We start from the raw sequence: 238,304 nt of genomic DNA, 5'->3' as shown, positions 1-238,304 counted from the left end.
CTAAAGTCATATAAGGAACCTTAAACCGCAGCACTTTCATTACCAAAAGAGGACGTTTTAGGAACGTCCCGAATGTTCTGTAAAGGTTCGGAATTTTTGTCACCTTTAGAGAACTTTTAGGGAACGTAGCGCAAGGTCCTGAGAACGTCACCTTCTACGTGGGTAGATCTCCAGGAACAGGAGTGGGCACCCCCTGGTCTACAGGCTTTCACAGACAACCTAGGATGTTGGGGAAGATCCTGTTTTTTAAGTTTCTTTAAAAGTTGTTCACACATTGGCAATAAAAAAGTGATTAATACATGAAAACTCTTACATATAGCCCCTTTAACTTTGCCACAGACCTGTAACTCTGCCCCGGTGCACTCTGGGGATTAACATCCTTGTCATTTTTCCCAGTAAGGGTCTGCTTGAATTTAAAGATCCCATAATGTATTTCACCCTGAACCTATTAGAAGACACATCAGGGGGCCTGCGGTCTCCATCTCCCACACCAGCAGCACAGAGAGGGAATCTGGCTCACACACTCCGCACCTTTCTTCACTGGATAATAGGCTTAAAGCAGCCGGACAAAGTAAACGCAGCCCGCAAATTCCATTCTGAACTACAGATGACAGAAAGGAACGGGATCCAGGAATATTTTCACGCCAAGCTTGATCTGAAGAATACAAACCTCTGGAAGCTGGAGAGAAGCACAGATAATAGAGTGCTTCTCATGCAGGGATCGGCCTTTGTTGGCGATTCAGGTTTTGTTCCATTTTATAGAACTGAACCAAATGAGATGGAAGTCCACTGTAGGTAACAGCTATTGAGATGATAAATATGTTCCAGTCAAGTGTCTGAGAGAAAGAGAGTTGAATAAAATACAAATAAGAACTGTACGGTGGCCCACAAGACACGTAACCACCATTAACCATGTAAGTCTACTACTTTCTAAGGCCTCTATATGATCGACATGATCAAAACTTTGCTGCTGCACAATCTGCTACATGCCTTCTGTTGTCTGGTAAATAGTTAGCATACATTTTAAAAATGTCCCCCTTCGGCGCGTGGTTCACGTGTCTTTTTGCTATGAAATCTTTAATGATTTTTAAGTAACCATAAGAATAACTTTTATATTGTTAGTAATATTTTAAGATGGACACTTGACTGAAGCAGCTGATTATCCATACATCATTTTTGTAGGAAAAAAAAAAAATAATAATGTAAGTATCAGATATATACATCAGGCTTTTGAGGAACATTTATTGTTCATCTCTCAATCATCATTATAATGCATTGCAAAATGTTTTGCCCCCCACAACAGAGCTTTTATCATAAAACTAAGCATTTAAATATCATATTATTGGGAGATACAGAGTGGCAACTGATATTTATATGCATTTTATGTAGTCTGCTATACTGTTATAAAGATCTCACTCATTTTAATATCAGAATTGCATCTTTTTTGGCCATATAAATAACAGCATCTGCACCAAATTGCATATTTTTCCTCAGTTTGGGTCTCTGAATGAAATAGATGTTTTTTCCCTCCGTAACTATGAGTTCCATATGAGCCATAATGTATCAAATATGATACGGAAAAAAAAAAAAAAAACCACACAAAATTTATATATATATAGTCTAAAGGTTCGATAAACTGTTCCATTTAAAAAAAGATTTTTCTGACTATTATTTCATATGTCAGGCAAAATACACAAGTTGCTTCTGCAAACAAATGCTGCAAGTTTTTCTCAAAATGAATTTCACTTTTCATTTTTGCAGTCACTTTTAAATCATCTGGGTGTCAAGGTGATTTATAGTGGATGAAGACAGTTCAGCTGAAGTTCACACAGGTGTTCAAGCTGAATTATTTTATCATTCAAAACATTAAATCATTTTTTGAAATGTTTAGCTTGAAACGGTCCAAAGTTCCCACACTTTTGGTAAAAAGAATTTCCATGGCCTTTCCAGTCATTTTTGAATACCAGAAAATGATCAAAAATAAATAACTAAAAAAAAATCAGTAATGAATCATTCGGAAAGATTTTTGAACCAGTTTTACGGAGTCATTGAAAAGTATGAACTCGAAAGAACAATTTGCTCATGAATTAGACATCACAATGGCTCACATTAAGTTTAACTCCACATGTCTATTTGAAGAAATATTTGTGGATTTATTACAGAAACTCCACGACTTTCATTCACTCACAACATATTTTGATGACACGTGGCATAACTTGTTTTTGTTTTCTCTATTACAGTCATTATGGGTCACGCTCTTTTATACAACCCAACTTTGATTTCTCACAATTTTTAACCTTTCTAACTAATTACAAGGTCTCATGAAACTGTTTTGATAAAGTCTCTGATATTTCCAGGTTTTCCATGACTACAGGAACCTTATGGAAACCTGAGCTTATGCCATGTTATAAACTCCCTGGTTTGCTCATAGAGGGTGTGAGAAGTAACATTGATAAGGTACTAAAATAGGCAGATATTATGGTGAAGCCTCTGTGTGTGTTGAAGGACTTATGTATATTCAGGAGTGTCCTAAATTGAGGACTCTTCAAGGCCGGCTTTGAGAAACTAAAAATGACTCTAATAGAAAGGCAGCTCTCCTTAAAGATCTGACTCACTGGATTCTCAGAAAACAGTTAAAAGAAAAACAAAACCCAAAAGAACAAAAGAGGTGAGAAGTCTTTCTCTCAGTCCTTGGTTGGAATTGAAAACAAAAAAACTTGCTTTCTTCCTCTCTTTGTTTTAACCCCACATTCTGAACACACACACTCTCTCTCTCAATAATCACACTCATTCCTTTACTTTAAATTTTTACCTGAAATGTTGTCAACAACCAATATGCATGTAAATAGGTACCAGTCACCATGTCTATGTCTAGCTTAAATTAAAATACCTATAACGCATGCAAATTCAAGAACAGATGACAATTCATTTCAAGGTCAAAGGAGTTTATTTTCAGTCACATACAGATATTTATATTACATACACAGTACCTTTAAAATGTCGGGTGCTAACAGCAATTCATAGTGCTGTTTAAATCTTTAATTTTTATTTTTAATTTTTTCCCCCAAACCATCTCATCTTATCTTGCATTTGTAGAATCATTTGATTTGAACAACAGCCTGGAGCAGGTGGAGTGAAAATGGCGTTAGATGTCAGAAAGCACTGCGTAAAGAACCACAGCCTCCATCTCTCAACAGAATGGCTCACTGACAGCACGGAAAGAGATAGATGGAGAGAGAAAGAGGCTTAAAAATACCATCTGAGTCAAAATGAAACCATAAAGACTTGATTGAGTTGAACATCACCATGAGACTCGTAACATTAACTAGTACACAGTGTGAATTCATGATTAGAAAAACAATCCATCGTTCATCCACACTTAAAGAGTTTTGTTATTGCACTACTGTGATCTCTGACCTTGAATAACCTTAGAAAGAAAGAACATAGGAAAAAGAGGGGAGAACGAAATTAAGATGAAAAAAAGAAGAAAGGACAGAAAGGGAAAAAGGAAGAAAGAAGGAAGATGTAGGGGGAAACAAGGAAAGGACAAAAAAGGCGAAGAAAGGAATTTAAACAGAAAGAAATAAATGGAAAGGAAACAAAAAGCAAGAAAGTAAAGTGTTGGAAGGAAGTAAGGAAGGAAGGAATGAAGGAATAAAGGAAGGAAGGAAGGAAGGAAGGAAGGAAAAAGTAAGGAAGGAAGGAAAGTAAAGGAAATAAAGGAAGAAAGGAAGGAAAGAAAGGGAAGGAAGGAAAGTGAAGGAAATAAACTGAAGGAAATAAATTAAAAGAATAGAAGGAAAGAAGGAAGGAAGGAATAAAAGTGAAGGAAGGAAGGAAGGAAGGAAAGTGAAGGAAATAAAGTGAAGGAAGGACAAAGGAAGGAAGGAATAAAAGTGAAGGAAGGAAATAAATTAAAGGAAGAAAGGAATGAAAAAAGGAAGGAAGGAAATAAATTAAAGGAAGAAAGGAATGAAAGAAGGAAGGAAGGAAGGAAGGAAGGATTAAAAGTGAATGAAGGAAGGAAGGAAGGAAGGAAAAAGGAAGGAAGGAAAGTGAAGGAAATAAATTAAAGGAAGGAAGGAATAAAAATGAAGGAAATAAATTAAAGGAAGAAAGGAAGGAAAGAAGGAAGGAAGGAAAGTGAAGGAACTAAATTAAAGGAAGGAAGGAAGGAAAGAAGGAAGGAAGGAAAACAAATGAAGACAGAAAAAAGAACAAGGAAGGAAGGAAACAAACAGGACAAAAGAAAATGGAAAAATAAAGGAAAGGACAAGGTAAAAAGAAAAAAGAAACAGGAGGAATGGAAAGAAAAAGCAAAAAGAATGAAAGCGAAGGTAGAAGTAAAAAGAGAAAAAGAAATGAAAAAGAATAAGGAAGAAAGGTAAACAGGAAGAAAGGAAAAACGGAAAGGAAACAGATGGGGAGACAAAGGCAAGTGAGGGAAGTAAACAATAAAGAACTAAGGAAAGAAGAAGGGAAAAAGGGAGAGAAGGGAAACAAAAATGAAGACGAAAAAGCAAAGAAAGCAAGGATGAAAAGGAAAGGCAACAAAGAAGGAAAGTGAATGCAGAAAAAGGAAATAAGGAAAATATATATGGGAAGGAAGGACTGGAACAAAACGTAAGGACGAAGGAAAGTGAAGACAGGAAAAAAAGGAAAACAGGTCAGTGGTAAAGGATGTAGTGGTCTGTATTGCTCTGAGTGTTCATGTTTGATTGCAGTGACACAGAGATTCATCAACTGTACATTGTTGTGCAGATTGTTATGGAAGTATGTACTTCATACTAAAATATTACATTAAATATACCTTGATTTCAAACATAACATGACAGATGTGTACACTGGGAGCTGCTGAACTGTTTCTAGTGAACATGCATTCATTTGATGAACATACAAGACTGCATCATTTTTAATTGGACTAATTAACAGATTTAATCGAAACCTTAAAAAACAAAACCTGGGAATATTTTACAATTCTGTTAAGGCCACCATCTCGACCAATCAGCTTGAGTTTAAACGATGACATCATAATAGCACATTGTTAAGTTACATCATTTCCATTCTTTCGTTCCCTGCTCACAAACTGCACCGCCACTGTTACGAGACAAAGTCAAACTCTACAATACAGCACTTACAGCACACCTGCAGCTTTAACACTCAGTACTTTACCCACAATGCAACAGTAGTGGCATCCCGTGTATATCACTGTTCTCGCAGGTTTATAATGGTTTCAGAAGCAGCATTATAACATTGTGAAAAGTACAAACATTCAGTGTTGACACCTACTTTAATCAAAAGCCATTCTGAGAAATCAATCCCAAAGTTTTTTATTTGAAGCACCATGGGAGAAATGCACACTCCTGGGCTGAAACTCGACTCATTTCAACCTCTTATATGAGGAAACCTTAGAGTTTGAGTTAATACATCATGTTAACGCTTTGAGCTCAGTTTCATAACAACTGGTTTAAGTGATGCGAAGTTCAAAATGGATAACTGAGACTATGGAGTCATAAAAATTAACCCTGTGCGCGACCCAACAGAAAGGAGGGTCCTTTCGTTGAAAAATAACCTGTATAAAATGCAAGATGCCACACCACATTGTTGTCCGTCTATTCTAAAATGAAATGTAATCAACAAATTGGATACACAACGCAACGATTTACAAGTAATATTGAATTCTAACAATTGAAATACAAAAGCTACTATATATGTACGTGTCCACCCTGTTGTAAAATCATCAGCAGCCATATTGAATTATTTTGCAGAGACTGGAGACCTCCCAGAACCCCTCTCTGTCCTCTAGAGGTGATATGTAGCCTATTACTTTGTACCATATAAGGTTGTTATGGCGGAAATGTCTGATTAGGTTGGGAAACTTATGATGATGTTCATGCAAATAAAATAGGAATTTAAATGGCTTTCAATATCAAAATTCTTAAGTTTTATGTTTGAACTTAATTCATATATTCAGCTCTAAAAGTGTCAGACGGAAGGCTAGAATATGTAATGACACGTATAGGGTCAATATTTGATGTTAGAGGTGATAAATGCATGTTATTGTCATAAAACAAAAAATTCAATTGAACACATTTGTTAACTGAAAAACAAACGTAGAGGTACACCATGAAACTTTTTTGTTCAAAATTAACAAAATTTAAACAACGAGTTAATTTATAATAATATAATATTGTATTTTTGTCGTGCTCTGATTCACTACGGTAAGCCTATAGGTGTTTATATTTTAGACCTGACAGGATGGTTCTCGCGGGAATTTGCGTACATATAGTATGTCACTCGCCCGTGCGTGTCTCGCCACATCGGTAAATAAGAGAAAAGTTGCTCTATTTTTACGCGTGTATGGTGTGGGAGTTGGAAGTTAGTTTTCACAACGAGAGTGAAAATTTTACATGGAGCAGCAGCAGCTAAATCTTCAACCTGAGGGGAATCACCCGTTAAAAAAAAACGCCGAACAGAGGAGAGTCTGTTGGCAAACAGAGAACGCGACAGAGCAAAGTCCTTTTCAAGGAAAGTATGTTCACTCGGCGGCCATATTTGCAACGCCTCCGGGCAGCTATTTCGGGCATCCAAGACCAAGGGTGCTTCTCATTTCTTATTTGTGCTTCCTTTCCTCGCGTCTCAGCTCCACCCCCGTAGGATGTGAGGGGAGGATGCAAGGAAAGAAAACGAGGACGGAGGAATCGAAGGAAATGTTATTTGTATTGGAACGTTCTCGTTCACCCGAGCGTCACTTCAAAGCGTCATCAGCTGCGCTCGAGGGATCTGCCCTCATTGGTTATTTAAAAAAAAAAAAAAAAAAAAAAAATATTAATAACTCAAGATGCTCCGTTGAAATATGTGAGATGTTAAGTTTATTTAAACTGCAAAAGTAAAGATTACATTTAAATTATTGACACATGTGACGGGGGAGGAGAATGTATACGTGCGTCAGGTTTCTCGACGATAAAGACTTCCGCAAAGGATGCGCCTGAGTATCAAAGCCACTGGAAGGCAAGCCTGCAACCTAAGGCTAATGCTAACGCTCTGGCTGTGGCGGTAAGCAGGGAAGGGGACCATTACACGATAGGCTGAGTGGTGCCGCACGTGATTACGTTAGCCGTTACGCTTTCTCCAATGGTAAGAGATACAGACCCTCTCATCTCCCTATAATATACAATCTCTGTGTGTATCCTCGATCATGACTCCTCAGGAAGCTTCCTCACGGTGCAATTAGAGAATTGAGATGTCCTACAAATTGGCTGAGCTTGATCGGTTTCCGGGTCATAGGAGTGAGGAAACAAGGAGGGATATAGAGTGGTGCAGGTATGACATTACTTTGTAGGCCAAAATGCGGAAATGAGTTAGCATTTTAGCACTTCCGGTTCCATCGCCCCGAAGGCAATGGGTTTTTTGAATGGGATTTTGGTTAAATGGTTGAAATAAAGTCTGTGGTGAACGCAAGCTCAAGACAGTTTCACGATTTATTCTACGACATAAAATGCATCAGTATTACCCCACTTGTGATTTTTTTTAAGCTGTTATGTGTCTTGAAAAAGGCGGTTGCTAACAAGTGGCTAAATGGGACTACACAGGCAGTCGGGGACATTAATCGTCATCACTCTGAGAAGGTAAGCTCAGTCTGCTTTTACAGCCTCATTATGCTCATAATTGTACTCTTATAAACTATTCTAACTCAAACGTGCTGGGAAAATGTTTTTAGATAAAAACTGAAAGAGTTGTTGGAAGCTTAGTTGAAGTCGAGCGACCGTGGTGTAGTTCGTTTATAGCCTACCTTTAGCTTTTTACTTCTGGCGACTGCATTTAGGCTTCAAACTTCATAAAAGTTATGTTTATCTGTGAAAATTATCTTGATGGGCAAAACGTGTATTATCATAACCCTTTGTTGAACACAGAGCTTATTTTTTGCGATTTTCCAAAAGTCTATGGGAAAAATGCATAGGCTTTCAGTCGAGGGAACCCGTGTGCTGCTAGCTTCCGGATTGGCCTACAAAGTGACGTCATACCTGCACCACTCTATGGAGAAGCAACCCCAGTCCTATCTATTAGAATGGGGGAATCCTGAAATCTCAAAAACTGCTGGGCGAACTCACAATTAAATAATATATTTCAAATCAGCAACAAAATCTGACATGAACTGTCCTATAAATTTTGTTTCTTATGCTTAAATAGTGTTAAAAAGCTTATTTTTCAGGCTAGACTAGCCAATGTGCATGTGCGGTCCTAAACGCGAGTCTCAGGTTTTTATGGGAACTGGAGCTTCTAACGGCAGCTGCAGTGACGCAATGACTTTATCAATCAGCGATTGGCTTTTTTACTTAGAAGGCGGGACGTATTGTGCCATATTGCGCGTTGCAGTTTCTCCCATTCATAAGTAGTGAACCGTCTTTCTATATCTATAATCTTTGGACAGAGGCAGAGCTCATCATAAAACAATCAACATTGGTTTGGCTTCTCTGAGATGGTTGTAAATGTCTTTGAAATGTAAAAGCGACATGGAGATGGTGTTTTTATTACTCTAAATGCGAGTAAGGTATGTTATTAAACAGATAAATTGCCATTTGTCGCTCTCTAACAGAGTTCATTGTATTATCTATTGTGAAGGGTCATTTTATTATGGGTTGTTGTGGCGCTATGCTGGAATTTATTTTCAAGGAAGTACCGTGTCTATTAATGGGTACAGTAACATCTTCAGCTAGTCAGCTTAAGATCCTTTCCATCTAAACTGGTTATATCTCTATATAGTAGTGAATGTTTTGTGAGCAGTATGATAACCATATTCATCCTCACAGTCATGCAGAGCCGAAGCACAACCCAAATAATATTCTTCCACAAAATGCATTCAGTTTTGTTTTTAACCGCTTGACAGCCAAAAGTTACATAGTGTACCTCTAAGCAGAATCAGATAAACATAAACATGCAATGCCATATAAATGTTATTAAAAATACTAATAATTTAGGCTAATTAATAATAATTAAATTTTATCCACAAAAAGAGTGTTTCTGAGTGAGAATGAGTTAGAAAATGAGAGCTTTGTTACATAAACAAACCAAAAAATCATGTGTATTTCATCCCTTTATTAAAATTTTTAGTACACGGATCAAATTGGACAAATACAGGTACAAAACAAAACCGTACAACTTAAATATTATATGTTCAATTTACTGTGTACTTCATAATGTATATTCAATGAAGCTAAACTTTACCTAGTAGTACTAAAAACATCAGCCATGTGTGTTTGAAAATTTAAACTACATTAATCATCTTTTTAAAAATGGAACAATTAAATGTGAGGGATGGGGGGGGGGGGGTTACATTGGAACAAACAGTGGCCTCAAAGCATATTTGGACACTTCAAACATTTATTTAAAATGCATGTCAATCTATATAACAAAATATTAGTGGCATTTTTTTTTTTCCCAAACAAAGATCAAACTAATATGTATGTTAAATGATACATGAACTGGGGTTGTCAAACGTTAGTGGAACATTTTCATAGTTTAATGTGATGAACTACACCTGTGTAAACTTGAGGAGAACTGAATTTTATTTATTTTTAATGTTATAACATTTTTAAGTGTGATATAAATGTCCAAATACTGTTTGAGGCCACTGTAGTTCTCCGATCTGGGGCTTATAACAGATTTTTGTCCAGGTGCCTTTTTTTCTTTAACATACAGTGACTTTAAATCAGACACTTGGATACAAGAGCCAGATCTCTAAATCTATATGAATAGGGGATTGTGGGATTGGGTAAACAGACCTGACACATCCGACACCACCTGGAACATCTCTACCAGAGCCGTCGCGTTTACTGTATTCGTGTTTTTTGAGGAGGAAACTGCATTATTTCAAAGGCACTTCCCAAATCCGACAATAAACAGGTTTAATAATAAACTCCAGCTGTGAAATTTAGGTAGTAAGCATGTTGATTCCCTTTAGACAACACAAAAATATGAGTTTCGAGATGAGATTTAGTTTGCGTGGATGTGAACAAGGAACAAAATGTGAAGATGAGGTGCATGCTCTCGACTTAGTTAGACACACACCTTTCAAAGGTGAAGTTGAAGCATGCAAGGCTGTCGCAGAGAGGGCGAGTTTCACAAACACGAAGGAAGGGCTGTTGAAAGTCGGAAAATGACAGCAACCGTGCTTGTACCCCCCAATGGCTTCCTTTAAAGCAGCCTCAATTCCTGTCGAGTGACAGATACGCCCTCATTCACCCGTTAGCTCCTTAAATGTTATATAAACACAGTTATCTATATTTGTATATGTTATAATTAGCTTAATTACTTTTTCTCTGACCATGCAAGACTACAGGCAAAGGGAAACGGGTGATTAGCTGTAATGTGGCAAGGTGTGCAAATACTCCCTCTACTGGCCGTCAGTCCCACTCTGAGAACGCCTCACAACTGTACACAATTACATATATACAAAAAATAGGGGGCGCCATTGTACATATTATTATTTTACCTTACGAGGAGTCGCACATAGACACACCAGCCCATCCGAAACCAGTTGGGAGTTTCGGCACAAGCAAAATAAAATCATCTCAAAATCATCTGATCGAATATAGTACAGTGCTCTTTAAAATAAAAGCCCACCCTGCCACATCGACTGAAGCACAGAAAATCGCAAGGTAATAGATATCAGCCAGTCAATGTACACTTTACAGAGATGCCCGATTAGGCCCTTTTTTTCTCTTTTCTTTTCTTTTTTTGAAGTCTCGTTTTTTTTTCGATGCCATATGAGGGGATTAAAAGCAAAGCAACTAGTAAAGATTCATAAATATACATATTCAGACGTTTCTTTGAATGAAAATGCATACTTTGTCATCATTTACTCATGATACATTATTTTACGCATATATTAACTAATTTTTTTATTTTGTTAATTACATTTTTCAGAGGTTTGTGGATTTGTACTCGGTCGGGGTCGCGGTGGCCGTTCACCTTCTGAAGAACATGGGGTTGCGCAGGCAGGCGGTTAGTCACCTGCAGCACCCCAGCGGTCCGGCGGAGGTCTCCAGGCTGCTGTCGGTATCGGAGGCCAAGGTCTGGTCGGTGGACATGGAGGAGATGTCATTGACGGAGGAGGAGGGGGGGAGGCTCTCGCTGCTGTTCATGGCTGCACCTGCGCTAAGGGAAGTAACGGGAAAAACGGTTACAACGAAAAAAGTAGAGCAGCCACAGTGCCCTCTACAGGGCTAATAGATACTACAAGCAGAAGATCAAATATCAAAAAGTACATTAACAACAAAACGTGTACAAATAACCCACAGGGATGAAAGTGGGGTCTTTAAGGGTGGAGTCCATGGACTGAGTCGGCTCTGAGGTGATATTGTAGGATGTTGAGCCACATTTTTGTACAAATGCTAACAGATGACTATCCTGAACCCTAAGAACAGAATGTAACTATAAACTATTTTTACTATATTTTTTACTATATTTTTTTCTTAAGATATATAAATATTTACAACAATTAGAGTAGGCACACACACATACACACATCTCTCTCTATATATTAAATATTACTCTAAACTACATGTATTAAAAGATTATATTTAAATTATTTAATTTAATTATTAAAATTCATTCTAAATGTATATATTCTTTTTTACACACATCTCTCTAATACACACATCTCTCTCTATGAAATATTACTCTGTATTAAAAGTTTTTATTTAATGTAACTTAAATTCATTCTAAGTGTATTAAATGCATTCTAAAATGTATGTGTGTGTGTGTGTGTGTATATATATATATATATATATATATATATATATATATATTAAACATTACTATAAACTAAATGTATTAAAATAATTTATTTAAATTATTTTAATGTACTTAAATTCATTCTAAATATATTCTAATATATATATATATATATATAAAAAAAAAATAAAAAATAAAATATGAGTTATGCCACTAGGTGGCGCTAACGCTCTACAAGAAGAAATAAATAAAGGCTCCTGCAAAAAGGACAAATTGTCCCTATTTTTCATCATCAGGTCTGAAAGTTGCACTGGCTGCCCTATAAATCCACAACCCAGAAATCCTTGAATCCTTCACCAAATCTGTTTCAACACAGGAGCTCTGCCCATTCCAATAACACGCAAGGAGATTGCTTTTTGATAAAAATCAAATGCAAATAACCCCTTAAACAGCTTTCTATGATAACATTACAAGCTAATTTACTTGATTGACAGGCTACATCTTTCATTTTAATAGAAGGCAGCTCTTTAATGCCCATTCAGTGCTGTGAACATGATTTATAATAACTTTATACTACATTGCTCACATCCTCATTTGAGATTAACATTTCAAACATGCAATTTTGAAGCGTGACTGCAGAGTGGAACTGGAACCAACGGTTAAGGTGAAAAAATAATGGCAATATGATAAATGATGAAAGCAGAAGCTACCCTTTAAAATGAGAAGAAAAAATGAAGAGGGTGGGTGACATTGGTTCAGCAAGGGGTTTTTATTGCTGTCAGCTTTATGGTTACTGTCTCTCTTTCAGCCTCTCTCTCTTTCGCTCTATAAAATCGTGCCAGACCAGCAAAATGTGATAGCTAGTTACATGTCACATCACACTGAGAGCATCAGTGAGCCTCACGGCACAGACAAACAAGAATTTTTCCACAAACACTACGGAAGACGGGGAAAACCTCCTTACATTGCCCATAATTCTCTGTTCATCAAGGCTGTATTTTTTAAAATCAGAAATACAGCAAAAACAGTAATATTGTGAAATATTATTACATTTTAAAATATCTGTTTTCCATTTTAATATATTTTAAAATGTAGTAATATTTCAATTATTTCAAATATTTCAGCTTTCCAAAGTGAACTCTCAGGAAAAGTTCGCTCCAGCTGCAAAACACCTTCGTACTACCATTGGTCCATGGCGATAACATAATAGACGGAGTGCGCTGAGGCTCCGCCTTCTTTCACACGGAGCTCTTCTCTGACTCATTTCATCTGTTTAAGGGGGCTTTCACACTCGCAGTTTAATTGCTAATGTGAAAGCTGTCATGCGAACCTGGGTGCGCACCGGGGTACTTCTTGGACAAACCTTATCTAGATTCCGTGACTCGCCCACTGGTCTATATTTATATTAATATAGATCAGTGGACTCGCCAGTATGTTGTCATCTAGCAACATTTAGCGACCAGTTTTAACTACTTTAAACTGAAAGCAATTTACCCTTCGCCGGGAGTTTGATTGACAAGCGATCTAACCAATCATAACGCCGAATCCGCCATTTTATCCGACAAAGCAGTCAGTTAGAAGATTAACCTTGGTGGACTTGAACTTGAAAAATGGTGTGTATTGACGTCTTTCCACATTTGAAACAACATTCCTTCTCATGTTCATTCATGTTTATTTCATGCTATAAATTGACTAGTAGGAAGAGATGATCGGTTCACGAGCCGCTTGAGCTGAGGCGCTACAGCAACCTGCTCTGTCTTGTCTGTTGACGTGCTGTCAGCGTCCTCTTTGCTCCGCAATGTATTTTTCACTCTGTGTGCCGTGACAGCGCCATGGCTTGTCGGACCAAGCAACAGTAACTAAGGGGGGTGGGTCTTTGCGAAGGGTCAATTGACAACACTGATGATAGCGTTGATGATTTACCTTGGATTCGAGCGAGAGTTAGCCTGCAGTGTATTCGCGCGTTGCAAGTGCAATCTGAGCGGCAAAAGATCTGGGCCTTAAAGGGGCTGTATGTAGAATTCAGAAACCCTTGTTATTAGCAACACTGGTGGCCATTAAGTGAACTGCAGCCAGCAACTTATTGCTCTTGCTTGCAGTCGACACACATGTAACATACAGATGTCTTCACTGGTTTTCTGCGTATCTCATGACCATTTCCTCTGCTCTGTTTCGATCTCAAAAGTTCTGCCTTTCAACTCCTCTTTTTAGATTGACCTGGTTTCTTTACCCACAATTCATACACTGTAAAAAAGAATTGTTGGTTTAACTTAAAAAAATAAGTTACCTGGTTGCCTTAAAATTTTGAGTTCATTGAAATTAAGAATTTGAGTTGATACAATGAAGGCGATTGGTTTAATCAACAGAAACTCAAAATAATATATTATCTGAACCACATTCATTATCTAAGTTGATTTGACAAAAGAAAAATTGTGATAAATCATGAAAATAATTTTTTACAGTGTACTAGCTCCTATCACAGGAAATAGCATCATGACATGTATATCCCATACATGTGATTTCAGTGACCGTTTGGGTGGAAAAATAGACTTTTAGCTACATCGCTCTGATCTCACTAAACAGAATCCTCCAGTCATCCCCCACAAAGGACACCTCCAGCGTCCCAGAGAGACCACCATAAATCTCTGGTTTATATTGCAGGATGGAGCTTCTTAAAGCACAGCATCTCTGACTCCCAGACCCTTAATAAAACAGGAAGGGAATGAGGATTTATAGCCAGCATCGATTTTTAACCCCAGTACAGTTCTGTGGCTTTAACTAAACACACTGAATCACTGTTTAGTACAGGACGCCACATCAACAATGGTCCACTGCAGGTGCAGGACATCTATAAACATGAGTCTTCAAGAATTCTCATCCGTCAAAAGATTTCCAGCTTGTTTATAGGCATGTGATCAATGTATGTTGGAAATAACCCACCATGTACCTGTCAGAAAAATGCAAATAATACTTTTTCATAAAACACACTCAATAATTACACTTATAAACCACATATGTGGAGTTTGTAAAACCATAATTTGTAAAGTTGCTTTGAAATCATAAATGTGTGTTTATAAAAAGTGCTATACAATTGAACTGAATATGTGGTTTTCTACACAAAATCACAACACACTAACCCACACTGCTGTGAAATACAGAGCTGCATTGCGACTGCTTTCTTCAGCACAAGCACTTAATTACAAAGGGGGAGACGGACTGAGACTGAGAGCGAGAGAGAGAGAGAAAATGAGGCTACAACGCATGCAAAATGAATTCAAACATCCCAGTAATATCACAAAACATAAGCAGCTAGAAACCAACGTATCATTGACGTGATCAGATGTTAACAAGTGAATGAAATGACAGTGAACAGGAAGAACTTCAGCTCGTGTCACTGACTGTCACCTCAATGCTGCAGGATTGCAGACTGCAGACATGCAACACTGCACCAATGCAAACACACACATACATGTGCTGCCCTCTACAGGTCAAACAGAGACACTGCAGGCTGCTGATGACTCCACATCCCACAAACCTCCAAGAAAAATAAATGCTAACTCAATCCTAGAAATATTTCAGTGTTGAATGAACTATATTTTTAATATCAGACATCATGGACTCCAACCTTAATTATGAAACATGTATACATATACAGTGGCAAATATACAATACAATATAAAATCAGATACACATACATTTTTAAAAGTTAACCCAGGCCAGTTCCTAACATTTTAGCAATGTTTTAAACTTAAGCATTAATTCGCTTAGATTTTTGTTAAAATTATACCATTACTTGGATATTTTTACATTTATGTAGCATTTATTTACATATGGTCCAAAGGAAAAAAAAAAAAAAAAAAACACACAAAATGTTTCCTTTGCTAAGCTCTGCCCCTTGGTTATATTATGGTTATGGTTATATGGAATTTAAAATATGCTCATAAAGTGGTAAAAATGCTGGGATATTAAAAACAAGTTCAATTACACTTGTACAATAACACTCTGAACCAGAATCAAGGCAAATGCTTCTCAGAATCAACTGAAAAAAAAAAAAAAAAATTATATATATATATATATTATATATATATATATATATATATATATATATTTTTTTTTTTTTTTTTTAAGTGATGGTTATGAAAATCATTTGACTGTATTTTGGGATATTTTCAATTAATAGAACTGTGTATAAGTTTATCCAAACTCACAGATCCTCCATTGACTTACATTATACAGTGTGTGCATAATTATTATGCAAGTGCATTAGTATTGCATCCTTCTCATGGGCATTTAATACATTTCAGACTTTTCAGTGTGAGATAAATCTCTTTTTTTTTTTTTGGCCCATTTTATCTGTAAAAGAAAACCTGCTTAATAATTATGCCCATCTGAATATAAGGCTTTTTCACTTCCTGCCCTCGTTAATAATTAAATATAACTTATAAATGATTATATGCAAAATCAATAGTAGTTATTAAGATTGATGTGGTTTGGAATTTAAAAAAAAAGTTGCTTGAAAGAAATGATCAGAATATCAATTTGCCTAATTATGTACACACTGTAAACGAGATGAAGCTTGCCTGAGAAAATGGGGGGCTGGATTGGTCAGTAACATTTTAAGGCGGGGCTTAGCGAAGGATCAACTGTAACTCTTCAAGTGAAAAATAGGCTAAATTAAATACAGTGTTATTAAGTGATTTCTTAAAGATGCTGTAAGATTTTTTGGTGTATACCACAAATAAAATGTCCCCGACAAATCCAGAAATCCTAATTCACTACAGTCTCAGCACAAAACTCTGGGAGAGACCCACGCTTTTTTAGCCAATTAAAAACACTCTCTGCCTGTCAATCAGCGTGCACTTCAGTTGGCATGTCTTTGGGGGCGGGGTTTTAGGTGTGTTTACGCTATGACGTAATTACCGTAAATGCAAGATTACAGGTTGGAAAAAGCGGTCACATCCTCGTAGAACTTGTAATTACAACTTGTAAACTGAGAATTTTCTGTTTGAGTCAAAGAATAGCGGTAGTGGCTGAAATCGTTACAGCACCTTTTATTAATTTCAGCAAAGACTACAACAGACAACATTGTCAAAATTACAGATTACCAACATAATGAAAAACTAGCACGTAATCACACTCAAGACGTGTTCTGTTTGAGTCACACGGACGAGATGAGAGGGGGACAGGGACAAATGGAGCAGTCACAATGGGAGGGTTTCTCATAAACAGCTGAAATCACTTTAAATTGACTTACAGAAGCATAGCTTATGCACAGAGAGTACCTGAGGGAGAGGGCTGTCCCTTCACCACACCATTCTTTGTTCTCTCCTCGAAGTTCATCACCTCTTTATAAATGAGCTCTGAGCCAGAGAGAGACACAGGTGGAGAAAAAAAGAGAGAAATGAACACATTTAGAGCTAATGAGCTCAAAAGCACGCTTGGTTCATAAGAAACCAACAAAAAACAAGACAAGGATAAAATTAACAATTACTTGTAGATTATTATCCTAGTTTCTATCCTCAGATGCTAAAAATGGCTAGTTTTAGCATCTGAGGATAGAAACTAATGGGCTCAGTATAAAAACAAATGGCGGCCATGATTAAAAAACAACCATCTGGTGAATGATGTACTGCTGCATTTCTTCATCTGTCTGTGGGTCATGAGTTCTGTCATGTCTACATGCAGAGAGCTCCAAACGAAGGCCTACCTTTCCATTCATCAATCGAGTGTTCCCTCTCATCTAGCTGCTTATCATAGATCTGTGGAGGAGGCTGAGACAGAGAGAGAAAGAGGAACACATTTAATCGTTACCCCAACATTATCACAAACATTGAGTGTCTTAAGCTTTATCATTGCTTGTCTTTAATCATAAAGACAATCTTCTTACAGTTAAAAAAGAATCAAATCTCATGCTTTATTCATCAGGCAGTATATGTACTTATATTTAGTGTTTAATAATGTCTAAATATAGCACATCTGCTCCTGCAGAGTCACTTATTTGATGTAATGCTTTTCATCTTGCATAGATCTTGAACAGAAAACAGTATGAGGGCCAGATTTAAACATCAGGGTTAATATGTTACATTATAGTGTTCATGTTATAATATATTGAGTAAATTACATGTGTCTATTAAATTACTTTATTGTAATTAATAATTTTTGCACGAAAAATAACATGAACACTGTAATGTAAAGTGCTACCACCATTTGCACATGCAGCTGACATGTTCAACAGTAAGAACTTAGTAAATAAGGACCAAACACCACCATTAGTAGGACAGAAAATCAGAGAAAAGTCTGCAGGTTTAGGATTAAGACAGAGACATGAGAGAGGCTGTGTTTCAGAACCTAGTGAGCAGCCTAACTAGACTGCATTTTGGGGCATCATGGATACATTGACAATCAAATCAATCCTCAGCAGCATTTTCAGGCATTTAAATGTTCTTTTTTTTTTGGCATCCACATGTGATTCATTTCAAATGCTCTATTGTTGATGCCAAAAATGCTGTCTAGGTAGGCAGCTCACTAGGTTTTGTGACAAGCCAGAGAGTCGAAGAAAGATATAAAGATACAAAGAGAAAGAGAGTGATTAAATGGCAGTGAAAGGATCATTATGGGAAAACGAGGTTCCTTAACACACAATAACCTGCATAATTAATTTACAGTGTATTAGTTTTATATTTATTTCACAAAACCCACAGGTGAGTTATTTGGTTACACATTCTACAGTGCCGTAGTTACATTGTAATTACTCAAATAAGTACTAAGTACTATTAATTAACTACAGTTAGAGTTTGGTTTAGTGTTCGTTACTTGTAATTACACATAATTTACTGTTATTACTATTGTAAGAACACGTAGTAACGTGTAACTACGACACTAAAATAAAGTGTTACCAGTTATTTTAACGCCTTTACACTAAGTAAATATTTCTGAGGCTATGTCTACACTAATCCAGAAAAATAAAAAAACGCATCTTTTTCTCTCTGTTTTGGCCTTCCATCCACACTGAGATGGCAGTTTTGTCCTGCGAAAACTGAACTTTTTGAAGATGCTCTCCCAAATGGATCAGTTTGAAAATGCTGTTTTCATGTTGTACTGTGAAAACGGAGGAATTTGAAAACAATGACACGTTTAGTCATGTGACGCATATTGTACCGATAGATATGTTTATATTAGGGTTCGGCAATATGGCAAAAAAAAAAAAAAAAAAAATTAGAACGATTGACTGATTCACGATTTCGATTTTTTAAATGTTTAACTAGTCAACTTAAAAAAGTAACATTCTCTTTATTAACAGTCTGGTTAAAAAAAGTTCTATTCCAAGTGCAACACACCTGAAGTGATCTACATGGTGTAAGTGTAAAACAAATGACTTATGTTAAATATTTTTCCAGAAAATATGCATGACATATATATTGTACAAACTTATCTACTATTATTAACAGCAAATGCTTTGTAAAAACAGAAAATAACAGCTTTCAGCCTGTCACCATCATGCAAACATGAAATATCAAACATACAGTAGAAGTTGTTTACAGGTTTTTGCATTCCACTGTGCTATTTTTCCTATTGTTTTTATGTTTGGCGGACATGTTTGGCTGTTGCACTCGTGTCTTGCATCTTTTGCATCTCACCCATGAAACGGCATTCTACAAACGTGGAGCTCAAGTAAAAAAAAAAAAGTTTAACTCACGTCTAATAACTTTTTTTCCCCCATTCCACTGCCCGTGTCTCTTTTTTTTCAACGCATAACACATTTCTGAGTGAACAGCCGTTTAAGACTAGCGATGTGTTCTATGTTCATAGAGTGTCACGAGAACGGTTAATCAGGCGAACCATCATGTTGTCGGCTCATTTTCTTGTATTAACTGTTATCATTGCTGAATTGTCAACATGTGTAGTCTAATTGTAATGTTTGATAACATTTTTATTTAACACCGTGATTTCTTAATTTAAAAATAATAAAATTGTGGCAAAACATTAAATTTGAATTAATCGGGAAAAAAAGTCGGAAAAATCATCCAGCCCTAGTGTATACTAAGTGTGCCGCACTCATCCTATAAAATGATGCCAAAACATTTCGATCGCCCCCTGGTGGCTGGCTGCAGTATAGGTTATAAACCCCACCCTCTCCATTTAATCGAATGGGATGTGAGCCAAACTAAAAATCCAATTACACTTTACACAATTTTTTTCCCCAAAGATGGCTTCTGTCATTTTTGGTAGCTCTCATCACGCTCACATATGTTCAAGTGTTCGTTTTCCAACAAGTTTGGTTTTAGTTAGTTATTTAATGGTATAAAAATGGGTTGTAATGTCATGATTGACAGCGGTGTGAGATATTTTGCTAATAAAATGTTTGCGCCAGAAGAATAGCATGAGAACTTTTTTATGTCTGGTCTCTTGGTATCATCTCAGTAAGCTTTTATTACATTTTACGCATGTGCAGTTGGATGATTTAAGCGTCTTCTGACGTTTCAGTGTGGACAAGAAACTTTTGGAAAGCACTTGAAAATGCTAGTGTGGATGGAGAGCGTTTTGAAATGAAAACGCCATTTTCAAATGGATCTGGATTAGTGTAGATATAGTTTAAAAGTGAGTTCTGTTTGTTCAGTGTGATTGGGAGGCATTTGTTAACTGGTTGACCTGAATGATTGTTATACATCATTGTAAAAATTAATAATTAAGGTTTGATCATGATTTACCAATATTTAAGGATCTAGAGTCTTGCATTTGACCACCAACCAGAATTGTGGGAAGGTTTGGTGCCTTTACATTAACTTAAAAAAGTTTAAACCTCCTCAGCATTCTATTCTATTCTAAATTCATTATCTCTTTGCTGCATTCTACAAGATTAGTACACAATACAGACACACACAAATACACACAGATATTCACACCCTACACACACTGAAATTTTTTTTTCCTGTTTTTGCATTCTAGGCATCAATGTTTGTTACAAAGAGATCGGTGTGTGAGTGATTTGAGATGAGGAGGTTTCCTAGGTGTGGAATGGTCTTTATTTACCATAGATATCTGCTGATTCCTGGCCTTCATCAGAGAAAGAGAAACACCAGAGAGAAGGAGAAAAGAATCACACTAATCATAACGATGCTTCATGGGTTATTAAAACAAACTATGTCAGATTTTCTATCATAGTGCTACCATACTAGTATTTTTGTTTCATAATTCGATCAACAGAAAATGTATGTTCACATAAAATGGCATCTGCTAACAGCTATACAGAATAAATGTGAGCTAGTATTTCATTAAAAATTTGTCTCTTTAGCTTTTACTATGTGTTCTGTACTCTCTAAAACAAGAAAACCAGACTCGCTGCGTCATTGAAACCCCTTTGAAACAGTTGAGATGCGCACTTTAGACAAGAACAGGCTGTTTGTCAAAAGGGGACGTGTGAATAGAATCAGTCAAATGCTTATTAAATGTTTAGAAAACTTCATCAAAGAACAGGACAACCTTCTGTTATTTTTACTCCTTTCTTGTGTCCTCTCAAACTGATGAAGGTCCCCAGAATCAACCATCAACATTTACAAACTCAACAAATGCAACATGGTAAACCTAGCTAATAATCTAAAACTACTGAGTGAGGATCTGTATAAATAATATAATATAATATAATATAATATAATTTTCATCAAAGCATCCAAATATGATGATCAATATTACTGATTATTTGACTAAAATTACATTGTTTTAGCCAGAATAATTTTTTCAGCACACAAAAACAATTAAAACATTAAAATAAATCAATAAAATTAAATCAATCCATTACTAAATGTCTTTTTTTTAAAAATAAATAAAAATGTAAAAATCTCATTAATTATTGCAGTTCGATATTTCATACATGCATGCAATTGTTAAAAATATTTTTGTTGGTGTAACCTAATGTAGTGAGTTTAATTTATAATATTTTATAAATAGTAAACAATATATAACAATGTGAATGAATGAGTGAATGAGTGAATGAATGAATTAAAAAAATTGTGAGTGAATTAATTAATGAGTCAATGAATGAATGAGTGAATTAGTGAACGAATTAATGAGTGAGTGAATGAGTAAATGAATGAATGAGTAAATGAGTGAGTGAATGAAAATGAATGAATGAGTGGATGAATGAATGAGTGAATGAATGAGTAAATGAGTGTGAGTGAATGAAAATGAATGGATGAATGAATTAGTGAATGAATTAATGAGTCAGTGAATGAATGAATGAGTGTACAAATCAGTGAATGAATGAGTCAGTGAATGAGAGAATGATTGAGTGAATGAGTAAATGAGTGTGAGTGAATGAAAATGAATGAATGTTTGGATGAATGAGTAAATGAGTAAGTGAATGAGTAAATGAGTGAGTGAATGAAAATGAATGAATGTTTGGATGAATGAGTAAATGAGTAAGTGAATGAGTAAATGAGTGTGAGTGAATGAAAATGAATGAATGTTTGGATGAATGAGTAAATGAGTAAGTGAATGAGTAAATGAGTGTGAGTGAATGAAAATGAATGAATGAATGAGTGAATGAAAATGAATGAATGAATGAATGAATGAATGAGTGGATGGATGAATGAATGAATGAGTGAATGAATTAGTGAACAAATGAATGAGTCAGTGAATGAGCGAGTGAGTGAATGAATCAGTGAATGAATTAATGAGTAGAGTGAATAAATAAGTGAATGAGTGAGTGAATGAATGAGTGAATGAATTAATGAGTCAGTGAATGAATGAATGAGTCAGTGAATGAATGAATGAATGAATGAATGAAAGAATCATTGAAAGAGTGAGTGAATGAGTAAATGAGTGTGAGTGAATTAAAATGAATGAATTAATTAATTAATGAGTGGATGCATGAATGAGTGAATTAGTGAACGAATTAATGAGTCAGTGAATGAAAGAATGAATGAGTGAGTGAATGAAAATAAATGAATGAAATTTATTATCTGAATAAATTCAAGAAAAAAAAACATTCTTCAGTGTTTCATTTTAAAATCTTTCCATACATTTTCTTTGTCCTGAAAATTTAGACTGAATATGTCTTACAATATATCATATCGATTTGTACCTATTTATAGTGTTGTGCGTAGTATAACAATAAACAATAAAATAATAATAAAAAAAAAATTTCAGTCCTATCCAATCAGTTGTGAGTGATGGAGGATATCATGATTGGTCACAGTGGTCCAACCATGACTGAATGAATCAGAATAGTGAATATGGCCAAACTTTAGCACAGGCCTGAGTATATAAAAGCTGTGGCCAGTCTTTAATTAGCTAGCAGTAGTGTGGACTCAGCTGAGAGGCTGCCAAATCAGAATAAACAGGTGACAGATGGCCCCAGGCGCACTAATCGATAGTGCTGAGAGAATTAGGGAGAGCTATACTCACTGCCTCCACCTCGGCCGGGTCGTACCACACATTGATGTAGGGGTGCTGCAGGGCCTCGTCCACTGATATCCGCTTAGCAGGATCAATGATCAACATCTTAGACAGCAGGTCTCTGGCCTGACTAGCTATAAAACACATGACAACAGAGCTTAGAAATGTTTACATCATTAAAATGAGGGCATTTCACAGAAGTGTATAATTTTTATAAAGCTAATGTTATATATAGCATAACATTAGAGCAGAGAAATTTATTAAGCAAGTAAACATTGTTGATTTCAGATGTTTGAGGAATGCAGTGCAAACATCTCACAAATCAGACACCACAATCTTTATATTTCATCCTCTATTTCTGTTTGTTCCTTCGCAAGGGCACTGAAAACATCACACTCTCTTTTCCTGCTCTTCTTTCCTCATGCTCTCACCTTTCCTTCCCTCCCTTCCTCTCCACCTCTGTACGCTCTCTGATTCCCTCACTTTCTTGCTCTATAAATAGCTGGGTAAAGTCAGACCCTTTCTCTCTCCTCTCACAGCATCATCCCATCTCTCCCTTCTCTCTGCCACCAGCTGGACCGCTTCAAAATGGCCGACACTGATTTCTGCAGATCTGTATGGCTGACTCTCACTCTCTGTGACTCACTCCCCCTCACTGCCTTTCAATCTCAATTTGTCATGTAAATATTTTATTAACATGACAAAAACTTTACATTTATATTGGCTAAGTGTTTGCAGACTATAAAGTAAAACTGAAACGCAAACAGAAAGAGAAAGAGTCAAAAAAGTAAAGCTGAACAAAAATAAAATGATAAAAATAAATAAAATGACAAAATAGAGTAACGTAATAAAATAAAATACATGAAATGGAACAAAAATATAATGAAATACCATAACAAAATAAAATAATAAAATAAATAAATAAATATAAAATAAAATATAATAAAATATAAAAATAAAATAATATAAAACTGAAATAAAATAAATAAAATAAAATAATAAATAAAATGATTCTGAAACGCAAACTGAATTCACAAATAGACAAAAAGTTAATACACAAAAGGAGCAAAACTTAACGAAATAAAACAAAATGACATGACATAAAATGACATGACATAAAATTACAAAGTGATAAAATAAAATAATATAAAATAATAAAATATAATATAATAAAATATAAAAAAATAATAAAATATAAAACTAAACTAAACTAAAATAAATAAAATAAAATACATAATGAATCTGAAACGCAAACTGAATTTACAATTAGACAAAAAGTTAATGCACAAAAGGAACAAAATTTAACGATATGACAAAATGACGATATAAAATGACATGACATAAAATAACATGACAAGACATAAAATGACATGACATAAAATGACAAAATGATAAAATAAATAAAATAATAAAATAAAACATAAAATAAAATATTAAAACATAAAAAATAAAATAAAATAATAAAATAAAATATGGTGGCTCCCATTTTTAAACTTAGTGGCTCACAGCACAGCCCATACTGGATGTCTTCCTTATCTCACACACCCAGAACAGTTCATGGAGCCTCGACTAACAGGCTGATGAGTTGAATCAGTGAGTCATCAAAAATGTGCAGTGTTTCCACAAGGCCTGGAATTAAATGTGCGCTGAACCCTCTCCTCCATCACACTGTGACAGACCGAGCCTTTAGCTGCTGTCCCTGACGGCTTCAGAATCACACTCATATCCGTTAGACTCACCCACACAATTTACACTCACAGACACACAGAGTCTAATCAGCCCAGCAGTGCCTTATATCCTTCTTTGTTTCCCAAACTGTAGAAAATTCAGCACTGGCCTGTGATGTCTGTTCACCAGCAATAAAATCCACCACGCAATTTCCATATCAAAAGCTCATGATTCTCCTCTGTTATCCCCTGAAGAACAACAGGAGCTCTGATAACAATTTATGAAATGTCTCTCAATTTTGCAAATGGGAAGGAAATTGCTGCCTGATTCTTGCAGGCAAACCATTAAAATAACACACATACAAATACAAAGAGAGATGAGTCAAACAGAAATATCATTGTTCACCTCATTTGATTGTTTATTTAAGTATCCTAGTAGTATTTTTGAGTAAAGCTCACAAAGAAATGGCTTAAGTGTACTTTACAATTAAACAAATATATATTTTTTTACATTAAAGTAAAAGGAATGAGTTTTTTATGTTACATATATTACAGAGGAAATTCTAATTAATATTTATAATTAATATATACATTTTAATTTTAATTTTATGTGCACAAATTCTCACTTACCTTTGAGTTTGTTGTGCTCCGAGTCTGCAGGGAAGAGGCAATCAGGGAAGAGTTTCGGGAAGGTCAGGCCAGCATATTTTGGCCTGTTCTCCACATAGTTACGCACCGTCGGCTGCAGTTTCTTCATGAACTCAGGAGAGGGTGTGCCGAGCTGCTCTATAACCTTATTCCATTGGTCAATGTCTGAATGTGGGTGGAGTCATGGAAAAAAACACCTACGTATACACTCCTCACCTTTCAGGTTGTTTATGCATTACATAAAGCATAATATTTCACTTTTAAACAGAGTATAAAATGAAGATAACTACATAATGTGGTTATTCTAACATGATTACACAAGACAAACATAAAAGCAAGTGCTGTGAGCCTAAAAATGCCATCGGTAGTAAAATAAAGTTTGATTACACTTCCTCCCCAGCATAATAAAAGCTACATCAGTGAAGGTTAAAACACCCAGAGGGGTCCTATTTAGACCCTGAGTGTGAAAAAAGCCTGAATTTGTAGTACATAAATGGAAAAGAAACCAAATCAACATAAGAGAAATTGATACTAATGACACCAACCAAGACATTACAATAAGAGAATCTGATTTTTTTTTTTTAATTACTGCCCATTAGGCTCAAACACAAACTCCTGACACCATAAGATCCAATATTACCTTATATTCCAATATTACTCAATATTATAACTCTCATTTTCATTATGCATTTGCTCAAAACTCATAAGATGGAACTCTAACTGAAATCTTGTAAGAGTTCATTCCGAAGGGAAAAACAGTTTCAGAGAACTAATGTTTTCATTAAGCTGCTATATCTGCTCTATATCTGCATATTACATTTAGACCTTATGCGCTAGAGAAACAAGCGCGCCGCCATCTTTATAATATTGTCTTTGAACTTCCGTTTTTGCGGTAGCTCTGTATATTTCTATGGCATCGCTGTCAAAGAATAATTAGCTGGTGAAGTGAATTTACTTGTTGTAGAGTTAATGAAAGTTATCATGAGCATTGTAATGTTTAAAGTAGATGTCTTAATAAATGTCAGTAGACTGGGAAGATTTTAAAACGAGCAGTTCATTCATAAATATGTAAGATCGCTGTGGAAATACAAACCGGAAGTCAAAAGACAACGATCGCAGCGCTGGAAAGGGGCGGGGCTGCATAAGGTCTATACCGTATAGTACTGTGTCATCATTTTATGTCAAATACATCAATATCATCCATTCATTAATTTATATTTATATTAAAATTTTCATTTATCAACATTTTTTTACCCCAACATTTCAAATTTCAGTGGCATTTTTGTCAATTTCAGTGTTATTTTTTGCCCCAAGTCCCTGTTAATTTCTGACCCTGATCTATTATCACATGCTTCAGCGGATGTTATCACATTATGGCCAAACAGTTCCAATCAGATTGCCTGACCTAATATCATGAGCAATAAATGAATTAATGATTAATATAACAAATATTTTATTAAATGATTTAATTTTTATATTTACATCACCAAAAGTTTGGAATAATGATTTTTTAATGTTTTTGAAAGCAGTCTCTTATGCTCACCAAGGCTGTATACAAATACAGTACAAATATTGTGAAATTGCAATATTATAATTTAAATTAATTGTTCTCTATTTGATTATATTTCAAAATGTAATTTATTCCTGTGATCAAAGCTACATTTTCAGCATCATTACTCCAGTTTTCAGTGTCACATGATCCTTCAGAAATCATTCTAATATGCTGATTTGCTGCACAATTTATGAATTATTATTGGCGTTCATTATTAATAATGGTTCTTAGTATTACCATTTTTTTGTGAAAACAGTGATATATTTTTTCAGGATTCTCTGATGAATAGAAAGTTCAATTAACAGCATTTATTTGAAAAAGAAATTTTTTGTAACATTATAAATGTATTTACTGTGACTTTTGCACCGATACCATTTTTTAAGGACGGAGTACGAGTACCGATACTTTTTTCTAGTACTCGCCGATACCGATGCCTATACATTTATTAATTTCTCTCTCTCTCTCTCTCTCTCTCTCTCTCTTTTTCTTTTTTTTTGTGATGTGGCAGTTTTCCAAGCACAACACAGTGAGACTATAATTTCACAGTGTCCAATAACTTTCAAAGGGCATAATTACCAATATATATAATTGCTGTTATATAAAAAGAAATTTACAAACAAATTACAAACAATACAACAAATACTATAGAGATACAAATTAAAAAACTTGTTTTTCAGAGACAGTAGGTTTATTTACCATGTATACATTTATTTAACATATTTTGTTGTTTTATTAACATTAATGACAAATATAGGCTACGGTCCCTTTAAGACCGAATCCATGGATACTGGCACATATCCTGTTTTCACCCAAATGTTTACGTCGACTTAAGCCATAACCGACTGTATTTACGTGAGATACTCCACACGATGGACATTTTCACAATTATGTGTGCATTTGACCATTCAGGCGCAAGGAGAACTGATCGCGTGCTCTCTGAGAGAACTGGGATCACGCGCAAAAAAGAGAGAGAGAGAGCACGCACGAGAGAGAGAGAGCGCTTCTAGTCTGTGTCATTCAGCGCGATTCCGCCTATCCCGCCTTCACTAATCGATAACGAATTGTGACTGAAAGCATGCAGTTCGCAATGTGCGTGTTGTGTCATCATTAATTTGAAGTATTTCCACACCCCTGAGGCTGACATTGTTTCTGCTGCTGCCGCCGGTGTCTCTGTGCACGGAAAAATCTGTCAGTTACGTCACGTGAGGTATCGGTCTTTGGTATCAGGGGTATTTTTATGAGTACGAGTACAAGTACATGAGCTTGGTATCAGGCATCCCTAATATTTATGCATCCTTGCTAAATAAAAGTATTAATCTCTTTTTAACTAAGTACCCAAAACCTTTAAAAAATTGATTTCCACAAAAATGATTTATAGCCAAATCACCATATTAGATTGATTTGAAGGATCATGTGACACTGAAGACTGGAGTAATGAGTAATTCAGTGTTGCATCACAGGAATAAATTACATTTTAATATATATATTAAAAAGAAAACAGTTATTTTAAATTGTAATAATATTTCACAATATTACTGTTTTACAGTATTTTTGATCAAATAAATGCAGCCTTGGTCAGCAGAAGAGACTCAAAGGTAGTGTACATAACATCTGAATGTCATCGACCGGTTCAAACACTTCTTATTTAAGAAATCTGAACTGCACCCTTGCTATAAAATGATCTATTCATTCGTCATTATCACAGAAGTGCAGCGGTGGGAAATTAGGGCAGCTAGGGCAGGAACGGGATGGAGAGAGAGGCTGCTGGAATTCAACGCTCTTGATTAGTGCCATTTAAGCGAATGGTTTACGGCATATAGGTCTGCGCTGAACAGAGTGAATGGATCCTGAAGACGTTAAGAGCCGTCTGTATGGGTGCCTAGCAACAGACGGGGGAAATGGATGTTGTCATGGTAGCCCAGTTAGCCTTGGGGAGTCACATGACTGCTTTTGCTCCCCAGGCTTCCCATGATTCCCACAAAGGGGGGTCCTGGTTCAAAGGGCCGGGGCAGCGAGGACTACATTACATCATCCAACAGGGAACGACCCGCCCACCCAAAACACAAAGCCAGACCCGTATCTCTCTCCCTCTATCTTGCAATCACACGTTTAAGGGAGCCAAACAAACAATAACGGCTGCCTGGTGGCTTTCTTTCTTCAAATAGCTTCCAAAATCAGGTTAAATGGTGAGTCTAATAAAAAACAGGTTTGTTTCTATTAGATTCATGTGATCTAGGGTTCTAGCAAGAATTTTCCAATAGTATCTACTACATATATATATATATATATATATATATATATATATGTAGTATATATATATATAGAAAGCATTTCTTTTAAATTGTAATAATAATTCACAATATTACTATTTTCTCTGTAATTTTGATCCAATAAATTTCAGCCTTGTTGAGCAGAAGATATCTTAGCAGACACCAAACCATAACATTTAAATATATAAAGTGTATATTAACATTTTAATATGCATGTGTGTGTATATACACGTACACACACACACACATTCATATGGTCATATTTGGCAAGTAAAATATGAAAGAAGACAGCAGAGTGGAGAACAGACAGAAGGGAAGGATACGATCTGTCCCTGGAAACAGCACTGTTCCTCTTATAACTTCCCCAAAGATACAGCCTACAGACCACATGTCCACTACACCACACACATACACATATGCAACATACTATCAGACACTCATTATATCACATAAAATGACACGCATACTATATATTTTAATATAATAACTCTTCCAAAACCTGATTTAGAATACTACATAAGCAACTCGTATGCTCGAATCAATTGATTCCAATGAAGTTTGTTGCTTGGATTCATGCTTTCACAAATGCTATCCACATTTTGGAACACTCTTTCACTTGTGTTGCTTTAAAATGCTATCTAGGCAGGCAGCTCAACAGATTTATAAAGAGTACTAACAGAGGATAGTACATGTGACACATTTAAAAGATTATCCATCATTGCCTCCATTTTGTTCAAAATCTCACTTCACTTATGAACTCACTCAGGTTCAGTGAGATAAAGCAATCTTTCATATTCATGATTTAAATATTCTAATTTATTATTAAACGAGGAAATTAGAGCAATCTATGTTAAGAATCTAAAAGAGTTTAGCAGAATGTGATACAGGAAAAAAAAAATCAAGGCCAAAAACGTACAGGCATATCAGGCTCAAAATTACATTTTCAACTTTCTTTAATGTGTAATGTTGAGCATAAAAAAGGTCTGCAAAGTTACAAAGCACAAAGTCACTCCAAAGGGGGGTTATTCTTTATATCAGTAAACACTGTTTCTGAACTCCCTGAAACACCTCAACTGTAGACTTGAGTTTCTTCCAGGAACGAACACGTCACAATATTCCTCATTTAAAGAGTTAGTTCACCCAAAAATGAAAATAATGTCATTTATTACTCACCCTCATGCCGTTTCACACCCGTAAGACCTTCGTTAATCTTCGGAACGCAAATTAAGATATTTTTGTTGAAATCCGATGTCTCAGCGAGGCCTGCATAGCCAGCAATGACATTTCCTCTCTCAAGATCCATTAACGTACTAAAAACATATTTAAATCAGTTCATGTGAGTACAGTGGTTCAATATTAATATTATAAATTAATATTATAAATAACGACTTATATAGTGATGGCCGATTTCAAAACACTGCTTCAGGAAACTTCGGAGTGTTATGAATCAGTGTGTCGAATCAGCGGTTCGGAGCGCCAAAGTCACATGATTTCAGCAGTTTGGCGGTTTGACACGCGATCCGAATCATGATTCGACACGCTGATTCATAACGCTCCGAAGCTTCATGAAGCAGTGTTTTGAAATCGGCCATCACTATACAAGTGGTTTTTTTTTTTTTTTTTTTTGGTGCACCAAAAATATTCTTGTCGCTTTATAATATTAAACCACAGTACTCACATGAACTGATTTAAATATGTTTTTAGTACATTAATGGATCTTGAGAGAGGAAATGTCATTGCTGGCTATGCAGGCCTCACTGAGCCATCGGATTTCAACAAAAATATCTTAATTTGTGTTCCGAAGATGAACGAAGGTCTTACGAGTGTGGAACGGCATGAGGGTGAGTAATTAATGATATAATCTTCATTTTTGGGTGAACTAACCCTTTACATAATTCCTGCTCAAGGCATACACAAATAAAGGGGTGAGGTCTGGTTGAGTTGTGTTAGTAGTGTGTTGAAACTTGCGGTTATGATAACATGCTTGAAGTGGCTGACCAATCACAACACACTGGTCCAGCTGGCCAATCAGAGCACACTGCGCTTTTCAGAAGGAGGAGCTTCATAGAGATAGGAACTAAACAGGGCTGCGTTTCCCAAAAGCATCGTTAGACAACTATGGTTGCAAGTTCCGTTGAATTGTGTTGGTAACGACGGAACTTGCGACCATATTTGGCTTTGGGAAACGCACCCCAGAGCGTTACTGACAGACTGGAAAGTGAGGTGCTGTTATAATGTAAAATATGTGAAAAATAATGTTTTTTTTTAACATTCAAGTATAAAAACCTATTCTAGTAGACCCCAAAAACAAAATCAAGACATTGAAAAAGGGCATGATAGATCCTTTAAATGCAACCAAAATGAAAATGTTAAAAACTTAAAAGAGCTTTAGTGTTCAGGCTCTGGTAAAGTGGACCCTGTAGATGCTGACTAGGTAAGAGGTATCGATGAAACAGCACAGCAAAGAAGTTCATTCAGGCATGTGTTAATGAGTTTTTAAAAAGACCCAAATAAGCCAAGCTTGGTCTACAGAATCAATACCTTAATTGCAGTTTGGAGAGCAGAAAACCAGCACTGTTCTCCTGCAACTTAACTATAAATACAATTGAACTCTCTAGGATTCACCACCATCACAGAACAATCCAAAAACAACAGCAGAAAGAGAAACCACTAAATAAATGAATAAAGTTCAACCTAATGAGTGACTGAAGAGGGAGACTGTATCATTATTTCACTAGTTTCACTTTCTCTAATTGCCAATTATGCAAGAATCTCTTCCCATTAAAGGACGAATAACTATTGCGATGAGGAGAGGTGCAAAACACATCCGACAATGATCCACTGAACTCAAAAACACATCTGACAATGATCCCATCCTAATGAACAAAATCTTCAATATTCATCTGGGATTTAAGGGAATGAGAGAAGGTACAAGTATCACAAAGTGGAAAAAGAGATTTATACAGCATTTGGATATTTCAGCTACAACTATAAATAAGAAAACCTGAGCAAAACCTGCAGGTTAGGAGAACTACAGCCTTAGTCGATTAGTTATGCCTGAACAGATGAACACTGGTCCAGTCAGGTTGAGTCTCATGTGGACCACAAAACCATGAAAACCATAAAATAGTAATCGTAAAATTACTATGAGTGTGTGTATATATGTGTGTGTGTAATATTAAGATTCATAAAGAATTATTATGCTTGTTTTCACAAATAAATGATGCTATTTTCTTATTGGCTAGTCAAATCAAATCAGTTTGGACCCATTCATGAAGGATACAATCCCTGCCGGGGAATAGGATTTTGTGGCGCACCATTTCTCCCATGATGCAACCAACTGACCAAATATCCACTGCAGGCACAGAAGCAGGAAAGAGAGCAAAGGAAAGAAAAAGAGAGGTTAGCGTTAGCAAAAACAGTCATCAGTGATAGAGAGAGAAAGACCTATGTGAGCTGTATCACTCTCGCTAATTATATCTGCCACACATGTAATTAGACAAAAGATTATTCCACAACTGCTCAGATCAAAATTGCAGTTGGGGACAGACCTCAGGGAGGACCGTTTGTGGCAGGAAATCCATAGCCTGACCTCTCTCTTCTCTCAAACTCTAAATATACACACTAATATTTAAGTCTTTAGTGTATTAATGAGTTTTCAAGCAGTGGAAAGACTGTTAGTATTTCAGTAAATTAACAGCAGGTTAGCAAGAAATCTAACTACTGAAGTAACTTTCCCAAACACAAACTTGTTTATTTTTACCCAACTGGACTGCTCATTTGAACACATACTTTGCAGTGTCAACAACACATATTGTCATTTAACACAATTTCCTGAAAGTCCTCCTGGGACGTTCGTATTTATGAGTTGGAAAGTCGTAATTACGACATCAGGTGCGTTCAAGTTACTTTGGTCGGAGCAAGATGGCGATGTACCTTTTCTACAGTACTTCTGCAAATGATGAATAATGTGCATCTGTGTGTTTTGCTTTTTTATGTTTTTATTCAATTTATGAAGGTGCTATGAATTGAATCATTTTATATTCTACCATAATTGAGCAATCTTATTTTGTACTCGCATCTTAGTTTTATTGTGAACAAAAAATTTCATTCATTTAAACAAATTTACCATCAAAACAGACATTTCATTCAACATATTTTCTCCCTAACACACTTCCAACTCGGAAACTCGGAAAGTTCAGAGTTTCCAACTCGTAATTACGACTTTGTGGTGGCGTTTGTGTTCAGTCATTCAAAATGTAAAATAACCATATTTACTTTCAAAATGAAAACTTGCTTAAATACACAATGTAGTGAGGTCATGTGACCACAATATAGCATACTTCCATTTGCATAAAACATACCGGTTCACACACTTACTAAAATACTAAAATTGTTGGCAGACATGGACTAAAAGTCACAAAACTCACATTTTGATTTCATGGGGTCTATAAAACTCAAAATTCTAGTGCTATTTGAAAGTGTTGGCCAATTTGCATGAAGCCCTGAGTTTGGTCATGTGACCACAACATAGCATACTTCCAATTGCATAAACATACCGCTTCACACGCTTACTAAAATACTAAAATTGTAGGCAGACATCGACTAAAAGTTGCAAAACTCCAATTCAATAAAACCCAAGATTCTAGTGTTATTTGAAAGTGTTGGCCAATCTGCATGCAGCCCTGTGATTGGTTTACCGTTCTCCTTGTAGCCCATGCCCAGGATGACCTCCGGGGCCCTGTAGTACCGCGTCACCACGTAGGGCGTCATCATAAAGCTAGTGCCGGCAGTTCTCGCCAACCCGAAGTCCAAGATCTTCAGCGTACAGTCGGATTTCACCACAATATTGCTAGGTTTCAGATCCTTAAAGGGGAGTATGTGTCATGGTAAGTTGACGACAAGAGTTTCGATTTTATTTATTATTTAAATTTATCCTTCCAACCAGGAATGAATTCTGGTTCACGCAAAATTAAAATTATTTCATCATTATTGATCCTGCGGTGTGTATCCATGTCTCTCACCCTGTGGATGATGCCGGCTGAGTGCAGGTGTTTGATTCCACACAACATCTGGTACAGCAGGTAGGACATCCTCTCATGGTCCAGTTCCATCTGAATCACCTGGCAAAGGTTTGCGTCCATCAGCTCCATGACCAGGTAACTGAAGAAGTGAGAAAAAGAAAAATGTGAATTTCACACAACAGTGACTGTCGCATTGATTCTGTCATATTTCATTGGCATGGCTTCATTCATGCCTTCTTAATGTTCAAAAGAGACTGCTGTGGATCAATGTGGATCTTTACAACCTCTTATGCAGAGAAAATACTTTTCAGTTGATGACAGTCAGCAAGGCGATGAATGGAATACTAACAGTCAACTGTATTCTGCTGAGTGCTCAAAAGCCATGGCGGCACATTTATGGATTAAACATCACATTTGTAATTTATTTAGTTCCAAAACAGAGAATTTACTCTTCGCCGGGAGTTTGATTGACAAGCGATCTAACCAGTCATAACGCTGAATCCGCCATTTTGTCCGACAAAGCAGTCAGGAGTTAGAAGATTAACCTCAAAAAATGGTGTGTACCGACATCTTTCCACATTTGAAACAACATTCCTTCTCATGTTCATTCATGTTTATTTGATGCTATAAATTAACTAGTAGGAAGAGATGATCGGTTCACGAGCCGCTTGAGCTGAGGCGCTATAGCAATCTGTCACAACACATTAAAGAGCCACAAAACGGTTTTTATTGTTCGAATTTCTTAAACAATTACACAGTTTGAAAGCTGGGACTTTGTTTAATATCATAAGTAACCTGCTCTGTCTTGTCTGTCGACGTGTCGTCAGTGTCCTCTTTGCTCCGCGATGTATTTTTCACTCTGTGTGGCGTGACAGCGCCATGACTTGTCGGACAAAGCAACAGTAACTAAGGGGGGGCGGGTCTTTGCGAAGGGTCAATTGAGAGTTGACCCTCAATTAATCATGTGATTTTATATATATATATATGTGTGTGTGTGTGTGTGTGTGTGTTCTGTCATACAGAATTAATGATAAAACTGATGTTTTCACCACTAATTGCAATAATTGATGCTATTTTCTTATTTTTTCTTATTTTTTTTACTGTTCATTACTGTTATGTTTTATATTATTATTTTAAATTTACTTATAATTATTGTCAATACTAAAATGTATATAAAATAGTGTTACATTTATTATGTGTGTGTGTGTGTGTGTGTGTGAATCACAAAAAATTGTAACATGACAAACAATCTTTTTTTTGGCTGACCACAATCTAAACAAAAATCTGAAGCTAGTTTGTTGATTTATAATAATTTAGTCTGCATGAACTCATGCCCCATCCATCCTAACACTCAAATCATCCGGCTTTGACATTTTATACTCAACATATTGATCCTGCTCTAGATTAGTCCACACAGCGGGTAGAATAAATTAAGGCATGGGCGGCACTAGATTCAAGCATCGAGACCAACCAGAGAGCAAGAGCATAAACGACTGCAGGTGATAGATCACCCTCGCACAGCAACATCACAGCAGTTGTATTGGGACCCTGCATGAGCTCAAACACCACGGGGCAAGCTGTAATCAACCTAAAATATCATAAATCACCCTAGCTGACTATACATTGTACATTTGTACATTATACATTTACACCAGTATTGCATATTATGTATAAAAAACATTTTCATCATTAATGGTGTTTACTCAAATGCAAACACTTTTTAACAATAAATGTCCCCTTCCATTTCTGATTATATATTTCTTTCCCTAGGAAAGCAGTTTAGCATGGGGAAAAAATGGCTTCAATGTGGCTTATCCAATCAGATTTCAGAGCCAGAACTATCAGTTTCATGATTGTTTTTTAAACATTAGCTGCAAACGGTTTATATCCAGACTTTAGAGTGTTTATTATAATATAATCAGATGATTTCATGTCTGGAAAATCCCCAAACGTTACTTACACATCTTGGAATTCCTCTAAAGACTTCTGTGGTGTGAAGACATTTAATAAGCTGATGATCTGGAGGAGAAAAGAAGAACTTTAGTAAATCATGAAATTATACAATGATACTCCATTTGATTAATTATTAAAGGAATAGTTCAACAAAAATTAAAAATGTATTAATATATAATAAAATGTATTTATTTATTTATGTTCCACAGGATAAATAACAGCACACATGTTTTGAATGACACAAAGGTGAGTAACCAAATGCTCCATTAGATTAATTATTAGGAATTATTAGGAATTAGTTCACAAAAAAGTAAAATACAGTCTATAGTCCTATAATTGTATGACAACTTTTGAATATATATATATATATATATATATATATATATATAAACTACTTATTTATTTAGTTCCACAGGTAAAATAACAGCACACAGGTTTTGAATGACACAAAGGTGAGTAAATAATGGCAGTACTGTCATTTATCTCTGAACTATTCCTTTTACTACTTATTTAGAATAACATGTAAGTAAACTTTGCCCAGTTATTTTTCTCGAAAAGAGGTTGAGAGATTAATAAAAGGACTGTTCAACAGTCAATAAAAGTTGAGGATGATAGAAAAAGAACATTTGTATTTCTGTCACGTCCAAGCTGTCCTTTATAACCCGAGTCTCAGAAAGAGAGATGGAGAGACAGAGAGAGAGAGAGAGAGAGAGAGAGAGAGAGAGAGAGAGAGAGAGCGAGGGAGGAGGACAGGAGATCTGGCAGCAGCATTGTGAAGTGAACTCTTCAGTTGCCAAAAATCTTAACACTATCACTCCCTTTCTCTCTTACTTTGTTATTCGTCATCCAATGCCACCAAACTCTCTCTCTCTCTATCGGCCTGAGGTTCGTGTGCTGTATCAGGTACTGCATGTACATTAATGCTCAATATGGCAGGGAGCAGGAACAGAAGTCCCACCTTTCAGTTTAACAAACAAATCATCTGTTTATTTACTCTAGAAAATGCAAGCACATTAAACAGGCCTGAAAAAATACATTTTTTTAGTTACACAAGGGTAATCCTCCAGGGTCATTATTCTCTAATAACAAACACCCTGAGATTTTTGAATTTGATTTTTGCTTTCTGAGTTCACTTTTTGTCTCACAGGAAACAGTTTTTAGCAACATTTGCCATCCAATGGGACAACGAGTGAGAGATATTGAGCTCTGGCACTCACGTTTTTGTGATTGACACATTTCATAAGCACCAGCTCCCTGTATGCTCTCTTGGCGTGAGTCTGGTTCTGAAAGGGTCTGCTGAGTTTCTTAATGGCCACATTTCTGTCCAGGACGGCGTCATATCCAGCACTGCCAGGGAAAGATAGAGAAAAAGCAACATTAATTTGTGCAAAACAATAGATGCGTCCCAATTTGTGTACTTACGCAGACACTACATGGTGTTCATAGGATCATAGGGTATACTTTAAGTGCATAGTGAGGTCATTTGGGATGCAACTAATGAGTTATTAAAAATAATGAAATTCATTTAAATGTTTAATCCATTTAGAGTGGAATTCAACACAAATTATCATCTAACCATTGGCCTAAAAGCAATATTAAAGATGCAAGCTAATTTGAATTTGTATCATCTAAAATTATGAAGGGTATAAAATAAACTAGATTTGCATTTTCACAAAGAAATAGTTAACGTTTTGGGTAATGTAAGTTTTGGTTCTGTGGAAATGAAATGGTCAGCACACATCTTGTTTTCAGTTTGAATAGATGTAATGCCAATCACAATTCAGTATGCAAATAAATGCAAGAATGAGGACCAATCACAAAGCAGTGAGCAAATATCACAATGACATCATCAGTATCAGTTATATTTTGAATGTACAGTACACTGAACATTCTTTTCATGTGACCCCTTAAATAAATGAATGTTTCACCAATCATTATTACATATTTGGGTCTTTAGTGACCCGGATGTATATCTAACACAGACAGCTCTCTAACTGCAGCAGTAGTATCGAACTCTACGAAAAACATGAAAACCTGACGTGTGTGTGTGTGTGTGTGTGTGTGTGGCTTCAATTCCAAAGCACTGCAGAAAACAAGGTGGCCAATGGTGATATATATATATATGCAGTAGTAGAGCCGTTGTTAAAAAGCACTATATTTTTTACGACTAGACGACTAGGTACAGGGAGTGCTAGCAGAGGCCATCATGTTCTGAAAGCTGAGGTTTATGACTAAATGCTTCAACCCACAAGGCTGCACTGAAAAAGTCTGCTCTTTAACCATGTTGACATGCGCTGGTAAAGGTTAAAATGCCACTGCTAAAAAAAAAAGACATAAAAATAAAGACCAATGTGACTCACATAGGACCAGGAAATGCAACATTGATTGAAAAATGATTTCTTCCTGTGGCACTTCATGAGTCTGCCATGTTCTACAGTCAAAACTGACATTCAATGATTTAATCCCACATAAAAACCTATTAAAAAGCTTTGTGAGTGAATAAAATGTGTGATGTGGACTCTTTTCGAGATGGTCCTCACTGCAGAACACGAGATCCAGGCGGCAAGGTTGAATCCAGATCCAACTACTTGCCCTTTACATATCTCTAAACGTACCCGTTTCCACCCCCTAGATCTGGATCCTGGATCTCATATTCTGCAGTGAGGAGCTACTGCTCTTTTCGGCTTTCAATGCAACCTTTTTTAAAACCTCCACTACAACCCAACAGTCAAAGCTGCATGTTTACACCTGAATATTAGTGTGAATTCAAGAACGCACAGGCCCGTATGGATCTTTGATTCACCTATGGATCATTTGAGTGGACAGTCAGAGCTGTGGGGTTTTTTATACAGCAGATGGTCAAAGCAGAAGGGGGTGAGGTACAACAAAACAGGTTTTCTAGGAGGGGTGAGGAGAAACCCTACAGTACATACACACCAGGGTTATAGTTGACTAAACCATAAAAACACATGCAGACATGCACACACATTATACAGTTATTTTTTTAGTCCACTAAACAATGTTTAGAAAGATATTCCCTGAGAGCATGAAAGTTTCTAAAGCACTTTTTTGGAAGCGAGGACTGATGTGTCCATGGTAACGGCAGTTTCAGAGATTTTTTTGCTAATGGCGGCCATAGATACCCATTTGTGTCAAAGATGATGTCATGGCTGTCTCTCTAGGTGGTTAATGCATTGCAGTATTGCTCTTCGAGAGCCCTGCCTACAGGCAGCTGTCACAAACCAGACACCATTTTAACTGCTTTAACACCACATTTTAAGCTACAGCATAGGAAACAGTTCATACAAATAAAAAGACCTGACATATAACCACTGGCACTATATCACACTAGTGAAATCCAAAGGAATAGTTTGTCTAAAAATATTCTGTTATCATTTATTACACATTTTCCAAAATAAATATATTCTTTCTTTTAAGGAATAGAAAAAAATGTTTGTAAATGAGTTACAAAACTGCCATGTAACGAAAATGATAATCGTTAATTCATATTGATAAGCTCCAGAAAAAAGTCACAAAACAACTTAAGTTCATACAACATGTCTTCAAAACCATATGATTTGTATGAAAAACAGACAGTGACGGCAGGAAACAGGCAGTTTCAAACTGTGTTTGTGAGACTGTCTTTGGTACACCGCAGTTTTAAGGAGAAAATACTCTTTAATGGTGTTGACTGATGAATTTGCACATAGTTTATCTTAAAGCATATTGAGCATATTGAGAACTCTATGTGGAGAAGAAGTGGAAACAATGACTAAGTCACTGACAGCCATAGTTGAGTTTTCTGACAGCCTGGTGAAATTAAACACAGCCTAGTGTAATTAACTTGACACTAAGTTCATCACAGTGTTCAGCCTCTCTGCCAGCTGCTCAAGAGTTTGCTCAGAACTGTCCTAACAACTTGTTTGTGCTCTCATTATTTTCCTTTCATAAATGACAGAGTCTTTGTGCCTAAGACTGTTCTTGTCATATATGCAAGACATGTAAATAAAGGCGTTTTGATATGGGGGTGTATAATAATCAGAAATTAGTACTACCGTAGCGCTCACTGCATACTAGTATTAAAGGTGCAATATGTAATTTTTTTGCCACTAGAGGTCGCTTATTTAAAACAAAGGTGTAGCCTGATGACTCTTTGATTTCGTATTAAAGATTAATTAACATTACTGTAGTATGAAGCAGAGTGTTGCAGCGGAACGAGGCCACTGGAGCGATTGCTAATGAGAGACGAGCCCTACACAAGACTCGAGAGCAGTGAAACTTTTATTATGCCGCAGACGACCGCTTCCGCTTCTTCCGGTCATGAGTATGTGGGGTAATGCAGTGCTGTTTTATCATATTAGATACATTTGTGTGTTGAAAGTTGTTATAATGCTACTCTGTGCGTTCGCTCGGTGGCTACTATGAGACACTTTTCGCACAATGCAGTAAGCTAGATCGATATTAGGCATGGTAAAACATGGTACTCGCTGTAAATCAAGAAAAAAAGATATAAACAATAAGACTGTGTTGAACTATATAACATGATTAGTTTTCTGTCTATGAATGTATCCAAACAGTTGCTCCCTTGTCTAACAAATGGTTTCTACAAAATAAAACAGGAAACTGAGGGTAACGCAGGTATGATGTCATTGATAGGCGACGCACAGACACGGTCTGTGTCCTGTTTAAAATTCTTTATTTCTCTGGATTCAAACATTCTTGGAAACATTTGGGATAATGTAAGTACACAAGTCAACAAAATATATAACATTGTTCTAGTGGTTTTGGGACATTTTAATCCAAAAAACCTTACATATTGTGCCTTTTTTTTGCAGTAATTAGTTTATCCACAAGGTGGCAACTGTGCTCTGGGGGCGTCAATTCACAAGGTAGTCAAAGAAAAACTTCATAAACAGAACAGACCGGAACGCATGCAAGCTACAGCGACAATGGAGGCTACATAGATGACAGGTTGTGCGAAATCACACTCATTTCTACAACTCTAGTATGAAAAATACAGATATATTTAAATGGATTGTAACTTATGGCGAGAGATTGCTGAAAGCTGCGCATCTATCAAACACCTGTGTACACGTACAAGTCAAGTGAAGTATACTTCGCATACTTAGTATACTATACCCAGGGCTTTTTACATAGCATGTACTCTACTGTTCAAAAATTTAGAGTCGGTATGATTTTTAAAATTCTCTTATGCTCACCATGGCTGCATTTGTTTGATCAAAAATACAGTATAAAGTGTTAAATATTTAAATTTAAAATAACTGTTTTTAATTTTTAATATATTTTAAAATGTAATTTATTCCTGTGATTGCAAAGCTGAATTTTCTCCAGTCTTCAGTGCCACATGATCCTTCAGAAATCATTCTGATATGCTGATTTGCTGCTCAAAGAAACATTCTGATTATTATCAACATTGAAAACAGTTGTGCTGCTTCATATTTTTGTGTGAACCATGATACATTTTTTCCAGAATTCTTTGATGAATAGAAAGTTGATATAGAAATCTTTTGACATTATCAATATCTTACTGAGCCCAAGCTTTTGGGTAGTACATGCATAAAAATAGTATGCGATATGCAACAATACTGTAAATGTCCAAAAAATGGTAGTATGCCATTGCAAACCCTCACTTTGAGGACACACATCAAGCTACTGTCAGTGAAACACATAAATGTGGAAATAGCATATTGTTTTCTTCCACTATTTGGGCCCAAAAAACCCCACAGAGTCTAAAAGCATCTTTCTGATTCTTGAGAAATTGCCTTGGTATTGCATAATGGATTATGTAATTCAAAAATTGTGATTTGTTGCATTTGTTCATAATGTTGTTGTGCATGCTTGTTTGTTTTTCTAGATGTACTAGTATGTACTTGTACATTTTCTTTCTTGGCACACACCTTTTTACCCAAAATGCAATAAAGAAGAGAGTTCTGCAAGACACAGAATCTCATTTTCCGTTATGGGGGTGTGTGTGTGTGTGTGTGTGTATGTGATATGATAAATTATTAGCGACCGAACCTTTAGCAGCAGCACGATGCCAGATGCTCATGGCTCTGAGTATTAACTCTGAGGAAGCAGCACTGCGTCATTTAAATATTCAGCATGTAGCTTTCCTACATGGACTGTGAATGATATGATGGATCCGTTTAATAACTCCGCAGATCCAGCTAGCTAAACTATGCCATGAAAATATTCATGAAAATGTTGTGATAACCTAACCAACATACTTAATAATTTGATAAATGTTTGGTTTGTTTAATGAAAATAAATACATACACTTAATGTATTAAGTGTAATACAGTAAAAATACAGTAAAAAGAGAAATATTGTAAAATATTAACTTTTTTCTTTTTTTATACTGTAAATTTTCTAATATATTTATTCCAGTGATGGCAAAGCTGAATTTTCAGTATCATTATTCCAGTCTTTAGTGTCACATGATCCTTCAGAAATCATTCTAATATGCTGATTTGCTGCTCAGTTATGAGCAAAAACTGTTTTCAACATTGATAATAAGAAATTTGAGCACCAGATCAGCATATTAGAATGAAAATTCAGCTTTATCATCAAAAGAATACTGTAAATTATATTTTTAAAAATGTATTAAAAATAGTTATTTTAAATTGTAAAAATATTTCACAATATTACTGTTTTTACTGTATTTTTGATCATATCAGTGAAGCCTTGGTGAGCAGAAGAGACTTTCAATAACATAAAAAAAACGTATTATTCCAAAATATTCCAATAATATTCCAAACTTTTGGTCAGTAGTGTATTTTTTGCAGAAATGTTGCAAACGTTATCAAACTTTTGTCAGCACTAAAATGATTTTGTCACATTCATTATTCATATTCAAGGTTACCAATAATAGAAAATAAATATAGTAATTATATCATCATATCATCAATGACGCTCTTCACTAAGTGTTTACACAGATACACACGGGAGCATTTGAAAGCAGGCGTCTATCAGTGGACCAGTCCGTTGATGGACGCCTACTTTCAAATGTTCCCGTTCCCACTTTCAAAACTCTTTCAAATTCAAACACTTCCGTGTGTTGATCATTGTAGCCAATCACAGACATATCTGTTGAGTGAGTGAACACAATGGCCAATCAGAGGTGTTTACGAATCCGCTCAACAGCGCTCAAAGCGTCGCATTTTTAAAATTTCAGTACCAACTTGGTATCGAAGTCAGTACTTTTGACAACACTAGACTCTATAATTATTTGTGAAATTTACTAGCAATTCCTGAGTGAAAATTGTTTCTATAACAATTTTAAAAAGACTTGCATTCAGTGGAAATGATATAAATCATCCCAATTTACTTACAGTAATTGTATATAAACTGGCTGTCATGGTAAATTGCCAGATTTGCACAGATTTGCTATTCAAATAAGACAACTGAAGCTTTGTTTGTAAGTAAAAATAAAACAGCTACAACAACAACTAACTTCACACTTTTAACATTTTTAAAACATTGTACAGCAATGTAACCTAACCACAACCAGTTTCATCAGGGCCTGTTGAAGACATGTGACTTTGCATAGTCCTCTTAAACTGTCCTTCTTTTGCCTCTCTCACTCTCTCTCCGGAGAATGATGTGGCGTTTGCTAGGCTAATACAGCTGCCATGCTACATCATGTGACTGCTGCTGAGGAGAGGAAGCTAAATTAGATCAGGGTTGTCCGTCCAGCAGGCACGATTACTGCAGCAAGCAAACCAGCCAGAACACATCAACAACGTCATTAACAGTCCAGTCCTGCCTCTCTGCCTTCTCCGCAACATTTTGCTGCCACTGAAATTGAGATGCAAGGAAAGAGGAATGGGGGAGGGAAAGAGCCACCATCATCGAGATTACCTATAGACCGTGACTCATGATACTTTTGCACTTTCATTGCAAAAATCATAAGGTTTGGATTTTGGGAAGCGCAATAAATGGATGGGTTCTTTTCTGAACTCGGATCCAAATTAGCTGCTGTCTACTGGGAACTGCAATTCATCACACACCCTGCCAAGAAACTCCCAAATATCGCTCTTAAAATTCAAAGCCTCAACCAGAAAGATGTTTGAGAATCATTATGATATCCATAAGGACATAGTTCATGTTAAAAACACAAAGTGATGCACCGTGAGTACTCACCACACTATTCCCTGAGCCCCAGAACCAATGGGCTTTAGATTTTGGTAACGTTTGAGAACTGTGAAGGTGGAATCTCCTACTTCCACACTGTAGAACTGGTTGTCCACTTTGCTTTTGCTCATGTTGTAATGCTGGGCAATGTACGAAACATCAACTTGTTTGCCAAAACCCTATGTGGAGAAAAAGATGGACGTATGAGCTGAGAACATCGTATAACTTGTGTTTAGAGAGTTGATAAGCAGCTCCAAAGCACTCGTAGGCTGTTATTAAAAAAGCACATTCATAAAGTCATAAAAACCTGGGCAAATGATTCTATGATTCACCTCAATAGTGAGATAAATAGTGTGAAGAGGTATGGATAAAACTGTTTGTATTCTCTTCATCAGCACAGGATATGAAAACCCATTTAACACTGTAAAACCACAAATGAGTTTGTTTAATTGATTGCCAGATAAATAAATTATTGCAATGGGCAGACATTGATATTTAGGTCAAACCTATGGAAGCTTGTTTCCGCCACTAAATAAAAAAGGTAACTGTGACTTTTTATCTCACAATTGTGACTTTTTTTCTCGCAATTGCGAGATTTAAACAATTGTGAGTTATTAAGTCAGAATCGTGTGATATAAAGTCAGAATTGCCTGTTATAAAGTCAGAATTGTGGGATATAAAGTTGCAATTCTGACTTCTTTCTCGCAATTGCGCACGCAATTCTGACTTTATAATTAGAAAAATTCTTTTTCTCAGAATTGCTTGATATAAAGTCAGAATTGCGAGATATAAAGTCAGAATTGCGAGTTATAAAGTCAGAATTGCATGATATAAACTCGCAATTGTGTCTTATAAAGTCAGAATTTTCACAATTGGACATTATAACACGCAATTGCGAGTTTATATCTCACAATTCTGACTATAACTCACAATTCTGACTTTATATCACACAATTCTGACTTTATAACTCACAATTCTGACTTTATATCACACAATTCTGACTTTATATCACACAATTCTGACTTTATATCAAGCAATTCTGACTTTATATCACAATTCTGACTTTATATCATGCAATTCTGACAATAACTCACAATTTTGACTTTATAACTCACAATTCTGACTTTATATCAAGCAATTCTGACAATAACTCACAATTTTGACTTTATAACTCACAATTCTGACTTTATATCACACAATTCTGACTTTATATCAAGCAATTCTGACAATAACTCACAATTCTGACTTTATATCAAGCAATTCTGACTTTATATCACACAATTCTGACTTTATATCATGCAATTCTGACTTTATATCATGCAATTCTGACAATAACTCGCAATTCTGACTTTATATCACGCAATTCTGACTTTATATCTCACAATTCTGACTTTATATCACGCAATTGTGAATTTATATCTGAGAAAGAAAGTCAGAATTGTGTGATATAAACTCACAATTGCGAGAAAAAAAGTCAGAATTGTGAGATTAAAAGTTGCAATTACCTTTTTTATTATTTAATTTCATGGCAGAAACAAGCTTCCATACAAACCACACATTAAACAACTAAATTAAAATAATTTAATGAAATGAGGTGTCACAAATGAGTGAAGACAAATATTACAACTATTATAAGCAATTTGAGAAGAAGCCACAGAAAGAATTTATATCTATTAACCAGAATATCAATAAGAATATTAAACATGGAAACCTAACATTGTTATTGTGAAATAGTTTAAAATAAGATGTAATGGCTCATTTTGAGATACAAAGTAACAGTTTAAACGTGATAAATGAAGTCACTCTTTCTCACTGTTTCACAATGTGGCTTTGTCTCATAGCTGCAACTTTATATCGTCCAATTGCATCTTAATTTCACGTAATTATGTTGCAATCGTGAGATAAAAATTTAAGTTGCAGGGGATATGAAATTATGTATATTCCCAGCTAACAGGGAATATTTTCAGAAGTTTTGCTAACGTTCTAGAAAAGGTTCTCTTAAAGTTATGAACAAACGTTCTTCCAGTAACATTAATAGAACGTTTGTTCAAAGTTATGTTTTTTTTGGTAATGTTCTCAAAACTTTAGCACAGAAATGTTATTTACATTGTTTAGACATTTTAGTTGGATGTTTGTCTAACATTTTTTAAAGAACATTCAAAAGTAACATTCCCAAAATGTTTGCAGAATGACAAAATGGAATGCTGGAACGATTGTATAACCAAGTGGAAAATGGAACGATTGTATAACCAGGGAAGAAAAAGTTTTTAAAACATTTTAAAAACTGGACGTTTTGAATGTTCAGAGAACATTCAGAAATAATGTTCTCATAACCTAATACGAACATTAGCAAAATGTTCAAGAGAACATATGTTTTGTTAGCTGGGTACAAGTGCATAACATCCAAACATCTTGGTTTCGCTATAGGGAGAGCATTTTATCTGTGCTTGGCTGAAGATCTCAGATATCAGACTATATTAAATCCAACTATCAAGGTTATCAGGGGTCTCTTTGTTCTGGAGTTCATGCCAGCGACGGCACAAGGGCCAGCTGTGTAATCGATTGTACTAACTGTCACATAGTGAATATATTTCGGGTATATCAGGGGAGGAAGCTGTCCACATAATTTCACAAGCTAAAATGGTAATTAGTGAGAGAGAGAGCGAGTGAGAGCAATATATATATATATTTATAAGTGTGTGTGTATGTGCTTCATAAAGTCTATCTTTATCATGGGAGTCACCCCTTACTGCAGTGCCCCCCTATTAAACTGACTAGGCTAATTTGAAGCTAATGAGCTAAGATTTGCGATAATTGCTGCCCTTTATTGAAAAAAGGGATAGAGCACATAGAATGGTTTGGTTTCATTATTGTGGTGAAATCAGTTCTGTTCCAAAACCTAGTGAGCACCCTAGAAGGAATTTTGAGGCAAAAACATTAAGAAGCATAAGAATAAAAAAATACTACATTTTTAGCATTTAACATTTAATGAATATATAAATCAGGCATGTGATTTATATATTTATAGTCAAACCAAAAATCATTCAGACACTAGATATAATTCTTTTATATTTTTTACTAGTGGGTGCAGGACACTATAGTTCATTTATGTAAGTGAGGATAGCACAATAAAGTAAACTGTGACATATTATACCCAAAAATTCTTCATACAGTGGACTACCAGTAAAATTGATAAAAAAATTGGAACCAAAAATTATTCAGACACTTTGACCAGACCAGTGTTATCTGACATAATTAAGATTCATTTTTTCTGACACAGTTTAGCTCTGAGATCTTGTCATATTTTATTACCATTTTTTTAAACTATAGTGAATAAACTGTATTAATGAATGAAATGTTCAAGGTGTCTGAATAAATTTTGGTTTGACTGTATATATTAAATTATTATTATTATTAAAAATATATTTTATTAAATTAATAAAGAAATATCTTACTATTGCAATAATACATACTATTGTAAAAAATTTAGTATTTAATAATAATAATAATAAATTACATTATAATACAATACATGCAATAATAATAAAGTATTAATGGAATTATTATTATTATTATTTTATATTTATTTTATTTAACAGAACAACAAAAAAATAACAATACTAACATTTATGGTTGCCTTCATTTATTTGGCTTTCAAAAATTAAACCATTGAGCATTTATTTTGGCGGAAAACTGCATGGACTTTAACACTTCTTTTTGTTGACAATGAAAGATTTATAAACGATTCTCATTACGAATTTGGGAAGATGGTTTGGGCACGTGGCGTTCCCGAAAGCAAATTATAAACGATTTAAACACACAGCACTTGGAGAGTAGAATTTACTGTAAATCTGAAAATCTGTGAATCTGAAAATGACTGCTGAAACATGCAGCGCGTCAGACTATATATTTATATAATTAATTCACAACCGTTGTGATTTGATGATCGCACTAAGGCATATCACATCCTCACAACCATGCATTGTCAAAATTATGGGGCAACTGGTGAGTAACACCGCTTCAACGCCAAATTTTTTATCCGCATTTGCCGCTTAGAACCCTGGCTAACATGCTAAGGGTTTCCTGCAGATGGCGCTGCAGGCTCGCACAGCGCTGTCAGAAGCAATCCGTGCATGTAATAAATGTATAGTTAATGTAACATTGTCAGTTTATTTAACAGTTGTTTAAGGCCATTTGGCGATTTCAATCATCATATTGTAACCAGCCAACCCTGAAACAAAGCCAAAACAAAACATTTTTTTCAGGTGGGTCATACTTTTAAGGTCGGAAAATGCAGAAATTAATTTCTGCTTTTTAGAGTATTGTGTTGTTAGCTTAGCGACATGCTAGCATCAAAATCTACTGGAATCAGTTTAGAGTCAGGTCTCCCATGCCCCATATAGGCAGTAACCAGGTTCTGGAACAGAGCTGATACACTTTTAGGGATAGGAAACACACTTGGTTCAGGAGTCAGTTAGTCATTTAGCAGACACATTTATTTGAAGTGACCTACAGTACATTTACTACAGTGACAGTCCCTGTGGAAGACACAGAGGTTAAGTGTCTTGCTCAAGGCCACAGTGTTGATTCAGGGATCAATCCTTCTGGGATTTGAACCTACAACCTTAACAGAGAAAATCTTTATCCACCAGTCAACTCCACCTACTGCCCTCTTGACCTGTAATCTGTATGTCTCATCGAAGGTTTTTCTGACAAGGGATGAGGATAATTTAAGGCCCAAACAAAAGAATGAAGGACAAGAAAACCAAGAAACATATGAGGTGACTTATTAAATGTTTTGCTGTGCTACTGTGATTACTGTACTTCTGGGAAGAGGTACTGTACTTCATATTTATATTAAGCAGAAGGAGGTTTCATTATGTAACACCATCATTAACATGAAATTATACAGTATTTTGATATACGAATGTAATCTGATATTGAATCATTGTGTTTCCACTGTGTTATTTAATATGATTTGTTACAATATAGTATCATGCAAAAAAAAATATAAAAAAATCTGTTGACTCAAGTCAGTCAATCTAGAGCCCTAAATTTAAGGAAGATATACATCTGTAAATTCAATTTAAAATGATAGTTCACTCAAAAAGTGAAAATTCTGTCACCGTTTATTCACCCTCATTTCATTCCAAACCTATTTTTGTCTATACAAGGACAGTTAATGGGGTGTAAAACAACAAAAAATAAAGAAATTAGAGAAAAATTCACTTCTTTTTGTGCTCCATAGAAGACAGAAATACATATAGGTTTGGAACAACATGAGTTTGAATAAATATTTTCATTTTTGGCTAAACTATCACTTTAAAGTCAACATGGAAAAGCATTTGCAACCCATTTTATTTCCACAATGTGATATATTTCAGAGTGAAACAATATTGTGATAAAAAAAGTCACTTTCCCGTAAAAAAGAAAGTCATATTGTTTTGCAACAACACAAGGGTGAGTAAATGATTTGGAATTTCTTTTTTCCCTTTAAGTGCTTTTAATTTGAATGATGTATCTGTATGACTGCATTGATTTTAGAAAACACTTCCATGCATATTTAGAGTGTATTAAGATGCTCTTAATGCATTTTGGGAAACCCGACTCTGAATGGCTTGGAATGCTGCGAGGAATTGATCCTTTGTAAGCTGTACATCTTCCTTAAGGGCCCAGACATGCTGTCACCAGTATTAGTTTTAGACAATGACACATCCATTAGAATGACAGGCAGAATGGAAGTGAATGAATACTCTACCTTTTAATTTACCTGTATGGAACACACACCTGACAAAAGGCAATCTTCACATCCAGGACTGGAGCACTGCAGTTATATAAGAAACGTCTGTTCATAAATACCTGAAACACAGGAATACAACAAGAAGGAAAAGATCAAAAACTGAATGAATAGATAAATGGGAGGAATTTTCCCTTCTCTAGAATGATATTGAGGTGGTAAGATATTTGCTTTGTTCCGTAATGCTCATTTCATCTCCAAATGTCCTCATTTCTCAAGATGTTTTTTTTTTTTTTTTTTTTCAGATAATGATATGTGCTAAAAGAGAGAGAGAGCTGAGATGATCAACACTTTTTTTTTTTCCTTTTTCTCACATCTACCATCTTTATTCTGTCTCAAAGCCCCTGCCCTGTGGATATAACGGCTCTCGCCACACTGAGGATCTATGCATTAGCTCAGCGTATGTGTCTGAGGAGAACAGGCTTTCCAAGAATAGTCAGTGTCATCCAGGAGTCAAAGACAGTATGCTAATTTGGTTTGCTTATTTCTTCGAGGATGAGCTTTTGTTAAGCGCTGTGCACCCTGTCTTTTAAAGATACCAAAGCCCTGTGGATAAGCGTTAAATATTCATTAGTGTTTTTCCAGACTTTGTTTTGGTTTTTTTTCATTCCTGGTTATTATTACTGATTTCACTTGGTATGAATGTTAAAAAAAAATTATAATATTGATATTAATATAAAAATATCAATATTTTGATATACCAATAATATATATATATATATATATATATATATGGGGCATTACGTTTTCAGACTGTAAACCCGAATAAGTTGGCACAACTCAAAAAATTTGAGGCAATCAGTTGCCTTAAAATTTTTAAGTTAAGAAATTCAAAGTTTAAGTAAGCGAACTGGCATTTATTTTGTACTCATATATTTTAAACATATAAACATTTTCTATTAATGTAAAATTAGCTAGCTTTAACAAGCTAATTCAGAAAATGCTAATTTATTAACATATTAACAAATAGCATGGTATAACATTTGCTAAATGAGTTCAGCAATATAAAACATTTAACATACTTGCTCTCGAACCAAGCCACATGCGCCATTTGTCACCATGACGGTAACTCTCCAAAAACCCACATTAACAGAAACTCTTCTAAATTAGCATAACAAAACATTAATCACTACTAAATCCCACTTAACATTAATCTTGCACACAAAAAACCTTATATAACACTTAATTTTAGTATTTACTCTCCCTTTCGAGTGCTATGAGCAAAGCATGCTGGGAAATAGAAATCCCAGCCAAGTTTCAGTTAAACTTAAGTTTGTTTAAATTAAAAGAAATAAGTTCATAAAACTCAAAACAATGAAACAGTTCAGTTTACTTAAAATATATCAGTTCTGTGAACTTGAAAGAAAAAGAAAGTGCTAAATACTCATAAAAGTTGATTTGACTGAACTAATTTGTTTAATTTAAGCTTGTACTACCAATTAATTATTTTGAGCACTTTTATCCACAGTGTGCATGCACATGGTTGCCAGGTTGAGAAAAATAAGTAAAACACTTAGCAGATATTTCCGTATTCCGCAAGTATGAAGCTCTGATTGGGGGATTACGTCTCTTGATATCAGGCAACCCCAGTTATGTTCCTCTGCAGGTCAGATTAAACCTTGTTCTAGCCTATATATATTATATTCATTAATTTCAGCACATTTCCACTCCGTTTTAAATGCTGTTCTAGTATTCAAATCAAGCCTAAACCACTGCTCCACACATGCTGCAGAATCGATACAGAAGCAGCTGTATAGATACTCGAATCTCATCAATATACAGGTTACTCTTCTTAGTAAATAGTACCAGCCATTAAAAATCAAATAACAACATATGTATAATATCTAAAATATCATCAATGGTTGTGCCTTCGACACATTCATATGATGGTTAGGATGTGTCAGTGAAGCCCAGCACTTGAGGTGATGTTCTTGCTGGTTTTGAGTGGCAGCTTACAGCTGTGTGTGTAAATGGCATGAGGACTGCCTACAGCGCATGTGTGTTTGCCAAATGACTGACAATAACAGCACTGCTTTCATTTCCTTTGAAACACACAGACCTGCACTGCTGCTCCTGCGGTCTGCTCTGAGACAAAGAGCATGATGGGATATGGTGCAGTTTCATCATGATAACCTTAATATTATTGATTAAAACGAGTCAATGTGATGGAAAGTATGATCCAGAGGGAAGAGAGAGGGAGACATCTTAGAGAGAGAGAGAGATCTTAAATAACTCGTCGTTCAGTAATTTGCGGGTGCTGCTCCTTAATTACTATTTTTCTTCATTATTTGCTGTCTGGAGTTGGTCTAATAACAGTTCAGACGTGTAAACTTCTGATCAATACAGAAAGCTTCTCATAAAAACAAGCATCCAGCATCAAATGAGGGTTTATTTTACTGCTGTACCGCAAATAATGCAACTGAAACTGTCTTTCACAGATTTAAAAATGACAGCAAAGATTTAAATCAAAGTAACATGCTTTTTTTATATATTTCAATACATCCTTGGAGTAAAAACATTTTATATATTGATACAGCACTCACAAATCATGAATCTCACAATTATTGAGTCGTGTCCTCATTTGTTTGGTATCTCTTCCTTTATACCGAAAGCGATTGATTCAAACATTCCGACAGTCTGTTACCATGGCGGCAAACCAATACTTTTATAGAAAACAAATGAACTGTTTCAAAACCGATTAAGTAAAATAGCATTCGGCTCAGGAGACACACAGCCGTCAGGGAGAACATTGAATAGATTTCAATGAGGCACACAGATTTTTATCACTCACAGTATGGTAATGAGATACAAACTCTTGAGACATTGAGAAGTTTCTGTAAGCAATTTTAAACACCACTAACAGCACCAAACAGATCAGATAAATAAGTAATCTGCCACTGTTCAGAAAACAAATAGCCCTGCTCTCAAACTCTTTTTTTGTTGGCTAACATTATAAAGAGGACCTATTATGCTTTTTTACATTTTCAACAAAGCTCAAAGTCACTCCAAAGGGAGTTGTTCTCTTTATCAGAGTGCACTGTTTCTGAACTCCCTGAAACACATCCATTGTAGTCTTGAGTTTCTTCTGGGAACAAACACGTCACAATATTTCTCATTTAATTCCCGTCCAAGGCATACGCAAAATAAAGGAGCGGGGCCTGATTGAGTTAGTAGTGTGTTGAAGCTTGCGGTTATGATAATGGGCGTGACATTTCCCAAATATGCTTGAAGACGTTGACCAATCACAACACATTGGTCCAGCGACCAATCAGAGCACATTGCACTTTTCGGAAAGAGGGGCTTCATAGAGACTAAACAGAAGCTGTATCCGAAATCCCTCCCTTATACCCTCATTCACTATTTACTACATTGGTCCACTAATATAGTTCACTTGAGAGAGTTAATGAAAACGAGTGAATGCGCTGGAAAGGGTTGTCACTTTTGCATAGTTTGTGCTTGCTGTTTAATAATTATTTGATACTTAGCAAACTAGCAGCTCCAGTAGATGAAAAGATTTATCTTGAACTCTGTCATGGAAACTATGTATAAACCTTAATTAAACAATTTAATAATCAGTTAAAAATGAATTTATTCCTGTATGATATTACGCTGTAGCCACATTGGACCAGTGGTTTGGAAAATGGATGGATGATACAGCTGCGGGCGCCATCTTCTGGTCAAATGCGGGAATTCATTCGGCACAACCCCTTACAGTGCATTATAGATATTCTCTAGCCGTTGAGTGTACATTGGTTGCACTCGATAAGTCCGTATGGTTTCGGATACCACTACAAGTGGCTGTCCCCTCAAACAGTGCCCTATTTAAGAGTATAGGGGGCGATTTTGGACACAGCCATAGCATTACTGACAGCCTGGACAGAGCTGTCATGTTTTTTTTTTTTACATTCAAGCATGAAAACCCATTCTAGTAGACCCCCAAAACAAAATTAAGACTAATTTAGTAAGAAAGTAAGAACATTTTACTACAGCAGGATTCAAGTCACATTTTACTCAATTTAATTGTGTGAACTGACATATTTCTGAGTGAAACAGGATGTTCAGTGAGAATAGATATAGGGTAGGGATTATTTTATCCATTGGAAATCGACTGGATTGTAAAAAGTGAATGCTAAATGTACTACATACCAATATGGATGGAGAAAAATATACGAAAAAAAGAAAGAGATACAAGATGAAAGAGAGGGAAAGGCCAATCTATGCTTCTCAACACCTTTGGCTGAAAGGTTGTGTTTACTGCAGCACCAGCTATGAATGCTTAAATAAAATCACACCACATCAACACTCTCACCAAAGGAACAAAAACAGAAAACAATGAGGATGTGTTTGTGATTTTTAATGAACAAATTATGAACAAAAAACTAGCTTTTTACATTTTCTGAAGAAAATGGAAGTGGTGCTAGCACATGCTAATCATGCTGCCGTGATGCTATGGGGTTTTTAGCACATTCATGTGCAGTTGCTAGTGTGTTCTGGGTTGTTGCTTAAGGGCATTGCAAAGGTGTGGATTACTAGCCCAAAAGATCTCTCGCATATTCTGTTTCCTATATCTGTTGCCCTTTTTTCAATAATAACAGTGATGCTAGACTTACCAAACAACACTAATGAATGGACGGTATTTTATAGGAAAAAATGGACTGTTAAAGAAATAATAGAAAAGCAAATCCATCCAAATCTCATTATTCTCAAAACTCCTATCTTATGAGGAGTTTGGTGTGGTATCAAATCAAGACTACTGGTTTTAAAGTCTCCATAGTAACATACAGTCTTTCACATGATCCTCTTAAATTAGACATTATCGATTGCTTAGATAAGCTGGGATAAACGTATACGCGCTCTAGAGCTGCTCTTCAATAAATATTTGACAGCACAGTTGAGCTGCACAGAAATATTATCTATAAAGAGGAGGATTTGGCAAGGTCAGGCCTGACGAATGAGACCGAGAACTGATGAAGAACCTTGATAAGAAAGTGATGAATTACTGAGTGCAAATATGACATTAACAGACAACAGGACGCAAGCAGAGAGCAGGAACTATGCCTTCCCAAGAGTCCAAAAAGGCGCAGCTATGGTAATAAAACTGATGTCTGGAGATTAGAAATAAAGCTTGATGAATGCACAAAAAGTCTTCCTGTTGTGGATCAAGCATCCAACCTCTGAATAATACAGAACAGAACGGGTGAGTTTAATAATGCTGAATTGTGGGTCCTCGTGGTATTGACAGACCTATTGGTGTGGCTAGGGTGCACAAGATATTTAATAAAGTCAATCTTCAAGCCAGAGTGATGTGAAGGTGGATGGTATGATTCACCATATTGTATTATTTTATTATTTTATATCACAGTTACTGCACATATACACTACCGTCCAAAAGTTTGTGACATTTTTAAAGATATTAAAGGTGCAATACGTAAGAATTTTGCAGTAAAATATCCAAAAAACACTAGGCCAGTGTTATATATTTTGTTCACTTGAGTACTTACAATATCCCAAATGTTTGCAACTATTTGTAAATCGTGAGAAAATTGCAATTTTAACCAAGGCTCCGGGACGTGTGAGGAGTCGCCTGCCAATTGCGTCATACCCGCGTTACCCTCGGTTTCCGGTTTTATTTTGTAGAAACCATGGAAACACCAAAGACGCTTTAATATTTACTTGTTTTAATAGGCAGGGAACAACTGTTTTGATGTATTTATAGACAGGAAAAACTAATTATTGTTATACAGCTCAACACGTTTGGTCTTATTGTTTAAATCTAATTTTCTTGATTTTTTGCGAGTACCATGCTTTACCATGCCTCAGAGAAAAACACTATTTTGTGAAGTAGCTAACATAGCATAATCAGATGCAGCTTTATTTTTAGTAACAGTAATACAGCATTTTCTCCATCATACAATACGTTTTAAAATGAATTGCATGCCATTTATCAACACAAGCCATCCAGCATTTAATATGATATTCTAAAATCGATCTATCTTACTGCAGTGTGTCTGAAACAAGTGTCTCACAGCAGCCACCGAGCGAACACACAGAGTAACGTTATAACATCATTTTCAACACTCTCAAATGTATCTAATATGATAAACAGAGCTGCGTTACCTCATACTCATGACCGGAAAAGCGGAAGCAGAAGCGGCGCCGGCGACTGTGGCATAATAAAAGTTTTGCTGTTCGTGAGGCGTGTGTTGCGCAATCGCTTCAGCGGCCTCGTTCAGCTCCCACAACACTCGGTCCTGCGCTGCTTCATACTACAGTAACATTAATAATCGCATCCATGAACATGATTTCTTCCCGAGTCCTATCCCTATTCTTTTCCACCGGCCGTTGAGATGAAGACCACATGTCCCAAAATTCCGCGATCAAACTTGTCGTCATCATCTTTGTTTTGAATAGGCCTCTAGCGACCTCTAGAGGACAGAAAATATTACATAATGCACCTTTAATACTTTTAGTCAGCAAGGATTCATTAAATTGACCAAAAGTGACAGTAAAGACTTTTATAATGTTACAAAAGATTTCTATTTCAAATAAATGCTGTTCTTTTGAACTTTCTATTCATCAAAGAATCCTGAAATTGTTTTTTTTTTTATCATGGTTTCCAAATAATTATAAGAAATTATTATATTTCTTATATTATTAAATCAGCATATTATAATGATTTCTGAAGGATAATGTGACACTGAAGTCTAGAGTAATGATGCTGAAAATTTAGGAATAAATGACATTTTAAAAATATATTGTAATAATATTACAAATTTTCTATATTTTTGATCAAATAAAAGCATCGACTTCTTTCAAAACATTAAAAATCTTACCAAACCCAAATTATTAAATGGTAATGTACATGTATTTTTTTTTTACATAAAAATTAAACCTCAAAATCTACATCTTATTTGATTTTTTTTAATATATATATATATATATATATATATATTTTTTTTTTTTTTAGTTGAAGGACACAGAAAGAAAGAAATATCCACAACAACAAAAAAATGAGTCAGCTTCACATTATGAAGCACTCAAGTTAAAAACATTAAGAACAGTACTATATTATAAATATGTCTCAAATATACACTGGTATAAATGGTAAAAGCAGAATCTCTACCAAATCACACATTTCTACCACTGAATTGTATATACGTCATACTGCCAGCTCTAGTGGGTGTGTTTGTGTGTGAGTGTGCGCGCACGCTGCTATTATGCCGAAATCTGTCGTTCACACAGGTGGTGCGCACCAGAGGCTAATTTTGTAAAGTGTTTGGACTGCGTGTGAAACCTTCAGTACACGGCAGCCATATTGAGATGAACAGACAGGTGATTTCAGAGCTACAATGACTCATCACCCCTGAGACCCGACAGATGGAAAGTGTACATCACCAAAACGCCATCTCTCTTTCCTCCTCTTTGTCTCTCTCTTCAACTCAGTTTCTTGAATGGAGAACATTGATTAATTAGTCTATTGTGTCTGGAGCTTTCAGGTCAATTAACACTGATGATCTGTCAGAGGAATCTATGCTAAAGTGATCCTGCTAATGTGGCACAGAGCGCTAATGCTAGCATGTCCACAGTTATGCTGGGCTACATCTATCCATTAGCTCTGGAGAGGCTAAACAATGCAATGCAATGCTAGGAGTACAATTATCAACAAAGAGGATAACCCAGATAAAAAAAATACAGCTAAATCCAGTCTAAGCTGGTTGGCTGGTCTTAGATGGTTTAAGCTGGTGTTCAGCTGACAATTATTTGTTCTTGTGCAAGTGTGGCAGCAACAAACTTCAAGGGGGCGATAGAGTTAACTTCAAATGTCATAAAGAGTGTGGTAGATATCTATAAACATGTTGACAGTTTAACATCTCATTTTAACTAACCAACTAAACAAGATTCTCTTCAAACTGTTGCACTGCTATGGCAGTAATTGACCTAAAAGAGAAATAGAAAAAGGTTTATGCTATGCTAACAAAATGCTTGCATAGCTAGCTACAAACTATCTACATCCACATACTTGTTTCAAATCTATCAGCCCTCCAGTACAAGAAAAATGGTTCCACTTTCATTCGATAAAGATATATACAACAACACAAAGGGCCTCAAACTTAAATGAAAATAGACCTTAGTCAGGTTAGACGCCATTTTGAATTTAACACGGATGAAAGCGAGGCTGTGAGGGATAGACTTACAGTCTTTACAATGGTGCATACTGAATAAAGGTCCTAGACCACGGAATTTTCATAACTCACAACTTTCAAAACTATTTTATGGAGGTTTTTGTGTACTGAATTTTTACCGGACGACGTTTAGTCGGCTGGACAATCGGTATGTTGTTAAAGGGATAGTTCACCCAAAAATGGTAATCAAACAATTGACGGTAGCCATTGACTTCCATAGTAGGAAAAAAAAATACTATGTAAGTCAATGGCTACTGTCAACTGTCTGGTTACCAACATTCTTCAAAATATCTTCTTTTGTGTTCAACAGAAGAAAGAAACTTACACAGGTTTGAAACAACATGAGGGTGAGTAAATAATGACAGGATTTTCATTTTTGGGTGAACTATCCCTTTAAACAACAGTACAAACACTTTACTTCTATCCTTCACAGCCTTGTCAAAAAAATAAAGGTCTATTAGAAATGTTGGCTTGGCATAATAAATAATAAATAAATTAACTTGTACTAAAATTACTAAAACTGAAATAAAAATAAATGAAAGCTAAATATAAATATAAAAAAACTAATAAAAATGACAAAAGCCCACAAAAAAATTTAAATGAAAACTAAAAATATAAAATAAAAGGTAATCAAAATATTGAAAATATTAATGAAAACTATAATAGTATATAAATAATACTAAAATAACGTGCTGGCAACCAAACCCTGAACAGCATGACAGCATTGTGAGACCCTGAGAACCAGATGTGCTATATTAATTACTATCATACACCTCAACCGTGCTTGATTTGTTACAGCCACCTTCAAATCGCTAGTGTTCCCCAGTATATTAACGACTAACATTAGATTCTGTTAAGATATGCGCATAACCTTCATTAATTTGCAAAGAGAGGTGACAAAGACAGGACGTAAAATAATGCATGAAACTGAAGCTGGATATGATAATTATGAGGAGGAAAAACAGACACTCAACCTCTCCCCTTTAATGCCAGACACATCCTTTCTGGCTTATGTCTGGGATTTTAATATTATTCAATCACTCTATCTGTCAATCATCAGAGGTTTGGCAGGAATATGTTGTCAGGGAAAAGCTAAATTCTCCTGAAATTAAGAGATAGGCAGAAAAGATGAAATATTGCTCATATAAGGAGATAAAACAAGCGAGCAGATGGAGAAGAGAATTTTTGGCAGGGAGAATGGCAAGGATAATTACGAATGACCTTTAATTATAGAGATTTCTGTTTTAATAATATTTATTTCAGCCAGGGATTACATTTTTTACTTCACTTTAAAGGTAAATTAATGACTCCAAAATGTAAAATCTTCATTAAAGATAATTGTAACCATAATTATGTTTAAATTAATAATCCCAGATCCATCTTTATATGAAACTAGATTTTATATTTACTAAACAAAATGTGAGTGATGCTTTCCTGTGTAAAGCCCAGCTTTTCATGCCTTAAACTCATACAAGATAGATATATTTTTAAAATATGTATTTATATCCTATTATAGTATTTATTAATATTTTGAATGAACCTTTATTAGCTTTTAGTTATCACTGCAGTGCATACAATCACATAATTTCCAGTTATTATTGCAAATTAGAAACCTAGCAATTTTCTAATAAAGACAAAACATTTGATGAATAATATTTTTTAAAAATCTAGAAAATATAATATTAAAAATGTCAAATGTTAAAAAAAAATACAATATATCTTTTTATATATGAAATGTTGGCAGGTTAAGTAAAATCCCGAATGACTGACCTGACCTGTATCTGACCTGCCTCTGACAATACATCCATCTTAGAAAAAACATTCAACAGGAAATTATCTCAGACACACAGGGGTCAAGAGGTCCCTGTTGACTATCACATTTGTGTTTTGCTCACCTCAATACCAAAGGACAATCTCCAGACTTATTATCTCAAGAATGTACAATGACAGCCAAAACCAGAGTGATGCATAAAATCCCTACGGGTGTATGAAAAATACAAACAATCAAATTACAGACTTACAGAGCCTCAAAATCCAATTTTAACCAATGACAAGACAATAAGACCGTGCACAAATCTGAATCCAGTTCAGGGTCCTGTAACATGAAAACAACTGAACAGCAGGATGGTTTCTGTTCTATATCACGTGTTTATGTTTTTATGTGATTTTGAGAGGCTGTCAGTGGCAGTGTGGCTGATTTACTCGGGGGAAGTAGCAGGACATAAAACATTTCTGCTCACCGGGAGCCAATCTGGGCCCTGTCGGCAGCGTTGGGGGCCGTCTTCGCTGACACCACTAGCAGGTATCTTGTGTGTGGGCGGCAGATACCGTAGAACAGAATCAGCTTGAAAAAGAAGACAGATGTCCTTGCTGCTGCCTGTGCTGTTTATGTTTCAGAGCATGCTATAAGGATGCCATATTGTTACACAGACACAATGAAGTCCTGTCTGATAGGAATCTAATATATTACCATCTGTTTTTTAGGGCTGGGACAATACATCGAATCTCGATTCACGATACGAAGAATCTGGAGCGATTCTGATATTTTCCGATGTATCGGGATTCTCTCTTGAATCGATTCTGAGCTTAGTTTTTAAACAGCAGATGGCACTACATGCTTTAGAAACACTCGTACACTGCCTGCTTCCAGTTCCTTTACACACACCACTTAAACCTAAAATAATCATTCATAAAGTTCGAAAAGGTTGAAGCGAATTACAATTCTCACATCATAAAAGCATTCTGAGCCGACGATGCAAGTATATTTAACCACTTACATGACTCAGCCGAACACACGATCGTTGTCCAGCAGTCTTCTTCGTGAGCGCTTGAGAGTGTGTGGTTAAAAACTAGCCTAGAGCGCCATCTGCTGTTGAAACTAAGCTCAGAATCGATTGGAGAGAGAAAATATCAGAATCGATCCAGATTCATTGTATCGATCGAGAATCGATGTATTGTCCCAGCCCTACTGTTTATGTGTACGCAACTTTAATAATCGCTTTTTGAGGCATGCTATTTCTCTTCTAAGTGAACAATTTTCACCTGGCGGACTATAAAGGGTACGTTTACATGACAACAATGTACTAAAAATGGAAAAGGTTTCCCTTTGTGCTTTTTGCGTACAGATGACAACTTTGTCAAAACGATCCCCGTTCAAACGGATCTGCGAATACACTAAAAACACTGCATTATGCTGCCAGGCCAGTAGTTGGCGATGTAAAGAATCAAATTACTTTGTAAAGAAAAACTACGCGCCTATAGACTGAACATGTAATACTCATGCACAAATTCACGTTTTTGTAAGACTATAGCGTACGGAGCCCCACACATGACATGCAGAGAAAAAAAGTAAATTGTGTGCACAACTTACTAATTTGTTCCCTCGATTTACTAAACCGTGCGCACAATTTACTATTCCGTTCCCTCTATTTGCTAAATCGTGCGCATGATTTACTAATTCGCATGTTTTAGCCTACTATTTTTTTTTCCTTCATGTCATGTGCGGGGCTCCGTAATAACAGTATCATTTTCAAAAACTTGCACTTTGAAACCCACCCATTTTTAAAAGTTTACGTTTTCAGGCCCCCAAAAACACCACTGTCGTGTAAATGAATGGCCAAAACGCATAAAAAGTTTTACATTTTTAGTAGAAAACGGTGTCGTGTAAACACCCCCTTAAACGGAATACAGTAAATCCCATTGACATACATTAAGGGATGGATCATGTCCAATATCCATGAAAACTTAAGGGTGGGCTGGAAAGCATCCACCTATCAACCACCCAGAACACCCTAGCAACTACATAGCAAAAGTCCAATGTTGTTATTGTTAACTAAAACTATTAAAACTATCATTAAATGAAACAAAATTGAAATGATATAAAATATAAATATAGACCTTAGTCAGGTTAGATGCCATATTGTATTTAACACAAATAAAAACAAGGCTGTAAAGGACAGACTTACAGTCTTTACAGCTACATGCATGGTATAAAGGTCGTAGATCACATAATTTTCTCACATCTTTCATAACTATTTTATGAAGTTTTTGATGGAATGGAAAGACGTTTCATCATCTGAACAATCGGTGTGTTGTTAAACAATAGTATGGTCTATTGAACACTATATGTACTTCTATCCCTCTCAACCTCGTTTTCATTTCTGTCAAAAAACAAATATGACTAAGGTCTATTAAACACAGTTGTATTTACTTAAGCTGAATTATTTGTCTAGGTAGCATTAATGATGACAAATGAAGGTGAAAAGGCTGGAAAAGAGCAAATCTGAAAGTGTGACAAACTGGGGAATTAAGAAAATCCCTGCAGGCAAAATCTCAGTCAACATTCTCCATAAGAAGCAGTTCAAAGAAGGTCTTATCTAGTATATCATCCTCTAAAAGAGACCAAAGCTTTGGTATCAGATGAGCATTTCAGACAAAACTGACTGGAATCATAGATGGATGGAGTAAAAATTTATTCTAGTTCACCAGAGCAGTGCTGTGGGCCACAAGGGAGAAATAAACTTCTGTAATGTGACAAATTTTATGTGAAACAGAACATTAGTTAGAAATAACATAGGACAGGACTTAATAAAATATGATATTGCTAGCTAATATTATTTTTCCTGCCTATACTGCTGCGGTTACGTCAGTAGAGAAGAAAATTAATTTCAGAGGCAGAGAAACGTATTACATTTTTATATTGAAAACATATTTTTTTGAATAACATGCACTGATAAATCATGCACAATAAGACCAGCGCCGTTTATTAATAAGTAAATAAGGTACAATCTCATTTTACATTGTCTATTAAGGATAATTTACATAAATTATGCCTTATAATGTCATTTTTATTTGACTCTCATTTGCGCTTGTTCAGAGGTAAAAGTCAAGCTGTGAGTGAGTCAAAACTGTTGACTGTTGATTGCTGACAGTTTCATTTAACACCTCAGCTTTTCTGATTTAATGGGACATAGTTTCAACCTTCTTCTGGATTATTCAGCAGTTTTGCAGTCAAACTTTCATTTTTACACACTCCACACAAACACACACACACAAGCATACATTTCTCCTACATTCATTTTTCCCCAAACATGCTGACAAAGTTAAAAACAGACATTGCTGGCTGCCAATAGGAAAGAAAAAAAGACTATTATTTCAATTATTGCTCCTTTACAGCAATAAGATTAAATGGAGAGCAAATGGACTCTTTTGGATAAGTCTCTTACTTCTCATAATTTTCTTCTGAGGAAAGAAACCAACATTCTCAGTTTCATAAGACATCTCAACAATGTCTCGCATTCACCAAGATACCAAAGTCACAATCAAAACCCATGTTCTCAATATGAACTCAAACATTTCACATCAAATTCATCCAAGAATATTTGAGCTGTACTATACACATTAAAGTTGTACCTCTAAACTTGCAGGCTTACTGTATGTCAATTGTCTTATTTGTGTCTACCAATGGGTTGAAGGTCCAAATTGCAGTTTCAATGCAGCTTCAAAGGGCTCTACATGATCTCAGAAGAGGAATAAGGGTCTTATTTAGTGAAACGATCATCATTTTCTAAAAAAAAATAAAAACTATATACTTTTTTTATCCACAAGTGCTCATCTTGCACTGCTCTGCGATGCACTACGCATTACGTAATCATGCTGGAAAGGTCACGTGTGACGTATATGGAGAAAAATCCTGCAATGTTTTCCTCAAAAACTTTAAATTCTTTTCGACTGAAGAAAGAAAGACATAAACATCTTGGATGACATGGGGGTGAGTAAATTATCAGGAAATTTTAATTCTGAAGTGAACTAATCCTTTAATAACTCTTATTAACATCAAGCATGTCCCAAATTTAAGATCGCCTTCTGAGAGAGGCAGCTTTCTGTGTGCGCACTTTGGCAGTGTGCTGGTCAGCACGAGCACCGCAGTGAATTCCTTTTCAGGATATATTGCACTTATACGTAACTATTTTTAACATCAAGCACTTCCACTCTTTATATTCTCATTCAAGTGTCAAGTGTCAATAGTGCTATATATTTACATACTGCGATATACACGTCATACCGCCCAGCCCTACTCTCACAGATCCCTCAAACCCTCATAGGAGTCTGAGCTCTCGCTGGGAAGAGCTGTAATGTGCTTTGTTTACTGTTAAATCAATGGCAGACATCACTCACTAATTACAGAGCACTTGAATATTTTGCAGTTGGCTGCGCAAATGCATTGCTGGAGTCCAGGCACATTATTGACTAGAGCAGTAAATCAGCACAAAGGGTTGTGAGACGCCAGAATGTGACTCTCTCTCTTTCCATTTTGTCTCCCTGGTCTTAAATTGCCTTGCTCTCTCAGTTTGGGCCTTTATCTTTTTGTCAGTACTTGCATGTGTGTGTGTGTGTGTGTGTGTGTGTGTGTGTGTGTGTGTGTGTGTGTGTGTGTGTTTGTGCACGTGCGTGATGTAACGAATTACCTCAATTTTTTTGAGTTAGCCCAACTTATTCGGGTTTACGGTGTATGTTGTGGGGACCAAATGTACTCACAAAGATAGTAATACCAGTAATTTCTGACCTTGTGGGGACATTTTTTGGTCCCCATGAGGAAAATAGCTTAAAAATCATACAGAATTATGTAAAAATGTAGAAAATTGTTTTCTTTAATGTAGGTTTAGTGGTATGGTTAGGGTTAGGGGATAGAATATACAGCTTGTACAGTATGAAAATCATTATGTCTATGGAAAGTCCCCATAAAACATGGAAACCCAACATGTGTGTGACATCAGGCTAATCCCACTCGAGTTCACTGTTAACTCTGCAGGGTCCTGGATGGCTTAATGATATGAATAATTCATATCTCCCCTCACTCACAGTCTGTTCGTTACTCAACTGAATGTTCTTACTATTCCATTTTTCTTCCTCTCATACTGCATTGTACTGCATACAGCAGCCATTACTCCAGTTTTCAGTGTCACATGATCCTTCAGAAATCATTCTGATATGTTTATTTATTGCTCAATAAACATTTCTTATTATTAACCGTTGTGCTGCTTACTATTTTTGTGGAAACAGTGAAACATTTTTTAAAGGATTCTTTTATGAATAGAAAGTTCAAAAGAACAGCATTTATTAGAAATAGAAATTGTTTGTAATATTCTTTACAGTCACTGTTGATCAATTTAATGTGTGAATAAGGCCTAGCTCACATTTACACAGGTATTTTTATAACAGATTTTTTTCCTCCTTCATTTTAACAGAAAATTGTGTCCACATGACAACGCAAAAACACGCTATGAAGCACTATCATGAGCATTCCAAACCAACAGGTGGCGATAGAAGCCTAACCGTAAAGCCATGTTGGCCAATCTGAAGCCTGGAAAAAAGGTTATTACGGGTTCCAGTTCCGACATCACAAGCCAAAATCTCTGGTTTCACTATCTACACAACAACACTGCAACCGGAGTGTCTAAAAATCTTCACCCTGGCAGGAGTTTTCAAAAAAGTTTGGTTTCAGTGACCGGATACTGCGTTTGCATGTGGACGAATGGCCAAACCACAAAGAAAAAGCTGTGGACAGGGCCTAAAACTATTCATTTGATTAAAAAAAAAAAAAAAAAAAAAAAAGGAATACAACAAGTGATCATCTTTATAAATGAGTCATTGAATCATTTACTTAACCAGTTCTTTTTAAACACTGATTCATTCATCTTTATGAGCGGGTTTTTAAATTATTCACTCTAAAGATTTATTCAGTAATACATTATATTTAGTTTAGTACTGAAAAGTGTTTAGAAAAATATAAATCAAATTAAAATGGCCACATAGCCAATATGCTATGTATTCTATATAGTCATAATATCGCATTTTTAGATTCGCAACATCAAATGCCACTTGTGGGGTTCACATAAGGGGCACTATTTGTACAATAATGTATTTGCTGCAAGTTATTTCAGTTAGGTTGCAGATGCCTATGGAGACTATAGGCAGCAAAGCAGGAGATATTTAAAAAATCAAGGATATTTAACCTTGATGGTCTGCGAAAAACATTTTATAAAACATTATTCTAAAGGATCTAAATGTTTTTTCTGCCTGTCTACAGTGTCTAATAGAAACAACATCTGACTGCTGGCCTGGCTGTAAATATACCACCAGCTGGATAACATCAATATTGTATGGCAGTTTCCAAATATGGATCCAAATCCATGCCAACCAGCAACAATGACTGACGAAAGTGAGAGGTAAAATCCAGGACTATGTCTCCATTCCAACTCTCCCATTAGATAAAAATCCCTGCAAAAAATAATCTACAGGCTCGATCTGGATTAGAACTAGGATTTTTTTTTTTGAGCTTGGGTTTCAACGTTAATCTGACAACACTTCTTTGTGTGTGGTTGATCATTAGACCGCCGGTGTGATCAGATTATAATAATCAATTTAATGAAGCAAATTTCTTTGAAAGGAACAGCAGCTAGTGACTGTGTGTTATGTAATTTATCTCGGGTGATGCAGATTGATAAGGGAATAATGTGATCATTCTATCAGGTTAAAATCTTTAAGCTATTTTGACCTGCAATAACGTACAAGCCCTTTTAGATTAATGTCCCATGGATGAAAATAAACAATGTGGGATGGACAGCACACTGGCTACCTCTGTAATATCCCAGGGCATCTTAATCTAGGAAGGAGAAATAAATAAATATATTTATATATTAAATGAGTGAATGGGACAGAAAGACAAAGGAGCTTTTAATGTTATTGAATTGAGTGTGTCCATAGATACTGGGCAGCTGAATTAATCTTCATGCCACAGAGAAGAACGGAGCATGCTCAGTTTCTCACTAGGTCAGGAACAGGAAAATCTCTCCCGCTTTCATCCTGTGGGTCATTTTCATTCACTTCAGAGCAATGCAATGTAAGTAAACAGAACAAAAGGAAAGCAAAATTGCTTTAATGTACTTTTCCTATAATATATCAGGATTTGTGCACACCACAATGTGTTTTACATAAGATAAAAAAGACTGAAACCCAGAAACAAATGGAGATCCAGTTACTCGATTATTTATAAAGCACTTGGAGAGACAAAGTAGCTTTTGAGTTTAAGTGCTTGATTCTTTCATTAACCAACAGTCAACTTCCTTTCAGTTCTTTTCCTGTGACTTGATGACTGCTGCCTTCATGAAGATACTTTTTGAGACAGCATGCTAACTGAAATGGAACCACAAGTGGCTGATTTTGATGCTCTCATATAGGCAAAAACTCAAAATAAATCAAGACAAAATATAAAAATAGTAAAAAATGTTAGAGAAAGTCTCATATTTGATTCCAGTCAAATGTGTTATTTTCATTTTATTTATATGCTATTATATTATTTATTAATATTTTAAATTAGATTTTGTGTATATTAATATTTATATTAATGTACTCATATTTTGAATCAGTCGTTTAAGTTTTAGTAATTTTATTATGTCACTTTTATCATTTTTTATGGTTGTTTTTTTTTTAATTCCTATTTGAATCTACTACTTGAATCAGTAGTTTACATTTTATAATTTTGTTATGTGCTTGTCACTTTTATTAATTTTTTGTTTTTTATTTCTATTTTTTATTTTAGTTTTAGTAATTTTAGTACTTCAGCTTAAACGTATTTCTTTCAGTTAGTTCAATGCACATTTCTAATTTTAAGTTTTTTAAATTTATAATTTACTATTTCATATTTTATTTTAGGTTTATTTCAATTTCTAAAAACAATTTTTAATATTTTTAGTTAACAATAACAACACTGATTCCAATAATCTGATGCTAGTGTATGTTAAACAACATGATACTCTAATAAAAATGAAAATATTGTTTAAAGTAGTTCATTTTTATTAGTTTTGCAAAATTTATTGATATTTTCAGTACTGATGAATGACTATATTATGAAAGCTTGTTTCCGCCATGAAATACAAAATAAAAAAGGTAATTGTGACTTTTTATATCACAATTCTGACTTTTTTTTCTCAGTTACGAGATATAAAGTCAGAATTACGAGTTATAAAGTAGGAATTGTGTGATCTGAAGTCAGAATTGTGAGTTAAAAAGTCAGAATTGCGTAATATAAAGTCAGAATTGCGAGTTATAAAGTCAGAATTGTGTGATATAAAGTCAGAATTGTGAGTTAAAAAGTCAGAATTGTGAGTTATAAAGTCAGAATTGCGAGTTATAAAGTCAGAATTGCAAGTTATAAAGTCAGAATTGCATGATATAAAGTCAGAATTGTGAGTTAAAAAGTCAGAATTGCGTGATATAAAATCAGAATTGTGAGTTATAAAGTCCAATTGTGAGGGAAAAAAGACTGACCTTTTTTCTCAGAATTGCGAGTTTATATCTCATAATTCTGACTTTATATCAGCAATTCTGATTTTTTTAACTAGCAATTGTGAGTTTATATCTCGCAAACTCACAATTGTGAGAAAAAAAGTCAGAATTTTGAGATAAAAAGTCGCAATTACCTTTTTTATTTTTTTTATTTAGTGGCGGAAACAAGCTTCCATACTATATTGATGCATTTCTTTCTATTCCGCCATTTTGTTTTTCCCTTGTTGCAGGGCATTCTGGGATCACCTTCTTACATGATGATGCCAAAATGAGAAAGCAACATAAATTATTATATTAACTTATACCATTGACTTATTGCCTATGACGCCTTAAAAGTTAGTCTGTATGGAGCTCACTAACAGCTAAAATATTAGAAACCACAAAACTCTCAAGTGACACATCAACCTTTTTGACAGATCCATAACTTCCTCCATTTGACTGGGCGGAGTAAATAACAAACACCACCTACAAACAGTCAGTCATGATGTCTCTTATTCATCATGTACCCAAACTCTCTGCAGTGACTCAACGAGTTTCTTAGCAACTGCCGAAACACTCAAGATGTCAATAGAAATGTTCTCCACCACTATGACTATGATTCTTATTATCTTGTCAGCTGTTTGACTTGCTCAACCACCTTCATCCTAAAAACAATAGAAGAAAACAGGCTGAACGAATGAGCTCACAATGGCAGATGCCTTGAGTGTCCAAAGAAAATGTCACTCACTGTTCTGTTAATATCAAATCCTCTTTTCTGTGGCAACAGCATGGTCTCTCACTGGACTCAGCCAATCACAGTGCAGCATCCCTAAGGGGTAGAGCCCACACAGCCAATCAGGAGTGTCCATCATGAGGGCATAGCGTCTGTCTGTCTGTTTGTCTATCTATCCATCCATCCATCCATCCATAATTTTTTTTAGGAAAAAATATACACTACAGTTCAAAAGTTCTGTGTTAATGAGATTTTTAAAGGGACCTATAATGCCCCTTTTACAAGATGTAATATAAGTCTCTGGTGTCCCTAGAATGTGTCATGTGTCAGTTTCTGCTAAAAATACCCCCCAGATCATTTATTATAGCTTGTCAAATTAGCCCCTATTGGGGTGTGAGCAAAAACAACAAAGCTGGAGAATCTCACGCTGCCAAAATAACGATTGTCAGTAACGGTGTTCAGCGTTACATTGTTCAAACCGGAGTCAGACAATGATGCAGAGACTCAGGAAGAAGTTACATTTTAAAATATATTCAAATAGAAAATGTTACAATATTTCCATTTTTACTGTATTCATGGTGATAAATATTTTATATCAATCTGAAATTTTTTTTTTAAACAATATATCACATTGATTGATGACTTATAGGCGTATGACAGTCATATCAAGCTGTCTGTGTGTGTGTATTTACAGATCTTGCTGTGTGTGTCTGTGTGTGTGTGTGTGTGTGTGCTTTTAGTTTGTTCTTTTCTGCTGTGCACCGGAGGCAAACCTTAAGTCGGCTTACAAGCATCACATAAATATGCCAGTAATTCCACATTGGTCCCATATTTCTCGTCATTCCTTCCTCTCTCTTTCTCCTTCCTCTCTCGTGTTCTCTCTCTCTCTCTCTCTCTCTCTCTCTCTCTGTCCACGGTGCTGTGGGGAACCTGAAATCCTGTCAAGTAGGCTCCGCAGCAGCAGATGCATTCAACCAAACACTAAAGAAAGACATACAACCGAACCTCACAGGCTCACAGCTCAGAGCGGAGTAGAAGTGGATGGCTTGCAGTTACTTCAGTGAAATATTTGGAAAGACAAAAGTACACCTGAGAGCTTAAATCAGCCTCTATAACCAGCTGATCATTTAGAAAGATAGTCAAACTAAGTGAAAAACATTTTTAAAAAGGCTAAACTCTCTCCTTCCTTAGTTTTAGGAAGACAAAATGTTTGTGTGTAATTAAACACACACATGTAGTAGATTCAAGAGTGGAAGGAAAGCAGTCACCAGGACAGGGGGTTATCCCGGGGGAAATGACATTTGTCCAAACACTTGTTTGGATGACTATTTAGAAGAACACAAACAAAGCGCAGCGATAATAACATCTCATTAGTGTGCCGAGGCAATTAAAGTTGTCTCTTGCATAACACGGTCTGCCTCTATAGGGCAAAGCAAAAACATCTAAATTATTCACATTCCTGCAGTCTGATTAACAGATGCGGCCATTGAACTCATTTCAATATACAGAGAGGAAAAAACTCAAAGGCTGAAAGAATGATTGTAGTTTAGATGGTTTATCTATCTATCTATCTATCTATCTATCTATCTATCATCTGCCTGTCTACTCAAGCATCCATCCATCCATCCATTCATCCATCCAATAAAACAAAAAAACATCCATCCATCCATCCACCTCCCTATCTATCTATCTATCTATCTATCTATCTATCTATCCAATAAAACATCCATCCATCCATCTACCTTCTTATCTATCAATATTATACGGTGAGGTTTCAGGGTAACATGCTGAGTCTTCGGTTTTTCCCAGGCAGTAAACACACTTGTTCATTCATTCCTTTCTCCTCCCTGATCAGCATGAGACCAAATCATACCGGACAGCAGGGGCCAACCCACTCCTTAAGCCCTGACCCCTCCACTTCTCAAGTGCCAGTTTTTTTTCTTTCATTTGGCCTGAACTAAAGTTTGGTGCTTCCTAATATTCCTCTCTTTTCCTCTCATGCTTCCCGTCTCCAAACCACAGCAAATGCACTTTCTTACTTAAAAGAAACCATGAGTACTTCACTCCCAGTACACCGATCCAAAGAGCCTTTAATGTAACATCAAGGAGTTTTAAAATCTCTTAAGATTAATAAGGCTAACTCAGGAACCCCAATACAGTGGAATGATTCTTGATAAGAAGAACCTTTCGAAACGCCTCATGGATTGAGGCTCTTCTGTACTGTCACTGAGCGTTTTGAACAGCTATGAGTCATTTCTGTTTTAATGTGAAACAAACATGGCGTCTACAGTAAACAAATTCAGCATGGTTCAGATACTTGGAACAGAGTGAACTAGAAACCTCCATATCTCCATATCTTTGTTAAACATACAAATATATAAACTCTTTAAAAGTGATATTCCTTCATTTTGAATGTGCCATACCTGAACAACAATAATCATATCATTACATTTGATAAAACTCTGAGAGATACACTATATAGTAATACAAAAATAGCGAGTGCAGATGTTCAGGTGGTTTGACATCCCACAATTCCAGTGCACATTAATACTATCAGATAAATCCTTTGCTGACAGCTGCAGTTACATTCCCAGCTTTAATCAGAACTCTCTCTAAACTGAGCTGAGCATGATGACTTTCCCTCTTGTGTGTTGGAAAATGAAACTGAATACACTCACTCACACACATACACACACAAACACCTATAGTCACAAATGAGCGTAGCACACACCTAATAAAACCAATTAAGTATAAATCTATTTATGTAACAGATATGAATTCATGACATTTACTCTAATGCCTCTAGAGATTAATTTCTCTGACAAAACAACAGGTCAGAGACATTAATCAACGTTTATTTGACACTGTATAGTCAAGATGCTTAAACGTCACTGAATCTACAATTTATGTGCTTGACAGACGATTTTATCCGCAGCAACTTACACTGGATTTAAGATATACAATCTCTTGACTTAAAGGGGTGGTTGATTATGATTTCACTTTTTAACTTTAGTTAGTGTGTAATGTTGCTGTTTGAGCATAAACAACATCTGCAAAGTTAAGATATTTTCTTTTAAAGAATTTGCTGTTTAGGGACTACAACAAACGGCTATTAGGGACTACAACAAGCTTCTTCCCGGGTTAGTGACATCACTAACCCTGAAATTTACACAAACCATGCCCCCGGGAACAAGCAACAAAGGGGGTGAGGCCATGTTGGGCTGCTTTAGAGAAGAGGAAGAGTTGTTGTAGTAGAGTGTTGTTACCATGCTGTCATTTTACGCCGGACTGTTTCACAAACGAGGGTCAATTCAACGCTGAATTTTCACAAATGATTAACATGACGGCACATGCTAGTCGATGAGTTGAATCAACTCCACAGAAATTACATAAATTTATCCACTAACTATTCAGAAATGTTCAGTTTCATTCTAAACATTGTAACTTTTTCCTGAGTCTCTCCATCAGTGTCTGACTCCGGTTTGAACAATGTAAGGCTGAACACTGTTACTGACGATCATCATTTTGGCTGCGTGAGATTCTCCAGTTTTGTTGTTGATGAGCAACTGAAGCGTGAACATAAACTGAACTGAACATAAAGCTCCTCCCTTTCCTGGAAAGGGGACAGGGAGCAGCAGCTCATTTGCATTTAAAGGGACACATACAAAAACAGCGTGTTTTTACTCATACCCAAATAGGGGCAAATTTGACAAACTATAATAAATGATTTCTGGGGTATTTTGAGCTGAAACTTCACAGACACATTCTGGGGACACCAGAGACTTATATTACATCTTGTAAAAGGGGCGTTATAGGTCCCTTTTAATTTTCATGCTGTTCCCCACACAAAGATATTATGTGGCTTCAGAAGACTTCAATTTGACTACTTTATGGTGTTTTATACTTTTGGATCTTTAAAGAGTGAATGTCTGATCGCACTAGCAATAGCAAGTCATGGGTTCAATTCCCAGGGAATTTATGAACTGATGAAATCTATACCATGATGAATGCATTGTCATTTGAATTTGAATCAATGCCCACTATTGTCGTTTGTAAGGAACAGATTGGACATTAAGCAAAATATCTCCATTTGCATTCTGCCAAAGGAATACAATCTGGAATCTTGGAATCACTGTAGATCACAAACTAAGTCACAAACATTACATTATGACATATTTAATCTATCCAAACAGCACAAATGCACAAAAAAGGCATCACTAGGACACAATCACTATAAAATAATAACAAACACTAATCTAGGACAGCAGCCTAGAGAAGTCAATCAACTCTAGAAGTGTGTTGATGCAGTGCTACCGGATTTACAACTACCGAGAGACAATCAGTTATATAAGATAAAATGCTAATGAACAACTGAAAGTAATTATATATACAAACAGCAAGTCAATAACTGCACCATCTGTCAATTCAAGAGCTTTCATCAAACGCGAAGGCGACGTACCAGAGGACTGTAGATTAACATTGCTCATAGTGTATAATATGGACATAAATTTATATCCATTTGGCATAGAAGTTGATACTAATACTGATATTACTTAAACCAACATCTGCCAATACAGATGCAGATAGTTTGGATGTTTTTTCTGCTTTCTTGTTTCAAAAAAAGAGCTCATTTCTAATTAAAATATTTTTTAAATAAATATAAAAAAACTATTTATCCTCTAAAATATTTTCCCACATACATTTAGCAAACTAAGTCATGATTGACTCTCTCTTTGAAGTGAGGCAGGGAGGTCAAACATTAAAGTGGAAAGCTATTGATAAAGTCATAGAGTTTTTCTTGCTGTGGGCTGCTGTGTTCAGCAATCTCAGAATCAATCCCAGCAGCCTTTGTGGTATGTATCTTAAAACCATCGGCTTGTACAGGAAACATTCTCCTTGGGGCTGAAATTTCACCGAATACCACAGTTCTAACGATAAACATTATTTTACGGTGTACAGAATATCAAATGTGGTGCTAAACCTCTTTACGGTACACTGAAAGCTTGTGGGAGTACAGACTAAAAAATCTAAAATTCTGTTCTATGCTACAGATCTTGTGGGTTGGTCATTGTTGAACAAGATCTGCTTTTACAGCATATATAATAAAAGAGAGTGACTGATAATCAGAAAGCGAGTGCTAGTCACTCAGAACAGGAGCAGGTGGAGATCTGTCTAAAGCCACGCCCCTCCTCTCGCATAATTACGAGTATAATGAGCATCCTGTCACTCCACACCCACAAATGACATCATCCATTATACGCCTGAACACATGCCTACAATAAGTTCCAATTCAGAGTTCTGAGTCTTTAAAACAACTGAAAGATCCAAAATTTAAGCATGATTTTAAACATATCACTACCACTACACTGCGACTTCTCACAATTGAGTTATAAACTTGTAATTCTGACTTTTTTAATCAGAATTCTGCATGTTCATGCGGTCAGTTCAGGTGTCTAAAATTTCTGGGGGGAAAAATAAGATTAAAATTATAGAAATGCGAGATGTAAAACTCAGAATTGTGGGATGTAAACTCACAATTCCAAGATATAAAACTGCAATTTTGGCAGCCTTGCATGAGGAAGAAAGACATTCGACTTATTAATAATCCCTCTTACAAAATTAATAACCTTAAAAAAAGGTATCCTTGAAAATGTGCCATGGCATAAGCCAAGAAATTCACTGAAGGTTTCAAACATTGACATTAAAAAGTGTTAATAACAGCAGATTGCTCGATACCATTACAATAACATTGATACTATTGTTTTCCCTGGTTAGCACTGACATCATCTACAAACTCATTACAAATGGCTTTGGCCTGTAACACACAGAATTTAGTTGCATAATGTATGCCTGTGATAGAAACATTACAACATTGAGATGGCTTAACCGGGGTCGACTAATCCTAACCACAATCAACCAGAGACAGAACAAGCTATTGGCTCCAAAACATAAAATATTAAGTGGGGCTGTTCTCTGACTGTACAGCAGAGACTAAATTTATGATTTTGCAATCCTGCAGAGCTTGTACATGACATTTAGAAATGTGTAATTTTCATTTTAGACCTCAAAACTTGATGACCACAGCATAATACTGTATATTGTCATATTAACTGCAATTAGCAGGTAATACAAAACACTACTTTTGCTGTCCAATAAACGTGGCAAAAGAAATCAAGATTCATAAAGGTTACTGATCCAACATGAATGCAAACAAACAATAGCTAAATATGAATACAAACAACCAAGAAAGCCAATAAATATTGATGGAAATAACAAGTTTAACCCTGTCTATTGCAGTGGACTACATAACTGGACAGGTCAAGCATCTATTTACAATAAACTATTCAAGTAAAAGAGTCCTTGAAAAAACAGAGACAATTCCCTAGGAGCGTGGTCAGTTTGCAGAGAAGGATTGTTTGCTGAACCATCCAAGCCAGCTTCTCAAGGCTGAGTACTTCACTAATTCATTCCCAAAATCACTCTATTGATGTCAGCATACCTGGAGAATATGAGAATTCAGGTGATCACGATAACATCTGACTCTAAACCGTGAGCAGAGTCTAACCAGGGCACCCATTGGTATATGATTTAACAATATACAGACACAATAGAACAGCCTAATTAGCCATATGGGGTCTTTTTGAGGGGCTACGGTTGATTGGTTCATGGGCGTCCCTTAGAATTATGCACTGTGCCTTGCCAAGCCCTGCAGTAATTGGCCCATTTTAACAGAGTACTGATGTTTAAAAGCCACATTGTGCCGCTGCATTCCTGTAAAAATTTGCCTAAAAAAGCATACCCAAAGTATATTGCATGCTGTTCTTGAACCGTGCGCGCTTTCGAGAGACACATGATAGGAATGCTTACAATGTTTGGGTTAATGCCAAAAGAGCTTTTCTGTACTGTAACATCAATGTGCCAAGGGATTAATTCACTCTATAGTCTCACATAGTCAGATCTATAGTCTATAGTCTCAAATATACTTTAAAATCAAGTCAGTGAGAGCTGGTGCAAACATACTGTATCCACATCATATGATCAGATGCTTTCTTAACTGCTGCTTTCTCACCACTGTTATTTTTGTTGTGTGTTTTGTTATTGAGGGGAAAGCGCGCAGTGACATCTAAATGTATTTGTATTTGTCTAAATGTATTATGTATTTCCAACTGTTTACTTCTAAACGAAGAATGAAAAAGAATCAGGGCTTTGAATCTCATTCAGTCTCTTGTATGTTACGTGTACACAAGTGCGAATACGAGCAATAAGTTGCTGGCTGCAGTTCACTGAACGGCCACCGGTGTCGCTAATAACAAGGGTTTCTGAATTCTACATATAGCCCCTTTAAAGTGTCGAGAAACATTTCACAAAAAAAAAAACATGGAAAGCCTGAGTGGCGAAGGGAACTCTTTGTTGTATTTTTCTTTAAAGGAGTTAAGGGTTCTCACAAATGCACTACAGTTCACAACTGAATGCAACAAAATGCACAAATATATTATATTCCATTTTATAAGCTCACAATACACTACACAAATACCTTCAGGAAAAAAAAAAGTAAGTTAATGCATAAATAAACGTAGAGCCATTTGTATTCTGCGTCGAAAAAATATATATATATACGCGCTTTTGCATTTTTAATAGCTTTTAAGACTGTTATTCCATGCAGTCTTATGAAAAATTATGCACTAAAGAGCATGAAAACGTCACATCCTGTGATGTTGATGTGACATTTATTTCAAACTGGAAACCAAAAATAGCCCTAAAATTATGATTATCTGATCAAGTGTTTCATGACATTTTAATTGTTATTGTATAATGGTTATATTCAACCATGGGTTGGAATAAACAAGTAAATCAAAGCACATGAAGCTAAATTATTATCAATTTGTGTATACTACTTTAAAATAAGGTGGTTTTACATATTTGCGTCCTCCTGTTTAGTAGCATACCTACATGAAAAAACATCAACCAAGTGCATTTCCCATATGCCCCATCTCAGACTCCAAGATGAACTCACATATGCTTTGATAACAGTTTCAAAATATCAATTGCAAAAAATAGTCTCAAAATATGCAATTTAAATTCTTCAACGGTAATAATTTGACCAAATTCAATAAATATAGCCAATTTAAGTAGAATAGAGCATTATATTATAATTAACCAGCCTATACATAAGACTTATATTAACCTGCATTTGCATATACATGTCATTATTCTGACTCCAGATTCTATCAGTCCATATTCTAACAAAGGCCTGCAGTCACTGCAAACAGGACATATGATGCAGGACTGCGAGTGATGCAGGAAAAACATGGATGGATCTGGTAAACACCGGAGAAATCCTGCCGTTAACGAGTCTGATCGTTCTCGCGCGCACCGCCAATCGTGACTGATCATTTATTTTCCTTTGCCACAAAGGCATCGACTTCATTAACCTTCATAGCGATCAATATTCATCACCCCACCCTTCAGGTTCCCGCATCAACAACATCTCCCACCGACCGAACGAACGACCGACCTACCATTCCGTGCCAGCTGCCCGTCCGACGTTCCCGGTCCGGTGACAGTCCAGTTCTGTTCAGTTCAAAACATGCCGGTAGGCGACGGTTTTAAAGACCTCTGTGAGGACGAATCAAACAGATATAAAGAAAGAAATGTAGTTGAAATAAAAAGAGAAGGATTAAAGCCTGAGTTTGCGATGCTGAATCACTGCGCGCTCACCATTGTGCTGCAGGATGCTGCCTGTACCATTATGGATCCTACCAGCGTAGGGATGGGATGGGAAGGGGAGGGGGTGCGGGAGACGGGTTGCCGTAGCAACCGGAGGGAGCGCACGATGACGTCAAAGCCCAGAGCGGTCTCATAGGAGTGAGGAGATGGAGAGGAGCGGCGCTCTGATCTCGCATCTGTAGATTGGTGGGCCTTTGCGCACATGACCGCCGACTGCGTGTTTGGAGGCGGGCAGAGAAAAAGTAGCATCACAGAGCTTTCGGATCATTTGAAACAATCGGTTCGTTCGAACGACTCTTTCCGGTGAATCAGTTCAAAGGAATCGATTCGTAAATTCTTTCGAATCATTCATCAAAAAATGACCCCACGCACGATATTAGGACATTATCCAAATACTAGGCACTAGGCAACACGAACTAATTAATAGCCTAGTAATAAAAGGACATGGAAAGTTCCCCTGTAGTCAATAAGTATCCCTTAAAACTCATCTTTGATCACCAAAATGACATATTTAAATGTTTTTCAGGTGAAAAAATTTCTTCATGCCTAAAAATAGCTTGAATGTAACTCTAACCCTTTCATTTAGTATACATGGATCTATTAATATGCTAATTAGCCCCGCCTCCACTCACTCGCACGAGCTCCACTCGGTCAACTTTTACTGAGGTAAACGCTGCACAATGGTATCGCTTTTTACAACGTCGGACACATAACGGTAATTAATATGATTAGCATTTTGCTTGACTACGTTATCAAACAGCTAACAATGTGTTGCTAATGTTACACGACTCATAGTTAATGATATGCTAAAGCCTGCCCGCACGTTGACGTGATTAGTTACAAGGTAGTTTGTGATGGAAGAAACACCAGCGATTTCAAACCATGTTTTTTAAAACTGTCTTTTGGATCACTGCAGTTTTAAAGAGAAAAAACATGTTAAAACACTACATAGACATTTAAACAATATTAAAAACTTGATTTTCACCACAGGGGGACTTTTTAACAGTGTTAAAAAACAGTAAGTTTATATATAGGCCTTGTTTAATTTGAAAATGTATGAGTTTATGCCAATTAATTTTCCAACATGCTCAAATAAATTAAATGTTAAATGTTACGTAATTTATTATTTCAAACGCTTAGAAAATAAAGCATATTATTTTATGTGATATTTTAATATCACGATTCTGTGGGAAAAGAGTCAGAATTGCAGGATACAAACTCGCAATTCTGAGGAAAATATATCTCACAATTCTCTTTTTCCTTCTAAGAATTGTGAGATATTAACTCAGATTTGCGAGAAAAAAGTAAGAATTGTGAGATATAAACTCAAAATTAACTTTTTTATTCTTTTATTTCGTGGCTTCCACAGACTGCTAACGTTACTGCAGAACTGTCATTTTCTGCCACAAGGTAGGCTCCGCCCACAAAAAAAAAACCGTCGTCGTGGTTTGTAAACACAAAATAGGTCTATTGAACTTGCAATATTACAGCTCAAATGTCTCACATTTTGTGACAGAACAAGCAAAGTTCTTCCAGCGTTTGGGCATCTGTAAATATTGACCAAGCCTGCATTTGTGCCTTTTAGAAGACAAATACCTCACAATGACCGTGCCAGAGTGAAGTGGTCCACTTTGGAAATCAAGAGCACTCGAGAAAATCTTTACGTAATATCATTATGGAAATTATCGACTTACTCTGCAGACATTGCCGATGCTGTGCAGGGAAAGTTATGAGCCTGTTCACATAATCAATCCACATAAACTCAACTGTGTTTAACATTTAATCTCCTATTGTTGAATTTCCATCTTCCAGATGCAGTATTTGCTTTATACACTAGCTCTGTTACACTCTGCAGAGTGGAACATAAAAAGGCTTTCAGTGTTATCGAGGAGAATCAGATACATATTTCATGATTGTTGGCTCCATTTTGATGGCGGTGAAGATCTTAATATTTATTCCACAAAAAAAAAAAAAAAAAATCGGCAAACTGGAATTCATATTCAAGAATGAGTGAATATGATTTGTTATAAACAACACTTTAAAAATGACCAGTCCTCCTGTGCAAAGAGAAATGACTTTTTATAATGACACTAAAATTCCACTAGGGGGCGTGTCTTGCATTATAAACGCAAAAGCAACAGAACGCTTAGTGGAAGGAAGCCATTAAAGCTGAATTACTTCCTGACAAACTTAGAATTGACCTCTGGCTATTGAAAGCCAACTTTCAAGTGCTGAGTGATGCTGATAAGATAATCTCTGACTTTCATATTTCTCTGTTTATGTTTATGGGGGTAACTTTCTCTAAATAACTGTCAGTTGCAAAGTGTTACCTTGATTTATTTTTATGTTTTTGAAAGAAGATTCTGCTTATCAAGGCTGCATTTGTGTCACATGATCAGAAATCAATAGACTTGCTGGAGATGCGTAGGCGTTGCGCAGACCAATCGGCGTATGACATCAAAGTACCGCGAGAGCGATTGGAGACTCCTTATATGCTAATTTGGTGCTAAAAAAATCTTTTATTATTATTATTATCAGTGTTGAAAATAGTAAACTAAACTAAACATACTGAATCTGAGAGAGTCACTGGCTTATGTTTGATCTGCAAGCCACTGCATCTGGACTTTAACCCTGGAGTTCAGTTTCTTATGTAAAGTATACGTAAAACAGTACAAATCAGACGTATGAGATCAGATGGATTAAAGCCTATTCAGCTTCTGCCTTTAACTGGGCCTTTAGGGAGCAAAAGAACAACATTTAGTTGTTATAGTACAACTTCAGAGTCAAAAACAATACAGTTCTGTCGAAAACTCGAATCTCTTTGGGACATGCTGTTTTACTCAGGGCCCTCAGAGGTGTAGCAAAAGTGCATGAAGAAGCATATTTGCAAAACCAGGGCATGCAATTACCAAACCCACCAATCTAGCCTGTCTTCCCCTCCTCCCCTTTTCCTTTCCGGCATCCCCACAGAGGTTTTAATGGCCTGGTCGTGAGCCAGGAGAGCTCTGTGCTGCTTTGCCCTGTAGGTATAAACCTCCAAAGCCCTGGATAGAGAAAGCCTGCCGTCACTCGCCGTTAAGTCGTGGTGGAACATTTTCAGACATCATAAACAAATAAAATCCAAACAGACAAGGAATATCCCATTCTCTAAAAGTTAAAGGCCTACAAAAAATAATGAGGAAAGCTGATAATTTGTGAAAAAGGAGACTTGTTCTGAAAGTGTTTCTTCTATTCTCTGGGGGATTCCGAAAAAATTCCAAGATAAATCACAGTATCAAATTTGAATTTTGAAGCAGGAAAGCATAACAACAATAAGTTTGACCTACCCCTTCTCTATAAATACATAAAAAAAGATTACAGTAAAAGACTGTAAAAATGCTACGGTAAAAACCTGTTAATTGGTTAAAAGCTAGTTTCCTTAAAGGTGCAATAGGTGATTCTCTACAGAAACATTTTTTTGTTATGCTGGCTATCACTATGTTAAGCGGTCTAAATGTATTTTTATATCATCTGTGGAATGTGTAGGACCATAAAATGTTTGATCGATCATTACATTCGGTTAGAATGAAATGAAAGCATGTGTTCCCTGTCAGTCAACGTGTGTTTGCATACCACTGCGTGTTCGCGGACGCTGTGCAGACAGAGCGAGAATGGCAGGCAAACAGTAACAACCTAAACTTCAGTTTAGTAGTACTGTTACTCCTTGTACTGTAAAGTTTCTCACCGGTGAATGACACATGATGTAATCCAATAACGTTGTCTCTGGTCGTCTCGCTTGTGGTCTGTATGCGTTCATGTGTTTTGGAGGAGGCGTGGCTTTGGACGGCCATTTGCCGGGAGGATGGGACGTATGCTTTCAATGCTAGCAGGCTAGCATTAGCATTTCTCAGATCACCTATTGCACCTTTAATAATTGCAATAGATCTAACCGTGCATTTAATGTCATTTTACAGTAAAATACTGTTAAATTGACAGTTTTTGGAAGTGAAAAAGAACAAGTCATCTGATTTATACTTCTGCGTTGGACCTGCGCTGCATGCTATGCGTCTGTTTTCATTTATAACTCTGCGTTGTTGTCCGCGTCGATTTTTCTTTTTGACCTGAGGCAGACCAATCACAGCGCTTGCGGTCCATGTAGAATTGATGTGTTGTTACATTTTTGGAGAGGTGCACGTCAGGCTACACCGTAGGCTACGCGTGCTACACACAGCCTACGATGTAGCTACAGCATACACTCGACGCAGAAGTATAAATCAGCCTTTACAGTGAAACATTTACAGAATTCCCTGTGACACTTCACATTTTATGTATTTTCATTGAAATAACTATATTTATTCTTAGTTTTTTTCTTATCAGTTATGTACATTAGGGTTTTATGTTACATCTAATGCTGTTAAATTAATGTTTATTGCATTACTTTAGTGTCATGTGTGTTACCATGATGGTGTTTAGTATTTCTGTCAATGACACTGTGCGCCTTTTATATATTACTATTGACCTTCTCAGCTTGTGAAAAAAAGCTGCTTGTGGCTAACTTTGATTCATCATGTGACTTTCTCATCACCACCTGTTTTTGGTGGTTGTCAGTGTATTACAAAGGTACAAAACATATATTAGTACTTCACTAAGTTGATAAATTAACATTATATTAGTTTGTGAAAAACATTTTTTACTGTAAATTTAAGTTAAATCTGTAAAATCTAAAATGCTCCTACCGTATTTTTATAGTACATTTCTGGCAACCACAGCTGCCGCGTTTTTAAAGTAAATTTCACTGATTTTTTTGTTTGTTTTTTTGGGAAAAGACAAGTTATGGATGCTTCTTAAAAATCCCTGTCCTCAGCTCTCTCTACAATCATTGGATCCTGTCGATACTGTCGCTGGTCGAATCTGTTTCTCTCTTTCCCCCATTATCGATGTGTTCAGGCTTAGTTTTGAAGATATATTGTTTCCAGTACTACACTTATAACATTTTGGAATGGCTGTGTTGATGGTCTGTTGGGGAATAAGACTCAGAAACCATCTCATAAATCTTTAATCACAAATAAAATCAAAGAAAATCTCTTAAACTCATTTATAAACATTACCCAATCTTGTAAACAGATTTATTTGTCATATTGATATATTTTGTACAGTTTGTGGTTTACATGCTGAAACATGTTTTGATTTATTTTGGAGTTGTCCTCATTTAGCTTGTTTTTGGTCAATTTTCTGTTCACTTATTAAGGGTCACATCATGCTCAGCTTTCAACTGTGTTTGGAAAATGTTTTATTCATTTTCTCACTTATGACTTGTCTTTTCATTCAATTAATCTGCTAATTCAGCTAAATTTAGTGTACATATATGTAAATATGGGGGAAATAAGCCTTAGTTTTTAATTTTAAAGACAGAAGTTCAACAATCAAAACGGTTGGCGGTTGGCTTTCAAACTATTTTCACTTACAAACAGTTACAAAGAAACAACAATTGAATTAAACATTTTTTAAGTAGACATACTGAAATAGTATTTTCTTGTAAAACACTAATAATTTACACCTTAAATATATATATATATTTAAATCAATGTTTTATTCGAGGATGCGTGGTAACAGCAATTATTATGGGGGGTGTACTTCTATTATTATTAAAACAAGCTGAAATCACACTGACTTGTGGCTTCAACAGAAGCACATAACACTTAACAATCATCTCATGGCAGATCCTGAAAGGTTTATACATTATCATTATAATAAAATAATTAATTAATGACATTTTAACATACTGTTGCACTCTGTATTGTATTTCCATTCACTTCCTGTCCCATATTCCTCATCTAATTCTTCATATCCTGCTCCTCAGGGCCCTCCTGTTCAGTCTAGCCACCACCTCCTTTTGCCCCACTTTTTGGAGGTGGGCAATTCAGGCCCAAAAACAAAAATCCAGCGGTCTGTTTTAAAATAGCACTCATTCTGCCTTTCTCCGGATTCTGTTTTAGAGGAAGAAATGTCAAAGCTGTAGCACAGTACCTCAGAGTGACATTTGGTTCATCCGAACCCTGCTATTTGTGGCTTGAAACTCAGTTTTCCCCCGTTAGTCATATGAACAGTGCTAACTCACTGCGCACACACCCTTACTTTCCTACATCAGACATGTTATACCATTATGCATTTTGAAAAGACATTTTCAGGACCCTGTTTAAGTGCTCCAGAAATGTTTTAATGAAAGCATTAAAGTAAAATAAATCTCTCTGATCAAAACAATATGTATGCAACAACCTATAACCTCTTGCAGGCATATGTGGTGATCCCTGCGGCCCCAGGTAAAGTAGGAAGTTCTGCTCAAGTTTAAAAGAAAGATTTTCAGGGTCAATAATGGCACAGGGTGAAGGAAAGGAGCTAGAAGGGAAGAAGACTGGAGATGAGTTGGGATGGGAGGAGGGGTGGAGGCGGAATTCTGTGGTTGGAGTACTAAACTCTCATTCCTCAGTAGCTCTCAGGCAACACACGGCAAGCATTAGGGAGTATGACTGACCCCAGAGCAGAATTTCCAGCGCAACAAAACACTGTGAGGTGTAACAGCATGAACTCTTAAAACACAACCTAGCAATATTTCTTCTTTCTCCTAATGGGAGATCAATGATGATAAAGGATTACCTACTTTGATTCTTTCCAATATTTTGCAACTGAAGAAATATATATAAGCAGCACGGGTATATTTTTAGCCAACACTACATTGTATGTGTCAAAATTATCAATTTTTCTTTTTTGCCAAAAATCATTAGGATATTAAGTAAAGATCATGTTCCATGAAGATATTTTGTAAATTTCCTACCGTATATATATAAAAAATGTATTTTTGTGAGTGGATATGCATTACTAAGGACTTCATTTGGACAACTTTAAAGGTGATTTTGTCAATATTTTCATTTTTTGGCACCCTCAGATTCCAGAATTTTAAATAATTGTATCTCGGCCACATATTGTCCTTTCCTAACCATACATCAATGGAAAGCTTATTTATTCAGCTTTCAGTTGATATATAAATCTCAATTTCAAAAAATTAACCCTTATGACTGGTGTTGTGATCCAGGGTCTCACACACACACACACACACACACACACATATATATATATATATATATATATATATATATATATATATATATATATATATATATATATATATATATATAAGTTAGTTCATGCTTTCATGACGTCTAGACTAGATTACTGTAATGCATTACTAGCTGGTTGCCCTGCTTCCTCAATAAACAAGCTACAATTAGTACAAAATGCAGCTGCTAGAGTTCTTACCAGATATGATCATATAACACCAATTTTATCATCTCTTCACTGGTTACCTATTAAGTTCCGTATCGATTATAAAGTACTGCTAATGACCTATAAGGCTCTAACATCTGGACGCAACATCTGGATCAACACGCACATTCGCAAATTTCTATATATCCTAATTATTGTTAATATGTAATTCATTTTTCCAGGAGCTCTTTGCTTCTACCTTCAATTAAATTGCTAACAGTGATTGTAAATTAATTGCCTAAATTATTACATTATTAGCTAACTGCATTCTCCAAATTGTAATGTTGACATGCATTCTCTGTAAAGCTGCTTTGAAACGATATGTATTGTGAAAAGTGCTATACAAATAAATGTGAATTGAATTGAATATATATGTATTCAAAATGAAGCTAAAATAATGAATAAATATGTCATTTTTGATATTTACATCACCCTTATGCATTTGTATTGGTTAAATCTTTTAAAGGCTTTTAAACAAATGAAATTGTACTTAAGGTGAACACAATACTGTAAAAAAAATATTTTCATGATTTGTTATCACAACTTTTTTTCTTTTGTCAAATCAACATGTGGTTCAGATAACATAATATTTTGAGTTTCTATTTATTAAACCAATCTCCTTCATTGTATTAACTCAAATTTTTAATTTCAATGAACTCAAAATTTTAAGGCAACCAGGTAACTTACTTTTTAAGTTAAATGAACAATAATGTTTTACAGTGTGTAAAGTTTCATAACAAATATCATTAAATAATCCTGTAATTTCATATTTTGCCACTTTGATTTTTTTTTTTGAGGATTATCTGATGTTCTATAGGCTATTCATAGAAAAACGTTTGTTTTACACATACACAAAAGTGCTTTATTTAAATATTCTGATTTTATTTTTAAATATACATTTGACAAAAAGGGTTTAGTTACCAATCAAACATTTGATCCCATAAGACAAAGCAATTTTAAAAAATTGTGTCATCTTCTGAAAAGTCTCTCATATGTTTCACATTTTGAAAATGATAAATTGTGAATTTATTTTTAATTAAATCAAATTTGCATCACATTTGTTGTTAAATAGCTTGGTTAGGCCTTATCGCTTAATATGCAAATATGTGGGTATTTAATGAGATTGCGTCACATTTAAAAGTTTAAAGGGGTAAGGATAAGTGAAAACTACACGCAAACCTGTTCATTTCTTCAAATGTTTTGTTTTTGTTGCGTTACATACCTAGATGCGTGGCCACCATGGACTGCGCCTCACTATAACAACTTTTCGTGGTATTTTCCTCCCAGTCGAGGACAGTTTCTATAGAGACGCCTCTTGTTGCTGGTGTGACGGTTCCTGCTCTGGTGGAAAGTAACCAATGAGCGGCAGGAGTGCGGTGTCTGGTTACTCCCTCTCTTCAGCGAGCAGGAGGGCTCACAGACGGAGAGAGAGATCTGAACCTCTCGGGCTGGAAGGGTGACTCGGCTTCCCAAAGGAACTAAAGACGCGCTGCCTGTTTTCAGCCGTGTAAAAGATCTTCTCCGTTTACTCGCAGTCTGCAAGATTTTACTCATTAACCTTTAAGGACAATCCAAGGAGTCCGAGTTACTTTTTTTTATTTTATTTTTTAAATGGAGATCATGGACCTTACGGTCGAAGTAGATCTTATGAAGTAAAACCTGTTGCCAATTCGACCCGGGCTGGTTTTCCATTTCAGGTTTGCTGGTGGATGTGATGCTGGACTCTTGTTTGCGCACTGGCTGGTAGTTGGAGCGAAGTTTGAAGTTGTAGGCCACTTATTTGCGAGGTAAGTTTTTGTTTTTACATCAATACTTTGTTGAGTTTGATACTGCTGCTTGCAAAGTTTACCAGCTTTTATATTGGTCTATAAACGGCGCAAGTAGCTTTACACACCATGAGGCACCAGGCTTTGGATTAGGAAAGGTTTATGTGTGTGTTCGAGCAAAAATGCGACTTTTATTCGAACTTTATTCGAGTTTCATTATCACAGCCTACAAGAAGTTTCAAGAAGGCGTTATATGTGTAAAAATACAAAATGCAAATACAAAATGTGTGAAATGTTGCAGTGTTGGATGGTGAAGCGAGTTGGAAGTAACCGCAGGTGTTTTCCTGATGGTCACTGGTCCACTTAAGGGTCTCTTTGGATAGTTTTGTGCTTTTAACATGTAGTTTCAGTCAGTAATAGTGACATTAAAGACTTTTTTATCTTTATTTGGTATAATTATTGTAGGCGTGTCATTGTTTTGGCTCCTTTTTTGTAGCATGACCGCCAAATCATCACACTGCAAGTCTAATGTCATGGACATAGTATATATAGCATGTCTGAATGCGATACTACTACAGTAGATACAAACTAACAGTAAAGTACCATGGTATTTCTTGCTAGAAACAAATTCCATACTAATTTGACGACCATTGTACATGGATATGATAATCTTTCATACATTATGATGGTAATGAAAGAGAGAATTTTAATATTGTTATGTGCAGGCCTAGTAAAGTCAATTGTAGTTGAGTGGTGCTCTAAATCTAGTAATTCTATGGATTATTACCTGACATAGAAATACATTTTTAAATGACCTGAAAGTAATGTATAAACCACGGGAAAGCTGCGTTTAGTGCAATAGTATTATCATCCCAGACCATTACCATACTATAGTACCTCCACAGTACTTTTTGCAAAAGTTGGAAGGTTGTACTCTGCTTTTTATATCCTAATGACCATCATCATGAGTTTGAGGAACCTTTCATCCCCGTGCACTTCAGCTCTCCAAAGCTGTCATTTGAGAGCTGAAACTTGTCATTTTTAGTCTGTTTATATCTCACGATGCCACTCCTGATCTAATGGCAGGCGGAACTGTCTCTTTCCAGTGTAAACATGAGAAGTTCTTATGAAATTATTCTGTGTGGTTTGCAGTTCACAGAATTGCCAGCGAAAGAAAAGGTTCTTCCACAAAGGAATGTTCCCAACACTGAGGGTGTCTGATTCATCCAGCCATAGTTATAGGGGCCAATACAAGTTCTTGTTTTCTTTTGTGCGGTGGTCCGAAGGTTTGTTTTATCCTGTGCACTGAGCTCAATGGATCTTTTGTTTCATGTCTCTATTGCAGTTCATACAGTCCAGGCACTGCTTGCATCTGGGTTGTGCGAATCTGGCTTGGTAATCTTGCCTAGCTAAACGTCTCGAAGTTCATTTGTTCAGGACAGGAGATGGTTCAGACTTAGTCACCATGATATCAAAATTGACAGTTCTTTTTTTTTTTTTTTTTTTTTTTTTTTTATGGAATATTGTGGTATTTATTATAAATGAAGTAACCATGCACATCATTATTTTTTTAAATTCATGTGTCCTCGTAACTTCATGAATCAAAATAACTTCCCCTCCCTCTTGCACATTTCTTCTCTTCTCGTGTTTACCGACGTGAGGTTAGGACAACCTGTCACTCAAATGAGATCACAGCGAAAGCAAATCACAACCATTTAATGATCCAATTAAGTCTCGATCAGAAAAATAAATGCTACATCCGAAATCAAATACTATATACCCTACTATATAGTATGTGTAAAACAGTATGCCAAAAAATATGTCCAAATACATAAGCTGTGTCCCAATTCAGAGGCTGCATCCTTCGAAAGCTGCGAAAATTGGACCAAGCGTTGTTAAATGCAACGGTCTAGCTTACTTAGGATTTCTAGGATTGTTCTTGGTGACAGCTGCCGTTGTTGAGTGGAAGTAATGACTTTTTTGAAAGTTATAGCTATTAAACTGTCTGTAAACAAAACAGCGTTGACAAACTGTCTAAATATGTTCACCATGGTCCATTTCTGTATATAATAAAGAGTATAAACTATATATAATCACATCTTGGTAAGATATAAGTCCAGTTGTTATTGTTTTTTTTTTAACATTTGTATCATTAGATATTTGAGCAAGTGTATTCATATGTCGCGCAATGAATTCTGGGGTTGGCAAGGCTGCAAAGGATCCATCTGTTTTTTCTTCATTTAATGGGAAACGAAAGATGTGTTTGGAGGCTGTATTTGAAGGAGCCTTCGAATTGGGACAGCCTTCGTTGCGCCGCGTTGACGCAGTCGGCCTTTGAAGGATGCAGCCTCTGAATTGGGACGAAGTTATGGAATTCGAAAAACAGTAGGCGAAAAGTTCCCTAACGACTTACTACTTCCGCCGAGATTCTGAAGTGTGCATTCGATGGACACTTTACTATCCCGTGAGGCCACGGGAGAGGATTTATCAATGAAAGTGAAGCAACACAACTTGACTTTGGTAGGTCATGTGACAGTAACAATATGGCGGATGTAGTACGTCCGAATTTCATTCATACTACCCGTAGACCTATTCATAGTTTATAGAGTGTATACTTTAACAGTCATGAAGTAAATTCAAATGTAGTACCTACTCAGACAGTATGCAATTTCGGATGCAGCGTAAGTCTCACCCTACTTTTTTTTTTTTTTTTTTTTTGGTTAGAAAAGCGTTTCCTTTGGATATACATCACAATAGGGGAGAAAAGACTATGGCAAATTTGTTTGTTTCATGCCGACTTTAAGGCCCGTTCACACCAAGGATGATAACGATAAAGAATTGTTCTAAGTTTAAAAAGAATAGCAGCGTCCACATCACAACTATAATGATATCGGCACAGAGAAACAATATCGTTGGAATCACACACAAAACTGATGGTTTTCCAGCTGATGAACGATAAAAACACTGACAGCCAATCAGAATCCATCCTGCTTTGAAGAGCTTGAGCATTTAAAGCGGCAGACTTTAAAGGATCCACTGGACTTTAAAGGAACACTCCACTTTTTTTGAAAATAGGCTCATTTTCCAACTCCCCTAGAGTTAATCAGTTGAGTTTTACCTTTTTCGAATCCATTCAGCTGATCTCCGGGTCTGGCGGTACCACTTTTAGCATAGCTTAGCATAGTTCATTAAATCTGATTGGAATATCATTGCGCCTGCTGCACCCATGGTATGGCAGCAAAGTTCCTTGATTATTACGCCGGAATGAGAGTATAGTTCATAGCCATATCGGCCTAGAAAATCGCAACTTTTCATTTTCCGTCAGTCTTGGTACACGATGTAACTACAGAAGAGTCAAGTCAACTCTTTGGTCATTTTTGTGCGAGATGCTAACGGTCTAATCAGATTCAATGAACTATGCTAAGCTATGCTAAAAGTGGTACCGCCAGACCCGGAGATCGGCTGAATGGATTCAAAAACGGTAAAACTCAACTGTTTATGGGAGTTGGAAAATGAGCCTATTTTTAAAAAAAGTGGAGTGTTCCTTTAAAGAGCTTGAGCATTTAAAGTGGCAGACGATGTAACTGCAGTGCACACGTATAATAAATAGAATATCATAACGACACTGAGGAACGGTTTCATTGAAATCTCCTTCAAAACTTATTTTCTAGATGATTAATGATTAAAACATTGACAGCCAATCAGAATCCACTGGACCTTAAAGCGGCAGACAACATACCTGCAGTTTGTGCTTATAATAAACAGAACGTCATTGTGCATTGGTGTGGATGCTAATGTAGTTATTTTTTCAACTTCTGCAATTCAGTCCATCAGTTTTAGCCTTGCGTTTTGAGTACTTAGACTGAAATTGGATGGATGTGAAAGTAGGCCGACAGTGAAAGAGGTTTACCTACATCCAGTGGATGAAGTCACCTCTGACTGTCTGAATCCAGCTGCTATGTATTTCTGTGTGCTATGAGCCTTTCAGATGGATTATGGCTCTTATTATGTGATGTAACAGCCATTTGGATGGTGCATTTGACAGGTGGGTAAGAAAGGGCGTGAGCGTTGGTTTGCTTGCTTGTGTTTCGCGTGTGTAAATGTTTATTCTGTTTCCTAACATTTGGGTGAACAGGAAGCTTCTGTAGGCGACTTTGATAAAGTGGCACAACAATCTTGGTTGGCCTCTCATTTTACAAAACGAATAACATAAGCATTGTGTCAAAGTGGTTTTTTCGGCTCGTGCTCTGAGGAGAACTTACTCACTGGATTGAGAAATGTGTTGAACGGAAGTCTCAGTTTTGATGGCCGCCTGGATCAAGCCCCACCCTCACACCTTTGATGCTAATTCTGCTCTTTCAGCGTGTTATTTTGTTCTGGCCTGTCTCCACTGAGGAAATTCCATCTCTGCTGAACCGCAGTTCACTGCGCTTTTACACGCCAGGCGCGCACAGCTCAGGTTTTTAGTTCAGCTAAATTCAATCATCTATGTGAGGTGTTTTTCTTTAGAACGTGCATTTGCAATCTCTTTTGCACTCTGCTTTGTGCTTATTCTGAAAATCTTTATAGTCTTTATACTACAGACATTTACGTTTTTGAGTCAGTGCTGATACATATTTTTAAATGATCTGTTGGAATAAATTGGCTTTTTGGGCACGGAAATAAAGCTCTGATAGTATGATCCTGTTTAAAAGTTTAGGGTCAGTAAGATCTTTTTTTTAAAGAAATTAATATTTTTATACAGCAAGGGTGCATTAAATTATGGAAGCTTGTTTCCACCACTAAATAAAAAAGTAAAAAAAGGTAATTGCGACTTTTTATCTCACAATTCTGACTTTTCTTCTCGCAAGTGCGAGATTTAAACTCACGGTTGCATGTTATAAAGTCAGAATTGCAAGATATAAAGTCACAATTCTGACTTTTTTCTTGCATTTGCGAGTTATCACGCAATTCTGACTTTATCTCACAATTCTGACTTTTTTCAGAATTGCATGATATAACTTGATATATAAACTTTTTTTTCTCAGAATTGCGAGTTTATGTCTCACAATTCTGACTTTATAACTCGCAGTTGCATGTTATAAAGTCAGAATTGTGAGAGAGGCCTATAAACTCACGTCAGTCTTTTTACCCTCAGAATTGGACATTATAACATGCAATTGCGAGTTTTATATTTCACAATTCTGACTTTTTAGCCTAACTCGCAGTTCTAAATTTATATCGCACACTTCTGACTTTATAACTCGTAATTCTGACTTTATATCACACAATTCTGACTTTATATCATGCAATTCTCACTTTATAATTCACAGTTGTGAGTTTACATCTCGCAATTCAGAGAAAAAAAAGTCAGAATTGTGAGATATAAACTCACAATTGCGAGAAAAGGTCAGAATTGTGAGATAAAAAGTCGCAATTTTTCTTGCTGAAGCCTTTTTTTTTTTTTCTTTTTTTTCATGGCGGAAACAAGCTTCCATATTAAATTGATCAAAAGTAAGATTAAAGATTTCTGTTTCAAATAAATGCTGTTCTTTTGAACTTTCTATTCATCATAGAATCCTGAAGAAAAAAAAAAAAAAAAAAAAAAAAAAAAAGTATCATGGTTTCCACAAAAATATTGCGCAGCACAACTGTTTTCAACATTGATAATAATAATGTTTTTTGAGGAGCGGATCAGCATATTAGAATGATTTCTGAAGGATCATGTGACACTGAAGACTGAAGTAATGATGCTCAAAATTCAGTTTTGTCATCACAGGAATAAATACATTTTAACATATATTAAAATAGTAAACAGTTGTTTTAAGTTGTTATAATATTTCACAGTATTACTGTTTTTACTGTATTTTTGATCAAATACTGTTTATGCATCCTTGGTGAGTGTAGAGATTTCTTTCAAAAACATTAAAAAATCTTACTTACCCAAACTTTTGAACAGCGGTGTCATTAGTGTTTGATATGACGAGTAACTAGACTTTTTAACTTTTGTGTTAACACAATGCTTGGGTGGTTGCCAGGGTGTTCTTGTGTTCTTGCTTGGGTTAATTTTCTTTTCTAGGAGTGCAGTAAACAAATCATTCCTTGGATGATTCACATATTTTGGATTTTTTTTCCAGAATGGGAACTTATTGAAAGCTGGTATATTGTGTGATCTATAAGTAAACCCAACCAGGCTGTTGCCCCAGGCACAGTGTGTATACATTTGGCCAAGGCTCAACACGTGGCGGATATTGGTGCGTTTGACCCTGAGTAGCAGCGACGAGTGGGCAGTTTTATTCTGGAGGCCTCTGGTTTTCTCCAGAGCTCTACTTTAGAGGCTTGATTAATCACACCATTGGGAGAAGAAAAAAGAAACCGCCCGGGGCTCACCCACACTGAACTGGGATCAGAGCCGCCCTGTGTGAATTACAAGCATTACCATTACATAATGGATCACAAAACTGACATTGAATCTGGGGGGGATCTAGCAAACATTGTAGAAATGGTGTTTGACATTAAAGTAAAATGGAAGTTGAGGAAATTAGGGCTGCACAATATATCGTTCCAGCATCGACATCGAGATGTGTGCAATGTGCATCCATTGCAGGATGTACGAACGTAGTTGATCCATGATCCGTACGGACCAGGATTGGAACGCATGTGATTCGCGTATTAATTGCAAAGTTAAACCATCATAGACTGATTTTGAAGTCCTGTCAGTTTAAACACTCAAGCGAGTTTAAAACATTCATTTTCCTCCACCAGCATCACATAGTGACCTGGCCACTGTTCTGGAAGAGGAATGGCTCCAAATCCCTCTGGCCACTCTGAAGGACTCGGACCTGTCATTCCTCTCAAGATGAATTGATGCTAAATTTGCCATGAAAGGAGGCTCTACACCATACTAACAAATTATTGTGGTCTAAAACCAGGTGTTTCAGTTTCATTGTCCAACGCTGTGTACAGACCACTCATAATTGTGCAATGATTTTGCTAGTGATTGTGAATATCACAAAGATTTTAAAGTGGTTTTCTTTTGGCTAAATACATTTTATTTAGGAATTTCATGACATCTCTGGTGGAGCTTGTCGAAGAAAGAAGAAGGGAAGAGGTGGAGTTGTTTGGCGTAATTCTGTTCCCCATAGCAACCTTGTTATTACTAGAAATGGGAGAAAGTGAAGTAGTAAGGGCCAGGGATGAGTGTAGAAATGATAGGCTTCCTGCGCAATGAACAATTATGATGAACTTGAACAAGCAACACAGTGGAATAGGAAAAGAGAAATGAAGATCAGGGGCGGGGTAAATCTTTCATCCAAGTAGTGACTCATCCAAGGTAAAAGGGTGTTCTGCCTCTACCTTGTAAAAGTGTGTGCTTTGTTTTTCATGCAGAAAATATGCACAGATTTATCATGGTACAGTAATCTGGTCCTTCCAGTCGCATGCGTTACTGCCCCATATACTGCAGACAGAAGCCTACTGTTCTGATCTGCCTTTAGCGAAGTGTGTTGTCAGGGATTATTGTGCAATACTTATTGGTGTGTGTGTATATATGTTTATATTGTTTATATATGTGTGTATATAATAATATATATATACAACCTTTAAAAATGAAGATTCCAAAAGAAAAGTTTATTAAGAATGAGAATCTAGAAGGATATTAAGATATCTTGAATACTTTTTACAGTTACAGGCATGAAAACTGTATATGTTCTATGCATTTGAGCTGATGGGGGAAAAAAAATTTGATACATTTCTAGTTTTAACATTATTTTTTCTTTAGATATTCTTCTTTAAAAGATAAAAAAGCATCAGCTGTATGCAAAGTGACCCACGTTTGGTTTTTGACCACTGAAAATGTGTACAATTTACTCATGGAGGCACATTAACATGTCCATATCTCTGGGATTGAACCATCGAGGGCCTTGAAAATGAAGATACCAAAAGGAAAGTTTGTTAAGAACCAGAATTTAAAAGGATATTAAGATATCTTTAATACTTCTTGAGTTACAGGCATGCAAACTTGAGACAAAAAAAAAAAAAAAAGCCATTTTTGAATTGTCACCGTTGGCATATATTAAAACAAAGATTGCGAAAGTCAACAGATTTTACTAATAGACCTACCAATCTCTGTGTAAAAATAAAATAATGATGCTGCCATCTTTCTAAAGTCATTTTAAACCCCTCTAATTTGGCTCCAAATCTCAGGTGAAAATGGTCATTTTGACCCCTCTCTACAAAACAGTGGATTATTCAGTAAATATACATCTGTGACATTTAATATTTTGGCTTTCATCACTATTTATGTTTGTTTTTCTACAGAAAAAATATTAACAAAATCAAAAATTTGAGCCGGGGACCTTGGACATAGAATGACCGTATACTTACACTATAAAATTATTACATTTTTTGCACATGCTCATTTGAACACCATCAATAATATTAACATGTTCTAGCCTGGTAATTGAATTTTTTGTGTGATTATATGGATAGTTGCTTTTTATTACTCACTTTTTGACATTGTTTTTTGTCCATGGCCTTATCAGAACTGACCTGCGACCCATTTTTGAGTCATGGCCCATCAGTTGAGATCTACTGTTTTAATGCTTACATTTGAAGAACTTAATTGAAGGAAGCATAGTTGCTTCTGTTTTATGTCATACAAGCTTTTTAGGTCTCAATGATCTGTATTTGGAAAATCTGTGTATGAGGCATTCCTGGCTCTCAAGTTTTCCTTATTTTTAACAGGGATCAAGTTAGAAAGAGGTAAGGGGATCCAGCAAAGGATTCTGGGAGTTTGGAGTGTTTTTTGCTTTTTTCGGTCAAAAGCATCTCCAAGAAAGATTTTCGGCTCAGCTTACTGGCATCAGGCTGTTTTTAGAATTACAGATGATTTAACTGGGTCCAACCACAGATTAATGTTATGAGAAACTTAAACATCCTCTCTATTGGGCTTTGGTGTTCTGTTGGAAACTGTTACCCCATGCTTTTTTTTCTTTTCTTTTATTTCTTTTTCTTTTTTTTTAAAAAATGGATTGCTTCTAGAGTTTTATTCTTGAATCTGCATACTGCCAAGTTCTGCAACTAAATGGAAAATACTGAAATTATGACTCCGGTCTTAGGCATTTATGGGAAAAACAGAGTGCTTGTATCATCTGGAAGATGACTTAAAACAAGCGCTGTTCGCCTATCTCATTAACCCTTTGTCTCTACACTAAATAAAATTGGTGTAGGATTTACTTTGAAACTATTTTCACTCAGAAATTTCCAGTAATGTTCACAAATGATTATAAGGAAATGGCAAGTAACACATTGAATTAAACATGACATTTTGAAGGTGAAGTACAAAGACTGAAATAGTATTTTCTTGTGAAAAGTACTCCAATAAGATGAGTGTGCAAGACCAGGACAGTTTGCTTTGGGTAAAGGGGTTTCACCCGCATATGGAGCGTGATGAAATATCACGTTTCAAAGATTAATCCCTTTAAAATCCTCATTACTGTGACCAGGAAAACCCTGACCACGCTCATTGTTTGTGTTTCCCCAGCTCTCTCGGCACTGAGGGAATAATCTTGGCCTGAATCTACTATCCATTGCACCTCTTCTTTCAGTACTGTCTAGTTTAAGGGCTTAAAGTTTCACATCTCAGCTCATTGCTGCTGTCCAGAGAAAATCTTGAATCTCCATAATTTAAAAGATCCACCTAGACCTTTATGGAAAATAAGCTGCAAAATTGGCTCATTGAGAAATTCACAACATTGAGCAACTTGGTATATAACTGTCCACATTTACATAGCAAGTCAAAATCAGTGTTCAGTAACATGTTGGGATGCAGGGTTATTATACTTAACTGAAACCATAAAAAAAAAAAAAACTCTTCTCTTCTCTTCTGATGTTTACTGGCGCGAGGGCGGGACAGCCTGTCACTCACACGAGATCGACCAGTAGCAAACCACAACCAACCAATCAATTCTACATGGACAAAATCAAGTCCCGCCCTACATTTTTTTTTCTTGTTTGAGAAGCCGATTCACTCAAATAAACGTCACAATAGGGAAGGAAAGACTATTGCAACTTCCGGTTCATGGTGACTTTAAACTTTTTTTATTTCAAACTTTTTATTTCAGCTAAACAACTAAAAGTAAAACTGATATATAAAGCTAAATTACTGAAACTTTTAACTAAAATTAAACAAAACAGAAAATATAAAAATACTAAATGTTAATAAAAACTATAATATTTATTCTGATACTAAAACAACACTGGTGGGATGTAATTAATCTCATATGTTATGCCTTTTTAATGTAATGTTTGTATATTTTTTCAGCAAGAAACTTTGACTAAAATTATTAAAGGACATCAGGGAAAACACATTTAAAAATGGCCTTTTTTTTATTTTTTATTTTTTTTATACAAAGCTTAATATTACAGAAGTAGTTTGAAGCGGTGTTATTTGTGTGTAAAAAAAAAAAAAAAAAAAAAAAAAAAATGCTGTAAAAACAGGCTTTTCTTCCTCCTCTTGAAACATTTTCCCCAGACGTGTAAGATTTCTCCTTGAAGTGATTACATACTGCATATCCCAAATTCCCCTGCAGTCCTATCCTGAGTTTCAGTGCTGCTTGATGCCTTTTAACATTTTTAGAAATAACTGCCATCATGGATAATGACTGGGAAAAGAAACTTTTCTGAAATTTGCATAATTAAATAAACAGCCGGCAGTGAGAGCTCACATTGTTAGGAAGGTGTAACATACTGTTTGCTACAGTATGTTCGGAATGGAATGCTAGCGTGCTTCATACTGCATGGTTTATATTGTATCCTGTCTGCAGTAACATATTGTTCACACATGACCAAGTTGCATGTGTAATTTGGCTCCCACAATAAGTACAGTTAAAATGCCTTTTTTCAGTGATGGACAGTAACAAAGTATATGGATCTACGATCTACTTAGGCTTTTGGTAAATGCTGCACTGAATGAATCATTCATGAATTGGACCGATCCAATTGCATCTGTTTTCGAGTTATGCTGAGGCATTTAGATTGAGGCCAATTTTTGGAGGATTTAAAACCAGAAATGTGAAGTGTATAATTTTATAAAACCTTTAAATTCATTCTTCTGTTAAAACCTGTATTATTAGAGCTTTAAAGCTGTTTAAATAATGATTTTTACAGTTTTAGTTGTTTATGGTAACAAATTTGTAAAATTGTAAATTTGGATAAATCTTTACATGGATATGGTTAGTCATTTTATTTAAGTGCCAAAGTTGTCAAAGTTGTCATAACTCCAAAAAATTGATGCAAACTGTTGCGTTAATTTGTTTTTGCTGAGCCAACACATTATTTTTTAGAGTTTTTTTATTTATATATATATATATATATATATATATAATTATATATCACACACATCTGTTGAGCGCATAAACACAATGGCCAATCAGAGGTATTTAAGAATCCGTTCAACAGCGCTCAAAACGCTGGAGGGAAATGCTGGTATCGTTACAAATTTTAGTATCGACTTTTGACAACACTAGGGCCCTGTTTCCACCTGGTATTAAGATGCGTTTTGGTCGATCGGATCACAAATGGACGAGGGAGACATTTACCCATTTTCATCTGGTATTTTAATCTGTCTCTTTTGTCCACTTTCAACCACTTCTGTCCTGATTTCTTCGAAGGGAGGGTCTATGGGTGGGTAAATGTAAGGTTTTTTTTCAGATCTTTCGATCTAATGAACAAAATAAGCTCGTGCAATTTACATATGAACGCATCTAAATATAATAGAAAAACATACGGAGAGCAGCAGTTTTCATTTCTGCCTTGACAGAAAGACCGGCCAAACGCTGTGAGTGCGTGTTAGAAATCAGGAATGGTGAAGAACATTGTGCTTGGTAACGTATTTCATCTTCAAACCAAACGGGACTCAGCCGACAAAGTTTAGATCCCGTCTGGCTAGCGCGCTCATACCTTACGCGTTAGATCCGTAGGCGGAGAGTAGGAGGTCTTTTGTGGCTGTTTGAACACATTCAACCACATGAGTGTTTCCACTATGAAAACAATCCGGTCGAATGCGCTTTCGACCACCTCTGGAAGTAGTTGAAAGTGGACAAGCTCAAAACGTTTTACACCCCGTTTACACCTGTATTTAGTGTTGCCACTTGTGATCCAATCGACCAAAACGTATCTTAATACCACGTGGAAACAGGGCCTAAATGCCTCACTGTAGTCTTTTGCTATTTTAAAAAAAAGCAAGGGACAAGTAGAAGTTCATTTTTGTGGTAATCCAAATTATGCCGGTTCTAAACCTAAATTATTATTTTTAAAGGGAAGTCAAATTCATTGCATTGTGAGATATAGTATTCCTTGTAGTAGGTCATGCAAGTATTCAATGCAAACTGAAAATTTGCATGCTGTGCAAACTACACAATACAGCTTTTAAAAAAATAGTTGGCAGTTTCCTATTCCAAATATTCACAATTTATGTGCTTGGCGGACACTTTTATCCAAAGTGACATTTTATCAGTTCATGCATTCCCTAGAATTGAACGTATGACCTTGGTGTTGCTCTACAGGAATGAATATCTGCCTTATACTTACACTGGTTCTGTCCTGTTCTCCTGTGGCTATACGTACTGGTGGGAATGACCAAGTGCTCCACAGCACCCTGAGAGACGGGGGAAAACATTCCACTCGGTGGCTATGTTGTAATAACAAAAGCCGAGGAAAACAATCTGCATACGACAGCCCCCCACACTAAAGGCTAATGAGGCATGCGGGAGGGGTCTGGATCATACTTTCCTCCCCTCATATCCCTCTTTCACAGAGTTTCACATCCCCAATTGCATTCCTGCATAAATATGTGCCTATCTGTAGTGCTTTCTATCTCTTATGTGGAATGACCTGCTCTCGTTGGGGCTTTGAGTATCTTAGATGGAATGTGATTGCCATGTCTTTATTTTAGTGCATTCTTGATGGGGTTTGGTCTCAGAAAATCAGATTTAGGGCTTTTTAACATAATCTCTGCTTGTAAATGCTGGAAGCTGCCACCATTAATAATACACACATAGGTATGTATGAATATATGCAAATCATCACAACTCTCTGAAGATTTTTAGCATGGTAATGGATAAGACAATGTTAATGTATTTAGTCTTAGCAGAATATATCTGCTACGCTGCTGCTGCTGTTGATTATTGCTGTTGTAGGTTATTACTGCTGCTGCAGAGTAAGTACATGAACCATGAACTTGCTACTGCCAATACATCCACCAATACACTGCTGTGAGCATGTAAGACATTGTTTCAACACAAATAGCATATCTAGAATTACCCATAGCAGATCAATACAGGTGGAGCTGGGGAAGGTGGAGGGTTTCAGAGGATTTCTAGTGCGCTACAAACTGCTATAGCGCATTTGCATGAATAAGATCATATATTGTAATTCTAGCCAAAGGATGACAGCGTTAACGCGTTAACGCATGCGATTAATTTTTTTTTTTTCCAGTTTAGAGCATTAAAAATATTAAAACAATTTTTTTTCTGTCATCCTTTGGCTAGAATTACAATATATGATCACGTTCTTATTCATACAAATGCTTTTAAACAATTTAAATGCGCCAAAAGAGAACGCGCTCTCTGTGAATGTCCTGTCACACACACGATGCACAGAAAGACGTGCACCATCGTGCGTATGGATGGTGCGCCAGAATCCAGTTCTCTGTCACTCTTGAACGAACAGTAACACGCACAATAATGCCAAAAATATCCGTTTTGTCGAGTATCCTCATAAGAGCAGCCTTGAATAGGTTAAATAATGTCTTAAAACGAAAGTAAAGAGCTGTGAGAAAGTGAGACGCGTGTGAGATCTGCGTCATGTATAGCAGCGGCAGCTCTTAAAGTGACAGCAACCACTAATGCCATCTGTCATTGAAGATAATGAAAGAACAAAGGTAACAGAAAATTAATCACTGCTCTTGACTAAAGAACTTTTGTAGCTTTAATAAATCTATATTTAATTTAGGCTATAAATTATGCAGTGCAGACTGTTTGGTAACTTTATTCAATTTCTGTATTTTTCCTATCTACAGGTAGGAAAGGCACAGGTAAATATGACGTTTATTATGGGTTATTGTGAGGATTGTTCTAAGTTCACTTAAATTAAAAGTTGTTATATTATTGAAGCCTAATAAATGCTAAAATGATATCGCTTTCAATTACACTGTAATATTGAATGGCTATAATTCATGTTTAAAATTGGGAGAAAAAATCAATTTCATCAACACATCAGTAGCATTAAACAAGTATTTAAAATATTATAAATATATAAATAAATATTAAAAACTTAAGTGTTTTGTGATTTAATCACAGAAAAAAATTGTGATTAATCAAGTTAATTTTTTTAATTGATTGACAGCACTATATATATGTGTGTGTATATATGTGTGTGTGTATATATATGTATATATATGTATATATATATATATATATATATATATATATACAGGTGCTGGTCATATAATTAGAATATCATCAAAAAGTTGATTTATTTCACTAATTCCATTCAAAAAGTGAAACTTGTATATTATATTCATTCATTACACACAGACTGATATATTTCAAATGTTTATTTCTTTTAATTTTGATGATTATAACGGACAACTAAGGAAAATCCCAAATTCAGTATCTCAGAAAATTAGAATATTGTGAAAAGGTTCAATATTGAAGACACCTGCTGCCACACTCTAATCAGCTAATTAACTCAAAACACCTGCAAAGTCCTTTAAATGGTCTCTCAGTCTAGTTCTGTAGGCTACACAATCATGGGGAAGACTGCTGACTTGACAGTTGTCCAAAAGACGACCATTGACACATTGCACAAGGAGGGCAAGACACAAAAGGTCATTGCAAAAGAGGCTGGCTGTTCACAGAGCTCTGTGTCCAAGCACATTAATAGAGAGGCGAAGGGAAGGAAAAGATGTGGTAGAAAAAAGTGTACAAGCAATAGGGATAACTGCACCCTGGAGAGGATTGTGAAACAAAACCCATTCAAAAATGTGGGGGAAATTCACAAAGAGTGGACTGCAGCTGGAGTCAGTGCTTCAAGAACCACTACGCACAGACATATGCAAGACATGGGTTTCAGCTGTCGCATTCCTTGTGTCAAGCCACTCTTGAACAACAGACAGCGTCAGAAGCGTCTCACCTGGGCTAAAGACAAAAAGGACTGGACTGCTGCTGAGTGGTCCAAAGTTATGTTCTCTGATGAAAGTAAATTTTGCATTTCCTTTGGAAATCAGGGTCCCAGAGTCTGGAGGAAGAGAGGAGAGGCACACAATCCACGTTGCTTGAGGTCCAGTGTAAAGTTTCCACAGTCAGTGATGGTTTGGGGTGCCGTGTCATCTGCTGGTGTTGGTCCACTGTGTTTTCTGAGGTCCAAGGTCAAAGCAGCCGTATACCAGGAAGTTTTAGAGCACTTCATGCTTCCTGCTGGTGACCAACTTTATGGAGATGCAGATTTCATTTTCCAACAGGACTTGGCACCTGCACACAGTGCCAAAGCTACCAGTACCTGGTTTAAGGACCATGGTATCCCTGTTCTTAATTGGCCAGCAAACTCGCCTGACCTTAACCCTTGTGAAGAGGAAGATGCAATATGCCAGACCCAACAATGCAGAAGAGCTGAAGGCCACTATCAGAGCAACCTGGGCTCTTATAACACCTGAGCAGTGCCACAGACTGATCGACTCCATGCCACGCCGCATTGCTGCAGTAATTCAGACAAAAGGAGCCCCAACTAAGTAATGAGTGCTGTACATGCTCATACTTTTCATGTTCATACTTTTCATTTGGCCAAGATTTCTAAAAATCCTTTCTTTGTATTGGTTTTAAGTAATATTCTAATTTTCTGAGATACTGAATTTGGGATTTTCCTTAGTTATCAGTTATAATCATCAAAATTAAAAGAAATAAACATTTGAAATATATCAGTCTGTGTGTAATGAATGAATATAATATACAGGTTTCACTTTTTGAATGGAATTAGTGAAATCAACTTTTTGGTGATATTCTAATTATATGACCAGCACCTGTATATAATATTATATTATATGAGAGAAGTTTTTTTAAATTGAAAGTTAAAGATAAAATTACAAAATTTTAACCAAATTGTAATGAAAGATTGCGAAGTTTACTTTTTTTTTTTTGATAAATCAGCTTTATTAAGCCTCATTTATTGCTTGTTTGTGTATATGTAAACATTATGTAAATAAATGTATGTTTAATTATAATAATAATAATAATAATAATAATAATAATAATTTTTACAAATATTTGAAAGCATATTTTCTCCCCATTGTTGTCTCAGGCTTTTTAAATTATTTGTATTTAACTACTTTTATTACTTACTTATTTATACAAAAATGAAAAATTCACAAAAAGTTGGTCTCCAAACATTGATGTTCCAAACATGTACACGCTGCCTGAAAAGTCTGACTCCACAGTTCAATTGAAATGTGACACATTACTATTTAGGTAGCCCCGTGTAATGCCCGCTCAAAAGTAATCCCTTAAACCCTGAGCTTCCTCTGTCTCTCTTGCCTCACAGCATGCTGGGATTTCCAGGGGTTTATGGCTCTTTGTAACTACAGCTGTGGCAGCAGTGCAGAGGTTTGGACATAATAAAGAACAGTTTAACTGCAAGTGTAACTGACCCCACCCTGACAATTAGACCTGATGGGACACAAACAGATTTTTTTTTTTTTTTTTTGGTTTTGTTTTGTTGTGGCATTATGACGATTGATGGACCAGCTGTACAATTTCAGTAGCGTTTTCTTCTTTTAGAATCGTATTTAAAATGAAATGAATCACAGATTTCTCCTTACCTACAGTAATTCCTGGTAGGCTTTGTGGTATTCTATAGAGATCTCACTTTAGCTTCAGCAAACATATGATTCAGCCTCCTGGGGTCAACAGCATGACTTCTGAAATCATGCTTCAGGAAAGATAATGAATGAACTGCTCTTTCTAGGAAGAGCACATGCGCCCAAGCACGATACCTTGTTAATTATTTTTCTACATCTATCTATTTCTGTTCTTAATGCCGAAGGATATAATTTCTGCACCACTAATGGCACCAAATGAAATAGCAATGATAATCATAAATGTTTTAGAAGGTATCTTCCACCCACTCTGTATTCTATTGGTCTGCTGATGGATGTAACCATGGCCTTGTGGGCGGGGCAAATAATATATATTCATAGCCTACTTTTAATGTTCCATACAAATCCTAATGGTTAAAATCAAGCTTTGCCCTACATTATTGCCCGAGGAATTGCTACACTCGGAAATATGGTACATTTTATGGTACAAGTTAAATGTGCGGCTGTTTCTTTAAGTCAGCATGAAATCAAAATGAACCCCATTTAGGCCTACTTAAAGTCCCCCTGTAGTCAATAATATCCGTTAAAACTCGTCTTTGATCACCAAAATGACATATTTGAATGTTTTTTCCTGTGAAAAAAATGCCTTCATGCCTTAAAATAGCTTGAATGTAACTCTACACACTTGCTTCATTTAGTATATTCAGATCTATGAATATGCTAATCAGCCCCACCTCCACTCACTCGCACAAGCTCAGAGATCCCACTCGGTCAACTTACTGAGGTAAACGCTGCACAATGGTATCGCTTTTTACAACATCAGAGAGATATAACGGTATTTATTATGATTAGCCTTTTGCTTGACTGCGTTATCAAACAGCTAATAATGTGTTGCTAATGTTCATAGTTAATGATATGCTAAAGCCTGCCCGCACGTTGACATGATTGGTTACAAGTTAGTTTGTGGTGTAAGAAACACCAGCGATTTCAAACTGCATTTTTGAAACTGTCTTTAGATCACTGCAGTTTTAAAGAGACAATACTCAATGGTGTTGACTTATGAATTTTCACATGGTTTAAAAACACCACATAGACATATAAACAACATTAAAAACTTGATTTTCACCACAAGGGGACTTAACATATTTTGTGTCTTCTAGTGTGATAAATTGGGCACAATGAATCATTTTTTTATCTTATTGTGCCTGATTTATCGGTTCACGTTATACCTAAGAAAAAAATGTACCTTTGTAATCTGTCATTACTTGCTTCTCCTCTAAATGACTGTGTGTGTGTGTGTGTGTGTGTGTGAGTATGTGTTGGCCGACATCACTTGGTTAACAATAGCCAAACAGCTATTTACTATAGAAATTGTTTTAGGCTACTGTTGTAGGTGATGCAGCCTATTTACAGTTTTGCCAAAAGTTAGCAATAATAGCAAATACCTGATATATATTTGAAAAAGAATTTAAAATCCTCAGAGAGCACTTGTAAATGTCCTGGATGTATTATGTACAATGTTGATGATGATTGTAAGAATGATATTGATGTGTTTTGTCATCCCACAGGCAGCATGCATGTGTCTCTGGCTGAGGCGCTGCAGGTGAGAGGAGGGCCCCTGCAGGAGGAGGAGGTCTGGGCCGTGCTGAACCAGAGTGCAGAGAGCCTGCATGAACTCCTCCGCAGAGGTAAACCGCTGTCCTGGCTCGGACCGCAGTGATAACTCCCACGTCTCCCATGGGTACCCAGCCATGTTGGCTCAGAACTTGAGGCCTTGGGATGGCCGGGACAATCAGAGACCTTGGATTGCAGTCTGATGTCTTTGGAGCGCATAAGAACATTTGTTGATAAAACATGTCCAAAGTATTCAGCGATCTGTTCAAAATACGCATGGTTTTTCCAAATGATACCAACTATCTGGCTTCCTTTGGTGCAAGCCATAAGGTTACATAAATGTGGTGTAAATGCCAGTCATACAAAATTGAAGGAATATGAAACTAAAAAGGAATCTGTTCCAAAACCTACTGAGCTGCCTACATAGACAACATTTTAAGTCATCATAGTCATGCTCATGATGTGATTTTTTTTTTTTTTTTTTTTTTCCCCATTTGGCCAAATTTTGACAAATTGAAAGAAATGTTGGTTATAAATATACTTGATATAAGTACACTAATGTACACTGCCTGGCAAAAAACCAAAAAAACAAACAAACAAACAAAAAAAAACCGCTGTTTGGATTTAGGCAAATACTTAAAGGGATAGTTCACCCAAAAATGAAAAATATACCATGACTGACTCACCCTCAAGCCATCCTAGCTGTATATGACTCTTCTTTCAGACAAACACAATCGGAGATATATTTAAAAATATCCTGGCTCTTCCACGCTTTATAATGATATTGAACGGTGGAATGTTTTGAAGCCCAAAATAAATGCTTCTGTCCATCATAAATATAATCCATGCGGCTCCAGGGGGTTAATAAAGGCCTTCTGAAGCGAAGCGATGTGTTTTTGTAAGAAAAATATCCATATTTAAAACTTTATGAAGTAAAATAACTAGCTTCTGCCAGACGACCGTACGTATACTGCGTAAGTCAACTTACGCCAAAAGAGTAACCCCTGATGCGATATATGAAGCAGTATCGTAAGCTTAGACGCCTCTCTCGGTTTAAACAAATAGGGCTGGGCAACAAACTCAAGCTCCTCTTCTTTTATATCGAAATCGTCTGACATTTCTCTTTAAAATTTCTTCTTTTAGACTTCTAATTCGTGACCGGTGTTTTGTTTTGCTCTATCCTCTGCGCTTCCATGTTCATCATTACGTCATGCGTCAGGTCAGAGGTCACTCTTCCACCGCAAATCAATGCGTATGGCCGTCTGCCGGAAGCTAGTTACTATAGTTAATAAAGTTTTAAATATGGATATTTTTTCGTACAAAAACACATCGCTTCACTTCAGAAGACCTTTATTAACCTCCTGCAGTCGTATGGATTATTTTTATGATGGATGGATACATTTTTTTATCTCTGATTGTTCATCTGAAAGAAGATAGTCATATACACCTAGGATGGCTTGAGGATGAGTAAATCATGGGATAATTTTCCATTTTTGGGTGAAAAAGACTTTAAGAGTCTATGACTGGATCATTATTGCAGTGATTATGTTTCTAGCATTTTATATGTTTGGGAACAGTTCTTTTAATTATATCTATTGATACACCTCTTGATGGAAGTAACATCACAACATTTATTTCCATCAAGAGGTGCATCAATTTTTGGTCAAGATCTTGATTTGACAATGCAAGAGGTGAGCACTCTGTAAAGTCTACTCCAGCACATCCCCTAGATTCTATCTATATTTATTGTTTATATATTAAGTATGTTTGTTTATGACCTCTTCAGAACCTGGTAGCCTCTGTTGCCAAGTAACATGCAGAGAATGCTGCTTTATTTTGAATATGCTGAAAAATCTGACCTTGTGTGCTCCAAACCACTAGTGCGGTGCCATTCAGAGTGTTTTTCTTAATAGTTCATGGAATTTTTGAAGATTTACATTCCATTTTCTCCATTATTTCAATGATAGACAGAGAACGTATCCTTGTCTCTGCTTTTTAGTTCCTTTTTTGTCACTAATTCTTTTCATTCTCTTTCTGTCTGAATTTTTCCTTGTTCACCTGGTTTCTCTGGTTTGGTCAGCATGTAGTAATTCTTTCCTCATGATCGTAAACCTTCTAGTTTGTTAAATGTACAGAATGTCCCAGTTTGACATTTCAGAAGGAGACCATTATCGATTCAATAGTAGAATTTCATGTACTAACCTTGTGTTTGTGTGTGACAAATGTTAAAATTGGCATGGTAGTCCAAATTTCCACCAAAATACCATAGTTTGTATGATATGGTATAACTTAAATTATACTATTATGTAGCTAAAAATCATATGCAGTCTGCATAAGCAAGAATTATAGCACTCAGAACACCTTAGCAACCACATTCAAATTTGTTAAAAAACAATATAAACACTTTAGCAACTACATAGGCAAGTACCATTTTTCTTAGAAAATCTAGTTATTTGCAGTCAAATCTCTTGTTGTAATTGTTAAAAATCTGTCATTCTTTTGGATGACTTTTGCTAATATAAGTTTTGAATAGCTTTATTGTAGCAGTAACCACAGTAGCCTTGGTATTTTGGTGGAAACTATGGTTATCATGATGAGCTTTTGCAAGAGGAGCTGGCAGGGATTGTTTGAAACAGAAAAACAAGAAACTGAGGTCATGTCTAGTATCACTTTAAGTGAATGCCCTGTGACAACTCAAGAAAAACTGTTTTCCCTCAGACCACAGGTATGCCACACAGCCCATGCTGTTACCTCAAAAAAATATCTTTAAACGTGAAAAATATTTCACCGTCCACATTTGCTGTATTGTCCTTTCCTTGTAAACAATTCAAAGCCATTACAAGCCTCAGCTGTGATGTTATCAGTGCGTTCAACACGATTCTTTTGTAAAATGGTTATTATTTCCATATGTGCATGTTTAACGTCCTCAGCTAATTGTTTAAGAGTGATTAGAATAAATCTCTGGCCTCCTTAAAAGCTGTCAGCGTAGGCCCTAGCAAAAATAGCACCTATCAGTCTGATTCAAAGAATTGTGCCTGTGCAGAAGCTATTTATCTTAATTTTCTGTCTCTGGAGTGAAGGGCGAAACTTTGGTGAAATTTGTGAGAAGGCTTACTCAGCCTTATGTCCGTCCGCTGTCTCTCAGAATGACTGTGTGGGCTAGTGTTGTGTGTCAACGCTGTGAACAAAAGCCTCTTTATTGTCCCCCGCACCCTGGTTTCCTAAAGAGCAGTTTGGTGGGCAGTTTGTGGTGATTGAGATGATGCCAGCTCCTCTCGACCGATATCTGCTGCCATTCCTGCACAGATCTTGAGACTCTCGACAAGTCTTTCTCACAGTCAGGGGACAATTCTCATTCTGTCGTCATTCCAGACAGTCGTTGCCCCCTTTATTCAGCAGACCTGGCCATTAGCCAGTAGGGTTTGGAATGTAATTAAGCCCTTGTCTTCAGGGTCGAGGAGGACGATGATGATAAAGATGATGTAGCCGCTTCGGCATGTGTTCGCAGGGAGAAGTAGGACTCTCCTCGTCTCACAGTAGCTTGTTATCTGGCCTTGAGTTGCTCTGGGGTGAAAACTTGCTGGCAAAGGTCCCTCTTGACAGAGTTTGCAGAAATTCTGGGCCCTGGACGAGAGTCATGGGACATGACTTGAACAAGTCAGCAAGTTTGCTTTGTATAACATGCTGTTTTAGTTCGAAGGCAATGCTTTAAATATATATAATATATATATATATATATATATATATATATATATATATATATATATATATATATATATATATATATATATATATATATATATATTAGGGCTGTCAATAGATTAATTTTTTTAATTGTGCACCCTTAATCGCGATTAATCGCACACCATTTATCTTGTTTAACACATCCATTTTGCTATCATCGCCTATATCCAGCAAAGTAAACCATCAGATTGAAGTGTGATTTTCACAAAACTGTATTTTTCAGCTTTTTTCAAGGTAAATTTTAGATGTCTTTCTAAAAAAGGACACTTTTTAGACTCCAAAAGGACGCCAAATAACCAAATGATATGATTTCATATATTTCATACATTTATGTAGGCTACACTAAAGCACCCATAAAAAAAATCACAGCAAAAAAAGTTTCAGAATTCAGTGTATAGTATGTGCAACAGCAAAGAGTTTGTTTACATTTTAGACAAGTCAAGTTGCGATATTGAACAGGACCACATGGAGATGCCAAAAAAACCTAAACCAACCACCTTGACCTGCATATATACTATAGTACACATACACAGGACAAATCCAAACATTATCCTGAATGTGTGTGAAAACGTGAATGTACTGAAATGTGTCTGTGCATAAATACAATGTGCGATCAGTGCGTCGAGAGCGCTCATACATGATTTGTTTGCCTAATGGACTCACGCGTGCTTCTGTACATCATTGCAATCGTCTTTACTTTGATTGCAGTCCTCATTCATCAAAACTTTCATAGCAAGAAGCTGGTTTACTTTATCCAGCCGAGAAACATAGTTTTCATATTATCTGGCCATACAGTGGTGGGATGTTTCGATGTTCCGTTCAGACAGGAACAGCGCGATGCGGGAGGGCTCACGCTCTTCAGATACAATGGCACAATATGACAGAGAGTTTGTGTTTTAAAGCGAAACAGACACTGGAATGAATAATTCTCTCTGCCATCTCTGATATAATCAGCATGGACTTTAAGATCATCTAACTGCGTGACGTAAATTACGTTATGATGCAATGTCACATGCTTCTGTAATTTCTTTGCGTTAAATGCGTCAAATTATTTTAACGTGTTAAGGATTTTGAATTAATCGCATGTGTTAAAATATATATATATATATATATATATATATATATAATTCATATTTGTGCGTGTATGTAAAATCATCGCCTTCAGATTAAAAATATATTATACACACACACGCATATGAGTGTATGTTTGTGTGTGTATATATTACTGTTTTATTTCACAAAAATGCATGATGTAATGTCAGAATTGCCTGTTATAAAGTCAGAATTGTGACATAGGCTAAAGTTGCAGTTCTGACTTTTTTTCTCTCAATTGCGAGAGAAAAGTCAGAATTGCGATATATAAACTCGCAATTGTGTCTTATAAAGTCAGAATTGCGAAAAAACATCAGCCTTTTTTTTTTTACCTCACGTTTGGACATGACGCGCAACTGCGAGTTTATATCTCTCAATTCTGACTTTATATCACGCAATTCTGACTTTGTCACGCAATTCTGACTTTAAAACTCACAAACTCGCACTTCTGAGGAAAAAAAATCAGAATTGTGAGATAAAAAGTCACAATTACCTTTTTATTTATTTATTTATTTTTTTTATTTCATGGCGGAAACAAGCTTCTAAAAAATATTTTTATTTTTTATTTATTTATTTTTTTTGTAATTTTTCACCTGTATTAAAATGTCTTTAAATGTGTAGGTATACTGCTTTAAACAAAACAAAAAAAAATATTTTTGAAGGTTATTTAGCATGATATAAATAATGCAAAAGTTTCCACCACTTCCTGCGTTTTAAAATGGATATTTAGGTCATTGGGTTGGCTGTCCTTGCGCAGTAATCTTGATCTAAAATAAACAGATGCTAGCTAAATAAACAAACACCCAAGTCAGTAGAGGGCACGTTTGATACCATATTTTCACTTTATCTTGTGTGATATTAAGACTTTGCTTTTTATTTATGGTATATACTGTATATAAAATCTATATTCTCTTTCTTAGGAGAATTTGTGATGCTATTTTTGACTTCAGTGGGCTTGTGAACTGCAGTAGATTTTCTGTCCTATCGGGCTGGTCTCCGATAGGACAGATAAAACCTTATCAGATAGGCCTGTTCTGGGATATTTCCAACTGTGCGTCAGCTTCCTTCCCATTAACAACTTGATTACTCTGAGCTTTAGTATTCCAACATTTCCAGCTTTTGAGAATTTATTACGGTGCATTCCAAAGAGAGGTATGTTACCTGTGTAAGTCTACTAGGAAATTATTTTAACAAAGATGGTGGAATATCTGTGCTGGAGGCAAAACGAGAGAGTGCACTGCTAGATTTTCACAATGAGGTCCAACTGTGGTCAGACAGTTTCCACAGGAAGCATGTGTTTACTTTGGGAATTCCAGTGCTTTATAGCATCGCTGCTTGAATTTAATTTTTTATTTATTTTTTGTTCTCTTGAATACATTCTGACATTATTAAAATGTCTCTGTTAATGTATTTTGTTAATATGTTTATTTGTACAAACCCCTTACTCTAAGTACAGTGTTAGGAGTATAACTTGTTTGAGCTACTGACATGAATGTTACGAATGTCAGAATAAAACTCATAGACTTTCACTACTATTTTTTTTTTTGGAAAGAAATCTCTTATGCTCACCAAGGCTGCATTTATTTGATCAAAAATACAATAAAAACAGTAATATTGTGAAATATTATTACAATTTAAAAGAACTGTTTTCTATTTGAATATATTTTAAAATGTAATTTATTCCTGTGATGCAAAGCTAACTTTTCAGCATCATTACCTTGGTCAAGCACCACTCACATTTGCTTTAGAAAATATAAGAATGAAAATTTTCAGTTGTAGCATTTTGAGATATCGCTCTTGTTTTCTGGTATACGTGACATAAAATAATACAAAAGTTTCTCAAAAGCAGTTCCACATTTCCACTGAATCTTAATCTGTAATGGATGAATTATTTCTGTACAGCTGTTCCATTCAAACCGCACGACCATATTCTGAACTGCAAAGGCTCCATTGTTTTGTGCCTGCAGCACAAAAGAAGAGGGAAAAAAACATCAAAAAGAAAAATGAACTGTCATACAGAACCATCTTTTTGAGAGAGATCCCAGTGGCCTTGTATTTCAAGGAATTGCACTCATTCACAGAATAATGTAACCCTTTATTACATTACTTTGTCTGGATGAAAAGAATAAGCTTTCTATCACCAAATCTCCAAAGTTCCTGAAACGTGTGCAGTCAGATCGTGCTGTGTACTCGTGTCGAGGAAGTGTTCTTAGGCCAAGGTCATAATCTCCCTTAACTTGTAACTTTCCCACGCTTAAGCAACACAACTTTTAGTGTCTTAGAAATTCCTCATATGCAATGCCATTTGTCACTTTACAAAATCCAAACATAGCCAATGTTGGAAACTTGGGTGTTTCCATTATGTCAAAGGAAAATTAATTATTTAATCAATTAATTACTTTATAGGTCATTCAAGAAATCTATCTATCTGTCTATCATTCTGTCTGTCGTGGTAATAATCTGCATGTTTGGTTTACCGCAGGTTCAACAGATCCATCTGCGTTGGGTTTCATCATCTCTCCATGGTCGCTGCTGCTCATGCCTTCCGGAAACATCTCTTTCACAGATGAGAATGTGACACAGAAGGACCTGCGGGCTTTCACTCCTCCGGAGGTGCTGGACGGCCTCAACCTCTCCTCGCTTTCTGATATGGAGAAGGTATGACTTTTGTTGGGCTTGTTGTTTAAAAATCTCTTGTTTCTCATGTATGGCTTCTGGTATCAATTTACATTTGTTAGGAAATAGTGAATTATTTTTAATTATAAAAAATAAAATAAAAAGATTTTTTTTTTTTTTCATTAGAGTGGTTCTTCAGAACTGTTTTTCAGATGTTTTTTATTTCGTTTATGAATGCTGGCATGTGAATATGAGAGAAAAGGGAAAGTTGAAACAAGTTTGTTTTTCATTCTTGCCAAAATCTATGATGAAACCATTTCTTTTACATTTTACATTTTATCTTTTAAAACATTTTGACAGTACACACGACATTCTTAGAGAGAGACCGATACACCACTGCAGAGTCATGGCATGATTATTTGCAGAGAAGTTAAACGATCTTTTGCATTCTTTGGCAGACTTTTGGATATTCTGTTCCCAAAAGCTATTCTTTAGGAAGACCAGACAGAAGAACTAGACGGGGAAGAAACACAAAGCTATGCAGATGTGCTATATATAAGTTTGATGCTGATTAAGGCCTGAAAAATCGTCTGGGTTAGCAAATGCTTTTGGCAACACAAGCTCGTTTGCACTTGCCTTTGCTTGCTGAAATGTGTCAAAATGAGGCTGTCTGTTGTTTCACTGTGGACTAAAACATAAAATGGAATCAATATAAAATGCTCCATTGTCACATGCCATTTCTGTTCCCTTTTAAACTTGTAGATGCACATGTATTCACTTGGCATGACGTTGTTTTGGGGTGCAGACTATGAGATTCCTCAGAGCCAGGTGAGTCTTCCAAGGCATTTTAATGTTTATAATTCTTAAATGTACTTTTACTTCTTTTAAAATAGAAAATCAGTGATTTAGAATCGCTAGAATCAAATTAATTTGGATGTATTAACCCAATATTTATTTGTACTATGTAATTTATAGTGATTTGTACAGTATCATGTTGTTAGCTTAGCAACATGCTAACATCTTTTAAAAATTGAGTCTCCGCCGTTTCATACTGCTGTACATAGAAACATCATGTTAAATTATGTAACTAAATTCAATACAAAAAGGAGTGATTTAGAGTGGTTAAAATCATATTAAATTGTATTAACCTAATATTTGTTTGTACTATGTATGTTATAGTTCTTTGTTGAGCATCATGTTGTTAGATTAGCAACATGCTAATGTCAATTGGGAATCAATGGAGAATTGAGTCTCCACTTTTTCATTCTGCTGTACCATAGGAACATCAAGTTAAATTATGGAAATAAATTCAATCATTCCAGACAGATCATAGATTCTAGATGATTCAGCAACTGTATCTTTTCATTGACCTCTTCATGTGTGTTTTAGCCAATGAAACTGGGAGAACACCTGAACAGAGTCTTGCTCAACATGTGTGATGATTCCACACTCACCCGACTGTCTGTACGGTCGGTTCTGGACACCTGCAGCGCTCACATCCGTAACTCCAGCTGTGACCCTTCATTTTCTTATGTCAGGAGGCTGGTGAGACTTGTTCTTGGCAGTCTCTCTCAGGTACGTGCCTATGTATTTTTTTTTTTTTTTTTTAACATACATGTTTTTGTTAATGTTTTTGGTTAGTTTCAAGTTAAATAGGACAGAAGTAATGACTTGCAGTTCAGCAAATACATAAAGAGCCACTCTGACTCATTCATTGAATATATGTCATTAGAATGACGTTTTTTTACCAAATCATTGAATGACTCGTTAGAGTCATTTACTTGTGAATCGGACTACAGTAGTCGAGTTATTGTTTTCTGTTGCAAAGACAACTTTCTATTAGCGACACAGTATTATAAGTTTTAATGTTGATTATTAAAAATACATTTATATAGAATAAAACGTTTTTGTTTGTTTGTTTGTTTTTTTTAAAAGTTGCTTTAATTTAACTCAGACTCTTGATTCCCATCTCCATTTTTTTTGTTAGTTGATCACATCCAAGCAATAATGATTCAGCACTAACACTGTGTGTGAACATACTGTTCCTATTAACTGAATTGCAAGTCCAGCCCTATAAAACAGTTTTCAATTATAAAGGTAGTTAACAGTGTTTCCTGTGCTTTTCTCATGTTTGATGTCACATCCTGTTTCTCAGCTGCACACTCCCAGTAGTTTAATTGCACAGCGATACAGAAACAGTGTATTGCCAGGAACAGATATGTTTATGGTCTTACTTTCTGCACTGTGTACCTTTTTCCACACTGGGGAGGTAAATATGAAGTGGTCCAGTAGGGATGCCATTTTCTAATTTCTGTTGATGAATCCTGTGAGTGGATGCCTGGGTTTTTACCCCTGTGAGCATCCTTCTCAATATAGTTTTTCTCTATCTTCATGTCTTCCATCATGTGTGTTTGTTCTTCCTCCAGAAACACAGATTTAGAGTTAAAAAATTGACAGTTTTATTTAAAAGATGATTTGACTTGGTTTAGCAACCTTGATCAAGCTTTCTTTAAGCCCTCTAAGGCCCTATGAAATCCATTTTCTCCCCAAAATTCCATTTTATTTTTCCCAAATTCTGTAAATTTCATTTTATTTCCCCTCCGTCTTGTTTAAAAAAAAACAAAACAAACAAACAAACAAAAAAAAACCACATCAAACAAATCAATAACAGTTTATTAAACATTTAGCAATATCATTAATTGATATAAAATTTATATTTTTGTCGCTTAAATGGTTAGGGTGGCTTGAGGGAAAAAAAAATTTATTGTGCACATTAAAGTACACAACTGTTCAAAAGTTTGGGGTCGGAAAGAATTTTTATTGTTTTTGAAAGAAGTCTATTATGCTTGCCAAGGCTGCATCTATCTTTAAAAACAGTAATATTTTGTGAAATATTAGTACAATTACAAACTGTTTTCTATTTTAATGTTTAAAATGTCATTTATTCCTGTGATGCAGCTATTACTCCAGTCTTCAGTGTCACATGATCCTTCAGAAATCATTCTAATATTCTGATTTGCTGCTCATGAAACATTTCTTATTATTATCAATGTTGAAAACAGTAGTGCTGCTTCATATTTTTGTGGAAACCGTGATAGGATTCTTTGATGAATAGACAATTCAAAAGCATTTATTTGAAATGGATATCTTTTGTAACATTATAAATGTCTTTGCTGTCACTTTTAATCAGTTTCATGCATCTTTACTGAATAAAATAAAAACTATTACTGACCCCAAACGTTCCAATGGTATAGTGCGTGTCTTCATGATACAAGTTAGCTCACAAGAGGAAGAAAAACAGTTTTCCCAGTATATTTTCTTTTCTTTTAATCTCTTTTTTTTGATAAGAGTGAATGATTGCTTTTTGTCTTTCTCATTCTGTGTGTTTAGCTGGACGGTCTGTTGTCTGAAAGTGAAAGGGAGTCACTTCCAGAAAGAAGTAAAGAAATTCGTGAACGTCTGCGAGGAAAAGGCCTGCCCGCAGGTAATACACACACAAGTCTAGATGTAAAATAAGGCACCTAATTGCTTAATATATAGAACACTGAAGCTGGGGTTTCTCTTTTCGGTGGTATGGGAGTCCTTGAGTTTTCATCCACACATGATCAAACATGTATACCTTTGATTTCTGGTTTTCTATTTCACCCGCACACACATGCACACCCAAACACAGGCATGCTGATACATGCTCATACCCAAAACCTTCTAGTAATTGATGATATTTTGATTGTAATCACAGCTCACACTTTCTCCTATTTCTAATAATCTCAGACTGATTGTTCTATTACTGTGAAGTGCTGAGCTTCATGCTGACTCATCACATACACCATTTGTCCAGTTCTAGAGGAAGTGATTCAGAATGTAAACAAAGCAGGGCTTGGTACTGAGATGACACGGCTTTGGCCCTTCAGGGCTGGTGCTTATCAAAACAGAGGGATAAAAGATCCTTCTCACCACAAGAGACAAGCCAGAACATAACCAGCACCGGTGTCTGGAAATGTCAAACTGAAACTAAAGATTGGTGGAGAAATTTCCAGATAATCATAAGACTTCAAGTAGAAAGTTCTGGGGAATTTTGTGAAATGTGTTTACTTAATTACTTTGTGTTAATGTGTTTATTTGTTTTTTTTTAAATAAATAGTGGTTTTGACGAAATGTATTTTCTAAATGATCTTATGATAGTCTGATGAGATGTCACAATATGCAGATTGGTTATGAAGTATTTTAAATTGAATACTTACATACTGCTTACTGCATACTGCACAGTATTTCTAAAGAAACTAATGCTTTTATTCAGGAAGCATACATTAATTTGATTAAAAGTGACAGTAAAGACATTTATAATGTTACAAAAGATATCTATTTGAAATAAGTGCTGTTCTTTAGAACTTTTTATTCATCAAAGAATCCTGGATATAAATGAATCTTGTTTTCAGCAAAAATATTAAGCAGCAAAACTGTTTTCAACATTGATAATAATGTTACTTGAGTAGCAGATCAGCATATTAGAATGATTTCTGAAGGATCATGTGACACTGAAGACTGGAGTAATGATGCTGAATAAAATTGCATCACAGGAATAAATAACATTTTAACATATATTAAAATAAAAAAAGTTATTTTAGATAGTAATAATATTTCACAATATTACTGTTTTTACTGTATTTTGATTAAAGGGTTAGTTCACCCAAAAATGAAAATAATGTCATTTATTACTCACCCTCATGTCGTTCTACACCCGTGAGACCTTCGTTCATCTTCAGAACACAAATTAAGATATTTTTGATTAAATCCGATGGCTCAGTGAGGCCTGCATAGCCAGCAATGGTACTTCCTCTCTCAAGATCCATAAAGGTACTAAAAACATATTTAAATCAGTTCATGTGAGTACAGTGGTTCTACCTTAATATTATAAAGCAACGAGAATATTTTTTGTGCGCCACAAAAACAAAATAACCAAACATTTGGTAGTGTAGTCAAATGTCATCCAGGTATTTTATGCATAAAAAATATGTGCATTGTGTGCACAGGATGCACACTGCAGATATAATAATAAGAGTAGAATAATATTCTGAACATTGGATTTTTGTATGCATGGAATACCCAGATGACGTTTTATAAAATGTGTGGAAAATGTATTCCAGAATGCAATGCACACAATCTTCCATTTCATTTCAGAATGCCATGTAGTATACACTATATTCTGTGTAGTATGCAGTAGGCAGTATGTTATCATTATGAACACACAGTTTTGTTCTAGTTGTGTTTTAAGACTCCACTGACGTCCCTTGGCCTTCTCTTTCATTCTCTCAATCTGGTTTTCTTGTCTCTTTGTCTGACTTCTTATGCTTTATAGTTTAATGATGTGCCAAACAAAGAACCTTTCTCTCCCCTTCTTCTCTGTTCCTCTCCCAACTTTCCAACTCCCTCATTTCTTTCACTCTCCATCCATCTTCTGTCAGTCTCTCTCTCCCTCTCGTCCTCTCTCTGTGTGCATAGACAAGAGTTTGTACCGAAACTAGACAAGCACATCACCACAAACCAAAACCAGAGCGTTTCATTTTGGAAAATATGACCAGATCTTCCCAGTGGTTTCAGTGGTGCTTTAGCACAAACACGACCGGTTTGTTATGTAACTGAGGCATGGCATCGATCAGTAATAGATATTTCCCAGGGTTTTTTTTTTTTTACTGCGTGTTCTGTAGGAAGCTTTGTTTTTATGCTGTTGTATCTGGCCGCGCATCAGGGTCATGATGTGAGAAAATAAGCCTGCCTAGATGGTGACTCACTTCATGCTAGTTTATTTTTGGCTTTACAGATGTCATGAAACCTCAGCAGCACAGTAATAACTGTGGTCTCAGACTGTGTCATTTTTCTCATTTTGTAGATTGAATGTTTGTTGACGTTTTCGGACTTTTTGTGCTCTGTACACTAGCATTAGCCTCAGTAGAAAAGTACCAGAGGCAATGTTAATACTGCTTAGCTTGTCTTAAAAAAATACATAGCAGCATTGTTTCTGTTTCAGGGTGGTCAAAACAAGAGTATAAATGTTAAATGTCACTGTGATTGTCCTTATGTGACTTCTTAGAGCTTCAGGAACTATATGCCAATGTTTTATTAGCATTAGCATCTTCTTTTTATGCAAGTAAAAGCACTACTGGCTTGTTGCATTGCATTGCGCTATTACTGTCCACAGAAAGCTAACATTTTTAGGATACATTTCTATACATTTTCTAGTGTGTAAACTGTGTTTAATGGTAATTTTCAGGCAGATTTTTAGGTGATGTTGAGCATGTTTGTGCCTTTACCTGTTTAGCATTATTTCTTTAGCAAATTGTGTGCTACAACATGTCAGACAGTGTTTGCACATTTATCATTTTTAGTTAGCTTAACAGTTAGTGCTCAAACACATTATTATTATTCATATTATGAATGTTATCGATCTTATAATGAATAATTTATTCATGCAAAAGTTTTTTTTTTTTTTTTTTTTGACCTAGTAATTTTTTTCATCAATATGCTATAATTGGCATTCATCTTTCTCCACTTTTAAATGCAACACCCACATCTCAAAATCTAAACAATAACCAATGCATATAACCAAGTCCCCGCCCTACATTTTTTTTCTTTTTCAATAATCTGTTACACTTGTATGTATGTCACAATATGGGGAAAAAAAAAAAAAAAAAAAGATCTGCCGCTATTTCCAATTCATTGTGACTTTAAAGGGTTAGTTCACCCAAAAATGAAATTTCTATCATTAATTTCTCACCCTCATATCGTTCCACACCTCGTAAGACCTTTGTTCATCTTCGGAACACAAATTAAGATGTCTTTGATGAAATCCAAGATTTTTTTTATCCCCCATAGAAAGCAACGAAATTACCATCATTCGAGGTCCAGAGAAGTAGTAAAGACATCGTCAAAATAGTCGACGTGACTACAGTGGTTCAGCCTTAATGTTATGAAGTGACGAGAATACTTTTTGTGTGCAAAAAGCAAAACAAAAATAACAACTTTATTCAACAATCCTCTACCCTGTCAGTCTCATACACAGTTGATGCAGTGAACACAGTTCAGTGCTTTCGTGTTCATGTCCGAATGCCGGCTCAGTCGTTATAAAGTCATTATTTTTGTTTTGTTTTTGCGCACAAAAAGTATTCACTTCATAACATTAAGGTTGAACCACTGTAGTCACGTTGACTATTTTAACGATGTCTTTAGTACTTTTCTGGACCTTGAATGACGGTTATTATGTTGATTTCTATGGAGGATGAAAAAAAACCTCTTGGATTTCATCAAAATTATCTTAATTTGTGTTCCGAAGATGAACAAAGGTCTTATGGGTTTGGAACGACACGAGGGTGAGTACTTAATGACAGAAATTTCATTTTTGGGTGAACTAACCCTTTAAAGGGGGGGTATCACACACAGTTTCTACCAATCTCATGTTAATCTTGAGTACCTATAGAGTATTGCATCCTTCATATTTCCGAAAAGTCTTTAGTTTTATCATATTTATAAAAGATAGATACGCTGTACAGAGTCTTTCTGAAAAAGCAGAGCTCCTGGAGGCGTGCCTGCCGTGGGCAGAGCTAAAGAGTCACGAGCGCATGCAGCTTTTGCGTAGAGATCGTCTGCAAGCTGCAACATCATTATAAATAAAAAGGGAACAAAAACGTTCGTGTTGTTTACATCGAATGCACTTGTGCACCAATTGCCAACAAAACACAGACATCTGATGCAGCTTTACTCACCACCCGCGATCTGCAAATCCGGCGCTGAACTAGGACTTGTTTACAAAGCATTCATCACTGAAATTCCGAGAACAAACAAACATACGTGTGTAACTCTGTTGCTGCTCCAGAAAAACAAACTTTATCCACTGTTCCCTTAACGCTGGGTTCTTTGGGAAGCTGAAAATGTTATCTTTCCCTCACAACCAGAAACACACTTTTTTGGTGACATTCCCTGCGTCTTAATCCGCTCCCTAGGTAGTGAATCAGTATATCGTGAAAATTAATGTGGCCAACTCCCTGATCAGTGCCCTGACTACTGAACTAGGGAGCTAATTGAGCCCAGATACCCATTGTTGAAAAATTTCTCGGCTTCCGTATCCTGAATGAAGTGCGCTTATCAGGGCGAAGTGCCTATACATGGAATTCCACCCTTTATTACGTGATAAAGGGCCATACTCGAAAAAAATCGAGACATGTCCACAACCAGAATTTGTATATTTGGCACAGAAATACTCCATCATATGTCCAACTCGTGTTTTGAAACTTTAGCCATGTTTAGCATGAGAATGCAACTCTTTAACAGTGTAAATAAGTCAGAATTCATGAAATAGCATTAGACCCCCACTTTAAGGCATTTAGTTCGACATCTTGTTAGACTGCGATATAGCAAGACCCTTGTATCTAATTTTCAGACTCTTTTATGTTCTATTTTGCGACTGGTATCTTTCCAGCATCATGGGTTTTGAAGTGTCTGGGTCAATGTGTGTAATGACTTTAGCAAGCCTCTTTTTGTTACCGCTTGAAATCAGCTCAGATCCGTCTTCGCCCCTATGATATACTAAGCTTTTTATGAAACATGAGAAAAGGCCTCTTGTTGAGCCATTCAATGCACAAACACTTTCCTAAGAGGGAACCATCTGGAACATCCATGTCTTCCTGATTGACAGTGCTGGAATTGGCATGGCTAACGAGCGTGTCGCTGGAAGCTCAGGGTGAAATCAGAGAGGCTTTAGTGGAGCTCGTAACCACTAGAAGGCCACTATTGTTCCTTCTGTTCTTTAAGCCAATTTTGACCCATTCTAATCTCGCCTTGACAAACGTGATCCAATAAAAATGCTCCCCGAAGACAGCAAGGGTCCCACATTTAGTTTATGTCCTTCAGTAGGTTCTTATTTGTCTTTATACCTTTACAAGTTCATGTATGTTTAACCTTTTTGTGTATTTTTTTTTTTTTGCCCCATTAGGCCGTAGTGCCGCCCATCGTGTGCTGGAGCGTTATAGGGCCCGAACCCAGGAGCAGGCCAACCTGAACCGAGGACTTAGCCGCTCTATGGGCTCTCTTCCCATCCAGGACCTTGTCAGAGCAGAAGAGGGCCTTGCTCAGTATGCCCCTTCAGAGTACCCCGCTGGGTCCGAGTCCTCTGCTGAACTCTACCACCAACGCCAACAACAACAACTGCAACAACAGCGCGGCCGACCCACGGAGGTGAACCAGCGTTCACACCCCCATCAGAGAAACAAAAGCTGGGCCTCCTCAGCAGACTTGGCCTGCCTCGATCCAGATATGCTCCGCTTTGGGGCCCTTGAGGATGCCCGAAGGGGCAGTAGCGCTCTGAGCACCCGCTCAGCCGGAAGACACAAGTCAGCTTCCAAGGCCAGAGACTCTCGTTACTCGGACTTTGGGAGCTTGGATATCGGGAAGACCCATCACCATTCGAGTCAGTCAGTCGGCTCGCCGTTCAACAGCGCTTACGACCGGATCAGAGAGAAGCATAAGAAACTGCAAGCACTCAAACAGGCCATAGATGGTGAGTACTGATTCTAAAGTTACTTGTTCTCTTAGTGAGGCGAGGTAGTCTTATATAGCCAGATTTTCTTACTGTTGCTAAAATCTGCACATTGTAGATTATTAAGAACCTCCTATTTTCAGATTTGATTTCAGAATCAAAGTTTTAGAGATTTTGTCAAAAAATCCCCAGGATTAGTTCAGCCTCAAACTCATTGTATCAACAAGACTTTGTTTGTAGTGAGTCGTGCAAAGCTAGTTGTCAGAATGAAAATGACCATCTGATGCAAATTGCAGACAAAAATGGCTGAAATCACCAGTGAATGGACTGTGGGTGTGCTGACTGAGACTAGCGGTGATGTAGCTTAAAGTCTGGGATTGTAATCAAAATGTTGCAGTAAAACACTTAACCCTGTGTTGCTCAATGAGAAATTGTGCCTGTAACTTATCATGGTAACATCACAAAATGCTCGTGTGGCAAGTGTTTTATTCTACAGGCTTCTTGCCAAGTTCTGACAGTAGATGTGACAGCTTTAACCAGCCTGGTTAACAACAGTGGTTAAAACCACCATGCTACTGATTTTGAATCATAACTACAATGCAGTATCCATCAGAAGATACAACGGCAACTGTGAACTGTATATGTATGTTACAAAGGATCTTTTGGCTCTTCTGATGCTTTGAGTTCCTGCGCAGTTAAAGTCCCGCATCTCACGGCACACAGAGCTGTGGTGTCTGTGTGTGGTGGCAGAGAACGCAGGGTTATGAATGGGTTTGCGTGGCTTTTGCGCGTGCGGCATGTTGCCAGGTTCTTTATGACTCAGTCTGGCTGAGGGCTCAAGATTCCTGGAACTAATTAGAGAGATGGATAATTCTAGGCCTTCAAAGCTGCTTTATGCAAGCTTTTTACTCTCTCTCTTTCACTCGTTCACTCTCTCTGGATCTCTCTCACCATTTTCTGCTTGATTTTCATTCAAAACTTTCCACAGTGTTGGGGAAACTAATTTAAAGTAGTTAAACATCACTCAAGCTACCCTTTTGAAAAAGTTCACTGCAAGCTGCTAATAAAGAATAGCTAACTATGCAGCTTTAGGGAGGGCTTAAATGTATTTTATTTTATTTTATTTTATTTTATTTTATTTTGACATTATTTAAAAATGTTATCTAAATAAGTATTTTATTTAAAAATATTTTAATTATTATTGTTTTTGAACCAAAATATTTTATTTAAATGAAATGTTTTTTCTTTATTTAATTCAATATTCTATTTAGTAAAATTACTAATTTAGTAAAATTATTATGATTAATCATAATGTTATTTATAAAAAAAAAAAAAAAAAAAAAAAAAAAAAAGATAAATATGCATCTACTTGCACAGAGAGAGTGAATTGCTTTTTGAACCAGTTCATTTAAACGATCTGTCTGAACGAACCTATTCATTAAAATGAATCAAACTTCCCACAGTGCTTATATGAAAGAGGACGTTTTAGGCGAGGATATTTATTATCTCATTTTCCTTGGCTGTAAATCTGTGTGACAAAAAGTAATGTAAATTATTCTCCCATAATGTGTTTCTTCATTGTCTTATTGCCACCTTACAGTCTCCATAAGAGATGTTGAATTCTTCATATGTGCCACATTCATGTACACATCCTTCGCCTGGCCTCCATCTGGACATTTTCTCGATGGAGTGAAGCTTTGCTTCATAATAATAAACCTCAGGCTTTCCTATCCGACCTGGCCCTGAACTGAGCCCAGAAGCTGTTTGGCTGCTATTTTTACCACGGTAGAGCTCAGAACCAAAGACATTCTCTTCCCAGTCCGTGCGGTTTTACTCTGGCTCATGGATCCATGAAGCTGTTCTGTCTGAGGCTGCCGTCTTTTAACAATATTCTGCACTTTTTTGTAGCATTTTTTCCACTTATAATGTTTTTACACCAAAAACAATAAATTTAATATTTCATGAGCTCTTTCCATCCTCTTTTAGACTCTTGGAATTAAATGATCTTTCTACTACTGTACCTTTAAGACTTATGTAAATGACCTGGTTGGCTAAATTCTGTGTTCTGCATGGTGTCGTTCATCAAGTTGGCGGTCGTATGTTAAGGTACTCATGGTTGTGATGTAATAACAGTGACATTTTCTGAATAAATCTGTTTTTACAGCTTAGTTTCAGTGAATTTATATTTATGTCCTTGCTTTAAAAGAGCAGGAAAAATCCTGTTTTCAATTAGATGTTCTCTAAAGTGTAGTGTAAGAGGAATCTGTGCCATCATATTGCTTTTGTGAGGGAAAACAAGATTCTGTGTATGGAGCTGCCGTCTGTCCATCCGCCTGTATAAACATGAGCCAGGCTAATTTTCCTGACAATAATGGGCCGCATTACCCACGATCCTGAAGAGAAGGAATGTCCAGCCCCATTAGAGCATGATGGCAAAGAGCACATATTTTGGTTGTTTTGGGGCCTGTTTTTGCTGTGAATGAATGTAATGGTCTACAGATCATTTGTTCAGGCTCAAAGAATTTTCTCTTTCTTTCTTTCATTCTTTGGTTATTTGGTGTACATACGTGTGTGTGTATATATGTATGCTTTTTTATAATTTGTTTCTCTCAGTTATGAATCTGAACAATTATGGCAAACTTTTTATTTTATTTTTTTATTATTTTATTTTGGATTTTTTTGGCACATAACAAAAACCTTAATAGTGTAATTTAATTTTTTTTTTTTTTATATGAAGTAAAATATGACTATGATCTGTTTTTAGACACTTTTTGCTTTTTTTGCACATTTTTCACCTTGTAGATGTTAAATTAAAGTAATTTTTGTGATAGACCTTTGCCTTGGTCTTTCAGTGTGCGGACAATTTTTTTTTTTTTTTTTTGGGTAAAATATGACTGACATGATTTCATTAGATTTATTCATTTACTAGAATAACACAAGAGATGTTAACTTTGATACTGAATTTCACACATTTCAATGTAATTTAAATTTATTATTTTATTTTATTTTAAATTATTTATTTGAATTCTGCATTTTTTTTTTTTGATTTTATTAAATCCAGGTTTGCACTTCCACCTCGGCCTCTTTGGTGTTTGCGATACTTCATTACAGAAACTCTGCCCTAAACACATCCACTTTCAAGTCAAGGTACATCAGTCATTTTGGAGTAATTTGAGTCATGTGTTTTTGGCACGAGGAATTGTCCATTACTTGTCATCAGGTCATGTGTGCTGTTTTGTTGTGACATTTGTGAGTAGAATTGATCAGGTTCTTGAGCAGACTGGAGGGTTAGATTGTCACTATGTATCCTGATAATAAGAGGGAGGGATGAGAACGAAAAGAGATTATTACGTTAAAGCTCAGTCCATCTGTGTGGATTACATTTTATAGGAGATCTCTCACCCATGGGTCGAAGGTCGTTTGGATCTAAAAGCTTTTTAAAGACTTCCCCCACACTCAACTAGAGCTTCAGAAACTCTGAGCTGTGGAGACACTTCCCAGATCACACGCTTTATAAACTCCACCACTTCTTCATTCCACAGATCTTCCTGGTATGGAAAATGTATTCTGTTTTAAGACCTCTGTGTTGTGACCTGTCATGATCTTATCTACTTGCAGTTTCGCAGAGAGGATCAGATCAGATCTTATCTCTCTCACACTGCATATCTACAGGTCACTGAGGAGTTGAACTGTCTCCAAACATCAGATTGAGAGAGTTCTACTTGCCTGCGTGACTAGCAGTTTATCAATGTACATGTCATTGGTTGAAAGGTTTCAACATTCAACATTGGTTGAAAGGAAGACTTTCTTAATTGTACACACAGTCATTCAGGGCCCCCAAAAGTATCTATCTACACATTTGTTTATTTGTTTACATTTTATTTATTTATTTACACATTTATTTATGCATTTGTTTGGTTATTTATTTACACTTTTATTTATCCATTTATTTGCATGTTTGTTTGTTTGTTTATTTACACATTTGTTTGTATTTATACATTTATGCATTTATTTTTTACACATTATATTCACATTTGTTTACTTAATTACATTTTATTTATTTACATGACTGTTTGTTTGTTTTCATATTTATTTACACATTTAGTTACGCATTTGTTTGTGTATTTATTTACACGTTTGTATTTATACCTTTTATTTATTTATACATTTATTTTTTACGCATTTGTTTATTACATATTTGTTTATTTACACTTGTTTTTATTTATTTACGCATTTGTTTGTTTATTCACACATTTGTTTTACATATTTGCTTATTTGCATTTAAAATTTGTTTATAACATTCTAAGTGTGGCACATTCTATACTGTGTTTGTAGGATTTATTTTATGTGTGTTATTATGAAACAATATGTCTGGTGGGGAAAACAGATTTGTCAGAGACTCAAAGAGCATGTTTTTGCTACAAAACCTGGCCTTAGGCCATTTGCATGTCTTTGGGTTTGATCTTCAATTATCAAAAGAAAAATACCATAAATACTCAAGAGGATATGCAAGTCAGAACTTTGACTCGACAGAATGAAAGTCTTTTCCACTTTGCTAGTAAAACTCTGACCTTCCTCTTAAAATCAGCTCTTTACAGGACGGAAACAAAGCAACTCTAATGAACAAGCCTCTTCAGTGTTAAGCGCATTAATGAAAACAGCCTCACTCCCAAAACCCTTTTGTGTTTTCTGTCCTCATCAGGCTTTAATTACCCCATTAATCCCTTGTTCTTTTTTTCTTCCTTTGTTTTTATTTCTTTTTTAGTTGAAATCCATTTGCTTGTAAGACTTTCAGTGGCAATAATCACTAGTATATGAGTCCAAACTGCCCCGGGCCTCTAAAACATCAAGATCAGAGGAGACTGTTGAGAAAAAAAATTATTGGAAAGAGGCAAGGAACATGAGGAAGTGATGAAGAGCATGCAGTATTGGGAAAAGGGAGAGTAGGGAAGAAATCAACAGAATATGCCTAAATGTGGGTGTTTTCCTGCCTGAAAGAGATTTAGCAGAAGATACTGTGGTGGCGTTGATACAGTATGTATGACCTGTCCACCTTCATGTACCGATCCTCTGAGCTTTTAATGGCTAACTTACAAGATCTGAGGTCAGGACAGGCCGGCCGCTCTTGGCAGACCCAGCAAATTTGGACCCAACAGTTGAGATCCAACATCCATTGGGATGCCATCTGTTTTGGCTTTTATTTGCAGAAGCCTGCACACTCTAATAATGAAAAAGAAAGACACCAAATGTGTGAGAGGTTTTGAGAAAGGTCACATGTGACCGAAACGTTTGCCGTTTTTCAATAAAGCTGTGGATTTTATCTCGCATTTAGTGTCTTTATTTTTCATTAGAATGCGGGCTTCTTTGTGCATTTTTTGTGTACTTGGATCTTTTTAGTCTGCGCACCTCATGTTGGACTTTTCTGAAGGCAAAGTGAGTTTCAGCTTGTGCTTCGGTTGCTCAACAACAACAAAGCTGGAGAATCTCACGCAGCCAAAACATTACAGGGTTTATGTAAATTTTAGGGTTTGTGATGTCACCAGCCCAGGAAGAAGCTTGTTGTAGTCCCTACTAGTTTGTTGTAGTCCTTAAAAGCGATTTCTGTAAAAGAAAATATCTCCCTTTGCATTGAACTTTGAGCGTCGTAACTTTGCAGATGTTGTTTTTGCTCAAACAGCAACATTAAACACTAACTAAAGTTAAAAAAAAAAAAAAGTGAAATCAAAATCAACCACCCCTTTAAATCGCTTATAACATGAGAAATCAAATTTGCCTTGATCTTTTGACATATACGAGGTCCAGACGTGACACTGCAACATGCGATAAAAGGTATCTTTTCCATGTTAATCTGAGTTTTTGTCCTAACTAGCTGTGACGGCGACATACAATGATTCTATTTTAGAAACGGTTTCTATTTTTCTGCAACATCGTGGCTGGAACAACAACACAAAGTATGATAACGATAATTTCAGGTACTGTTTATGTGCTTTATTTAATGTTAAAAGCACCTAATATGAGTTTGAATATCATTTTGTGTGTCTTTTATAGCCGTACTGAAAGCAACAATTGACAATTTACCTCAGATTTTCAAAATAAATAAAAGGAAACAAGAACGTTTAAACAAACTTTGTACAGACTTCAGAAGGATCCCAGCCTTGGAAACTAGTGGATGGTTTATTTTAATGGCTTACCGGATTATGTTGGAGGATTATATGTTTGTTCGGAGCATTTTGTTTTGTAAACGAGGCACAGGGTAGTGGTGATTTCGAAAATAAACTTTTGTTGAAAGATGAAGCAGTCAGCTGTACTAAATCTGACAGCAGCTGCATCACAAACCGTAAGTAAATGATTTCATAATGCTTTGTCTGTAAATGACTGTTTTAAATGGATAATGTTTTCAAAACACTGACTCGAGTGGAATAGCATGTGGGCGTTGATACCGTTTCCTATGCAGTGATGTTAGCCAATCATAACAGTGGCCTTTTACCAACAAGCTTTAAAGAAGCCTTCCCTTAAAAACGGATCAGAAGGGTCAGAAAGAGGGTTGAAAATAAGTGTTTTTCTGCATATATATTTGTTTTGTTGTGCAAAACTTTATTAACATTATAAGTGAACCTAGAGGAACTTATTAAAATAATAATAATAAAAAAATCCATGGCATGACCCCTTTAAAGTCTTTGGTCATATTTAATAAATGTGATCTTTTCTGTACTTTTTTGTCCACTGAATATTATATGCATTTTCAATATTTTTTGTCTGAAATGTCAACACCAAATTACTTAATAAACTTATTAGGCCATTAATAAAACTTGAGCAGAGCAAATTTCCATGTAAATAGTTTTTAACACCATTCTTGTGTATTCTTGTCATATTCGAATAAATGGATTCACAAACAATTTACATAGAATTTTTTCATAAATGAGGCATTTAAGATAAATAAGGCCTATTAATGACACAGGAACATGTGAAACTACACGGAGCTCTATGTCAAGGCATCAATAAAATGATCACACCTTTGTTTGGCAGATGTCGTGTATTACTGTCGTTCAGCTTGTGGTGGGCAGTGATCCCGAGGCATTTTCTCTTGAATTATCTCACATCTGCAAAGTGGCATGAAACGTGGCAGAAAATTGATTCGTATGACATTACGTAATGCACGCAGCCTGTAGTAGAACATGCTGTCTTTCTCCCTAATGCACTCGTTCTTTCCTCTGCCCATTTCACGATTTTCACTCTACAAAAAGAGTTGTAACATAAATTATGAGTCGAGAGAAAGCGCACACACGGGGGAGTTAATGTGACAGCTCTGAACTTGCCTTCAGAGTCTTTTAGTAGACGTGCTCTCACTCCTACAGTGCTGTGGCCAGTTTGATGATACGGTGCGTGTTTGTGTGCGAGTGACTCACTTCACAGCCCGCCAAACTCCCACAGGGCTCTGATAACTACACTGTGTGGGCATTTCCCATTGTATTCAAACTAGAATGTGTATGCGTGTCTGTTTTTGTTTTTTTGTTTAGTGAGTGTGTCTTGGTTTGTGTTTATATGTGTGTTGCAGTGGTTTTTAATGCCCTTTTAGGGTTGCCAGGTCCTCCTCCCTTTCTACAGACATGTGTTGTGGGGTGAATCTCACAAAATAACATGCCCAGGTTATGTTTTTTAGGTTGTGTTTTAGGACCAATTTATAGGATTGTTGTTGTTGCTACAGCATGACATTTAAGCTCTTTTAATGCAACCCCCCATTAAATATGAAGTATGCATCATATTAATTTGTTGTTAAAGGGTTAGTTCACCCAAAAATGAAAATTCTGTCATTAATTACTCACCCTCATGTCGTTGCACACCCGTAAGACCTTCGTTCATCTTCAGAACACAAATTAAGATATTTTTGATAAAATCCGATGGCTCAGTGAGGCCTCCATTGACAGCAAGATAATTTTAACACTTTCAATGCCCAGAAAGCTACTGAAGACATATTTAAAACAGTTACAGTGGTACAGACTACAGTGGTTCAACCTTAATGTTATAAAGTGACGAGAATACTTTTTGTGCGCCAAAAAAACAAAATGGCGACTTTATTCAACAATATCTAGTGATGGCCGATATCAAACTGCCAAAGTCACGTGAACTGTTGAAATTTCGAAACACTTATGACGTAACAAAGCCACATTTACTGATATCACATGACTTTGGCGCGCTGAACCATTGATTCGAAACAAAAGATTCATAAAGCTTCGAAGCTTCATGAAACAGTGTTTTGAAATCGCCCATCACTAGATTTTGTTGAATAAAGTTGCTATTTTTTTTTTTTTTTTTTTTTTTTTTTTGGGCGCACAAAAGGTATTCTCGTCGCTTCATAACATTAAGGTTGAACCACTGTAGTCACATGAACTGTTTTAAATATGTTTTTAGTAGCTTTCTGAGCATTTTTAAAGTGTTAATTATCTTGCTTGCAATGGAGGCTTCACTGAGTCATCGGACTTTATCAAAAATATCTTAATTTGTTTTACAAAGATGAACGAAGGTCTTATGGGTGTGGAACGACATGAGGGTGAGTAATTAATGACAGAATTTTCATTTTGGGGTAAACTAACCCTTTAAAAAAATCATTGTACAAAAATTATTGTATTACAATATAGTGAAATTTGTCCACTATTGAGAAAAATGGGAATTAATAAAATGCATTTTTCCAACCAGCCAATAAATAAATAAATACACTTTATTTATATTTGTTTTTATATTTTATTTATTTATTATAAGTGTTTTATATATATATATATATATATATATATATATATATATATATATATATATATATATATATACTTATTGTGGTATTTTATTTTATTTATTTAGTGTACTTATTTATTTTTTTATTTTTTACTTTATTTTATTTTTTATAGTTTATTTTATTTTTGTAATGAATGATGAATGAACTTTTTTCTTCTTCTTTTTTTTTTTTTTTTTGATTTGTTTTTAATTTTGTGGATCATCACCTTTTGTAAAGACAACACAATGTTACTTCGGAGCTCACAAACACCCAGTGATGGTCCGGCTCAAGAATGCTGTTTATTTGTCTATATTTCCTCCATGAGCAGGTGGTTTCATTTAAGTCAGTGGACTGGTTGGTTCACTGAATTTATCCAACTGTTTACACATCCTTTAGTGTTTCGGTAAAAAGACGATCAGTAGCATTTTTGTCTCTTTACGTGCAGTTGTTCGATTGCTTTACATAATTGTCATTGTTTAAAAGTTTCACTCAAGGTTGAACTAATTGTTTACTGAGGAGAGCAGTCAGTCGAGCATAAGATGAAAGCTTCATTGTTCTGATGAGTTTTGAACTCTGCCTTTCCGAAACTCCTGGCTTGAGATACACTCAGGAATTCTGTTAATGCTAAATATGCAGCATTGAGTAACTGAAGTGCATGGACTTGATTTTCTGGTCCTGACAGACTTGTCAAATAGTGCACAGAGGTAGCATGCCACACATGGGGGATGCTGTCAAGTTTCAGGCATAGTTTAGATAGTGACGTAATGTACACACACATGCACAGAGTAAAGCTGAGTCAATGATTCAGAGTTTCCTACCTGAGCTTGGTTTGGAAATGCAAACAGGGGAATAATTTGACTGAAAACACGCAGACAGGGACTATAGTATTTCTTAAGGTGAAAATGTTAGAACAACCTAATACAAATAATTTAATTTAAAAAATAATTAAATGATTTAATAAAAATGTACAATAGCCAGAAATGAGATCATTTGCTTTCCAATGATACAATCTTTAAAAAATATTAAAGGCTGATCAGTATCAAACAGATTCCTCAGTTCTGACACTTCTTAGTCCAGAGCCATGTTAACATTTATTGGGTCAGCCTGGAGTGGTTTTATCAGGTTTGAGGCCTTGGGTCTTTAATTGTTAAGGTTCTGACAGGTGAAATGACTGCCATATGGTGTTCATACAGTTTCTCAGTGCTTTTGAGGAGCTTCAGTGGAGTAGTAATAGTTCCACTGTACTTTACTGGATTAGTGATCAGATATTGTGCTGTATTCGTGCTGTATAGTGTAAACCTTTTCCAGCATTTTTAATCTCAACTCTAATCCGTACTGCAATCCAGGTCATATTGATAAAAGTTGGGTGTGATTTGCTGATGCCATTTAATTTTTACTCAAAGGCCTTCAACTTCAATGCTGGTCACATACCTTCATTTGAGATCATAAAACATGATATGTGTAAGAACATGATTTACAGTACATGCATGTTACCAAAACGCATACCAAAAGCCTACACCACTGGTTCCCAACCTTTTTTACACCAAGGCCCCCCTCCTCTCCGAATCAATACTGCATGCCCCCCCCCCCCCCAATTCACAAGAACATTTGTATTGTAGTGTTATTACTTTTCAACCCCATGTTATTATTTCTTTAAAGAAGAAACTGAAGGTTCAAGAGTTGTTTTTTTGCAAACATACTTTGCAGACATTCTTTACAACTTAAAAGTACTTACTCTGCTCAGTAATACAGTAACTTAAACAAATAAGCACAAGTCAACCTGCCATACCAAACAAGACCACAGGGAGATACCAAAGGACTGAATCTAAATACTATGCGGATCCATTCAAAACGACTAACACCATTGATCATCTCAAACTTCTCCAAAACACGCTTGTTCGGCGAGCATCCGTTATAAAACACTCACAGTACATTAATTACTTTAACTACGCGAATATATTGAACTAACTTGAACGGTGTTAAAGCGATCAGTGAGTCGAGAGCGCACGTGCGCTTTGTTTGCGCATAATAACGGACTCGCGCATGCCTTATGAACGACTGTAATCGTCTTTACCTTCATTACATTTGTCATCCATCAAAACCTTTTTAGCGACACTGGTTTTCTTTTTCCAACTGAGAGAGTTTGCGTTTTGAGCCACCGCTCAGTCTGTATTTCACAGCAGCACGATGAGAAATGGCCTGGGCTGATCCAAAACAATCACAGAATACGTACGAGAGAGGTGGTGCCTTGTTTTAAATGTATTTTTTAATTAATTTAATGAAGCTTTTTTAATGTAACGTATTAATAATTAAACTAATGAATTATATTAATATATTTAAATTAATTTTAAGTTATCTCGCGGCCCCCCTGGAGGATCACTGAGGACCCCTAGTGGGCCGCGGTTGAAAACCACTGGCCTACACGATTAATTTCTGTATGAATATTTGGAAGCTCTTTAGAGACTCCCTCATCACATTTCTAAACTCCCATCAGTGCTCACAATGATGGAAATAATCTGTATAATAATCCCAAGCCAAAAGTTGTTTCCAGCAACATCTGTGATTACTATGATAATAACAGACCATGTCTGAGAATATTAGGGTCAGTTTTCTGATTCGGTGTGTCATGGGGACATAGAAGTGGTTTCTAGTAGTGGGTTTTTTGGACATGATTTAAAAGACCGTAAGTGTGACAGGAATGTTCTTTTTAATAATAAAACACAAGATGAGAGCAGGGCTGTCCCTGATTTTTTAAAGAAATTGCTAGTATCGACAGGTTAACTATTTGATTGATGTGTTGACTATTTGAATGTGCTGTGCTCCATTCTTACATAATGGAGTTTACAAGAATTTGAATTTGAATGGGATTTTTTGTGTGTGTGTGTGAATTTCCATTTTCAGATCCCCTGCATACTCACAGAAGATACCACAGTGACTACAGTTCCTCCAGCGAAAGCCCCTCGGTGGCATCATCAGACCCCGACTACAGACAAGGTTGTACTAATGACCTCATCAATCGTTTTTTTTTTTCTTCGTTTTTTTGTATAAATTACACTCTAAAAAATAATGTGTTGTCTCAACAAAAAAATTAATGCAACAGTTTGCATCAATTTTGTTGAGTTAATACAATTTTGAGTGAATTTATATTTAACCAACAAGCTACATTGAGTTAGAGGAACAAATTAAGTTGATTGCTCAAAAAAATTAAGTCGCTCCAACTACCAGAGTTGATGCCCTGGAACCAATTAATCTTATCTATTTCAGTTAAAATCAACAGCTATCAAAGCACATGCTGCTAACATAACTTTTTTAAGATGTAAGATATTACTTGTCATTGGCATTAGTGCAGTCATCGCTTATAGACTCAATTGTGTTTACCTTCATGTATCTACTCTTCAGCACAATGGTAACCACTTCAACATTACAGAGACTCTTTTAAATGTCAAACATAACAGCATTAAACACTAACATGTCTTTCCCTTCACTAAAAACAAATAAATGAACACTTAATTCCAACATTATTCTCCTTATCCAGTCCTATGCAAAGCATGCTGGGAACTAGAAATCCGCTGCCTAATTTCCGAAGTTATCGAACCAATTTCATTAAGTTACTACAACCTAATTTTTCAAAAAAGCCAATTAACGCAGAAATTTGAGTTTAAATTACAGACGATATTAAGTTAATGTAATGATCAACATTATTATGTCAATAGAATTGCACAAAATAATGTTTGCAACTTAAAAGGTTTAATTAAAACAATAAATTATCATTTTTAACTTGCAACCATGCATTTAGTAGTGGTAACAGGTACCCTGAGTTACCTTTTAGGGTTTATTTCTGGCTCATATTTTACTTGAATCGATATAAAAAAAAATAGATTGTTTATTTATAAGAAAAGGATTATTATTTATATTTATGAGTGAGTCATCACATATTGTAATTCTGTGACCATTTCAACAGTTTAGATGAATGTAATTTGAATCAACTCATTGATGGCCCTACATTTCATTTAGGGGACATAAAAAATGTTTTGATTTCCTTATTACTGTACCGTGCAAGGCACATACTTCACATGCATTCGTTTCACAACTTTTTTTGTACACAAACAGCTAAGAAGCCAGAAGATTTGAGGCGGTTCAGCTCTCAGGTCGGCCTGTCAGAGCATGACGCCGTTTCACTTAGCAGTGCACAGAGACACAGGTATTTCTCTTTTTTTTTTTCTCTGATGTTTCCTGGTTTGTGTTGATCAATCATGCCTGTCCTGTCTGTACTGACCCCTTCTTGAGTTCTTTTGTGGTTGTGGACCCAGGCCCAAGTTAATGATAATCTAAACCCTTCCTGAGTTCATTTCCTCTCATCCTGTTCAAGTTTAGTTCTGATTACAAGAACTGCAGCACTGTGTGTGTGTGGCTTCAGTTAGCTATACTTTGGGACAAAATTGTCCCCCAGAAACCCCCCTATGGAGACATCCCCAGATATGTGATGTAAATATTTTCTCTCACTTTTAGGAATAAGGTTTGGGTTAATGTTTAGTTTTGTTATTAAAAACCCATTTTCACAAAAAACACATTTTGATACCAGGTGGAAACAGGCTTTCTCTTTCGCTCGCTCGATTTCCAGAATATTCTAAATAATTTGCCCTACAGTTTTGAAATGGTCATGAATATTGTAAGAAATGTCATAAACTGACTTTTGAGCACATTTAAGTTGTTCTCACAATTTCGTCGGCTCATAAATCAGTTTATTTTACAATAAATCTAGTAATGTCAACAAGTTTCTGTAAAAGTATGCTCATTAATATAACTTCTAATGCCTGTTTGTGTGTATTATTCAGATTATGGATAAAGTGTGCTGCTTATAAATATATGGAAAAATGTTTTAAAAAATAGTGATTTTCTGGCAGTGAAGGGGTGAGAATTTAAATATGTCATCACCACTATCATAATCGTAAGCCAGGCCAGTCTATGTTAGATACTTTGCACTTTGATATCCCACCGTTTTTCCTTGTTCTCTGCCTATTAACAGCTTTTCCAGTGCTCTTCCAGCAGCTTTTGTTGCATTTTATCCTTATTATCCATGGCAAACCCCCAAAAGTCAGTGTAAATACCGTAAATACTTCCATCTAAAGTGTTTCTCATTGAGCCAGTGATTCTACTCCTCCCCCTGCTGGTTAACCAGATGAACTACCCTGTTCTTTCTTGAAGTAGATGTTGGCAATGGGTGATGGTTGCCAGGTGCTGCTGTTGTGTAGAGCAGGTTTTGGGGAGAGTTCAGTAATTGATTCCCTGAGGATGCCCAGGGCGCAGAGCCGCACCATAGGTCGCCTATGGCAGCCAGCTGGCTCTGCCATTGGATGGCATGCAAGTGTGCTGACATAACGCATAACACTTCACACTCATTTAACTAACAGTGTTAGTTGTCTTATCCATCCTTTTATCTTAAAGTCTAAGGGATAACTTAATATTGAAATGTGCTGATATTTTAATTACAGAAATAAACACACACATACTCACATACTTATATAAAATATATGTATAAGTATATATAAGCAGAATAAAACTGCACTGAATTACAATACTTATAAACACCATACCGGTTTTGCCTTGTGTCCAGACTTTTTGAGGCGGGTCAGGATGAGTTATTGGGCACAGAACTTCTGATCCAGCGTCAGGAAGAATTGCACAGGCTCCAGGCCCGGCTGTCCAGAGCCTCCGCCTACCCCGGCGAAGACCCGCGCACCTCCATACTGGACCTGGCGGAGCCTCTTCATAGCAGTCCTTTGGAAACAGGCCTCCATCCACGCAAATCTAAAGTAATACAGTGCTGCAGAATTCAGATTAAATTCACATTGTACAAGTTAGTGTTAATGCCGAAAGATAGTTGCACTGAATTCAGATTGAATTCACTTCATTCATTTTACATTGTGAATGATCCAAAAATGTCATAATCCAGTTCATCTGGATTCAGATTGACTTTACTTTTGCTTTGTGACGTTCACACCGTAACTTTTATAAATATAAATCACATTCAACTGAGTTCTTATTTTTTGATTTATCTGGTTTTAGTACAAATGCTGTAAAGGAGTCAACTGAACTCTGATTGAATTCAGTTTATTCAAGTTACAGAATTAATGACGAAGGATAAAGTAATGTAATTTGATTATGACTGAATATGCTTAAAGCGAATTCAATTCAGAATTTACTTTATGCATATGGCTTTGTGAATAAGTTAACATAATCCAGTTAATCTGAATTCACATTGAATTCACTTTAGCTCTGCATCATTCACACTGAGTTCATATTTACCTTATGCAAGTTTTGTGCAAAGCTGAAGAAATAGATAAACAAAATTCAGATTGAATTCAGATTATGCAAGTTATAGTGTGAATGATGCAAACAAAATAATTCAGTTTGACTTCAGATTATATGGTATAATTGCAAATGGTGTAGAACTTTTTCATATGTAAAAGCAGAATCAGATTTTGCTACTAAAACTATGTTCAACTTAAGGTCTCTGTGGGATGTTTGAAAAAAAAAAACAAACAAACCCAAATGTCTGTGTTGTAGAATTTGTTTGGCCCCGAGTTTGTGAGGATGAGCAGTGAGCCAACTGTGGTTTTAAGCGTGCCTTCGTCCATATTGGTAAGACAGTGAAACTGCTTTGATTTATGCTGCTACATGTTAGTGTATATATGTATGCATTATAATTTTTGCACGTTTTGACAGAACAAGCGTGGGAAGGTGGAGGAGAGTCAGAGAAAGGTGGGGGTGGTCTTACTAAATGGGCAGAAGTTGGAGCTGTGTTGTGATGTGAAGGCGGTCTGTAAGGACGTTTTAGACATGGTTGTAGCTCACATTGGACTGGTGGAGCACCATCTCTTCAGCCTCGCCTACCTTAAAGGTGCATAAAACATCTTTCTTTTAAATTGTTATTAAATGCATCAAATTCCTTTCCTTACCTTTCTGCCTTTCTGCATTATTTTCTTGTATACCTGTCTGTCTAAAACAAAAAAGGCTGACACTTTGTGCAGTTGGAATTTCTTTGGTTTTGTTTTGATGAGAAATGCAGTTTCCTTCACAGTTTTGTGTATTCTTCAGTATTTGTTGAGTCTAAATGAAAGCACCATGCTGCATTTATGTATATCTCATCAATCCTGCGTCGTTTAATTTTTAATGATATTGAGGTAGATTTTCCCTGAAATGTCAACAGGACAGCTTATGTTACTGGTACATGTTCGGGTGAACAGAGTTATTTGATTATGAAGTGTGTAAATACGACAGAATAAATAATTCTGTTGTTCTCATCCTGACACGCTGCCCCTGCATGACTCCTCTAGTTACGGCTCTAATGGACACGGGTGGTTTGTGTCCACAGATGGTTCATTAAGTCCTCTGACTCATGCCTCCCAAGCCAAAAGCTTTGCTTGTCATGCTGCATTGAACTCTTTTAGCATGAAGTGTTTGTTTTTCTTATTTTCTTTTTCCTTTTTTTAGATGACGAGTTCTACTTCGTCGAACCTGATGCCAAACTTTCAAAGGTGGCACCTGATGGTTGGAAGGATGACCCTAGGAAAAAGAAAATTGATGTCAATTTTAATCTGTTTCTGCGTATCAAGTTCTTTCAGGATGATGTCAATCTGATACAGTAAGAGCTCAGAGGTTGTCTGACAACAACTGCAGTTGGGGTCCAAAATATTGTAACTTGCTAGCCGATCAGTTGCTATTTTATGAATTGCGAAATAACGCATGCAATATCAGAAATGTATCTAGAAAGCCAAATGTTTTTTCCTCCAATTTTCATTTTATTTTTGCATCTCCAGAACTTCATGTGGTGACACATTTCTCTTGTTAGGCCACTACAAAGAAAGATAAAGTGATTTACAGTGGGTCTCAAAAGCATTTTTTTCTCACTGCAACATATTTAAGTAGTTGTTATATAGTTTCCAATAGTAAAACAATACATATTTGTCTAAACATATTGTGTAAAATACATATTTTCTCTCTTTGTCCACCTTTGCTCACACTTTATTTTAGACCTTGCTCATACATGCCCAAACATGTGCTGGTGTTCAATGTTAGGTTTGACTTGCTGTTTTGTACTCGAGTGTATTTCACGCACAAGTGCAGTGAGAGATATATATATATAAAAACGCTTAGTTAAATTCATTTCTTTAAAAAAATTCTTACTGACCTCAATCTTTTGAATGGTTTTGCAGCAATAAATGTATTATCCAGTAAAGCCAAATTAATTAATGTGTGTTTTTTTTTACATAGACACATGATGACGAAACACCAGTACTATTTGCAGCTGCGGAAGGATATCCTAGAGGAGCGGGTACGCTGTGACTTTGAAAATTCCATGATCTTGGCGTCTCTGGCACTGCAGGCAGAGTTTGGGGACTATCAGACTGAGGTACAAACAACATGGAAAAAATAGAGAAATATTATGTTCAAATGGGGTTTGAAAATTGCAATTTAATTTTTGAGAACAGCAGTGTTTTTTGATAGATTGTTGTGGCCAACTGAAAATCTTACCATATTTATTTATTTAACCTCTCCCTTCCGCCAGTACCACTCAAGTGTTTTGTAGCTAAAAATAGGATTTTTGTTAAAAAAAAAAAAAAAAAATCTTATTAAGAATTCCTTTTTTTTTAAGCAGAGATTGTTTTGACCATCTGAAAATCATATTAACTCTCACAAATAATGGTTCATTATTGCCATCAATGGTTCCATGAAGAACATTTGGAACCTTCCATGAAAGATTATTTATAGTGGAAAAAGGTTCTTCAGGAAAAAAATGGTTATTTTAAGAAATGTTCAAAGGTTCTTTGGGGAACTCAGAATTGTTCTTCTATTGCATCGCCATGAACCCCCCTTTTGAAACCTTTATATTTAAGAGTGTTCAGTACATGTTTTCTCCTTCATGTTCCATCAGCTCCATGGAAAGACGTATTTCCGGACAGAACACTACCTCCCCGCTTCGGTTCTGGATAAGATTGATCAGACCACCCTTAAAGAAGAGCTACCCAAACTCCACAGCTCGTACTACAATGCTTCGGAGCAGGAGGCCGAGCTTGAGTTCCTCAAGGTCAGGAATTAAATGATGAAACCCATCAGTCCTGCAGCGTGATTCTAGGCAGAGCTTCCTGATTGGCCAAATTTCTGTAATTGACTGGAATAAACATAGATTGCTGCAATCTGTTTTCCCTCAAATTCTCTTGACTACAGCAAGATCAAAAGTTGTTCTTGGAACTTGGTTATACTCATTCACAGACATTAACTGTTTATTCTTTTTTCACGAGATAAGGACAGTAAAGTCAATAATTGTGAATAAACTGACTTATTTTGATTGTGCTCTATTTCTTTTCCTAATAGCTGTTGTTGTAGTCTGCTTGTGATTAGATCTGTCTCATCATTTCTCTGTAATGTAAAGGTGTGCCAGAGACTGCCGGAATATGGAGTTCACTTCCATCGTGTGCTTCCTGAGAAGAGATCCCTGACTGGCATCATGCTGGGCATTTACTCAAAGGGTGTCCTTATCTTCGAGGTCCTGAATGGAAATCGGACCCCTGTGCTAAGGTTCCCCTGGAGGGATACCAAGAAGATCTCTTTCACGGTAAGATTTTGCATGTTTACGTTTGGTGATAATTGCACAGCTGTGTTGGAGTTCCTAGAAAAAAAAAAAGCCAAAGAAGTTCAGCTTCAGGCTGTTTTACATGAAATCCTTTATTTGGAGTGTCAAGGTCACACCTCTCATGTGTTTCTTTGTGGCAGAAAAAGAAGATTTGCTTGCAGAATACTTCGGACGGGATCAAACATCTGTTTCAGACAGACAGTCAGAAGACCTGCCAGTATCTGCTGCACCTGTGCTCGGCCCAGTACAAATTCCACCTGCACATGAAAGCCAGACAGAACAACCAAGAACTGCAAGACCTGGGTGAGAAAGAAAGAGCAAACAAAAATGGAAACAGAAAGTGTACATTCATTTCATTTTATTTTATTTACTTTTTATGAAGCTGTAAAAGAGCAAGAAACAGCATAAATATTGTAAATATAGATTCAGATTGTGTATTTGTCTGCAAGAAAGGCAGATATTCCATAGTTTCCACGCAATATTTCCACATACATTTTAGAAAATGAATAGTTTTGATCTTGAATGTATTTCAGTTGATACATTCATTGGCTGCTGTGAACTGTTCAAAGTTTTCTTTTCTTTTCTTTTCTTTTCTTTTCTTTTCTTCTCTTTTTTTTTTTTTTTTAATACATTTTAATGTATTACATTTGTTACAATTTTTTACTTATATATAGTAAAAAAATGAAACAAATAGAAATCAATGACAAAAAAAAACACTTAAATTCATGTTTAAAATTGTAATAAATAAATAAAAAAAAAAAATATATATATATATATATATATTACAATTTTAAACATGAATTTAAGTGATTTTTTTTTGTGACTGATTTCTATTTTTATTGGATAAATTAATAATTGATTTCTTAATTTTATTATGGTTCTCATAGTTTTGGTCAGTAAGATTTATTTATTTATTTTTAATTGATTAAATATTTTTATTCAGCAAGAATTCATTAAATTGATCTTTCAAAAACTTAAAAAAAAAAAAAAAAAAAAAAAAAAAAAACATTACCAACCCCAAACTTTTGAATGGTAGTGTAGGTCTTATAGCATATGTATGGCACTTTGATTTTACTTTGGATTTTCATTTTACATATGATTTTACTTGGTATCAAAATTTTATAATATTAAACCTTTTTTCTGTTTTAGAATTTAGAAAGATGATCATCATTTTAAAGACTGTAACAAGATGACTTCTGATATTTCAATATTTACTTCTGATATTCTGAAATATTTGCATCAAAAAGAAAACAACTTTAGGCAGAGTTTTAGGGATAAACTAGCAAGAAAATAGCAAGGAAAAGTTCCTTTGAAATATAAGAGACCTTGGGAAATAAGGAAGTGTTCCAAAAGGCCCATCCTCCTCAGTTTGCTCTTCAAATTATTGGCATTTAACTCAAAATGTTCAGGGTTGAAAATGCTCTATAGGGTCAATACAAGCCATAATGTAGAACCTTTCTTGGTTGTGTAGAAACCATAAATGGCATGCAAGCTGAAGCATGGATTTAACAGTTGCATTTTGCATGTTCTTTACCATCTTCTATCGTTTCTTCCCTGTAGAGAACTCTCCTCTGAGCAGTCTGCAGTACACTGATGGGATGGGTGCAGTTAGTCTGTCCCCAAGCACTGACCCTGAACTCTACAAGAGGATGTCCTACTCTGAGATGTCCCTCAGCAAGAGTTCATCGGGTCGGCTCAATGTCCTACCTGAACCGCCCTATCCGGGGTTCAGCAGCAGCTCCAACCCCAGGATGAAGAGTCGTTCCCATCATAACCTGGGACAGCTGCCTGAGTCGCCAGAGCACAGGATGGTGCCTTTCAGTAGCCAATCACAGAGCAGCATGGTCCGATCACAAGTGCTTGCATCATCACACCAGCGTGCAAGCTCCGACACGGACTCCATCGCTGTCGCCAGACAGCAAGAAAGGTGAGAGACAGATGCAAACATATATTTACAAAACAAATGATGGTTGCAATCTTGTCTTATTTTACTGGCTATCTCATGCATCTCTCTCACCTGTAGTTTGTCTTATATGTGACCCTGGACCACAAAACCAGTCATAAGGGTCCATTTTTTTAAAAATTGAGATTTATACAGCATCTGAGAGGTGAAGTTTGTTAGGATAGGACAATATTTGGCCGAGAACTTGGAATCTGAGGGTGCAAAATATTGAGAAAATCGCCTTTAAAGTTGTCCAAATGAAGTCTTTAGCAATTCATATCCACTCACAAAAATAAATGTTTGATATATTTATGGTAGGAAATATCTACTTTACAAAATATCTTTATGGGACATGATCTTAACTTAATATCCTAATGATTTTTGGCATAAAAGAAAAATAGATAATTTTGACCCATACATTGTATTGTTGGCTATTGCTACAAATATACCTGTGCGACTTATGACTGCATGGTTTTGTGGTCCAGGGTCACATATGGTCTTTATACCCATCTCACTCTCCTGTTCTGCTGTAGCTTTTTTTATGATGTATGCTGCTTTTCTATGCTTTGTTTCACGATATCTTTGCACCCGTCTTCTTCTGATCAATTGTAGCTTGTCTTAAAAAAAAATATTGTCTCTGTACACCTGTCTCACTCTCCTGATCTTGTACAACTTATGTGATGTCTAATAGATAACTTATCTTACAGTGTCTTTTCACCCGTCTCACTCTCCTGTTCTGCTGGAGTTTGTTTTATGATGTCTTTGTACCCATCTCACTTTCCTTATCTATTTTTTACAGTACCTTTCATACCTGTCTAGCTCTCTCTGACATGGTTTCTCTTATGTCTTTAAAACTGTCAAAATGCTGCTCTGCTGCTGTTTGTCTTGACTCTCATATCGCTCTCCTGTTTTGCAATGATTTGACTTATAATATCTGTACATCCGTCTCCTGCTTGGTTGAAGTTTGTCTTGTAATAGTCTTTACGCCTGTCTCACTCTCCTGTTCTGCTAGAGTTTGTTTTATGATGTCTTTGCACCCGTCTCACTCTCACTGTTTATATATTTACATCTGTCATACTCTTCTCCTTTACTGCAGTTTGTCTTATGTTTTCAGACTTGCCTCACTCTCTTGATTAGCATTGTGTGCCTTTTAATGCCTTTACACCCATCTCTCACTCTCCTTTTCATTGTAATTTTTTTGTTTTACAATATATTTATACCTGTCTCACTCTCTAGCTTTGTTTTATATCTTTACACCCTTCTCCTTCTGTAGTTTGTCTTGTAAATAACGTCTTTACGCCTGTCTCACTCTCCTAATCTTGTAAAATTTCATTTGTAAAGTCTAATAGATATTAACTCATCTCACCATCCTGCTCGGCTGCAGCATGTCTTATTGTTTTTTATCTTTACACCCATTTTACACTCAATTTACGTCTTTACACCCGTCTCACTCTCCTAATCTGCTGTCGTTTGTCTTATGTCTTAAAAACAGTGTCATTTTCCTATTCTACTATGGTTTGTCTTACATCTTTATACACCTGTCTCACTCTCCTGCTCTGCTGTGTTTTTGCTTTACAATGTATTTACACCCATCATTCTCTTCTGCTTTACTGCAGTTTGTCTTGTCTTCACAGCTGCCTCACTCTCTTGATTACCATCGTGTGGCTTTTAAAGGGTTAGTTCAGCCAAAAATGAAAATTCTGTCATTAATTACTCACCCTCATGTTGTTCCACACCCGTAAGACCTTCGTTCATCTTCAGAACACAAATTAAGATATTTTTGATTAAAATCCGATGGCTCAGTGAGGCCTCCATTGACAGCAAGATAATTAATACTTTCAAATGCCCAGAAAGGTACTAAAGACATATTTAAAACAGTTCATGTGACTACAGTGATTCAACCTTAATCTTATGAAGCGACGAGAATACTTTTTGTGAGTCAAAAAACATGAAGCTTTGAAGCTTTACGAATCTTTTGTTTCAAATCAGTGGTCCGGAGCTTGTATCAAACTGCCAGTCACGTGAACCATTGAAATTTTGAAACATTGCGAAACACTTATGACGTTACGAAGCCTCGTTTACTGAAATCACGTGACTTTGGCAGTTTGATACACATTCCGAACCACTGATTTGAAACAAAAGATTTGTAAAGCTTCGAAGCTTCATGAAGCAGTGTTTTGAAATCGCCCATCACTAGATATTGTTGAATAAAGTCGTTTTGGACAAAAATTATTCTCATCGCTTCATAACGTTACTGTAGTCACATGATCTGTTTTAAATATGTCTTTAGTACCTTTCTGGGCATCTGAAAGTGTTAATTATCTTGCTGTATGGAGGCCTCACTGAGCCATCAGATTTTATCAAAAATATCTTAATTTGTGTTCTGAAGATGAACGAAGGTCTTACGGGTGTGGAACGACATGAGGCTGAGTAATTAATGACAGAATTTTTGGGTGAACTAACCCTTTAATGCCTTTAGACCTGTTTTTTGTTTTACAATATATTTACACCCGCCTCACTCTCTTGCTTTGTTTTATATCTTTACACCCTTCTCCTTCTGTAGTTTGTCTTGTAAATAATGTCTTTACGCCTGTCTCACTCACTTTATCTTGTACAATTTGATTTGTAAAGTCTAATAGATAACTCATCTCACAATCCTGCTCGGCTGCTTTTTATCTTACACCCATTTTAACCTCAATTTACAATGTCTAATGTAACACCCATCTCACTCTCCTGATCTGCTGTAGTTTGTCTTCAAAACAGTGGCATTTTCCTAGTCTACTGTGGTTTTGTCTTACGTCTTTATACTCGTCTTACTCTCCTTCTCTGCTCTTTTTTTTTTTTTTTTTTTATACCCGTCTCTCTCTCCTACTCATCTGCAGTTTATGTCTTTACGCCTGGCACACTCTCCTTTTCTGCATTTCTGTGTTGCTCTGTCAGCTTGCCACTGAGCTGCCTGGGGCCAACAGCATTAATCAGCTCTCAAGGGAGACAGACAGTCTCTGTGATATTTTTAAAACTATGTTTGCACATGTTTGCAACCATTTTATAGTCCTGTGAAGATAGTTGTAATCTTATACACTCAGTAGTGTAATGCATGCTCACAGGAACAGTGCTCTTGTGGGTGAAGTCCTGATTTAGGCGATTGTAATCAAGTGCGTCTTTATGAATTGAGCATATAACTTCAGTTTATAAATATGCACTCTCTGGCGATATTATGAATTGATCAGAAAATGGAAAATAACTGCATTTATTCCACTGGATGTAAATGACTTTGCACTGATTTTCATTTACTTTTTTCCCCGGTGTCAGCAGTATGTTCAGCACCATGGTCAATGACAGTCCCCGCTGGAGCCCCAAAAGCTTGAAGAAAGAATCTGACTCTTCCTCCTGTGAGGACACGGGACAGGCGTATGTCGTAGGTGAGGACAATGAGACACGACCGGCTGTTTCTGTCTTATCTTCACTTGCCCCTGCCTGGAAAATGGCTCATCACCCTCAAAGAACGTGTCTTTCTGCTTTTGAAATTTCTTTGGTCGTCTCTAACTTCCTTACTTTGTAGTCTCTCTCTTCTGATGGTCTGTCAGGATAGTGGGCGGAATCTGTCTTTGCGTCTCTCTGTGGAGTCAGGGGCTGTCTGCCTCTTTCGTTTTATCTTTTTAACAGCTCTCTCCCTCGGTTCTTTCACTGATCTTTTCATTTTACCTCTCCATTTCATCTCATCATCCGCTGTCAGATCAGAGAGAGCAGCAGCCCAAATCCTCTCAACATCTTCCTCCGCATGTACAGAGATGTCATAAAGAGATTACAGTCTGAATTTGTGCACTTGTACATGCATCATTCTGTATGTCAGAAAATAATACAAGCCTTTATATATATAAAAAAGTGATTTTTACCATGGCAAAGAATTGTTTTTGGGTAACATGACAGCAAAATTCACCCTATTTGCTTTATTTCAACCATGTTCTTGGTTTTATTGTGCACAGATAATTTGGTGCATATTAATCCAAAGAAAGACATTTTCCTTTTTGGGTGACATAAAAAAAAAAAAAAAAAAAAAACTTACATACCATAATGGAGAGGTTGAAAAGTAACACCATGATCCAATCAATTCCAAGTGGCAGTTCACTTGGACATACATGATTGTAAAATGCAAAAACTGTTTTGTGTTATCTTTAACCATGATAAAATCATTATTATTGTTTAAAAATGACAATATAAGACACCAGTCTTCAAGTAAATATTTTATTAATAGTAACAATAATTTAGTAGCATTAGTGTGATGTTATATTGTAGCTACACTATTGTTTAACAGATTTGGGTAAGTTAATCTTTTTAATTTTTTAAAAATGTTTTTGAAAGTATTTTATGTTCACCAAGGCTGCACTTATTTGAACAAAAATACAGTAAAACAGTAATATTATGAAATATTATCACAATTTAAAAGAACTGTTTTCTGTTTGAATATATTTTAAAGTGTAATTTATTCCTGTGATGCAAAGCTGAATTTTCAGCATCATTCGGTGTCACATGATCCTTCAAAAATCCTTCTAATATGCTGATTTGCTGCTCAAGAAACATTTCTTAATATTATCAGTGTTGAAAACAGTTATGCTGCTTAATTTTTTTGTGAAAACTGATACATTTTCTTTTAGGATTGTTTGAATAGAAAGTGTAAAAGAACAGCATGTATTTGAAATAATATTTTGCAACATTAATTAATTTTCTTTAAAAAAAACAATCTTCCTAACCCCAAACTTTGAACGGTAGTGTATATTTTGAGGCATTAATATGAAATTCACTTTGTGCAGTCACAGGTGTATATGGGATATTTTACTCAACCAATCATACTCTCAATTTTATAAAATATAAAAATAGCAAATGAAACACCCAAAATGGCTAAAATTGCCAACATTAAGAGTACATTAATGTATTTAAATAAACAATTTAATACAAAAAATGTGCATTATGCATTAACAATATTGATTGATTTTGAAAATGACACAAGGAATGAACTGTCAGGTTATCAGACTTAATATCCCCTTGTATACATTTATTTAATTTCTAGTCTAGTACCTTGACCTGCTTTTAATGTTCCCCAGGTGTGAGCATGCACAGCTCTGGAGTGCCCTCTACTCCTGCCTCCTCCATAGGAATCACTGGTACGGAATATAATCTGTGTTTCGTTTAGCTTTGTGGAGCACAGAACAGCACAGCTCTATGTACTTTTTTTCTGCATGTCATCTGTTTCTTTTCAATGGTCAAATTTAGCAAAGTCCTGAAAGTTGGTAGGAAATGTCATGTCCTGTCTGGCCCTGAGACACAAACATCTGCTTAAATTGCGATAAACTTTTAGTGAAGCAAAACAGTCCCGTTTTTAATGTCAATAATAACAGTAGTTTGCCTCACAGTGACACTCACTGTTTAATCAGAGATGAGAACTTGCCAAATCCAACATGCTCCAGATTGCTGTCTTCTCTGGTGTTTTACATGGCATGGAGAACATCTTTTCAAATGCACTTTTCTCTCGCGCACACACTTGGCTCAAGTTTCATTGCCATCTTTCTCTGGCTCAGATGGTTTCTGCTTCGCTAAGCTGCGTGTTTTTAGTAGCTCTGATATACGGCCGTGGTGTGGGCTAATCTCCCTCATCCCTGAGTATGAGCTGCTGGCCACGGCTGTTAGTATAGCACATCAGAGTTGGGCCAAACATAATGCTGTCCCTTAGCACCAAAACACTAGTTATGAAAGATTAGCCCAGCTTATGGAAAGCTGTGCATGCGTTTGATACGTTTTATACCCACACAGACAGAATGAACAAGCGTTTTTGCTAGCTCTTCCCTCTGATAGAGCAGTTTCTCAACTTGTTGCACTCAAATCCAATGCAGATAAACAGCACAAAATATAACATTTAATAGACGCGTAGGCTCTGTTGTGCAACAAATCCTCCGCCATGGTCTTGTCAGTCATCTCTCCTCACGTGATCACGTGAATTCTGATTCCTGCTGTACTACGTACGGCTCTGCTGCTCATGTTGGATGAGATGGATTGAGTTGAAGTGACCATTATCCAACTGAATTAAATGTTTTTTATTTTTATAAAAAGCAAACGACAGTGAAGAAGGCGTAATGTACTGTAAGTTTAGCGGTGACATATTCTATCCTAATTTTACCCTCATGCTCCATCATGGCAATATCACGAGACTGCTTTTAACCTCGACAAAAAATCTCGTCACATTTTAATCTCGCGAGATCTCGTAGCACAAAATCTCCACACCCCCCCCTAGTCATTATTAAGTAAGGAGATTGAGGCGGGATGCTCATTTCGCCTCTCTTATGCCTGAATTTATATAATATTTATATAATATCATATGTACAGACCACAAATGTAACAGATTAAGATTCTTTATACACATTTTAAAACCTAAACCTCATCCCCCTCTGTTATTTCCCACCCACAGACTCCCTGAAGAAGAAGTTGCATGCCTTACCTTCCCCAGAGCGAGAGATACAGACCGTAAATCTGAAGAAAGACGTCAAGTATGGGCTGGGTGAGTGAGAGGGGTTCACAAATCCAGTCAGAATGGAGCTCCTTTAAAAAAAAAAAAATAAATAAATATGCTGCTACATTGGCAGATTATCAGGACACACACACACACACACACACACACATGACTATAGTGTGATGGAGTGCAGAGGTCTGGCAGTCCTCACTGCTCACACAGTGATTAATGAATCCCACTCCGGGAGAGAGAATGTGCTGTTTTATATCCACCTCAGATGGTGGCTTTCACTAAAATGGCCTGAATGAGAGGTTGTCCATCATTGATAAGAGAAATACATTTGGTATATGCACAAGTGACAGTCTCAATAAGACATCTTTGAATCTTTGGACATTTGTCTTTTTGTAGTTTGTGAGACATAGTAAAATGAAGTGTGTGTTTGTTTTGCTCACCAGGCTTTCAGGTAGTAGGCGGAGAGGCTTCTGGGCGCCAGGACCTGGGAACCCTCATCAGCTCCATCACACCAGGTGGACCAGCAGATCTAAACGGCTGTCTGAAACCAGGTATGAAAGTGGAGAGAGGAGAGGAGAGGAGTGATCTTTTTTCTATATTTATAATAGTTCTTTGAATTTTCTGATTAAAAGCTAAACATTTTAGTTGAGAAATTTACATAATTCATAGAAACTTGTTACACAATAACCATAAAAGATTCAAACCATTATAGTATGCTTTTAACTGATTTTTAGCATGCTTTAAATCAGTGGTTCTCAGCCAGGGGTCTTCAGAAAGCTTTCAAAGGGGGCTGCAGGATAGCTTATAAGTATTTAAATTAATAAATCATAATTTACATATTAAAAAAAATTTAACACTAAATTAAAAAAAAAAATCAAGTATCAATCAAGTAAAAATCAGTCACTCAAGTCAATAACTATTGTTTGTATTTTCAACTATTGTTTGTATTGTTTGATTGATCATGCAAAATTCTTTAAACTTATGGAATCACAAAATGAATCATGGTCAATTCATTTTAATATTTCAAGTTTCTGTTAATAAAAAAAGCTTTAAAACAAGCAGCTTTGTCATAATTACAGAAAAAAAAAAAATTGTATATACTGAGGAGCCTTTGCATATTGTGTTGAATAACAAGAGGCCTACGAGTCAGAGAGGTTGAAAGACTGCTGTAAATGATCGTTGAATGCTTTAAATAATTCAAGAATACTTTTAAATGATTTTAGAATGCTTTGAGTTGTTCCAAAATTCTTTGAACTGTTTCCAGAACTCTTGAAATGATTATATCACTGAACGATATCAACAGTTCAGAATCCTTTGAACAATTCCAGAATTCTCCAAAAGATTTTGGAACACTTTGAACAATTTATAATAATACATTTATAATATATATAATATTATTATTATTATTATTATTATTATTATTATTTATTTTAATTTTTTTAATGTTTATTTTGTTTCAAGTAACACACTTTTTTATGGTTTTAGTTAATTATAATTATAATAACCCTGTCCAGAATGCTTTAAACATTTTAGATTGTTCATTGTAAAGTTGGTAACTCCACATTTTTGCTTTTTCCTGCAGGTGACAGGCTGTTGAGTGTGAATGACATCAGTCTTGAGAGCTTATCACATGATACTGTGGTGGAGATTCTGCAGAGCACCCCTGATGATGTCACATTGGTTGTCTCTCAACCTAAAGAGAGGCTGTTTCCAGGTAATAGAAATAATATATACACTTTGCATGTGGCCATTTTGTAAGAACTAATATACACAATGCAATAGCATTTCACCATAATCTTACTGAAAAAAGCTTTTCTGGAGGCTTTTAGATGGCAGTACCGTAAACAAGCCTCTTTTCCCCTCTGTTAGGCTCCCCTTCAGGAATCCATCACTATAAATCAGCCACTCAAAATCAAGAAGTAGATGTCGATTCTTCCTCTGAAGATCATACATGCTCCCCCAGCCCACCACTTATCTCCAGCAAAATGTCTCCGCCTCAGTCTGTTCGACAGGGCAGCGTCAGTTCGCAGGACTCCAGGACAGAGACTGGCGGCCTTCAGCAAACAAATCTCAATGGATTCCATCGCAACATTCCCACCGATGGTCCCGCGGAAGCGCAGTCCCTGCCAGCTGACAGTAAACCCTCTGTTGAAGCTACTCCACCAGCTTTGCCACCTAAAACTAGAAAACCCAAAGTGCCAGATGTTCCTAAAGAGCTGGAATACTCCGACAGAGGGGATTCCGACATGGATGAAGACACATACTCGAGTAGCCAAGAGAAACAAAAGACTAAAAAGGTAGAATCAATCTCTGTAGTGATTTGAATGAACTTTGACTCTGAAACCATGAGGTTTCATTTCGAGTTTCTAGTCAGCATCTGTTTGATATGAACTTTGACGTGTGATTTTTAAGATGTTACTTCAGTGTTTAAACCTCACAAAAATATTAAATTGCTTTTTTTGTTTTAAATAATAGGACGGTTCTCGCTCGCTCATTGTATCCCTCCTTGGAGTTACCTACATGCCAGTGGATTTTCACTAATCAAATGCACATAAACATATTTCACGTTTACACCATGTCCTAACCATGTCTGATTCAACAGGTTTAAACCAATGAAATCAACATTTGCTAAAGAAAACGTCCCTAAAACTATTAGTTGTTCTAGAGTTAGGGATGTTACCAAATTCATTGCATTGAAGGAGGTACTTCAAGGGTTAGTTCATCCAGAAATGAAAATTATCCCATGATTTAATCACCCTCAAGCCATCCTAGGTGTATATGACTATCTTCTTTCAGACGAACACAATTAGAGATGTATTTAAAAATATCCTTGCTCTTCCAAGCTTTTGAAGTTCTTGGAAGTTCCCTTAAAAGCTACTATCACCGTTTAGGTTCAATACTTAGTATATATCTACACTTCAGAGCCAAGCAAATGTGTGAAATATCAATAAAAACATTCTAACTGCTTGTGACCGTCCCTTGCTCTCTTTCTGACCAGTTGCATTTCTGAATGTAAATGCAATGCAGTTGCGCATGTCAACACCATTAACCTCTGACCCCTTGACCCTTGCATGTATACGGCTATGCACGGCCTTGTATTTACCCAGCTCTTCTCTGTTTACAGGGGGTTTCTCCCAACATCGTCACGGAGACTTTAAGTGCTAGTAGCCCAGAAGTCAATAGCCTCCAGCCTGGAGATCTATTTGACATTGAGCTGTCCAAAATAGACAGCAGTCTGGGCATTAGTGTCACGGTACTGTTCGGAAAGGTTTTCGCTCTCTCTTTTTTTTCTCCTTTGTTTCCCTTTTACTTACTTTTTGTGTGTGTGTGGTGTTGTTTTTGTACCCTTAGCCCTCTCTCCTTTTTGAAGCTCCTCGCTTGGCTTCAGTTTTGGGAAAGTAGATTTGGCTCTTTGCATGCAGATTTTTACAGGCATTTGAATTGGCTCCTTCATAAACGGTAAAACCGAAAAACAGTAGGTACAGCAAAGTGCAGAAACACGCACGGCCAAGACTACGTGCCACCTTTTCAGCTGTATTGTTTTTATGACGAAGAAGCACTAATGCCTGCATGGATTTGCATTTGCTTGTCTACGGTGTGATTTTACAGTGATGCTTTTTACAGCATGTTGCTATTGTTATGTAGATTTTTTTTGTGATTTGAAATGATTTTTTTTTTTTTTTTTTCTCTCAGTATTTCAAAATACTGCAATGAAATTCATTAATCAACTCAAGAAATCAAGTGGTTTGCTTTATGATTGAAGGATGGGTATATCCAGAAAATATAAAATGAGCATGTCCAATTGGTTAATTAATACACTCATAGATCCAAAACATAGAGCATAGGCACTTTTTTCCCATGATGTCTTTGTTTATGGCTATATTAACATGTTTGTCTGTCTCAGGGTGGATCAAACACAACAGTGAGGCATGGAGGGATATATGTCAAAGCAGTCATTCCTAAAGGAGCAGCTGAGCTGGATGGGAGGATAAAGAAAGGTAAAAAGGAATTATTATTATTATTTTTTTTTTAATTAAAAAATAATACACTACCGTTCAAACGTTTGGGCTCAGTAAGATTTTTTTTTTTTAAATAAATTAATAATTTTATTCAGCTAGGATGCATTAAATTGATCAGAAGTGATGGGGAAGACATTTATAATGTTACAAAACATTTATATTTCTAATAAATGCTGTTCTTTGGAATTTTCTACCTATCAAATCTTTTTTTTTTTTTTTTTTTTGGGAAAAAAATTTATATATTAAAATATAAAAATTGTTTTAAATTGTAATAATATTACTATTACTGTTTTTACTGTATTTAATCAAATAAATGCAGCCTTTGATGCAGGTTTTATAAAAAAAAACATTGATTTTCATTACTGTTACATTTTACAGAAATATCACAATGCACAATAACATCACATCACGTCACAATATACATTTATAACATAACATCACAATATATATTTATAACTTAACATCACATCACAATATATATCTATAACATCACATCACAATATATATTTATAAAATCACATCACAATATATATTTATAACATCACATCACAATATACATTATAACATCACATCACAACATAACATAACATCACATATCACAATATACATTATAACATAACATCACATCATATCACAATATATTTATAACATAACATCACAATATATATCTATAACATCAAATCACATCACAATATATATTTATAACATCACATCACATCACAATATATATTTATAACATCACATCACATCACAATATATATTTATAACATAACATAACACGACCCAACATAGGACAAGCGTTTTATTTAAGAATATTATATAATATATAAAAGTAATATTTCGTGGAGTAAAAGATGACCTGTATTTTTCTTCAAGAGATTCACAATTTTACAAGACTTTCACAGTTTTGTAAGCCTGTGTGTTGATTGTGTGTCGTACAGGGGATCGTGTCATGGCTGTGAACGGGAAGAGTCTTGAAGGAGCGACTCACAAACAGGCAGTAGAGATGTTGAGAGATACTGGGCAGGTGAGAATGCTGGGTGCCACACAGCGCCCCCTAGAGGACTTTTCTTCTCTGAAGGTTTAACTGTGTTTTTTAAAATGAATTCCCGTTGTCTAGGTGGTGCATCTGTTGATGGAGAAAGGTCTGCCCCCAGAAAACAGCATTCATGCCCCTCTGACCCCTCAAGGCACCTCTTCTGAACCTCAAAACGCAGCTGTGGAGGAGGTACCACCACTGAAGAAAGCAGAATACAACTTCATTACTCCAGGTATGAGGTGGAATTGACACACTTGCTTACGAGCATATGAAAATGTGCTAGAGGTTAAACATGTGGGCTGGTTACCCAAAGGTTGTGGATATGAAGAGTAAATCGGTGTCCTCTTTCTTATTTAACTCTAGATAACACGTTTGATGTGGGGTTGCTGAAGAACACGTCCGGTCTGGGATTCAGTTTCAGCCGTGAGGAGAACGTTCCCGGAGAGCCCTCGGGCTCCAGCATGGTCCGGGTCAAGAAGCTGTTTCCAGGGCAACCAGCAGCCGAGAGTGGCCGCATCGAAGTGGGCGACGTCATTCTACGTGTCAATCAGACGCCACTCAAAGGACTTTCACAACATGTACGTTAACCCTTTACTTCAGTCTGTGAGGATTTAAAAAAAATAATTTCAAACAAAAGTATATACCAAACAAAAAAATGTATATTTTCTATTGCTGTTTGTCAGGAGGTGATCTCTGCTCTGAGGGGGACAGGACAGGAGGTGACCCTTCACTTGTGTAGACCTGAACCAGGGGTCTTACCTGAGATGGACCCTGCCATTACAGTAAGACTTTTTGTTTTCGTCACTGACCTTAATTTACGTGTCTGCGTCATGTTCCATTACCAAAGGAATATTCGGCTTTGTTTTCGCTCATTAATTTCAGGAAGGGACATGATGTGACTATCTGTAAATTACAGCCATATATGTTTCATTAGAAAAGTATTCCCACCACAAGAGATGAATTTAGACAAATTTATTTAGTTTTATTGAGTCTTATTTTGAGTCATTTTATTTTGAGTCTTTATTTTTATTTATTTTGCTTTTTATGTTATCTTATTTTATTGTCTTTTTATTTTTTTATTTTATTTTACTTATGTTTGTTTTTATTTTCTTTTGAGTATTTCATTTTGTTTTATTTTTTTATATTTTGAGTATTTTATTTGAATTTAAGTATTTCATTTTGTTTTATTTTATTTTGAGTTTTAGAGATTTGTTTTGTTTTGAGTATTTCATTTTGTTTTATCTCATTTTATTGAGTATTATTGTTTTATATTGAGTATATTTTTAATGGGTTTTGATATTAATTTTTGCATTTTTTTTGTCTTATTTTATTTTGAGTAACTCCTTTTTTTTATTTAATTTTATTATTACTTATTTCATTTTGAGTATTTTATTTATTTATTTTTCATTTTATTGAGTTTTATTGTGATCTCAGTAACTCTCCAGTGGCCTTCCTAATTTTTTTTTTTTTTTTTTTTTAAGCAGATTTAGCAGTTCTTCACTGATTCAGCTATCACCATCTGTTTTTGACTATTTCACATCTTTAAAATAAAAACTAAAATTCACCCTCCCCAGACTCCCGTGCCTTCTCCACGAAAGGAAGCTCGTCCCAAGCCCCAGCCCCAGCCCCAGCCTGATCCCAAGACGAGCTCTCCACCTCAGGTGGAGCGCCAGCGGTTGGTGGGTCCTGTGGAAGAGGCTCTGGAGAGGTTGCTGATGAAGTCGCCCAGTCGCAGGGACAGTTACAGCGACAGCACGGACAATGACGAGTTGGAGGAGGCCTTCAGCCCTGCCAACCTAGAGCAGGCTAGTCAAGCCTGGGACCGGAGTGTCTATCAAACCCCCTTGGAAAGACTCCCATATGAGGCCAATATGGATGACACTGTACGATCTGCATATTATTCACCCAGACAATCCATGTCTAAACCGGAGGCCAACAGAAGGTCAGAAATGTACTCTTAAACTATAAGCCTAAAAAAAAGTGTTTTGCTAATATATGTGCATGCTACACTCTAAAAAAAAAATGTTGCTACCTTAAATTTTAAGGACAATCATTAATAATAATAATAATTAATAATGTTTTATTTATATAGCGCCTTTCCAGTGCTCAAGGACACTTTGCATGCAATAAGAAAAGGATAACACCAATAGAGTAGACAATAATGACAAACAATAGTAAAACGGAAAAGTAGAGTATTACAAAGTAGATTAGAGTAACGAGAACAGTAAAAGAGCATTACATAGACAGGACAACATACAGCTGCGTAGAATCAAGCACAAATATGTTAAGCAAAGACATTTGCTGTTTAAGTATGGAAGATTGTTTCTGCCATGGAATAAAAAAGGTAATTGCGACTTTTTATGTCACAATTCTGACTTACTTTTTCTCAGAATTGCATGTTTATATCTCAAAAAAGTCTTTTTTTCTACGAATTGGACTTTATAACTCGTAATTGCAAGGGTATCTCACAATTCTGAGAAAAAAAGTCAGAATTGTGAGTTTATATCCCAAAATCCTGACTTTTTTTCTCGGAATTGTGAGTTAATATCACATGATTCTGAGAAAAAAAGTCAGAATTGCAAGATTCTTACACTGTTCTTACATACTGTAAGCTGACTTGGTCGTTTCATATAATTGGGCCCAGGGTACAGAGTTCAGGTGTGACGGCACTAATTCTCTCCTGTGAGTGTGTTTTGCTCTGTCTATATCATGTGACTCTGTAAGTGTTATACAACATGGCAGCTAGCAGCACTGAAACACTTGTTTGCACTGCTGAATGCAGTGTGATAGAGATCTTCAGTCAAAATGACATGGCTTGTTTTGATTGAAAATTGAAAATTGCTGTGACAATGTCTTTGAACAGAAATTAAAAGATTTAAATAACAGGAACAGGTTGATGTCTTTCAGTAATGTTTAGTCTGATGACAAATGCTAGTTAAATTCTCTTCTTTCTTTTATATATATATTTTAATTTTTAATTAGGGCCAGAGCACCGATGGTGTGAGGACCCTATTGTAATTGCTCAGCCAATTCTTCTTCTTCTCCGAAATGAATCGTATTTTTGAGGGCCTAAACGTGCTCAAACTCATGAAACTTTGCACACGCATCAGAAGTGGTGAAAATTTATGTCTGATATGGGTTTCAGAATTAGGTGTGCCAAAATGGCTCGATAGCGCCACCTACAAAATTGCGCCCTTCACACTACGTTTCACGTTCATGTTTTACACTGTGATCTCCTCATAGAGGTTTAACCAGAACCACATCATATATGGTCAGTCTAATCTGAAGACCTTAGCGATGTTAAATAGCAAAGATCTTGAGTTTTCGTTGAAGGGCGTGTCCGTGGCGGCCTGACAAAGTTTGATGTTTTGCCATGAAAGAGGAAGCTATTGTCCGATACAATGTCCGATCTGCCCCAAACTTCACGTGTGATAAGAGTCCTGACTTAAAGACATCTACTTGACAATATTCAGTTAGTCATAGCGCCATCTGTTGGCAACAGGAAATGGCATGCTTTGCACTGTAATTTATTACTTGAAAAACAATTAAATATGCCATGAAGTTCCAAACATACTAGAAACACTTTAAATCATGCAACACTTGGATAAGTGCTAATGTATACGATTAACGCCATGAAACAGGAAGTTGTTGTAGCTCAAGCATACAATGTCCAATCTTCACGTTTGATAAGTGCCCTGGCCTGAAGACATCTACATGCCAGAATTAAGTTATAGTCATATCGCCACCAGCTGGTAGCAGGAAGTGTGGCAAATACAAATGACTGACATTATCCTCCTATATTTATGTACTTAAATGCATATTGCCCACTGTGCTCTTTTTTCCTAAAGCCACCGGGTGGGGGTGGCACGGGTGCGAGGGCCCTTTCATCGCTGCTTGCAGCTTTAATGTTTTATTTTTTATTTCTTAGCTTCAATGGTTATCTCAAATTTTATTCTGATTTTTTTTTTAAAAAAATTTTTATTTTGATAATGTTATTTTATTTTAATATAGTTTTTTTCATGTTTTATTTTTGGTTTGTTGATTTCAGTGATCTCAAAGCATTTTATTTTATTTTTTATTTTATTCTATTTTTAATATAGCATAATTTTGTTTTTTTACTTTTTTGTTTCTTAGTTTCAATGTCAATATCATAAAGTATTTTATTTTTATTTAACTTTTAATTAAATGACAAAATGAAGAAAATAAGAATATAAATAAATTATAAAATTATGTAAAAATATATTTATATTTGTCCACTTTTAGGAGTGCCTCACATTTAAGTTTTCATTTAAGTTTTGTCTTTTAATTAATTTATACTGATTTAAATAATAATAAAAAGCTAATTTATACTAATTTAAATAATAAATACAGTTAAATACAACTGAAAAAAGTAAAAGCTCAACAGTAGAATGTTATGATTATATTATGATTATGGTGACAAATACTTAATTGTTAGACAAATAATGTCTCAATGCAACAATATTTTAATGTTTCAAAAACAGGCCAGTTGTCGCAGAATAAATTTTGTAATAATCATGTCCCGTTTCCTGTCTCTGTCCTCCACTACTTCCCGTGCATCTTTTTCATCTAGTGATTTGGACAGCTCTGCACTTGGCATGTCATCTTCTCCAGCCCTTCCTGAGGGTGGGATCCTGAGCCCCAGTCCAGACCCTCTTCCTCCACCACTGCCAAACCCCGTTAACCTCTGTCTCCCAGAACGTGGCCAGGAAGAGGAGTTCATCCCTGTAAGTGACCATTAGCATGACAAACGGTTCATCTCTTTGTGATATTTAACTGAAATGATCTACTTTTGAGAATTTCTAATGGAGTTTCCTGCATGTGTTGTAGATTTAAAGTATGAGCTCTCTGCTATGATTGAAACAGGAATGTTTGTGTCATTTTAGGAGGTGGAGCTGAAGGTCTCTCTGGTGAAGTCTGATAAAGGAAGTTTAGGTTTCACCCTCACCAAAGGACCGGACAACAATTGCTACATCCATGACATTATCCAGGACCCTGCTAAAGGAGATGGCCGCCTGCATCCAGGGGATCGCATGATAATGGTATGATAATAGTGATTAGTATTGGGCGATCTTTTGCATTTTCAGACCGTCCTATCGTCAGACTGTGAGATCACCGATACACAATATTATCGTACACACGTGGGTTGGTTCACTACTTTTCTCTACAATTACTCAAGGTTTTCAACCACGTAATGTTTATTTTATGTTTCAAACATTTAAATATACACAAGTATTTAAAAAAAAAAAAAAAAAAAACGCACAGATTAATTGCAAAGTTTAAATATCATAGAGTGAAAGTTTATCATTTGCACGTTTTAGGTCCTGTCAGTTTAAACATTCAAGCAATTTTAAACCATTTGAGTGCAAGATGATGCAAAAGAGAACATAATTCAGAACTTGCTCGCTGTTTTCTGTGTGCGCAAACTGAGCCATGCAGACGGCACGTGAACACCAAATTCCTCTCTTCCGCATCTATTTGTGCTTGAACAGACACATACATGCAAAATTATGTAAATATCGGTGATATCTCTGATTATCTTCGATCCACAATATTATCATGTATTGGCATGGATGGGTGTATCTTTACTGTTACTTAGTTTTGCAGAGTTTTGAAAGCTTGATAGAGCTAGTAAAAGAAAATCACAGATATCGGAGTAATTTTTACAAAGGAGAAAACAACTAAGATAATTCTAGAGAGCTGTTTATTGGACAATACTTCCCTGAAAACAACTGGAATCATCAATAATTTTAGTCTATTTTCTGGTCCATATGTCTACTGTAGATTAATTTTGTAGGATTTTTGCAGTACACTAGCATAAAGCGAACACACATGGACTACAAGCTGCAAAACTTACATTTTCATTTTATTTTACACATTGTTATGCATATTCATTCTTCTTCCTCTGTTTTTAGGTGAATAACACTGACGTGTCTGGCATGAATCACACCGAGGTGGTCAACCTGGTGCGAGCCGCCCCCAAAGTCGTGGACTTAGTGGTAGGCCGTGTCCTAGAACCTCCCAAACCACCAATAGAGGCCCACCTCCTTCCCGACATCATGTTTCAGTGTCATGACGAGCCTTTAGGTAATGGAAACAGCAATGTATATCGTAACTGATCCTCTTTACCACTCAATAGTGTTCTTGGAAATACCCAGAATCCAGCTGGGCAAGTAGATTTTGCTGCGTTTGACCGATACATGTGGGGCATTAGTGTTATCTCACTGTCAGAGGTCAACGGGGGCTTTACCGGGTAACGCAAAAACAGATATCCATCAGCATAAACAAAGCCCACCTGCGTTTCACTGGAAAAATGAGCTCAAGGGGTTCAACAACAAGCTAGATAAGGGTGTCGGATTTCAGCTTGCTGACAAAAAAGTGAAAGAAAGAAAGAAGGTAGTGATAGGGTTTAGCGCAGCCGGATCACTTAAAGTGTTTGTTTTCTGGGTGTGTGTGTGGCTGTCTCTTGTAGGTCTGGTTCTCGATGGAGGAAGTGACAGTGGGCTGGGCGTACTGTACGTGAAAGACATCATCCCAGGATCTGTAGCCTCAGCGGAAGGAAGTTTGAGACACTTGGATATCATACATTACATCAACGGTGCTCCGACGCAGGATCTGACCTTGAGTGAGAGCCGCAGACTTCTGCAGCTGTCACTGAGGAATCTTAGTCTCAAAGCCACCAGGTGAGTTATTCACAGGACACGACTCGAAATTTCCACTACATGTTCATGAAAAACACTTCGAAGTTCATTCAAATATGCAAAAACGATTGAATTGTTCAGGTGTTGGGAAGACTCTTTTGATGGACTTGTTTGTCAGTTGTTGTTTGATATATGTAATACTGTAATACTTCTGGACGAATGCCACTAACTATATTTCCATAGGAATGGGAAGCCTGTTTTTCCGGGTGAAGACGAGATTTCATTACTAAACAATAACATCAGTTCTAAAGTCTCCCAGAGTATGAACGGTAAGTGTAGTGGGAAATAAACTGCACAAAATTTAGTCACATACATTGTTCAATAGTTTGAGGTCTAGTGTCACATGATCCTTCAGAAATCATTCTAATATGCTGATATTGCCTGTGAACAAAAAACATTTCTTATTATTATCAATGGAGAAAACAGTTGTGCTGCTTCACATTTTTGTGGAAAGGATTTTTTCCAGGATACTTTGATAAATAGAAAGTGCAAAAGAACAGAATTTATTTGAAATTGAAAACATTATAAATGTCTTTACTGTCACTTTTTTGATCAATTTAATTCATCCTTGCTGAACAAATGTATTCATTTCTTTTTTAAAAAGAACCCCAACTTTTGAATGTAGTAGTGACGCTCAAATTCAAAAATGGATTGTGAAAATTGATGTCAAATTTAGTAAAATGCCAATAAATTTCAAGCTGTTAAAAAAGACATATATAAATTTAAGAAATGTTAAGTTTACATTGACTTAAATTGACTGATAATGATAAAGTGGCATAATGTAACCCACAGTGAAGATGTCATCATAATATTTGCATACTGGATTCTGATTGGTCATTTACACAGCAATTATTATATGATATTATATTATATTATATATATGGTAAAATCACTGTAACACATGATCTTGTGTGGTTTATTGTTTAAATTAATGGTATCAACTGTTTATTTTTCTTCTGATTGATGGCATTCTGATGCTCTGGTTAGTAGTGTTGTCACTCTTCTGGTTGTAAGCTGAGTAATTTACACAGTGGCTCAGTTCTCTCTTGCTTTCTCTCTTTGTATCATAGGTTATCTCCATAGCAACGATCGTAATGAATTAGAGGCCCTATCCGATATCTGTCCCGCAGAGGTAAGGACCTGTAGAACTTCTGGTAAACTATTACCTAATATTGATCGGTGCTGCTCTGGCTAAATATTTTATCACTAAATAGACTGACTTCAGAAACAGAAACGTTTCAGGCATGATATTATAGTATGGGATCTGTTTTGTGGCTTGTGAGACAGGACACAAACAGCGTGAAATTTAAACTCAGGCAGGCCATAGAGACAGGTCAGATTTCTGCAGTCTTTTCTTTACTAGAAGAACCGGTTAGAGGAATTTGACTCGATTTTCAGGAAACACGTGTTTCGTGAACAACCAACACTGAGGCTACTTCCATCACTGAATTGACTGTAATTGTGCTTCTTTGTCATTCTGGCTTGCTTCTTTTGTAAGTTTTCACCAGTTTTTCCTCATCTCATTCATTCTGCTGTCTTTATTTCACTCTTTTCTTGTCTAAAATGTTTACAGGAGCAGATTGTGAAGCTGCAGTTGGAGAAGCCGCCAGCAGGAGGCCTGGGCTTTTCTGTGATTGGTGGAGAAAGGGGTATTTTCGTGAAGTCCATCACCCCTGGAGGCACCGCAGAAATTACAGGCACGTTGCAAGTTGGTGATCGTTTACTGAAGGTATATAGCCAATGTTTTTACACTTTACACCAATTTTTTTTTTTTTAAAGTTGCACTTTCAAAAGCCAGTTTTGTTGGTTGTGTTTGTGTACAGGTCAATGACGATCTGATGATTGGCGTGTCTCACTCTAAAGCCGTCACCACCATCCGTAAAGCTAAAGGCTTGGTGCACCTCATCGTCTCCCGCCCACCTGACCAAATGCCCAACACATACCTGGACTTTCTGCCTCTCAAATCCAACGGTGTTAATGGCAACAACGGTATGGCCTATGTGTTAACAACCTTATGGTTATTCATAAAGTAGAATGAATGCATGCCCGGAACCTGTCAGGTTGTGTTTATCTATTTTTTTTGTTCCAAAAAAAAAAAAATATATATATATATATATATATATATTTATACATATTTTATATTTATTATTATAAATAATATTAATACATTTTTATGTTTGTCAATGTTTAATGAAAATACAGATCTTTAAGATTTAAATAGAAAACAACATATTTATTGTAATAAATAATGAATTAATACATAGTTTTTTAATGTTTATTTTAATGAAATATTATTTTTTATTAAGAGTAACAATTTAGTCTCACAAAAAGGGCTAAGAAAAATCTGTTTTTGTGATGTTTCAGATGTGAGTGAGGACAGCGGCGTGAAGACAAAACTCCAGACGCCATCAGAGCAAAGCAAGAGCAGCAATCCACCTCCCCTCCCTCCCATAGGTACAATAAAGATCACATGACCAGTGTTATTTTAGCATTGAGTATTGATATAAAATGCTATTTTTGTTTTTTATTTATATTTTGAATTAGTTTAAATTGTATGAAATATTAATAGCATATTTAAAACATTGTTTTAATTGTAATATTGTTTATTATATATCTAATATTTATTATTAAAGATTAATAAAATATAATAACATTAATATAATACAATATGTAAAATTAAAATATTGTTTTTGTATATTTTCCATTTTAATTTTAGCAATAAAAATAAGTTTTACTAATTTTGTTTGTATGTTTTTATTAGGTTTTTTAATGTTTATATAGTTTTTATTAATGTATATTTTAGTTTTAATTATTTTAGTACATCAGGTTAAAGTAAATGAAAACGTAATATTGCTTTGGCAAGTAGTTTATATATATATATATATATATATATATATATATATATATATATATATATATAATTTAATTTAATTTAATGTTATTTTTTAACTTTTTATGGTTTTCGTTTTAAATAACCCCACTTCTTGAGACATCATTCTGGCAGATGGCTTATCTGAATTTCACCTGCAGATATTAAGAGCCCTTCAATTTACCCCTTATTTACATTATCTAAATGTGTGTGTGTGTGTGTGTTCTAGACTATGACACAGGCTCTCCAGAGAAAGGTAAGGGAACAGAAAGAAGTGGTGACCTATCAGAGGACACAGACTGTGACGGCTCGTCTCTGCCTGAAGACTCCCCAGAGGTACGGCCATCTGTAATTAAACTTGGAATATCTGCCATTTTACAGCAGTCAAACATAGTTCATAAGATCTGATCTAATAACAATGGACTTTGATGCAATTGTATTGATTTGGAACATCATGTAGTTTAGATAAATAGATGTCCTGTTCCCTGTTCTTCTGTCTTCAGACATCTCGGAAGGCTGAGTGGAAGGAAGAAAATGTTGATGCCCCACTGAATGACAGGTGAGGAAGAGGAAAACAATTTTACAACTTTCATAGGACTCTATCACTAATTTCACATCTGCAGTGGGTGTTTTTGTATCAGCTTGCATTTTAAACTCAGAAAATATGGTGAAAATGCAGTGGAAACCTATTTATCAGCATGATTTTCTGAAATATAAGCGTTTATTAAGCAACATACAATATTGAACTACTATTTTTCTGTTTGAGCTACAGGAATATCAAGAATGAAACTAACAGCCATATCCTCCTAAATTCAGAAAGAGTTAAATCTAATATGTTTGTTATTATGATCGAATCTTAGTGCTCTGCAGTCATTGTCAGGCCAGCTGGATGAAGATGAGATCACATGGGGGAGTGATGAGCTGCCAATAGAGAACATCAACTCTAAATTTACTGAAGGTCAGACCACTGTTTCTCACAGGGAAATGAGTCATTTTCTTATTGTTCATGCAATCAGTTTGTCTCATTGTAACTGTAATGCATGTTATTTTCTCTCTTTCTCAGATGGACCCATTGTTACTGAGGATGAGCTGACGTCTCTGCCGCTGGTTAAAGTGGTTCCTGACGGTCATTACACATCTAACAACCTCAACACTATAGTCCGTATGATGAGAGGCCTGCTGGAACAGAAAGTTCCTCTGCAAGAGTTTGAGGTACAGAAATATTTCACTGTACTATATACTTAAATAGCTTGTTTCCGCCATGAAAAAAATTAATAAAAAGGTAATTGTGACTTATCTCACAATTCTGAGTTATAAAGTCACAGTTGCATGATATAAAGTCAGAATTGTGAGATATAAACTCGTAATTGCGTGTTATAATGTCCAATTGTAAAGGGGAAAAAAGACTGACGTTTTTTTCTCAGAATTGCGAGTTTATATCTCACAATTCTGACTTTATAACTCGCAATTGCATGTTATAAAGTCAGAATCGTGAGATATAAACCTGCAATTCCAAGGAAAAAAGTCAGATTGATGCAGTTACCTTTTTTTTTTTTTTTTATACCATCACAGGAATGATATACATTTAAAATATATACAAACAGAAAAGTTATTTTTAATTGAAATAATATTTCACAATATTACTGTTTTTACTGTATTTTTGATCAGATAAAGGCAGTCTTGGTGAGCAGAAGAGACTTATTTCAAAAACATTAAAAAATCTTACTGACCCCAAACTTTCAAACGGCAGTGTATTTTTTTTTTTTTTTTGCATGAATATAGCCTTTGATACTAATATGGCAATAAAAAATACATTTTTGTGTGCATATTGTTTTCTTTCAAAGAACCTGCAGAATTTGCGCCCCTTGGATGAATGTCTGATTGGCCAGACCAAAGAGAACAAGAAGAAAAACCGTTACAAGAACATCGTTCCATGTGAGTTAGGAGAAACACTGATGTATTAACAATGTTTCAGCATGTTTCTCTGAACTTATTTTGAGTATTAATTATCTCTTGCTCTCTGTCATGATTCAGTTGACACAACCAGGGTCATGTTGGGAAAGGATGGTGGCTACATAAATGCTAACTTCATCAAGATGCCTGTAAAAGACGAGAACTTCATGTACATCGCGTGCCAGGGTCCGCTACCCACCACACTCGGGGACTTCTGGCAGATGGTTTGGGAGCAGAAGTCCAACGTGATCGCCATGATGACACAAGAAGTGGAAGGAGGGAAAGTGAAATGTCAGAGGTACTGGCCCGACACGCCCCGCTCACCTGAGATGGTGGACGACCGACTGCAGATCACACTGGTCAAAGATCAGCACCTGGACAACTTTGTCATCCGGCTCATAGAGGTCAAAGACATCCAGGTAAAAGACAGTTTATATATATCCTGTATATATTAGGGCTATATGATTCATCAAATATGTATCATGTATACATGCGTGTATACAAACATGTAAAAATACATAAATACATGTGCCTTCACAAGCAACTGTAAGAGCTTTTGTCATCTTTGAGTCATGTTTACAGCATACTTTGCAAAGGTGCGTTTGCAAAATATGCTGTTTTTTTGTAAGTCCGCTTTAAACGTATCAGTTTAGGACACAGATCTAAATCAGACACGACAAATAAGAAACACCATGGCGTCAATTTATATGTATGTATGTATGCCATGTATGTATGCCAGAAGTACTTTTTAAATTAATAATTAAAAATAAGTATAATATATATTTAGTAGCCTATTAGCAGCCTATTATAAATAAAAAGTAAAATGTAATTATAATAAATTTAAGTAGGCTATAATAAATAAAAATATTAGTATTCTTAAAAAAATAAGTTGAAATTATGCAAACTGATGACTTTAACAAACACACAGACTATCGATTAACATCCTCTGATAGTTACAGTAGGACTGTCTTAATTTATAAGTTTTTGTAGAAAATAAATTTCCCTATGGAGAAAATGAAATACAATGAAAATAGTTTTAGTCATGATTTTTCCCACATTTGGTTAAGTCTAGTTAGTTTTGTATCAAATACAATGTGATTTTCGGTGATCGAGATCTGGCAGCTGCTCATTTTTCCTCTTAGGCAAGCGATCCGTTCACAGCTTATCCTGCACATGAAATCCCCCATAGGCCAGCAAACCAATGAGAACGCGGGACAATGATGACGTTCCATAACAAAAGAGAGCTGCTGTAGATCAGCTTACCTGGAGGTCTCCGTAACTGGCAGATTTAAAGAAAATTACAGTCGTTTGACAAATAAATAAATTACAGACATTTACATACGCATTACTAACATTTTATCATGTAGGCTTTATGGTACACCTCAAACAAGGGATTTAATATAATTTGTAGTGTTAATATTAATTGCCGAGTCCACGAATAGCTTGGGTATGCAGAGCATTCGCAGCTTATTTGGACCGCACGCCACTGATAGATAGATACATACATATATATATATATATATATATATATATATATATATATATATATATATATATATATATATATATACACACAAACTTTTATGTTAGATGCGATTAATCGATTTGACAGCAAATCGATTTTTTTTCTTAAATACTCATTTTTTTATTTTACAGTGACATTAAAATAGTAATATATTTAGTAATATAAATTTTATTTTTTAGTTATTTTTATCATTTTATGTAAAGGTGCAGTATGTAGGATTTCTGTTCGCTAGAGGTCGCTAGAGGCCTATTCAAAACATTGATGACGCCAAGTTTGAGCGCGGAATCTTGGGACATGTGGTCTTCACCTCAACGGATGGTGCAAAAGAATAGGGATAGGACTCGGGAAGAAATCATGTTCATGGATGCGATTATTAACGTTACTGTAGTATGAAGCAGAGCAGGACTGAGTGTTGTGGGAGCTGAACGAGGCCGCTGGAGCGATTGCGCAACACGCCTCATGAACAGCGAAACTTTTATTATGTCGCCGGCGCCACTTCCGCTTTTCCGGTCATGAGTATGAGGTAACGCAGCTCTGTTTATCATATTAGATACATTTGAGAGTGTTGAAAATGATGTTATAACATTACTCTGTGTGTTCGCTTGGTGGCTGCTGTGAGACACTGTTACACGCTGAATTAAGATAGATCGATTTTAGAATAACATATTAAATACTGGATGGCCTGTGTTGATAAATGGCATGCAATTAATTTTAAAACGTATTGTATGATGGAGAAAATTCTGTATTACTGTTACTAAAAATAAAGCTGCATCTGATTATGCTATGTTAGCTACTTGACAAAAGGCATGGTAAAGCATGGTACTCGCAAAAAATCAAGAAAATTAGATTTAAACAATAAGACTAAACGTGTTGAGCTATATAACAACAATTAGTTTTCTGTCTGTAAATACATCAAAACAGTTGTTCCCTTGTCTATTAAAATGTGTAATATATTAAAGCGTCTTTGGTGTTTCCATGGTTTCTACAAAATAAAACCGGAAACCGAGGGTAACGCGGGTATGATGCAATTGACAGGCGACTCCTCACACGTCCCGGAGCCTTGGTTAATATTTCAATTTTCTCATGATTTATAAATAGTTGGAAACATTTGGGATATTGTAAGTACTCAGGTGAACAAAATATATAACACTGGCCTAGTGGTTTTTGGATATTTTACTGCATATATCTTACATATTGCACCTTTACTACTACTACTACTACTAATAATAATAATAATAATAATAATAATAATAATCTTTTTTCTAGCAATATTGATCACATATAATCACAAAATTTCTGGCAAATTGTGCACCCCTATGAACAAGCACAGCAAAAAATGATTAGACTTTTTCCCCAAATCATGCAGCTCTAATATCTTTATAAATACACTTATAGAATAGATATCTAAATGCATAAATCTGCATATGTGTATCTTTCTCTTTTAGACTGATGAGATCCAGAGAGTCACTCACCTGAACTACACAGGCTGGCCTGATCATGGAACCCCGACTCAACCAGAACAGCTCCTGACATTCATTTCCTACATGAGACACATCCACCGATCAGGCCCCATCATCACTCACTGCAGTGCAGGGATTGGCCGATCAGGAACGCTCATTTGCATCGACGTGGTTCTTGGCCTCATCAGCAAAGATGCAGATGTAAGTGTCACCATTAAAATATAGAAGTCTGTCATTATTATTTGAGCAATTGACTTGAATTTATAAGAAATGGATTTTTATTTGGATTTATTTCACAATTTTGCTGGCTGAATTTTTTTAAGTATGTATTTATGTTACTGGTAACACTTTACATCATTAGCTTTGTGATTAATGAAAGGTATATTAAGTTTCATGTAGTAATTGTATGCTCTCTACTTTTCCTCTCTTTAGTTTGACATATCAGATGTCGTACGTACCATGAGACTACAGAGGCAAGGCATGGTGCAAACAGAGGTAAGAATTTCATAATGAACTCATTAATTAATTAATTAATTTAATTGAATTAAAGTTTACTTCTGCATGTAACATTTCCTGTTTTCCCCTCCAGGAACAATACATTTTCTGCTACCAGGTCATCTTGTATGTGCTCAGATGTCTCCAGGCAGAAGAGAAACTCTCAGGATAAAACCATGGACCAGCACTGCCTTTCTTCTCTCCTCATCAACTGAAAATACCAGCGGGCTTCAGTCATCAAGATGTTTAGAAACTGCTTCATTGTTTTCCGATCAGGGGCTTCGACCTTGTCAGAACAAATTATGTTTTTACGATGTTTTGGACGTCAGTGACGCATACAATTCTTGCAGAATTTTGTGTATTCTTATCGCTTACATTCTTGACCATTGGCTGCTACTTCTTTGAAAGCATTTATTTTGTAACTTATCGTTTTTATAGATTCCTTAAAGATTATGGATCAAATAAAAAAGAAATGAATTCATATTTTTTTGTGGTACAAAATGATTCTTGTGTATTTTAAAACGAAATGATGCTGGAAATGTTGCCTTGACAGAATACAAGACAGTATTTGCTTTGTAAATCTTTTAGAAATCACTGAGTGCCAGTGGTAATCGAAGAAATTAAAAGTGTTATATTTAGTGTGATATTTATCATATGAAATCTGTTGATATGTTTTAAAGCTGTTACATACTGGACAATTTGCAATTTGTAAATAAAAGAATATCATGCCTTTAAGATTTCCTTTAATCAATGTATTTTTATCATTTCTGCTACTGTTTTTTATTTATTTATTTATTTATTTATTTTTTTAAGTCTTTCAGGTCTTAGTTATGATTTTTCTTTCATGTTCAGGTTTTACTGGGCTTGAGATAAACATTGTCTTGAAATTCAGTTCTCCCAATTGCAAAAAAAAAAGTGTATTTTATATATATATATATATATATATATATATATAATACACATTTGCCTGTTGAACAGGTATAGTATATAATCATGTATGTGTCACTAAAAATAGATTTGACTATTTTCCCGTTCCATTGATGTTTTCCTCATCTCTTATATGGACAAAATGCTAATGATCTAAAACAGAGGCTGTAGAAACTGAACTCACACAAGCACTCAAAACTTCACTGGCCAATAGCAAAACGTCAAGTTGCATATTTCTTTATGTAAACATAATGTTCAGTGATAATGAATGGATGAAGAATCAATTGAAAACATAAAATTTGGATATCTGGTATTTAATTGAGTTGATTGATCAGTGGTATTAGTGAAATACAAAATGAAATTTTAAAATCTACTTTTATTGGAAATGTTAAATAGGCTAAAAAATTTTTTTTTTTCAGGACTTTTACTGGAAAAATACGCCTACTAATAAAATAAGTCTCCTGCAGTACCTCAAATGTCCACTAGGGGCTGCAGCCTACAAAATGATGACTTGCTGATCTAAATACCCTGTAGTGACGCTTTTGAGAATCCGACTGTCCTTTCAGGCTTTCCGTAGCTCGCTGGCAACATGGCGACCTCCCTATGAGCCACGCTGTTGATGAAATAATCGAATCAGTCAAAATAAACGTTCTGTTCTGACGCTTAGCATAAGATAATAATAAAAAATGTCGGGCCGTCACAATAACAAATTACCGACGAACCTCCCACAGTTGCAAAATCTGATCAAGAGGGATCCCAAATCCTATACGGAGGAGGTAAGACACTTGCTATTGGATTTGTCAACTGGCCTGATCCAAAGTAAATAAAAAGAATGACATGACATTGCACTATGGCAAGCTGTTCATGTATTTATTAAACCTAACTAGGATCTATTTATATGTAACTACTACTTATGTGTTTATAAGTAGTAAGTAATCCAATAGGAACGTATATCTTTCAATTTCTTATGTATTTAGATGCTAGTCACTATTCAAATAGTAACAAGCAACTATTCTATTATTATTATTATTATTGGTAGCAAATTGCTATGGGGATCTGTAGTTCAGATAGCAGCTATTGATTTCCGCCGGTATTACTAGTTACTAAAATAGATACTTGTTAGTTCTACGGAAAAAAAATGTTCAAATTTTGTTTTATCCATAGTTTATAGTATTCTAAATTAGCTTAATTTGTTGTCATTCCAGTTTTTGCAACAGTATCGTCATTATCAGTCAAATGTGGAGATCTTTAAACATCAACCTGACAAATCTAACAAAGACCTGGCCGAGTTGGTCATGTTCCTGGCTCAGGTATGGAGGTGCTCTCTATTTTTTACTGTATAAGACCTTTTATTGATTACACTGTTATTGACTGATCGTGATTTATGTCTCGAGGTTGGACACTGTTATTTAGAGGAGCTATCAGACTTCCCACAGCAGCTGACTGATCTTCTCTTAAACCATCATACTGTGCTGGAGTCAGATCTCAGAATGGTACGTACGAATGACATTTGTTGTTCATATGAATTTTTTTTTACAGTACAGCTAGTATTGTAGTTTACAATTTGATCAAGATAGTTTTGCAGTCTTGCAGAGAAGGAGCTGTTTTTAAAGGTACACTATTTAACTTTTGGCCCTCTAGCAATTAAACAAAACTTCATGCATTTTGCGGAAGAAAATTGTTTTGGTTGTGCTTCGGCTCTGCGTGGCTAAACGGATGAAAATGACCCTTCACAATAGATAATGCTTTGCAATGAACTCTGTTAGAGAGCTACATATGACAATTTATCTGTTCAATAAAATATCTTGCTCGCTTGTTGAGTAATAAAAACGCCATCTGCGGGTCACTTTTACTTCTTCTAGTTTTAGCTGCTCCATGTCAACATTTCTCGCTCGTTTTGACAACTAATCTATACCACACCATACACGCGTCAAAGTAGCCGAAGAAACTTTACTCTATTTATGGATATGACGAGACATGCACTGGCAAGTAACATATGTAATGTAAAAATAAACAGAACAAAAAAGCTATATGGTGTACCTTTAACTTTTTCTAATTAAATAACTTTTTGCAATTTCTTTCAGACGTTTTGCAAAGCCCTCATCCTCTTGAGGAACAAAGATCTGGTCAGTCCCACCAGTCTTCTGGGGCTGTTCTTTGAGCTGCTGCGCTGTCATGACAAACTTTTGCGAAAGGTCTGTGAATTTTGCAGTGCAATTCTGTTTTAAGTATTATTGCTTGAATATTACATTGAATTGTTGCGAAGCTTGCTGATTAAAAATCGTCCTTTGTCTCCTCAGACTTTATACACCCATATTGTGACCGATATCAAAAATATCAATGCCAAGCACAAAAACAACAAACTGAACACGGTAAGTCGCTTGTATTTGGGAGTCATATTCATTTTCCATCAAGTGACAATTGAAAGACTGCAGCAGAATATGCAAAACTTAACTTCATTTGGGTAAAAAAAAAAAAAGAAATTATATTCGGTATTAAAGAAGTCGGCTTGATAGAAAAGTTGTGATAGTCTTTTCTTCCATATTGTGGGATGTATCCATATATCTCAGTGAAATGGCTTCTCAAACAAAAAAAAAAAAAAGTAGGGTGGGACTTTGTTTCTCTCCTTTGGGAATTGATTTGATGGTTGTGGTTTGCTATTGGTGGATCTCATGTGAGTGACAGGTTGTCCCGCCCTCATGTCAGTAAACATATCATCAGAGAAGAGAAGAGATGTCGCTGTGAAAGGGAGGGAAAATTATTTTGATTAAAGATTACGAGGGCACGTGAATTTAAAAAAAAAAAAAAAAAAAGATAAACAATTATTGTATTATTCCATTAAAAAAAAGGATTGTCAATTTTGATTTCATGGTGACGTTTTTTTTTTTCCCTTAAGTTACTCTCTAAATTGTTTGTCTTATACTTATTTCTTTACCTATTTCAAGATTTCTTATTTTGATTTTGTGCTGAAATATGAGGTTGCATGAGATTCCCTCCTTTCGTTTTGAAATAAATACTCAGCACTTTTGTGTTTACTTCTGCGCTCAGACCTTACAGAACTTCATGTACACCATGCTGAGGGATTCAAACCCTATTGCTGCCAAGATCTCTTTAGATGTTATGGTTGAACTTTACAAAAGAGACATCTGGTGAGTCCTTGAACAGAAACATCTTTGTAATATTATAGGATGCATTTAGTATGATCTACAGTCATCACTGTTTTCTATTCCTACCTCAATCAATCAGGAATGACTCTAAAACCGTGAACGTCATCACCACAGCGTGTTTCTCCAAAGTCACAAAGGTTGGAATATTTTTTTTTTTCTCTCTAATGAAATATGTATGAATCTTCAGTATTAAGGACAGTTTACCTACTTATTATATACTATAACTTCAAGACCTCTTCTAACATGTTTTAACAAATTTGGTCTTCTCTCAGATCCTTGTAGCTGGATTGAAGTTCTTCCTGGGAAAAGATGAAGATGAAAAGAAAGACAGTGATTCAGAGTCTGAGGTACAATAAGTGCAGGTTTTGCTTCATGTTACTTGTTTTATGTACACTACCATGCAAAAGTTTAGGGGCAATAATTTTTTTAATTAATTAGCAAAAATAAAGACATTTATAATGTTAAAATAAAGACATTTATAATGTTACAAAAGATTTCTATTTCAAATAAATGCTGTTCTTTTGAACTCTATTCATCAAAGAATAGAATTGTTTTTAACATTCATTGATGTTAGTAAGAAATGTTTCTTGTCCACCAAATTAGCATATCAGAATGATTTCTGGAGGATCATGTGACACTGAAGACTGAAAATTCAGTGTTGCATCACAGAAATAAATTACATTTTAAATTATATTCAAATAGAAAACGGTTATTTTAATTTGTAATAATATTTCACAATATTACTGTTTTTACTGTATTTTTGGTCAAATAATTGCAGTTTTGGTGAGTATACATAAGAAACTTCTTTCATCTTACAGACCCCAAACTTTTGAATGGTAGTGTACTTTAAATATTAAAAATAATAATTTTTTTTTTTTTCCCTCTGCAGGATGATGCGCCAACAGCCAGAGATCTAATGATCCGATATTCCACTGGAAAGAAAACGTCCAAAAATAAGAGGAAAATGGAGAAAGCCATGAAAGTCCTCAAGGTTAAATAAAGTGTCTCATAATCAGCAAATCAATGTTTTGTTTAGTTAATTTCACTGCTAAGTTTGTCATTTTCATTTTGTTTTCTCAGAAACATAAAAAGAAGAAAAAAGTAGAGGTTTTTAATTTCTCCGCCATCCACTTGATCCACGATCCACAAGGTCAGATCATCCTTTCACGCTGTATATAATGCAACATACATGTAGTGATGTAGTGTAGTGGATAATAATCTGGTAACTAAACGGTTGCAGGTTCAGACCCACAAGAACTGTTCCATGAACTGTGAATCTCTTTCTATAAAAGCATGTAGATTAGTAATTATTATCTGTGCTCTTCAGATTTCGCAGAGAAGCTCCTGAAGCAGCTGGAGAGCTCAAACGAGCGGTTTGAGGTGAAGATCATGATGATGGAGCTCATCTCTAGACTTGTGGGAATTCATGAGGTAATGTATAAGTGAGCATTTTCACATTTCTGGTTCATTATTTTATCATTAGGTACTTTATCTAACCTGTTTTGTTTCCATCTTTACAGCTTTTCCTTTTTAATTTCTATCCATTTGTCCAGCGGTTCCTTCAGCCTCACCAGAGAGGTAAACACTGCTGTCTATATAGAATACTTAAAAAAATAATGTGTAATTCACTTCAGTGTCTCTTGTCTAATGTCATATCTTCAGAGGCCATGTTTATGGTTTCCTCGTGTTAATTTGTTGTTTTCTTTCAGAGGTGACCAAAATTCTGTTGTGTGCCGCCCAGGCCTCCCATCAGCTGGTCCCTCCTGAGGTAAGAACTGATCATGAGACCTTTCTATAATAATTATATATCATTAAACAAGCTTGACCTTGAAAAGTTTTAATCATTTCATTTAGAAAGGATGCATTAAATTGATCAAAAGTGGCAGTAAAGATATTTATAATGTTACAAAAGATTTCTATTTCAAACAAATGCTGTCCTTTTGAAGTTTTGTTTCATTATCCTAAAAAAAAAAATTGTATACTGCAGTTTTCACAAAAATATGAAGCAGCACAACTGTTTTCAACACTAATAATAATACGAAATGTTTCTTGAGCAGCAAATCAGCATATAGAATGATTTCTGAAGTCCTCGCAGGAATAAATTAAAAATTTAAAATATATTAAAATACAAAACACTTGTAATAATATTTCACAATATTAAATGCAGCCCTGGTGAGCATAAGAGACGTCTCTCAAAAACATGAACAAATCTTACCAGCCGTGTTCTAATTCATCATTACTGTTATATCCACAGATCATTGAACCAGTCATCATGACCATCGCCAATAACTTTGTTACAGACAGAAATTCAGGGGAGGTCATGACAGTTGGGTAGGTGTTGTGTAAATCTCAGTCAAATACGGTGAAATGTGAAAACACTGTTATTTTATCCCTTGTTTTCTCATGAATATCTCTCTTGTTCATCCTCTTATCTCAGAATCAACGCCATAAAAGAAGTGGTAGCCCGCTGTCCTCTCTCGATGTCAGAAGACCTGCTTCAAGATCTCACACAGTACAAATCCCACAAAGATAAAAGTATGTGGTTTATCATTATTTATCATGGTCTTTTCTAGGGGTGTAACAAACAATACATCGATATAGATAGATACATCGATCTAATGTCTAACGATACGATGCATTGATGCAACGCGTAAAAAATCGATACCTGTGGGCTATTTATAGAAGCACATTTGCTTTAGCACTCTCCACATTTTCACACAATGTCAGTCTATGCATTATCGCCAACGCGTGCATTCTCGTTTAAACTACCTTTCAGAACTTGTGAAAGACGAGAAATTTTGAAATAATTGTTTGTTATATAATTTGGTTGCAGTTGTGAGTTTAAAAAAATGTAACTGTTAGTGTAAAATAGGCACATAATATCATAAAATCGTAATATTTATCGATATACCCCTGAATTGAATCGAATCTTATCGCAGAACTTTTTGAGGTATCGGAAAATATCGTATCGCTGGCTATGAGAATCGATATTGTATCGAATCGTGACGAACTGTCCGATTTACACCCCTAGTCTGTTCATCGGATGCTATTTACTTTGAATGAAATATGAGAATAGACTCTTGGACTTTTCTTTGAATATTGTCTGTGTTTGTCTTCCAGATGTTGTGATGTCTGCCAGAGGTCTTATCCAGCTCTTCAGAGATCTCAATCCAAAGATGCTACACAGAAAAGACAGGGTGAGAAGCTTAAAATATTAAATTATGTCAAAAATAATAAATTAACTGCAAAGGAGATTAAATAGTCCCTGAATTGCACATTCTAGATCAAGTATTCCCAAAAAAATTCCCCCCAATTATTTTTTTTTTCTTTACGTGTTTTATTTTGATTGTTTATTTTAAAATAAATTCATTTAAATTTTAAAAATTAATTACTTTTATTCAGCAAGGATGCATTAAATTAATAAAAAGTGACTGTATAAATTATTTTCATTTAAAATAAATTCTGTTCTTTTGAACTTTCTATTAATCAAAGAATCCTGGAAAAAAAGTATGATGGTTTCCAGAAAATATTAAGCAGCAATTTTTTTTCTTTTCTTTTTTTTCCATTGATAATAATAAGAAATATTTCTTGAGCAGCAAATCAGCATATTACAATGATTTCTGAAGGATCATGTGACACTGAAGACTGGAGTAATGATGCTGAAAATTCAGCTTTGCCTTTACAGGAATAAATTACATTTTAATATAGAAAAGTTATTTTAAATTATAATATTTCACAATATTATTGTTTTTACTGTATTTACAGTACATTAATTGTACATTAATGTTTTTGCATTTATTGTGTTACCAGGGGAAGCCCACAGAATCTTCTAAGGAGGCCAAAATCCAGAACTATGGAGAACTGGAGGCCAAAGACTACATCCCTGGTGCTGAGGTGCTGGAAGTAGAGGAGAAAGTAGATGAAGAGGAAGACGAAGGTATGTGAAAAGCTGCATTAGCATTATCTTATTATTTTATTGATTAATACGTGTGTAAAAAGTGGCGTGACATTTTATTCCATCATAATGCGTTACCTTACAGACGGCTGGGAGAGCGCCAGCATGAGTGAGGACGATGAAGATGGAGAGTGGGTGAACGTGCATCACTCCTCTGATGAAGATCAGACAGAAGTGGTGAGGATCTTACCACTTTCTTAACTGATGCTACATTTAATTCTAACGATGGGAAATAACGCATCTGAACTCGTGTCGTGTCTGTATATGTCAGGCTGAGAAATTACAGAGTATCCCAGAGGACGAGCGCAAAGCCAAAGCTGCCGTGGTCAGCACGAGTCGTCTCCTCACGCAGGACGACTTCAAAAAAATCCGCATCGCTCAGATGGCCAAAGAGGTCAGCTCTGCTCCCGGAAAGGGTCAGAAGAGGAAGAACGTAGAGAGTGATGAGGAAGAGGAGAGGTAGGACATCTTCTTTACTGAAACGATTTTAGAAACTTAAAATATAAACTGAGAATAATCAATTTTTTTTTTTTCAGAGGAGAGTTACTTAGCTTGAGAGACATTGAGCGTCTTCATAAGAAACCCAAATCTGACAAAGAAACACGACTTGCAACAGCCATGGTGAGTATGGACTATTATATCCTGATGTTAAAGGAAAGAAAACACATTGACATTTTGTCATCTACCCATAGCAAAGAAACCAGGTTAAAAGTTACATTTTTCTTGACATTTTTCTCTCTCAGGCTGGGCGGACTGATAGGAAGGAGTTCGTTAAAAAGAGAAGTAAGCTAAACCCGTACGCCAGCACCAGTAACAAGGAGAAAAAACGAAACAAGAACTTCCTAATGATGAAACACAGTCAGAACGTGAGGACCAAGGGCAAACGCTCCTTCAGAGAGAAACAGGTGAGCCTTTAATACCTTTAGATGCAATAAACCTGCATACACTTTATTTACCATTCAAGTTCAGTTTGTGCATTTTGTTTGTAATGTTTCCTGTTGATATTGATCTTCCTCACTCATTTTCCCCTCAGATGGCCCTTAGAGATGCACTCTTAAAGAAGAGAAAACGCAAGTAATTCCCACCTGTAACGGACCAGAGCTGAATGGTTCATTTCATGATATGATCTGTACGGACCGTTCATGTGTACAGGAAGACAATATACAGACTTCTTGACTGTGGATTTTCATGTCGCCTTTTAATAAATCATTTAAACAGTTGAAATTTGTTGCATTACTTTTTGTGTTCGACCTACAATATGCCTCTGGACAAACTGCACACATAATAGTTTTTGTGACCACTGTATATGGGGGAAAAAAAAAATAATTATCCAGTGATATTTCAAAAGAATATACTAGGTTTGTCCCAGCTTTGATATATGGTCCCTCATATTTGCATCTCTCTTATCCAGTGCCATGCTGAGCACATATATCCTAGTGACAGCTGTGCTGTCATTCTACAAAACATCGGCAGAGACTTGTGTTCACCTGGATAGTTTAGGAATTCACTCCACAGGTGAATTGTATGTTCTTGCTTTTGTTTAGCGTTTCACATTGCAGTCTTCTCTAACTAGTAAGTAACATGACAAGGTTATTGGATTGTTATTGTTTTGAAAAACAGGCTCATTGGAAATGCATCCCTGTGGCGGCATTTCTGCAAAATGATATTTTGTTTCTTCTTGCACGTTTTTCGATATTTTTAAAGTGAAATGTCCATTGAGTGGCGCTAAAAACACGTTCAGATTTAATCCAAAACAGATTAACGCGAATCTGACAAATCTCACTGATTTATTACGCTGGTTGTACTTGTACCCTACATATAGCAGTTAAGGAATGCGTAAAGATTAATGAACTGTCACGTTTGGAAAATATACACCTATTTGTTACTGTTCGCAAAACCAAACGTGAAGATGGTGTATCATTTGCTGAAATGACAAAGGGACTCGCTTCTAGGGCAGTGCTGAACCAGGTGAGCTACCGAGCTACTTACTACGTTAGCAAAACCATATGGTGCTGGTTGTGTAATGCGAACGTCAAAATAGTTTAATCATATCATGTTGAGGTCTTAAGTAGGCTATTGTGCAAGGTCTTTATTAGACATTGTTCTTTTATTGCCCTTGTAGTCAGTTTTTGTTGAAAGGAACAAAAAGTTGGCATTTTATTGCCACTACTGTTCATTTCGACTGGAAACTCCAGTGAATTGTATCGTTTTCTGAGTTTTGCAAAACTGTAGGTACAGTAGAAGCACATATTTCCAGTGAGCCTGGGCTAGTCATTATTTTGGTCGGTTTATTAATGTAATGTAGAGCTTAGACCTGTTTCTGTTTCTCTTTGGAAATGAATAGAGATACATTGAGAAGATGGCTGGATTTGAGAACGTCTCCATCCCTGATCTAAATCCACATCTCAATGTTACTTCACTTGTCAACTTTCAGTTGGACATTTTCAGAAGTTGTGTGATTTGCTTCAGTGTCTTGTTTGGGCCTCCAACATACGCCTACATCCTGTGGCTTATTGTGACAGGAAGAGGAATTGCATCAGAGTTTCTAAACTTTAATCTTTCTGTTTGTGAGATAATTATTTGCGTTAATTATTTTATTGGGTTATTGGTGGTAAGATTTCTAGAGATTTATACATTTTCAACATTTACAACAGGATTTTACATGACCGGTCGTCCTCTGTTTCAGTGTCTGTTGTGTGTTGAGCGTTACCTGGCAGTGGTTCATCCTGTAACCTTTCTGAAGTTCAAACCTCTCAGATATAAATTGTTCTGTTCTGCTGCTGTGTGGTTTACGGTTCTCGGATCCTGTTTGTTTAGTGTGTTTACTGCAGTCGAACGTGTTCAGGTTTATATCTGTGGTATACTACTGCAGTTTTTACTCTTTCTTTCCGTAAACCTCTTCAGCTGTTTAACTGTTCTCTGGGCTCTGAAGAAACCTGGACCAGGGAAAGAGAGAAAGGAGAAAAACCAAATGAAGAGAAGAGCGTTTTATCTCATTCTAATAATTACTGTGACCTTGGTCACAATGTTTGCACCTGTTATTATCTCAGGATTTTTCTATCTTCTGTCATCACAAGATGTTTCAATATTTACATCCTTCAGCTATTTATGTTTCATTGTAGCTGGTTTTGTGCAGCCTGCTCTGTATGTCCACCGGGCTGGAAAACTGCCCTTCTTTGTCAGAGCTGAAGCTTCATAAAATGTAAATTAAATCATTATTTATCCATATGAATAATAATAATGAGTTTTATTGTTGTTGTTGTTTTTGTTGTTAATCATATGAATATTTTTTTCCCTTAACAATGACATTTATTTATTTAAATAGTGTTAATTAATAAAAAAACAAAAAAACAACACTGTTATTCTGCATTTTGGACTCATATCCATCATATTTGACTATAATTTAGTCTATGTAGTCTCAGTCTTGTAGGCCTGTGTTGTTTTTTATACATCACTCCGGTTCTGGAGAATCATTTTGTTTAACTGTGTACAAGCTGTAAATGGTTGAAATGCCAATAAAATCTCTGATTGGCTCTCTTGACTCTGTTGGTTTAATCTCACCCTCCTATTCCATACTAGTGATCCTTTCAGCTCTTAGATGGCATCATATGTCTTTTGGTCATTTTTGATAGGATTTGCATGTCATGCCAATATTCAGTGTGTGTATATATATACATATGAGAGATGCAACAGCAGAGCTAGTACTTTACTGGTAAATACTATGCTTGCTTTTGGGATATTTTACAATTGCTCCTTGGGAAACTGAGTTTTCGCAGTAAAATATCTGTAGCAGTTGGTTTAAAAAGTGTTTAAAATACAGTATGCATTTTATTCCCATGACCTGATTGCTTGAGAATTACTGGAATTTGACTTGTCCATGTAAAATATATTTCATAGCTTTTGTTTTAAAATGTAAATAAAATTTGTATGTTTATTTATTTATTTATTTATTCATTTTCAGTTGAATTTCTTTTGTTTTTATTTAGTTTTTTATTTAGGTCTTTTTTGTTTTCTATAAGGTTTATTGAAAATTATTTTTTTTAAACAGTAAATGTGCAGTGAAACATGTTTTAATAAGTTTTTTTAATATCAGAGTTCATAGTTTTCATTTAAAAAAGATAAATAAATTCACTCTTGTAATACTTTGAACAGACCCCTATACTAATATTAAACTTTGGTCTGCGTCAATTATCATTTGTGCTGCAGATATGAATGAACTGTAAATCATTTGGCATGTTGAGGGCAGGTGTGCTATTACTTTACTAAGCAACTGGACAATAAACGTGTAAAAAAAAAAAAAGAAAAGGTTTATATTAAATGAGGTATTCAAGCATAATCATTTTGCAAACATTATGGGAACATTTCTTTCTATGCTGAATGTACTATAAGCATTCTAAACAAGTAGTAAAAAATGTTAGACAAACAATCTAAAAAAAGTAGGTTACACTTTATTTTAAAGTGCCGTAGTTACATTGTAATTACTGAAATAAGTACTGAGTACTATTAATTAACTACATGTACTTACTATAGAGTTACAGTTAAGGTTAGGGTTTGGTTTTAGGTTAGTAATTTTGCATAATTTACTGTTATTACTATAGTAAGTACATGTAATGTGTAACTACGGCACTGTAAAATAAAGTGTTACCAAAAAATATAAATATGTATAAATATTTTTTGTGTGCTATTGTTTTGAGAGCATTAATAAAGATCAGATAACATTGAACGAGCATTCTAGTGATGTTACTGGAAGAACGTTTGAGAGAACCTTGCCAGAATGTTAGCCAAAGTTCTGAGAACATTACCACTTAGCTGGGAACAATATATTATTATAATGGATACAATAACGAACAGGAAGCCAGTGTAGTTGAAAAAGAATAGGTGTTATATGGTCAGGAGTATGTGTATGGGCAACAATCCTTGCAGCTAAATTCTGAATAAACTGTGAAATAATTCTTCAGCAACACCAAATAAAAGAGAATTAAATAATCAATCTGTGATGTTACCATAACAGGAATAAGGACTTCAGTATTATGCTGAGAAAGTGGAAATATTAGGTTTTGTATTTGTACAACTGTGTAGGAAGTTAATACCAAAAGTACAAAAAAATATTACCAAGAGGTAGCATATAAATGGTAAATAAAAGTGGACCCAACACTGACCCCTGTGGAACTCCATTATTTGCCCAGATTTAAAATAATTCTAACTTTATGTTTCTTTTCCACACAGATACTAATTTAAATTGAGAAGTACAGAGATGAACTGCTCTTCTGAGAATCTCACATGCGAGGTGTTCCAATCAACTAACCTCACAGAACATGAAAGCTCATCCATAAAAGCTCTCAGGCTTAGTTTGTTGAGCCTCAGTCTTCTGTTTGGTGTTCCTACACACTCCTATGTTATATGGCTCATCATTACAGGAGCAGGAAGTGGAGTTGCATCAGAGTTCTTCAACCTCAATCTCTCTGTTTGTGGGATCATTTTCTCTCTGTACGCGTTGATCTCTTTTCTGAGGACATTTTCTAATCTCAAAGAACCAGTGTCTTTGATTCTAGTGAAGTTTTTAATGGGAAACATCTTCACTGTTCGTCCTCTGTTTCAGTGTCTGATCTGTGTTGAGCGTTATCTGGCAGTGGTTCATCCTGTAACCTTTCTGAAGTACAAACCTCTCAGATATAAAGTGATCTGCTCCGCTGCTGTCTGGATAACAGGTCTTGGATCCTGTGTGTTCTGCATGTTCATTGTAGAGACAAACGATTTAATTTTTATTTGGTTTTCACTACTGCAGTTCCTCCTCTTCTTCTCCATCCAGTTGTTTTGTCTTGTGGCTGTTCTCAGAGCTCTGAAGCAGTCAGGACCAGGAGAAAGAAGAAGAGAGAAAGAGGAGGAAAACCACATGAAGAGAAGAGCATTTTATCTCATTCTGACATCAATCATGACTTTGCTAATCATATTTGTTCCTTTTATTTTCACAGGATTCTTCTGTATTCTGTTACAGCAAAATATTACATTATTTATCTTGTTTAGTTCGTATTGTTTTGTGCTGGGTAGTTTTTTACCTGCTTTTCATTATCTTTGGCGAACTGGAAACCTGCCCTTCATCAAACCTCCATAACACGTCACCGATTAAGAAAACAAAACTTGTAAAGGAAAAAAAAAAAAATATGTAAACAGTAAAAGGCTGAAGCTTTATTTTAGAAAAATACTCTAGCTCAGAAAAAAAGTCATATACTTAACAAGTGTAAATCATAAGACTTTACTTGGACAAAAAAGGAAGATCCTGCTTTAACGAAGAGTGAATGTGTTTTATGAATGACTGGGCTCTGGAAATTGGAGTGGGAAATTGACTAGGATTTTAAACTATGTGTGTGTAAAATATGTAATTTACCTTCAATAATACACTTACTCTCTTAAAAAAAGGGTTCAGTGGGGTTTAATACAGACCCTAGCGTTCTTGACTCAATTTTAAAGAACTCTTTATGCCAAAAAGGTTCTAAGAGGAAGAAAAGGAGAGATGTCTTAAATGACTGCATAATACTTTCAAGAGAATTTTCTACTGATAAAGTACATTTACGAGCTGTTTAATTAATTAAAATTAATTAATTACAACTAAAATGGGAACCTGTTTTATATTTGAAGCACCTTACAGAACCCTTTTAAGTTTCTATTTTCTTCTAAGAGTGTACTCTGAGAAAGATGGAGTAAAAAGTTCTTAGTCCACTTTTTTACTTGATACATATTTTTATTTGCAATTCAAACACTAATTATAGACATTTTAGATTATGTATTATCTGACATTTGTTTTTCAATTTTTCTCTGACACTGTTTCTCTTGTTTATACGCCAGGTGTGACCATGCTGTAGATCATTGTAGTGCATGCCTATTTGTTTTTAGCATGCAAATACACCATTTTAAATATTTTTTTTCCACAACAAATAAAACATTGAGGATTTTTGTATTGTTTTAAATTTAACCACAATTAACAACAATTAGTGTTTTCTATTGCATATGTAAAAATAAATCTGAAATGTACATTATCACAATTTATTTGAGAACAAAAGAAAATAAAATGGAAATGGATTATAAGCATAGCCAGTGAAAAAATTCTTTATTTTATTTAGTTCTTCTTTTTCATTAAAAAAGTTGATAGAAAAATGAACACGAATTTCAGAAGATCTGATTATTTTCTTTCTCACTATTGCTATCAGCAGCAGCTCTTGAACTGCATGAACTCCACAAATAAATCATGATGATCATGTTCTTCATGTTCCAAAGATCATCTTGCACTATAGAAGAAAATAGTAAGTTTACATGCAATGATTTTCCCAATTAAACACACCCTCTCTTTTATATAAATCAGCTCAATCTAGTAAATATTTAAGAGCAGCTGTGTTGAAGTAGAGGTGGCTTATAAAGTCCAGTGCTCTGTATTACAAAGCAAAGTGAATGCTGTTGAAGTAGCTGCTGTCAGGCTGCACTGTTTTCTTTTGATTTTATTTCATTGCAGATATGGTTTGTTAAAGTGCCATGACACTGTTCAGACCTGACTGCTTTGAGTTTAGGTTTATTTTTTTATTTTGAGTATCTTCATTTTGGTAACACTTTAGGATCCAATTCTCACTATTAACTAGTTTCTTATTAGCATGCATATTACTAGTATATTGGCTGTTTATTAGTACTTATAAAGCACATATTAATGCCTTATTCTGCATGACCATATTCTACATCCCTAAATCCTATTCAATACCTAAACTCATACTACATTTGGTCCCTCTCTGAATAGTGTTAAAATAACACTGAAGCAGAGTTAAAGTTAATAAGATAATTAAGCTATTAATTAAGTAACGATTAAACATTAATGATGAACACCTGCTGTTAACAAGCAGAATCACTGAAGAAAAGAGAAACGCAAGAACTACAACTGACTTCAGCCAAAACCATTTAATTGAAATCAACTGAAGATAAAAGCTTAATTATTTTATTAACTTTAACTCTGCTTCAGTGTTATTTTAACACTATTTAGACAGGGACCAAGTGTACTCTGAGCAGAGTTGATTTAACTCTGGGGATTTTGCTGTGTAATGTGTGACTTTTATTTTTAACTAGTTGTGATCTGCTTTATTTAGGCCTATAAATTGTGTATTTGGTAATATTTGTGTATGTATTTGTTTATTTATTTACATTCCTTCATTCATTCATTTATCTAATATATTTTTATTTATTTATCTTTCTATCTTTATTAATTTATCTACTTGTCTATTTATTTATTTATTCATTCATTCATTTGTTTATATGTCTATTCTTTTAGTCTTCATTAATTTATCATCTACAGTCTTTTTTTTTTTCTTGCTCATTTTTGAGAATCATAAAAACTTATTTCCAGGTTTAGAAATTCCATATTTTTTTAATTGAAATTAATATCTTTTGACCCCTATGTATATCCAATATCCAAAACTTTAGAGAAGTGAAAATTCTTAAACTCCCTCTGTTCTTTGTCAATAAATCAAGTTTATTAGATAAACAAGAAAAAAGGATCTTAAATGGCATTGTCTGTCTTTTTGGTCATTTTCTTTTCTTTCTTTCTTTCTTTGGGTCATTTGCATATCAGGATTACATGGCAATTATATGTGTGGGTATATATATGAGAGATGTGAAATAAAATTCCCTGTGCGACAGAAATAGTACGTATACTGTGCTTCCCATTGGATTGTTTACCAACCGCACCTCTGGAAACTAGGTAAGAATATAATATTTACTATTCATTCTCATGCTTTCAGCAATATTTTCATTTAGTTATATCAGATACAAATGTATTAAAAGAGTGCGTTATATTAAATAGGACCTGAAAGGCTTGTCAAGGTGAAATTTTTTTAACATTTCTAAGTTTCAAGGCAATAAATTATTATTTTAAATTTAAAGAATGAAACATGTTTAAAATCATTTGACATAAGACTACATTTACTTTACTTTACGTAACATTTGAGAATCTAGTTTTGTAAAGATTTAAAAGTATTTGAACTTTTGCTTTTCCACACATATTTATTGAAATACTATGTTTAGACAGACATACAGAGATGAACTGTTACGGAGATACCATGTGTAAGTTCTTCCAATCAACCAACCTCACAGCAAATGAAAACACACCAGTGATCACTTTCAAGATTTCTGTGTTGATCTTCAATGTCTTGTTCAGTCTTCCTACACACTCCTATATTATATGGCTCATCGTCACAGGATTGGGAAGAGGAGTTGCATCAGAGTTCTTCATCCTCAATCTTGCTGTTTGCGAGATCATTTTCTGTCTGTATTCTTTAATTTATGTGCTGGAGCTGATGATTCCTAGTCTCCAAAACCAATTGTTTTTCATTCTACTACTAAGATTTTTATCAGGAGACATTGTGACCATCCGTCCTGTATTTCAGTGTCTGATCTCTGTTGAGCGTTACCTGGCAGTGGTTCATCCTGTAACCTTTCTGAAGTTCAAACCTCTCAGATATAGAGTGATCTGCTCCTCTGCGGTCTGGATAACGGGTCTTGGATCCTGTGTGCTCATTGATGTAGAGTCGTTCAACATGTTTATATGGACAACATTCTTGCAGTTCCTCCTCTTCCTCTCCATCCAGTTGTTTTTCCTTGTGGTTGTTCTCAGAGCTCTGAAGCAGTCAGGACCAGGAGAGAGAAGGAGAGAGAAGGAAAACCACATGAAGAAAAGAGCATTTCATGTCATTGTAGTAATGACCGTGACTACGCTAGTCCTATTTGGTCCTTTTATTATCTCAAGATTGACCTATATTCTGACACAGGGAGATATTTCAGTAATTAACTTGTTTAGTTTATATTGTTTTGTGCTGGGTGGTTTTGTACCTGCTCTTCTTTATCTTAGACGAACTGGAAAACTGCCCTTCATCAAACCTCCATAGCTCCTCTCACTAATTTTAAACGTAAATCTTTCTGACACAAATAGAAGAGACTGGGGCTAGTTGTCACATTTGAAAAATCTCAGTTGCTCATGTATATAAATTTCAAACTGAACGGTTGAACTTTGTTAGCTATCTTAATTTTCAGATGGGGCAAGTTTTACGGTATGTGTTGCAATTTTATCAATTATTAAACCTTCTGTTGTTTTGATATTTGATGTTACCATTTTAATTTTTTGCTGTTTTTTTGTGTTTCATAACTGTTTCTATTGTGTTAAGTCTTCACTGATTTTGCATAGTATTCATAAAGTATATTGTTTAGAACAAACTGACTTCTCAAACACTTAAACACCTGAACTAAATCTCTAAAAGCAGCTGTCTTCTATTTGCAGCTATAGTCTATATTTAGTGAATGAATGTAAAAAATAAATAACACTTGTTATCATTCATGTAAATATCTCATGCATTCAAATTAAAATGTTCCAAGTGCTGTATTTTCTATTCAAATGTTTTTTTTTTTATGACAGATATTTAATAATATTCACATCTCAGGTGTTTTATGTGACAAGTCAGTCAAAAAAGCAAAGCACAAGTGAGTTATATTTGTTTAAACTGTACATCCACATTTCGGGATCATGCAGGTAAAAATCACCTTAGATAAGCCTAGGGTTTCTTTCTCTCTCTCTCTCTCTCTCTCTGGCAAATAGAACTTCCAGTGCACAGACACAAATGAGACAATGAGATACATAATAATAAAAATGAAAAATAATAATATAAGATGTAAATAAAAAGGACACCATAAGTTTAAGATACAGAATTTAGTCTAGACTACTTATACAAATGACTAAATACAGCCATGTGTAATGGTTAATTCAAGGTGCAGAAGAGGTAAGGGAATTGAGGTAACAAGAATAAACAGAATGAATTTACAACCCATACAATGTGGCACTTTTGTATGAATTCAAACGACATGAATGAATCGTACGATAACGTTGACACACTTGACACAGGCACACTATAGTGGAACCTTCTATTTACGCATTGTAGTATTTTCTTTAGTCTTTTCTTCTGGCGGCAGCACTCAAGCTGCACAATGATCATCATGTTCTCCAGGATGATTTGAGAATATTCCAAAGATCATCTAGAAAATCTGACTTTTTATGGCCTATACGGAGAAAGAGCACATGGTTTTGTAGCAGTACAAACACACTCTCATTTTATATAAATCAGACCAATCTAAAAACTATAGCAGCTGTGTTCAACTGGAGGCAAATTAAGGTTAGGCTACATTCAGGGGCGGATTAAGGTGGTCAGGGGCCCCTAGGCTGCTCTTTGTGTGAGGCCCCCCTTAATCAGTATGCTTTCTTGAAAAAATTTATTTAGTGCCATACATGGTCCACACGCAAATATTAAGGTTAACTGGCACACGCTCATCGAGACAGCCAATACTACAGTTTTTCTTCTATGTCCCTTCAGCTGGTGGACCACCACAGTAAGACAATTACCACCACATTGCATAGGTAAAATGTGAAATTGAAAATCATAAATCATATAAACCAATATATAACATACCCTAGAGTTGGTTCACCCTCTGCCTATGCTAAGGCTAGATGCGATTCCTCCATGAAAACATAGAGTCTATGTCATGAAATAGTTACGTGTCGCCTATCAGCAACCTATACACATCCCAACATAAATGCAAAAAAATGTGATCTTCAAATTCTGAATGAATTAGGCCTATTATGGAAGCCCGTTTCCACCACTAAATAAAAAGGTAAGCCTGTGCGTTAATCCGCGCCTGGCTACATTTACATAACAAAGATGTACTAAAAATGGAAAGGAAAAGTTTTTCCTTTGCACTTTTCATGTACAGACAACACCATTGTCAAAATGTCCCATTCACACGGAACTAAAACCCCTGTATTATTCAAGTACTGTGTCATACGTTTTATTATACATAAGACAAGACGCATATGGGGAAAACTCTGTTTTCTATGATTTCTGAAGCCTCTATTCAATCACACAGTGTAACTGCACGGCCATTGGTTCGTGGAGTTAAAGTAAACGAACCAATGACGGCGCGGCAGAGCTGCACGAGCCCGTCAAAAGGGGTGGGGTATCAGGCTATACAAGTGGCCGTCTCACCATGGCAAATCGATTTAATTCGACTGAAGCGATGGCATGAGGCGTCCCACGAGTAGCACGGCAAAGTACGCAGTACTCGTTCCGTAAGGGAACCGAGGCTACGTTAATAACCGAGTACGTTCCCTTTCGATACTACATTCGTACTGCGTCGTACGTCTTATTATACATAAGACAAGACGCATATGGGGACAGTTCAATCACGCCGTGCTACGAACGGGCTCGCTCTTGCGCCTTTCTCAATGAACGCGGCTTGCGGGGGTGTGGCCGGCACTCGACACGCTCAGAGATTCAGTATTTTGCAACAAAATCCACAAAATCGTCGTGGTCGTGTAAATGAATGGCCAAAACACATAAAAAGTTTCATGTTTTTAGTTGAAAATGGTGGTGTGAAAGGCTCCTAAGTGTTCCGTATGCACCTTTTTCCTGAGTGCATTTAGAATTATGGGTGGCTCTTCTGGTTTGGTGAACTTCAACTCAAAAAGAAACAAATCATTTCAAATAGTAGGGCTGAGCTACAAATAATCCTTATCAGCCTGTTTGACTGAATGAGCTGTCAATTTTCCTTCATGTTTTATTTTCAGATGTCAGAAAAATAACGTAATGCTTGATATTGTATCTGCCATTGTTTTCCTTCTGATTATTATTTTTTTTTTCTTTATAAGTAATATTATGAAAAAAGACAGTGCTGTACATTTGTGGTCTGCTCTTCTGATTTACTGTCAAGCTTGATTTACGATCAAGCTTTTGGTTATTCACGGTCTGATTTGTTAATGCTTTTAAGTTTCCTTTTAATGTTCGATGGTTGAAGGGTGAGTAGAATAATGTCTTCATTGTACCCAGTTTAAAAAAAGAGCTCATAATTGCCTTAATAGTGCGAGCCTTTCACTGATTGTTTACAGTTTAAAGGAAGTTACTCCCATAATTGTCGCAAAGCATCACAAGGTTGATTGAGAAACATGTCATCTGACCTATATTTGCATGCCAGGACTGAATCAATTTCTTAGTACAAAAGAGCTACTTCACAATACTGTGCGTCCTGCTGGAATTTTTACCAGTTGATGTTTTCATAGTATTTTCATTTAGTCATATCTCAAAAGTTAAGTATGTTAAAAGTTACAGTTTTTGGAAGAATGACTGGAAATTGACTTGTCAAGGTAATACACTCTCCTTATAACTCATTTATATTAAAGTAGTTTTTAGCGTTAAAATTAAACCTTAAATTATAAAAAAGACGTCAAACAATTTGTTTTCAATCCTATTACAAAGATAGAAGATGATGCCGTTTTTACACACAATAAAACATGCTTAATATATGGACATTAATGATGTTTCATAATGTTTCTACACAGATACTAATTGAAAGAATGTGTATTTAGAGGGAAGTGCAGAGAGATGGACAACTCGGCTGCTGTGGATCCCACATTTTTGGTTTTCCCATCAACTAACCTCACTGCATTTGAAAACACACCAGTGACCACTATGAAGATGTGCGTGTTGATCTTCAGTCTTCTGTTTGGTCTTCCTACACACTCCTATGTCATATGGCTCATCATCACAAGAACAAGAAATGGAGTTACATCAGAGTTCTTCAACCTCAATCTCTCTGTTTGTGAGATCATTTTCTGTCTGTTTGCTTTGATTTATTTGCGGAAGTTAATTAATCCAAGTCACCAAGAATCGTTGCCCTTAATTACATTGAGGTTTTTAACAGGAAACATCATCACCATCCGTCCTCTGTTTCAGTGTCTGATGTGTGTTGAGCGTTACCTGGCAGTGGTTCATCCTGTAACCTTTCTGAAGTTCAAACCTCTCAGATATAGAGTGATCTGCTGCACTGCGGCCTGGATAAGTGGTCTTGGATCTTGCTTTTTCTGCATGTTAATGTTAGTGTCGCTCAACATTTTCATGTGGTTTTCATTCGTGCAGTTCGTCCTCTTCCTCTCCATCCAGTTGTTTTGTCTTGTGGCTGTTCTCAGAGCTCTGAAGCAGTCAGGACCAGGAGAGAGAGGGAGAGAGAGAGGGGAGGAAAACCACATAAAGAAAAGAGCATTTAAGATCATTGTAATATTGACTGTGACTATGCTAATCACAGTTCTTCCTTTTATTATTTCAAGATTTCTCAATATTCTGAAACAAAAAGATGTTGAGGAAGTGAGTGTGTTTAGCTTGTTTTGTTTTGTGCTGGGTGGTTTTGTACCTGCTCTTCTTTATCTCCGGCGAGTTGGGAAACTGCCCTTCTTCAAACCTCCCTAACACCTCTCTCTTCTTTAAAACATTTCAGTCTTGTCAAGATATGGTACAATTGATATTTTTGCTGTTTTATGGATTTGTTATGCTTTATAATGGTTTTACTGATTAAAGTCTGCTGAGAAGTCTGTTTAATGGAAGGTTTGTGACAACTTACCTATGCATAAAGAATGACAAATTGTTTGAATAACATATGGTCAGATCTTTTTTCCTGCATGTGATGGTGGAAATAGCCAAGAGGTTGTATCTGTGTCTATAAAAAAATTAACCTTTGAGATGAGGAAAAGTGTGATAATAAAAATATCTATTTTAGTTTGTTTTATCAGTTATTTGTATGTTTTCAAAAATAAAAGCATTCATCATTTATCCCTAACCTGTTTCCATGTCAGATGTTTTCATAGACCATTGTGGTGAATTTAAGAGTTTAAATTTCTTATTTCTGTCAAATCAATTTGATAAAGAGCAGAATATTTATTTCCATAGAACAATTGTTCCATACAGTACTTCAAATTGATTCCATATGATCCTGTTTACCTGCATCATATTCATCACAAAACACTCCTCAAACACTTAAACACTCAAGTTGAAACTCTAAAAGGAGCTTGTATCTTTATCTTTATATAAAGTCAATATTTACTGAATCAAATTTATAATTAACAATTGTTAGCATGCATTTTACATTTTTATTTTTACATGCATGTTATGTCTTTATATCAACTCAAATCAACATACTGCATTATCTATGCAAATAGAACACTTTCTATGCAAATGTTTCAAATGTTTACTCAGCTATCTGAAAATCCTTTTTGTCACTTGAAATATTTACATCTCAATTGTGTTATGTGACATGGAGTCATGCAAATATACTGTACCTTATAGTGACAGCTGTGAAGTTGTATTTTAATACATCCAGAGAGCCTGGGTGTTCACTTTTTAGGTGACAAACTAACTTGAATTTGAAAAGGTTTTTCCCCAAAAACAATATATAACAATATCTGAACTGTGTTGATTCATTAAACTTATGTAGGCTAATGATTTTTCCTGAAATCAATGTAGATGAAAATTAAGTGTTCTATCGTGCACGTGCCTGTCTAAAGCAAAGAAAGAAAAGAATTAGAAAAAGAGTATATCGAGTTTAAGCTTTCAGACACAACCTATTTGAATGTTCAGTCACATGCACACGCACGTCCTAGATAGCATCAATGATCGAAATAATGTTGAATCAATGTTGATGTGTCAACGTTAACTGCATTGAATCAATATCACTTTTGCACCCTCAATTAATGTTGAAATTTCAACAAAAAATCAATGGTAATGGCATTGAATCAGGGTTACAATGTGATGTTGGTTCAACATCATGCTTACACTCTCAGAAAATGAAACACAACTACAACTGACTTAAAGCCACGCAGCCTGAAATCAACTGAAGATAAAAGAAGACAATAAATCTCCCAAGATCTCAGCAGAAGTTCTTTTTGAGAATTAACAGAGGTTTAGATGTCGATGTTTTACTGAAAATGTTTGGTCACCATTATGGTGGTCAGTGTTTCCCTGAGTTGAGCAGTTTGACTCTTGGCTTTTCATGTGAGTTTGTGGTCTTTGTAACAGTGTTTACCAAAACACATCATGGGACTGTTGTTGGAACTCCTGTTATGATTGGTCCCGCCACTATAACACCTGCCTATCACCTTTATTGCTAGATTTTAATTGTATTTATTTATTTTTTAAAATTAAGCTCTGGCAATCAATAAATTTCACAGGCCATTTCCCCATGTACACCAATCAGGCATAACATTATGAGCACTGACAGGTGAAGTGAATAACACTGATGATCTCTTCATCACGGCACCTGTTTGTGGGTGGGATATATTAGGCAGCAAGTGAATATTTTGTCCTCAAAGTTGATGTGTTAGAAGCAGGAAAAATGGGCAAGCTTAAGGATTTGAGCGAGTTTGACAAGGGCCAAATTGTGATGGCTAGATGACTGGGTCAGAGCATCTCCAAAACTGCAGCTCTTGTGGGGTGTTCCCGGTCTGCAGTGGTCAGTATCTATCAAAAGTGGTCCAAGGAAGGAACAGTGGTGAACTGGTGACAGGGTCATGGATCCAACAGACGAGCTACTGTAGCTCAAATTGCTCAAGAAGTTAATGCTGGTTCTGATAGAAAGGTGTCAGAATACACAGTGCTTGCGTATGGGGCTGCATAGCCGCAAACCAGTCAGGATGCCCATGCTGACCCCTGTCCACCACCGAAAGCGCCAACAGTGGGCATCAGTAGGCATCAGAACTGGTCCACGGAGCAATAGAAGAAGGTGGCCTGGTCTGATGAATCATGTTTTCTTTTACATCACATGGATGGCCGGGTGCGTTTGCGTCGTATCCCTGGGGAACACATGGCACCAGGATGCACTATGGGAAGAAGGCAAGCCGGCGGAGGCAGTTGTGATGCTTCAGGCAATGTTCTCTGGGAAACCTTGGGTCCTGGCATCCATGTGGATGTTACTTTGACACGTACCACCTACCTAAGCATTGTAGCAGACCATGTACACCCTTTCATGGAAATGGTCCCTGGTGGCTGTGGCCTCTTTCAGCAGGACAATGAACCCTGCCACAAAACAAAAATGGTTCAGGAATGGTTTGAGGAGCACAACAATGAGTTTGAGGTGTTGACTTGGCCTCCAAATTCCCCAGATCTCAATCCGATCGAGCATCTGTGGGATGTGCTGAATAAACAAGTCCGATCCATGGAGGCACCACCTCGCAACTTACCAGGATCTGCTGCTAACATCTTGGTGCCAGATACCACAGCACACCTTCAGGGGTCTAGTGGAGTGATTGATCAGTTAAGGGTGAATTTAAAAGAATGGACCTCCAATGGTGATCTCCTTGTGAGGAATATCCTTCCTAAAATAAGGCAGACAGATATTTTTTATCTAACAATACCAATTTATACTGATTAAAACAGTCATTTTTAATAACATGTAATAATAGTAATTTTGTATTAAATTGACAGTGCACTTTTTTACTCACTATTAAAAATATAGTATAAGCCTGAAGAGAATAATTGTAAAATAGATACATTTTAAACATTTTTATTTTTATTTACAGAGAATATTGTCTTGCAACATAATTTTCCAACTAGTCTTTAAGAAAGCATCATATCCCACAGGCTGATGCTGTTTGTAGGATCATGAGCTATCAGTTAACATTTTTCCACATAACTAGACTTTTGAACCTCATTTTTTACACTGAGTATTTGCATAGGTGTCCAATGCTATGTGTAAACATTATTATTGTGACAACTGTGAAGTCAGTCTACAAAACTCAGCACAGAGATTTATACACATCCACAGAGACTAGACGTTCGCTCTTCAGGTGACAAACTTCTCTTTTAAATTTCCTTAATTTTCTTAAATGATATGTCACAATGTGGTCATTGTTAATCAGTCATATTAAAGGGGTTATGGGCATGATTTTCTGGTAGAGTCCCATTTGTTTTATCAAACATAATCATAAATGACTTAGAAACCTGAAATAGCTTTACACCTCTCTATTTCTACAGATAACAGTTGCTATATTTTGTGAGCTTCTGTGCCTAGACAAGTGAAGAAAAAATGAACTCAACCAGACCTGACGCGTACACCAACTCTTTCCACTAAGCTAATAGTCCATCTGCACTGTAAAAAGTAATATGTTATATCTACTCAATAAAATTGTGGCAACATATTACAAGCAATATTATTAATTAAATTCAACAAATAAGAATTGAGTAAGAATTAATCAAATGACTTCCTTAAAATTCAACCATTTAAAATGAGTAAAATTTAAGTAAAATTTAAACAAAAATATCTGAATAACAGACAGACATCAAAGACTTAAGAACACTTTAGTTTTTATTGTCAACATTGAAGACACTTGATGATATCGAGCAGAATCACTGAAGGAAAGAGAAACACAGGAACTACAACTGACTTCAGCCTCAGATGAAATCAACTGAAGATAAAAGACATTAAATCTCTCAAGATCTGATTAAACAACTCCACAAACAGCATTACCAGCTTTACTTTTTACTAACCAGGCTGACTTTATTTCTGTTTTAATGAAAATGTTTCATTTGAAGTTACCATGATGGAGATAAGCTGTGGCTTTAGTTGAGCTCTTGACTCTTGCCTTTTTAACTTTAGCTTTCTCTGGCTGCTGAGCACATTTGTTATGGCGAAGGAAATGTAAGTGGGTGATGTTGGCTGTTTGTTAATGATGACATAATCATCATGTAGACAATCAGTGAGCTCATTCAGAGTCTAATGCTCTGGTTTCTTAGGTAATGTGCTAATAATTTTATATTCTTTTTGATAGTAGCCATGTGTTTCTACAGCATGAAATCCAGCAGCATGGCTATCAAACAAATAGCAAGACTAAATAAATATAAATAAACATACATGTATACATACATACATACATATATACATACATATATACTTATTACTTGAGATTGACACACACAGACATCAAGAATCAGCATATGAATCTCAACAATGGTGACACACTTTATGCTGCAATGCATGATGGGAGTCATGAGTTTTATACTATGATGGCTCCCAGCATGCATTGCGGCATGAAGTTTGTCACCATTGTTGAGATTACTATGCTGTAAGTAAAAGTAAAATAAAAAAAAAATTCTACAATCTAAAATCTATTGATATCAAATAACTGTTTTTGATCAGTTATGAGATTAAACATCTTTTCATTGTACTCAACACCATTCCAACACAGCAATACATTTGTGAATGCTGGTTTGTTCCTTTGATTTGTTATTTGTTGGCTGGTTTTGTTCAGCCTGTTCTTTATCTGTACCGGGCTGGAAAACTATGCTGTTTTCTGAATTACCTTACTTTCATTTGTTTCAGATATGATGGTTTATTAATTAATTGTATTAATTAGTTCAATAAATCACATCATCAGTGAATCAGTGTCATTTTGTTTCTCATTCTTTCTAAATGCTCTGTCTTAAAATTTGCATTTCAAGAGTCAGGTTCTGCTTTATTTTTCTTACAGAGAGAAAAAAAAAAAAAAATGAAGCAACATCAACAAAGCAACAATGTGGCTCTTGTCTCTATGACAAATCACCACACTGAACAACTGCAACTGCAAGTCATTAGACCAGTGAATAAAGCCACTACATGATGACAATTATATTTTTATCATCAAACAGCTGACAACAGCAAAACACATTTTCTCTTGCCATAACAAAGAGCTACAGCAGCCAGAGAAAAACCAACACTAAAAAAGTCAAGTCAAACTGTATTTTGTAGTTTGTATTTATTCCCAGTTCATACTTCAACTGACCATTCGATGATAATCTTCATTTATTTTGATATGCCTAAGCTTGCCTATTTTTTCCCCAGAAATTTATTCACAGACTCATTTATTCAAGTTGTGAAAGTAAAATGACACGTGAAAGACATTTTTTTTTAATATAGACAAATTATTTTCATTGTTTTGTACGCTTTTCATAGCAGAAACAGATTTATTACATGAAACAGTCCAAAAATGGCTGGTTCTTTTGGATTGCCTGGCAGCTTTTTCCACCTTTTGACCACAAGATGTCATTAGTGTGCACTGTTTTGAAAAGCTTCGAGTAATGAGCCTTTTTACAATACAGTTGATGGGAAAGCCTCAGTGCTTTGCAAAGCTTCATTTCACCATCACTAGAATAAACCAGGCTTATATAGGCAGAGTTAGCAAAGTAAATGAGACACAGCTGAAGACAATCAGGGATGATGAGTCCGGGGAATGTAGTCCATGTAGAATGATAATGAACAAGAGGGGAGTGCCCTCTGGTGGACATCCAGGGCACACCACCTGGTGATTATAACACTTACACATTAATGTTCCAGTTATTTTTCTCTTTTGTTCTCCACCATCGAAAATAGTTCCAAAGTCAAAACATCCGCTTTCTCTCCGGCCAACACACAGTAGACGTGTTTCGTTCCAAAATTAATCAGTGTTTTGAATGAATTGGTTGAGTGAATGATTCACTCATAAGGACAGTCACTTGTCACCACCTCCTGGCACAATGTTATCATTCACGTCTGGAGCCTCATATTAAAGTTTATGGTCAGTTCATAACTGTTGAATAAAATGTGGCACAGTTTCAAAGTTAAATCACTGAAGTTTTTTTTTTTTTTTTTTTTTTTTTTTTTTTAAATTAAAACATAGTAAGACTACATAAGAAAATCAGTGCCAATATCACTAAATGCTAGTACCTCTAAATATAGTGTTCTTCTCCTTAAAAAGTTTCTTTAACTCATTTTATTTATGTGCATCATACCACATAGATGAACTTTTTAATTATATTTATTTATATACATATAAAAAAAAAAATCTGTCCTTTGGGTCAAATGGACCTCATTAATTTAATATTAAACATTTGCATATGTTTTATGTGACGTACCAGATGAAGTCATGCACATAATATAAGCTATTCTTTTGACAGCTGTGAAGTCAGTCTACAAAACACAGCACAGAGATTTATATAACCTCCAAAGAGACTGGACATTCACTCTTCAGGTGATAAACTCGTCTTTTAAATTGGATTCATTTTCTTTTATATGCTGAACCATATGTCACTGTGGTTATGGGCGTATTATAGGGTTTATGATCATGTTATCGACTGGTTCTGTTCAGCATTGTTCATTGTTCTGCATATTCTGCTGCTCATATCCGCTCATATACTTTTTTTTCCAATTAATTGGGAGTAATTTCTGTCAAACTGTAAACAATCGATTTCGAATGAGCTGGCTTATGCATTGCCAATATGCACTTGAAAATGTTTCTATATATAATAAAGGTCTACATAAAAAGTGACATACTCCTCACCTGACGATCATCAAAGATCAGGAAACGACAAATAAAAGATGATAAAATGGCCAAATTACTGTACTTGCTGCAGCATTTTTATTTACATGCTTTTATTTTATTTACAGTCTGAATAACCCGGTACATTTGTAATTCTCTCCTCTTTTAGCAATATCAGTAACATTTTGTAAGCTCCTGTGCAGCTCAGACAGACGAGAAGGAAATGAACTTCACCACAACAGAAGCTTCCACCAACTCCACAACCCCTTCCATGTGGATAGTGGGCAGTGGTGAAATGTATATTTTCTGCATCCATGTCTTGTTTGCTCTTCCTGTACACTCCTATGTTATATGGCTCATCATCACAGGGACAGGAAATAGAGTTGGCTCAGGATACTTCAACCTCAATCTCTCTTGTTGTGAGATTTGTATCTGTGTGGATTTTCTTTTCTTTATATTGTCAAATTGTATTCCAAGTCTCTTCCCATTAGCACTTGTTTTACAAGGACTCTCCATCACTGGTCGACCTCTGTTTCAGTGTCTGATCAGTGTTGAGCGTTACCTGGCAGTGGTTCATCCTGTAACCTTTCTGAAGTACAAACCTCTCAGATATAGAGTGATCTGCTGCACTGTGGCCTGGATAATTATTCTTGGATCCTGTTTGGTCTGCCTGATCATATTTTTGTTATCTACTATAAATGTACATGCATGGTCCTTCTCGCTGCAGTTTCTACTCTTCTTCTCCATTCAGTTGTTTTGTCTTGTGGCTGTTCTCAGAGCTCTGAAGCAGTCAGGACCAGGAGAGAGAAGAAGAGAGAGAGAGGAGGAAAACAACATGAAGAGAAGAGCTTTTTATCTCATTCTAATAACTACTGTGACCTTGGTTATCACATATGTGCCAGTTACTATCTCTGCATTCTTCACCATTCTGAGACAGCAATACATTTTGTCACTTTGGTATCCTGCTATGATTTGTTATGTTCTGGCTAGTTTTGTTCAGCCTGTTCTTTATCTGCACCAGGCTGGAAAACTCTCCTGCCTCTGTTCTCTATAAAACCTGTAGAAAATGTAATTATACCTAGTTTTATTTGTATTTATTTATTGATTTTTTGATAACTTTTAGTAATGAATGGGAATGTTTTTTTTGTTTTTTTTTAAATGTTGTTCTTTCAACAGAATTGTCTCTGTCCTTCTAAATGACTTTATTTTGTGTAATAAATAAATAAATTGCATGTGCAAATGTCACCTGAAAAGTTCCTGAAAAGAATCATCCGAATCATCCTCGTTATATCATCCAGATATCTTTTAAGTGCAGCTTTATTTGGTATATGGTAAAAGCTGTGCACCCTGACTTCTAAAATATGAATAGCAGTCAACCACTGAGATTTCGACTGGTAATTTCAGGCAGTTTTGAAAGTTTTGTGTTTAATATAGATTAGAAAGTCAGTGAACAACAGCCAGTCAATGTGTCCATGAAGAGATCTATTTATTTTAAGTTTATTCTTAGTGTGCTTATCTGATATATTTATTATAAATGGTAACTATTTGCTTGTTTTTTCAAATAAATCACCAATTCCTTATGTGTGCAGACTTTTAAATGATTATGGATTTTAGAATACATTTTTGTATTACGTTAAGAATTTTTAAAGGAATAATTTCAGAAATGAAATTATTCCTGGGATGGTTATAATATGGGATGGTTTGATGGTTAGAGTTGTATTTATTGTAACAGCAAAATAATTCAATGTTCTTTAGTGAACCTGCGGTAATGCTGAAAAGTCAATAAAACAAAAACAAAACAATAAATCTTAATGATTCATTGTAATTTTCTCTTCCATTCTTTCTAAAAAATTTGCATACCGGTTGTTCGAATGGCACCTGCTCATTTCTTTTCTATTGATTTTATGGACCATTTCTCTTTTTTTTTTTTTTTTTTTGCTGTATAAAAAACAGCCATACCACATGAGCAAGAGTATTGCGGCACCGTGTCTATGATGAATCACAGCTGTGCTGATATTCAGAACAGCATCACAAAGTGTGATATTGCTTTAATACAACAGTTCACTAAACAAGACGCTTATCAAATGAGCTTTTTTTTGGGGAAAAAATTTAAGTATCAGATAAGAATATGTGTCTTTTTGATCTTCTTTAAACCTTTTTACTTTTAATATTTGCATATCTGATGTTTTATGTGACGTGTATCTGATGAAATCATGCACATATATTCTTGTAACAGCTGTGAAGTCAGTCTGTAACACACAGCACAGAGATTTATTCACATCCAGAGAGACTGGACATTCACTCTTCAGGTGATAAACTCCTATTTTAAATTGGATTCATTTTCTTTTATATGAGTCATGTTAAAGGGTTTATGGTCATGTTAGATGGATTAGTCGTCAACTCAACATAAAATAATGAATATTATTAATAATTATTTTTTCTAATAAAAGCCAATTAGGCTATATTGTTTATATATGAACCAAAAAAAAAAGAAAAAAAAAAGCCGTACTTTTCGTCAAACTGTAAACAATTGATTTAGAATCAACTGGGTTATGCATTGCCGGTATGCACTTTTTGAGTGGAATTTCTAAACCAAAAATCACATTGCATGTTCAGTCTACTTTCTTATCTTGTTCATGTTGAACTGCAGTCTGAATAACCCGGTACATTTGTAATTCTCTCCTCTTTTAGCAATATCAGTTACGTTTTGTAAGCTCCTGTGCAGCTCAGACAGACGAGAAGGAAATGAACTCCACTACAACAGGAGCTTCCACCAACTCCACAACCCCTTCCATGTGGATAGTGGACAATGTCGAAATTTATATTTTCTGCATCAATGTCTTGTTTGGTCTTCCTGTACACTCCTATGTTTTATGGCTCATCATCACAGGAACTGGATTTGTTTCAGGAGTTGCTTCAGGATTCTTCAACCTCAATCTCTCTTGTTGTGAGATTTGTATCTGTGTGGATTTTCTTTTCTTTATATTGTCAAATTGTATTTCAAGTCTCTTCCCATTAGCAATTGTTTTACAAGGACTCTCCATCACTGGTCGTCCTCTGTTTCAGTGTCTGATGTGTGTGGAGCGTTACCTGGCAGTGGTTCATCCTGTAACCTTTCTGAAGTACAAACCTCTCAGATATAGAGTGATCTGCTGCACTGTGGCCTGGATAATCACTCTTGGATCCTGTTTGGTCTGCCTGATTATATTTTTGTTATCTACCACAACTGTACACACATGGTTCTTCTTGATGCAGTTCTTATTCGTCTTCTGCATCCAGTTGTTTTGTCTTGTGGCTGTTCTCAGAGCTCTGAAGCAGTCAGGACCAGGAGAGAGAGGGAGAGAGAGAGAAGAGGAAAACCACATGAAGAGAAAAGCTTTTTATCTCATTCTAATAACTACTGTGACCTTGGTTATCACATATGTGCCAGTTAGTATCTCTGGATTCTTCACCATTCTGAGAGAGCAATACAGTTTGTCACTTTGGTATCCTGCTCTGATTTGTTATGTTCTGGCTAGTTTTGTTCAGCCTGTTCTTTATCTGCACCAGGTTGGAAAACTCTCCTGCCTCTGTTCTCCATAAAACCTGTAGAAAATGTAATTATACCTACTTTTATTTGTATTTATTTATTTATTTTTTGATAACTTTTATTAATGAATGGGATTTTTTTATTTGTGTTTTATTTTGTTCTTTCAACAGAATTGTCTCTGCCCTCTTAAACGGCTGTTTATTTTGGTCTTTACACTGCTGAATCACACACTTGCAAATCCATGTATTGTTCCTCAAAAGTGCTCGTTATATCATCCTGATATCTTTTAAGTGCAGCTTTATTTGGTATATGGTAAAAGCTGTGCATCCTGACTTCTAAAATATGAATAGCAGCCAACCACTGAGATTTCCACTTGTAATTTCAGGGAGTTTTGAAAGTTTTGTGTTTAATATACAGTTGCAAGAAAAAGTTTGTGAACAATTTGAAGAATCTGTGAAAATGTAAATAATTTTAACAAAATAAGAGAGATCATACAAAATACATGTTATTTTTTTATTTAGTACTGTCCTGAGTAAGATATTTTACATAAAATGTTTATATGTAGTTGACAAGAAAAAAAAAAAAAGAAGCTAAATTTATTAAAATAACCCGTTCAAAATTTTGTGAACAATTGTTTCTTAATACTGTGTGTGGTTACCTGGATGATCTACGACTGTTTTTTTGTTGTGTGATGGTTGTTCATGAGTCCCTTGTTAGTCCTGAGCAGTTAAACTGAGTTCTGTTCTTCAGAAAAATCCTCCAGGTCCTACAGATTCTTCAGTTTTCCAGCATCTTTTGAATATATGAAAACCCTTTCCAGCAGTGACTGTATGATTTTGAGATCCATCTTTTCACACTGAGGACAATATGAGGGACTCAAACACAACTATTAAAAAAGGTTCAAACATTCACTGATGCTCCAGAAGGAAACACGATGCATTAAGAGTCAGGGGGTCCTGCAGATTCTTCTGGAAAACTGAAGAATCTGCAGGACCTGGAGGAAGAACAGAGCTCAGTTAACTGTTCGGGACAAACAAGGGACTCAAGAGAAACAAAAAAAAACCAAAACAAAAACAAACAAACAAACAAAAAAAACAGTCATGGATCATCTAGGTAATGACACACAGTATTAAGAGCCAATCGTTTTTTTTTTATAAATTCAGCTTCTTTTTTTTTTGTCTTTTGAACTATATATTATATATTAACTAATAATTTTATGTAAAATATCTTACTCAGGACCGTACTAAATAAAAAATAACATGCATTTTGTTAAAATTTTCACAGATTCTGCAAGTGGTTCACATACTTTTTCTTGCAACTGTAGATCAGAAAGTCAGTGAACAACAGCCAGTCAATGTGTCCATGAAGAAATCTTATTTATTTTAAGTTTATTCTTAGTGTGTTTATCTGATATATTTATTATAAATGTAGCTATTTGCTTGTTTTTCAAATGAATCACCAATTTCTTATTTCTACTGACTTTTACTGACTTCTGACATTTTTGTATTATGTTTAGAATTTTTAATGATGGTGGATTTTATTAAATTATTCTTGGGATGGTTATAATATGGGATGGTTTGATGGTTAGAGTTGTATATATATTTTTTAATATTGCATGCATTTCATTTTAGTTTGTAGATTTGTATGGACATCTTCATTGTAACATCAAAATAATTCAGTTTTCTTTTGTGAACCTGAAAAGCTGCTTCAATGCTGAAAAGTCAATAAAACAAAACAATAAATCTTAATGATTCATTCTAATTTTCTCTTCCATTCTTTCTAAAAAGTTTGCATACCATGTGTTCGAACGGCACCTGCTCATTTCTTCTCTATTGATTTTACGGACCATTTCTCTTTTTCACTGTATAAAAAAAACAGCCATACCACATGAGCAAGAGTATCGTGGCACAATGTTTATGATGAATCACAATTCTGAAAAATGATTAGGAATTGACATTTTGCGCTCCTGGTTTGGTTTGTTATGTTCTAGCTAGTTTTTTTTACTTTTTGCTACAGCTACATTTATTTGTTTTTCTCAAACTATATTTTTGATTTGGTTGAAACTTTAAAATTTAACTTAATATCAATCAAAATAGTTCTTCTGCCCAAGGAAAAAAAAAAAAAAAGCTTTTGAATAAACTAATTACAAACAAAAAATTTGTTAGAGGTAATTTTACTAACTTACCTTAAGTAAACTTTCTGATTCTGTACAGCACAGTTGGATTAGCAGTATTGTTCACTAGTAAGCACAGTCTACAAAATAAACCACTAAGTAAAGACAGATGTCAGTACTGAGCAAAACTTTCAGTGTCCACAGCATAAGCACAAGCACTACTCTTCACCACAATGGTAACCACAAAATTGGATGTGGCAGTGGATCTGTAGTTCCCAGCATGCTTTGCAAGGGACTGCATTAGGAGAGTAAATTTAGGGATTAAGTGTTAATGTGTTTTCAGTAAAGGGAAAGATGTTGGTAGTTTATATTAATGTTTAATGTTCAGTGTAATGTGTCTCCAGAATATTTCTGTGAAGTTTCAGCTCAAAATACCTCACAGGTCATTTATTAAAGCGTGTTAAATTTGCCCCTATTTGGGTGTGAGCAGAAACACATAATTTTTGTGTGTGTCCCTGGAAGAAGCTTGTTGTAGTCACTTGTTGTAGTTTTTAAACAGAGAATTATTTAAAATATCTCCCTTTGCACTGAACTTTGAGTGTCCTAACTCTGCAGACGTCTATGCTCTAACAGCAATATTACACACTTACTAAAGTTAAAAAACTGAAATCATAATCAACCATCCCTTTAATAGTGCGAGCCTTTCACTGATTGTTTACAGTTTAAAGGAAGTTACTTCCATAATTCACGCAAAGCATAATGGGGCGTAGAAAAAAGGTGGATTGAGGAACAGAAAACGTCATCTGACCTATATTTGCATGCCAGGACTGAATGGTAATAAATTATGAAAGATGTGAATCAATTTCTCAGTACAAAAGAGCTACTTCACAATACTGTGCGTCCCGCTGGAATTTTTACCAGATGCTTTCGTAGTATTTTCATTTAGTCATATCTCAAAAGTTAAGTATGTTAAAAGTTACAGTTGCATTATATAAAACAAGACTTGATTTTTGAAGAATGACTGGAAACTGACTTGTCAAGGTACTACACTCCCCTTAAAACTACTTTATATTCAAGTAGTTTTTAGTTTTAAAATGAAATCTTAAAAAATGTTTTCAATCATATTACAAAGCTAGAAGATAATGTATTTTTTTCACACAACATGCTTAATATAAACATTAATGATTTAAAGAATCAGCATTTAGAGGGAAGTGCAGAGAGATGAACTACTTGCTGCTGTGGATCCCACATTTGAGGTGTTCCTTTTCCTGCATGTACTGATGGTGGAAATAGCCGAGAGGTTGTATCTGTGTCTATAAAAAAATAACATCCTTTGAGATGAGGAAAAGTGTGATGATAAAAATATACACCACACTATTTTAGTTTATTTTATCAGTTATTTCAGTATGTTTTCAAAAATAAAAGCGTTTATCATTTATCTCTAACACAGTGTCACCTGTTTCCATGTCAGATGTATTCATAGACCATTGCGGATAATTTAAGAGTTTAAATTTCTTATTTCTCTCAAATCAATTTGATAAAGAGCAGAATATTTATTTCCATAGAACAATTTTACCATACAGTACTTTAAACTGATTCCATATGATCCTGTTTATCTGCATCATATTCATCACAAAACACTCAAGTTGAATCTCAAAAAGGGTATCTTTATCTTTATATAAAGTCAATATTTACTGAATCAAATTTATAATTAACAATTGTTAGCATGCATTTTTATTTTTTACATGCATCTAAACATCTTATGTCTTTAAATCAACTCAATAATGCATTTTCTATGCAAATAGAACATTTTCTATGCAAATGTTTCAAATGCTTACTCAGACAGCTATCTGAAAATCCCTTTTGTCACTTGAAATATTTGCATCGCAGTTGTGTTATGAGACATGGAGTCATGTAAATATACGTATCTTAGTGACAGCTGTGAAATCACTCAGCACAGATTTAAATACATTCAGAGAGACTGGGCATTCACTTTTTAGGTGACAAACTAATTTGAATTTGAAAAGGTTTTTCCTCAAGAACAATATACAACAATACCTGAGCTGTGTTGATTCATTAAACTTATGTAGGCTAATGATTTTTCCTGAAATCAATGTAGATGAAAATGAAGTGTTCTATCGTGCACGTCCCAATCTAAAGCAAAGAAAGAAAAAGAACTAAAAAAAAAAAAGAGTATATGGGATTTAAGCTTTCAGACGCAACCTATTTAAGTGTTCAGTCACAAGCACATGCACTGTTGTTGGAACTCCTGTTATGATTGGTCCTGCCACTATAACACCTGCCTATGACCTTCATTGCTAGATTTAAATTGTATTTATTTATTTTTTAAATTAAGCTCTGGCAGTCAATAAATTACATGGACCACTTCCCCATGTACACCAATCAGGCATAACATTATGACCACTGACAGGTGAAGTGAATAACACTGATGATCTCTTCATCACGGCACCTTATAGTGGGTGGGATATATTAGGCAGCAAGTGTGACTGAATGCTCAAATAGGTTGTGTCTGAAAGCTTAAACTCAATACACTCTTTTTTGTCCTCAAAGTTGATGCGTAAGGATTTGAGCGAGTTTGACAATGGCCAAATTGTGATGGCTAGACGACTGGGTCAGAGCAAAATCTACAGCTCTTGTGGGGTGTTCCTGGTCTGCAGTGGTCAGTATCTATCAAAAGTGGTCCAAGGAAGGAACAGTGGTGAACCGGCGACAGGGTCATGGGCGGCCAAGGCTCATTGATGCACGTGGGGAGCGAAGGCTGGCCAGTGTGATCTGATCCAACAGACGAGCTACTGTAGCTCAAATTGCTCAAGAAGTTAATACTGGTTCTGATAGAAAGGTGTCGGAATATACAGTGCATCGCAGTTTGTTGCATATGGGGCTGCATAGCCGCAGACCAGTCAGGGTGCCCATGCTGACCCCTGTCCACTGCCAAAAGCACCAACAGTGGGCATGTGAGCATCAGAACTGGACCACGGAGCAATGGAAGAAGGTGGCCTGGTCTGATGAATCATGTTTTCTTTTACATCATGCGGATGGCCAGGTGTGTGTGTGCATCGCTTACCTGGGGAACACATGGCACCAGGATGCACTAATGGAAGAAGGCAAGCTGGCAGAGGCAGTTGTGATGCTTTGGGCAATGTTCTGCTGGGAAACCTTGGGTCCTGCCATCCATGTGGATGTTACTTTTGGCACGTACCACCTACCTAAGCATTGTTGCAGACCATGTACACCCTTTCATGGAAATGATATTCCCTGGTGGCTGTGGCCTCTTTCAGCAGGATAATGCACCCTGCCACAAAACAAAAATGGTTCAGGAATGGTTTGAGGAGCACAACAATGAGTTTAAGGTGTTGACTTGGCCTCCAAATTCCCCAGATCTCAATCCAATTAAGCATCTGTGGGATGTGCTGAACAAAAAAGTCCGATCCATGAAGCCTAACATCTAACATCTTGGTGCTAGATACCACAGCACACCTTCAGGAGTCCATGCCTCAACGGGTCAGGGCTGTTTTGCAAGCAAAAGGGGGACCAACACAATATTAGGTAGGTGGTCATAATGTTATGCCTAATCGGTGTAAAATAAGACACAAAAGCTGACTAGGCTGGTACATTATATGCTGGACAGTTCACTTAAACACATTCCATTTGTGAACATAAATGACCATAAATGAGTCAATATTTCTATTTAAATTTTTAAATCCTTTTCAGAAAAGGCTATCATTTTTTAACCAAACTTTTTTACATTAAATATTTGCATATCTTTGCATGTTGCATGTTTTTCATGCAATATGTCATATGAAGTCTTTCTGAAGTACAAACCTCTCAGATATAGAGTGATCTGCTGCATTGTGGCTTGGATAATTATTCTTGGCTCTTGTTTGTTTTGTTTGCTTATTTCAATATATAAAATCGATCACATATATACGTGGTTCTTTTTGCTGCAGATCCTTCTCTTCATCGCCATCCAGTTGTTTTTTCTTGTGGCTGTTCTCAGAGCTCTGAAGCAGTCAGGACCAGGAGAGAGAGGGAGAGAGAGAGAGGAGGAAAACCACATGAAGATCATTAAAATAACTACTGTGAGCATGGTTATCACATATGTCCCATTCACACTATTTGGATTATTACCTGCTCTAATACAGGATTTTAAGATATTGTGATTGACTGCTTTGGTTTGTTATATACTGACTGGTTTTGTTCAGCTTGGTCTTTATCTTTTATCTTTATCTTTTAAGGGTAATTTTTAAAGGAATGGACCTCCAATGGTGACCTCCTTGTGAGGAATATCCTTCCTAAAATAAGGCAGCCAGATATTTTTATGTAACAAGACCGATTTATACTGAGAAAAACAGTAAAGTATCAATTTTGTATTAAATTGACAGTGCACTTTTTTACTCACTATTAAGAAAATAGTACACCTAAAGAGTGTAGCGTCTGCACAGGATCAGGTTAGCCTCTTTGTACTCAGATCTGACTCTCCAGATACCATGCAAATTAGGTCGTAAATGGAGACAAAGAAAAAGTTTGCCCGCCAAAATTGCACCCTTGCCATTGGCTGGCACATCCAAGGAGGCATTTTGGCTTGTTTGTCTTTAAAAGACAATGACACACGTCTCTCATCATTGAGTCTTCTTCATCCGTCGCCTTCACTCTTCCTTGACTACGAGACGGACTCTTCCTTTCTTATTTTTCCGGCTATTTTACTCTTATGTTAAAACCTTGTTTGAAAATCCTGCCGAAGAACCCTTCCTCGGGAAAAGGACCAATCGCTCCAGCTCGCACACACTGAAACTCCTGCAGAAAGGCGAAGTAACCGCAGCACCTAGGCCTATGCAAGTACAGAACTATTTCTTTCGAAGTGTTTTAAGCTCCAAGTGTAAGTTGAGTTTCTTTGCTGGCTCTCAAAGGTTTTAACTGTTTGTAATTTGCCATTTCTTTGATCACCGCTGTTTTCCTCGTGGCCAGAGGAAAATCCCTTTTTAAGAGCTGATAAGAACAAAAAGACTGATAATTTTGCTGGACAAAATAGATCAGTTTTTCTAAAGTATTTCTAAACTAGAACTAATTCTAGACCATATATATACATACATACATATACATATATATATATATATATATATATATTCATAATTGGTTATAATCCGTTGTAACTGCTTATCAATGTATACTCCCCTTTTTGGTCGATTTATATTATGATTAATCATAATGCGTTATGATTGGTTATAAGTATATTTCACCATAAATTAATTAATTCGTTAAAATTTGTTACAAGAGAATAATTGTAAAATACATTTTAGATACATTTTAAAGCAATAAACATTTTTATTTGCAGAGAATATTGTCTTGCAATATAATTTTCCAACTAGTCCTTAAGAAAGCATCATATCCCATAGGCTGACTACGCTTTTTGTAGGATCATGAGCTATCAGTTAAATATTTCCACATAACTAAGCTTTTGAAACTCATTTTTTAAACATTGAATATTTGCATGTGTTCTATGCATGTAGACATCATATTTTATTGTGACGTCAGTCTACAAAACACAGCACACAGATTTATACACATCCAGAGAGACTGGACATTCGCTCTTCAGGTGATAAACTTCTCTTTTAAATTGCATTAATTTTCTTTTACATGCGAATGATATGTCACAATGTGGTCATTGCTAATCAGTCATATTAAAGGGGTTATGGGCATGATTTGCTGGTAGAGTGCCATTTGTTTTATTAAACAGAATCATAAATTACTTTAAAACCTGAAATAGCTTTACACCTCTCTATTTCTACAGATCACAGTTGCTATATTTGGTGAGCTTCTGTGCCTAGACAAGTGAAGAAAAAATGAACTCAACCAGCCCTGACGCGTACACCAACTCCACAACTCCTTCCACTAAGCTAATAGTCCATCTGGAAATATGCATCTTCACCCTCAATTTCCTGTTTGGTCTTCTTACACACTCCTATGTCATATGGCTCATCATCACAGGAACAAAAAGTAGAATTGCATCAGAGTTCTTCATCCTCAATGTGTCTGTTTGTGAGATTGGTAACTCTGTGAATTCTTTCTTCTTTATTTTGTCAAATGTGTTCCCATGTCTCTTAAGATTAGTAACATTTTTACAAGGACTTGCCATCACTGGTCGTCCTCTGTTTCAGTGTCTGATGTGTGTTGAGCGTTACCTGGCAGTGGTTCATCCTGTAACCTTTCTGAAGTTCAAACCTCTCAGATATAGAGTGATCTGCTGCACTGCAGGCTGGATAATCACTCTCGGACCATGTTTATTTTGTATGTTTATTTTAAACCCTCTCAACCTGAAGGCATATGCCTGGTTCTTCTCAACACAGTTCTTCCTCTTCCTCTCCATCCAGATGTTTTTCCTTGTGGCTGTTCTCAGAGCTCTGAAGCAGTCAGGACCAGGAGAGAGAGGGAGAGAGAGAGGGGAGGAAAACCACATGAAAAAAAGAGCATTTAATCTCATTCTAATAGCCACATTCACACTAGTTATCATACACATCCCATATGCTATCATTGCACTCATCACGATTCTGACACAGCAATACATTCATGAACACTGGTTTGCTCCTTTGATTTGTTATTTGTTGGCTGGTTTTGTTCAGCCTGTTCTTTATCTGTACCGGGATGGAAAACTATCCTGTCTTCTGAATTACCTCACTTTCATTTAATTTTTCCTCCTTTGTTTCTTTCCTCTAAATGAGCACCAGAATAGACTTGGTTTATACTGGATTAATAAAAGCATGTGCACATATACACAGTGAGGTTTGAACTGCTGATTTCAAACAGCTGTGTTCAAAATCAAACAGTCGGTGAACAACGGTCAAAGCATAAAGTGCATGAAATCCTTCATCGTCCTGTTGATGTACAGATTTAGTTCATTCTGAGTGTGTTTTTCAGATATGGTGGTTGTAAGTGGTTGCTATTAATTTAGTTCAATAAATCACATCATTAGTGAACCAGTGTCATCTTGTTTCTCATTCTTTCTAAATGCTCTGTCTTAAAATTTGCATTTCAAGAGTCAGGTTCTGCTTTATTTTTTTTACAGAGAAAAAAAAAAAATTAAGCAATATCAACCTGGCAACAATGTGGCTCTTGTGTCTATGGTGAATCACAGCATTGAACAACTGCAAGTGTGATATGTAACAAAAGTTCAATAGAGTAACATATATTTCTACACTCAATACTGTCTATTTTTGCTTTGACAGACTTTCAGTTTAATTGGAATAAAAAAAAAAAAAATTCAAAGTAACATTTTCTATATAGACATTTAAAAAAAAAAAATTTACTCTGATTAGACTCTTTTTGGCCCTCATATTTACTTTAAATATTTGCATATTTGATGTTTTATGTGACGTGCAGCACATATATTCTTTTGTAAGCTGTGAAGTCAGGTTAATGGCATTTTAGATTAATTAATTAAAGCAAATTACTGTAGTTATTAGTAAAATACGGTTTTATTTGTGTCTTCAGACAGAGTCAACAGTTTACTTGAAACCATTTTGGGTATTGTGTAGACTTACAAACCCCAGTGTATTAAAATGATCAGTACTGAAATTACTTGTATTAGTCAGTTATTCACTGTAATATTGGAGTGTTATGATTAGTCAATTGAAATAGACAAACATTTACCTTCAATCTCCCTTCATATCTTACTTATGTTAAACTATTGTCTGAATAACCTGGTGCATTTAAAATGTTCTCTTCCTATAGCAATATTATTATTTTTTTTTTTGTTGTGTTTCTGTGCTCTTACAAATTAGAAGGAAATGAACTCCACCATGCCAGGAGCTTCCACCAACTCCACAACCCCTTCCATATGGATAGGTGATCTAGAAATTTCCATGCTCTGCATCAATTTGCTGTTTGATCTTCCTATATACATCTATGTTATATGGCTCATCATCACAGGAACAGGAAGTAGAATTACTTCAGGATACTTCAACCTCAATCTCTCTGTTTGTGAGATTGTTAACTGTCTAGATAGTTTACTCTTTGTAATGTCAAATTAGTTTTCATATCTCATATTATTATCAGAGTTCCTACAAGGACTAGGCATCACTGGTCGTCCTCTGTTTCAGTGTCTGATGTGTGTTGAGCGTTACCTGGCAGTGGTTCATCCTGTAACCTTTCTGAAGTTCAAACCTCTCAGATATAGAGTGATCTGCTGCACTGTGGCCTGGATAATTATTCTTGGCTCCTGTTTGGTCTGCAAGATCATATTTTTGTTATCTACCATTGCTGTGCATGCATGGTTTGTCTTGCTGCAGTTCCTCCTCTTCCTCTCCATCCAGTTGTCTTGTTTTGTGGCTGTTCTCAGAGCTCTGAAGCAGTCAGGACCAGGAGAGAGAGAGAGAAGAGGAAAATCACATGAAGAGAAGAGCATTTAATCTTATTCTAATATCTACAGTGAATATGGTTATTGTATATGTCCCATTTACTACCATAGGACTCTTAAACATTCTAACACAACAGAATATTCCTGCACTTTGGTTCATTGCTCTGATTTGTTATGTACTTGGTAGTTTTATTCAGCCTGTTCTTTATCTGCACCGTGCTGGAAAACTATCCTGCCTCTATTCACCATAAAACCTGCTATTATGACATATTTGCTTTATATTTGCTTAATTTACTTTTGTAATTTTTATAACTGGATACATTTTGTCAATTTTGAAAATAATTGAAGTGCATGAAATCTTATGCATGAAATTCCTCATTATTTAAACAGTTTATTCTGTGTGTTTATTAGATATGTTTGCTCTAAGTGGTTGATTTTTTTTTTTTACCCATTAGATCACTTTATCAATGATTTTATGTCATTTTTTCCTCACATTCTATCTAAAAGATTACATATCAGGTGTTTGAGTGGAACCTGGTCACCCATTTTCAGATGTATAAAAATTGTTTGTGAAGACTGAACATTCACTACTTCAGTAATAATCAGTTTTACATACAACATGCCTGTTTGATCTCATTCTGATAAGTACTGTGAACTTGGTTTTCATATGTGCCTATTACTATATGTGCCTGGATTATTTACAATTCTACAGTAGTCTATATTTTGACATTTTGGTTTCCTGCTTTGACGTTATGTGTTGGTTGGTTTTGTGCACCAGACTGGAAAACTTTCCTGCCTTTGTTCTCCAAAAAACTTTGGGAAAATGTAATGTAATATCTTTGATAAAGGAAATGTACAAAATATGTAATATCACTAACTCACAAATCCAGCAGCCACTAGTTCTTCCTGAAAGACTTTCCTGGTTGATAAATAAAATCCTGCATACTTAACCCTTTATAGGGCACTCATTGAAATTTTAACCCTGGAGTGTTATTGGAGGTTATTACAAAACTTTTGAACTTTTGTAACTTTAACAAAAAAAAAAAAAAAAAAAAAAAACCTTGTAAATCAAGGTCAATGAAGTTACCATATATGGTTCCTTACCATTCTAAGGTAATTTCTTTTCCCCCAAAAAGTGTATATATTTAAAATAAGACACATATATAAAATATAAATAAAGAAAGAAAACATACATAAACTTCATCGAATATTCTCTTCCACCTTTCACTGACTTCTTTACGCACTTTGTGTCCTGTCTTTCCCCAGTTTGATGCTGAACATAATGTTTCCCATTGGGGCCAAATAAATTAATCTTGCTCTCATCATCACTAAAGTGAATTTTGGGTCAGTTATCCTCTGTCCACAGAACATGCTTCTCAGCAAAGGTTAGTCTAGCTTTTTGATCCTTTCTCCTGACAAGAGGCTTGGTCGCTGCAGAGTGAGATTTCAGTAAAACTTCTTATTGGCAAGACACTGTATGCCGAGACAGATCCTAACCCTGTTGAGCAATGAACTTGCAAGCATTTCCAGCTGCAGTGTTGAGCCAATTCCCCATTGAGAGTATCCACATTATCCTGTCCTCTTGTTCAGTTGTCTTACATGGACGACCAGCCTTTATGGGGGACTTGAATGAATTAGTGTCATTGTAAAGGTGCAGTTATTTTAGAAATCACAGATTTGGAATGAACAACTTCTCTTGCAATGGCTGAAATGATCCCTTTGGCCTTTATCTGGACAACCTGCTGTCACAGGGTTTCAGTCACCTTACAGCAGCTCGCTATCGTGCAAAATCAATGAAAATTAAAAAGATGTCCTAACAGGAATGCTGCAAGTTACCAGGGGCCAGATTAGCACCAATAATTGGGGTATCTGCACTGTAAAAAATCAAAAGTAGAGATAACTTAAAAGTTTAAGGCAACAAATTTCAGCAGATTTTTGAGTTTTCTCAACTTGTTTTTGTAGGAGATTTTTGAGTTTTCTCAACTTTTCGTTGTATAAACTGAATACAAGAAGTTGAGAAAACTAAAAAATCTGCTGAAGTTTGTTGCCTTAAACTTTTAAGTTTTCTCAACTTTTAATTTTTTACAGTGTGAAAGTGTTCTCTAATTTTGATCAGGGTTCTTTTTCAAATGTTTCAAATGCTTTAGAATAGATCTAACTTATGAAATATGTTTAAAAAATGGTCCCTTTACTCCTGTTAGGATAACTTCAAGTAGGACTAAGCAGTGACCTTAAAATTTAGGAAATTGTAGGTTGTTCTCTAATTTTGATCTCCACTGTACAAACCTGTGGCAAAATTCAGTGCACTATTAAATACTATTGTCCTACATTATAATGCATTATTTGCAAAAAAAAAAAAAAAAAAAAATCTAAGTGTGGCTTAATCCAGTGGTTCCCAAACCTGTCCTGGAGGACCCCCAACACTGCACATTTTGGATGTCTCTTTCATCTAACACACCTGATTCAACTCATCAGCTCATTAATAGAGACTGCAAAAGCTGAAGTAGTGTCAGATACAAAATGTGCAGTGCTGGGGGTCCTTCAGGACAGGTTTGGGAACCACTGGCTTAATAGATGCATCGGGTGTATGTCTAAAAGTGGACATGCTGTCACTTGCGCTATTCTTACCTGAACAGGGCATATGATCAAATATGATCATATAATCACTTGCTCTATTCTTACCTGAACAGGGCATATGATCAAATATGATCACACAATCACTTGCGCTAGTTTTACCTGAATGGGGAGTATGATCAAATATGATCACGCCATTTTCATGCCACAACGTTCACTAATTTCTAGAAATCATATCCAAACTATTCAACCATATAATGCATGAGTTTCATAAACTTACCATTGTTCGTTTCGATGCTATTTCAGTATTTGTGGGAGTAGGCGCATAGATCCGTACTTCACAAATTCTGGAATGACGCTGAAGTTTGAAATGCCCCGGGCAACTTCTGATTGGTCAGCTGCAATGATGTCACTATCTGTGACGTAGACTGATTTTCTCTCTCAATCTTTTAAAGGCTTGGTCTTAAAATTTGCATTTCAGATGTTTAAAGATTGGTGCTTGTGGAAGCCTATTTTCAGATGTATTTATTATTCCATATCCACTTTTTTGTTTAAATGTAAGAGTGGGCACGACCGTTTGTAAATTGAATGTGTGGATAGCCCACAATATAAAATCATAATCAATATCAAACAAGCAAGATTGCTATGGTCTCGTTTCTGTAACGAAATCACAACAGCATTGATATTCGGAACAACATCACGATTGAGTGTGATATTAAACATGCAGTACTAATACTGTCATGAAATGCTCCGAGACACAAGGTTGAAGATCCAAACGCAGAAGTTTATTAAAGGGTAATCCAAAGACATAATCCAAACAGGCAAAAAGTCAAAAGCAAAGGATAAACAGTCCAAACAATGACAGAGACCAAGGCACAGGTAAACAGAGAATTCCAGGACAACAGGCAGAAGATCAAAACCAAGACACAGGAAAACAGGATATAAGGGCTCAGAAATGCAGTACAGACACATACAAGACTTTGCATTAAATGACTGAATAAACCAGGCTTATATAGGCTAGGCAGAGTTAACAAGGTAAATGAGACACAGCTGAAGATAATCAGGGATGATGAGTCCAGGCAGTGAGTTCTGGGGAATGTAGTCCATGTAGAATGATAATGAACAAGAGGGGAGTGCCCTCTGGTGGACATCCAGGGCACACCAGCTTGTGACTGTAACACTTACACATTAGACACAATGTTCCAGTTATTTTTCTCTTTTGTTCTCCACCATTGAAAATAGTTCCAAAGTCAAAACATCCGCTTTTTCTCCAGGCAACACACAGTAGATGCGTTTCGTTCCAAAATTAATCAGTGTTTTGAACAAATCAGTTGAGCGAACGATTCACTCATAAGGACAGTCACTTGTTGCCACCTACAATATCATTCGCAGAAAGAATGAAAATGCCCACTAATAATACACAGACTGACATCCTATCTGTAGAATCATATTATGATCAAGTTTACGGTCAGTTCAGAATTGTTGAAGAAAATGTGGCTTCTTGGTGCACAGTTTCTTTTAAATCACTGAAGTTTTGTGAAATTAAAACATAGTAAGACTACAAATGAAAATGCCAATATCATTAAATGCTAGTACCTCTGAATATAGTGTTTTTCTCCTTAAAAAGTTTCTTTAACTCATTTTATTTATGTGCATCATACCACATAGATGAATTTTTTATTTATATGTATTTATATACATATAAATATCCCAACCATTTAAACAAACATGTTCCATCAATCTGTCCTTTGGGTCAAATGGACCTCATTAATTTAATATTAAACATTTGCATATGTTTTATGTGACATGTACCAGATGAAGTCATGCACATAATATAAGCTATTCTTTTGACAGCTGTGAAGTCAGTCTACAAAACACAGCACAGAGATTTATATAACCTCCAGAGAGACTGGACATTCACTCTTCAGGTGATAAACTCGTCTTTTAAATTGGATTCATTTTCTTTTATATGCTGAACCATATGTCACTGTGGTTATGGTCGTATTATAGGGTTTATGATCATGTTAGATGTCAACTCAACATAAAATAATGAATATTATTAATAATTATAAAACTGTGCTTATGTTTTCTCTGTAATAATTACAAGCCTATTAGTCTATATATATATATATATATATATATATACATATAAAATATGAACCAAAAAAAGATCATTTTTTAACCTTATACTCTATGCTTTTAACCCTACTATTGTCACTATCATTATTCTGCGTATTCTGCTGCTCATATCCTCATTTTACTTTTTTCCAATGAATTGGGAGTAATTTCTGTCAAACTGTAAACAATCGATTTCGAATGAGCTGGCTTATGCATTGCCAATATGCACTTGAAAATGTTTCTATATATAATAAAGGTCTACATAAAAAGTGACATTCTCCTCACCTGACGATCATCAAAGATCAGGAAACGACAAATAAAAGATGATAAAATGGCCAAATTACTGTACTTGCTGCAGCATTTTTATTTATTTCCACGCATACATTGTCCAGGAGCATGAATTACCCAAAAATTCTAGGAATTTTTAATTAGTTATAGGATAAGGATTATTTGTAGCACAACCTTATGATTTGTTTCAGTGTTTTTGAGTGGAACTTCTGAACCAAGAATCACATATTGCATATTCAGTCTACTTTCTTATCTTGTTCATGTTGAACTGCAGCCTGAATAACCCGGTACATTTGCAATTCTCTCCTCTTTTAGCAACATCAGTTACGTTTTGTAAGCTCCTGTGCAGGCTCAGACAGACGAGAAGGAAATGAACTCCACCACAACAGGAGCTTCCACCAACTCCACAACCCCTTCCATCTGGATAGTGGACAGTGGCCAAATTTATATTTTCTGCATTAATGTCTTGTTTGGTCTTCCTGTACAGTCCTATGTTATATGGCTCATCATCACAGGAACTGGATATGGAGTTGGATCAGAATTCTTCAACCTCAATCTCTCTTGTTGTGAGATTTGTGCCAGTGTGGATTTTCTTTTCTTTATATTGTCAAATTTTATATCAAGTCTCTTCCCATTAGCACTTGTTTTACAAGGACTCTCCATCACCGGTCGTCCTCTGTTTCAGTGTCTGATCAGTGTTGAGCGTTACCTGGCAGTGGTTCATCCTGTAACCTTTCTAAGGTTCAAACCTCTCAGATATAGAGTGATCTGCTGCACTGTGGCCTGGATAATCACTCTTGGATCCTGTTTGGTCTGCCTGGTCGTATTTTTGTTATCTACCAAAACTGTACACACATGGTTCTTCTTGATGCAGTTCCTACTCTTCTTCTCCATTCAGTTGTTTTGTCTTGTGGCTGTTCTCAGAGCTCTGAAGCAGTCAGGACCAGGAGAGAGAGGGAGAGAGAGAGAAGAGGAAAACAACATGAAGAGAAGAGCTTTTTATCTCATTCTAATAACTACTGTGACCTTGGTTTTCTCATATGTGCCAGTTAGTATCTCTGCATTCTTCACCATTCTAAGACCGCAATACAGTTTGTCATTTTGGTATTCTGCTCTGTTTTGTTATGTTCTAGCTGGTTTTGTTCAGCCTGTTCTTTATCTGCACCAGGCTGGAAAACTCTCCTGCCTCTGTTCTCCATAAAACCTGTAGAAAATGTAACTACACCTAGTTTTTTTTTTTATTTATTTATTTTTTGATAACTTTTATTAATGAATGAGGTTGTTTTTTTTATTTTTTTATTTTGTTCTTTCAACTGAATTGTCTCTGTCCTCTTAAACGGCTGTTTATTTTGGTCTTTACACTGCTGAATCACACACTGTCATATGTGTGCAAATGTCACACACTTACAAATCCATGTATTGTTCCTCAAAAGTGTTCCTTATATCATCCGGATATCTTTTAAGTGCAGCTTTATTTGGTATATGGTAAAAAGCTGTGCACCCTGACTTCTAAAATATGAATAGCAGCCAACCACTGAGATTTCAAATAGTAATTTCAGGGAGTTTTGAAAGTTTTGTGTTTAATATAGACAGAAACTAAATGAAAAATAGCCATGTGTCCATGAAGAAATCCCATTTATTTTAAGTTTATTCTTAGTGTGTTTATCTGATATATTTATTATAAATGGTAGCTATTTGCTTGTTTTTCAAATAAATCAAAAATTCCTTATATGTGCAGACTTTTAAATGATTAAGGATTTTAGAATACATTTTTGTATTATGTTTAGAATTTTTAATGATGGTGGATTTTATGAAATTATTCCTGGGATGGTTATAATATGGGATGGTTTGATGGTTAGAGTTGTATTTATTGTAACAGCAAAATAATTCAATGTTCTTTAGTGAACCTGCGGTAATGCTGAAAAGTCAATAAAACAAAAACAAAACAATAAATCTTAATGATTCATTGTAATTGTCTCTTCCATTCTTTCTAAAAAAGTTTGCATACCAGGTGTTTAGTGATTGGCACCTGCTCATTTCTTCTCTATTGATTTTATGAACCATTTCTCTTTTTCGCTGTACAAAAAACAGCCATACCACATGAGCAAGAGTATTGCGGCACCATGCCTATGATGAATCACAGCTGTGCTGATATTCAGAACAACATCACAAATGCAACTGCGATATTACTTTAATACAACAGTTCAATTAAGAAGACATTTATCAAATGAACATTTTGGGGGGAAAATTGAAGTATCAGATAAGAATATATGTCTTTTGATCTTCTTTAAACCTTTTTACTTTTAATATTTGCATATCTGATGTTTTATGTGACGTGTATCTGATGAAATCATGCACATATATTCTTGTAACAGCTGTGAAGTCAGTCTACAAAACACAGCACAGAGATTTATTCACATCCAGAGAGACTGGACGTTCACTCTTCAGGTGATAAACTCCTATTTTAAATGTAATTATTTTTCTTTTTACTGCTGAATGATATATGACAATGTTGCTGTGCTCATCAGCCATATTAAAGGGGTTATGTTAGATACATAACTTGAGTAAATCAGAACTGATCTCTATTTGTTTCATCAAAGTGAACTAGCAATTTACTTGACATCATTAGGGTAAATTGTGTTGAGTTGCTGGGGTGGACTGAAAATGTGCCTTCAGTCTATTTTTTTTTTTTTCATCTTGCTTATGTTGAACTGCAGTCTGAGTGACCCCATACATTTATCATTCTCTCATTCTATAGCAATACTATTTATGTTTTGTGAGCTGTGCTCAGACAAACGAGGACGAAATGAACTCCACCACACCAGGAGCTTCCACCAACTCCACAACCCCTTTGCTAGTGGGTAATCTGGAAATGTGTGTGTTCAGCATCAATTTGCTGTTTGGCCTTCCCACACACTCCTATGTTATATGGCTCATCATCACAAGAACAGGAAGTGGAGTTGCATCAGAGTTCTTCATCCTCAATCTGTCTGTATGTGAAATTGGTGTCTGTCTGGATGCTTTGTTTTTTACACTGTTAAACTGGATTTCAGTTCTTGCGCCATTAGCACTGCTTTTGCAAGGACTCATCATCACTGGTCGTCCTCTGTTTCAGTGTCTGATGTGTGTTGAGCGTTACCTGGCAGTGGTTCATCCTGTAACCTTTCTGAAGTACAAACCTCTCAGATATAGAGTGATCTGCTGCACTGTGGCCTGGATATTTATTCTTGGCTCCTGTTTGGTCTGTGCGATCACATTAATGAAATATAATATTATTGGACATGCATGGTTGTTCCTGCTGCAGTTCCTCCTCTTCTTCTCCATCCAGTTGTTCTGCTGTGTGGCTGTTCTCAGAGTTCTGAAGCAGTCAGGACCAGGAGAGAGAAGGAGAGAGAGAGAGGAGGAAAACAACATGAAGAGAAGAGCGTTTTATCTCATTCTAATAACTACTGTGAACATGGTTATCTCATATGTGCCAATAATTATCTCAGGAGTGTTTATAATTCTGAAAAACGACTATGATTTGAAATTTTGGGGTCTTGGTTTTGTTTCTTTTGCTCTAGATGGTTTTGTTCAGCCTGTTCTTTATCTGCACCGCACTGGAAAACTCTCCTGCCTCTCTTCCCGATAAACTGACAAGAAATGACTACACATTGTTTTACTTTTTTAATCATATTTTTTGTACTATCAGCTGAAGTGTCTCTTTCCTCTTGGTGTATGCTCTGGTCTTTACATTGATATATTTCATATAATTTCTTAGTTTGATTGTCAGTTCATCTGTATAAAAATCATTAATTGCCTTGTATTCATTTAGATCTAACCTATTCTGAGTGTGTTAATTAAATATGGTTAAGTTTGATATCACTGTGTTTGTTTATCCAATAAAACATTTCATCAGTCACCCAGTGTCACCTTTTGCATATTTCCCCCCCATATTTATTATTTATCTACCTCTCTCATTCTTTGTTGCTCTCTTAAATACTCAGTCCAAAAAAAATCCACATTAAGAAATTATTGAGGTTGCACCTGTGCTGTTCAGCTTAGACATACAAAGATTGAAAATTCAGTCTGCAAAAATAACATTCAGGTGATCAAACTGAATTTGCTCCTCTATGTATAGAAGCAACATATAACATTATCAGGAGTGCACATAACTTTTTTGGTCTAGTTCTCAAGGGAGCACCTGGAGACAGTTTCTTTCTCTGGTATCTGGTTCACTTATGACCAAGCGGCAACCTCCCCCAGTTTCTCGTGAAGCCAATATGGAAGTGACTTAAACTGCAATTCATCGACTGGCCGCTAGGGACAGGCTGCAAAAGAGAGCAGAATCTCATTGACTCCCATGTTAAAATGGCCAAGTTTACAGCAGAAAAAAACACGTTTACAGCCTGGCTCAAATTGTGGTTTTGGTCTATACTGCTAATTTTGCCCTTCATGACAACTTTTTTTCTGTTTCTTGTGACTGTTCTCAGAGCTCTGAAGCAGTCAGGACCAGGAGAGAGAGGGAGAGAGAGAAAGGAAGAAAACAACATGAAGAGAAGAGCATTTTATCTCATTCTAATTACTGCAACCATGGTTATCACATATGTGCCAGTTACTCTCGCAGCGTTATTTACCATTCTGACAAAACTGAATATTCAGGAGGTTTGGTCTCCTTCTGTGATTTATTATGTGTTGGCTGGTTTTGTTCAGCCTATTCTCTATCTTATGCTATTATTTTACTCTTCAAATCTAGGGATTAGGGTGTCCTCAAATGTATTTACTGTATATCAACCTGATACCTTTCAAACTCAACTTCACAACAACCTGTACACTTTGACTGACTTCTAAAAAATGCTTAGCAGAATATCTGTGATATTTGAACTTATTTAAGGCAGTTTAGACAGTCACAGTATGAGTGCATGAAAACCTTCATTGTCCTATTAATAATATGAGTGGTTGCTATTAGTTTGTTTTTCCAATAAATCACTTAATCAATTACCAAGCCTCAATTTTCCATCTCATTATTTTTGTATATTTGGTGCTCAGTGAGTACATGTGCAGATTTATAAAGATTGTTTGGGAAAACTGACCACTCACTCACCATTGTATTTTATATGAAAATTGTATATAAATATATATTTTGTTTATCTTTTTTTCTACTTCAAATATTTGCATATCTGATGTTTTATGTGACGTGTATCAGATGAAGTCATGCACATATATTCTTGTAACAGCTGTGAAGTCAGTCTACAAAACTCAGCACAGAGATTTACACACATCCAGAGAGACTGGACGTTCACTATTCAGGTGATAAACTCCTCTTTTTGATTCTTCTTGTTTATACCCTTAATCAGCAAGAGTGTCACTGTGTTTATCTGATAATGTACAAAGATTTGGGAATGCTTTAGCTACTGAGTAAAATGGGACTGATATTTGTTTCATTGAAGAGAACTAACAGTTTAAATTAAATTAATTCTAGAGAAATATTATAGAAAATGAGATTTTGCAGATGAATGTAGCCTGCAAATATCACTTTGCTAAACCATCTATTTTTCATCATTTAATGATGTTGCTCTATTCAGATCTGGTTCAATTACTTCTCTCTTTGTGTAGATCACAGAATTATTTTTTATGAGCTGCTAAACTTCAAACACAAACCCAGAGATGATTAACTCAGTGAACTTCACCGCACCCGAAGCATTTACAAACTCCACAACTCAAACCATTGGGCTACCGGAAAGTCTGGAAATCTGTGTGTACTTCATCTATTTCCTGTTTGGTCTTCCTCTACACTCCTATGTTTTATGGCTCATCATCACAGGAACAGGAAGTGGAGTTGCATCAGAGTTCTTCAACCTCAATCTCTCTGTTTGTGAGATTGCAAACTCTTTGAACTGCTTTTTCTTTGTACTTTCAATTTGGTTTTCAAGTCACTTGACCCTAAAATTGTTTTTAATAGGACTCTCTGTCACTGGCCGTCCTCTGTTTCAGTGTCTGATGTGTGTTGAGCGTTACCTGGCAGTGGTTCATCCTGTAACCTTTCTGAAGTTCAAACCTCTCAGATATAGAGTGATCTGCTGCACTGTGGCCTGGATAATGACGCTTGGTTCTTGTTTGTGCTGCATGTTAATTTTAGTTTCAGTCAACATTATTGCACATACAAGGTTCGTCTTGTTGCAGTTTATCTTCTTCCTCTCCATTCAGTTGTTCTGCTGTTTTGCTGTTCTCAGAGCTCTGAAGCAGTCAGGACCAGGAGAGAGAAGGAGAGAGAGAGAAGAGGAAAACAACATGAAGAGAAGAGCTTTTTATCTCATTCTAATAACTACTGTGACCTTGGTTATCACATATGTGCCAGTTAGTATCTCTGCATTCTTTACCATTCTGGGACAGCAATACAGTTTGTTATTTTGGTATCCTGCTCTGTTTTGTTATGTTCTAGCTGGTTTTGTTCAGCCTGTTCTTTATCTGCACCAGGGTGGAAAATTCTCTTGCCTCTGTTCTCCATAAAGCCTGTAGAAAATTTAATTATACCTACTTTTATTTGTATTTATTTATTTATTGATAACTTTTAGTAATGAATGAGGTTGTTTTTTTTATTTTTTTATTTTGTTCTTTCAACTGAATTGTCTCTGTCCTCTTAAACGGCTGTTTATTTTGGTCTTTACACTGCTGAATCACACACTGTCATATGTGTGCAAATGTCACACACTTACAAATCCATGTATTGTTCCTCAAAAGTGTTCCTTATATCATCCGGATATCTTTTAAGTGCAGCTTTATTTGGTATATGGTAAAAAGCTGTGCACCCTGACTTCTAAAATATGAATAGCAGCCAACCACTGAGATTTCAAATAGTAATTTCAGGGAGTTTTGAAAGTTTTGTGTTTAATATAGACAGAAACTAAATGAAAAATAGCCATGTGTCCATGAAGAAATCCCATTTATTTTAAGTTTATTCTTAGTGTGTTTATCTGATATATTTATTATAAATGGTAGCTATTTGCTTGTTTTTCAAATAAATCAAAAATTCCTTATATGTGCAGACTTTTAAATGATTAAGGATTTTAGAATACATTTTTGTATTATGTTTAGAATTTTTAATGATGGTGGATTTTATGAAATTATTCCTGGGATGGTTATAATATGGGATGGTTTGATGGTTAGAGTTGTATTTATTGTAACAGCAAAATAATTCAATGTTCTTTAGTGAACCTGCGGTAATGCTGAAAAGTCAATAAAACAAAAACAAAACAATAAATCTTAATGATTCATTGTAATTTTCTCTTCCATTCTTTCTAAAAAAGTTTGCATACCAGGTGTTTAGTGATTGGCACCTGCTCATTTCTTCTCTATTGATTTTATGAACCATTTCTCTTTTTCGCTGTACAAAAAACAGCCATACCACATGAGCAAGAGTATTGCGGCACCATGCCTATGATGAATCACAGCTGTGCTGATATTCAGAACAACATCACAAATGCAACTGCGATATTACTTTAATACAACAGTTCAATTAAGAAGACATTTATCAAATGAACATTTTGGGGGGAAAATTGAAGTATCAGATAAGAATATATGTCTTTTGATCTTCTTTAAACCTTTTTACTTTTAATATTTGCATATCTGATGTTTTATGTGACGTGTATCTGATGAAATCATGCACATATATTCTTGTAACAGCTGTGAAGTCAGTCTACAAAACACAGCACAGAGATTTATTCACATCCAGAGAGACTGGACGTTCACTCTTCAGGTGATAAACTCCTATTTTAAATGTAATTATTTTTCTTTTTACTGCTGAATGATATATGACAATGTTGCTGTGCTCATCAGCCATATTAAAGGGGTTATGTTAGATACATAACTTGAGTAAATCAGAACTGATCTCTATTTGTTTCATCAAAGTGAACTAGCAATTTACTTGACATCATTAGGGTAAATTGTGTTGAGTTGCTGGGGTGGACTGAAAATGTGCCTTCAGTCTATTTTTTTTTTTTTCATCTTGCTTATGTTGAACTGCAGTCTGAGTGACCCCATACATTTATCATTCTCTCATTCTATAGCAATACTATTTATGTTTTGTGAGCTGTGCTCAGACAAACGAGGACGAAATGAACTCCACCACACCAGGAGCTTCCACCAACTCCACAACCCCTTTGCTAGTGGGTAATCTGGAAATGTGTGTGTTCAGCATCAATTTGCTGTTTGGCCTTCCCACACACTCCTATGTTATATGGCTCATCATCACAAGAACAGGAAGTGGAGTTGCATCAGAGTTCTTCATCCTCAATCTGTCTGTATGTGAAATTGGTGTCTGTCTGGATGCTTTGTTTTTTACACTGTTAAACTGGATTTCAGTTCTTGCGCCATTAGCACTGCTTTTGCAAGGACTCATCATCACTGGTCGTCCTCTGTTTCAGTGTCTGATGTGTGTTGAGCGTTACCTGGCAGTGGTTCATCCTGTAACCTTTCTGAAGTACAAACCTCTCAGATATAGAGTGATCTGCTGCACTGCGGCCTGGATATTTATTCTTGGCTCCTGTTTGGTCTGTGCGATCACATTAATGAAATATAATATTATTGGACATGCATGGTTGTTCTTGCTGCAGTTCCTCCTCTTCTTCTCCATCCAGTTGTTCTGCTGTGTGGCTGTTCTCAGAGCTCTGAAGCAGTCAGGACCAGGAGAGAGAAGGAGAGAGAGAGAGGAGGAAAACAACATGAAGAGAAGAGCGTTTTATCTCATTCTAATAACTACTGTGAACATGGTTATCTCATATGTGCCAATAATTATCTCAGGAGTGTTTATAATTCTGAAAAACGACTATGATTTGAAATTTTGGGGTCCTGGTTTTGTTTCTTTTGCTCTAGATGGTTTTGTTCAGCCTGTTCTTTATCTGCACCGCACTGGAAAACTCTCCTGCCTCTCTTCCCGATAAACTGACAAGAAATGACTACACATTGTTTTACTTTTTTAATCATATTTTTTGTACTATCAGCTGAAGTGTCTCTTTCCTCTTGGTGTATGCTCTGGTCTTTACATTGATATATTTCATATAATTTCTTAGTTTGATTGTCAGTTCATCTGTATAAAAATCATTAATTGCCTTGTATTCATTTAGATCTAACCTATTCTGAGTGTGTTAATTAAATATGGTTAAGTTTGATATCACTGTGTTTGTTTATCCAATAAAACATTTCATCAGTCACCCAGTGTCACCTTTTGCATATTTCCCCCCCATATTTATTATTTATCTACCTCTCTCATTCTTTGTTGCTCTCTTAAATACTCAGTCCAAAAAAAATCCACATTAAGAGATTATTGAGGTTGCACCTGTGCTGTTCAGCTTAGACATACAAAGATTGAAAATTCAGTCTGCAAAAATAACATTCAGGTGATCAAACTGAATTTGCTCCTCTATGTATAGAAGCAACATATAACATTATCAGGAGTGCACATAACTTTTTTGGTCTAGTTCTCAAGGGAGCACCTGGAGACAGTTTCTTTCTCTGGTATCTGGTTCACTTATGACCAAGCGGCAACCTCCCCCAGTTTCTCGTGAAGCCAATATGGAAGTGACTTAAACTGCAATTCATCGACTGGCCGCTAGGGACATGCTGCAAAAGAGAGCAGAATCTCATTGACTCCCATGTTAAAATGGCCAAGTTTACAGCAGAAAAAAACACGTTTACAGCCTGGCTCAAATTGTGGTTTTGGTCTATACTGCTAATTTTGCCCTTCATGACAACTTTTTTTCTGTTTCTTGTGACTGTTCTCAGAGCTCTGAAGCAGTCAGGACCAGGAGAGAGAGGGAGAGAGAGAAAGGAAGAAAACAACATGAAGAGAAGAGCATTTTATCTCATTCTAATTACTGCAACCATGGTTATCACATATGTGCCAGTTACTCTCGCAGCGTTATTTACCATTCTGACAAAACTGAATATTCAGGAGGTTTGGTCTCCTTCTGTGATTTATTATGTGTTGGCTGGTTTTGTTCAGCCTATTCTCTATCTTATGCTATTATTTTACTCTTCAAATCTAGGGATTAGGGTGTCCTCAAATGTATTTACTGTATATCAACCTGATACCTTTCAAACTCAACTTCACAACAACCTGTACACTTTGACTGACTTCTAAAAAATGCTTAGCAGAATATCTGTGATATTTGAACTTATTTAAGGCAGTTTAGACAGTCACAGTATGAGTGCATGAAAACCTTCATTGTCCTATTAATAATATGAGTGGTTGCTATTAGTTTGTTTTTCCAATAAATCACTTAATCAATTACCAAGCCTCAATTTTCCATCTCATTATTTTTGTATATTTGGTGCTCAGTGAGTACATGTGCAGATATATAAAGATTGTTTGGGAAAACTGACCACTCACTCACCATTGTATTTTATATGAAAATTGTATATAAATATATATTTTGTTTATCTTTTTTTTCTACTTCAAATATTTGCATATCTGATGTTTTATGTGACGTGTATCAGATGAAGTCATGCACATATATTCTTGTAACAGCTGTGAAGTCAGTCTACAAAACTCAGCACAGAGATTTACACACATCCAGAGAGACTGGACGTTCACTCTTCAGGTGATAAACTCCTCTTTTTGATTCTTCTTGTTTATACCCTTAATCAGCAAGAGTGTCACTGTGTTTATCTGATAATGTACAAAGATTTGGGAATGCTTTAGCTACTGAGTAAAATGGGACTGATATTTGTTTCATTGAAGAGAACTAACAGTTTAAATTAAATTAATTCTAGAGAAATATTATAGAAAATGAGATTTTGCAGATGAATGTAGCCTGCAAATATCACTTTGCTAAACCATCTATTTTTCATCATTTAATGATGTTGCTCTATTCAGATCTGGTTCAATTACTTCTCTCTTTGTGTAGATCACAGAATTATTTTTTATGAGCTGCTAAACTTCAAACACAAACCCAGAGATGATTAACTCAGTGAACTTCACCGCACCCGAAGCATTTACAAACTCCACAACTCAAACCATTGGGCTACCGGAAAGTCTGGAAATCTGTGTGTACTTCATCTATTTCCTGTTTGGTCTTCCTCTACACTCCTATGTTTTATGGCTCATCATCACAGGAACAGGAAGTGGAGTTGCATCAGAGTTCTTCAACCTCAATCTCTCTGTTTGTGAGATTGCAAACTCTTTGAACTGCTTTTTCTTTGTACTTTCAATTTGGTTTTCAAGTCACTTGACCCTAAAATTGTTTTTAATAGGACTCTCTGTCACTGGCCGTCCTCTGTTTCAGTGTCTGATCTGTGTTGAGCGTTACCTGGCAGTGGTTCATCCTGTAACCTTTCTGAAGTTCAAACCTCTCAGATATAGAGTGATCTGCTGCACTGTGGCCTGGATAATGACGCTTGGTTCTTGTTTGTGCTGCATGTTAATTTTAGTTTCAGTCAACATTATTGCACATACAAGGTTCGTCTTGTTGCAGTTTATCTTCTTCCTCTCCATTCAGTTGTTCTGCTGTTTTGCTGTTCTCAGAGCTCTGAAGCAGTCAGGACCAGGAGAGAGAGGAAGAGAGAAAGGGGAGGAAAACCACATGAAGAGAAGAGCATTTTATCTCATTCTAATAACTACAGTAAACATGGTTATCTTATATGTGCCGATTACTATTTCAGCATTATTTAACAATCTGGCAAAACTCAATTTTCAGAAAGTTTGGTCTCCTTCAGTCATTTGTTATGTGCTGGCTGGTTTTGTACAACCTGTTCTTTATCTGCATCGGAATGGAAAACTTTTGTGCTTCTGCTCACCATAAAACCTTGTGATATTTTACTAACTTTTACTTTTTGATAACTATTATTAAAGGATGGATCGTTTTGAATGACTTTTTGTGTTTTGTTTTGTTTTAAAATCTATCTGATCTGTAGATCTTCCTTTGGCGTTCTTTCGACGCCACACATTTACATACGCTTATAAAGCAGCAAAATTAATTTTCATCATTTACCCCACACTTTAAACATTAAGTTAAGTAAACACTGTAACAATAATTTAGTGTCATCTTTTCCATATTCAGGGTTGCCACAGAAAATTATTGCATTAAACTTGACATCCTACCATAACACAGGTTTTTATTTTTTTTTATTTTATCAGGTGTTGAATGAGTGGCACCTGCTGATCAGTGTCAGATGTCCAAAGAATTTTTGGGAAGATAAAACAAACAAACAAACAAACAACAAAACAAAACAAACAAAAAACATTTGAATCTTTGATTCCCAGGGAACACAGCCTACATCATACCTCAAAGAGGGCACAATTCACATTTCACTTTTTTTCAAATGAATGTAAATAAGGTATCCCAAGTTTTCAAAGTAAATTTAAAATCTGCATCTTTCCCAATCGGGTGTTTTATGTGACATATAACAGATGAAATCACGCACATATATTCTTGTAACAGCTGTGAAGTCAGTCTACAAAACACAGCACAGAGATTTATAAACATCCAAAGACTGGACGTTCACTATTCAGGTGACAAAACTTCTCTTTTTGATTCAGGTTCTTGTTTTTACTCTCAATAAGCAACAAGGAGCTATTTTTATAACCGCATGGCTGATGTTCTTTATTACGAGCAGTAATGTGTCTGTTCAATAATGTCCAAGGGTTTTGAGGGGTTTGAAGGGTTTAAGGGGTTGCCTTAAAATGAAAATGTCTAAATTTAAAAAAAAAAAAAGATGTAGCAGAAATTCTGTGATATTTGAAAATATTTTTACGGCAGTTCGGTCAGTCACAGCATGAGTGCATGAAAACCTTCCTTGTCCTATTAATAATATGAGTGGTTGCTATTAGTTTGTTTTTCCAATAAATCACTTTCACATTTATGAAAATGATGTTTTCAAATTCAGGGGCACTTGACAAGTGTGTAACATAGCTTTGATTTTGTTTATCTCATTTTTTACTTGAAATATTTGCACATCTGATGTTTTATGTGATGTGTAGCAGATGAAGTCATGCACATATTCTTGTGGCAGGTGTGAACTCAAAACAGCACAGATTTACACACATCCAGAGAGACTGGGCATTCAATCTTCAGGTGATAAACTCCTCTCTTTGATTCTTCTTATTTACACCCTTTTTAATAAGCAACAGTGTCAATGTTTTTGTCTAATAATGTCCAAAGTTTTGGGATGGAGTTAATGCTTTATCTACTGGGTAAAATGGAACTGAGATTTGTTTCAGAGAACTAACATTTTAAATTAAATTTACCTAAATATTATAGAAAATGAGATTTTTCAGATGAATGTAGCCTGGATATATTACTTTGTTAAACAATTTATTTTTTGTCATTTAATGATGTTGCTGTATTCAGATTTAAATTGGGAACATTTACAGACTGAACTGTATAATATGGATATACTAAATGAGTTATAAATAAATAAAAATAAATAAAACTAGGTATAGTTACATTTTCTACAGGTTTTATAAAGAACAGAGGCAGGAGAGTTTTCCAGCCTGGTGCAGATAAAGAACAGGCTGAACAAATTATTAGAATGAGATAAAAAGCTCTTCTCTTCATGTTGTTTTCCTCCTTTCTCTCTCTCCCTCTCTCTTTCTATTTATGTTTTGTGAGCTGTGCTCAGACAAACGAGGAAAAAATGAACTCCACCACACCAGGAGCTTCCACCAACTCAACAGCCCCTTCCAGATTGCAATTGAGGAATCTGGAAATGTGTGTGTTCAGCATCAATTTGCTGTTTGGTCTTCCCACACACTCCTACATTATATGGCTCATCATCACAGGAAGTGGAGTTGCATCAGAGTTCTTCAACCTCAATCTCTCTGTTTGTGAGATTGGTGTCTGTCTGGATCATTTGTTTTTTATACTGTTTCATTGGATTTCAGTTCTTGCGCCATTAGCACTGCTTTTGCAAGGACTGGGCATCACTGGTCGTCCTCTGTTTCAGTGTCTGATGTGTGTTGAGCGTTACCTGGCAGTGGTTCATCCTGTAACCTTTCTGAAGTACAAACCTCTCAGATATAGAGTGATCTGCTGCACTGCGGCCTGGATAATCACGCTTGGCTCCTGTTTGGTCTGCCTGATCACATTAATGACATATAATATTAATGCACATGCATGGTTGTTCTTGCTGCAGTTTCTACTCTTCTTCTTCATTCAGTTGTTTTGTCTTGTGGCTGTTCTCAGAGCTCTGAAGCAGTCAGGACCAGGAGAGAGAAGAGGGGAGGAAAACCACATGAAGAGAAGAGCATTTTATCTCATTCTAATAACTACTGTGAACATGGTTATCGCATATGTGCCAATAATTATCTCAGGAGTATCTATAATTCTGAAAAACGAGTATGATTTGACATTTTGGGGTCCTGGTTTGGTTTGTTTTAGTCTAGCTGGTTTTGTTCAGCCTGTTCTTTATCTGCACCGCACTGGAAAACTCTCCTGCCTCTCTTCCTCATAAACTGACAAAAAATGACTACACATTGTTTTACTTTTTTAATCATATTTATTAGTGAATGAGGCATTTGTTGCACTGTCAGCTGAAGTGTCTCTTTCCTCTTGGTGTTTGCTCTAGTCTTTACATTAAGTTATATTTCAAATCATTTCTTAGTTTGTTTGTCAGTTCATGTGTATAAAAATCGTTAATTGCCTTGTATTTATTTAGATCTAACCTATTCTGTGTGTTAATTAAATATGGTTATGTTTCATATCAGTGTGTTTGTTTATCCAATAAAACATTTAATCAGTCACCCAGGGTCAACAAAATGAGACTGAGCTCTTTTTGTTTAATTGAACAGAAGTAACAATTTAAGTGAAATATGTTATAAAATGCTATTTTGGATATGAATAAATGAATGAAGTTCTTTGAGTGAGATGAAAAATGAAACTTGTTAATGTTTAATGTTCTAGGGTGCGTTTCCCAAAGCGAACTATGGTCGCAAGTTCCGTCGTTACCAAGAGTTCAACGGGACTTATGACCATAGTTGGCTAACGATGCTTTCGGGAAACGCACCCCTGATTTGTTGGGATTTCGACAGTTTCTTGGAAAGGGTCATTATGCTACTAAGTAAAAAAAAAAAAAAAAAAGTAATTCGGATTGTTTAATCCTATGAGTTATTGTTGTGAAAAAGCCAACATAATGACCAAAGTGCAACATTTTATGTGTGTAGCACAAACACATAATATAAAATGATGAAAGACATTGAACACAGCCCAAACATTACAACCAATTGCAAATGTTTTCATGAAAGTGTAATGCATTAATAGTAAAATACCACTAAATATAAAGCGTATGGATTTTAAAACCAGCGTTCTTTTATTACTTTTGTAGTGCTTGTTGGGGTTTGCTAATTGGGGACGATTAATCTCCATCTTCATTATACACACGTTTGTCATTAATGGAACCGACCTGAGATCAGTTAAATCCTATAAGACACTGGTTGATGGGCTCATTTTATCAGCTGTGAACCACTGACATTTTGAAATGGAATGAACTAAGGAAGATTCGCTTGCTGAAATCAATTATATTGAATGCAATATAAATGTATACTTCTCTCTATAGATAAGTGTTACATTACTATATTTTGTGTGCTGTGGAGAAGAAAGACACAGAGGAGATGAATAACTCTACAGTGAACTTCACCACAACTGAAACAACTACAAACTCCACAACTCAGTCCTTTGGGCCACTGCAGTTTTTGGAAATGTGTCTGCACAGCATCAGTTTTCTGTTTGGTCTTCCTACACACACATTTGTTACATGGTTCATCATGACAAAAACAGCAAGTGGATTTGCATTAGAGTTCTTCTTCCTCAGTCTCTCTGTTTCTGAGATTGGTAACTGTCTGAATAATTTGATCAATCTGCTGTCATTCTGGTATTCAGGCCTCTCAACATTAAAACAGTGTTTAGCAGGACTAACTATCACTGGCCGTCCTCTGTTTCAGTGTCTGATGTGTGTTGAGTGTTACCTGGCAGTGGTTCATCCTGTAACCTTTCTGAAGTACAAACCTCTCAGATATAGAGTGATCTGCTGCACTGCGGCCTGGATAATTATTCTTGGATCCTGCTTGAGTTGCATGTTTATAGTTTCACATTACATTGTATTTCTGTGGTTTCTCTCGTTGCAGTTTTTACTCTTTCTCTCCATCCAGTTGTTTTGTCTTGTGGCTGTTTTAAGAGCTCTGAAGCAGTCAGGACTAGGAGAGAGAGGGAGAGAGAGAGAGAGAGGAGAAAAAGGGTGTCCTCAGGGTGTCCTCAAATGTACTTACTGTATATCAATACCTTTCAAACTCAACTTCACAACAACCTGTACACTTTGACTTCTAAAAATTGCTTAGCAGAAGTTGTGATATTTGAACTTAAGGCCGTTCAGACAGTCACAGCATGAATGCATGAAAACCTTCATTGTCCTATTAATAATATGAGTGGTTGCTATTAGTTTGTTTTTCCGATAAATCACTTAATCAACTACCATGCCTCAATTTTCCATCTCATTATTTTTAAATATTTGGTGCACAGTGAGCGCACATGTGCAGGTCAGATGTATAAAGGTTGTTTGGGAAAACTGATCACTCACTCACCATTGTATTTTATATGGAAATTATATGTAAATATATATTTTGTATTTTGTTTATCTTTTTTCCTACACTGTAAAAAGTAATATGCTCTATCTACTCAATAAAATTGTGGCAATAGATTACAAGCAATATTATTAATTAAATTCAACATATAAGAATTAAGTTTGAATTAATCAAATTAATTCCTTAAAAGTTGGAATGTGTAAAATTAGCAAACACCATACAAAAAACACAAACTGACATAAAAAGCGAAGAGTCAAACTGCCCAACTAAATGAAACACTGATCACCATAACGACGATCAGATATTTTCAATAAAATCAGCATCATCATGTAAACCTCTGTTAATTCTTGTGTTTCTCTTTCCTTCAGTCATTCTGCTTGTTATCATCAGGTGTCTTCAATTTTGGCAACAAAAAATAAATAGTTCTTAATTCATCTTTGACATCTGTTATTCAGATATTTTTGTTTAAATTTTACTTAAACTTTACTCCTTTTAAATGGTTGACATTTAAGGAATTGATTCATTCTAACTCAATTCTGTTTGTTGAATTTAATTAATAATATTGCTTGTAATTTGTTGCCAAAATTTTATGGAGTAGATATAGCATATTACTTTTTACAGTGTACTTTAAATATTTGCATATCTGATATATTATGTGACGTGTAACAGCTGTGAAGTCAGTCAACAAAACTCAGCACAGAGATTTACACACATCCAGAGAGACTGGACGTTCACTCTTCAGGTGATAAACTCCTCTTTTTGATTCTTCTTGTTTATACCCTTAATAAGCAAGAGTGTCACTGTGTTTATCTGATAATGTACAAAGATTTGGGAATGCTTTAGCTACTAAGTAAAATGGAGCTGAGCTTCGTTTCATTGAAGAGAACAGTTTAAATTAAATTAATTCTAGAGAAATATTATAGAAAATTAGATTTTGCAGATTAATGTAGCCTGCAAATATCACTTTGCTAAGCCATCTATTTTTCATCATTTAATTATGGTTTTTTTTTTTTTTTTTTTTTTTTTTACAGATCTGGTTTAATTACAGCTCTCTTTGTGTAGATCACAAAATAATTTTTTATGAGCCGCTAAACTTAAAAGACAAACCTAAAGATGAATAACTCAGTGAACTTCACCGCATCCGAAGCATCTACAAACTCCACAACTCAAACCATTGGGCTACTGGAAAGTCTGGAAATCTGTGTGTACATCATCAATTTCCTGTTTGGTCTTCCTACACACTCCTATGTTTTATGGCTCATCATCACAGGAACAGGAAGCGGAGTTGCATCAGAGTTCTTCATCCTCAATCTCTCCATTTGCGAGATCGTAAACTCTTTGAACTCTTTGTTCTTTGTACTTTTATATTGGTTTTCAAGTGTCTTTATACTGCTAGTGTTTTTAACAGGACTCTCTGTCACTGGCTGTCCTCTGTTTCAGTGTCTGATGTGTGTTGAGCGTTACCTGGCAGTGATTCATCCTGTAACCTTTCTTAAGTACAAACCTCTCAGATATAGAGTGATCTGCTGCACCGTGGCCTGGATAATCATTTTTGGTTCCTGTTTGTGCTCCACGTTGTTGGCTTCACTCAATGCATATATATGGTTCATCTCGATGCAGTTCCTCTTCTTCCTCCACATCCAGTTGTTTTGTCTTGTGGCTGTTCTCAGAGCTCTGAAGCAGTCAGGACCAGGAGCGAGAGGGAGAGAGAGAGAGGAGGAAAACCACATGAAGAGAAGAGCGTTTTATCTCATTTTAATAACAACAGTGAACATGGTTATCTTATATGTGCCGATTTCTATTTCAGCATTATTTACCAATCTGGCAAAACTCAATATTCAGGAAGTTTGGTATCCTTCAATGATTTGTTATGTGCTGGCTGGTTTTGTACAACCTGTTCTTTATCTGCATCGGAATGGAAAACTTTTTTGCTTCTGTTCTCCATAAAACCTTGTGATACTAACTTTACTAACTTTTACTTTTTGATAACTTTTATTATTTGATGAGACAGTTTTGAATTACTTTTTGTGTTTCATTTTGTTTTGTTACAATTTAAAGGCCCACTGAAGTACTTTGAAATGCGCAATGTTATTAAATGCGTTGACTTAATTTCCACTGAAACAGGAAGACAGAGCGTGACATATGGAGCAGCTCCTGCCGTTTTTTTAAATAGCCAGTAGCATTATGTTTATATCACAGCTTGGCCAGAGCCGTTGAGCTCGACAAAGCTGCATTTCACAGCTTATGACAGCCACAGTCTAATAGATTCCTCCTTTAGATTTAACATGAAACTGTTACTAAAGCAAAACAGTGAACATAATCATGCTGAGAATGTGTAGTTTGAAAAGTTTGTAATTTATGTTGGTGCATTGCATTATCTCTTCTACTCGTCAGTGCTGTTTCTAATGCCGAGTTTGTCTAATCCTTTCTCCTCCCTGTCGCTTTAAAATACAGCATACTGTGCAGAATTCAAATGAGTCTGATACGTTTTGTGGTCAGTGCTGACTCATGCAGATCCGTTTTTTTGTGCTATCATGTCTCTGGACTGGAGCAGGCTATGTTCACCCCAATGGAAAGCTTATTTACACAGCCTGAATCATTCCCTATCCCCTATATCGGGGTGGGGAATGTTGAACCTGGAGGGCCATTGTCCTGCAGAGTTTAGCTCCAACCCTAATTAAACACACCTGAAGCTAATCAAGGTCTTCAGGATTACTAAAGTTACAGGCAGGTGAGTGTTTTTTTTCAGGGTTGGAGCTAAACTCTGCAGGACAACAGCCCTCCAGGATCAACGTTCACCACCCCTTCCCTATAGTGCACTATGTGCCATTCACCTGTCATGGAAATTTTTTTTATTCCTTTAGTGGTGAGAATGTAATGAAACAAACACTCTGGAAATGTCTTTTTTAATTATTATTCTTGCAAGAAGGTTGTTCAATGCAGATACAGAGTTCTACAGAGAAGAACACCCTCACACAGTGCTGGCTGTCTTATATACCCCTCTTATTGTTCCTTGTTACCCCAAACCAATCATAACACGTTACCATATATGGATCAGAAGAATAAGAAAAAAGAAAGTGGTCTAAAACTTAGCAGATGCACTATTGAACTCCAAACTGTCTAGACAAACACATTTGCACCTTCGCCTCAAATTCTAGAGAGCATTTGATTGGACAGGAAATCTGATGAGAAGCTGAAGTGCAGAGTGATATCATATTGGCGGAAGTCAGAGACTGTAAGTTTTGAATGCTAATACCTTCTGAATGCGAATTTTGTTATTGTTTTGGAGCACACTAGCTTTGATAATCATAAAGCTGACATTTTCATACTAAAAGTCCAAAAACCTAAATTTTGATTTCATGGGGACTTTAAAATCAATCTGGTGTGTCAGAAAGTGCAGCGCTGATGATTGTGTCAAGGTAGCCTATGTGTGGCTAGGTAACAGTTTAGATCTTCCTTTGGTGTTCTCTCTGCACCACATTTACATAAGCTTCTAAAGCAGCAAAATTATTTATAAAATTATAATTATTTTCATCATTTACCTCAGTCTTGAAACATGGTTAAGTATGTAAAAATGTGAGCCATCTACCAGCCTGAGCACGACTGAGCAGCCTGCTGTTTTAAAGCGTACCATAAATGCTTTATGGTCTGTACTGAAAGTCTTCTTGACGTAATAAAATGGCTTTGTGTGATGAACGGGTCTTCATTTTTTTCCCCATGCGCTACTTGGTCAAATTACTATATACACGCTGTAACGCTTTACCCGGATATGTAAGGGATAATCCACAGCTAGCTGTGCAATAAACAATTTTAATGCACAACGAGGAGGCAAAGAACTGCCCGACGTGAAGCGGAGCGCATTCAAATCGTTTAATGCACAGCTGGATTATCCATCTTATACCATGGTCATTTGCCAGCACTGACAACTTAAAGGAGACATCGGA

At 35.7% G+C, this 238,304-nt stretch overlaps 7 protein-coding genes across 21 annotated transcripts; 6 read left to right on the top strand and 1 right to left on the bottom strand.

Annotated features, from left to right (window-relative positions):
- Nucleotides 1-9,081: 9,081 nt before the first annotated feature.
- On the bottom strand, nucleotides 9,082-78,273 carry LOC127503882 (mitogen-activated protein kinase 10). Of its 10 annotated transcripts, XM_051878057.1 has the most exons (15): nucleotides 78,156-78,273; nucleotides 77,957-78,053; nucleotides 50,186-50,257; nucleotides 44,408-44,577; nucleotides 37,462-37,591; nucleotides 36,252-36,310; nucleotides 34,292-34,430; nucleotides 33,968-34,133; nucleotides 32,551-32,622; nucleotides 25,428-25,610; nucleotides 23,140-23,264; nucleotides 20,767-20,790; nucleotides 17,444-17,507; nucleotides 17,019-17,096; nucleotides 9,082-11,152 (listed from the first exon to the last, which is right to left on the bottom strand). In XM_051878057.1, the coding sequence occupies exons 2-15, from the start codon at nucleotides 77,957-77,959 to the stop codon at nucleotides 11,010-11,012; spliced, it is 1,428 nt and encodes a 475-aa protein (XP_051734017.1). In that variant the 5' UTR covers nucleotides 77,960-78,053; nucleotides 78,156-78,273; the 3' UTR covers nucleotides 9,082-11,009. The 10 variants fall into 10 exon arrangements, with proteins under 10 accessions (XP_051734017.1, XP_051734019.1, XP_051734024.1 ...); XM_051878059.1 differs by lacking the exon at nucleotides 20,767-20,790; XM_051878064.1 differs by lacking the exon at nucleotides 78,156-78,273 and having other exon boundaries at nucleotides 50,157-50,257; nucleotides 77,957-78,149.
- Nucleotides 78,274-86,800: 8,527 nt separating this feature from the next.
- Nucleotides 86,801-170,341, top strand: LOC127503533 (tyrosine-protein phosphatase non-receptor type 13-like). Of its 6 annotated transcripts, none has more exons than XM_051877474.1 (49): nucleotides 86,802-87,250; nucleotides 105,647-105,766; nucleotides 113,011-113,186; nucleotides 113,907-113,972; nucleotides 114,534-114,719; nucleotides 116,535-116,628; nucleotides 122,128-122,691; nucleotides 134,339-134,431; nucleotides 135,548-135,638; nucleotides 137,052-137,250; nucleotides 138,005-138,079; nucleotides 138,164-138,338; nucleotides 138,932-139,082; nucleotides 139,712-139,850; nucleotides 140,373-140,525; nucleotides 140,871-141,053; nucleotides 141,212-141,374; nucleotides 142,632-142,998; nucleotides 146,329-146,435; nucleotides 148,116-148,175; nucleotides 149,474-149,563; nucleotides 149,971-150,078; nucleotides 151,110-151,241; nucleotides 151,397-151,824; nucleotides 152,652-152,795; nucleotides 153,432-153,525; nucleotides 154,488-154,573; nucleotides 154,667-154,817; nucleotides 154,949-155,163; nucleotides 155,269-155,367; nucleotides 156,160-156,527; nucleotides 159,177-159,330; nucleotides 159,490-159,645; nucleotides 160,519-160,690; nucleotides 161,076-161,286; nucleotides 161,488-161,573; nucleotides 162,375-162,436; nucleotides 162,878-163,033; nucleotides 163,128-163,293; nucleotides 163,669-163,758; nucleotides 164,403-164,509; nucleotides 164,677-164,732; nucleotides 165,034-165,131; nucleotides 165,237-165,385; nucleotides 166,018-166,108; nucleotides 166,208-166,545; nucleotides 169,097-169,312; nucleotides 169,544-169,606; nucleotides 169,701-170,341. In XM_051877474.1, the coding sequence occupies exons 2-49, from the start codon at nucleotides 105,652-105,654 to the stop codon at nucleotides 169,776-169,778; spliced, it is 7,521 nt and encodes a 2,506-aa protein (XP_051733434.1). In that variant the 5' UTR covers nucleotides 86,802-87,250; nucleotides 105,647-105,651; the 3' UTR covers nucleotides 169,779-170,341. The 6 variants fall into 6 exon arrangements, with proteins under 6 accessions (XP_051733436.1, XP_051733434.1, XP_051733435.1 ...); XM_051877475.1 differs by having other exon boundaries at nucleotides 146,326-146,435; nucleotides 152,652-152,780; XM_051877473.1 differs by having other exon boundaries at nucleotides 146,326-146,435.
- A 748-nt stretch (nucleotides 170,342-171,089) lies between these two features.
- LOC127504142 (protein SDA1 homolog) lies at nucleotides 171,090-178,879 on the top strand. Its single transcript, XM_051878585.1, has 22 exons — nucleotides 171,090-171,309; nucleotides 171,739-171,843; nucleotides 171,928-172,026; nucleotides 172,618-172,728; nucleotides 172,834-172,905; nucleotides 173,582-173,682; nucleotides 173,780-173,837; nucleotides 173,973-174,047; nucleotides 174,590-174,691; nucleotides 174,781-174,850; nucleotides 175,028-175,131; nucleotides 175,221-175,278; nucleotides 175,410-175,468; nucleotides 175,955-176,031; nucleotides 176,138-176,235; nucleotides 176,821-176,897; nucleotides 177,511-177,637; nucleotides 177,741-177,832; nucleotides 177,927-178,114; nucleotides 178,192-178,276; nucleotides 178,399-178,560; nucleotides 178,689-178,879. Exons 1-22 carry the CDS (start codon nucleotides 171,220-171,222, stop codon nucleotides 178,731-178,733), a joined length of 2,055 nt encoding a protein of 684 aa, XP_051734545.1. The 5' UTR covers nucleotides 171,090-171,219; the 3' UTR covers nucleotides 178,734-178,879.
- A 44,578-nt stretch (nucleotides 178,880-223,457) lies between these two features.
- LOC127504321 (uracil nucleotide/cysteinyl leukotriene receptor-like) lies at nucleotides 223,458-224,965 on the top strand. The gene has a single exon (XM_051878871.1). It carries the CDS (start codon nucleotides 223,458-223,460, stop codon nucleotides 224,298-224,300), a length of 843 nt encoding a protein of 280 aa, XP_051734831.1. The 3' UTR covers nucleotides 224,301-224,965.
- Nucleotides 224,966-228,745: 3,780 nt separating this feature from the next.
- LOC127504320 (uracil nucleotide/cysteinyl leukotriene receptor-like) lies at nucleotides 228,746-229,588 on the top strand. The gene has a single exon (XM_051878870.1). It carries the CDS (start codon nucleotides 228,746-228,748, stop codon nucleotides 229,586-229,588), a length of 843 nt encoding a protein of 280 aa, XP_051734830.1.
- A 1,834-nt stretch (nucleotides 229,589-231,422) lies between these two features.
- LOC127504319 (C-C chemokine receptor type 8-like) lies at nucleotides 231,423-232,238 on the top strand. Its single transcript, XM_051878869.1, has one exon. The coding sequence runs from the start codon at nucleotides 231,423-231,425 to the stop codon at nucleotides 232,236-232,238; it is 816 nt and encodes a 271-aa protein (XP_051734829.1).
- Nucleotides 232,239-235,191: 2,953 nt separating this feature from the next.
- LOC127504317 (chemokine XC receptor 1-like) lies at nucleotides 235,192-236,307 on the top strand. Its single transcript, XM_051878868.1, has one exon. It carries the CDS (start codon nucleotides 235,474-235,476, stop codon nucleotides 236,305-236,307), a length of 834 nt encoding a protein of 277 aa, XP_051734828.1. The 5' UTR covers nucleotides 235,192-235,473.
- Nucleotides 236,308-238,304: the final 1,997 nt, after the last annotated feature.

Source organism: Ctenopharyngodon idella, chromosome 21, assembly GCF_019924925.1.
Source record: "Ctenopharyngodon idella isolate HZGC_01 chromosome 21, HZGC01, whole genome shotgun sequence".
Taxonomy (NCBI): domain Eukaryota; kingdom Metazoa; phylum Chordata; class Actinopteri; order Cypriniformes; family Xenocyprididae; genus Ctenopharyngodon; species Ctenopharyngodon idella.
This window is presented reverse-complemented; position numbering and strand designations above follow the sequence as displayed.

What these genes read in the sequence shown, in the direction of transcription:
- LOC127503882 (XM_051878057.1), bottom strand. An exon ending in GGAGCACAACAAACTCAAAG is followed by an intron (nt 23,265 to 25,427) that starts GTAAGTGAGAAT and finishes TGTGTTTTATAG; the next exon opens with CTAGTCAGGCCAGAGACCTG. An exon ending in GGGACAGCCCTCTCCCTCAG is followed by an intron (nt 11,153 to 17,018) that starts GTACTCTCTGTG and finishes CCCTTAGCGCAG; the next exon opens with GTGCAGCCATGAACAGCAGC.
- LOC127503533 (XM_051877473.1), top strand. Translation starts at nt 105,652, where the DNA reads ATGCATGTGTCTCTGGCTGAGGCGCTGCAGGTGAGAGGAGGGCCCCTG. An exon ending in AGACGTCAAGTATGGGCTGG is followed by an intron (nt 149,564 to 149,970) that starts GTGAGTGAGAGG and finishes TTTGCTCACCAG; the next exon opens with GCTTTCAGGTAGTAGGCGGA. An exon ending in TTACAAGAACATCGTTCCAT is followed by an intron (nt 166,109 to 166,207) that starts GTGAGTTAGGAG and finishes GTCATGATTCAG; the next exon opens with TTGACACAACCAGGGTCATG.
- LOC127504142 (XM_051878585.1), top strand. Translation starts at nt 171,220, where the DNA reads ATGTCGGGCCGTCACAATAACAAATTACCGACGAACCTCCCACAGTTG. An exon ending in ATGACAAACTTTTGCGAAAG is followed by an intron (nt 172,729 to 172,833) that starts GTCTGTGAATTT and finishes TTGTCTCCTCAG; the next exon opens with ACTTTATACACCCATATTGT. An exon ending in GCTCCTTCAGAGAGAAACAG is followed by an intron (nt 178,561 to 178,688) that starts GTGAGCCTTTAA and finishes TTTTCCCCTCAG; the next exon opens with ATGGCCCTTAGAGATGCACT.
- LOC127504321 (XM_051878871.1), top strand. Translation starts at nt 223,458, where the DNA reads ATGATTAACTCAGTGAACTTCACCGCACCCGAAGCATTTACAAACTCC.
- LOC127504320 (XM_051878870.1), top strand. Translation starts at nt 228,746, where the DNA reads ATGATTAACTCAGTGAACTTCACCGCACCCGAAGCATTTACAAACTCC.
- LOC127504319 (XM_051878869.1), top strand. Translation starts at nt 231,423, where the DNA reads ATGAACTCCACCACACCAGGAGCTTCCACCAACTCAACAGCCCCTTCC.
- LOC127504317 (XM_051878868.1), top strand. Translation starts at nt 235,474, where the DNA reads ATGAATAACTCAGTGAACTTCACCGCATCCGAAGCATCTACAAACTCC.